Source organism: Anguilla anguilla, chromosome 7 (genome assembly GCF_013347855.1).
Source record: "Anguilla anguilla isolate fAngAng1 chromosome 7, fAngAng1.pri, whole genome shotgun sequence".
In the NCBI taxonomy this organism is placed as follows: Eukaryota; Metazoa; Chordata; class Actinopteri; order Anguilliformes; family Anguillidae; genus Anguilla; species Anguilla anguilla.
Genome location: NC_049207.1, coordinates 31,167,180 through 31,410,972, shown reverse-complemented (window position 1 = coordinate 31,410,972; position 243,793 = coordinate 31,167,180). Strand labels below are relative to the sequence as shown.

The 243,793-nt window shown below is 41.0% G+C and overlaps 4 protein-coding genes across 20 annotated transcripts; 2 read left to right on the top strand and 2 right to left on the bottom strand.

Moving 5' to 3' along the window:
• The first annotated feature begins 383 nt into the window (after positions 1-383).
• On the top strand, positions 384-56,393 carry si:ch211-203d1.3 (protein phosphatase Slingshot homolog 3). 6 transcript variants are annotated; one of them, XM_035425183.1, is made up of 17 exons: positions 385-602; positions 7,292-7,424; positions 20,846-20,883; positions 26,563-26,743; positions 27,060-27,175; positions 31,683-31,751; positions 38,677-38,742; positions 45,092-45,274; positions 45,586-45,676; positions 48,417-48,545; positions 49,613-49,659; positions 50,259-50,405; positions 53,039-53,239; positions 53,391-53,550; positions 53,704-53,808; positions 54,385-54,513; positions 54,706-56,393. In XM_035425183.1, the coding sequence occupies exons 2-17, from the start codon at positions 7,377-7,379 to the stop codon at positions 54,961-54,963; spliced, it is 1,968 nt and encodes a 655-aa protein (XP_035281074.1). In that variant the 5' UTR covers positions 385-602; positions 7,292-7,376; the 3' UTR covers positions 54,964-56,393. The 6 variants fall into 6 exon arrangements, with proteins under 6 accessions (XP_035281078.1, XP_035281074.1, XP_035281075.1 ...); XM_035425184.1 differs by having other exon boundaries at positions 7,259-7,424; XM_035425186.1 differs by having other exon boundaries at positions 386-602; positions 54,385-54,489.
• A 2,927-nt stretch (positions 56,394-59,320) lies between these two features.
• Positions 59,321-129,428, bottom strand: LOC118232390 (V-type proton ATPase 116 kDa subunit a3-like). The gene is made up of 23 exons (XM_035427341.1): positions 129,380-129,428; positions 128,911-129,038; positions 128,697-128,779; positions 73,136-73,258; positions 72,949-73,027; positions 72,424-72,572; positions 72,012-72,107; positions 71,568-71,629; positions 69,902-70,028; positions 69,500-69,582; positions 67,765-67,858; positions 67,048-67,260; positions 66,287-66,437; positions 66,034-66,173; positions 62,717-62,874; positions 62,542-62,632; positions 62,237-62,355; positions 61,680-61,893; positions 61,364-61,474; positions 60,987-61,076; positions 60,691-60,811; positions 60,152-60,323; positions 59,321-59,701 (listed from the first exon to the last, which is right to left on the bottom strand). Exons 2-23 carry the CDS (start codon positions 129,035-129,037, stop codon positions 59,608-59,610), a joined length of 2,697 nt encoding a protein of 898 aa, XP_035283232.1. The 5' UTR covers position 129,038; positions 129,380-129,428; the 3' UTR covers positions 59,321-59,607.
• LOC118232391 (syncytin-1-like) lies at positions 78,927-86,690 on the top strand. Of its 12 annotated transcripts, none has more exons than XM_035427346.1 (3): positions 78,927-79,375; positions 83,229-84,472; positions 84,990-86,690. In XM_035427346.1, exons 2-3 carry the CDS (start codon positions 83,501-83,503, stop codon positions 85,233-85,235), a joined length of 1,218 nt encoding a protein of 405 aa, XP_035283237.1. In that variant the 5' UTR covers positions 78,927-79,375; positions 83,229-83,500; the 3' UTR covers positions 85,236-86,690. The 12 variants fall into 12 exon arrangements, 11 of the variants coding, with proteins under 11 accessions (XP_035283237.1, XP_035283240.1, XP_035283241.1 ...); XM_035427349.1 differs by lacking the exon at positions 83,229-84,472 and adding an exon at positions 81,754-82,030 and having other exon boundaries at positions 84,830-86,690; XM_035427351.1 differs by lacking the exons at positions 78,927-79,375; positions 83,229-84,472 and adding exons at positions 79,467-79,712; positions 81,754-82,030 and having other exon boundaries at positions 84,830-86,690.
• Positions 129,429-158,512: 29,084 nt separating the features above from the next.
• Positions 158,513-233,260, bottom strand: rnf20 (ring finger protein 20, E3 ubiquitin protein ligase). Its single transcript, XM_035427340.1, has 22 exons — positions 233,131-233,260; positions 232,148-232,342; positions 231,742-231,810; positions 231,457-231,555; positions 231,201-231,348; positions 230,565-230,750; positions 230,306-230,421; positions 224,820-224,966; positions 222,963-223,037; positions 222,749-222,868; positions 215,684-215,863; positions 208,452-208,587; positions 204,650-204,771; positions 198,092-198,248; positions 197,288-197,564; positions 197,050-197,167; positions 171,702-171,851; positions 171,255-171,467; positions 171,021-171,146; positions 170,253-170,393; positions 169,866-169,970; positions 158,513-161,523 (listed from the first exon to the last, which is right to left on the bottom strand). The coding sequence occupies exons 2-22, from the start codon at positions 232,316-232,318 to the stop codon at positions 161,347-161,349; spliced, it is 3,033 nt and encodes a 1,010-aa protein (XP_035283231.1). The 5' UTR covers positions 232,319-232,342; positions 233,131-233,260; the 3' UTR covers positions 158,513-161,346.
• Positions 233,261-243,793: the final 10,533 nt, after the last annotated feature.

Below are 243,793 nucleotides of genomic sequence, written 5' to 3'. Positions count from 1 at the left end.
TTGTACTGCCTGAGTAGTGGGGGGCCATAGAAACCCACCTACCAAAGTTGGTTGGTCTAGGACTTATGGTTGCTGAGCCTCAGACACTTTTAGCAGAGAAAAATAAGAATAATCCTAACAGATACAATAGGGTTCCAGCAGCTTCGCTGCTTGGACCCCTAATTATAGCCAGTCATTTGTATGCGCGAATAACTTGGCATTTCGGTAAGGTGAAAACATGTTTTTGTCGAGATAATTATTAACGACCGGAAGCTGGGACATAATCTACACGGGAAGCCAGCGCTTCGTCCCTAAAATCGGAAACAAGAATACGGCGGTTCCTTCCCCTTTAAGAAAAGCAGTGCGGAATCCGCCACTTCCTTATAAGGGCATGTTTACTTTTCTCAGACGTAATTATTTCTTCCTGGTTCGACGCTGGGAGCAAAGAGTGTGCATTACTGCCATTTAACTGTATTCCAGCAAGGATTGAAAACTGCATGCTCGGAACCAGGCTTAAACATAACTGGAGAGCAGAAAGAGATCCTGAAAAAGTATAAAACAAAGGAAGGAAGAGAGTTCGGTGTCGAATGGTACCTGGTAGATAAAAGAGGAACCACTGCAACGTAAGTCAGTCTGCGTTGTGAATTCTTTCATTTTGAAGGAACTATCATAGGTGGCTGGCGAGCTACAGTAATGTCAAGTATGCCGACTTCTGTAGAGAGCGACTAGGCAGTTCAGCCAGGTTTCTTCGGATGCCTAACCGATAGTTTGTTGTTATAGCTAGTATGGACCCATTTCAGACACGTTGTGTTGTAGTTTCTATAACGTTAATGTTCTTTGCTGTTGCATACTTAGGCAAGTAGTAGGCAAAATTAATGACCTAGTAAATACGTAAATATTTTTAGCCACATAGCTTTTCCGCTAATTATCTGGCTGGCGGACTGTCGTGCTTTCTGATGTCGCTTACCTGTTAGATCAATCATTACACGTTAGCTAGCTAGCTGACTATTCGTGTTACACTTACAGTGAACAAGCATAGTTAAGTGCAGTGTTTACTTTGATTTTGTGACAGTGCTGGGCTATGTGTCACAGGGATCTCTTGTTTGTTAAGGTCGCTAGATTGCTGCTATGCGGGAAAGCAGCTTGCTCGCAACAGCTGCTGGTTTCGGCGTCAAAGCAGTGAAGTGTAATGTAATGCATGATTAAAAAAGCATTACTGCATGTAATCCGTCTGTTATCAAGGGTTAAATGTCGGATTGTGCCTCAGAGTTGGGTATCTATAGCTAACGGATCCCAACTGTTGATCTGTTGGTCAGTGAATCTAAGTACACTGACAGTGTTCACTTTTGCTTCCGGATATCCCGGACTGTTTTAGCTCTGCTATTTTAAGTGAGAATGAGCTATATTTACCTAAACAACAGACTATGGAAACAATGTACACGATATAAGTCAAAATATGCTACTCCAATCAAGCAGCTAAGCAGCGTTCTTCCCGCTTATCGTTATCGTAAAATTTATTCTTGCCGTGAAGAATGTCTGACTTGTTTACATTCTGGACAGATGTGACAACAAGCGAATATATCGCTGTGACCCCTCGCAGCACTTCGGATACAAGCAACCCCACAAGCACTGTCCTCTGATCCTGAAGAGTGCATGACCCGCAAGCGTAGAAATGTGTTACCACGGCGGAACAATTATATTGGGATGGTAGGTATGCCATCCCGCCAAATTACGCCTTGGCGGGGCAGCATGCCCCATACCTATACAGCACCGAGAGTTTTCCACTTTTCAGGGTTGCCTACAAAAATAACCACAATGATCACGGACTCTCAGACCTTAAATACTTTACTTTCTTGTACCTTCTGACCCCATTTCAACAGAAATAATTCACAAGCAACTTCACACACCCACACAATAAAGCCCAAAATTTAGGGAATTTTGCATTTCTTCTTTCTTCTTCTTTATTTTCTTACCAGATTACATCATCTTAATGCTGCAAGCCCACAAACAATACCTCCCCATTTGGACATTTACCTATCTGCCAATCCTTCACCTACATCAGCCAATAAAAATGTCACATACACACGCAAAATTGACTTACATCTTTTTGAAGATTTCCAATCAACATAGTAAGTTTGCGGCTCACTGGTAAAGTTGGGACTTGGGACCACTGAGCTTCAAGGTCAAATCCCACCCGAGACTCTCCAGAATTTCTCTATTCTTAAAGTTACAATATCAAAGATTTCCGTTTCGTTCTCTTTGGCGGTACCAATGGCGAGAAGCGGTAATTGCAGGTGTGTTTTTAGACCTCACTTCCCATAGATCCAACCGGATCCAACCAGTGTCGCCTGTGTGACGTCAGTCAGTTGGCACGCCAACTATAACACTTACTATTTACTGAATTAAAAACGGTTGTTATAAAAGTAACGTTATGTATATACTCATTCGTTGTCTAACATTAGGCTAACTCAAGATGTCTTTACACTGCCGAGCCGGGTTAAAATGGCGTAGCAAACCTGGGGTAGAATTAGTGATGATCAATTTCTGCAAACGTTCTTTATCCACCTTTTGCCCGGTATGAACATCTTTACACTGCAGAGAAGGATTCCCTGTGGCTCGTTCAGTTATGTATCTCGTGCACAATAAGCAGTCTTTTTCGTGAATGATTGTTGTGTGGTCTTTTTGAAACAACTGCCTTGCAAAATGTTACCCCTGGTGTTTCTGGTTTTGCTAGCTAAACTCTTCGAGAATAAAGCTGAGCTGGGTGTTAAATTAGCAATCAGAACAAGAAGAATAAAACAAAGGAGATTTCATCAAAAAGGGCATCAAGGCTGAAGGAACATATGAGGAAGCGTAATAAAATAATAACAAAGCTAATCCATACTGCCGTATTCTTTTATTTAGTTTTCTCCTGCCTGACGTCTTCAGAAATCAGACCCGACTCTGCTCCACATACCCCGGCTTTATTCCGATCATTATAATATGATGATGAACTCGATGGCAATGTAAATAACGGTAACGTTAAGGCCTGTTCAGATCAATGATTCGCAACGAGGCGAAGCGGTTTTAGAATGTTGCAGAGAAAATTGCAGCGGTGTGAACTGGCTAGTAGCAGAGCCGTTGCCTGCCCTGCGGTTTTAAAAGACCGACCATGTCAAATCGACAAGTGCAGTTTTAGAACGTTAACAGACGTCTTGGAATTTTGAAAGTTACATCCAGTCTCGTTGCGAATCATTGATCAGAACTGGCCTTTAGTTAGCTACACTGCAACGTTGCAACTAGAGGTTGCAACAATGTAGCATTGCATTCGAGAGACGGTTTGCGAGGTCGGTACCGGTCGGTAGCGTTAGCTAGCGTTTTTTCTAATTGTTAGCTGACATTAGATTGTGTTCATTACATTAGCTAGCTAGCTAACGCAACATTACCTGATATGAGAGATGGATACTGTGCGCAACGTTGTCTAAACTAATGTTGTCTTTCTTGACATGGTCTGGTAGCTAGCGTTAGCTGTGCAAATAGCTATGTAATTTAGTAAAGTTACATTGCCATTAAATGTAATACGAAATCAACATCAACAAATAATATGATCTCTCATGTTACACAAAAACGTTTTAGGGTTCCATAACTCCCCCAACCCCCCTTTCTCTGTTATTGTAACGCATGCAGACACCGGAAAAAACACTACGCCGCTCACACACAAGTGAGTTGAAGAGCGAGCCTGTTGCGTTAGTTCCGTCTACCCTCTCATGTGGACCAACCACTGATGGGTGATGGAAAACGCGTCACTAACTATGTGCCGCTTGTGATTTTTTCCCGGGAATGTCGCCACAGACACCCAGTTCTTTAATCATAAATAATAATAATATAAATTAATATAATAATAGGCTCAATCACCATTGTGTTACCTAATTCGGCGATACATAGTGATTTAACAGACATTTGTTTTAATGAAAATCTTCGAGATTATTACTTTAAGCTTATTTTCTCACTCACAATTGTCTATTACTTTTAAAATATTGCTTTTGAAACTGAGTAATTCCTCTGGATCCTTATGCACCAAATCGTGCCAGTCTTTCACCAAACGTATACACTGTATTATTCAGTAAACCGGCTACATTTGCTTTCAATGTGAACGTTTTTTAGCCGGCTACAATATAGCCTGGCCTCATGGAATACAACTGGACCTGAGTCTGCCTTCTTTTAAACCACGAGCACATTAATGTTTTTGCCTCCGAATCGCAAGGTCGTAGGTTAGAATCCCGCCTCGATCTCACGCAATTATTTACTTTATTGTACTAATATTTACTTTATTTACTATTTATTGTACTCTTATTTGCTAACTAATAATTGTCTAAACTATTTTAAACTATTGCTTTTGCAGTTCTCAGAATAACTGAATCTTCAATCCATATGTTCAGCTGAAGTCATGCACAGCCACCCGTATGCATTTCATGACGGCACGTTTCTTGATTTTCTTAAACAGCTACAACAGCTGACCACTGTGGCGTTTCTATACTAACTACTTAGTTACTCTACCTAGGGAAGACAGCAAAGAGGAGTCCTACCTACAGCTAAGTGTATCCAAATGCCTTTTAAACCTCATAAACACAAGAAGTCCATCTCAGAAGATAATAACTGAAAACAGAGCAGGACAGAAGGTACACAACTTGCAACCTCGGCAGCTCTAATTGAAGGACCTTACTGATATTTGCTGAATGAAAGCTCGTTGGATGGCCGTCACATCAGTGAGTACATGCACTGGGGGATTTCTGTTACGTTTCTCACTGTGCCAGCCTCTTATACTTCCGCCACCCCAACGTTTGTCACAGCCATTGCTTTATATATCTAGCAAAGTGAAAGTTCTAAACGCCACACGTTCATCAGACTGTACAAATTCACACAATGATAACCTTTATCCACAACTGTTTCTTTAAGGGTTACTTCACATTTTTACACCCCGTTCCGCTGCATTACTTATCACAAATTATGTGATAAACCCCCCCCCCCCCCCCCCCCCCCCCAAAAAAAAATTTTTGTTCTGCCTCCCAATCATACCAGTCTACATCCGGGACTGGCTACGATGTTTGCATGTATGTATGTGTACGCATACTTCTCATAGTCTACATTTATATGCATTACTGTTATCACTTTCTCAACAAACACTTTGCAAAAAGAAATGATATTTGAAGAAAAACACGTTTTCAACGTACAAAAATTCCAAGATACTCACACATACAAAGCACTATAAGCCATTAACGCTTGCAAAATCTAGGCCTGCCATTAAAAGTACTGATATGAAAATCACGCCAAGTTATAATAAACAATATTGGCTACCTTACCTAACACAAATAAAACATGCTGTATTCCAAACCAATGCTGCTACCCAATGCATCCTAAATTCTTAGAAGTACTTGGCCCTGTGTTTTTTCATCTTACCATCTGAACACATTGTGGTCATTCAAACTTTTCACTGTCACATCAAAGTATCACATAAAAAACTGGCCCCATGTAAGAACTCATCATTTAAATGAATATTTTCAACAGCTGATGAATACTTGCACACCAGAACACCAGTTACTCCTAAGAATTTAGGATGCATTGGGTAGCAGCATTGGTTTGGAATACAGAATGTTTCATTTGTGTTAGTTAAGTTAGCCAATATTGTTTATTGTAACTTGGCATAATTTTGATATCAGTACTTTTAATGGCAGGCCTAGATTTTGCAAGTGTTAATGGCTTTTTTTTGTACATTGCAAACGTGTTTTTCTTCAGATCGAGAAATACCTTCTATTGGGGAAAGGCAATCTGTCACTGCATTTAGATTGAACCTACTATTCATCAAAAATATAAAAAAGACTTGTCAGTCACCCGCTCAATCTGTTTGTAATGCCATCGTAACACAGAATGTTTGAAACATAAAACCACCAAATTACAAAAACAGAAAAAGAAAAACTACGCTACACGCTTTAAAGTTCAAATATAGACCCACTAATGTGACTTTGACAATGTTGAGAGTAAACTGGCTTGTGTTTTAGTTAAATAAAAAATGTTTTTATTTGTAAGGTGGTGCAGCGATATATGGTTTTAAACAGACTATGATGGCATTATGAACAGATTGAGTGGGTGATTGACAAGAGTTTTAAAAATATTATTGTTAATGCATGGTAGGTTTGATCTAAGTGCAATGACACCATATAGCCTTTTTCCAAAGATGGTATTTCTCACTATAATTGTGCCATCGTGGTAACACATTTCCACGCTTGTGGGTGAGGCACTCATGGCAGTAAAAAGAAATGTTATGAAAAACACGTTTTTAACATACACAAATGCAAAGTTACTCACACTTACAAAGCACTGTCTATAAGTCATTAATTCTAAATTTAGGCCTGCCATTAAAAGTGTTTAAATGACAAAGTTACAAGAATCAGTTCTGGCTATCTTGGGTTATACAAATTCAACAACCTGTATTCCAAAGCAATGTTGCCCAATGTTTCCTGAGTTGTTTCAAGTAACTTGGCCCTGTGTACAAGCATACAGTACATTAATGGGGCGAACATATGTGTGGATAGGTTTTTAAGATTCAGTATTTATTTAATAGGCCTTGATGTCAAATTTGTATATGTATTTATGCATGTATACCCCCCCCCCATAGTGTGAATGATTGTATGTTCCTTGGTGTAAAGGTCTGTTTGCAAATTTGTTACGTGCTGCTAGGTAATGTCCTCATGGGGAAAAGTATTCTACATAAGTGTGTATGTATTTATGTACAGTATTTATTTCACATTTGGTATTTATTATAAGTTGCAAATGTACAGGAACTTGTACATTTTGTAAAATGAACTTGACGACCAAGTAGAAACATATCCTTTCTGGAGGAATATTTGTGGTTATGTGTGGTCATTGTGGTTATTTCATTGTGGTTAACTCATTGTGTTGCTGTATAGATATGGGGCATGCTGCCCCGCCAGTGCGTAACTTGGCAGGATGGTGTACCTCCCATCCCAATTTAAGAGGACAGCACTTCTGATATTGCTTGTGTCGAAAGTGCTGCGACGGAAACAGTGATAGATTTACTTCGCAGTTACATCTGTCTAAAATGTAAACAAGTCAGAGATTCTTCATGGTTAAAAGAAATTTTGCGACAATGTCACTGATGGACAATGTGATAGACCAGACTGTGTGTCTTTGCTCATCACTGTATCAGATACTGTATGTGATCAGTTTGCATTTAGCTGACCTTGTGCTGCTGTAGCTCTTGGTGTCATGATTTTATTTTCAGTGGTTTGTGGGTCGTCTCTTTGTTCCTGGATAGCATCCCGGAGTGGGACTGAGGGGGGCGGGGGTGCCGTGTCTCCATACTAAGGCTATTGGCAGTAGCTCCAAGGAAAGCTGGAGTTATGGCTCTACTTACACTCCACAGAGCCCCCTCCATCAGCACGGCACCGGTAAGTCTTGAGCCCCTTTCCACCTTATGCACCTGTATCTGTTCTTTGTTGGCAGAAACTATATTTAGGGCATGCATGGACTCATACTTTTGTTTTTTTAATAAGGGTTTCCTGATTACAGCATGTTTAGTCTGCCAGCACCATGACCTGTTAGTCAGTTCTGGTATTTCAGTGACACAATTGAGGCTAAGTAGTCTGACCCAGGCAGAGCGTTAAAAGTGGTGTTTCACCCAGAACATGAACCAGCACTAAAGTTCTTTATGGACCTTCTTACTTGAGCAAACATTTTGGTCAATGGCTAAAACTCCTGGGGATTTTTGTCAGAGAAATGCAGTCTGAGCAGGAATTCCTGGAGTGTTCGTTGGTATAAAAAAAAACAAAAAACAAAAAAAAACAACATAAAACAGACTTCATCATTATTTAACAGAACCATTTCCAACACACCATAGACAGTGTAGTAGCATTAGTCACAATTTTTTATGTGTGGCAGTTATTGATTGATGACACTCACAGAAAACCTATGCTCATCACAGCAAACCTAACCACTGTCTGAAGAGTATGAACTCACTCCTATAACACACCTCCCCCTCTCTTCTCTCTCTCTCTCTCTTACTCTCTCATTTCTTTTTCTGTTTTTCAAATTGAAATGTTATTTAAAATTTTAATTGTTTTCCTGGTCTATTCAGCTCTCCCAACACATCAAGCTGTGTTATGTGTGTGCACCATTCAAAAACATTAGGTCAGGCACTGAATTGAATGCTTGACTGAATTAACTTGTTTTTTTTCTCCTTTTTTCTGCTTACCCTATCACTGCTCTTTTCCTCCGGTCCTGTCTTTCTGCTTTTCTGTCTGTCTGGACATGTCAGTTGCATATGAGGTAATATAACTGTCTCCATTTTCATCCTCTTTAAACCCTCATGTTGTCATGCCCCCACCCTCTCTCTCATTCTGTTTCTATCACTCATTAATATATGTCTCTTACTCTCCTGCTCTCTCATTCTGCCTCTCTGTCCCTTTCTCTTTTCTGTTGTCACATCTTTTGTTGTTCCACCTTACAGTATAGTGTTTTCCTGTGTGTTTGTCTTTATGGTCCAATTGATCACATTACAGTTACATCTGAGACACACATGTACTCTCTCTTTTGCTCTTGCTCTCTCTCTCAAAAGATTTATCAGCATGAAATCCAATACAGTAAAAGCTACTTACAAGGCAATTGTGGCAGTCAACATCAAATATAAGCAGGCACAGCAGTCACAAGCTCCAGAACAGGGTGAAAAGTGATGCCATAGATATTTACTTCACTGTTTTGTTAAAAAAACATAAGAAGATTGAAGCAAAAGGATGAAGAATGAAAGGCAGCAGTGAAAAGCTATGATTGTAGCTGTAATTGCAAACTCGTGCTCACTCCACAGCCACTATTAATAGCACTGGACATACAAGAGGTTAGGGATGGTATAAAAGCTGCAACACCAAAGCTGCGTTCCACAAAAGCAGGACAGGAAGAAAAGGGGGCAGCAGCATGGTATAATGGTATCCTGACAGTTGTAGATTTGATTACTATGTGTGACACTGCCGTTGCACCTTTGAGCAAGGTTCTTATTTGAATTTCTCCACTACATATCCAACTTTATAAATGGATACTATGAGCCGGTATTGAATTGGTTCAGTTTCCTGATTGGTGAGAACTGAAATGCCAATTAGGTTTCTGGAGGAATGGCGCTGCTATCGGTATTTACATGTAATTCATTAATTACATCCACTTTAATTCATTCTAACATAGCTGCAGATGATTAATTTTTTTTTGCTTTGATTGTAAAAACAAAAATTTTCATGAAAACATTACTGTTTTTGGCTGGACTGCAACAGCGGGGCCAGCCCTACAAACGCGAATGTCTGTGACTGAGTGATGAAGTTACACCATTGGTCGGCCGGAGAGGTCCAGCCGTATACTAGGTTTTGACCTGGTCTTGTTTAAAATGATGGTAGCCTATAATATGTTTCTATCTGACCATAATAATGACGTTCTAATATGCTACTACGTTCATTGTCTTTTTATGTTCTGTGCAGTTCCATCACAGTGGACAGGTTAAAACACTTGAATGTGCGGGCCACTTTAAGCCCTTAAGTCGCACCGGCCTGTATTCAAGCTGGAGTGGGTTTATTTGCATTCATTTTTGCATTTGCATTTTTTTTATGGTGAAATTTTCAATCAGTCTGGTTACACGATATATGGGTTGAAAGTGTTGAAACTCACGGTTCTATCTCTGTAAACTATTTTATGTTGCCAATGTTTTAGCAACAATGGTTCCTCATTTTGTAACATATGGGGTGACAAAACAAGCTTGGGGGTCCGCACCTTCTGTGTGTTTTGGTAATTCACAGACAACATGAATCACTGTAAAAGCAGTGTTTTTATCACGGCAAGAATCCATCGAATACAATCCACAGTAATTCTTAGTCCATAAATGTGCTAATTTGTAGAAGCATCAATAGATTGTTTCTTGTTTCCTTAGCAATTCCCCTGAGGAATTATCATTGTTGTCCATTTCACCATTAAAACATGCCAAAACTATTGTGTACATGTGAATATTATTACATACGGTTCGGATAGACTCTCTGAAACAAAGTACACCTACAGGCTTCTCTGACTACTGGTCAAGCAGTCCCTCAGTATAGTCAGCGGGACCCACCATGTGCCAGCAAAGACTTGAGCTGGACAGTATAAGTTCTGCCCAGTACACAGCCAGCCAGTTGCAAGGTATGATAGTGACAACTGAAAAGCATTTTAGCTGATGAAATTGAATGTTTAATGATTTATAGTATGTTTGGCTTGCATGAAAGGACACATTGTTTCTCCTGCATAAACAAACCGTACGTTTTTCAGTAGGTAAGCTGAAAATGTTAAGCACTCGCAAGAAAAGTTCTTGAGGCTTTATGCCTGAAAATATTTTTTTTACAACAAAATTAATTTTGCTATTCCTAAATCTAAGCAGAAAACCCTTAATTTGGAGGCCTTGGAAGAAATCACTCATCTGAGTGAATATTTCTGTCACTTCCCATTTTATATCGATGCACATCAAAAATATATTCTCTGAATATATTTATTATTCAGTACACTAATTAATAAGGAGTAGGCCTGTTTTTGAATAATAAATGTGGCATGTTAAATTATGGGACATGTTTGACATATTGATGGGGGTGGGGTATTTGACAGAAACATCAATTAATGGACCTCAGTAAATGGATTAGTGAACTAGTTAGTTAATGTAGTTATTTTCTACAATCTTCCAGACCTGCTGCTGCCAGAGGTGGCAAAGGGGAAAGCTGGAGATTGGTTGTGGGTGACAGGCAGGGGGCAAGTGAGCTAATTTCTGTTGAGGACAAACGTTTACATACACCTAGGCTAAAGATATTCAAACTCAGTTTTTCACAACTCTGCACATTTCATGTTACCATACATTTCTACTTTGTTCACATCAGAGGTCATTTTAAGACAATCGATTAGAGACAGATTTATTTCAGCTTTAATTCACTATATCAGAATTCCAGTGGGTCAAAAGTTTACATACACCAAGGTGACTGTCTCTTTGAACAGTCTGGAAGATTCTAGAAATTGATGTAATGAATTTTTAGAAGCTTCTGTTTGGCCAATTGTCATAATGAGGAGTTAATTGGGAGTTAATTGACACCTATGGCTGTATTTAAGGGCCTACCTTTTTGCCCTTGATACCATTCCAAGCAACTCAGCCAGGAACTTAAAACAATTGTGGACCTCCACAAGTCTGGTTCCTCCTTAGAAGCAATTTCCAAACAACTGAAGGTACCACGAGCAACTGTACAAAGAATTGTATGCAAATATACAAATCTTTGGACCACACAGACACTGCATCGTTCAGGAAGGAGGCACAAATTAACTCCCAGGGCTGAATGAACTTTGCTTCGAAAGGTTCAACTGAACCCCAAGACAACAACAAAGGAACTGGTGAAGGAGTTGGAGGCATCAGGTACCAAAGTATCTACATCCACCATTAAGAGAATCCTACATCGCCATAGCCTGAAAGGCTGTCGCACAAGGAAGAAGCCCTTACTCCAAAACCGGCATAAAAAAACCAGAATAAAATTTGCAGATGATGACCAGGACAAAGATCTAGCCTTTTGTAGGAGTGTTCTCTGGTCGGATGAAACAAAAATTGAATGATCAGCGCTATTTATGGAGGAAAAAGGGTGAGGCTTTTAATTTGAAGAACACCATCCTAACTGTGAAGCACGGGGGTGGCCGCATCATCTTGTGGGGGTGTTTTCATGGAAAAGGGACTGGTGCACTTCAGAAAATGGATGGCATCATGAGGAACGAGGATTATCTAGAAATACTGAAGCAACACCTCAAGACATCAACCAGAAAGTTGGTCGCGACTGGGTCTTCCAGCAGGAGAATGATCCTAAGCATACTTCCAAAGTTGTAACAAACTAGATTAAATACCACAAAGTGAAAGTATTGGAGTGGCCATCACAAAGCCCTGACCTGGATCCCATAGAAAATTTGTGGACTGAACTGAAAAAGTGTGTCCGAGCAAAGAGGCCCACAAACCTGACTGAGTTACACCAGTTCTGTCAGGAGGAATGGGCAAAAATTCTGTAAAAGTGCCGCAAATCCAATTGTCTAGACAAAGAATCAAAAATGACAAAAATGAATTTGCTCTTTTTTAGTTTGCAGTGAAATACTGAGAGATTGCATATATACAGCAGGTTAAACTAAACATGTCCTGGATAAAAAACTCCTTGACCAGAAGTTCCTAAAATCCAAGGATGGATATGGTAGAACTACTAAAGAGCTATGAAGCAAAAACTAAGCAGTGTACCCAGTGTCTCCAAATCTATTCAAAATGTCTAAATTATGCATTGCTGTAAATCACAACATAATTATGTATTTCACTACAAATCAATTGTTTTGACTCAAGAAACTCACAGTTACATCATTTTCAAGTGAGAATTACCAGCTTTACGCCTGTACAGTGGTCTAAAATTTCTAAAGGTCCAGAAACTTATCCAAAATCTATCCAAAAATGCATAAAATGCTTTTTGTCCATTATAAAGCATATAAACAAGCCCCTTATGAAGGTTTAAGATTAAAAATTGATATTGGATTAAAAAATAATGCAAAAACACTGTCACACAATGCGGTACAGTACCTAAATGTGTAATAATGAACTCTCGTGTATTCTACAGTATGTAATGTTTTCTTGCATGGGGATGGGATGACATGAAAACAATATTCAACCGTCCACCATGTTCCAACCTTCACGTCATATCTGGTCCATCAAACACAAAAACTGCTAAGCTACTAACGAACGCTTACATTACAGTGTGAAATATCCTCATTATAAAATACCACTAACCTATTTAAAGACACTCAATTTCAAAAATAACGTATATAACCGAAATATTTTGAGCAGTGATACTTACATAGCAATGATGAAATGTTATCTGTGTTAAGTAGATAGAGACAGAGACAGTAAGTCAGTCCAAACCTTCTTTCCTCTTTTATCTTTCCCCAGAAAATTATGTCAGCTAGGTCTATCAGCAAACATATGGCTCAACTCAGATGCCCTCAATAATAATAATATTTTCCAAGAAATTACGAAAATCATTGATATAGTTTCATTGGGTGCAGTGTCTTTCACAGCTACCACAGTGAATGCGTAAGTGAATGTGATTATGAGAAAACTTTCAGTTGCGCCCAGCCATAAAATACTATTCCAAAGGCAAACTTAGAAATTTTATACATCATTAGAAAGCTTATTCTGTCACTATTGGATCAATTAATTGTCGATCAAGCCAGACTGTACTAAAAAGGGCAACAAAACCGTAAATAACATGTGTGGTATTACGCACAGATATTTTGGAAGGTACCTAGGCATCGCAAATGCGCGTATATTTCACAAACGAATGATGCAAGACAACATATGACTGCCCAAACTCAAAAGGGACATCTCTATGTGTAAAACCAATGGTAAGGTTGTATATTTATTCGATATTTAGTCCTAGATATTGACTGTAGAATGGCATGGTATAATTACTTTTTAGATTTTCTTGTTCTTTTTGTTATTCAATGAGCAGCATTTTCTTTGCTGTTTTGTCATATCTTAGAGCTGTTGTTGGGTTTATCTTGTTGCTATGACAGAATACGATTTTTAGTGGTGAAAGAATATTTCTATGAATGCCCAGATAGACAATATTGTCCATTATGTCATGCGTGGGGGGTGTAGTTGCAGATGAGAATGCAGGGAGAGGGTGCTGGTTAAATGAACGGCCAGCGCGACAATGGTAGCGCTGCAAAACTTTGTATTCGGGACAGTTGCCGTGCATTGTCTACTAATGAAACTAGAACACAGTTTCTGTTTTCAATTCATAGTTTGGTTGCAGTAGCAATGAATGTCTGAGTTGAGCAATCTAGGCACGCTGGTGTGCCAACCACTAGGGGTATTACGCTAAGAGGTTAAAGTCAAGTCAAAATTATATATAACAGTAAAATTCCATGTAAGGATTTATTTTCTACAGTACGTTTATTTAATTTATTTAATTTATTTTAATTATTTGTATCCATTTGAGGAATTTTTCAGTTACCTTGATTATTACTATGTTTTTTTCATTTTTTATTACCTACTATAATAGCCTATATACAATAACAACATCACTTAACACCAGCTCACCATGCAGTAGCATGCATGCCTAATAATAGACAGAATTAAGGCTGGGTATTTGTCTCAGAAAATAGGTTAAAGTCATTCTGCATCATGGTAAGGTTCATGAAGAAGTGGCAGTGTTTATAAAAAACATTAATTAATTAAATTAATTGATCTGGCATGCAAAATGACTAAAATAACATACACAACATCAGCAGCAGCAGTAACAACTCTGTGAAGTTTCAAAAAAAATCTATAAAATGCATTGATAGACCATTGCAGATTTAATCACTTTGGTCCATCACTAACAGAAATCATGATTTTTTGCCTTTAAGAACGTGAAATGCATGCATTACTAAAGGGATAAAACGAGGTTTGGGCCACTGTGTGTCCGTTTTATTTCTTTAAAGTTTGTTTTGGTATAACATGGAAATCGTGGAAATGGAAAAAAAAACAGGGAAAGGATTGGAACTGCCATAAATGGCAATAATCAGATAATCCCCCCCCCCCCCAAACCTAGAGGACGCCCTCTTAAATTTGCCAAAATATAACAAACAAACTGCAGGACGATTACTTGTCCGGATTGGCTTCACTGACCCTATGCTGTAAATTCTGTCAGGATACGTAACACGAGATTCAGAATTGATTTCCCTCTTGTTGACTGACTGATGTACAGTGTACTGTGCCAAAACATGGTCATCTATAGCATCTAAAAATTCATCCACACTTTTCTCCTGTCCTGTCATGAATTCCCAATTAATTAACCAATTAGAAGTCACCCATAATTATAGTCTCACCTTCCTGAGACTATAATTAAGCTTGTTTTATATTTTGAAAGGGCATTGTATTCACATGACTGTCTGAAGCTGGTAGCTAATAACATACATCTATATTAAGGGCCTTTTCATGTTCCCCTGAGCTTAATCCAAATATCCTCGCTAAGCCTGGCCAATTTTCCAGAATTTATTTCATATTATGATTTTCTTTCACGTAGACAGCCACACCCCACCTCTCTTACTGAATCTATCCTTCATAATTAGTTTGTACCCCTCTATATTATATTCATCCCTATCCCCTTCCCCAAGCCATGTCTCTATAATCCCAATTATGTCCCCCGCTATTCATAACAGTCTCCGGTTCCAAAAATAATTTTTTATACTTTTAGCTTTTAAACTCAGACATTTCAGACTACACATCTTCTCCTGCTCCCTGACTCCCCACTGCCCGAAACCATCTTTATTAAGATTTTATCAGTGTTCTCACTATTATAGGTAGCCCTGTCAGTGGCCCTGTAAATAGTCCTGTGCTACCCTAAGCATGCGCTGGCCCAGTGCAGCAATACTTCTTCGGTTCAGGTGTACCCGTTTCCTACACCAAGTTTGTAGCCACATGTTAAACCTCCAAATAAAGCTTTGCTTCCCTATGCTTGCACGTGGTATTAGCAGTATTCAAGAAAAGACTACCGTGGAGTTTTTGCGCCTAATTTTTTCTGCTAACTCCACAAATTTGTCCCGCAGACCCTCAAACTTACCTTTACCTATGTCATTGGCCCCTACATGAACCACGACCACTGGATCCCTCCCTGCTCAGGCCTTGTCTGAACGCTCCAGGAGATCTCCAATTGGGCAGCAAGCAGGCAACACACTGTACAAGATTCCTTGTAACATGAACAGACTATGCTGTCTACCCCTCTAATAATTGTCCCCCACTATCACACACTCCCTTTTCCTGGAAGATGTGGCCATCTGGGTGCCCTGAGGTGCATCAGTCCTCCCACACTTAGGGTCAAGTGCCTGGTCCAAATCCTGCAAGGGCATGGAATCGGTTGGACACCCCAACCTCTGGAGATGCTGCCCCTGTGTTGTATGCTTGCCCTTTTCTGGCTTATGCCCTACTGTCACCCAACTCTCTCACCCTGCTCTGGAGTCTCCCTCCTTCCCGGCTGTGGTATGCGCACCAGTTCCTAAAAGGACACGCTGCTCAGTTCCTGGTACTCAACCAATTGTGAACTGTTCTGTCCAGTGAACTGCCTTCAGGATCAAGGGCCTTTCTCTTGAGGTGCTCAATGAACTGGCAACGGTGGCAAACTAACTCACTCTGGAAATCACTTTCCTCACAATTATGCTGCAACCCTCACAAAGTTTTGGCCACATTTTAACCCCCTATCCCCCTATCGTTAGTAGAGTAAGTTACTGCTGAGATGAAGACACCTAGATTACAACTAAAAACACACAAGGCTTTGAACAGCTTGCAGCTGAAAAGAGAGGAAAAACATGCCACTTATAACTATCTACCGTTAATTAATAGCACAAAAAAGAACGACCAAGTGCGTAATCAATTGGGTTATAATCAGGGTGTAAAATTAACTTTTTTATGCACTAGCCACTGTGTCTGGTAGATTCTCAACTTCTACCAGCCACTCACATTTTTTACCAGCCACTGAGCTGAAAATTGGTGGGGCGCAAAACTTCCCTTTAAACTAATCATTGATCTCAACCTGTTTTCATTAATTTTCCTTTATTATCAAGCGTGCCAAGGATCAGACTAATCAAATGGAAAGTAGCCTAACACACAGCATCTTCATACTGTGTTAGGGGGATTAAATCATAAATTCCATCTGTCTGTTAAAAATCCATTTAAATCACCAAGTAGTCTACACTTAACAAACAAGATACACCAGTCTGTTATCTACTGTGTTAGCTTACATTACATTACAGGCATTTGGCAGACGCTCTTATCCAGAGCGACGTACAACAAAGTGTATAACCATAACCAGGAACAAGTATGACGAAACCCCTAGAGAGAAGTACCGGTCCAAGTGCAGGGAACAACCGCATAGTTCAACTTGGACCCTGAAGGTTAAACTGATTAACACTAACACAACGAGAACGGCAACAACGCAGTCTATGGAAAAAATACAAGCAGTAGTTAAGACAGTTAATGCACCTAAGTCACCTACGAAACAGCTGCCTAGTTACAACCCTAAGCTTACAGTCATTTACAGGGGGGTAGGGAGGGATGGGGAGAGGTGCAGCCTGAAGAGGTGAGTCTTCAGTCGTCGTTTGAAATGGGTCAGTGTCTCAGCTGTTCTGACCTCCACAGGGAGGTCATTCCACCATCGTGGGGCCAGAACAGACAGGAGACGTGTTCTGGAAGTGCAGGTGCGAAGAGGGGGAGGTGCTAGGCGTCCTGAGGTAGCAGAACAGAATAACCAGCAAAAACAAAACCTGAACTTCAAGATTGTTTACTATCTACGCATTGCAGATATTTGCCATGAATACGAGTGCGGAGAAGGAAGTGCATGTATCCGCAAATAATGTTGATTCAAAATGTGCACAATTTCGTACTGCAAATGAAAATAAATGTAGGCTACAAGGCCTAGGCTACTCGCTAAAACTGCCTATTTGGGGAGAGCAGGCTATATATGGTAGTATTGAGTAGCCTATTTTTTGGATTAATTGTATTGATACTCAAGGAAAATCAGGGGAAGTTTCTGCCACTGCTTAGTGATTAAAACAAATTTTTCTAAATCACATTTATCATTTAATCTCCCTAACTCAATGCAAAGAATCTGAGTGTCACTTTCCAATTGATTAGTCAGATAGTTTGCATGCTTGTTAATCACTGAAAATTAATTAAACAATATGATATCAATGATTAGTTTAATGGAAAGTTTTCAGCTCACCAGTCGCTGCTAAAAGGCTAAATACGACAGTGGGAGGAATACTTTTTGTTAGACCCCTCATCATGATCACCTGATCATGTCGCCACTTCTCATTGAAATATTGTCTCGGGGCCGTGACACGAGATGGGTTGCCAGGTTACTGCCATGTAAATAACGCGATAACACAGTACACACAAAGTTTGGGCATCCGCCACTGTGGTGTGTGAGCCTCACTAATTTATCAGCCACTCAGCAAAATCACCTGCATTTGGCGGGTGGTGGGTGTTAATTTTACACCCTGGTCATAATCAACTAATATCTTAGCTAGCTTTTACTAGCTTGTTTTTTAAGAGGAAATAACTGGAAGAAAAAACAACACTTATACTATCAAGGTAATGTTTTATTTATATCTGAGGACAAAATAGAACCAAAATTTATACAGAAATTGCATAAACTACAGTTAACTTTAGCAACTTAACAATGGAGACAAACTGTTTAATGACAGCTAGATTTGCTCCTGACAGCAAAAAACCACAAAAAACTTGTCAGCAAGAAGGTGACCAATTAGCTTACCGTCTTCTAGCCGAGTGCTTAACGAAGTAAAAAAGTGGAAAATTCCCTCTCTGTCCCCTAATGGCAACAAAGGTTTTCACCTCAGGAGCAAAACCATCTAACCTTGCTTATAGTATGGGTTTTAAAAACTCGAACTAATGGCAAATACATATTTGAAACCACAATACCATCCTCCAACTAACAAACTTTTCCTAACACCGACTCTTTCACACTCCCTGTCTCCACAAAAAAGGGAAGTACATACCGGGCACAATCAGTGGAGCAAGAGCAATCCAGCAAAGCAATCCAGTCCTAGACAAGGAATGACACAGGAGAGAACTGAAAAATGTCACAGGGCTGTCACCAAGTTTGTAGTGAAAGACTTACAGCCCTTCAGTACAGAGGAGTCCAATTGGTTTAGGTATATTCTTGACAGGCAATACCAAGTGATTTGTTAGCTAATGTATTGAAATTTCTTATAAATTGCAGTGATCATAATATTGGCAAGCCATACTTTTTCTAAAACGTGAACCATGTGCTGTTACTAAAACATGGAAATATGAGTATGGCCCATGGAATGCTGCGTGTTTGGAAAGCAGGACATTTAAAAATATGCGTTTTACACTAATTCACTTACCTTCTGATAAAAAATAACTACACTACGTGGCCAAAAGTATGTGGACACCTGAAAATGATACCCAGATTTGTCCATCAGATTGCCAGATAGTGAAACATGATTCAGCACAGAGAATGCACTTCCACTGCTCCAGAGTCCAATGGCAGTGTGCTTTACACCACTCCAGCTGACGTTTGGCATTGCGCATGCTGATCTTAGGCTAGTGTGCGTTTGCTCGGCTATGGAAACCCATTTCATGAAGCTCCCAACGAACAGTTCTTGTGCTGATGTTGCTTCCAGCAGCAGTCTGGAACTCTGTAGTGAGTGTTGCAACCGAGGACAAATGATTTTTACGCACTACGTGCTTCAGCACTCGGCGGTCCTGTTCTGTGAGCTTGTTTGACTACTGCTTCACGGCTGAGCTGTTTCCACTTCGAAATCACAGCACTTACAGTTGACCAGGGCAGCTCCAGCAGGGCAGAAATTTGACTTGTTGGTGGCATCCTATAACAGTGCCACATTGAAAGTCACTGAACTCTTCAGTACGACTCATTCTATAGTCAATGTTTGTCTATGGAGATTGCATGGCTGTATTCTTGATTTTCTGGACCTGTTAGCAATGGGTGTGGCTGGTGTGGCTGAAGTAGCCAATCCCACTAATTAGAAGGGGAGTCCACATACTTTTGGCCCTGTTGTGAATTTTTACTAACTCACAATAATAACACAATAAATGTCATTCATAAATGTATTATGACACTTGTAACAGAGGTGGGATGAAATAGCTGGATGAGTGGGAAGCTAAAATAAATGACTTTGGTGTTCTGATAAAAAAGGAATTTTTGCCACACAGGCTAATATTATTATTAAAAGTATAGCAATATCTGTTTTAATTTACTCATGGTGAGCAAGCTACACTATATGACAAAAAAGTACCAGGGCACCCTTGATCTTGGGCTGTTCTGCATGGTTTGGGCTCACCCATTTATTTCCAGTAAAGGCAATTCTTAATGCTACAATCCCACTTTAGAAGATTATGTGCTTCCTGAACAGTTTGGGGAAGGTTATTTCTTGTTTCAACACGACAATGTCCCCAGGCGCACAGTGAGGTCCATATAGAAATGGTTTTGTTGAGAACGATGAGGAAGAACTTGACTGGCCTACACAGAGCCCTGACCTCAACCCCATCCAACACCTTTGGCATCAATTGGAAAGCCAACTGCGAACCAGGCCTAATCACTCAATCAGTGCCCAAACTAACTAATGCTCTTCTGGCTGAAAGGAAACAAATCCCAGCAGCAATGCTCCAACATCTAGTATAAAGCCTTCCCAAGAAGAGTGAAGGTTGTTATAGCAGCAAAGGGTGGACCAACTCCATATGAATGCCCATAATTATAGATGAGATCCTGGATGGCAGATATCCACATACGTTTGGCCATGTAGTGGAGCTTGACATGTCATTTTCAACTTTCCGTTCAAATTAGGCACTTGCTCTTGAATCTCACAATTCTACGCTGTGTGAATGATCCCATAAACAACACAATGTCAGACACTGATTGGCTCAAAGAAACAGGAAACAATTATTTTGTTGTGGTTATATCAGATTGGGTCATCTTCTATTGTAATCATAAAAAACCTTGGAAAATCTGCTTTTATGGAATGCAGTGCTTTTTCTTTAGGCTTTTTTCTGCGTACAAAATGCAGAATCCTGCGTTAACGGCACCACTACTCTGGGACTCCTTAATTTTGGGAGTACAACATGGTGATTTTGAGGATGTGGGTTTGTTCTATGGCTCTTTTACTTTCTCTCTTTCTTTATTTCTCTGTTTTAATATTGTAACTATTTATGATTTCATATATTAGATGTAATCATTTAAGGTTACCTCATATTTTTCCTGATTTCTTGTAGGATGAAAGTGTTCCGAGGAGAGGGCGACTACAGAAACGGTACGTCATTGCGATGTCACTTATGACTCTCTGAAATGAGATAAATTAATACCATTGTATTCAGGAATGAGGAATGCTTTCCTTTATAGTCTAAGTGGTCATTGAGCCACAACTGTTTTTTTGGTTGTTTTTCATGATTATTTTGTGCTGAATATGGGTTGCTGTGGTGCTCAGTCGATAAAAAACGGTGTAAAGGTGTTTGCCGTTCACGGGTTACCAGTTACCAAGTTTGTCAGTTTTATCAAAGATAACTGGCTCTCCTGTGGCACTGAGTGGCCTGTAGCAAGGCTTGAAAACAAAATGTTTTCTTTCTGTTTTGTTCCTCCTGCAGCATAATTTTCCTGAAGCCGTCAGAACGAAATGAAAAACCAATTTTTTCCTTTGCTCCCACTTTGAAAACATTGAAACCAACCTATTAGCCTTAGTCTCAAAACCTATTATATTTGTGACCGTGTTTTCAAACATAATAATAAACATGGGTAAAGTGAAGAGTTGTTCTTATTTGTACAGCAATCAGTCTGAGATATACATGGCTTTTGACTGTTGTATTAATCACTACTGCCTACATGAAGCCCCCCACCCCATCACCACTCACCTCGGTTTAGAAAAAGAACCTCCCTCTATTGATGATAAAACACAGTGAGCAGTCAATATCACACTGTGTTAGCACTGAATAACTTGGCATGGGTAATACAGCACCATGACAAAATAACCACGTTAGAATTGCTTTGATGTAGGGAAATGACAGGGGATAATCCTGTCGGAAGAGACGCAACTCTCAAATCACTCACAGCAGTGCAAATAATTGAATCAACTCTAGGCATTTACAAGATGTAAGTAACTGAAATTCAGGCTTTATAAACTGCATTACTCACATCCAACAATTGACACAAACATAAACGGACAGTAATGTCAACATTATTCATGTTGAGAGAGAAGAATTGGCATCGCTTGCACTAACAAATCCACTGAGAATCCACAGTGGCTTAACATTAAAAATGAAATTACACACTATATGAGCAGAAGTATCTGGACACCCCTTGGTCTGGGACTGTTTCATGGTTTGGGCAAGGCCCTTTAGTTCCAGTGAAGGCAAATCTTAATGGTACAGCGTACAATGACATTCTAGACGATTCTGTGCTTCCCCAACAGTTTGGGAAAGTTTCTTTCCTGTTTCAACATGACAATGCCCCCGGACACACAGCGAGGTTCATATAGAAATGGTTTTGTTGAGAACGATGTGGAAGAACTTGAATGGCCTGCACTGAGCCCTGACCTCAACCTCATCCAACAACTTTGGGATCAGTTGGAAATCCAACTGTGAGCCAGGCCTAATCGCACCAAGTTGACTGTCTCTTTAAACAGTCTGGAAGATTACAGAAATTGATGTAATGACTTTATAGAAGCTTCTGATTGGCTAATTTTCATACTTAGGAGTTAATTTGGGAGTTAACTGGCACCAGCGGCTGTATTTAAGGGCCTACCTTTAGAGCCACTGCCTTTTTGCCCTTGATACGATGGGAAAATCCACGCAACTCAGCCAAGACGGTTCCTCCTTAAGAGCAATTTCCAAACAACTGAAGGTACCGTGAGCATCTGTACAAACAATTGTATGCAAATATAAAAATCTTGGGACCACACAGACACTGCATCGTTCAGGAAAGAGGCACAAATTAACTCCTTGGGCTGAATGAACTTTGGTCTGAAAGGTTCAACTGAACCCCAAGACAACAACAATGGAACTGGTGAAGGAGTTGGAGGCATCAGGTACTAAAGTATCTACATCCACCATTAAGAGAATCCTACATCGCCATGGCCTGAAAGGCTGTGGTGCAAGGAAGAAGCCCCTACTCAAAGATTGGCATAAAAAAGCCAGAATGAAGTTTGCAGGTGTTCATCAGGACAAAGACCTAGCCTTTTGTAGGTGTGTTCTCTGGTCGGATGAAACAAAAATTGAACTGTTTGACCATAATGATCAGCGCTATGTATGGAGGAAAAAGGGTGAGGCTTTTAATCTGAAGGATACCATCCCAACTGTGAAGCATGCATCATCTTGTGGGGGTGTTTTGCTGGAAAATTGTGCACTTCAGAAAATGGATGGCATCATGAGGAAGGAGGATTATTTATACATACTGAAGCAACGCCTCAAGATATCAGCTAGAAAGTTAAAACTGGGTCGCAACAACAAAGTGAAGGTATTGGAGTGGCCATCACAAAGCCCTGACCTGAATCCCATAGAAAATGTGTGGACTGAACTGAATAAGCATGTCTGAGCAAGGAGGCCCACAAACCTGACTAAGTTGTCAGGTGGAATGGGCAAAAATTCTGGAAAAGTATTGTGAGAAGCTTGTGAAAGGTAACCCCAAGCATTTGATTCAAATTAAGCAATTGAAAGGCAATGCCACCAAATACTAACAAAGTGTATGTAAACATTTGACCTGCTGAAAATCTGATATAGTACATAAAAGTTGAAATAAATCTGTCTCTTAGCTATTATTTTGAAATGACCTCTTATGGAAATAAAGTAGATACCCTAATTGACTTCACACAGGAAATGTATGGTAACATGAAATGTGTGGAGTTGTGAAAAATTGAGTTTAGCCCCAACTGTATGTTAGAGTCGTGTTCATTTAACTAACATTCATGTACAAGCAAATAACTGAACTTGATTTCCCGTTTTAAATTGCTGAATTTGTCTGTAGGATATGAGCCAGAAAACATAAATTGTAGGCAATCTAGGTAGGATGCTGTGTGTGATAATAACCAACCTAAATACACGCAATTTAGGCTAAATATCTTGTATAATTGGGGAAATTTATGGTAAGTTCACCACTGTCTCTGCTTTCTGTAGTTTGGATAGTGTCAGATTCTGTGGAATGGGCTTTCAATCTCTATGGGCATGAGCATGACGATGTTACACAGAAATGTGAAAACAATTCTGCGCTTACATACATCAATGTATCCTTTGCCAGGAGAAGGCGAGGAGCTGAGTTTGAAGCCATTTTGCTTATCTCCTACAATATTAGTGGCTCTTTCCAATCATTATTTTATCCATCCTTGGACTCTTTCCAATTGCTTTGCATCCTTACCTCACTCAGCTTCACAAATGAGGATGCAAGGAAAGGATTTGAGGAAATGAGGAATAGAGGAAATGTGAATTAGGCAAATGATACATCCATGCTCAGTCTAGTATCAGATCAGGAGAGGTGGATCCATAGATCAATCATTTAAATGTCACGCACTTCAAAATAATACTTCTACAAAGAATGCACTCGTGTTTCCTTGCTCAAGCATCCTTCGGGAGCCTCTTAGTTCCTTCAAACCGCTCCTAGCTACTACTAGGTCATTTAACAGGTTGGAATGTCCTTAACCCCTTAGTGCACATGCCAAATCTGGCCAATCCTTGCCCATTTAGGGGGTACCCCATTTAAAGCTCTATAACTCCACGTGTGAACACCTCAGAAACTTAAAAAATGGCTTAAATGAAGCAAGACATTTGTACCATTTATAGTACTAACTTAGGTTAGTTTATATTCATAATTTTAGAAGAAATGAAGTGCCACAAATGCAATTGTCTAGGCAAAAAATCTGCAAAAATGAATTTGCTCTTTTTTAGTTTGCAATGAAATATCGAGATATTGCATATATACAGCATATTAAACTATACATGTCTTGGATCAAAAACTTCTTGACCACAAGTTCATAAAATCTAAGGGTGGATATGTAGAACTACTAAAGATCTATGAAGCAAAAACTAAGCAGTGTACCCAGCGTCTCCAAATCTATCCAAAATGTCTAAATTATACATTGCTATAAATCACAACATATTGACATATTTCACTACAAATCAACCGTTTTGACTCAAGAAACTCACTGTTGCATCATTTTCAAGTGGGAATTACAAGCTTTCCATCAGTACAGCGGTGTAATATATCTAGGGGTCCAGAAACATATCCAGAATCTCTCCAAAAATGAAGAAAATGCTTTTTGTCCATTATAAAGCGTATAAATGGGCCCCTTATGAAGGTTTAAGGTGAAACATTGATATCAGATTAAAAAATAATGCAAAAATATTGTCACACAATATGGTACAGTACCTAAATGTGTAATAATTAACTCTCATATGTATTTCTCTACTCTGTACTCTTGTGTGTTTTCTTGGGGATGTATGGGGATGGGATGGCATGAAAACTATTTTCAACCGTCCAACACTAAACTACCAACGCTTACATTACATTGTGAAATATCCTCATTATAAAATACCACTAACCTATTTAAAAACACTCAATTTAAAAATAACGTATATAACCGAAATATTTTGAGCAGTAAATATAATAATATAATAAGCAAATAATATATGATGAAATCTTATTATATTATCTTATCTGTGTTCAGTAGATAGAGACAGAGACAATGAATCAATGGACTGCATTTATATAGCACTTTTATCCAATGTGCTTTACTATTGATGCCTCCCATTCACCCATTCACACACACACTCATACACCAACGGTGAAAGGCTGCCATGCAAGATACCAATTCACTCGTTGGTCGCTCGCCCCTGAATCAATGATACAGTTTTCTCTGCTTCTGTCTTACTCCAGAAAACAATGTCAGCTTGGTCTGTCCGCAAACATATGGCTAGCTATGCTTAGAAGTCCTCAATAATAATAGTGTTTTCCAATAAATTACGAAAAATTGTTGACAACATTTCGTCAGGTGCAGTGTCTTTTACTGCTACCACACAGTGAATGCATAAGTGAATGCGATGATGAGAAAATCATAAACTTTCGGTTACGCTGAACTATAAAACGCTATTCCAAAAGCACAATTAGACTTGTTATAGATCGCTAGAATGCTTGTACTCTTACCTACTGAATAAATGAATTGTCAGTCAAGCCAGACTTTACTAAATAGGTTGACAATGCCGTAAACAATATGCATGGTATTACGCACAGCTATTTTGGAAGGTACCCAGGCGTCCCAAATGCACGTATATTTTACAAACAGATTGTTTCAGACAATATTTGACCACTCAGTCTCAAAAGGGACTACGTGTAAAACCAATGGTAAGGTTGTATATTTATTCAATATTTAGTCACAGATATTGACTGTAGAATGACATGGTATAATTTTTGAAAACTTTGTCTTGTTTATTTTGTTATTCAGTGAGCAGCGTTTTCACTGCTGTATTGGCATATCTTAGGGCTATTGTCAGGTTTATCTTGTTGCTATGACGGAATATGATTTTTGAGTGGTGAAAGAATATTTTTATGAATGCCTACATACAAAATATTGTCCGTTATGTCATGGGTGGGGGTGTAGTTGTAGATGAGACTGCAGGGAGGGGGTGCTTGTTAAATGAATGACCAGAGCGACAGTGTTGGTGCTGCGAAACTCCATATTCGCCATAGTTGTCGTGTATCGTCTACTAATGAAACTGAAACAAAGCATTTCTGTTTTTAACTCATACTTTGGTTGCAGGAGCAATGAATGTCTAAGTTGAGCAGTCTAGGCATGTCGGCATGCTGACCACTAGGGGGATCACGCTAAGCGGTTAAAGATGGCAGACCTCGATTGATTGAAAAGAGCCTCTTTATTTAGCAGTAATCACCATGATCACGGCTGTCTGTGATTAATTGTAAAGGATTGTGTTGTGTTCCTTGACTGTGTTTGCAGGGAGAGTTTTGCTTTGGTGAAAGGTGTGGTGCTCTTGCTGGAAGAGGGGGAACAGACAGGCGATGACACCGTGCTCACTGTATGCAAGCCCTCACCATCAGTGGGAGGGCAGTCCGATGTGCAGCACAGGCACCTCCACGCCATGGTGTCTCTGCTACGGCCCGAGGACACCCTCAAAATGGTGAGAACTTTTCTGAAAGTTTCAGTCTTTTTAGCGTTCAGTGTTTCAGTGATTATATGCTCTTTATGACATAACGGATATTACTTTGGGAGTGCTGGCAGGTAACCCGTACTGCTGTTGTCCTGTCTCTCTTTTTATTCTGCTTCATGGTCAATGTTTTGCCATCCAACCCAATTCATTCTCCCCATCCCTCCATCTCCATCACTCAATTCTAATTCACAGTGCTTTATTAGCAGGAAATACATTTGAAAATGTTCAGATACATGAATGATTTCTCATTCTTTCTCTCTGTTCACTCCCCCCCTCTCTCTCTTAGGCCGTGCGTTTGGAGTCAGTAAGCCTGGTCAGGGTCAGGTACCTCCTGATCATTTCGACTCTGTGCAATAAATATGAGAGCATTTTGTTGGGTGTGGACTTTCCCAGCAAAGACAGGTGTGTGCAACTGCATTCTTTACACTCGCATTGTGAAACTGCCGAAATTCAGGGAAATTCTGAAATGCACAGTGTCACACGCTGTGACACCCCTGGGAGTGAGATGCGGCAGTTTCGGGTTTACACCATTACTTGCTGCATGGAGAGAGAGAGAGAGTGCACCCACACCAACACGAAAACAAATGAAGAAACACCTTCACCCTTCCCCCTCACAGGTTCCGAGCAAAAATAATTACCTAAAACAAAAAAAAAAAACATTTTGGAAGAATGGTGTTCCATCCCAGTAGAGTTCTAGAGACTTGTAGAATCTGAAGTATGCCAAGGCGCATTGAAGCTGTTCTCTGGTGGCTCATGGTGGCCCAGCAGCTCACTACTTTATGTTGGTTTTTCCTTTAATTTGTCACCCATCTGAATGTGATCTCTCAGTATTTAATTTCAAAACGAACAACTTCATTTTTGCATTATCGCCAAAGTAATTGCATTTTGTTGCATTTTATTTCTACCGAAATTATTAATGTCATCTAATCTAAGTTAGTATTGTAAATTGTACCACTGTTGCTCCAGTTGAACCATTTTCCAAGTCACTGTGACGCTCTGGAGTTATAAATAGAACACCCCATATATGGGTGAGCATTGTCCAGATTTTGCATCTGCGCAAAGGGGTTAAGGTTAAAATGAGAAACGGTGGTCCCTATCAGCATTTTTAGCAATCCATACATATTCTCATTTGCAATACAAGTCACAGGAAGACAAATGGCCATTAGGAAAGCTATGTTGGAAACTGAAGTGATGTTCATGCAGTTGTACTTAAGGAATGTTCATGTTCCAAGTCTAAGAGTTGATATTGTTAGAGGGGCCATATTAATATTATGAAATGAAATGTATATACATGATGTTGATTTTTTCATCTCGTTCGTTTACAGTGCCTTTGGAAAGTATTCAGACCCCTACATTTTTTCCACATTTTGTTGCATTACAGTGTTATTCTAAAATTGATTAAATTCATTTTTATTCTCATCAATCTACACACAATACCCTATAATGATAAAGTGAAAACAGGTTTTTACATTTTTTTGCAAATTTATTCAAAATAAAAAACTTAAATATCACATTTACATAAGTATTCAGACCCTTTGCTATGACACTCAAAATTGAGCTCAGGTGCACCCTGTTTCCAATGATCATACTTGAGATGTTTCTACAACTTGATCGGAGTCCACCTGTGGTGAATTAAATTGATTGGACATGATTTGGAAAGGCACACACCTGTCTATATAAGGTCTCACAGTTGACAGTGCATGTCAGAGCAAGAACCAAGCCATCAAGTTAAAGGAATTGTCCGTAGACGTCTGAGACAGGATTGTGTCAGGGTACATATCTGGGGAAGGGTACATTTCTGCAGCATTGAAGGTCCCAAAGAACACAGTGGCCTCCATCATTCTTAAATGGAAGAAGTTTGGAACCACCAGGACTCTTCCTAGATCTGGCTGCCTGGCCACACAGAGCGATCGGGAGGGAAGGGCCTTGGTCAGGGAGGTGACTAAGAACCCAATAGCCACTCTGACAGAGCTCCAGAGTTCCTCTGTGGAGATGGGAGAACCATATAGAAGGACAGCCATCTCTGCAGCACTCCACCAATCAGGCCTTTATGGTAGAGTGGCCAGATGGAAGCCACTTCTCTGTAAAAAGCCCACTTGCAGTTTGCCAAAAGGCACCTAAAGGACTCTCAGACCATGAGAAACAAGATTCTCAGGTGTGATGAAACCAAGATTGAACTCTTTGGCCAGAATGCCAAGCGTCATGTCGGGAAGAAACTAGGCATCACTCATCACCTGGCCAATACCATCCCTACAGTGAAGCATGGTGGTGGCAGCATCATGCTGTTGGGATGTTTTTCAGCAGCAGAAACTGGGAGACTAGTCAGGATCGAGGGAAAGGTGAAAGGAGCAAAGAACAGCGATATCCTTGATGAAAACGTCTACCAGAGTGCTCAGGACCTAGGACTCGGGCAAAGGTTCACCTTCCAACAGGACAATGACCCTAAGCACACAGCCAAGACAATGCAAGAGTGGCTTTGGGACAAATCTGTGAATGTCCTTGAGTGGCCCAGCCAGAGCCCGGACTTGAACCCGATCGAACATCTCTGGACCGACCTGAAAATAGCTCTGCAGCAACGCTCCCCAATCCAATCCGACAGAGCTTGAGAGGCTCTGCAGAGGAGAATGGGAGAAATACTCCAAATATAGGTGTGCCAAGCTTGCAGCGTCATACCCACTAAGACTCAAGGCTGTAATCGCTGCCAAAGGCAGTTTCCCAGAGCCTCCTTAGCGCTACATGCGTCGTAAGGTCTACCTTAAGGTCTTCCTTTAGTTGTCGAGCTATTTCCCAGAGCTTCTTTCGCTAAGGTATACTTTCTGAAAGGTATACCTTTAGAAGGGTGGTCTGAGGCACTCATAGCTGTCCCTTAGCGATGTGCTCCGCTCATCCTATCAAAGTTTTAGCCTTATTAGGCCAACATTTTTTCAAATCGACAGTTGTACTACAGTGCACATCTAGTAGCCTACATCTGTATGCACAGATGACATAGATAGTTTAATATTAACTTTATGAATATTAATTATCCAAAGAACGTCGCTGTGCATAGCACATCATGAGAATGTTGTCGTTTCACCTGTCTATTCCCATCATGATGGTAATAAAGTACAGGGCCTATCCATAATACTAATCAAAATGGTGAAAAAAATAAGCTTATAGCCTTTTACGTAGTGGAGTTAACTGAGGATATGGCTTTTCTGACTGCATACCCTGTAGAAATTTGTTTGTTTGTTTGTGAGTCAATGATCAAACTGACTTGAAACAAACCGCCGGTTTATTAAGAATATAAAACCTGTGTGAGCAAAGCCGACATTGAGTGAGTCTACTTGCATGACCAAACTAGACGGAACTAGAGCACATTGATTGACCTAGCCATAAACACACATACAGGTACGTTGGCTCATAACGAACAAACAGGACAATCATTTAGCCAAATGATCTACATCCCTTTCCTTTAGCTCACACCTCCTATATAAAACAAAATAGCACTGGGTAAATATCAACATCACAGAACATTTCTTTCTTACCATGTTGTTTTACGATTTTCAGTAAACAACGCAATACTGATATTCTTGGTTAAACTTAAGACTATCCAACAGCAAATCAAGGTGGATGAACATCAGAACATCACTTTAACAGATAGGCCTAGCATACCCGGTAAGAATTCATCATGATCAATTTCCACAGACGCGCTTTGCCTTTCATCTACGATCATTTTTGCACTGTAGAGAAAAGGCAGCGGGAATCAGTGGATATGCTGCTACAGTTGCCTATATATTGTGTGACAAAAACAAATGAACATTAGACCTTTGTTTCAATAAGAACAAAATAGTTCACCCATATGTAGCCTATATCCTTTTTCCTGGGCTTCCAAGAAGTCCCAGACTATGGCTCATATGTCCCGATTGACGCTCTTTATTTTATCTTTTGTAGCCTTTGTATTTATTGAAACTATCACAAGGTCTCGTCTTGACTCTTAAAGAGATTAGCAGATGATCTTTAGTACCTTAGCTTCCTCTTCTGCAATATTAGATTGGTGTAAAATGATTATGACAACACTTGTTATATTAAAACGTCATTCATTCATAAGCCTTTCCAAGTGAGACAATCGATTCGCGTAGCATCGATTGACACGCTTGTCAGCATGACAGTGAAGGACAGCTCCAACTTACGACGTACCTTTGAAACTGTCCCTTAGGCAACTGCTAAGGTATAGCCTGGGAAACACTCGCAGAGAAGCGAGCTCCTTTTGAAAGGTATACCTTAGAAACCTTTGTAGAATGTTAAGGTACATTGAAACATCGCAGCCCTGAATACTTATGTAAATGTGATAATTAAGTTTTTCGTTTTTAATAAATTTGCAAAAATTTCTAAAAACCAGTTTTTGCTTTGTGATTATGGGGTATTGTGTGTTGATTGATGAGAATGAAAATTAATTTAATCATTTCATAATAAGGCTGTAAGGTAACAAAATGTGGAAAAGGTGAAGGGGTCTGAATACTTTCAGAAGGCACTGTATCATGTGTATTTTTACAGGATTTGCATTTTAATAAGTAATGGCAAGTCCTCTCGAATAAATATGAAATAAATATGTTAGCATTTGAGATGGTCGATACATACCCACACACCCCCCCCCTCCCCAGGGTGGTCAATTACAGACACTTGTACACTTAACAGACAGGGAGAGTTTCAGCCAATCTGAACACAGTAATGGTTGCAGTAAGGTGCCTTTGGCTTTGTGGTTTTTCACAGTAGTTTAAGTCATTTTATATAATTTTACAACTAATTGATACTGTTAACAGAGTTAAATGACTGTCTCTTTTTCCATTTTCCCCCTTAATCTCCCTCTTTTTCTCTCTCCCTTTCTTTTCCCCTCTTTTCACCCCTTCGTCACTCTATCTCTTTCTCTCAGTGATCAGTGCACCATTGGCCTAGTGGTTCCCATTTGGAGTGACACCCAAGTATATCTGGATGGAGATGGGTAAGAGATAGAAAGAAGGGGACGAATGAGGGATTGAAAGATGAGGTGAGATGGAGGAGCAGGAACAACGAGAGTGTGGAAATGAGAGATGGACTCAGAGACACAGCTCCACTGGAGGTTGTTGAATGTGTGTTTACAGTCTGACTCATAGCTTTGACCAGCTGCCGTAACAAAGTAAATTATTTCCACAAATGATTATTTTCCAAACACACCTAAAATCAATTATTAGACCCAGACCTGGATGTTGGCAGTATCATCCATTTAGTAAAACATTGATATGTTGAAGTAGTGTTTTTGGTTTGAGTGTAGATGGACTGAGCTGTTTATTTACTATATAAGAAGTTTATCTAAAAGTGTGTGTTCATTCGGCACATGCTTATGCCAGAGAGTAAACTAATCTTGGGGGTTTGGAGCAGTCAGTGGAGGGAGATTCCAAAAGGGATCTTTAGTTACATGCCTGATTTAATAATTCATTAATAATGTGACAGCTTTATGAATACATATATATATATATATATATACCATTTAGAGAGAGATTAGAAATGAGGGGTTTCCTTCTATTTACAAAATACTAAAAATAAACTATCAGCACTGTTCTTGCATTGTGTGGATCCTGTGTGGAGCTCAAGTGTTTTAAAGGAATACACATCGGTGTGCATGTACAGGTCTGCAAGTGTGCAAAACACACCTGATACACCTGAGAACTGATAGACTGCAGGTTTACTGCACTGTTTAAAAGGTTTTTAAAGGAGTTTACTGCCTCTGGGAGTAAAATACTTTTACTCTGTTGCTCTTGGTTACGGGGCTCTGGAATCTTAGCCCTGAGGGAAATGCTTTAAATTCTTGGGGATGGGGCTTGGGGGTTGTCAGCCTTTATCTAAGTGCTTTGCAGGCTGTGAGATGGTCTCTCTCCCTTCTATGAATATTCGTATAGCACATTTGCTCGGCTCTCGTGTCTTCCCATTTTTTTCGTACCCACAGGTGGTGCGACATAGGAGATTAGGCTGCTCTTCATCCCAAGAGCTTAGAAACAAGTCTGTGGAGACTTCTGCCTGGGAGGCAAATTAGATGGCTGTGTGAGAATCTAGCTCCTGATAGTTTGCAGAACTAACCTTTCCAAATTCAGAGTAAAGTATAAAATAGCATCATAACACTTGGTAATGAGTGAGAAGTGAGAACATTAGCTGAGAATGTACAATTCCGCGACCTCAAAAAAGAATTGAAAAACAACTTCAACACATTCAGAGAAGAACTCAAGACAGAAAGGATGGCAGATCTCAAAGAATTCAATTGGGAAATAATTTTAAAAATCCAAGCGCATGGCACTAGACTCAACAATGCTGAGGCTCGAATTGGTGAGACTGAAACATGGAACATGGCAATGAAAAATGTACTTATGTCTTTGGAGCAACAGACAGGCATGCGAGAAGCATTAAAGAATTTTGAAGGGAAGTCCAGGAGATCTATCATGCGTATTTATAATGTGCCCGAGGATGCAGAGGAAGACAGTTTCGTTCTGGAGTTTGTTGACAAACTGAAATGCAAACTCTCCCTACTGGCAGACACCGACCTACAAATCCAGCGAGCTCACAGAGCATTCTTTCATTTGATCATGATGATGCAAATACTGTGGTGCAGAAACGCAAGCCATCAAAAAAGCATTGGAGGAGAAGGGGATCAGTTTCCAGACACATCTCACAAAGATCCAGGGCTGCGTTTCCCGGAGCCTCCTTAGAGCTACGTGCCTCGTAAGGTCTACCTTAAGGTCTTCCTTTAGTTGTCGAGCTGTTTCCCAGCGCCTCCTTAGCTAAGGTATACTTCTGAAAGGTATACCTTTAGAACGGTGGCCGGAGGCACTCGTAGCTGTCCCTTAGCGATGCGCTCCGCTCATCGTGTCACACTTTTAGCCTTATTAGGCCAACATTTTGCTTTTCAAATCGACAGTTGTACTACAGTGCGCATCTAGTAGCCTACATCTGTATGCACAAATGACATAGATAGTTTAATATTAACTTTATGAAAATTAATTATCCAAAGAACGTTTCTGTGCATAGCACATCATGAGAATGTTGTCGTTTCACTTGTCTATTCCCATCATGATGGTAGTAAAGTACAGGACCTATCCATAATACTAATCCAATTAGTGAAAAAAATAAGCTTATATTATTTTTACGTAGTGGAGCTAACTGAGGATATGGCTTTAATGAACAAACAGGACAATAATTTAGCCAAATGATCTACATCTCTTTCCTTTAGCTCACACCTCCTATATAAAACAAAATAGCACTGGGTAAATATCAACATCACAGAACATTTCTTTCTTACCATGTTGTTTTACGATTTTCAGTAAACAACCCGATAATGATATTCTTGGTTAAACCTAAGACTATCCAACAGCAAATCAAGGTGGATGAACATATCACTTTAACCTAGGTAGGCCTATTCATAAGGCATACCCGGTATAGAATTAATCATGATCAATTTCCACAGACGCGCTTTTGCCTTTCATCTACGATCATTTTTTCACTGCAGAGAAAAGTCCGCGGGAATCAGTGGATATGCTGCTGCAGTTGCCTATATATTGTGTGACAAAAACAAATGAACATTAGACCTTTGTTTCAATAAGAACAAAATAATTCACCCATATGTAGCCTATATCCTTTTTCCTGGGCTTCCAAGAAGTCCCAGACTATGGCTTATATGTCCCGAATGATGCTCTTTATTTTATCTTTTGTAGCCTATATGTATTTATTGAAACTATCACAAGGTCTCGTCTTGACTCTTAAAGAGATTAGCAGATGATCTTTAGTAGCTTAGCTTCCTCTTCTGCAATATTAGATTGATGTAAAATGCTTATAACAACACTTATTATATTAAAATGTCATGCATAAGCCTTTACAAGTGAGACAATCGATTTGCGTGGCATCGATTGATACACTTTTCAGCATGACAGTGAAGGACAACTTATGACGTACCTTTGAAACTGTCCCTTAGGCTAAGGTATAGCCTGGGAAACACTCGCAGAGAAGCGAGCTCCTTTTGAAAGGTATACCTTAGAAGCCTTTGTAGAACGTTAAGGTACATCGAAATTGGGAAACGCAGTCCAGATTCATTGGGACTTTGTACTGCTTATGTACAACAGCACCAACAAAGGAGCTGAGGAGGACAGGTTTCCCTGTGGAGGCTCCAGACCGCTGTGCTGCTAGAACAGAGATGAAAGAATGCTAACAGTGTGGGCTGCCATGATAGTGCATCGGAGAGAAAGATTGAAGCAGAGAAATGGTCCAACTAGCAAGGGAAAGACTTCAGGAATTTCAGAGTGTGACCGCAAAATACAGTTGAGACCAAAAGTTTACATACACCTAGGCTAAAGACATCCAAACTCAATTTTACCATACCATTTCCTGTGTTAAGTCAATTAGGGTATCTACTTTATTTACATAAGAGGTCATTTCAGAATAATAGCTAGGAGACATTTATTTCAGCTTTTATGTACTATATCAGATTTTCAGTGGGTCAAAAGTTTACATATACTTTAGTGTTAGTATTTGGTGGCATTGCCTTTTAATTTCTTAACTTGAATAAAATGCTTTGGATAGCCTTCCACAAGCTTTTCATAATATTTTGCCGGAATTTTTGCACATTCCTCCTGACAGAACTGGTGTAACTCAGTCAGGTTTGGTTTGATGGCCACTCCAATACTTTCACTTTGTTGTCTTTAAGCCATTTTGTTACAACTTTGGAGGTATACTTAGGATCATTGTCCTGCTGGAAGACCCAGTTGCGATCATGTTTTAACATTCTAGCTGATGTCTTGAGGTGTTGCTTCAGTATTTCAAGATAATCTTCCTTCCTCATGATGCAAACTATTTTCTGAAGTTCACCAGTCCCTTTTCCAGCAAAACACCCTCACAACATGATGTTGCCACCCCCATGTTTCACATTTGGGATGGTGTTCTTCGGATTAAAAGCCTCACCCATTATCCTCCATAAATAGCGCTGAACATTATGGCCAAACAGTTCAATTTTTGTTTCATCTGACCAGCGAACACTCCTCCAAAAGGCTAGGTCTTTGTCCTGGTGATCTCCTGCAAACTTTATTCTGGCTTTTTTTATTCCGGTCTCAACAACCTTTCAGGCTATGGCGATGTAGGATTCTCTTAGTGGTGGATGTAGATACTTTGGTACCTCTTGCCTCCAACTCCTTCACTAGTTCCTTTGTTGTTGTCTTGAGTTTGGTTGAGTTTGTTCAGCCCTGGGAGTTAATTTGTGCCTCCTTCCTGAATGATGCACTGTTTGTGTGGTCCCCAGATTTTTATATTTGCATATAATTGTTTGTACAAATGCTCATGGTACCTTCAGTGATGTGAACAAAGTAGATGCCCTAATGGACTTGCCAAAAGAAATGTTTGGTAACATGAAATGTGCAAGGTTGTGAAAAACTGAGTTTGAATATCTTTAGCCTAGGTGTTTGTAAACTTTTGGCCTCAACTGTATCTACTGGACCAAAGTGCAACGCTGATTGTAGAGTTGAATTTGACAGCCGTCTGTACTGCTATACAGTCGGTTTGTCCTGTCCTTAGCAAGGTAGCTAACGTTAAACATGGTGAAAATGCAGAAAGTGGAACTGTCCCTGAAAGATTTCACAGACGCAAAAGCAATAGTTTAAATGTTGTATTTTTAGCCAGTGTAATAAGTTAGAGATTTGCGTCAGTCGAAGGGGAGGATTGAACCAAGGTCTATCAGTCCTGTAAACAGTTCCAAAAAGGCAAAGGTACTACTCGAGTAGCTATAAAGGAAGTAGACGTCAGAGCTGCAAAGTTGTACTGTTTAAACGTGTGCACTTGTGTATGTGTCCATTTTGTGTTTGTATCTGATGTTTTATTGTTGATGTACGTAAAATGACTAATGGGGAGACATATTCTTTGTGGGTTAGGCACATTTATGGCAGGAAGAAGAAGGAGAAAATGCTAAATTCCCTTAGTTTGAGGCTTTATTGTGTGGACGTGTGAAGTTGCTTATGAATCTGTCTGTTGAAATGGGGTCAGAATGTACAGAAATGTGTTTTAGGGCTGAGAGTCTGTGGTTGTTGTGGTTATTTCTGTGGGGAACCCTGAAAAGTGCCAAACTCTCGGTGCTGTATAAGCATGGGGCATGCCCCCAAAGCGTAACTTGGCTGGATGGTATACCTGCCATCCTAATAACAGAACACTGTACACCCCTTGGAAAACAACCCCAATAAAGTTCCAGGCTTGTAAAATTAGGTTCAGGTACTTTACTGGCATTTCTTGTAAAACTGCACAGAAATAACAGAAATAAAGTTTCTTACAAACTTGCAGTGTTTATTTATTTTTCTAGTATAGCTACATTTACTAACTGTGTTCGGAAGATTGTAAGAACAACATCATCTTATTTATCTAGATTAATACGCATTAAATAACAGAAAATTATTTTGTTAAATTTAACAATCAACTTATTAATCATATTGCTTACAGCCATACATCTCTCCAGGCAAACAAAGAAAGAAAAGTTGAGTCATTAAGAGCAATCTTAAAAATTAAAATGTTTAATGGTCTCATCACAAAGCATGTTTTAATAAACTTAGCAACAATGAAACCACGTAATCAAGTGTCTTTCATAACCTTGCTATGTACTAAAATAGGCTAAATACTACATACTACTTCCACAAGAAGGAGGCATCTGCATGTGAATAGTTCAGAACATTTCCCATAGTATGTACTGGAACAATTCTCTAACATGGAGAAGATGGGTGTAGACTATTGCTAATTGTTTTCCTTTGTGGGGTAGGTTACTGTGGGTTATTAGATTATATACTGTATAATTTACAGTATGGGCTCATATTTCCCGTTTTTCAGAAAATGCAAACTGAATCACAGAATCTGGGTTAAAAGGTGGAATTTATACAACTGAATGCGACAGAATTGTGCAATTTTCTGTGTATGTTTTACAAATTGCAATTGGTGCTGTTGAGCATTGGGGATATCTGATTTTTGATTGTTTAGCCACATGTTTGGTTACTTCTGGGTGTGATCATTTGGGAGGAGTTCACTGGGGAGGTGGGGTAGAAGTTCGCTCCCGACCACGCCCATACAATCCTTAGGTTTTTTCAATATGGATTTTATGCCCGATTTGAAAGTGGTGTTATTACCGTTATTGCCATTACTTTGAATAGATATTTGGTGGATGTGTAGTGGAAACATCCCTCTGTGATAATTTATGGTTTTTTAAACTATATTCAGCCACTTTCCAATCACTTTAACTATCGCACCAGTTTTGAGTGCAACATTTGCTCAGAAACAGAGACCGCTCTTCCTATTGCACTGAATGATAAACCTCTCAGATGAGTTTATTTCCTGCGTTTGCTATTGTGGCAGTCGTTCCGCCTGAGAGGCGGATTGGTCTCGGCTGCACCGGCTGGTGGAGAGAGCACACGCGTCTGGGCTGCATTAGCTAATCAGTCCAGGTGCTTAAAGGTGTGCTGCTCACCACAGTTCAGGGCCGAGACCGGGAGCTAACACCAAGAGCGCAAATATGAGTTTCGTTTCGAAGGTCAAGAAGGAAGTAATCCTCAGCTGGGATGCTGGAGGAGCTGGACCTGGCTGGGAAGGCGGGTCAGCCACGGGCACGGTGCATGGGACAGTGGTCGCGCCGTTTTACTTTCTTTTTCAGTGCTCAATAAAAAAACAAAACTAAAATCATAACTGCGCTCTCGGTGTTAGCTCCCGGTCTCGGCCCCGAACTGTGGAGAGCTTTCTTCCCTCCCTTTCTCAGAAAACTCAATTTCAAAATGCAGGAAATACATTTGTACATTTTTACACATATAAACATTAACAAAGATGAATTATCTCATTCTACCCCCTCTCTCTCCCCTCTCTGTCCTGTCCCCCCCCCCCCCCCCCTCCAGTGGGTTCAGTGTGACCTCAGCAGAAGAGACTAGGATTTTCAAGCCTGAGTCCATTCAGACAATGTGGTGAGTCTCAGCTGTGGAGTAAATATTCGCAATGTCATATTCTGTGCACACAGACCTGGCAGAGCTCACTGTTTATCTTCAACCAGCCACACTAAGCTTGTTAAGGGTATGAATGTTGTCATTTACACTCTTGTCTCACAACAGATAGATAGATTTCGGAAGTCTTTTACAGTGACTCTCCTAAACATGTCCTCTTGGCAGTGCACGACTGCAAAATAGCCCTCTTTAAATAACTGGCAGTTAGGCTTAAACGTGATTTTAGAGACATGTTTAATTAATGTTCAGAATTTAAATTAATCCAAGCAGGATTTACCAGACAGTATTAACAGAAACATTGAATTGGTAATGGTTACTCACTTTTCAAGTTGGCTAGCTTGTAGATTATGTAATTATTTTGAGTCTGGAAAAAAATCTGCACTTACTGTTGCAGAAAGTTCACACTAATTGGGGGGAGAAAGGTCAAATTCTGCCAAACTAAATTGTATATCTACCTAGTTTCTTGTGATTTATTATACGTTCTTTTTGATATTACATTCATATTCACATTTAGGTAATTAGCAGACTCTATCTGTTGGGTTTCCCCCCATACGATCCATTGGTACAGTCGGATAATTACTGAAGTAATTAAGTACATTTAGCTCAAGGGTAAAGCATCAGTGCTCCATTTGGAAATCAAACCTGCAACTTCAGTTGCTAGCCCACTTTCCTAATCATTTGACTAACATAACATAACGTAATGACGAGAACAGGCCATTCAGCCCAACAATGTTCGCCGTTTTCCTAACTAAATTAGTGCTATTATTTCCTACAGACTAGATAGTATCTAACACTGTATCATAATCAAGCCTAGTCTTGAAAATCCCCAGAGTTTCTGCCTCTACTACGTGACCGGACAGGCTATTCCACACATTGACTACTCTCTGTGTGAAAAAATTCTTCCTAATGTCTGTATGGAATCTACCTTTTGTTAATTTCCATTAATGTCCCCTTGTTCTCAGAACTCTACCTGAAGAATCTCTTGTAGTTCACTTGACCCCCTTTATGAATTTAAAAGCCTCAATCAAATCACCCCTGAATCTCCTTTTACTAAGCTTGAAGAGGTTAAGCATCGTAAGTCTTTTCTCATAGCTTTTATCTTTCATACTAAGTCAATTTGGTTGCACTTCTTTGAACTTTTCTAGAGCCTCTATATCTTTCTTGTAGTATGGTCCTCACACAATACTCTAAGTGTGGTCTAACAAATGTATTGTATGAGATAAGTATAACTTCCTTGGATTTATACTCAATACTTTTCCCTATATATCCCAGCATTCTGTTGGCCTTTTTTTTATTGCTACAGCACAGTGCCTAGAACCAGAAAGGCTTTGATCAACCATTACTCCCAAGTCTTTTTCAAACTGAGCACATTCCAATTTTCTTCCTCCCATAAAGTAATCCTGCCTAATGTTTTTATTTCCCAAATGCAGAACTTTACATTTGGCTATATTAAATTTAATCTGCCAGGTTTTCGCCCACTTCTGGATTTTATTTAAATCTCCTTGGATTACTTTAGTAGCTTCCAAACTATTAGCTGGGCCTCCCAGTTTTTTATCATCTGCAAATTTGACGAATGTACTATCAATGTCCTTGTCGAAGTCATTGATAAAATGAGGAAGAGCAGTGGTCCCAGCACCAATCCCTGTGGGACTCCACTTCTAACAGCTCCCTGCTCAGATAATATTCCTCCTACTACTACTCTTTGTGATCTACCCTGTAGCCAGTTCCGAAACCACTCTGAAATACATCCTCTAATTCCTACTGTCTTCATTTTACTAACAAGTCTCTCATGTGGTACCTTATACCAAATGCCTTTTGGAAATCAAAGTAAATAATATCATACACCTTCTTATTATCAAAACACTTGGTAGCATCTTCGAAGAATACTAGAAGGTTTGTCAGACATGACCATCCCTTACGAAAACCTTTATCCAGCTATCCCTTAGGATGTTGCTATTTTCAAGAAATACTTCCAACTAAAGATTCCAGTATTTTACATATTATGCAAGTTAAACTTACAGGCCTGTAGTTTCCTGGATCAGTACGGTCCCCTTTCTTACATATTGGTATTATATTACCATGCTTCCAGTCCTCTGGTATTTCTCCAGTTTCTAAGGACTGTCTAAAAATACCTGCCAATGGTTTAAAAATGATCTCAGCTAACTCTTTGAGTACTCTTGGGTATATGCCATCACGACCTGCTGCCTTGTTTGTCTTCAGTTAAAGTAATTCATGCAGTACGTCTTTATCCTCTATTTCAATATCTGATAAGACTTTCTGAGTACTGAATATGCCTTCCAGTCTATTAGTAACCTCTTCTCTAGTAAAACTCTCAACAAAATAACTATTTAAGGCATCAGCAATATCTTTATTCTTAGAAAGCAATGCTCCTTCTTCAGTTTTGCTGCACCTGATATCCTTTTTGACTTTCCTTTTCCTACTACAGTATTGAAAGAAATGTTTAGGATTACTTTTTGCATTTACGACAATTTGCCTTTAAAAGAGCCTCTTGGCTTCCCGTAGTTCTTTTTTAACCTTAGCACGTATGTTACAATATTCGGCCCTTATTACTCTCAGTGGTGTCATCTTTATATACCTTATACAGTTTAGTTTTTTTCCCTCAAACTCTGCTGTACTGCTTTGTTCTTCTACTGGGGGAGCGCTTCTTCAACGTACTTTTCCTTACCTTTGGAATAAATTTAATTTGCGCCTCAAGAATAGCCATTTTGAACCTACCCCACTTTTCATTCACAGTCTTGCAGTTATAGAATAGAATAACTGGCAGAAATGGAGCTGGAGATGTCTTCCAGGGAGGGCAGAGGGCAGCGATGATTTTCTGTGCGGTGTTGATGACCTTCTGAAGAGCTCTCCTGTCTGCTGCTGAGCAGCCAGCGTACCATACTGAGATACAATATGCCAGTACACTCTCGATGGAGGAACGGTAGAAGGCCATCAGCAGCTTTTCTCCCAGCCTGTTTTTCCTGAGCACTCTCAGGAAGTGTAGTTGCTGCTGTGCCTTCTTAACAACCACAGTGATGTTTGCAGACCAAGAGAGGTCCCCAGAAATGTGGGTTTTCAGAAGTTTGAAGGTGGGAACCTTTTCCACACAGCCCCCGTTGATCTAGAGTGGGGCAGGGTCTGCTCTGTGCTCCCTGAAATCAATGACGAGTTCCTTTGTTTTTGTGGTGTTCAGTGTCACGTTGTTTCCTGAACACCACACTGTCAATTTCTGGACGTCATCTCTGTAGGCCGACTCGTCTCCTCCTGAGATAAGCCAAATACAATGTTGTCATCCGCAAATTTGATGATGGTGTTGGTGGGGTGGGTTGGAGTGCAGTCATAGGTGTATAGAGCATAGAGTAATGAACTCAGCATACAGCCTTGTGGAGAGCCGGTGCTGAGTGTGAGGGTGGAGGAGAGGTGGGGGCCAAGTTTAACAATTTGTGGGCGGTTAGTGAGGAAGTCATTTATCCAGGTGCAGGTGGGAAGGGGGAGGTCTAAGTCAGACAGTTTGCTGACTAGTATGTCTGGAATGATTGTATTGAATGCTGAGCTAAAGTCCATGAAGAGCATCCTTACATAGCTCCCCCGGTGTTCTAAGTGACTCAGCGCGGTGTGAAGAGCTATGGTGATGGCGTCTTCCGTGGACCTATTTGCTCTGTAAGCAAACTGATGTGGGTCAAAGATGGGAGGGAGGCTGGATTTGATGTGCTGTGAGACCAGTCTCTCAAAACACTTCATGACTACTGATGTGAGTGCGATCAAAGTTAATACGTTTCACCCAATCAATATTACTTAAATTTTCTTGCATCTTGTTGAAATTGGCTCATCTAAAATTTCTAATTTTGCCCCTACAGGAAACCTTGTTAATTTGCCATAATACATCAAATCTAACTGCAGAATGATCGCTAGTCCCAATTGGCTCAATTACCTCTATGCTACAAATTCTGCCCGGATCAATACATAGCACCAGACCCAGAATTGATTTCCCTCTTGTGGTCTGATTGACATACTGTGCCAATAAAGGTCATTTATAACATCTAAAAATTCTTCCTTACTTTTTCCTTGTCCTGTCATCATTTCCAAATTAATAGCAGGGTAATTGAAGTCACACATAATAGTGGTCTCATAATCCTGACAAGCTTGTTTTATTTTTCCAAAGAGTGTTGAGTTCACACTACTGTCTGAAGCTGACGGCCTGTAACACACTTCTACCGTAAGGCCCTTTTCATGTTCCCCTATGAGCTTTATTCATATATCCTCACTAGGCACAGGTCAATTTCTGGGATTTTCTGCCCATTAAAATTTTCTTTTACATAGAGAGCTACACCCCCACCTCTCTTACTGGATCTATTCTTCCTAATGAGTTTGTGCCCTTCTATATTATATTTATTCCCATCTTCATCTCCAAGCCATGTCTCTGTAATCCCAAATATGCCATAAGCTCCCCTATTTATAGCAGCCTCAAGTTCTAAAAATTTTTTTTATACTCCTAATATTTAGATTTTTACGTCTACGCATACTCTCCCGTTCCCTCACTCCCCACTGTCCCAAGCCACTCTTACTACAACTTTTTTTAACAAGACTTCATTAGTGTTCACACTATTATAGGAAGCCCTGAAAGCTTCCATCCTGGTAGTCTGCACTTCCCTACCCTTTTCATTTTCTGACCTCCCTGCCCCCCAAGTCCCTAGTTTAAATAATCCTGTGCTACCTTAAAGGTACAGTATGTAGGATTTAGTGGCATCTAGCAGTGAGGTTGCATATTGCAACCAACTGAATACCCCTCCCTTTCCAACGACGTAGGAGAAGCTATGGTGGCCTGTAAGTTCCAAAAATGATGTCATCATCTACGACAGCATCGAGTAGCCAAGTGTCAAGTGATGAGGTTCCTTGATAGATTTATAAATTTTATTTTGTTATTTAGTCTGTAAAACTATAGGTCATAGCTTACAAGTAAGATAGCAATTATGGTTGTTAATTATTCCGCATTGTGGTAGCCTTTTATTGCTAACATTAGCTAATGTTAGCTGCTTTGCATGGTAAATCATAGAAAGACATGATACGTCACAAAAACTATTACACTACTAACTAACACTCACATTACAGTGTGAAATATCCTTATTATAAAATACAACTAACCTATTTAAAGACACTCAATTTCAAAAATAACCGAAATATTTTGAGCAGTAATACTTACATAGCAATGCTGAAATCTTATCTGTTTTCAATAGATAGAGACAGTAAATAAATTATATATTTCTATCCACTTCTGTCTTACACCAGAAAACGATGTCAGCTAGATCTATCAGCAAACATATGGCTTAGCTATACCCAGAAGCACTCAATAATCAAATAATAAAGTATTTTCCAAGAAATTACGAAAAATTGTTGACAACGTTTCGTTAGGTACAGTGTCTTTTACTGCTACCACAGAGTGAATGCGTAAGTGAATGCGATGATAACAAAACGTTCGATTACACTAACCAATAAAACGTCATTCCAAAACCAAAATTAGACATATTATACATCATTAGAAAGCTTATACTCTCATTGTCAATCAAGCCAGACTGTACTAAAAAGGGCAACAACACCGTAAACGACACATGTGGTATTACGCACGGCTATTTTGGAAGGTACCCAGGCATCACAAATACGCGTATATTTTACAAACTGATTGTCCAAGACAATATATGACCACTCAGTCTCTTATTTCTTCTTCGTCTTTCAACCAGTAGCCTCTCGAGCCAGTCTCTTTTTTCACTTCGTTATCCAATCGGTGCATTCGCGCCACTCACCAAAGTTAAAAATGCGAAAAAAAACGCGAAAGACCCTCTCTAGAGCCGGCTTCCGTGGAAGAGGACCCGCTCCATATGTAGATATAAAGGGCTCATTCTAAGGTAACGAAAACACAACGATTCTTATTTTCATGGGATTATACACTAATTAAAACATACTTATGAATATTATATTCCATTTCTGCCAAGTTTGTTCCGCTAGATGTCACTAAATTCTACACACTGCACCTTTAAATAATCTTGTGCTACCTTACACTGATACTTGTTATTCTTCACTCTAAAATGTAACTAGAGTTGGCTGTTATTACTCCTGCATTTCAGGTAAGCATGAACATATCTGCTTGCCATGTGGAGCTCACTATCTGTTTCTTAGTTGTTCATGTCAGATCAAATGCACTGTAATGCAAAATAACAGGCTGCCCTCAAGGAATGAGGTTGCATTGAAATGAATTGGATGGGATTGTGGATGAGCCACCTGCACTCTGAAAGCTCCCTCACATGCCTTGCTACTGTAGGTCTGTGTTGCAAGCACTGCACGGGTGCTGTGAGCGGGCAGTGAAGGGCGCAGTTATCCCCAGCTGTGGTCTGGACTGGGCCCAGAACTATGCCAGCCAGGTGGAGTCAGACCGGCACTGCCTAAACGAGTGGGACGCCATGACAGGGCTGGAGTCTGTGAGGCAGGTTGATGTGGAGCAGAGGTGAGCGTGCCTGCGATTGGCTGTAGAGCACTGTGGATTATTTCTGCCATTTAATTCAGTAAGGTAGGGACATGCTGGAGGCTGTGGTTTAAATTGTTTTGTGCTCATGTGCTCTCTCTCTCTCACCTTTTGTTTCCCTCTCCATCATGCTCTCTCCATCATTTGTTTTCATCCATCCTTTCCTCCTGCTGTGTTTATTCCTTCTCTGTCCTTACCTCTGCATCCCCCCGTGTTTTTATTTCTTTAATTATTTCTTTCCCTCCGTTATCCCTTCTTCACTCTATTCTTCCCCCTCCTTCATCTCTCTGCAGCTCAGAGAGAGTTACAGTGGAGAGGAAGATTAAGGTCAAGCTGAGAGAAATCATGAGCACTGAGGACCTGGACAGCATCACCAGCAAGCAGGTACAGTTAGAGAACATCACTTACAGACCGGCATGGTTAGAGATACGCAGCTTCAAACAGGTAGTTAGAGACCATCACCTCCAAACAGCTACAGTTACAAAACATCACCTGCACACAGGCACACAAACAGGCGCTTCTCTACCACCGTGCCGTGCCATGCCGTAATCCGTGCTCCCGCTTTGTTTTGCTTTCTCCACTGCCACCTGACCTGTACCGGGCCGCAAGTACCCATGCCGGTTTTAGTTACTGCTCTGGGGTAGGTACCAAAGGTACTATCCGTGCTGCAGACTGTTGATTAGTCAATGGAAATTGTCACAAATACGTGATCCCATGTTCAGTTTGTTCACCGGCAGCAACCGCCATTTTTAAATACAACAGCAAGAGAGAGTAACCTTCACTAGCGAATTCTACAGTCAATATCTGGGACTAAATATTGAATAAATATACAACCTTACCATTGGTTTTATGCGTAGAGATGTTCCTTTTGAGACTGAGTGGTCATATATTGTCTTGGACAATCCGTTTGTTAAATATACGCGCATTTGTGATGCCTGGGTACCTTCGTAAATAACGAGCTGTGCGCAATACCACGTGTTGTTTACGCCTTTTTAGTACAGTCTGGCTTGATTGACAATTAATTTATTCAGTAGGTGAGAGTATAAGCTTTCTGATAATGTATAACATATCTAAATTTGCTTTTGGAATAGCGTTTTATAGGTCAGCGTAACCGAATATTTTCTTATCATCGCATTCACTTATGCATTCTCTCTGTGATAGCGAAGACGTAACACATAATGTAAGTATTACTGCTCAAATATTTAGGTTATATATGTTATTTTTTAAATTGAGTGTCTTTAAATAGGTTAGTGGTATTATATAATGTGGATATTTCACACTGTAATGTTATCGTTAGTTAGTAGTGTAATAGTTTTTGTGATATATGCAACAGTGATGACGAGAGTGTTGGAACATTGCCAAAACGTGGTGGACGGTGAAAATTGTTTTCATATCGTCCCATCCCCATACAAGAAAACGTACGAGAGTACAGAGTATAGAAATACATACAAAAGTTAATTATTACACATTTAGGACGCTTTACTCCTCCCATGACTCCTCCTACCTTCATGGGTATGTTGTGTAATGGAGAAGCGCAACAGGCAACACGGCACGGGTAGGATATGAATGCTTGCCGTCCTGTACTGTGCCGTGCTGGTCAATGGAGAAGCGCCATTTGAGAACATCACCTGTAAACAGGCACACTTTGAGTAGTTTTGATAGTCTCCTACTGAATCTACCAAAAAGTGTCCCACATTTGCTGAATCCACCCTACCTGTTTACAGGTGATGTGGATTCAGCAAATGTGGGACACTTTTTGGTAGATTCAGTAGGAGACTATCAAAAATGTTTTTTACTGACCACGCCCACTGTAAAGATGTCAGTCCAATAAAAACAATTGTTTAATGACAGTAACTGTTGTAGCAATAATTCAAGAATGTTTTTTTATTGTCTGTTGATTCGTACATAGCAGAGTAATGCAAAGCTTAAGTGTCCCACTTCTGCTGATGTCCCACATTTGCTGAATTCACCCTACAGTTAGAGACCATCACCTGCATACTGGCCTCGTCTGTACAGTAGGGATGGTGCCAAATACAAATACCATATTCAGCAGCACTCGGATAATGCATTCTCCCTGAATGTTTTCCCAATTTTATTTTGATTTGGATCTTTTTTTCTATCTCTTTGGCGCAGTTCGCTCAGAGGTCAGCTCCAAGTTTCTCAATTAATTGTACATACTCTTCCACAAGACAGTCACCTGCAAACAATTGCAATAGGAGAACATCACCTGCAGACAGGCACAGTTTTAGAGACCTTCATCCTCAATCAGACACAGAGTGCGTCACCTTCAAACAGGTACATTTACAAAACATCACCAGAAAACAGGTTCAGTTAGAGAGCATCACCTGCAAACAGGTACCATAAGAAGGGCAGACAAAAGGATGACAACAGAGTGAGAAAATGGACCTGAACTGGGCCGTTGCTCTTGGCCAGGGTCACGGTGTTGAGGCGGGTGGGTGCTGGAGCCCATCTCAGCAGACATTAGGTGAAAGGCCAGAATATACCCTGGACAGGTCACCAACTCATCCAAGGGCCCACCCACCATTCACTCGCACATTTATACCCCACAGACAATTTAGATTCTCTAATGAACTTAACCTACTTGTCTTTGGACTCTACACCGAAAGACCCTCAGCCAGGATTTTGAACTTGGTACCTTCTGGCTGTGATGTCACAGTGCTACTCTCTTCACCACCATGCCACCCAGAAAAACATTTTTCTCATTTATATTGACCTGTGAAACAGACACCGAATACAAAGGCATCTGACTTCATGGCTATGAACAGAGACTGTACAGTTGAAGGGAATCTCTTCTTTGAGAGATTCCCTTCAAAGCGGAGATGGATTCGATGAAAGTACTGGCTCAGTGGCCATGCTCTTACAGTCAGAAAAGGCAGAGACAGAACTTTTGTTGAGCAGTTGCAGTTTCCATGTTTACATTTAGTCTTCCATTCATTTGTCTGTTTTAATACTTGTATCAATTACAGAATGCTTAGGTAATTTTTGATTTTTTTACATTTGAATCTGAATGGATCAGGCAGACTGTGATATTCAGAGTGGTATTCATGGGTGCTGTGCAATGCTCTCAGGGTTTTATGCAGTGTGATGCTGTTTGTGATCACAGGTGCGGTTAGCACTGGAGAACAGCTTTGGCATGGACATGAAGGACTACAAGGAATACATTGACAATGAGATGATGGTCACCATGGCCCAGATGGACAAACCCTCCAAAATATTTGACTACCTTTACCTGGTGAGAGACCCACATCTGCATGCTCTGAGATGGGGGGTTATCAGGCTTGAGAGCAGTCCTAGACATTTCTGAAATTTATTTAGATATAAAAACAGATTCCTGAGTATTTTCAACAAAACATTTCAACTAACCCAAACTGCACCTTGAAAATAAGGATTTAGTTCTGAATACCAGAGAAAATGGATGTTTCCTTTAAAACAGTCAGTAATTGCACAAATTTAACTGGTGGGGACAAAGTCTCTTTAGATCAGGTATTTCAAATGGTTAGTTGACCCAGGTGTGCCCGACACCATTTTGTGATCAACCCTGTTCAGCTCAGTCTTGTAATTCTTTTCCTGTTGCTTATGTAAGTGATTATAATATTATCAGCGGAGTGGGCTATATAAGTGGGGAACTCATCCTGTTAGAGCACAGTTCTTGAGCATGGATGACCCCCACAATCTGGCATCGAAACGCAGGTAAATGATGGCAGAATCTTAACAACAGGCAGTCAATTACACTATTACAATTTGTTCGATTCAGAAAATGAATTCACGTTTTCTTAATTAATTGAAAATGACCTGTAGAACGTCATGGCCACTGTTGAAGTCATGAACTAAATTTAAATTCACAGGTAGTTGAAATGAAATGTAATAACCTAAAATGACTTCTGAGTAGACTGGGCAGCTCGAAGTACACTTCTTTCTGACGTGAATTAGGGCGAATGTGTGAACAGCATCTCTGGCAGAGTTCCTTTCTCTGGTTTCAACACTTAAGATGGTAGTATATGCAGTGAAGTTTCTGCTGTGTGTTTGTGCAAGTGCAGCAGACTGGCTTACCCCAGAAGTGGTCATAATGTTATATACATCTATGTCATTAAAACACTGTAAATATGAGAGCTCATCCTTCAGGCCATTTGAGTATCTATTGTTCTGTTTTTAAACAGTCCTAATGACAATACATTAAAGTAACTTACCTTGTGGCTGTTTTGATTCAATTTTAGACTGGGTTCAGTTTTTATTCAAAATCAGAATGAAATCAGTTTTGATTTGGATTCAGATTAGGTTGAGACTGCCTGTCGTTTCCAGGGCTCTGAATGGAACGCTGCCAATTTTGAAGAGCTGCAGAAAAACAAGTAATACTTTCCATTCAAGCTTTTTGATGGGTGTGAGGGTTGGTGTGTGCATGTATGCTTGCATGTGTATGTGTCTTACAGACAGAGATTGTGTGTGTGTGTGTGTATGTGTGTGAGTGTGGGGTGTGTACAGGCATGCTTGTGTGTGTGTTAGACAAGGATAATGGCCTCATTCAGGAAACATGCATATAATCAAATTTGAACATAAACTATGTTTAAGAACGTTTCTACGAACAATTCAGCATTCATAATTTTTTGTATTATCGGTATTCGTTCATGGGTGTTTCCTTATGCTAATCACATGAACAAGATTTTGCATAAAATATACAAACAGTCATCTCATACACCTGGGATATGCACATAAACAAAGGTCTGCACATGTCATGAATCCCATATTGGTTTTTCATAGGAACATTTTTAAGAACAAAAATAAGAATAGTTTTTGAAAAACTTAGTGAATGAGGCCCATTGTGCGTGTGTTTGTGTGTGTGTGTGTGTGTGTGTGTGTGTGTAAGTAATAACATGTTAGTAATAACATGCTGGTTGATAACAGTACGTGTATAACATACATTAATAACATGCTCTTGTTGTGTGGGCAGTGTGGGATACATTTTGAACATTACCATGGAGATAGACAACTTCTTCCCCGATTCCTTCACTTACATGAACATCCGCGTGTATGATGTGGAGTCCACCGACCTGCTGTCTCACTGGAACACCACCTACAACTTCATCAACACAGCCAGGTACAGCTCCACCCCTCACTTCCCACTCAGGTCCCTTGTCCCCCCCTTAAACTGTGACTGTCAAAAATGGTCACGGATGGCCTTCCCTCTTTTACCTGTCCGGCTCCTGTCTTACCTTTAATTAGGCCCACAATCTCGGTGGAAAAACTGCACAAGTCAACAGGGAAGTGGGAGGAAACCCATCTAAAATGCACTGTCGGAATTGTCTTTGGCTTTGTTTTCTGTATTAGGCGGTCAGTTTGTGTAGTCTGTACACAAACAGTAACCAACTGGATTGCAACATCTGTGGATGTGTGGATACTACAGATCTTAAGAAAATATAAATAAATAAATAAATAAGTTGTTGACCTGCAGCTTTCTATTCTACAAGTCATCGACTGACCGACCAATTGACTTGACTCACTCTGGGGGCTGTTAGTTGTTCATTCCAACTGTTTTGTTGTATCATGGGTTTTTCTTTTCTTGTGAAAAGTGTGGTCTTCCTTTGGCATGAATTTACACTGTATTGTTGTTTTTTGATTGTGGTAAGGTGAACCAACAGCTTCTTGTTAACTACGTGATTGAGTCTACCGTAAATGTGTTGTTAATTTAGGATTAAGCTATTATGGTATTTTCTGTTTAGTATGATGCACTTTTTGATTCTCAAATGAATTTTATTTATTGTTAAAGAGTAATTGCACTCACTCTTTCAGCCTGGCTGAGCCTACTACACAATTCTGAAAAATGCGTCCTGGGGTGGGTGGAGTTGGTGTGTCTTTTAAGATAAAGATAAAGATAAGATAAAATAAGATAAGATAAGATTAGACTTATGTTTGATCTGAGTTTCATGAGCCAGGTACCACTACGCTGTACAAATAATTTGCATATAGAATACTTCATGTAAATGAGATGGACACACCAACTCCACCCACCCCAGGACGCAGGACTATCAAACTAGTCATTTCAGGTCAAATATGAACCATGATTCAAGAATTACATGGCCTCTTTCTCACCTCAAATGTTTTCAGAAACATTTTTGTGGACCATTTAGGTGGAATATGAGGGAGTTTATGAACAGGCCGCCATATTTCTCCGATTTGAGAAGCCGAAACCAGTCTAGTCAATCAGGTGCCAGCAGTGTTCCATCTTATTAAAACGTAAACGGAAGAATTTCAGGGCGACAACAATTTTCTGACTGGCTATCTTGATTGACCTCTACAGAACATAGTAATATCTCCAAAGAAGTACTCAAATATTGTGATTGGGGCGGGGCCAGAGTGGAATGCAGAAAACATTTTTCTAACATTAGAAGGCAGCAGCCAGATGTTTTTATTCATTAATTTATTCTTTTACATTTTCTCAATGAAATTACATAATTTCAGAAATGTATTTTTTTTTTTAAATGACATAGATTAAAATTTTTATAAAGTAGATTTTCAAGCATGTTTACAGCTAAAAAAAAAAAAATCTAGGGTGTAATTACCCTTCAAACTATCGTTCGGAACAATTGAATAAGCGCCTGGAAATTACATGTCAACCCAGAAATCGGTAATTCGTGGAACGTAGTTTTTGTTTTTTGTTCTTCTTTAACACAAAAATCCTGGACTGAATTGATCTGGGGTGATTTTTTGTGATATTCTGTTTCATGCTTGCTTTATGTGAATGTCTTGTTTTATAGTATAAACATTTCCTTGAATTTATTTATTACTGCATTATTCTCCTACTTGGTTAATTTAAGGGTTCATGAGAAAGATATTTGGAGTCATTTTCATGGCCCATTTATTTTAATACATTGATCCTGTGTATGGCATGACTGATGCAAATGCCATCCTATACTTAATGTAATGTAATGTAATGTAATGTAATGTAATGTAATGTATACTTAAAACCAGACTACTAAAAAATATTCCATTGTCAGGCTTAGCCCTGACTGGCACCCTAAGCAAAGACAAAAAAAGTCAAACTGTTTCAAAATGCTTCCATGGCCATGCCTTGTTTAGGGTAACAGGCCTGCCAAAATCCTGCACTGAGCATTACAACTTTATCTGTGCCGATGTATATGTTTGACATCTTTAGCATCTGTCTGAGAGCCTGTGCTGACGTGTGGATATTTTGATATATTTAGCTAGGCTGAACCAGGGCATTTCCTGGACAGTTCTTCTTTTTGGGCCCAAAAATATCCATCCAGGTTGGATTTCTAATTTCCTTAAAATGTGTGGTTAGGTTTTGCTCATTCCACAGATCGTATATAAACAGATAGCCAAGTATTCTGTTCATAATGCCCGCCCGTCCCTTTTTTTAAATCCAGTGTCAACAACCTACCTTAGCATTTGCCTGAGAATCTTTATCATTTCTCTGAGAGCCTTGCTTGTGTCTAATATCTTTAGCTACTCCCTGTGAGACTGTGCTGGTGTTTCATATCTTTAGAATCTCATCAAGAGTGTGTGCTGGTGTTTGATATCTTCAGCATCGCTCTGCGAGCATGTGCTTGTGTTTGACATCTATTGCATCTCCCTGCGAGCCTGTGCTTGTGTTTGATATCTTTTGCATCTCCCTGTGAGTCTGTGCTGGTGTTTGATATCTTTAGCGTCTCCCTGAGTCTGTAATGGTATATCTTAGCCTATCTGAGTGTTCTTGGTATGGTGTTTTTTTAGGCAGAGTGGACAAGCTGTGTTGGTGCACTGTAAGATGGGTGTTAGCCGTTCAGCCTCTACCGTGGTGGCCTATGCCATGAAGCAGCAACAGTGGCCGCTGGACTACGCCCTGGCCTACGTCATGGAGAGACGTCATGTGATAAAGCCCAACGAAGGCTTCCTGAAGCAACTACACATTTACAGTGGGATTCTGCAGGCCAGGTGTGTGTGTGTGTGTGTGTGTGTGTGTGTGTGTGTGTGTGCGTGTGCGTGTGCGTGTGCGTGTGCGTGTGCGTGTGCGTGTGCGTGTGCGTGTGCGTGTGCGTGTGCGTGTGCGTGTCCTCATGTATGTATCGGCTTCTTCTTTTCTTAGTCAGCAGCGCCACAGCGCCCTCTGGAAGAGGAGGAAGTCACGGGAGCTGAGGAAACAGTCCCTGCAGAACCACAAGGAGGAAGGAGAAAGTGAGGAAGAAGAGGTGGAGGAGGAGAGCCCAGAAGAACAGGAAGAGGAAGAGGAGGAGGAAGAAAAGGAGGTATGGATCTGTTAGCACCATCATGTGACTTGGGTAAATAATCCAGTGTTACAGTAATAAACTGCCATTACTGCTCCAGCAGCTAAACTACACTGCTACTCTTCTCTCTCCCTCTTTCCCCTTCTCTCCCCCTCTTTCTCTCTCTCTGCATAGGTGTTCCCAGAGCCAGCTCCTCCCTCTGTCTCCCAGCAGAGTCACCCCCTGACCCCTTTCCCCCGTCAGGACACCCCACTTATGCACCTCCAGGACAGTGACACGGTAGCAGTTCTCTCTACACCTCCACCCCACATTAATCTCACTCTCTCCATCTGCTTGGCAGTACCGGGCCTGCATGTGCAGTGTGGGTCTTGTGATTGGCTGTACAGTCTGCGTGTGCTGTGTGAGTCCTGTGATTGGCTGTAGGGTCTACATGCGCTGTTTTGGTCTTGTGATTAGCTGTAGAGTCTGCATGTGCTGTGTGGGCCCTGTGATTGGCTGTACAGGGTCTGCATGTGCTGCGTGGGTCTTGTGATTGACTGTATAGGGTCTGCATGTGCTGTGTGAATTCTGTGATTGGCTGTACAGTCTGCTTGGCTGTAGGTCCTGTGATTGGCTGTAGTCTGCATGTACTGTGTAGGTCCTGTGGTTGGCTGTATTGTAACTTATACTTAACAAGCAACACAAAAGGACATCTGCAGTGACTATTGCAGCAAGTCACATAAATGTGACAAAGTCTTTGAGAAGAACACTTTAACTCTTTGCCTTCTTTTTCTCCATCTCTCCCTTCTCGCTGCATCTCTTTCACTCTCTCTCCCTCTCCGGATGGGCCCCTTTCTCTTCCTCCCTCTCTATCAGGTGTTAAAGAGTCCGAGCCGGAGCAGGAGGATGAACCTGTTCTCCCTCATGCAGTCCATCTGTGAGCAGGATGAGGAGGAAAGCAGAGGGTGCGAGAAAGAGCAGGTGAGGAACGACAGAAGAGAGCAGGTGAGGAACGACAGAAGAGAAGAACAGAACAGATAGAGTGTCGTATCTGCTGGAAGGCTCATCCTAGTTCTAGGAGGGGCCTCACAGTCTGGTATCTGTTCCATGTGACTGGCCTTCTATTGAAAAGGCAATCATTTTTTGGAGATGGAGAAATTTTGTGGTGCTCATGCTGTTTTCCCACTTCCACCCAAGCTCCAGTTGGCTGCCACTCAGCGGAGGTCACCAGGGCAACGGAGGCAGGTCCAGAGCCAAGGCCGGAAGGGCCTCGTTCATCAGAGGGCCCACGTGGACGTGTCCCCTGAGCCACGTAGCCAGTTGCCATCCAGGGGTGGGCCCGGGGGGCAGAACAGGGTGGGGCTTTCCCTGCTTAGTAGTGGTGAGGAAGCAGGGGAGAAGAGAGGAGAGGGAGGTAGCGATGGGGAGAGGACTGAGGAGGGGAAGAGTGGGTGAGGTGAGGGGATGAAAAGAGATGATGAGAGAAATAGAGGGAGAGGGAAAACGTTCTGGTCCATGCACTGCACAGCAAACTGCTTAAACCAGTTATCTTCAGGCAATAAGGGAAGTAGTACGTTGTAGGGGCTGTTTAAACACAAACAGTGTGTTGACATGTTATACATAACCATGAAAGAATTGCTAATTAGTCCGGCGACCAGGGGCATTAGAATGTCCAAAACACCTCCAAACACTCCTCCAGCATCCAGCCACTCCTGTAATATTTACAGCAGCACTTGTGTTTATAAAACACAGTATTTTTTACTGCACAATGCTTGTGTGTCTCTGAGAGAAACAGACCCTCGGCACCCTGCCCCAGTGCTAGCCTGCTGTGTATCGCTGGAGTACCTTAGCCCTTACAGTATTACATTGGATCATAGTGTTTTATTGGGAACCCTATCAGCCCCCCCCTCATGCCTGCCTGATGACAGCAAATACAGTCTTGCTATTCTGTGTCATATGACTGCGTAAAATCGTGCGACCTTTGTCTCTTTCCCTGGAAACATTGACATACTGTAGATGTGGTTTACTGTTTATATTATTACCATTAGAGAACACAAGGGCGCTGTTTTTGCATAGTCGAGACACAATTAATAAATGTATTTTTGTTTCAAGTATTATTTGAACACTCTTATGCATCTTTTTTCCCTCTCCCCCTTTCTCTCTGTCTCACTCCTCTTTACAAAGATCTATGCAATAATACTATTTTAAGCTGTCTTTATTGTAAGAATGTGAAACTACGCTGGAAATGATTACTTATCAAGGCCTTGTTTTTTTGTTTTCACTTCACCCGAAGCGTCCCGCCATCTTGAGCACACGCTGGCGAGTACATCTCGATAACGTGCCACTGATGGAGAGATTGCTTGCCACAGTATATTGAATCCAATGCTCCTCATGGATGTCGTGTGGAATGCAACTGATAACTGCAGCTGTAGTATTTTTAATCTGGCCACAGCAATGTTTTTTTTAAAATACAATAATGGGATCGAAACTTGTTGAAAGCTTTGAAGCACGTTTTTCCACGGTTATGTCACTGTACTGTGCTAGTGCCTTGGATCCGGATCAATGGGTTGGTGCTACAAAATGTCTCAGCCTTGTTTATAGTAACTGTATGGATATTACCATATGTGATGGTGGCTTTTCAGGATTTACCACTCCCCCCCCCACTGTGCCTTACAGCATTGTATTTTCTTTCCCTGTGCCAGGATGTTTGCATGTGCATTTTGTCATGTCTGTGTTTTCCAGAAAGCATTTAGCTGTGTACCTGCACACATTTGTTTCTCTCTGTGCTTTGCCAGTGCATGAACCAGGTGTGTGTGCATTAAACCACATGATCTGTAACCAATGGTAAGAGTTTATTAAAGTCTCTCTCAAACAAAAAACCAAAAGTTGGATTCTGTCCCTCTGTACCACACAAAGCAGGACTTTAAACCTCAGCTTTAAATGACTGGACCACAGAGCTGCAGAATAACTGTGGTGTATTTGTGTTTAAAAACAAATTACCAGTTTGGGGTCATTATGAGTTGAAGGGGGCCGTTTGCTTGGTCACTCTCTTTTTATTGGTTAAAAATGTAAATGGTAGTTTGCTGCTAAGGTCAGGGCGAGTTCAGTCTGAATGAGGCAGCCAAAAGAGAAAGAGACGTGTGCACGGAGAAGAGAAAATAAAGTGAGTTGCTTTAAAAAGTTAATCGGTATCGGAGTCATTGATTTAAAAGAACCCTGCATCTCAGGATGTAACAATAACCTTACAGGAAATAATAAAAATATGTTAAAATATAGTACATTGTGATATTGCAAGACTTCACAATATTTTGACAAGCATACATTGCTACATTCAAATACTGTTATATATTTATATTCTTCTCCCACAAAGTATAATTACCAAGAAGCTCATATATTTGCAATATATTATACTATGTTAAATTTCTGCAAAAGGCTACTCCTAAGCTGTGAGAGCAGGACCATCGGGTCCAGTGGCAGTGTAGTTCTGTGGTCTAGATTCTAGGGGTTTAAATGTGAGGTGTAATGTCCTGGTAGGTTGGTTGTAGTTGCCCCATTGTGTCTGGGATTTGCAGTTTGAATCTTGCCCTGAGCCAAGCTATTCTGTATTTCACCATGCTGTATCAAAGTTCCATTGCCCTGGTTCTGGGAAGGTGTTGTGGTCCTATCTATACATGGCTGTTTACATGTGTATAAATAAATTGATATATTGAAACAGTATGTGGCCTCCACAACTGTTAAACTACACAGAAAAACCAGCTGCAAATAAGGCTTCTGTGATTTTAGAATATTTTTTAAATTATGCTGTGATAATGGGACTGAAAGAAGTGTTCACAGAAAACCAATTTAAAAACACTGCATGGCCAAAAGAATGTGGACACCCCTTCTAATTAATGGGATCGGCAACTTCAGCCACACTCATTGCTAACAGGTACATAAAATCAAATATGCAGCCATGCAGTCTCCACAGACAAACACTGGTAGTAGAATGGGTCGTACTGAGGAGCTCAGTGACTTTCAATGTGCCACTGTCATAGGATGCCATATATCCAAGTTTGTCAAATTTCTGCCCTGCTCGAGCTGACCCAGTCAACTGTAAGTGATGTTATTTTGAAGTGGAAACGTCCAGGACCAACAGCAGCTCAGCTGCGAAGCGGTAGGCCACACAAGCTAACAGAATAGGACTGCCGATTGCTGAAGTGCGTAGCATGTAAAAATCGTCTTGTCCTCAGTTGCAACATTTGCTACTGAGTTCTAGACTGCCTCTGGAAGTAACGTCAGTACAAGAACTGTTCATTGAGAGCTTCATGAAATTGGTTTCCATGGCTAAGCAAATGTACACAAGCCTAAGATCACCATGCGTAATGCCAAGCATTGGCTGGAATGGTGTAAAGCACACCGCAATTGGGCTTTGGAGCAGTGTAAACGCGTTCTCTGGGGTGATGAATCACGCTTCACGACTGACGGACGAATCTGGGTTTGGCAAATGCCAGGATATAGCTATCTGCCCAAATGCATAATGCCAACTGTCAGGTTTGGTGGATGAAGAATAATGGTCTGGGGATGTTTTTCATGGTTTGGGCTAGGCCCCTTAGTTCCAGTGAAGAGTAAGCTTAATGCTACAGCATACAATGACATTCTAGAGAATTGTGTGCTTCCAACTTTGTGGCAAAAGTTTGGGGAAGGCACTTTCCTGTTTCAGCAATGCCCCCACGTGCACAAAAGCGAAGTCCATAAAGAAATGATTTGCCAAGGTTGGTGCGGAAAAACTTGACTGGCCTGCACAGAGCCCTGACCTCAACCACATCAAACACCTTTGGGATGAATTGGAACGCCGACTGCGAGCCAGCCCTCATCACCCAACGTCAGTGCCCGACCTTCCTAATGCTCTTGTGGCTGAATGGAAGCGAATCTGTGCAGCCATGTTCCAGAATCTAGTGGAAAGCCTTCTCAGAAGAGTGGAGTAGCAGCAAAGGGGAACCAACTCCATATTAATGCCTATGAATGACCATGGTTTTGGAATGAGATTTTCAAGAAGCACATATGGGTGTGATGTTCGGGTGTCCACATACTTTTGGTCATACAGTGTATCAAGTCAATTCAATATACAAAAATTAAACCCAAAACAAAACCCTATTCCTTATTCAACCCTAACACTGACCTTATTCTACCATAGCCATGTGAATAGACACCGCAGTCTAGACACACAGTCAGGTCTCAGGCTCTTTAGTAGCCTACTATCACATCCAAAACCAAAACGTTGTCTACATTTCACTCTTGCAGAGAGAAAGAGGGAGTGGTGCTTGTGTGTGAGTGGGGGGGGGGGGGATATTCAAGGCATATTAATGCAATATTAAAAATGTGTCAGCCTCAAAAGATTCTGTTTCTGTTCACTGGCACATTTCTTGAAATAACAATCCCACAAGTTTGTCACTGACAGTCTGTTCCCTCCAATCAATCAAGTGAACAGAGCTTCATGTTCAAACCAAGAACGATTATTTATGGGCTCAAAAAAAAACACCCTGTGCTCAGGGGAAGACAACCAGTGACCACTCCGACAGCAGAGAAGCTCCATCGACTCTATCAGGGTAGACCTTGGTGGTGTGCTGACTCGACTATACTGATGGTTAAAAAAAGGAACCAAACAGGTCTAAGGGTTTGCATAATTCATTCTCCTGATATTCTTATGTCCTGTCACTAAGGATCAGCATGCATTTAAGCAATGAGCTGCAATGCTACTCCAGTCCTCTCACGAAGGGCTGACTCACCAGAGAAACCCGAATACATGCACACAAAAAAGACAATGAACGCTCTCTGACACACTTTCAAATGTTTAATGCAAATTCAACAAATAAAAAAAAGGGAACATGGCGTTATATTGAAAGAAACGTGGGTTGAAAAATCTTCCAGTGTTTTTGTGATTTGCACCAGTGAATCATATCTTAAATGATGTGTAAAAAAAAAAATAATAGCCTCAAATAATATCAAAATTTAATCTGTGACAAGAACAAACAATCAGTCTTAAGTATGTCATCAGGACCACATGATCATAAGTACAAAGAAAATAATCTAGTAATTTGAACTTTTAATTGGCAACCATTATTAATTGGCTAAGGAAGCGTTTATTATCACAGAGAAGGAGAAGGGGTTGAGTTTGTAGCCCGTTCCGCTGTAGAATTTGTTTTGAAATTCCACCCTGGAAAAGAGAAAAACATTAAATGTTATGTAGCAATCACAAGGAAACAGACACCAATAACACTACAAGCAGAACTCCAACACCACAATACCTTAAAAGACTGAACCATGAACATTAAATCAGGGAAGAGCAGGCAGGTCTCAAACATTTGCCAGGACATCCCTGTAGAATCACTGTATAACCTTTGACCTGGGTTACTAGGTACGAAGTCCGATCTGAACACAACCTCCAGATGTGAAACACAGCACCCCAAATATACCCTCAATCACAATTATTTACCTCTATCAGCCTCTAAGAGAGACATGTTCACATGCCTGACCAATCAGGCAGGCTAACATCAATGACCAAACAGCCTGCAACACTGAGATGATGGTCAGCTGTGGTGACATAACGGACAAAATCAGCTGTCTCAAATCTCCATAACCATGGCAACTAGACAGCGTCTCTCACCAGTGCAGACGAAGCGCGTGCAGGAAAGCGGAGAGGCCCTCCATCACCAGCAGGATGCCGACAGTGAGCAGCGCAAAGAAGGAGAACACCACCGCCAGCACCACTGAGCCCACGTAGCCTTGCTGTTGAAATGGGATCCTCATTACCATCACCCACAGCACCTCCGATAGCTCTGCAGCAAACACATTACACACACATTACACCATCACCCACAGCACCTCCGACGGCTCTGCAGCAAACACATTACACACACAATGCACCATCACCCACAACACTTCTGACAGCTCTGCAGCACACATATTACACACACGTTAAACACACATTACACACACTTTACACAATCACCCACAGCACCTTCGATAGCTCTGCAGCAAACGCATTATGCACTCATTACACCATCACCCAAAGTAGCACCAACAGCTCATCAGCACACACATCACACACGTTAGACACACATTTTACACCATCACCCACAACACCTCTGACAGCTCAGCAGCACATAAATTACATACTGCACACATACATACACACACACTCACGTGAGTGTGCCAGGCTGAGGGCCCACAGTCGTAGGTAGGAGGCGGTGTTGGAGATGCAGCCCAGGCAGTACTCTATGGTGTGGATGGCCTGGTGCATAAACACCTCAGACATATTAAACTCCTGGAGAGAGAGACAAAGAAAGGGAGGAAGAAATGAAGTAAAGAAAAGAAAAAGATGTATTGAGGGAGAAAGAGAGATGAGGAAATATAAGGCAGAAAAGGCTGAAAGTGTAAACCCATTTTAAGCCTTTTCAGTGACAGCCCCAAAAACAGTCTTTTTCTCTGTCCTTCCTCACCTTCTCTGGTTCACCTTGCCTTCCCTCCTCTACATCTCCAGGCAGGGCATTGATGGAGCCACTTTCCGACAGCAGAGAGCGCCGTTCACCCTAAGAGGGAAACACAGCAACACACCACATCCTTAGGATCAATTTCTCTCACTTGCTCTCATTTGGCAAGCAGAAGATTTCTATCAGCTTGCTCACATTTGGCAAGCTGAAGATTCTCCACAAGGGGGAGTTATTCTGACTCAAGCAGCCAAAATTCAGGGGTGCTATGTAAGAGTGGTGTTTCGCTGACACTGTGTCCTCGTTATTTGATCCACACTTAAAAACACGCTCAGACACTCACAAATTTTTAAAAATGCACTCAGTCACTCCCTAACTCAGTAACTCACTGTGTGGCGGGGTTTGTTTCGGTGCCTGATAAGAAGGTGTACTGGCTTCCCCAGGAGTAGGACAGGAACCGAGCACACAGCAAGTATGACCAGCCCCATCTGTACCGTAAACTATATACACAGACAACACAGTGCGAATATAACCAGCACCATCTGGATTGTAAAATACAAACAGTGAACATGAACAGCACCATGTGTACTATAAACTACACACACATACTGAATATGACCAGTACAATCTGTACTATATACTACACACACACAGCGAATACGATCAGCACCACCTACACAATACACTGTACACACACACACAAACCTGTCCAGAGTAGAGCAGGGGGTTCTCTGCGTTCTGTGTGAACAGGAACATGTCGATAAAGTGAATGAGGAGGCTAGGGGCATTCCTGGACTCTAGTGGCCCGAAGACAATCCATTTATATATGATCATAAAGACCAGATAACCAAAGAGGCACAGCATAAAAACAAGCTCTGGAATCAACACCAGGAACACACTGCTGATCTCCCCAAAGTGCCTGCAGAAAGAGCAAGAGTGACAGCGAGAGAGTGGGAAGGAGAGAAAAAGAGAGAAATTGAGCGAGTGAGAGAGAAATCAAGGGGGAAAAAATTAAGCAAACCAGACAAAAATTACCTGAGGGAACGTAGAAGTGCAGTGTCACAACATCACTACAACCCTATAACTGAAAACATACTGAAGCTACAGGCACAGCAAGCCACTAAGGCAAAAACTTGTCCCATGTTTATCTTTATGTTTCACATTATTATTATTATATTTTTATGATACTGTTCATACCATTATTGTTACTGTCATAACTATTATTAATTTAACTGACAGACAGCCATAAGGAGCAGACTAACGTGTAGTTGAAGAAGGACAAGCAGACTCCAAATGTCATGTGTATGACACCAATGATCACAGACATCTTCATTTTATAGGAGTTGAGGAAGGTCAGATGGTTACTGGCTAATCTCCAGATCTGAGAAGAGAGGGAGGGAGGGAAAAGGAGGTAGAGAGAGAAGGAGAGAGGAATAGTGAGGGAGAGCATATTCTTAATAGTATTCTTTTTTTAAATTTTATTAGTGATGGCAAATGAGACAAAAGGGGGGGGGGGGAGGGACATGTTGACTAAGAAGAAGTGGAAGGGGATAGGCGTGGAAAGTACCGGGTCTATGCCAAAGGGGTATGGGCCCTGAAAGACGCCCTCCACACTAGGGTCCAGCTGAAGATACTGGTACTGCCTGAGGGTGTCATCACTGTGGGACAGAAATACAGCTATGTCCGAATGTATTCATAGCGAGTACGGAATGTGTAATGAATTAGTAGTGTTTATGATATACCTCCAGTTAAAGTGTTGGACCATGGGCTGCAGGTGCCAGCCGGAGGTGAAAGGACTTAGTCCACGGCTGAAGCATTCGTTGTACACGGCTCCAGTGTAGATGGAGAACAGACCCATTAGTAGAATCAGATATCTGCCCCCAAACATCATCCTCCAGATCTACCAGAGAAACAAGTTCAGATCACTCACCAATCAGAATCTACTAGGGGTGCACCGATCACAAATTTTTATGGTTGATTCTGGTTGCCAATTTTTAAAGTATTTTTTCTTTAAACAAAAGGTAACAAAGAAAATATAATGTTGTTTATTTTCTCAATAGGCCACCAATATATTCAGATACTTTCATTATTATTACTATAATTATTACAGTTGAGGACAAAAGTTAACATACACTTAGACTAAAAATGTAGACTTTTCTTAGGACCTTTCTCAAGAACAAATTTAAGAAAAAACTTAGGAAGATATTGGTGAATAAGGCCCATTGAAACTCCACACATTTCATGTTACCATACATTTCCTGCGTTAAGTCAATTAGGGTATCTACTTTATTTCCATAAGAGGTCATTTCAAAATAATAGCTAAGAGACAGATTTTTTTCAGCTTTTATGTACTATATCAGGTTTTCAGTGGGTCAAAAGTTTACATACACTTTGTTAGTATTTGGTGGCATTGCCTTTTAATTGCTTAACTTGCATCAAACGCTTGAGGTAGCCTTGCACAAGCTTCTCACAATACTTTTTGCCCATTCCTCCTGACAGAACTGGTGTAACTTAGTGAGGTTTGTGAGCCTGCTTGCTCAGACATGCTTTTTCAGTTCAGTGCACAAATTTTCTATGGGATTCAGGTCAGGGCTTTGTGACTGCCACTCCAATACTTTCACTTTGTTGTCTTTAAGCCATTTTGTTACAATTTTGGAGGTATGCTTAGGATCATTGTCCTGCTGGAAAACCCAGTTGCGACCAAGTTTTAACTTTCTAGCTGATGTCTTGAGGCGTTCAGTATTTCTAGATAATCCTTCTTCCTCATGATACAATCTATATTCTGAAGTGTACCAGTCCCTTTTCCAGCAAAACACCCTCACAACATGATGCTGCCACCTCCATGATGCACAGTTGGGATGGTGTTCTTTGGATTAAAAGCCTCACCATTTCCCCCTATACATAGCGCTGATCATTATGGCCAAACAGTTCACTTTTTGTTTCATCTGACCAGAGAACACTCCTCCAAAAGGCTAGGTCTTTGTCCTGGTGATCACCTCCAAACTTCATTCTGGCTTTTTTATGCCGGTCTTGGAGTAGGGGCTTCTTCCTTCCTTCCTTTCAGGCGATGCCGATGCAGAATTTTCTTAATGATGGATGTAGATACTTTGGTACCTGATGCCTCCAACTCCTTCACCAGTTCCTTTGTTGTTTGCCTTGGGGTTCAGTTGAACCTTTCGGACCAAAGTTCATTCAGCCCTGGGGGTTAATTTGTGCCTCCTTCCTGAACGATGCAGTGTCTGTGTGGGCCCAAGATTTTTATATTTGCATACAATTGTTTGTACAGATGCTCATGGTACCTTCAATTGTTTGGAAATTGCTCCCAAGGAGGAACCAGACTTCTGGAGGTCCACAATTTTTTTTCTGAGGTCTTGGCTGAGTTGCTTGGATTTTTCCATGGTATCAAGGCCAAAAAGGCAGTGGCTGTAAAGGCAGGCCCTTAAATACAGCCACAGGTGCCAATTAACTCCTAATTATGACAATTGGCCAATCAGAAGCTTCTAAAAAGTCATTACATCAATTTCTGGAATCTTCCAGACTGTTTAAAGAAACAGTCAACTTGGTGTATGTAAACTTTTGACCCACTGGAATTATGATATAGTGAATTAAAGCTGAAATAAATCTGCCTTTAATCGACTGTTTTAAAATGACCTCTGCCCAAATTGACTTGCCAAAAGAAATGTATGGTAGCGTGAAACGTGCAGAGTTGTGAAAAACTGAGTTTGAATATCTTTAGCCTAGGTGTATGAAAACCTTTGGCCACAATTGTATTAATAACAGCATTATTGTTATATTGTTGTCGCAGCCACACAGTGAAGGAGCTCTGATTCAATGTGGCTAGATCTTTTCTCAAGTGCTTCCAGTAGAATGCGTTTTGACGGCTTCACACCATGATCTGTGCCAGCGTTTATCTAAGGAGACCCTTCAGTGCAACGATGAACAGAATGACATCTGTTACACTCCCTGCGAAAGATTCAATTTCACTAGTAAGCTCCTCAAAAGATGAAAGTACAGTCAACATGTCTTACCTGTAATATGGATTGCTTTTATTTATTTATTTTTATTTAACTTTTATTTACCCAGGGGAGGTTCGCTGAGCACGGATGCTTTTTTGCAGCAACGCCCTGCTTCACACTCATACACATTCACACCTGGGAGCTGCCCAGTACAACCACAATCCTCTATTGTTGGCCACTGAGCAGCTCCACTGGAGCGAGAGAACATTTTTTTAGCCAATTAAATCAGGGGATGATTGGGTGGTAAGTTTTTGCGAGAGCCAGATCTGGGATTTTAGCCAGGACACCGGGGAACCCCCTACTTTTTGCGATAAGTGTCATGGGATCTTTAATAACCACAGTGAGTCAGGATCTCAGTTCGACGTCTCATCCAAAAGACGGCATCTCCTACAGCACAGTACCCCCGTCACTGCACTGGGGAATCGGGGTTTTATTTGACCAGAGGGAAGAATGCCCCCCTGCTGGCCCACCAACACCACTTCCAGCAGCAACTCAGTATTCCCTGGTGGTCTCCTATCCAAGTACTAACCAAGCCCACACTTGCTTAGCTTCAGCCAGTCGGCAGGAGCAGAGTGCGTGGTGCTATGGCTGCTAGCAATTTTTTGATAAGATAATGTTGAAAATCCAAATAGCCGATTATATTTATTTGAATCGAAATACACAGACGAAGAGTGAAATTAAATGTGCGCACAAAATAATGTTACTCACGGTTAATTTTGCTATTTTTATTTTTTAATTCTACAAATAAATTTCATATTCTTTTTCACTTCCCAAAATCTTATGCCAGCACTTGACAATAAAGTAGTTAAGTAAAGTAGTATCAGAACAGATAAGATTGATGTAAAATATTACAAAAATAAGAAATATATATCAGCAGTATTCCAATGCAGCATGTGCATGGACGCTGTTCACATCATAAAACCCATAATACAGATCGCCCAAAAACCGCCTGGTTCCGATCCACGTGCAATCGATCGGTGCACCCCTAGAATCTACCATGGAGAGATCAGGGTAGGTGTACAGGGTTAGGGGTTGGTCGTTACCTCGTTTGTGTTGTTCCTCAATTTAGGGTCCTTCTCCTCCAGGACCATCCACAGTGCCACCACAGTCATGAGAAGACCATGCCCCACGTCCCCAAACATGACAGCAAATAAGAAGGGGAAGGTGATTATAGTATACACCGCTGAGAGAGAGGAGAGAGAGAGAAAGGTGAGTTACCTGTGTTAGATACTCCACTCTGACCGTAAGGTGAGTTACCTTGGTTAGATACTCCACTCTAACCCTAAGGTGGGTTACCTGGGTTTACCTCTCTGTAGCTGGCCACGCCATAGGCATCCACAATGCTCTGGAATCCAGCAGTGAAGGAGTTAGTGGTGAAGAGTGTGGGGGGCGCAGTGGGGGAGGGGAGACGGTTGTAGAAGGACTCCACCCCACTACCACTCATCCTCTAGGAGAAGGAGAGAGAGACACACACATAAATAGACGGAGAGAGAGGTTTTTTACTATTAATGTCATGAGTTCTGTTATTATAATAATAACAATAATAATAATGTAATGTGCGGTCATGCAATGAGAGATAATTTCAGCAACAATTCAGGAGACTGAGTCTACCCAACTCAGAGTCAGTGTCTGTGCATTATTTTAAGCCCCCTCCCCCTCCCCCTCCCCCTCCCTCATCCCCTCTCCCCTCTCCCCTCTCCCCCGCCCCCTCCCTCATCCCCTCTCCCTCTCCCTCTCCTCTCCTCTCTCCCTCTCTCTCTCTCTCTCTCTCTCTCTCTCTCTCTCTCTCTCTCTCTCTCTCTCTCTCTCTCTCTCTCTCTCTCTCTCCCTCTCTCTCTCTCTCTCTCTCCCTCTCCCTCTCTCTCCCTCTCCCTCTCCCTCTCCCTCTCCCTCTCCCTCTCCCTCTCCCTCTCCCTCTCCCTCTCCCTCTCTCTCTCTCTCTCCCTCTCTCCCTCTCTCTCCCTCTCCCTCTCCCTCTCTCCCCCTTTCTCTCTCCCTCTCCCTCTCCCTCTCTCCCTCTCCCTCCCTCTCCCTCCCTCCCTCCCTCCCTCCCTCACCGATCCTTCTCTCAGAGCGCTCTGCAGCGCAGGTATCTGGCTGATGGGGCACCAGGCCTCCGCGATAAGGCACTTGTCCGTGACGGACGGGCTGCAGAGGTTCAGAACCATCTGGACCGCCTTGCTTTTCTGGACCCGGACCTTCCACTGGGGTAGGACAGCCACCGCACGGGCCAGCAACTGCTGCAGGTAATGCTCCGTCTGGGACAGCACCTGAATGAAGGCAGGTAAAAAAAAAAACCGTTGTATTTGTTTTTTAAATTTGGCATCTCTGATCCCACCCAAATTTGGAATGTCCAATTTACAAACCATGAGCATGCTTCTACATGGCCCCTGCTGTTGTCTTGGGAGAGTGAAGGCAATCCACAGTTCTCCACTGAAACGCAAGCCGCACACGCACCACAGCCGCAAGCCGCACACGCACAGAGCAGGGGCAGAGGAGACCCATTCATACTTGCGCACAGATAGCTAGCCATGGATGCACGAACAGTCAGAAGAAATTGCTTGAGCAATGAAATATACTATATCCCAACTGGCTGTATCCCTCACATATTTCTGAGCGACACAAAACCAATTATGTGCCACTCCTGTGGGGCTGCCGGCCACAGTCGGCAGTGGCAAAGGTTGGACTCCTTCTGAGACCATGGTGCTCACTCATGTGCTGTAATCTATGCTATGCTGCGGGCAGACACTGTTCTGGGGCCACTGGTCTCTCACCGTTTTAATGTCTTTGATCCTGCCCTCCAACCCCTGTAGAATCTCCATCCTCTCCGCAGGGCTCTCTGGGTATGCAAAGGTGTGAGTGTGGAAGCTGTGTATGTGAGTGTGTGTGCATGCATACATGTGAGTTTGCGTGTGTTTGATAAACAAAGAAAAAGAGAGAGAAAAACTCAACACCATGGCACAGATGTGATACACTTTCATGGCACATTAACCTTGAGATTATTAATCACGTGTGTTTATATTCCTAAATAATCATCAGCTCCCATCAGCTGCACATACTGTAGGACAGAAACAGGGTGCTACTGTCAGAGCTTGAAAACAAATATATTATATATAATATTATTTTTAGTGGGGCAGCAGTCATTCTCTGAGATGCACATGGCTATTGGCCATTGTATTAATCAATGTATTAATGTAGATAGTTTAATTGTATTAAACTATCTACATGAAGCCCACCCCCATCACCACCCAGACAATATCACACTGTGTTACCAATTAATAACTTGGCACGGTGAATACAACACCATGACAACATAACTACGTTTGAACTGTTTGAAATAAGGATGTGATAAGAAGAAATCCCGTCAGAAGAGACGCAACTTTCAAATTGCTCACGGCACCACAAGCAAATAATTTGATCACCTACAGGAATTTACATGATGTAAGGCCGCAACATAGGTCAATAAAATACAGGCTTTATAAACTGTTTAATCACATCCAACTTAATTGATTTGTATATAAACGGATGACAATGTCAGCTTTATCCATGTTAAGATAGGAAGTCATATTTTGCATTAACAAATCCACTGAGATAACACCCAGTAGCACTAACCTTTAGAACAAAATGATACCACTCACTTTTGTCATGACACAATCGGGCAACCGCGTGGCACTGGGGCCAGAATTTGTTTTAATAACATGCACTGACTGACCTACTCATTTTGAGTGAGAAAATCGAAGGCATAGACAAAGCATCACCAATAATTAATTAGGCTATGCAAATTACGACCATCATGATATAAATGAAATGTGTCTTACCCTCAAATGTCTTCTTCTTCAACTTTCACTTAGCAAAAGCAGTCACAATAGGCTATCCACGAATTCCAGCTTCCTGAATTAGCCATCAATAAACTAAAGCGCACTCAGGAATTGCTGTGCCGTTGTGGTGTGTGTAGGCCTACTAGTTGGCAAGCTACTAGCAGTTGCTGGCTGCAGCATTTCTGGTAGTAGCATTAGCAGCTAGCAGCAACTCAAAAAAACAAAACAAAACAAAACCAACTGATGGAGGGTTACATTACCTTCTGCAGAACTGCTGCCAAGTCAAACCTCTCTCTGTTAATTCAATTTACGCTTTGCAGACCCACTTGGATGATGCTGATCCATTGTGTCCAGCAAGAAAAAAAGTTTGCCTAATCTCGTCAAATCAAACTGTCTAGCAGTCTAGATGTAAAATCTCAGAAAATAAATACTGGCTACTACCACCATGATTTTGCACCACCACACAGGAAAACGTGATGCAAGCATTTATTAAATTGCATGGAATTAAAAAAAAACATTATTAATGGTTGCCTAAATTTTCACTTAAAGTTTTAGTTCATTAACAATAACGTTGATTTTGTTTCGGTTTTTGTCTTTTTTTCTGCAAAAATGCCTTTCGTTTCAGGTTTTCATTTCATTTCAGTTTATTTTCAAGCCCCAGGCACCATCCAAAGACTCATAAAACACCCACCAATCACAGATCTTCTTCACCTTCTGGCCAATCTGGTCCCCCCAATAGGAGATGAGGAAAACTGTCCACTGCACCATCTCCCCCTTTGATTGGTGGAAAAGCAGTCAGGTGATCAAGACGGGGAGCAGATGCTCTCCTCCTTTCCACCCCACTACCCATCCTTCGTGCTCTTTTTTCCCTCTTTAACACACACTCTGTTGCTTAATGTCAGTTTATAACAGCACTGCAGAAATAAAAATGTGAAGGAGTGAAATCTAAAGTAGGACCCTAATCTCTCACAATGATGATGTGAAATCTACAACGACACCCTAATCTCTCACAGTGAAGGAGTGAAATCTATGGTAGGACCCTAATCTCTCACAGTGAAAGAGTGAAATCTGTGGTAGGACCCTAATCTCTCACAGTATCTGGAAGCTCCATCTTCTCTTCCATCTCCCGAAAATCCACGATGATGTAACCACGACAAGCTCGCCATAGTAACCGTTCAAATGCTGGGGCTTTCCAAGGGTGGACCACACCTGCCACAAAACTACCAATGTTAAAAAAAAAAAAAAAAAAATTTAAAAGGGGAGTGGACAGATGAAAGAGGAAATGAAACAGAAACCAGATGCAGGGCATTAAAAAAAACAATCTTCTCTTAATACCATATTTTAACCAAGAATAAGATCAAATGTGTTAAAAGAGAAATAAACACAATGGGCCTCATTCACCAACCTTTCTTAAGAAGAATTTTATTCTTCAAACCCACTTACGCAGTTTTCACGAAGATTCTGACATTCACCTATGTTTTCTTATTTGGGATTTGTTCTTAGGTCAGAACTGAATCTACCCACACTCAAGAGCACAGCGTTTTCTTCAATTCTACAGTTATATAATATTATAGGATTTAAATTACAATAATATTTTTATCATTTATAATATTTTTAATAATTATTTTAATTATTTTACAAAGCATTAAGGTGCCAGGTTCTGCCTCACAGGGTGGTTGCCTCAGCGGGAGTTCATCTGTAAATAAATGATAAAAATCAAACCATTGTAGTGACCTTTTATTTTTGGGGGTTTCAATTATGCCATGTTTGATCTATACTGCAAAAGCAAATGTTTAAATTTTGAATACAAACTAAGCACTTAGGTAACACTTTTTAAACACATGGACATGTTGAAGAAGAGAACACATATTCAGAGGCGTCACTACGGGGGTGCGGACCGCACCGGGTGACACCATCAGGGGGGGTGACACCATCAGGGGGGGTGACACCAAAATGACTGGCAGTAAATTTTTTGTGCAGTGTTTTGTGCCACAACGGGTTTACTCCGATGCAGTTTACTGCCGGTTGATTTAATTAGCGGTATTAATGTGACGAGAAGCGCTTTGTTGTTTGAATGCATAACACACCCACTCCCACTCCCACCAGAATTTCTTTTTGTTTTTTTTTTGCCACTTGACAACAAACCATTTTTTTTACTTCATCAGTCATGTGCCATTTTCCGGATACAGCGCTCACTGAACGAGTAATAGCATCCCATGCATCTTTTTTTTGTGTGTGTGTGTGTTATTTTATATTCATTACTGACGATGCTAATAAATATGACAGGTCGTTTGCTGTTCACTTCCTGCAGCAATACCTCCACTTCAGAACTACTGAAGTTTTTCTTACGTTTGGAGTCCGGTGCTCCACCGTCTTTAGATTTTTTTTGGGGCATTATCGACTTTGCTCTCAACTTTTACTTTCGATTTCTGTGTGCGCACACGGCCCTGCAGTCTCATGCCCTTTTATGGAGATATGCTAATTAGGAACAACTGGCACGCGCTTTCCATTTACGACGACAATGGGATTCATCATTTAAGAACACAGGTACGAACAATTCTGCGGTTTAAGCACAAGTCGTAAATCTGACTTAGACTTTTCTTAGGACCTTTCTCAAGAACAAATTTAAGAAAAAACTTAGGAAGATATTGGTGAATGAGGCCCAATGTTCTATTCTTTGGCCAGCCACAGCACTGCACAGCCTGACAGAAAAAAAATGATGCAATTAAGAAGCAGTGATTTGACCCATCACAACTGACCTGAGTCGGATGTCCTGTCTGTTGTCCAGTAAGCCTGAAGATTCCAGGCTGGGGGGTGGGGCCTGGTTGGGCAGGATAGGGGAAAGCAGGAGAAGCCATATGTTAAACAAACACAATTACTTGCTTTAATTCTGAGACCACTAAGCTAAAGTTAAGTGCATTTATATATTTGTCTTGCTTTTTTCCCTCCACACTCCTGAGATATCAGAGTAGCATTATGGGACACTTTACACACGTTACTGGTCAACATTCCAAACATGTTTGTCACCCAGTTCTGGCATGTTCCGACAAGTTCCTCATTTACTGGAAACAAGCTTCCTGCTAATCTGGGCCAATTTCCGCCCCTGCCAAACTACAGGCCCCAAGTCCCCACACCAACACAGAACAACCACAAATGGTGTACTGAACTCGCTGCAAAGTATGTTGGGAGTTGTAGTCCCTAACCTGTGAGGCGGTAAGGGAGTGCGTCTGTGTGAGCACTCCTCTGTACTGACTGAGCTGGGTCAGTTGTGCCCGGAGGCTGTCTCTGTTCCGAGAAACCTAGAAAAAGAAAACATAAAACAATGATGAGACCAGGGTACTCAGCTTACAGTTTACCTATAGTCTATAGTTTATAGTCTATAATCACCCAGTGCCTGCAATTTTAACTCCAGTCCTGGCGGGCCACAGTGCCTGCAGGTTTTTGGTGCATTTCATTTACTTCAGTGCTTAAAGACTAAGCTACTAAGTGGCTAAAGAATCCACACACATTGTATCTGAGGCTGAAAGCCAGCTGCTGATTGAAAGCAAACCAAACCTATGTCCCTCTCCATTCTTGACCCCCCACCCCCAACACCTGCACCCACCACCCCCACACCTCTTTCAGCTCTCTTGCAAGTTTCTCGCTCTCCTCCTCAATGGTCAGCAATTCTCTGGGCTGGGGGGCTGACGGGGCAGGACAAGGGGGTGGAAGTGGACCCTCCAGGGGGGGTGACAGAGAGCGGTTAATTTCCTGTTCAAGGATGGCTGGAGAAAGAAGGGATGGAGGGAAGGTTGGGGAAAACAGAGGAGAGAAAAGGAGTGATAGAGGAAGAAAGGAGGTTAAAACAGCCCAGGACACATAGGAGTTGGCCTTAGGTTGAAGCTGCACTCTGTTGGGACTGCAGGGTGGATCATCCTGTTTAGGGACTGTTCTAGTGCATGGATGGGCCCCGCAGACTGGTACTGAATCTGGGCCGTGCCAATACCAAATGCGGCCGGCAGCCCTGCAGGGCACCACACAATCCGCACCCAGGAATGGGAATGTTTCAGTTAGATGGGAAGACAGCATCTCAATATCACAATAGTGATCCCGGCTGGTCATTCTGGGAAACAGCAGGAAAGAACTTAAAAAAAGACTCACAGAAGGTCTTCTCCATCTCCTCACATCTTCTCACCTCACCCACAAACTTTCTCTGAAATGCATTGACATTTGGGTTCAGCTGAGGGAAAAAGAGAGAAAGAAATTGTTTACACCTCATTAACAAAATAAAATCACATAAAAGCACTATAAACATATGCTAGATGCTTGTTAAAACAAACAGGCTCACATCTCTGAATTCAACCAATCCCAGCTCTCCCAGTTCACTGACACAGTTGTAGGCTGATCCTGATTGGAGAAAAAGCTGGACAAGACACACCTCCTCACTGCGAAACAGCGCACCCATATTAATCTGTAACAGAGGTAATGGGGAATTAGGATAGACTGAGTGTGAGAGTACTAATACATGTGCTTCACTTTCATTCTTTTCAATTTAATATTTATTTTTGGGCAGACAGACAGACACACACGCTGTAACAGTGAGTATCTTACATAATGACTAAATTAAAATCAGGAAAGAGGTAACCGAATGGAGATTGACACCACACACAAACACATCTGGTTCACTCATACAAGTCATAAGATCCAGCAGTATAGCAAGTGAAACAGCTGACCTCAACAAATATACACTCAGAATCGCATATATAAACGCATACAGTAAGAATCATGCATACTTACATAAGTACACACCTGACCTCCACACACATACACGCAAGCAACACGGGACACAGTTACATGCATGAGTAAGCACATACATTCAACAGTCGTGTGTGCACACATCCAAAGTCCATGAGAGGAGAATTAAAGAACAATGATTGTGGGACTACCTGAACAAGGTACTTGAACTACACTGAGGCAAAAAATAAATAAATAATAGCAAAAATGTCAACTATGCCAGCCACCCTGGATAAAGATAGGCCATTTGTTGTAAATGGACTGGTAAATGGACTGCATTTATATAGCACTTTTATCCAAAGGGCTTTACAATTGATGCCTCTCATTCGCCAGAGCAGTTAGGGGTTAGGGGTTAGGTGTCTTGCTCAAGGACACTTCGACACGCCCAGGATGCGGTTTGAACCGGCAACCCTCCGACTGCCAGACAATCGGTCTTACCTCCTGAGCTATGTTGTGCATGTAATAGCAGCTTCCAAAATTCTATTGAGAATCAATAAAGAAAGGAGTGTTTATGCTTAAGGGGTAATGTCAGAATGATACACTGGGGCGGTTTAAGGCAAAAAGTGCCACGTCAGATTATATTAGCCCAGTGTCCAATTATGAGCGCCAGAATGGAAACTCCATTTCATAATTTCTATACCCAATTTACTGTCGGGATCGTGCATGTTGTAACAATTTCCGCGGGAACCAAAAATGAAAGATCCTTATTTTTCTCTAAGAAAAGTAATAGCAGTCTTGTAAATAAAGTCTTGATCTGTACTTCCCTCAATTGCACTTCCCGAGTGTAACGACTAACCAAGACAGCGGCAAACAGCACATTGACCTCCACTGTTATCAATTCTACTCTTTATGAACACCCTGCCATATCACTCTTCGCAGTCATTTCACTCTACAGTTAATTATAAATACAGTTTGCAAAGACGATGTTCGTAGTCCATGGCTGGATAGAGAGCCCCCAAATACTGTAGCACTCGTGAATACATTTGCCAAATCGGAATACCAGTTCGTTTCACTGTGGACGGTTTCGATTCCCTTTTGGTTCAATTCAGACAACATATGGCAGCAGCTATTAATCTCAAAACCACTTCAAATGACCAATAAATGTCAGCCAATGTTACTATTAACTTTACCATTTAGTAACTGCTCAGTCATAGCTTCGAAATTTTATTCAGTTAGGCATAAGGTAGCCGCGTTGGCGAAAATCCACTAAGTAAACTATAAGGGTACAAAATGGGTAACGTTTCACTTCAAAGGCGCTGTAGTCCACTTTGCACAAAAGCTAAGAGATGAAAGAAAGTCAACATCAGCTATGGCAAGTAGACAATTGACCTGTTTGTTTTAGCTAACTGGTGAGTGATTTGGCTCTTCGATAAACAAAACAAAGTTTTGTTTTTCACTGACTGTCGAGACTTTGAGAACAACCGAAAATAAGTTATCTAGCTAAAGCCAAGTAGCGATTTCGTTGTTAACTTCACAAACAAGCTAATGTTAAGTTATTATCCTAGAATTGTTTATAGCCAGCGACACTCATGAATTCGCTCGTGTGTGCAGTTTTCAGAGTACCTGAAAGCACAGCAAGCCAGCAAGCTAACCTTAACTTAACCCTATGGCCACTCATCGCTGAATCTAGCTGCCATTCAGATGACTAACGTTAGCAATCTAGGCAACCAGCAGGGAAACACGTCAACCCTACCTCCCTCTTCGCTCCGCGTATCGCTTGTACTCTGACACTGAACGTTAATTTCAACCTCGGTCAAGTAGGCTCAACATACGAGTGAAACGACGTTGGTAACCAGCTGAAGAAGTTAATCGCATACTTCCTATTTTTCACCGTAGTCACGTGATTTTGATAGACACTTCCTGTTTTTCGCCGTAGCCACGTGATTTCGCGGCATTCCATAGAGCTAAAAGGGGAACTTCTTTTTTTTTTTTTTTTCGCAACTTTCAATACTTAACGAATTACATGTTCAATAAGTACAGCATACATTTCAAAACAGTATTGAATGGAATCTTCAAGTAGAGAAAGGAAACATTATCAAAAGTAAAAAATGAAAAAATAAAGTTAAAAAAAGACATACCTTGTCTCAATTTCCGTACTATTTTTTCATACAAATAAAAATTGGATGTTCAGGGGAGAAATTTTCTTTGCTGTTTTGGCTTTTTTTTCAGGGTATCCAAGTATAATTAAAATGTGGAGTTGAATGCCACAACGTTTCTGGTTCAAAATTTGCCACTGTGAATATGATATTTACCAAGATATAATAATAGATTGATGAAATGGAGTATTTAATTATTAGAAAGGTAATTTTTCTTTACCCCAAACACCACATGTTCAAAGGTTAAATTAAACGGTATACAATTATTGTATACATAGCGCATTATATCAGCCCAAAACGTTCTGCTATAATTGCAGTCCCAAAACATATATGACAAGGTTTCTTCTTGACTATTACAAAAACAACAACTGATAATCAATATAGTTCCATTTGGTATAATATGTTTTTTACTGGATAATATCTATGTAGAATTTTGATACGATATTTCTTTTATCTTGTTAGTTAACAAATATTCTTTCACTAAGATCCAAGTCCATTTCCAGTTTATATTCTCATAAAGGCCATTCCAGTAAAAAACAGCTGGTGAGACAGTTGTTATATTTCTTAGGATTATGCTTCTGATGTGTTTGTTAGTTGCTTTGTTACGTACTATAGAACAATCGGCATCAATATAGATATTTTTAGGGTCCAGTGAAGGCATTCTTTACCTTTGGGAGCAGATAAGATAAGTCTTATTGCCCCATTGAGAACTGCATCAAATATAATGGCATAGTCCTTTGGAGGGACTGGGAAGTTGTGTACTGTAATAAAATCACTGTATGAGAGAAGACAACCTTTAGAATCAATATACCTCTTTCAAACCATTTCTTATTAAAACGTGTCTTGTTTTTAAATGTAATATCTTGGTTATTCCGAATGAAGTAACTATGAGGTGAAAGTTGTGCTTGTATATAAATGACCAGCTTAATAACCTTTGTTTATGGAAGAGAAAGTTTCAGTGGGATTTTGGAAATATTCTAATTGCATGTTAATAAGAAGAATAGTCCTCCAATTTCATTAAAATAATATTTGGTATTATATTCCAAATCGATGTTGGATTTTTATGCCTCCACGATGGCACAGCCGTGGCCGGAGGCATTATGTTTTTGGGTTGTCCGTCCGTCCGTCTGGATTCTTGTGAACGCGATATCTCAGGAACGCCTTGAGAGAATTTATTCACATTTGGCACAAACGTCCACTTGGACTCAAGGATGAACTGATTAGATTTTGGTGGTCAAAGGTCAAGGTCACTGTGACCTCACAAAAAATGTTTTTGTCTTGAGGGAATACAAAACACGTTTTTGCCTTGAGGGAATTTCTTCACATTTGGCACAAACATCCACTTGGACTCAAGGATGACAGGGGCGACATAGCTCAAGAGGTAAGACCGATTGTCTGGCAGTCGGAGGGTTGCCGGTTCAAACCCCGCCCTGGGCATGTCGAAGTGTCCTTGAGCAAGACACCTAACCCCTAACCCCTAACTGCTCTGGCGAATGAGAGGCATCAATTGTAAAGCGCTTTGGATAAAAGCGCTATATAAATGCAGTCCATTTACCATTTACCAAGGATGAACTGATTAGATTTTTGTGGTCAAAGGTCAAGGTCACTGTGCCCTCACAAAACACGTTTTTGCCTTGAGGGAATACAAAACACGTTTTTGCCTTTCTTCACATTTGGCACAAACGTCCACTTGGACTCAAGGATTAGATTTTGGTGGTCAAAGGTCAAGGTCACTGTGACCTCACGTCCGTCCCATTCTCTCATGAACGTGATATCTCAGGAACGCCTTGAGTGAATTTCCTCAAATTTGGCACAAACATCCACTTGGACTCAAGGATGTACTGATTAGATTTTGGTGGTCAAATGTCAAGGTCACTGTGACTTCACAAAACACGTTTTTGGCCATAACTCAAGAATTCATATGCTAATTATGACAAAGTTTCACACAAATGTCTAACAGGCTAAACTGATGAAGTGATTACATTTTATATCCAAACTGGCTACTGGCTGGCGGAGGCATACAACCACGAGGTGGTATTTCTAGTTTAAATATGCTTTTGTCCACTTAATTTTAAAAGTGTTGTTCAGTGTTGAGAAGTCCAGTACCTCTAACCCTCCTTTGGATATTGTTCATTAAAACACTCTTTTTTATACAGTGGATTTTTTTTTCCAAATGAAGTTAAAGATCATGGCTGCGTTTCCGAGTTTCGATGTACCTTAACGTTTTACGAAGGTTTCTAAGGTATACCTTTCAAAGGGAAACCGCTTTCTTTTTTATGAGTGTTTCCCAGACTATACCTTAACAGTTGCCTTAAGGGACACTTCCAAAGGTACGTCGTAGTTTGGAGCTGGCCTTCACTGTGGTGCTGAAAAGTTTATCAATCGATACCAAGCGAATCGATTGTCTCACTTGTAAAGGCTTATGAATTACATTTTAATATAACAAGTGTTGTCATAATCATTTTACATCAATCTAATATTGCAGAAGAGGAAGCTATGCCTACTAAAGATCATCTGCTAATCTCTTTAAGAGTCAAGACGAGACCTTGAGATCCTTTCAATAAATACGTACATATAGGCTACAAAAGATAAAATAAAGAGCATCAATCGGGACATTTAAGCCATAGCCTGGGACTTCTTGGAAGCCCAGTAAAAAGGATATAGGCTACAAATGGGTGAATTAATTTGTTCGTATTGAAACAAAGGTCTAATGTTAATTTGTTTTTGTCACACAATATATAGGCAACTGTAGCAGTATATCCACTGATTCCCGCGGACTTTTCTCTGCAGTGAAAAAATGATCGTAGATGAAAGGCAAAAGCGCGTCTGTCGAAATTGATCATGATTAATTCTATACCGGGTATGCCTTATTAGGAGGTGTGAGCTAAAGGAAGGGGATGTAGATCATTTGACTATGTTTGTTCATTATGAGCCACCGTACCTGTATGAGTGTTTATGGCTAGGCCAATCAACGTGCTCTAGTTCCCTCTAGTTCGGTCATGCAAGTAGACTCACTCAACGTCGGCTTTGCTCGCACAGGTTTTACATTCTTAATTAACCAGCGGTTTGTTCCAAGTCAGTGTGATCATTGACTTACACACAAACAAACTAATTTCTACAGGGTATGCAGTCAGAAAAGCCATATCCTCAGTTAGCTCCACTACATATAAATTAAAAAAACTTTTTTTTTCCTTCACAAATTGGATTAGTATTATGGATAGGCCCTATACTTAATTACCATCATGATGGACTGTTAGGATACAGAAAGTTTGTGCTGTAGGAGACAGACAGATTTGTGTATTCCAAAACCTCACGTGCATGTGAGAGTCCGCCATTGTTTTACAAAGACAACCAATAAGACACAGTGGTAGAAATTGCAGCCTATAGGGCAACTCTGTATAACAAACAACCAATCAGAGTTCATGCTGTATTCTGCGCACAAATTTGAATATATGTAAATGTAACTGTATAAACTCCACAAACTCTAACAGTTGAATTGAACTTTTTTGTGTGAATCCCTGTTGCTGGCTTTCTGTATAATAAATGCTTCCTGATTTTTAAACACTAACTTCGGATCTGCTTCTACCTGGAACGACGGTCACTATTGTTCTTGGCAACATTTCTGGTTACCAACAATTTGGCGCTGCGAGCAGGGTGGATTCGTCTTCCAGAACTTCGTTGTTTTCCTGACCAAAAAAGTGAGTAAACGGGTTTTACTACCATTGGCTTGGCGAATTGGACGGCAAAACTGCGGAAGTCTGGAACGCTCCACCTAGTGGTACGATAACGTATATCTTGACCGGTGTAGAAGCGATCAGTTGTTTGTGCTTAAAAACTGTGTCTTTTGGTATAACGTCTGTGTAACGTTACACGATTGTTTGTTATAAATATCAGTGCTGATGATGTGTTACCAGTGCTGCTGACTGTGATATAGGCCTGTGTATTAAGCCTATTGTGACCGGGTGTTTGTGAGTCACCCCTGCCTATGGAAAGTGTGAATCCAGGCTAAATTCTACACGTGGTTGCGTGGCCGTGGTAAGCGAGTGTGTCGCCCACAGCACAGAAGTGATTAATTTTCACTACTGAGTATTAGGTCGAAGATACCTAAGAAGCGCAAAGCCGCATCTTTGTTTGTTCGTTTAAGGGAGAGTCAGTCAGTGACGCCCCGGGCCCAGGGTTGAGAGACGGAGTTTCTTTCACGTGGGTAGTCTGTCTCTGTTTCAGGTCGTGAGAGAGCGTGTGTGTCGCACTCCCGACAAGTTTTGTGGACATTATTGAATTTTACGTTTAATATTGGCCTCTTAGTCTTTATTGTTTCGTGTTGGTTGTCTTTAGTAACCTATTAGCCAGTAACGTGCGTTTATACAGAGAGACGTAACTTATTACCAACAAAGTATAATTCGCGAGCAAAAATGGCCCCAAACAAGGAGAATGCAAACGGGAGTATAACCACATATCTGCAGCAAAAGTATGTAAAGCAAGCAAAGGCGATGAGTAAAAATGGCTGGGACCCCGAAGGATCCACGCCGGATTCCTTAGAATGGTGGGGGAAACAAAAAAAGAATAGGACGGCTTACGGTACCATTGTACTAATTACGGAGCATATGAGGCTCATAGAGAAGTGTGACGAAATGTATAATCGGCTACAAGCACAAGATACGAAATTAGCTGGTCTGCGTAAGAAGATAGAATCTCTTGAGAACAAAGGCAACAGCTCTGACCAGAGCACAGCGCTTGCGTGCATTCCGACTGAAATAAAAGGTGTTCCATCTTTGTACCCAGATTTAAATTGTCACACTATAACTGACCCACTGTATTTTGAAAAGGAGAATAAAACGGTGCCCATGGCACCTATGGTTACTAAAATTCGCGGTAGAGGAAATGAACAACGACTGCATGTTGATCACGTTCCTTTAAGCCTGATCGAAATGAGAGCTTTATTAAAGGATTTGCCGAATCTTAATGCGCAAGACGACAATTTACCGTTTTGGCGACAACTAAATGAGCTACAGCGTAGCATGTCTCTACACCCTCTAGACATGTTTTCAGTTGTGCGTGCAAAATGTCCAGTTTCAAGCTGGAACAAAATTGAACCAGCTGATCTCCGACAGGAACCATGGGCATCTGGCCCCTGGGCGAATCATAATGAATTACAAAACGCGATTACCGGTTTCTGCGAGGCTGTAAAGACTGCTTTAGGTAAAGGTGCGCCAAAATGGCATTGTTTCACGGCAGTAGTACAAAATAGCTTGCCCTTTGCTGAATACGCCGATCGGAAGTATGAAGCATTTGAAACGCATTGTGGCTTCCCTAATCCAAATAGAGACATGGCTGTTTTTACGCAACAATTACTGGCAGAGGCTGCCCCGCATATTCAGAAGGTACTAGCAATCGGCATACACCCGGGTAATACGTTTAGTGACATTGTTTCGTGGGCCTCGCGATTAGAGGAACAGATACGGAAGAAGAGTTCAACTTTACATCCCATTGCTGCTGTTCGCTACAACTCTCTGAAGTGCGATAATTGTGGGAAAACGGGCCATAGCACGGATCGATGCAAAGGGAGGGACTATAGGAGAAGTAGGCGTAACACCCCCCCAAACAAAGAAGCAGATAAATGCTTTCGATGTGGAGAACAGGGACATCGAGCGCCACAATGTTTAGCTGCCCTACCTAAGGCGCACGCCTCCAGTGGAGAATACGCAACCTCAGACAAAGAAGCTGGGCCTATCGCGCACTGCTCCAATGACGATTACGCGCATTTGAACCGAGAACAACTTGTCGCCATGTTAAACAGTTTGAAAGCATAGGAATTACCGGCCTCCTTTTCAGTCAGTAGTATAGAAACTCAGGCTCATTGCAGACCGTATCTTAGTGCGTGGGTAGGAGGCCGGCCATGCGATATGCTAATTGATACTGGCGCTTCTGTTTCTATCACTGACCTACCGCTCCCTTGTACAAAGCATTCCATTGATCTTGCTGGCATTGGGGGTAATTCTGTCCGCGCATATAAATCCTTTCCAGTACTTGTGGAATCCAATAATGCTTATTGGACACAATCATTTTTCATTTGTAGGACTGCAGAAGGTACCATCCTCGGTTCTGACGGCATGAGATTACTGAAAGCTACTGTTGCATACTCGCCTATGGCTTTATCAGTTTGTGACGCTTCTCATAAACGCAAGACATTGCCATTAGCTGCTCTTTCCCATACTGCTATAGCATCTGTTGCAACACCTATTGTCCATTCCTGGGATTTGACTAACAAGTTCCAAGCTTTATGTGCAACATTCCCTGCATGCTGGTCTGTGCACAAACTGGATTGTGGAGCTGCACCATTACCACCACTTGAGGTAACAGGGACTATGCCCTCACCTGTGAAACAATACCCGATTAAACCAGAAGCTGCTCAAGCAGTTGGCTCAATCATTCAGTCCTTGCTTTCACAGGAGGTCATTGAGCCATGTGTCTCACCCTGTAATTCTCCTGTCTGGCCTGTGCAAAAACCAGATGGCTCATGGCGCCTGACAATTGATTACAGAACGGTTAATGCTGCTGCAGACAAACTTGCTCCAATTGTTTCTGACCCAAACACGCTGCTTGCTGATATCAAACCTAGTCACTGTATATTTTCTGTGATAGACATTGCCAATGGATTCTGGGCCCTGCCTGTTGCTGAAAACTCAAGAGCTTGGTTTGCCTTCACACACCAGAACACGCAATACACATGGAAACGCATGCCTCAGGGCTTTCATAACAGCCCTACGCTTTTCCATCGCGCAATGGCCAAGATTCTAGCAACAGTTTCATGGTCTCAGTATGAAGGAACACAGTGCCTCCAATATGTTGATGATATTCTCTTGGCTTCTTCTGACCCTGTCTCTCATTTCCAGGCTCTGGAAGCTTTACTCAAAGCTTTGGAAAAATACAATATGAAAGCAAGTCCAAAGAAGGCCCAAATCGCACAAGACGCTGTCCAGTATTTGGGCTTTACCATATCCCAGGGCTCGAAGCAACTCACTGTTGACCGGAGAACTGCTATTGCCACTGCTCCGCGTCCCCGCACTGTCCGTGATGTTCGTAAGATTCTGGGACTTTTTAACTTCTGCAGGAACCACATACCTGACTTTTCTGTTATTGCAACACCAATCAATGCTCTTTTGAAGGACTCCCATCGCCCATTGGAGACCGTTGATTGGACAACCGAGTGTGAAGATGCATTCAGCACTCTCAAATCTGCTCTCACTTCTGCCCCTGCTTTAGGTTTCCCTTGTTCTGACCTCCCGTTCTTTCTATGGTCAGCTGTGAAACAAGGCCACATGACAGCCGTTCTTACTCAGCCCCATGGAGGCATACAACTCCCCGTTGCTTACTATTCTTCTCGCCTGGATTCTGTCGCTTCTGGTCTTTCCTCTTGCTTACAGGAAGTGCAGGCTGCCGCCACAGCAGTAACGGTCTCCGCTGCACTAGTCTCAGGAGCTCCACTCTCTGTCAATGTCTCTCATGCTGTGCATAACATACTAACCCAAGGCCGTTTCTCTCGTGTTTCAGCAGCCAGGTGGACTAGATGGGAAGCCATCTTGTTAGCTCCGCTTATCACACTCATCCACTCCCCAGCTGTGAACCCAGCCACTCTCTTACCTGTCGAGGGAGACGGGGAGCCACATGAGTGCCCATTGTCTCCAGATCACCCATCCAATTCAGACATCTCTGAAACACCTCTTTCTGACAATGATTTCTCACTTTTTGTTGATGGATCTCGTTTTTACAATGGGGCCCACCCAGTTACAGGATATGCAGTTGTTGACATTGCTGGTCAGGTAATGGCATCAGGCCGCCTTCCAAGTTCAGATTCAGCACAGGTGGCTGAACTTGTTGCCCTCACTCATGCCTGTGAGTTGGGTTCTGGGAAACGACTTACTATATACACTGATTCCAGGTATGCATTTGGTGTTGTCCATGACTTTATGGTTAACTGGTCATCTCGGGGTTTCCTGACTTCATCAGGTACCCCGATAAAAAATGGGGGGGTTGTTCAGAATCTCATAACTGCCTCTAAACTACCAAACAAACTAGCAGTTGTAAAAGTGAAAGCGCACACTAAAGGACAAGATGCAATCAGCTTGGGTAACCACTGGGCAGATGAAGCTGCCAAAGCAGCAGCTTTAAATGACTCCCTGCCTACTTACAAAATTGCAGCTATTGACATGTCGGGTCCAACTAACATTGACATAGCTAAACTACAGGATGCCTGTACAAGAGCTGAAAAATGGACGTGGATTGAAAATGCATGCACTCTTAATGATGACAACATTTGGCACACACAGGATGGGAAAGTTGTTGCCCCTCAGAGCATCCTTTCATTGCTTTGTGAAGTATACCATGGCATTGCACACAATGGAGAAAGAACAATGCGGCACAACATGTCACTTCATTGGTGGTCTCCCAAAATGACCAAGGTAATGAAAGATTTCGTTAGGCGTTGCATCATTTGTGCAAAAAGCAATCAAGGTCCAAAAATAAAAGTAATGATGAAACACCAGCCACGGCCTACTGGACCCTTTCAGCAAATCCAGATGGATTTCATTGGCCCTCTTCCAAAGAGCCATGGAAAAGAACACTGTCTCGTTCTCATAGACCACTTCACACGCTGGGTAGAAGTTTACCCTGTAGCCTGTGCAAATGCCGCAACCACGGCAAAAATAATCGCATCTGAATTCTGCCCACGCTGGGGCCTTCCCTGCTACATAGACTCAGACCAAGGGACCCACTTCACCGGTAAAGTAATGAAACAGGTATGTTCGTACCTGGGAATCAAACAAAAATTCCACTGCCCTTACCATCCTCAAAGTTCAGGTCTGGTCGAAAGAACAAATCGAACACTGAAAGAAAAGCTGACCAAGGTGTTGCTGTCGAAGGGGGGAAGCTGGGTCCAAGGCCTCCCAGCTGCACTCATGGCGATGAGAGCAACCCCTAATGCAGTAACTGAACTGTCTCCCTACGAACTAGTGACTGGAAGAGCCATGTCACTAGCCCCTGGCCTTTGTAAGGGGTCAGAAGACTCTCTTATAGTGGGAGATGCATTGCTGAAGTATTGCCAAAACTTGAATGAAGCGGTGAAAAACCTAACCTCCCAGGCTTTGTCATTACAGACTCTGAAAGATAAACAAAAGGAGGGGGGGCAAGAATCGCAGACATATGAACCTGGACAATGGGTTATGATAAGAGCCCCTCATCCTAGATCTTTCCAACCTCGATGGCAAGGACCACACCAGGTCTTACTAACCTCTGAGACTGCTCTTCGAGTTACAGGCATCCCGGTCTGGATCCACCAATCCCGGACCAAACCATGCCCATCACCCGAAGACCTCAAAAAGCCTGAAGAACTCCCTGCCACGGACGACTGCAGCCTTCACGAATCAGGTGCAAACGTTCCAATTTTTTCACATACTCAACCAAATTGAGCATTCAAGTTATGCTCCCATCCAACATGCTGAATTCATTTGTAATTATAATCACAGTTTTGAGCCATGGTGGAGTAAGTGCTGTGGACAATAACATTTACATGCAATTAGTTCACATGACAGCCAAACATGCAAATAAGACTGGCTGCTATGTCTGTGGATTAATACCACATTCTGTCGCACTTGGTGTTCCAATGATGTCCGTACCTATCGCCTCCAAGTATAACACTGCAGATAGCGATAGCAAAAGTGAACTTGTTACCAGACCTAAACATATATGTGATCCTGAACCCATTAACATTGCTCTGTCTCTTGGCCCATATCTGTGGTGCCTCAAACAAAATGGCTCTATTTATGTTGGAGAGACCCTGGACTGCAATACGGTTATTAACTACCATGATAAACCTGTACAAAACCACACAGCTATGGGAGTCTATTGGGTTTGTGGGAACAATGCCTATTCTGAGTTGCCTAATTCATGGTCTGGTATCTGCGCCTTAGGACATTTGGTCCCGGCCATGAGAATTACATCTATTCTACCGGACCGAGTCAGATATGAAAGATCAACTGACGTCTTTGGAACTCACCATCAGTCTGTTTGGAACAGAGCACTTGGTGCTCTCATTCCTACTTATGGGGTTATGTCCGCTCTAGATCAAATTGGCGACCTCTCCAAAGAGGTAGAGCTTTTGGCCAATAGCACGGCATTAGGTCTAGGCAAAATTTCAGAGGAATTGACAGCTGTCAGAGTGATGGCTCTACAGAACAGAGCTGCATTAGATTATATCCTCTCAGCTCAGGGTGGGACATGTAAAATAATTGGCATCGAATGCTGTTCCTATATTCCCGATAATCAGGATGACCTGAAACGTGTGATCTCAAAAATCAATGATGTTTCCCGGTCCGCACATGAAATATCACCTACAACACCTGGTTTTCTTGAATGGTTATCGAGCTATTTGGGTGACCTTGGCAAAATTGTAGTTGAATACATTTTTCTGATTATACTGGGATTAACTGTACTGGCATTGATAATTAAAGGTGTGAAATTAATTTTCGTACAGTTAATCTGTGGTAAAACTAATGAGCAAACCACACAAGTTGTTCACTATACAAAGACTCCGACAGCATACATAATATAGAACCAAGTTGTAATAACTTGGGAGTACTTGATAATGCCCTCACATGGTATTCTGTTTTCTTCCTCATATGCCGGAGAGTACACTCCCATGACACCATACCGGCGCCGAGGACACCACCCCTCCAAGACCATGTTGCTGCAAACCAGGAGTAAATTGCAAGAAATCCCACCAAGCCTTGAATCGAGCCTTCCCTACCAAACCAATGTCACTATCCATCCAGCCAGCAACAGAAGGACTTTTTTCTTTACAAGTTATGTTCTTGGAGTACATCTCGTTCGCCCGTAAGGGGGACGTGAGGGAATTTTGCCTGAAGTTTTCCTAACACAGGTTTTTGACAGGTTTTCGCCCTCACCCTGAACAATGACTAAATAAATGTAACTGTAAAATTGACTTAACCATGAGATTCATGTTGTGTCAAAAGGAGGGACTGTTAGGATACAGAAAGTTTGTGCTGTAGGAGACAGACAGATTTGTGTATTCCAAAACCTCACGTGCATGTGAGAGTCCGCCATTGTTTTACAAAGACAACCAATAAGACACAGTGGTAGAAATTGCAGCCTATAGGGCAACTCTGTATAACAAACAACCAATCAGAGTTCATGCTGTATTCTGCACACAAATTTGAATATATGTAAATGTAACTGTATAAACTCCACAAACTCTAACAGTTGAATTGAACTTTTTTGTGTGAATCCCTGTTGCTGGCTTTCTGTATAATAAATGCTTCCTGATTTTTAAACACTAACTTCGGATCTGCTTCTACCTGGAACGACGGTCACTATTGTTCTTGGCAACATTTCTGGTTACCAACACCATCATGATGGGAATAGACAGGTGAAACGACAACATTCTCATGACGTGCTATGGACAGAAATGTTGATTGGATAATTAATTTTCATAAAGTTAATATTAAACTATCTAGCTATCTATGTCATTTTTGCATGCAGATGTGCTACTAGATGCGCACTGTAGTACAACTGTCGATTTGAAAAGCAAAATGTTGGCATGATAAGGCTAAAACTGTGACAGGATGAGCGGAGCACATCGCTAAGGGACAGCTTACGAGTGCCTCAGACCACCCTTTTAAAGGTATACCTTTCAGAAGGTATACTTTAGCTAAGGAGGCACTGGGAAACAGCTTGACGCACGCAGTGCTAAGGAGGCTCTGGAAAACGCAGCCCATTTTATTTATTTTTATTGCAGTAGTCCATGAGTACATCCATTCCTAAAGCTGCATAGATTCGACATGATAGGCCTTCTGTTTTTGTTATTAGTGACCAACCTATCATAGATAAGTCATAGATAAGTTTAATGGATATACCCTTAATACCACTGCTCCTAATATGATCTGTCAATATTTGCATAGCAAGAAGAGATAAGGGGCAACCTTGACAGAGACCTCTTCTAATATCAAATCTTCTAAAAGAACCATGGCGCAGTTTTATTGATGTCATGGTTTGGGGTGTATTGGCCATCTTTGCCACCCTTGCCTCTTTAATTAGTCAATTAAAGGTTAATTGACGCACCTGTTCTGCGTTCTTGCCACTTTTGGCTTAATTTGGATCACCTGGTCCCACTTATATAAGCTCCGGCTGACTTTCAGTCGGGGCTTCTGTGTAAACTCGCATTTTCATAGAGCCGGTAAGGTATAGAAAAAACCGTCAAGAGAGTTTGTCTCAGTATTTAGACTTTGTTCAAATATTCTACAAAGGTCTCTTTATTAAGGTTTGTATAGGTCTGTTTTTAGGGCACAAAGTTGCCGGCAGACCACCTTAGGCTTTCTGTTTGTGGTGGTGACTCTTATCAGTCCTTTTGCCTTTTGGGCTGTTTGTTTTTGAGAGTTCACCTCCCCATTTCTGCACTGTTACATTACAGCCTTTGAGTTTTTTCTTTATTTTCCGCCCTTGGGGTTTCTTCAGGGTTGTTTTCTGTTAGCTGTACTCGGCTGGACTGTTTGTCCTAGGAGTATTGTTTGCTTTGGGCTACTCCCTTCTTTTTTTTTTCTTTCTTTTTGGGTCCGCGGTTCCGGGAGATTTCCTGTGGGACCTTTCTGTTGAGTTTGCTCTCCATTCCTCAGTCTTCCTAGACCTTGTGGCTAGCTCACCTGTGTGAGTAGCTTTTAGTTCGCTATTCGGTCGCATCTGGTTCTGACATCCCACGCCCTCACAATTGAACTATTGCTTTTTTATATAATGGTTTAATGGCCTTTAAGTGTTTCTCCATAACCAAAACGTTCTAATGCCTTAATCATAAAATGATATTCTATGGTGTCAAACTCTTTATAAAAGTAAAAAAAAAAGAGTATAACTCTTCATTTATTAAATATGAATAGTGTAATATATCTAATGTGAGTAATATTATTTGTGATACATCTACCAGTCATGAAACCTGACTGAGTTTCCTCTATAATATCATGAAGTCTTTCAGTTTTTTAGCAAGGCATATGGCAATTATTTTATAGTCATTTTGTAAAATGCTAATAGGTCTTCAATTATCCAATAAAAGTTTATCTTTTTGTGATTTGGGAATCAAGCTATAAGGCCCTGAGTCTTGGTTGGGGGAGGTCTTAATTCCCGAAGCTCTCTATGTACACTTTAAGAAGGAAAGGCGATATTTTCTTTGAGAATTTCTTATAGAAGTCAGCAGTAAGACCATCAGTGCCTGGGGACTTATTTAATTTCAGCTTACAGATGGCATCATCGATATAACTTATTGATGATTGTAGATCACATAAATCTCTATTTAGCTAATTTTAAAATATCTTTAATTGAATCCATGAAATTGTTGGTGGTGTCATTGATTCCTCTTGAATCAAAGTTTTTATTTTTTATTTTTTTAATGAAACTGCTCACAATGGTTGAAATTTTATTTGGGTCCTTAGTTATTACATCATCTTTCTTAAAGTGATCTCGAAGATTTCAGTTTCGTTCTCTATGGCGGTGCCAATGGCGAGAAGCGGTAATTGCAGGTGTGTTTTTTGGACCTCACTTCCCATAGATCCAACTGGATCCAACCAGTGTCGCCTGTGTGACGTCAGTCAGTTGGCACGCCAACTATAACACTTACTATTTACTGAATAAAAAACGGTTGTTATAAAAGTAACGTTATGTATATACTCATTCGTTGTCTAACATTAGGCTAACTCAAGATGTCTTTACACTGCCGAGCCGGGTTAAAATGGCGTAGCAAACCTGGGGTAGAATTAGTGATGATCAATTTCTGCAAACGTTCTTTATCCACCTTTTGCCCGGTATGAACATCTTTACACTGCAGAGAAGAATTTGCGGGATTCGCTGTGGCTCGTGCAATTATGTATCTCGTGCACAATAAGCAGTCTCTTTCGTGAATGATTGTTGTGTGGTCTTTTTGAAACAACTGCCTTGCAAAATGTTACCCCTGGTGTTTCTGGTTTTGCTAGCTAAACTGTTCGAGAATAAAGCTGAGCTGGGTGTTAAATTAGCGATCAGAACAAGAAGAATAAAACAAAAACAAAGGAGATTTCATCAAAAGGGCATAAAGGCTGAAGGAACATATGAGGAAGCGTAATAAAATAACAATGCTAATCCATACTGCCGTATTCTTTTATTTAGTTTTCTCCTGCATGACGTCTTCAGAAATCAGACCCGGCTCCGCTCCACATACCCCGGCTTTATTCCAATCATTATAATACATTGATGAACTCGATGGCAATGTAAATAACAGTAACGTTAAGGCCAGTTCAGATCAATGAAAATTGCAGTGGTGTGAACTGTCTAGTAGCAGAGCCGTTGCCTGCCCTGAGGTTTTAAAAGACAGTCCTTGTAAAATCGCCAAGTGCAGTTTTAGAACTTTTACAATCCGACGTCTTGGAATTTTGCAAGTTGCATCCAGTCTCGTTGCGAATCATTGATCTGAACTGGCCTTAAGTTAGCTACACTGCAACGTTGCAACAACATAGCATTGCATTCGAGAGACGGTTTGCGAGGTCGGTACCGGTTGGTAGCGTTAGCTAGCGTTTTTTTCTAATTGTTAGCCGACATTAGATTGTGTTAATTACATTAGCTAGCTAGCTAACGCAACGTTACCTGATATGAGAGATGGATACTGTGCGCAACGTTGTCTAAACTAATGTTGTCTTTCTTGACATGGTCTGGTAGCTAGCGTTAGCTGTGCAAATAGCAATGTAATTTAGTAAAAGTGCATTGTCATTAAATGTAATACGAAATCTACATCAACAAATAATATGATCTCTCATGTTACACAAAACCTTTTTAGGGTTCCATAACTCCCCCAACCCCCCCTTTCTCTGTTATTGTAACGCATGCAGAACCCGAAAAAAACAGTACGCCGCTCACACACAAGTGAGTTGAAGAGCGAGCCTGTTGCGTTAGTTCCACCTACCCTCTCTGACGGACCAACCACTGATGGGTGATGAAAAACGCGTCACTAACTGTGCGCCGCTTGTGATTTTTCTCGGGAATGTCGCCACAGACACCAAGTTTTTTAATCATGAATTATGATAATAATAATAGTATAAATTAATATAAAAATAGGCTCAATCACCATTGTGTTACCCAATTGCAGCGATAGATAGTGACTTAAAAGACATTTATTTTAATTTAATTTTAATTATTACTTTAAGTTTTGTTATACCATTATATTTTTGGGGAATCTTTTCTAATTTCAAGAAATAGCTAGAATTTCTTTCACCTTACTCGAGCCATTTTTTCCTGGAGCGAATATAAGCTCCTTGAGCTTTGTATGTAGATATTATCCAGTTTGTATGGTAATTCAGTTAATTTAACTATCTTCTTCAGACATCATTTCTGGCGAGATTTTAGAGATTTACATAATATTGTGGATTACATTTGTTTCTTCTATCTTTCTTTATTTTGCCAATTCAATCCCAGTTTTCATAATTTCCTGAGTTCGAATTAAATTCCCAGGTTTTTCTAAATGAATTTTGAATGATTGCCATTTCCAATATTTATCAATCATGTTATTAGTATGTTTCCAATACGTCATTATTTAAGAGTTATTTAGCTTCCAGTATGTTATATTCCCAGGTTTATATAACAGACGGTATAAGGAATCACTATTTAAAGTGGTGGGTGAAAAAAAGTGTGATTATGTGTAGGAAATCTATTGCACTGATGTTTCTCTTGTTCAATACTAGTAGTTATAATTATGATTGAGTCATGATTTTAAATGTAATGTTTTAATGCAGAGTTGCAGACAGTGCTTGTGTAGTAATTGTTTGTATGTGGGTAGATACAGAACAGGGCGAAGTAGCAGGAATGTAGAAATGTGGCGTTTGCTGATAAGAATGTTTTCTACAGTAGCCAAGTGAAGAAATATAGTTGGTAGGAATGGCACAGTGGTCTGCTGGTGTAACTTCAAGCCATTTGCCGTCATGAAAATGCATATGGCTGGCCGTGAATGACTTTTGGTAAAGCAAATATAAGTGTAAGAAAACGTTAGTGTAAAATATGAAAGTATCTGCCTGAGGGTGAGGCGGGAATTGATCCTTGGACCTCTGCCTTCCCGGTCTGTAACTTTGGCATGCAGTGCACCACCATGACATCACTATTCAATGCGTGAAATTTCATGGTCAAACTGTCCATGGTTTTGAAGAAGAACACAGGCCAGTAAGCACATTTGAGCTCCGGTTGAATCCATATGGCCTGGTGATATTGTAGCCGGTTAAGTGAACGTGCAGATGGTATGTCATAATGCAGTGTAAATGTTAGGTGAACGCTGGGTAGATGTGGTGCAAAAGCAATAATTAAGAAGTAATAGACAATTATTACTGAGTTAAATAAACCTGCCGGGGCTTGAACCTGGGAGCCTATGATCCAGTGACATTGACCACTCAACCATGAACGGACTAGCTGTTGAGACTGTAAATGTTTTAGAGTAAAAAGATATGGCTATTTTGCTTGAGTATGTGAAATTTTGATTTTCTCGTGTAGGTGAAGGATTGGCTGGTGTCAGTAAAATGTCCAACGGGGACACATTTTGTTTGTGGGATAGGCGGCAGGAAAATAAGAAGAGAAGAAGAATAAGGAGAAAATGCAAAATCCCCTTAGTTTGGGGCTTTATTGTGTGGACATGTGAAGTTGTTTATGAATTCTGTCTGTTAAAATGGGGTGAGAATGTACAGAATTTAATGTTTTTTAGGGCTGAATGTCTGTGGCTGTTGTGGTTATTTCTGTGGGGAACCCTGAAAAGTGCCAAACTCTCGGTGCTGTATAGGTATGGGGCATGCCGCCCCACCAATGTGTAACTTGACAGGATGGCATACCTGCCATCCCAATGAGCCAACCACCACCACTGTCTGTGTATAAGGGTACCCGCAAACTTTAACACTAATCTGTAGTTAACCTTTTGCAGGTCACTTAAAACGAGTATAAATTAATGCTGTCAATTTTCAGACTATACAGCCTACTAGATTTTTCTTAATCCATCGGCCGTGTTTGGAAGAACTGCCAGGCTACCCACAAGTCCCACTGCTATCAGGCTATCCGTGGATTGGCTTTGCACGCCTATAGGTCTAAATAATGGGAAATCATGATGGAAATGCCTTCTATGGAAAAAGAAGCCTATTTTGCCACCCCAGGATGTCACAGTTCGGCAATATTGACAGAATAAATTATCATCTTATGGTTTATTGCTGGTGGGGTTAGCTTATGTTAAAATCAATTCCTAACCTTAAATGCAGATTTGACTGACATGCACGTTTTGCTGGTAACTTGGACATTGCGATGTCTCAATTGTTGCGTCTCTCTTGTGTATCTCAAATCTTGTGTTTGACACATACAAGCCTGATTCCTTGAAGAGTACAACAAGGCAGACGAGACGCCAGGGAAAGGATCCTGTCCAGTACCAAGTCAGAGATGAGACCAGTAACAAGCATATAACCATGAGCAGATTCTTATCCCATGAAAAAACCAAAGCCGATTTGACTGAGTACTTGGCAGCAAAGACTCTGGAATACAGCCAAAATTCCCCTAAGTTGGTCATCACCGCAGCATCTGGTCGCACAAAGAGCAACAAAGATGTCGGAAGCTTCAGCGAAAACAACCATGAGGAAGCTGACACCTTGATCTGCCTTGCAGCAAGACGAAACTCTGCAGATGTTCAACTTTTCTCTCCTGACACAGATGTCCTGATTTTGGCAATAGCCAACTATAATAATAATAATAATAATAATAATAACTTTATTTGTATAGCACTTTTAATGCATGAAATGCAGCCCAAAGTGCTTCACATTGTAGCAGATAAAAATTAAAATATATAGATAAATTAAGATGGTAATAAATGCATAGATAGAGGCATTTAAGGTACATGAAAGAAAATACATAAAAAATTTGAAATAAAAGATCAATTAAGATGGTAAAAGTGCATAGATACAAAAATAAATAAATAAAATTAAAAAGTGCATAAATAAAAGCCTTTAAGGTACATGGAAAGAAAATACAATTAAAATACATTAAAAATACATAAAATACATTATAAAGTAATAAAAGTTCAATAATTAAGAGCAAAGGCAGAGATGGCCCAGAAAACCGTGGAACAGATATTTAATTAAAAGCCTGCTCGAACAGGTAGGTTTTGAGCAGTTTTTTAGAAATGTTCACAGAGCTTGCATTTCTGATGTGTCTAGGTAGGGTGTTCCACAGTTTTGGGGAGTAATAGCTAAAAGCGGCTTCCCCACTCATTTGTGTAGTAATTTGGGAATGGTTAAAAGGTCAGCACCTGAGGACCGGAGGTCTCTTGTTGGCTGATACGAAGTTAGAAAGTCAGAGATGTATGTGGGTGCTGTGCCATTTAAAGCTTTGAAGGTGAGTAAAACTACCTTGAAGTCAATTCTAAATGAAACTGGGAGCCAGTGCAAGGTGGCTAGGACAGGAGTGATATGCTCTTTCTTTTTGGTCTTTGTTAAAAATCTGGCAGCCAAATTCTGAATGAGCTGAAGTTTCTCTATTGATTTTTTGGGCAGTTTGGTGAAGAGGGCATTGCAATAGCCTAGTCTGCTAGTAATAAAAGCGTGCTCTAATTTCTCTGCATCCTTTTGTGTTAAAAACGACCGTACTTTCGCAACATTTCTCAGGTGGAAGAAATCTGTTTTTGTCACCTTGCTAATATGGGCTTTAAAATTTAAGTCGGAATCTAAGATGACACCTAGGCTTTTAACTTCTGGTTTGGTTTGGGGAGCAAGGTCCCCGAGCTTACTAAAAAGGGTTTCTCTCTTAGATTTTGGTCCTAGCAACAGTATCTCTGTTTTATCCTCATTTAGTTTTAGGAAGTTGTAAACATCCATTTGTTTATAGCCGCCAAACAGGCAGTTAGCGAGCATAGGCCGTCTGGGTCGGGCTCCGTTGGCTCAACAGAGATGTATAGTTGGGTGTCATATACATAACTATGAAAGTTTACATTGTACTGGTTGATGTGACCTAATGGAAGCATATACAGTGAGAATAGCAGGGGACCAAGACAACTTCCCTGAGCTACGCCATAGGGTAACTCATGTTTGGTAGATACGTAGTCGCCCAGGCTAACGAGAAAAGTTTTACCAGTTATGTAGGTTCGAAACCAGTTTAGAGCATTTTCAGAAAGACCAACCCAGTTTGCAAGACGGTCAATTAGAATGTTATGATTAATGCTGCGCTTAAATCTAAGAGGATGAGGATTGACACTTTATTCAAATCAGTAGCAAATCTAAGATCATTTGCTATTTTGACTAGAGCCGTTTCTGTGCTGTAATTAGATCTGAAGCCTGATTGGAACTTTTCTAGGATACTGTTCTCATTTAAAAAGGAATTAAGTTGATTAAAAACCACTTTGTCTAAAACTTTGCTCATGAATGGCAGATTGGATACGGGTCTGTAATTATTAAGAATGTTATTATCTAGATTTGACATTTTTAGCAGAGGCTTCACTACTGCTGTTTTGAAGGCATTAGGAAAGATACCGGTTTCTAAGGAGGTGCTGATTATCTTTAGGATGGAAGGAGACAGACTACTGTAGACATTTTTGAGAAATTTGCTGGGGACTGGGTCAAGAGGTCAAAAGGTGGAGGAGTTTGTTTGAGTTACAGTTTTGCAGAGTTCAGTTTCTGTAATATTTTTAAAGCATCTAAGAGTCAGCGGGTTGTTTTCAGGTGTGTCAGGCTTATTACTAGTTCTGACAATGCCTGTCCTAATCAAGTTAACTTTGTTTTTGAAGAAGCTTGCAAATTATTCACATTTCAGAGCAGAGGTTTGACTGATTGAGTCAAGGGGGGTTGGATTTAGTAGCCTGTCAATGGTAGAGAATAGAACCCTAGAGTTTCCGCTATTTTCAGTGATGACTTTAGAAAAGCGGATCTGTCTCTCATTGCGAACAGCTTTGTTATAAGTCGCAGTGCTATCTTTCAGAATGCTACGGTGGACCTCAAGTTTAATTTTTCTCCATGTTCTTTCAGCTTTTCTACAGGATCGCTTTAGGTCACAAGTAGTTCTGTTCCTCCACGGTGTTGTCTTGAGGCGTGACCTTTTTTTGGTTTTTAAGGGAGCTAATTTGTCAAGCATGACATTCAGTTTACTGTTGAAGGCATCTACTATTTCATTTAGAGGATAGTTAGAAATATCTTGATCTAGGGAACTTGCGAGTTCAGCAAACTGAAGTTCTGCTGTCGTGTCTAGATAATGTTTTTTATGGTTTCGTTTTTTTTGTGGTTTCAGACTTAATCCTTATTGTATCCAGTTGAACATTGAAAAATACAGAATAATGATCAGATACATTGATATCGGATACCAGTAGATTGGAGACAGTAATCCCTTTTGAGATAACTAAATCAAGAGTGTTACCGAGGTAGTGGGTAGTCTCTGTAACATGCTGGTTTAATTCTAGGCTATCTAGGATATTTAGGAACTTAGTTGCTCTAGTATCAGATGTGTTATTTACATGGATGTTGAAATCGCTATTTAAAACTATTCGATCATAATTAGCGATGATGAGCGACATAAGTTCAGAGAAATCCTGTCCATAGTTCGGGAGGGTGGTATATTGTTATTATGAGTGCGGTCGGTTCGGCTTTAATAGTGAAGGCAATATACTCAAATGAGGAAAACTTGCCAAAGCTGATCCTAGTACAGTTAGATTTATCTGAGAAAGTAACGGCAATTCCACTGCCTCTTTTATTCTGCCTAACGGAGTGGAAGAAATTGTAGTTGGGGGGACAGGCTTCAACAAGGACAGCAGCACTATCAGAGATGAGCCACGTCTCAATAAGAAGTCTAATTGTTTTTTCCGAGAGAAAATCATTGATTGTAAATGTTTTAGTGGTGAGTCATCCTACATTTAGCAGAGCCATGTTTGCTGTAGGTGTATTTAGAAGTGGAATATGACTAGGTATTGTAGAGATATGTTGGGTTTCTGGTGTTACAGTTTTTGGCTCTGCTTTTCAATCTACGCTGGGTAGAGATCAAAGTCGGGATAGGACTTGGCGATATAGATTCTAAATTAAAACCAGAGACATAGGTACTACTACATAACATAGGTACATGGGGTTCCCAGCTATGACTTGTTGCCAAAGAACACTTCAATCTCGATGGCATCAGGTGTTCTGCAGATCCAACCATTCTGGGATATTCTAGGTCCAGAAAAGGCAAAAGCATTACCTGTATTCCATGCATTCTGTGGTGCTGACAACACTGGAAGGTTTGCAAGAGTGGGTAATGTGTTGTTATGTGTTTTATATGAAGCACACGGGAGAGCAAGTGGTGAGTTTAGTTTAACTTTTACTGTCGCCATTACCAACCAAATAAGCATCACATAACAATTTAAACAAAATACAAGCATTAGTCTCAATTTCAAAATTCTTAAACTAAAATAGATATTCCATCTATTTAAATAATGCTCAACACAAAAAACTTAAACAGTCCATCAGAGGAGCCTATTCCTCAATCAGTCTCTGTCACTGTTTAACAATTCTTCCGTTTCTTGTTTTGACAGGTGAATTTTGGAGGTCTGTAGGACCAGTATCGTTCGGCCCTGTGGCACTTTGTTCTGGCTCCACCTAGATTCTGCCTGGCACTTCTTCATAGTCCATTTCCTGGTTGTGTTTGCGGTTAATGTCTAAAATTTGTCCTTTTCCTTTTGTTTTCAACAGAAACTTCCTATTCCGTCTGAAATCTTGTCCATCCTGCATTCGCACGACATAGGATCTTGGTTGCTCTGCGAGGGCTGTTACTTGAGCTGGTTTCCAGCTTCCTTCATGCCACATCTGGACTCTTTCACCAATCGTGAGTGTTGGAAGAGGCTTGGACCCTTGGTTGAAGTACTCCTTTTGTTTCCTTCGTCTTTCAACCAAAAGCTGCTTCACCGGGCCTGCTACTGTCTTGGGCTGCAGCAGCTGCGGAGGAGTTGGAAGTCTTGTTCTCGCACGTCTGCCAAACAGCAGCTGAGTGGATGATGCTCCAAGATCGTCAATAGGGGTATTCCTCAGGTTCAGCAGTGAGATGTATGGATCTGTTCCATCAGCTTTCGCCTTTTTAAGCATGAGCTTGACAGTCTGCACTCCTCTCTCCGCCATTCCATTGGATTGTGGATAATTGGGGCTAGAAGTTGTGTGGCAGAACTCCCATTTCTTTGCAAAGGTCCTGAACTCACTTGAGCTGAACTGCGGTGCCTTATCACTTATGAAAATGTCCGGTATGCCGTACCTGGCGAACTGCGACTTGAGGTGAGTAATGACTGTTGCACTTTGTGCGTCATTCTTCTGCCATTCTACTTCCATGAATTTGGAATGGTAATCCACAATGAGTAGGTATTCTTGCTTGTCAAACGTGAACAAATCCACGCCAATCTTCTCCCAGTGTCTCTCTGGAGCACTATGCGGGTGCAGTGGCTCTTTCGTTTGAAACCGTCTGTAAGTGTTACATACCGCATAGCTGTTCACCATATCTGTTATGGTTTGAGACATCCCGGGCTAGAAGACCAGGTCTCTTGCTCCTCATCTGCTGCTCTCAATTCCATAGTGGCTTTCATGAATGCGGTTTAGCATTTCTCTTCTCATTTCCGCTGGAACTATGATTCTGGGACCTGGCTTCGTGTTTCAGGCCAGCCGGACAGCACTGTGTCTTTTAGTTTTGTCAGCGTCTCATCATTTATTGTTTTTCTTTTTATCTCTTCTAATTTGTCACTGGAGACAGGTAAGTTCGTCATCAGCATGTTCACCTGTGCTTTGACCTCTTTTTCAGATTCTTCTGTTTCGTCACTGGAGACAGGCATGTTTGTCTTCAACGTGTGCACTTGTATGTCGTTCTTCTTTTCAGGTTCTTCATTGTCTGGTAAGTAAGCTCGTGACAATGCATCTGCAATGTTCATTAATTTACCTGGCTTGTACCTAACCTTGAGCTGGTACTTTTGTAAGCGCATTAACAGTCTCTGGATTCAAGCCGGAGCGCTGCTCAACGGCTTTTTCATAATGACCTCTAATGGTTTGCGGTCAGTCTCAACATCAGCATCTTTCCCATAAATGAATTGATGAAATCTTTCTACCCCAAACACGATCGTTAACATCTCTTTTTCTATTTGCGCGCAGCGCTGTTCGGTCGACGTTATTGCTCTTGAAGCATATGCTACCGTTCTGTCCTCCTGTAGCAATACAGGAGGACAGCAATCAACAGATAGTGTGACAGGTAAGTCATCATAATACTTCAGCAACGGTGCTTCAGTGAGCATGGTCTTCAACTTGTCCAGCGCACGCTGGTGCTTCTCCTGCCACTGCCACATGACATCATCTCTGGTGAGCTCACACAGTGTCTCTGTATGCTCTGGCAGGTGTGGGACAAATTTAGCTAAAAATGTCACCATTCCTAAGACCCATTCAGCATCCTTTTTGCATTCTGGGGTGGGCATTTTCTCAATTGCCTCTATTTTCCTCTTGTCAGGTTTCAATCCATTTTTTGACAGCACGTGACCCAGGTATTTTATTTCCTCCAAACCAATTTTGCACTTTTCTTTGTTTAGCCTGAAGTTTTTTGCCCTAGCACCTGCTTTAATCTCTGATCATGCTGCTCCTTCGTCTCTGCCCATATCAGAATGTCATCTATGTAGGTCTCTACACCCTCGATGCCCTCATACAGCTGTCTCACCATCCTGTGAAACACTTCAGGTGCCGAATTTATTCCAAAGGCCAAGCGTAAAAACCTATACCAGCCAAAGGGCGTGTTGAATGTGCACAGAAGAGAGCTGTCATCATCCAACTGAAGCTGCCAAAAGCCAGAGCTGGCATCAAGAAACGAAAAGTACTTTGCTTTCACAAGCCTGTGAGTGATTTCGTCTACCATAGGCAGCTGGTAGTGTTCTCTCATGATCGCTGTATTTAAGTCACGCAGTCAAGACATACGCGTTGGTTGCCATTTGGTTTTTCAATAATCACAAATGGATTCACCCACTGGGTCGGTTTTTCAATTTTCTGGATCACGTTTAATTTTTCCATTCTGTTTAACTCCGTTTTGAATCCCTCTCTAAGCATGACTGGCACCTCTCTAGGTGGGTGTACTTCTGGTGTGACATCTTTGTTCACGTGAATGGTGTGCTTTCCTTCCAGGCTCCCCAGACCCTCAAACACATCTGCATATTCAGTGAAAATGTCCTTTTTGTCATTTTTATTGACCATCATCACTCTCTGTATTAGCTTTAGTTCCTAACATGTCTGTATTGAGCTTGTCAAATTGTCAAATTGCCTCCAGGGGGCGTCTGGTTCGTAACGTCACAGCCCAATGTTAAAATCCTATTGACTTTAAAAAAATCATTGATTGTAAAATATCTATAGTGATTAAAAATGAAAGATTTCTCACGTTTTTTTGGGACCGTCATTCTATACCGTAGCATGTGCTTGGTTATATTTATTTCAATCTCTGGAGGGAAAAAAACGGATTTATGTCGATTTACGATGCGCTTGTGGTCCTGAACTACACTAAATCAATCAGTCGCACGGATACACGTCACAACCACGTGTGCTTGTAAGTCTACCCGCCAAGTGCGGTGCCTTGGCTGCCCCTAACTGCTGGTCTAGGATCAGATTTCCTTACCCAGGTCCTAACTTCAACCATTATAGTAGGAGAAGAAAATAACTGACTCTGGACCAGCAGATAGGGCCAACTGCACCCAACACCGGTGGCTAGCTAGCTATACCCACGACAAATGCGGTGCCACTGGTTAGCTTAATGCATTTTTTCAATTGTCAGGACAATAATGTTAAGAAGGGAGAAAATCATTCCAAATCCAACCATGTAAAGCAGGCCATATACAGCCAGAGTAGATTAGCGGGTCTGTTAGCGCCAGCATGAAATATTGTTTATAAAGTTTCGGTTAGCTAACGTTAACGTTAGGAATGGCTGGATCAGCAGGTAGCTAGCTAGCTGTCAAAGTCAGGTTTATTTGTCATTACAAACCATATGCTGTACAGTACACGATGTAACGAAACTTCCTTTCGCAAGGCTTCGGTGTAACATAGACTTTCAGTCTGCTCACAGCACTTACAAAGGAATACACACATTTTGAAAATCAGAATCACAGTGCACTTAGACAAGACAGGTGCAGTAGACAAGAGATAGACCATTTCTAATAAACAGTTTTATTAAAACATAGTAAGTAGTAAATATATTGTCGGTAATTTATCGAAAACCATGCTGGCTAGCTATATTGTTGTTGTGTTGTGATTAAAAATATATATGACGTTATATTCCATTTGAAATTACGTCTTAAGTTAGTTAGGTTAGGTTGTAGGCTACTCTTTTATACGGTCTATGGTTGTACTTTATAGATCCCTGAAAGGAAACCCTGTTGTCATCACGACCGTACAATTATGATTCGAAATAAACAATATAACTTAATAGTAACAAATCTGTTCAAATCTTTCCAGTAATTTTAAATTGAAATACGATATCAAAATTACACTAGAAGTAGAAGGGCGCAAGCGTGTACCAGCTGAGCCGTGACGATATAAGCGTGCGTCGTGAGCACAGTACCGGTATGTGTAGTTCCTAAGCGTACTAAACGTACACAACATTGTACCTTGTACTTCTCATGGGTCAATCATGCTGCTGATATTATATTTCATGAGTCATGTATGTCATGAGTACCGCATACCAATAGCTAACTGGTTCCCGACTTGTAACTAAAAATATTGCTTATTGAAAATTGCCCCATTCATTTTCCCATTGACAAATTTGTTGGAAAACGAGGGGAGTGGCTTGGTGACGTTAACACTTACAAGCTCTATTCCAAGTATTGATTTGGCTTCCTTTTCAACCACTATGAATTTAACCATGTGAGTTTTCTTCATGTGTTTGACTTTTAAGTGGTACATCCCTTTAACTGGTATTTTCTGACCTGTGTACGTAGAGAGCATTACTTCTGTGTTTTTGAGCATGTTCTTTTTTTCTAATCTCTCATCAGTGTGTTTCTGTGCTTGCACTACACCTACAAACAGACTGTGATGCTGTGGAATCCTCATCCACTGTGTGCACTTTCTTGGCTGCTCTGCACATCTTTGGAAAGTGGTTCATTTTTTCACAGTTCTTACATTGTTTGCCATAAGCAGGACAATTGCGTGCTGTATGTTCTGTTCTACAACATTTGCAATTGAATTTGTTTGCTTTCCCACTAGCACTCGCTTCCTGTTGGCTTTTCTGTTAACTTTTTTCTGTGTGTACTTTTGTTTCACAGCATCCCCGGTTGCACTGCCCACACGCGCTGAGCCCTGTGCATTGCGTTCCTGAACATGCATCTGCAAAATTTGAGCTTTAGTCGTTTCTGCAGCTATGCATATTTGCAAGGCTTTATCGAGAGTGAGATCAACTTCTCTCAAAAGTCTTTCTCTCAATGTGCCAGACGTGATTCCGCAAACTACTCTGTCGCGAATAAGGGATTCTTGTAATGTTCCAAATTCTCATGACTTGGCTCTGTGCTTCAATTCAGTGATGTACTGACTAATTGTCATGTTCCCTTGCACACACGTGAAGAACCTGTATCTTTCGTATGTAATGTTTGCTTTCGGGTTACAGAAATTCTTAAACATCTCCATGATTTTATCCAGTTTATGCCTATCTTCGGCATTTGTGAACGAGAATGTATTATACACTTCGAGCGCTTCTTCGCCAGCTACATGGAGAAACAGTGAGGACTGTACCTTATCTTCCTTGCTAGCATACCCTGCAGCAAACAGATATAGCTCGAACCGTTGCCTAAATCTTCTCCAGTTTTCCGACAGGTTACCGTGCTGCAAATCCAGTCCAGCGGGTGTCATGGTTCTGGGGTGCAGTGGCCTTGTGCTGCCACTAGAAGGCACCCGGCGTCTGGGAATTTCTTAATTTGTTCCAGGTGTCTGATTCCCAATTATTTTCACCTGGGGAGGTGCCCTTATAAGCACTGACAGAACAGCAATCAGTGCTTCTGTGTAAAACCCCTTTTTCACTAAGCCGGTAAGGTATAGGTGCTCGGTGGACGGTGTACAGAATTGTGTTCGTGGGTGATTCTGTGTCCTCTTTTAAGGCGTTCAGTCTCTTAGCGCAGTGAGCGCATTCTGACGCCTTAGGGTATTTGTACTTTTATTTTGAGCTTGTGTGAGCCGTTGGGTATTGGGATGTTGTCCCTGGTACTGTATTTTGTTTGTGTCTTTCTGAGCTGCGTCTCAGGTTTTTCTTTTTGAGTAATTTTGCTACTCAGTTGTCTTTTTTTTTTTAAGACCAGTTTTGGGTTTGGTACCAGAGCTTCGCCTCTGTACCACTGGTCCCTTTCTTTTTCGCCCTGGTTTTCACGGGTAGTTTTTGGTTTCGCGAGCCAGTTTTACGGCTGGACAAGGTTGTCCTTCGGAGTTGCTTTTTACTCCGTGTTTTCTTTTGGTTTATGATCCTGTGTGTGCGGGAGTTGCTCTCCCAAGGATCTTATTTTTGTGTTTTAGTTTCTGGTGTTCCCTTTCCTTTGTCCTTCGGGACTTTGTGGTTAACGCTTCCTGTAGTGTTAGCTTTTCGTTCCCCTGTATTAGTCGCTTCTGGTTCTCCAACACCCCCCCACCTTTATAGCGGGTGGTTTCAGTCCTTTCATGGCGAAGGGATTCACTTTTAGATTAGATTAGATTCAACTTTATTGTCATTGCACAGAGTACACGTACTGAGACAACGAAATGCAGTTAGCATCTAACCAGAAGTGCAAAAGAAGCAGTAAAGTGCAGTAAGGTGTATGTACATAAGTGAATAAATATGAATACAATATGATAAATATGAATACAATACAATGTGGTATAAACAGTATAGACATTTATAAACAGTATAGACAGTGGATCGGTATAAACATGATAAATATATTATTAGCAAGGTGCGGCAGTGCAAGGTTCAGTCATTGGAGTAAGGTGAGTGGGGGGGGGGGGGGGGGCTGCCACTGTGGTGCAGAGTTCAGCAAGGTGACAGCTGAGGGGAAAAAGCTGTTCCTGAACCTGCTGGTCCTAGAACGGAGGCTCCTGTAGCGCCTCCCAGAGGGAAGAAGGGCAAACAGTCTGTGGCTGGGGTGAGAGGTGTCCCTGGCGATGCTGCATGCCTTCCACAGACACCGCTTGTGCTGGACAGTCTGAATTGCTGGGAGTGGAGTGCTGGTGATGTGTTGGGCGGTTTTCACCACCCTCTGAAGTGCTTTCCGGTCCGAGGCAGAACAGCTGCTGTACCAAACTGTGATGCAGTTGGTGAGGATGCTTTCAATTGTGCAGCGGTAGAAGTTCACCAGAATCTGAGGAGACAGATGGGCTTTCATCAGTCTCCTCAGGAAGAAGAGTCGCTGGTGAGCCTTCTTGACCAGGGTCGAAGTGTTGAGGGCCCAGGAGAGGTCCTCGGAGATGTGGACGCCCAGAAACTTGAAGCTGGTGACACGCTCAACCTCCGTCCCGTCAATGCAGATAGGGGTGTGCGTGCCTCCTTTGGTCTTTCTGAAGTCCACAATGAGCTCCTTGGTCTTCTTGGTGTTGAGGGCCAGGTTGTTGTTGGCGCACCACGCCGCCAGGTGCTGGACCTCCTCCCTGTAGGCTGTCTCATTGTTGTTATTTATGAGACCAACCACCGTTGTGTCGTCTGCAAACTTGATAATGGTATTGGAGCCATGTACAGGAGTGCAGTCATGGGTGAAGAGGGAGTATAGGGGAGGACTCAGCACACAAGAAGTTCTGGAAAACAGTCAAGTCCATGGAAAACAAACTTGCTTCTCCTCATCTACCCACCTCTATGAAATTCGGTGAAATTATTTTTAATGATAAACCACGCATGGCCACGCTCTTCAACCACCACTTCGTGAAGTCATCTCATGTCTTTGATGCAGCTCCTAACACTGCCTCAACTCATACTCCTACTTCATCATCCAGCATTAACAGCTTCTCCCTTCAACCTGTAATGGTTTCGGAAGTCCTGGATGAACTCATTAAGTTAGATCCAAACAAGTCAGCTGGATCTGATGGGCTTGACCCTGTGTTTTTAAAAGCAGCCGCTCATATTATTGCTGCCCCCATTACAAGACTGTTTAACCTGTCATTTCAACTGTCTGTATTCCCCCTTGACTGGAAATCTGCCATGATTCTCCCCCTCTTCAAAGGAGGCTCTAGCTCTGACCCGAACTGCTACAGGCCAATTTCCATCTTGCCCTGCCTGGCCAAAGTCATAGAGAAACTGGTTCATAAACAACTAATTCACTTCATTGACTCTAATCACATTCTGTCTGACCTGCAGTCTGGGTTTAGGACAGGCCATGGATGTATCACCGCTACCCTGAAGGTCCTTGACGACATCGTTACCGCCATGGACAACAAGCAAGTCTGTGTAGCTGCTTTTATAGACCTAGCCAAGGCTTTTGACTCAGTCGACCATAATATCCTCCTGCAAAGACTTAGTAGCATTAGCCTGTCCAGCAGATGCTGCAACTGGTTTGCCAGCTACCTTGCTGATCGTGTCCAGAGGGTGAAGACCGAAAACATCACATCGGAACCACTTGCCATCACTAAAGGTGTGCCTCAAGGCTCCATCTTAGGCCCAACCTTGTTCTCCATCTACATTAACGAGGTAGCCAAGGCCGTTGGTAGCTCCCAGATACATCTGTATGCTGATGATACTATCATATATTCAGCTGGCCCCTCACTCCATGCTGCTGTGTCCACTCTTCAACAAAGCCTCACCTCCATCCAGCAGTCTTTCCACAACCTCCACCTGCTCCTCAACTCCAAAAAGACCAAATGTATGCTGTTTGACCGGAAAAATCTCAACATCTCCAGCCCCCCTAAGATTTTCAGTGCTGATGGCTTGGAACTGGAGTTTGTCAGCTCCTATAAATACCTTGGCCTCTGGTTGGACTCATCTCTCTCATTTAACACTCACATCAATAACCATCTGGCTAAAGTCAAAGCTAGACTTGGTTTTCTGTATCGAAACAAGGCTTCTTTCACGCACTCCGCCAAATACACTCTTGTGAAAATGACCATCCTTCCTCTGTTTGACTACGGTGATATAATCTATAAAATGGCATCAAAGGGCAGCCTTAGCAAGCTCGACACACTCTACCACTCAGCAATCCGTTTTGCCACACGCGCACCCTTCACCACTCACCACTGTGATCTCTACAAACTGGTGGATTGGCCCTCCCTTCATACCAGGCGGCTACAACATTGGCTGCAATTAGTTTATAAAATACTCCTGGGAAAGACACCCTGCTACCTCTCAAACCTCCTGCACATTTCCGACAGCAATTACTGCTTAAGATCCAGTGATTTCATAATGCTCATCATTCCAAAAGTCCGTACTGTCTTTGGCCGTAATTCCTTTCGTTTTGCCGCTGCAAATGATTGGAACACACTACAAAACACACTCTCACTCACAGCTCTCACATCTCTCAACATGTTCAAACAAAATCTGCAACAGGTCATAGTTGACTGCTGCACCTACTGACCAGCCCTCTCTTCACTCTCTCTCCCGTTACAACTGTACAAAGAATATCCAGTAACTCACCTTCTCTTGCACATAGTGTTTATTTATTGGTTTATTGATTTTATTTATTGACTTTTGATTTATTTTATTTACCTATGCCGTCTTTTGCCATTTCTTATGTACTGTCGTGTCATACTGTATGTAGTACTGTACTGTATCTGTACTGTATGCGTCGTTTTGTGCTGACTGTGTTTTTTTTACCTATTTACTGTTGCTGACGCCTCTTGGCCAGGTCATCATTGTAAATGAGAATTGGTTCTCAACTGATTTTACCTGGTTAAGTAAAGGTCATATAAAAAATAAAATAAAATATTTTTGTAATTGAGTGTCTTTAAATAGATTAGTGGTATTTTGTTATGAGGATGTTTCACGCTGTAGTTTTTGTGATGCATGCAACAGTGATGACGTGGAACATTACCAAAACGTGGTGGACGATTGAAAATTGTTTTCATGTTGTCCCATCCCCATACAAGAGTACAGAGTATAGAAATACATACAAGAGTTAATTATTACACATTTAGGTACTGTACAGCATGACAATATTTTTGCATGATTTTTTAATCTGATATCAATGTTTCATCTTAAACCTTCATAAGGGGCTCATTTATATGGACAAAAAGCATTATATTCCTTTTTAGAGATATTTTGGATATGTTTCTGGACCCCTAGCTATTTTAGACCACTGTACTGACGGAAAGCTTGTAATTCCAACTTTAAAATGATGCAACAGTGAGTTTCTTGAATCAAAACAGTTGATTTGTAGTGAAATACGTGAATATGCTGTTATTTACAGCAATGCATAATTTAGACATTTTGGATAGATTGTCTTCCTTCATTTAAGCCATTTTTCAAGTCTCTGTGGTGTTCACATCTGGAGTTATAAAGCTTTAAATAAGGTACCCCCTAAATGGGCAAGGATTGGCCAGATTTGTGCGCTAAGGGGTTAACCAATCAGAGATCAGTGCTCCTAGTCAGCGCAATCGGAATAGTTATATTTGGTCGTATTTTTTCTATTCTGTTCAGCCTAAAAAACCTTTTCATCCAGGAAAAATATAAAATGTTATTGCCTGCTTATATTGATTACCACAATATGAGCTTTTGGGACATAATTCGCACTGGGGCGAGTTCGATGAATTTCTACAACACTCATAGAAAATAGATGGAATACTCATCAATAATTCTAATGGGGACTTCCTGAAAACTTTTTTTTACGTCCTTAAGTTGTTTATTAACCTAATCTTTGCCTTAACCCCAAGGTTAAACCTACAGGAGACCTCACGCCTAATTGTAACTTCAAACAGAGATGGGTCATTCTCATGAAACCATTAAAATACCATGGCAGTAATGATTTTAAATGTAAAACATGTAATTTAGTAATATAACAAAATATCATAATAAATATATATATATTTATGTACTATATAATAATAATGAAAAAATAGTGGGAAAATGAAGTGTCCATGACTGATGTTCTCATCCTCCGCAACATTTTTGAAGGACTGTTTATTTTAAATGAAGTTTTTGAATGAAGTAGCACATCTGCCAGTACCTTCAAGATGGCTACCAGGTAAGCAGATCTCTTTATATTTCTCCAGTTAAAAGTTAAACATTCTCTTGTCAGACTGTGTACACGACAGTATTGAATATCATTACCGATACAGGTAGTGTTCCACATTCAGAAAAACTTTAGATTTAAAATTTTCAATGAAAATAAACTTAATTAATGTCTAATTATATACATTGAGTAAAAATTTGCTTAGTCATCAAGGCTTCTCTGTTGTTAGCAAAACATGCCAAGTTTCCTCATCCTCCGCAACACCATTCTCACTTACCGCTGCAATTTAAGGCCAGTGCGGTAGAGAGAACTTCTGTTTCGGTAATGAGAATTTAATCATACAGACTATATTTTTAAATATATATTATGAACTATTAATTTAAATATTATTTACTAACTGTTGATATTTTGCTTTATGTCCTGTTTCATTGCAGACAGTCAGCAAGTGACAAAAAGAAAGCTTTAGCGAAGGCTAGGCTGACAAAATTCAGAGAATCAGAAGACTTGCCTACCAGTTTGCTGTGGCACACCAGCTGAAGTTCGCTCCAATGTGGGCAGAAAAAGAAAAGGCCAGCTCAGTGTGGTTTACAGCCTTCTAAAAGTGGCACCCAATGCTGTCGCTGAGAAAGCCAGAGGCAACTAGCCTTGCCAGGGTGAGTAGCTTTAACAGGGAAAATTTTAATGCTTTCTTTGACAACATAGCAGAAGTGCTACAGAGACATCAGTTTGGACCAGGAGACATATGGAATGTTGATGAAACTGGGGTGAACACTGTACATAAACCTGACAAAGTGGTGGCCAGACGTGGATTCAAACAGGTAGGTTCACTGACCTCCACTGAAAGGGGAAGCTTCATCACATTGGCCTGTGCTGTCTCAGCCATAAAATATTGTCTACCACAATATTTTATATTCCCCCGTGTCCACTTCAAGAGCACTTCCGGATCAATGGACCACCTGGCAGCAAAGGAGGGGCAAATCCCACTGGGTGGATGAAAGATGTGCACTTTGTATGCTCCATGAAATGTTTCATGAAGTCAACAAAGGAGAAGCCCTGTTTGCTCCTTTTGGACAACAACAAGTCTCATCTGTCTATAGATGGACTCAATTATGCCAAAGAAAATGGCATAATTATGCTGTCATTCCCACCCCACTGCTCTCATCACCTTCAACCCTTAGACAGGTCTGTCTTTGGGCCGCTAAAGAGGCACATCAACACCGCGTGTGATGCCTGGATGAGGAACAATCCCGGGAAAACAATGTCAATTTATGACATTCCCAGAATTGTGGCAATTGCCTATCCTCTGGCTGCAACCCCCTTGAACATTCGGGCTGGCTTTAGGGTGGCTGGGGTACAACCTTACAACAGGGATGTATTTTTAGAAACTGAGTTTGCACCATCCTATGTTACGGATCGCCCCATTCAGAATCCAGCCATGCCAGGCCCCAGCACCAACCCAGCCATGCCAGGCCCCAGCACCAACCCAGCCATGCCAGGCCCCAGCACCAGCCCAGCCATGCCAGGCCCCAGCACCAACCCAGCCATGCCAGGCCTCAGCACCAACCCAGCCATGCCAGGCCCCAGCACCAACCTGCCAGGCCCCAGCACCAATCCAGCCATGTCAGGCCCCAGCACCAGCCCAGCTCTTCCTGCCACGAGCTCAGACGCAGACCTGCCCAGTTCCTATGCTACCATCAGCTCACCCTTGCCCAGCAATGTCAGTGCTGACACAAGTCTACCAGCTCCAGAGGACATCTGGCCCTAACCAAAAGCTGGCCCCCGAAAAACAACTTGCAACAGAAGAAAACGGTGCAGAACAGCAATTCTAACTGAAACACCAGTGAAGCAGGCACTAGAAATGGAAAAGAATAAGGCACAATTTAGAAAAAGTCTGTTTCAGAAGAAAGGGAAGCAAAGGGGGTGTCAAAATCTGGATCTGTAAAGAACAAAAAGGCAGATAAAAACAGAAAAATCCTAGACGAGTCATCATCAGATGAAGAGGAGTTCTTCTGCCTCGTCTGTGTGGAGCCATTCCATTCTCAAACAGCCGTCCAAAGGAGACTTGGGTGCAGTGTGTGAGGTGCAACAAATGGGCCCATGATGCTTGCACCTCAGGCCAGGAAATTTATGTGTGCCAGTAACTCCGAAGATGAGTCTGATTAGTCAAATACGGATGTTGTTTGTTGTTATTTACGGATGATTGTTTGTTGTTTTGAGTTCTTTAATGATGTTGAATTTGGTTTTGAATTTGAAATAAAAAAATCAATTAAGTAGTTGTGTTTTTATTTGTTGATAATCCAATGTGACAATTTACCCAACATAGTGTGACAACCTATCCGCTGATGGCGCAAGTTGTCACAAGTGCGCACACTGTATTTAACTGTCTACAACTTTGTACTAAAATAAGATATGAATATGTAATGAATACAAAATATGTACCCAAGGCTTCCTTCTTTCATACGTTAGGTTCTTTCTGGTTTGCCACATCATTTTGAAAATATGTCAGGTTTCAATGAAACATTAAAAATATTAGGTTGTAGATTGCGGAAGGTGTTGTGTGATAAATCAGTCAAAATCAAATAAAAATGTTAATTAAAAAAAATATATTATTTCAGAGTTTCAATTAACTGCATGACTGTTAATAATCCATTTTTAAGAAACAAGCAGCCACGCGAGCAGACATTCACTGCGCGAACACAAAACCACTTTCACACACGCAAATTTCAACACCGAAAGTAAAAGAATGAGCCGCGTGCGAGCTGGTTCTACTTGCTCGCAAAATATTTCTCCTGGCTCACGAAGAGCCACTTTCTCCTGTATATTAATATATGTAATTAAAGCCCCATTTGGATCAGATTTAGTGGGTAATACCTGGGTTAATGGAATGCTCATCATTCTCTTGAAATCCAGCATTTAGGTGGGTATTTAGTAGGCCGGTACCATTCACACACTGGAGCTGGGTTGTTTAAGATTCTATCGTCATTGCTAGGGCAACGGCTGTAACGTCTTGACAGCTAACGTTAGTTAGCATTAACAATCGCTAACGTTATTAGCTAGCTAGCAAGTTAGCAACCGTAGCATGTTAACCTTTTCAGCTCTAAGCCAATTTTGCTTCACACTGATGATTTCTCCTGCCTTCGAAAATTGCATTTCTGCTGGAACAGAGGTGGCAACATTTTCCAGGTACTTCTTGGCCACTTTGCTGAGGACTGGAAATGTGCTCTCATTTCTTTTCCACCAAAGCAAAGGGTCCTCGCTCCGTGGGATCACTATTTCTTTCATGAATCTACACATTTCAACAAATGCATCCATGCTTGCTGTGCGATTTCTCTGAAAAGCTATCACTTGTGTGTCAAACCCTTCCCATAGTCCTCCTTTGGATGTTGAAACACATGCACCATCCCTTTCAGTGTTTTGGCAGGTGACCCTTGTGCTGCTGAAGTCACTGGCGAGGCTGATTCCTGTGGAGGCAGTTGATGCAGTAGCAGAGGGCTCACCAGTTGTTGCCTGTCCATGGCAAGAGCTCAGGGTTTGCATTTCACTGATGAGTCATGATTTTACGGTTTCCACATTTCCACCGTCACAGAACACAATGTTTTTGAATCGCATGTCCAAAAACATGCTTGTTGCCAGAGGGAAATTGTGCTCAATGTTTTGAAAGCGCCGCCTGCATTGCATTGCAAGCTGTGAAGCCAGTGTGTTACCCTTGTGGCCAGCAGATGTGGTCACTTTTTGGAGCAACAAAACGAGGGGTATGACTTTTGAAATTGTTACATACTGTTCTGCTGAAGTTTCCCGAGTGGCCTCCTCAAAGGGTCTGAGGGTATCAATGGCTTGGCTGATCTGACACCATTCCTCGTCACTCAAGCACATTGTGTTTCTCCCAAGAAGGCAAAGTGCTGTCGTGACTGCCTGCTGTTGCTCACACAGTCTCTCCAGCATGTAAAACACAGAATACCATCGTGTCTCTACTGCTTGAACGAGTCTGTGCTCTGGAAACTGTAACTAACTTTGTACCTCTTTCAGCTTGTCAGTGGCTTTGGTGCTACGGCGAAAGAAATTGACAATGGCACCACATTTCTCCAGGTTGGACTCCAAACTTGTGTCAGCCTTAATGGAGTCTTTAGCTGCATTTCCACCGCAGGAACTTTACCCCGGAACTAGGAACCTTTTGAGGAACTCCGTGCGTTCCACCGCAGGAACTAGGGTCTAAATTTAGTTTAGTTTTTAGTCCCCTAAAAAAGTTCCTGCTCGGGGGGTAGTACTTTCCAAAAGTACCGGAGCCTTTGGGGTGGGGCGCAAGCGCTGAAAATTTCTGATTGGTCGACTACTTGCAGTGTTTTATTTTCAACCGCCATGTTTAAAAATATGCAGCCGCAAACCGATTTATTTTCATAATAACTTCAAATCAAACTTGTATGTTATGCGGCGCAGTAGCCTAGTTTTGGTTATAGCCTGCCAACGTCTTGGAATTATAACGTGTGCTCTTCTGTTCTTTTCTTGCTTTAGTATTCGTTTTATAAAATGATAAGCATTCGTGCTGGGACAGCATATTACGTACCAAAACATTCAAACGGATTAATACGGTTGCTGAATATTTTCTTCCGGATTTTCTTTGTTATCCCATTGTAATTGACTCAAAACGTTTGATACAGTTATGTGAGGTATGCGGTAGTTCTGCGTAATTCACATTGGTGATACAGTAAAAGCAAACTGGAAATCACCTTCCGCACTTTTTGTCAGGGTAAAATAACAGGTTAATTCTAGTAATCCTCCCTTTAGCTTTTTCAGACTGCCGTAATTTTACTCTGCCATTCTTCAATTCCGCAAAAAGACCAGGAAGACTATGGACTAATTTATGGTGCATGGTTCGCATCTGGAGGGCACACTTCGCTGCTCGGCTAGCAGTAACTTCGAAGGAAAGCAAACGGTGGCTGTACCACTGCTAATTTAAATTTTCACGCAAGTCCGAGTTTTCGTTCTATTCTTGTCATTTTGCGATTAGCCTATATGGAATTGACGATGAGAAAGTAATCAAACAGCAAATTTTTTACAACGTGTGCATGTTTTCTGCTGTTGTTGCCAGTTATATTTGAAATGTGAATGCATTCTGTCGCCTCGGATGTCAAGACATGAAAGTGAATGTTCGCATAAAAACATAATGAATGTGTTTGAGAGGATATATAAAACCGTTACAATCTGACTATTGGCCTGTTATATCCTATTTGTTGCATAACAACGGTCCAAGTTCAACTACCAACGACAGTTTTGCTTGACAATGGTAAAATATGCCCAAACGGCTGCAGAAGAATATTTCAATTCCAGGTGATTAAATCGATAAAAATCAATAAATACAAAAGTAACCATATATAGTCATTGTTGGTAACCCGTTGTATATAAGTGGAATAAACCCCTCCGGGCTGTCCCGTTTATTAGAAAATAATGTAGGCTACTTCGGTGGTAGTATGGGGTTACAGAAGAAATCATAGGACAGATGGACTGACGACAATGTCGCTTTTTCATACGTCAGTGGGCTAATTTGCCTAATCTTCGCGGGACTTTAGACCGCGGTGGAAACGCAGACAACCATGGGCTGAAGGAACCTTTTAGTTCCTTGAAAAGTAGTTCCTGGGACTAAAAGTTCCGGGTACTTTTGGTAGAAACGCTTTGGTGGCTTTTGACAACTAGGTTTAAAGTGTGCGAAAAACATGGAATTTGTCTGCAGTGGATTTTCCGAACAGCAGACACCATATTAGCTCCATTGTCTGTAATCACAGCATGGACCTTGTTAGTGAGGCTCCAGTCATCAATTATTCTGGTAAGAAGTGAAGATATATTGTGCGGTCCAACTACATGGACTGTCTCAAGAGTGCAAGCATGCATTTGCCAATTCCAGACCTGCCAACCTTGGGAAAATATTTTGAGTACCACAATAATCAGTATAATGCTTAGTTCACATGCTTTCGCACCACTTCACTTTGCACACGACAGTCTGCAAGAGACACACACAGACACACACACATAAGCCTTTCTTCATAATTCTAGTTTTGACTGTAGAATTGATCAGGCAAAATTGTATAATTTGACCTGATTCCAAAATATCACTTGCACTGCACTGGGCTATATTATGATATACTTGCAAGTCAAAAGTTTGAGTACACCTGCTTAAAACCATTTTTTTCATGATTAATATTTCATTATATATGTGTGCTTATACAAACTGATAACCATAAGTGAATTGCATTTAATTATTTAATAAAAATGGAAACAACTTATTTTGTATAATGTAGCATATGTTCTCATTTTCAAGTATTTACAGAAACTTATGTTGTAATGTAAAAAAAACAACAACAAAAAAAACATGTTGCGATGTAAAACACTGTCAGTTATGAATAAAACCAAGTTTCGGTTCATGATTTCCATTTTTATTTAATAATTAAATAATTGAATCAGCTTATATAGGCACACATCATATAGGGGTAGTATTCAATTGAAAAATTATCTAGGAATGTAGGCCTTTGTAACCAGAGGTTTAGCTAAATTATTACATGAAGCTCCTTGGTGGCTAATGTAAAAATCATAAATGCACAATGTGCAAAATGCATGGTGCGGAAGTTTTGCGGGGCGGAGGTACGGCCATTGCTCCTGATATTTTGCTCCAACAGTGTGCGCAATTCAAAGTTAGAACAGGGAGTCTCCGTGGCGTTTGAGTTACTGCAGCTAAATAATTCCATCAGTATTCACACCGTAGCCGTCTCGTAACAAGGCTAAATCGTATGCGAGCTACTAATACCTCTTGAAATGCATCATCACGTAAAGTTACCGAACATGTTTTAACGTTTTATATGTTAACATTACGGTAACATTTTTGTGCTTGATTATTACTCTCCCACTTCTCATTTTACCTCAGCAATGCAGCGTTACGCCTCGGTGGATAATAAAGTACCGCTGTGTATCAGTGGACGTTGAGTTAGTCGGGGAGGGGTTACAGAACCACAAGGTCGCATCTGGTCCAATCCGAGGGATGTAGTTTAAATACCGAATAAATGTACGGTATTGTTTTGTATTGATTTATTGTTTTCCGTAATTAAATTAGAATAATAATTTATTAATTTTATTTTTTTTGCGTAGTTTCAGTTGGCATTTCGTACATGCGTATTTTGACCAAGAATTGCGTGGTTGGTACACAAAATGCGTGCAGGTTGGCAGGTCTGCAATTCTGATCAATAAAATGGCATGTGACAGTCAAGTAAGCTTTGGTTGTTCTTGCTGTCCACATATCAGTGGTGAGAACCACACTGCTGGCAGATTCTAGGGGTGCTTTCAAGTTTGTTTTGACTTGCTCATATAGCTTTGGAATTTGACCAGACATCATTTTCTACCTGGGATTTTGTATCTGGAATCAAGCACCTTCACAAACTGACGGCTCCTTGTGATGTCAAGGGCTCTTTGGGAATGATCTGAAGAGGATTAATTAAGAGGGCTTTTAATTAAGGGAAAACTATTAATTTTAGTCATTATTTAGTTCTTTTTTCTGATAGTCTTCTATTACAACACAATTCAAAATATTGTGATGAGAAAGTTTTAGTTAGATAGCTTTTAATTAGAATTCTATTAAACCCGATAAAGTTGACCAAATAATGAACACTATTTTTATTTAGGGTTTACAGTAGTCTATTACTGCATTGGCTGTACATTTCATATCAGTGATAAGTGGCAAAATATTCAACTTGACTAAAACTAACTTGAATAAAAGTTACCTGGATATGTATTTCACTACAAAACTGTTTTAACTGGAGAAACTCACTTTTGCATAATTGTCAAGCTTTCTGTCAGTACAGTGGTATAAAATATCTAGGGGTCTAGAAACATTTCCAAAATCTCTCCAAAAATGAATAAAATGCTTTTTGTCCATAAAGCATGTAATTGTGCCCCTTATGGAGGTTTAAGATGAAACATTGATATCAGTTTAAAAAATAATGCAAACACATTGTCACACAATGTGGTACAGTACGTAAATGTGTAATCACTAACTCTCGTATGTTTTTCTGTACTCTACAGTATGTAATGTTTTCTTGTAGGGGGATGGGATGACATTAAAATTATATTCAACCGTACACCAAGTTTTGGCAATGCTCCAGCACAGGTCACATCCGGTGCATGAAACAGAAACCCTACTCAGCTAATGACTTGGCTACCAACAAACGCTTACATTGCAGTGTGAAATAGGGGTATGTGATGATATTAAAACAATATTCAACCGTACACCAAGTTTTGGCGATGCTCCAGCACAGGTCACATCCGGTGCAAGAAATAGAAACCCTACTCAGCTAATGACCTAGCTACCAACAAACGCTTACATTGCAGTGTGAAATATCCTCATTATAAAATACCACTAACCCATTTAAAGACACTCAAATATTTTGAGCAGGAACACTTTCATATGGACAATGAAATCTTATCTGTGTTCAGTAGATGGAGAGAGGGACAAAAAATCAATGATGCTGTTCTCTTCTGACAGTCCAGAAAACAGTATATCAGCTAGGTCCATCAGCAAACATATGCCTTAGCCATGCTCAGTAGTTCTCAAGAATAATCATATTTTCCAAGACATGAGGAAACTCATCATTGAAGTTTCGCCAGGTGCAGTGTCCACTGCAACCATAGTGTTTGGTTACGCTGAGCAATAAAACGCTATTCCAAAGTATAATTGGACATGGTATACATTGTTAGAAAGCTTGTTCTGTCACTTGTTGGATAGATTAATTGTCAATCAAGCCAGATTGTACTAGAAGGGGCTACAACACCATAAACAACATGTGTGGTATTACACACATCTATTTTGGAAGGTACCCAGGTGTCACAAATGAGCCTATATTTCACAAACAGATTGTCCAAGACAACTCAGTCTCTAAAGGGACATCTCTACGCATAAAACCAATGGTAAGGTTATATATTTATTCCATGTTTATTCCCAGATATTGACAGTAGAATGACATGGTATAATTTTAGAAAAAGTTGCCTTGTTTATTTCTTTATTCAGTGAGCAGCGTTTTCACTGCTGTATTGGCATATCTTAGGGCTATCTTTGGGTTTATTTTGTTGCTATGACGGAATACAAATTTTTAGTGGTGAAAGAATATTTTTATGAATGCCCAGATAGACACTATTGTCCAGTATGTTGTGAGTGGGGGGGTGTAGTTGCAGATGAGACTGCAGGGAGGGGGTGCTTGGTAAATGGACGACTAGCACAACAATGGCGACGCTTAGAAACTTCTAATTCGGTATAGTTGTCCCAAATCGTCTACTAATAAAGCCCGAACATGGAGCTTGTGATTTCAACTCATAGTTTGGTTGCATGAGCACTGAAAGTATGAGTTGAAAAATCTCAGGACACCAGCGTCATGGCCACTCAGGGATTATGGCAACAATAATAATCAATCAATTTTAGCTGTCTCGTTGAGATTCGGACGGGAAGCTTGTCGTGGCACTGTGGCGAGTCTCCCTTTACGCATCATAATAAAACATTTCAGTTGGAAAGTGGTCATCAGTGTTACTTCACCAGTCCCAGCATGGTTCCACAAGGGAGAAGATTCTCAACAACTTGTTTGGCCTTCCATATTGGCCAGGTCCACTGAACTTGGCGTTTAGATGTTCATGACTGCATTATGACGTAGCATATGGAGCATATATAGCAATGAACAGAACAAACACCCCGTATCTTAAAAAGAGTAATAGATATTTTCTCTGAACAAAGTTATTTCCCTCTTCACCTGATGTGATTTTCTAGCCCACCTCCCCTTCCCTTAAGTGGCTTTTGTCGCTTGTCAGGCCACCATTGTAAATAAGAATTTGTTCTTAAAGGAGTACCATGGTGATTTTCACACTTTCTCGGTTTTATGTGCTATTTTCACAAGAGGCATTGAAGAAACACAATGAGCAAAGTATTAAATATGTCCATTCTGTATTTTTTGAGAAATATGCGTTTTAAATTCATCGTCCTATTTTCAACCGGTTGAGAAAGTTGTCATTTTGCTACGTCACGAATACAGTAACCACTCCCATTTCCACGCCCCGTAAAGAAATCTGACAGGACACACCGTCCTGCTGTTCAGACAATGCAAATATTTGACCTACGTTAGGTTCACTTATATTAGAGTGCCTTTAGATTATTTCTGGTTATATTAATTTAGCTAGCTAGCTAACGTTAGCTAGCTAGTAGGTTTGCTTTCATAAGGCAATGTTATCGATAACGTTAGCTTGCTAGTTTGCTTTTATGAGCACGTTATAGTTGTGCTTTTATCTTAACTTGGCTAGCTAGATAGCAAAAATTATAATTTGATATAAGTCAACGTCCTTACCTTAGCTATCTATCGATACCTGATATACTACTAAGCTAGCTAGCTTGTGAAAATTCAGTCTCCCAAAGAGAGAGCGTATCATGGGGCGAGCTAAGGTAACGGGGCACGGTCTGTCAATCATAGCTAACTGACGGTTCTCATTACCACGCCCAGACGGTTCGGGTGAATTTTTATAGTGGGAAATTTAGGCTTAGAAAAATATGTTTTAAAGTACATTGAAATGACTGAAGAATAAAAAAATTATGCACATTTGTTTTGTTGTTGCCTGAACACAACTGGGAAGTGTCACGTTCAACCACCATGGTACTCCTTTAATGACTTGCCTGGTGAAATGAATAAAAATGATGTGTGGTGAGCGTTCTGGCACAAAATAGCGTGTATAGCGGGAGCAGCTCGGCTAGTTCACTAGCGAAACACAGTAAAGGTGCGGTAAAGCAAAGGTCTTGTAGCAGCTTACCATGACAACACTCCCTGGGCAACCCTCAAAAAAGCGACGTTGCCCTTAGCTAGGGGCGAGTTTGCCTTAAGCTGACTGGTAACACGTTTGCCAAAACTTGCAGTCAAAATTGCATTTAAGGTTGGGTACTGATTTCAACATAGGCTAAACCCACCTACAATAAACTAGAAGATGATAGTTTATTCTAGTTTATTCTGTCACTCTAGCCAAACTGTGACATTCCGGGGCTGCAAAATAGGCTTCTTTTTCATTGTGGGCATTTCCATCATTATTCTCATTATTTAGACCTATTAGATAGCCGTGCAGGGCTGGTCCATGGATAGCCCAACAGTGGTGGGACTTGCGGGTAGCCTGTCTGAACAACCAAAGATGGCCGATGGATTAATCAAAATCTACGTGGATGTCTAGTCTAATTTATACTTGTTTGAAGTGACCTGCAAAAGGTTAGCTATAGCGTTAAAGTTTCTGGTGAGCCTTATACACAGACAGTGGTGGTTGGTTGGCTCATTAAAGTGGTTAAAAAAACTACGGTGACAGCTTGCTTGCAGCAGCTCCGTGGTACAAAAAAATAGTTATGTGCGTCTGTGATTGACTGACCATCAGTGTAGTTGCTGGTAATCACATTGTTATAGATAGATAAACCTTTATTGATCCCCGGAGGGAAATTCAGGTGTCTTAGCAGCAACAGCAGTGAGATGAAACACAGGAAACTAAAACAGGCAACCACTCGCAGCGGCGCCAACATGTTCACAGTGTGTGTTAACTGATGTCCTTCTCTGTACTACGGTCATAGGTGTGACCTAACCGACTTTATTATTATAAATTAGCCGCATATGGCAAGCCCTTTCAGTATTTAATAGCCTGACTGGATTCACATTATAGGTATCTGTAATTCATTTATGACTAATTATGGATAATTTAAGATATCTCTAATTTAATTTTGACTAGTAAGATTGAAGTTACTTTTGCTATTCTGTTGTCTGGAACCTCCAATTAAAGATAGTGTCGCAAGCTGGGGAACTTTCCTTGTATATAGTCCACATAAGTGTTGCGGTTAGGCCTGTTTAATGTTGTACATATTTGCAGGGTCCATCTAGTCACATGATAAGAGCAGCCATTTTCCCTGTAAAACAAGCTAGAGAACAGCATGATTCAAGACCTCCTTTAATCTTGTTCCATCTGCCTGTGTGATCCTTGGAGAAGCTTTGTTTGTGAGTAGATTAATTCACCTATGTTTTTAGGAATTGTTTCTGCTCATACTTCATTGTATTTCATAATATTTGTTTACATTATTTCATAGTCACTTTTGTATTGTTTGTGCACGTTGATAACTCACTTTATGCTCCTTCATCATTGAAGCTACCTAGGGCTACTTCAGTCAAGTCAGTTAAGAGTGTTTAGCTATCTGGTGATGTGTGCCTCGCTACGCGCTCAGGTTCCAGAATAAAGATATCTAAATTCTCTTTTTTTATATCTGAAACTAAGATATAACTAGTCAAATACAATTGCATTACATTTATTTAGCAGACGCTTTTATCCAAAGGGACGTACAAAAGTGCATATCATGGTCATTGGACAACAGGTTCAATAAGGTACAATACTCATTTTGGGCAGCTATTTATCGTACCTTATTGAACACAGATTCAATAAGGTACAATACTCATTTTAGGCAGCTATTTATAGAACACAGTTATGTTCACGCAGTTAACATTATTCTGACCTAACTTATGCCAAGCCAAACTACGGAGAACAAGCTACAATATTAGGACAAATACAAATTACAAAAAGTGCTGGAATGGGGGTACAAGAAGTGATACGTCTTCAGACCACGGCGAAAAATGGGTAGTGAGGGAGAGGTTTGAAGCGGGACAGGGAGTTCGTTCCACCACTGGGGAGCTACGGTGGAGAAGCTCCTTGATCCCTTTACTTGGGTGGGAGGGGGTGCAAGGCGCCCTGCTGCTGCAGAGCGGAGTGGTCGAGCAGGCGTTTAGAATTGAATCATGTCCTGTTGGCTGCAGTGTAGGTGAGGGTCAGGACACTGAACCTGATCCTGGCAGCGACCGGTAGCCAGTGGAGTGACCTCAGTGACGTGGGAGAATTTTAGAAGGCTGAAGATGAGTCAGGCAGCAGCATTTTGAATCATCCGTAGTGGCTGTATTGCACAAGCTGGCAGGCTTGCAAGGCGACAGTTGCAGTAATCACGGCGGGAGGTCGCCATAGCCTGGACAAGCAGCTGGGTGGAGTGCGCAGTTAGGTATGGTCGAATCCTCCTGATACAGAAGAAATCTGCAGGACCATGATGTTGCCTTGATGTGCTCCTTGAGGTCCAGCTGGTCGTCCAGGACCGCCCCCAGGCTCTTTGCCGAGTGAGAGGCAGTCACTGTGGTGCCATCAACCGTGGTCTTCTATGGAATAAACAGCTGCTCAGTTTTGTTGAAGTTGAGCTTCAGGTGGTGTCTGGCCATCCAGGTTGAGATGTCAGCCAGGCAGGAAGATATTTTATCATCAACCTGTGAGGCAGAGAGGGGGAAAGAGAAGAAGAGTTGCGTGTCGTCTGCATAGCAGTGATAGGAGACCATGTGAATTAATCACTGAACCAAAAGATTTAGTGTATATGGAGAACAGCAGAGGACCCAGTACAGATCCCTGTCGTACTCCCGTAACACGGGGATGAGGAGCAGAGGCAGACCCCATCCGGGTGACCTGGTAGGACCTATATGCAAGATAGGAAGCGAATGACGACAGGGCGGTCCCAGAAATTCCCATCTTAGCCAAGGTAGAGAGGAGTATTTTGTGATTGACCGTGTCGAATAGTGCAGACAGGTCAAGGAGGATCAGGACAGAGGAGAAGCATAAGGCTCTTGCAGTGGCAAGTGCCTCTGTCACCGCCAAGAGGGCAGTCTCTGATGAGTGCCCGGATCGGAAGCCAGACTGGTGAGGGTCTAGCAGGTTGTTTCTGATGGAGATATCTTGACTGGAGTTATGACTAGTCAAAACTAAAGTGGAGACATCTCGAATTTGAGCTATTAATCACAAGTCCCTTTAAGATACCTACAAAGAAGTTATGGATATTTTGAAAGGAGACCGAGCTTATTTTGGAGATATCTTCAATTATCATTCTGACTAGTTATCTAGTATATCTTCAATTTTCAGCAAGCACCATGTCAGACCAACCTGAACCAGAGTCAAGCGTCTTTTTTAGGGTTTTCAATGCTGCGGCCCGTGCACAAAGGAGCTGTTAAATACAGATGATTTACTGTCTGCAACAAGATGGCTGTTTCATCGTCTCTTTCCACTTCATGCTATTTTCTTATATTTTTTTTCGAGAACAGTCACCACCATTTCTTCAACCAAAATTGATCACACTAGGTTTGCAAAACATATTTCATTTGGAAAACACTTTTATCCAGATTGACGTGCAATACGTGTATACTGAAAGTCGTTGGAACAACTACAGAACATAAATCAGACAAGGTACAATTCTCATTAACTATCAGTTATCCCGATCCATGAATACGGCTAATTCAAACAGTAAGCATAACAACCAATATCCATTGCGACTATTTTTAATTGTCATTCGGTATATGTGACGATGTCTGTGACGCCATTATAGATATGACTAGTCAAAATATATTTGCAGATATCTTGGATTATCATTCTTGTCATCTTATAATTGCAGAAATCTTGAATTATCAGTCTGACTAATCGCATTGTCATTATGACTAGTCAAAATGTATTTGCAGATATCTAAAGTGTAATTATGAATAGTCAAGCGAAGCTATTAATTGTTTGAAGGGTTTGCCATAGCTGCTGTTGCTAGCTACAAATTACATTGGCACTGTGCAAAAGAGACAAGAGACAAGCTAACCACATACACGTGATATGTCACATTGTCCAATCACAGAAACACTATGGGTGGTGGGAAAAGCACCGTTTGGAGTAGAGTTTCTTACATAGTTCAGTGAGGCAAATCTGTAACTCGTTTCTTACAGTGGTGCTATGACCCGGATCAGAATCGGAAAGAAAAAGATTGCTGCGGAGCTTCAAATGGAGGGGAAGTCAAAGGGGGGTAAGTGTAGCGGGTGTAGCTTGGCTAGTTCGCTTGTGAAGCACAGTAAAGGTGCGCTAAAGTGAAGGTCTTGTAGCAGATTACTGTGATAACACTCCTTGGTGATGCAACCCACAAATTGAAAAATAATGACATTTTCTTTGGCTAGGGGCGAGTTCACCTTTAGCAGACTGGTAACATGTTTTTTCATGAAATATTTGGATGAGTGAGAGGGCCAGGTTCAAATCCTATCTCAGACTCAGGCAAATCTCTAACTCATTTGTTACACATGCATAACCCAGGTGGGAGAGTTTCCACCCCGATCACTGTAAAGCACTTTCAGTGTCTGGAAGTGCTATATTAATGCAGCATTTCATTTATTCAACATTTATTCATTCAAAATATATGTGCTGTGCCTTCTTTGATTGTCCGACACTTATTGTATACTATTATGCAAGCATACTATTAAGATAAGATATACTTTTATTGAACCCCGTGGGGTAATTTGTCCTCAGCATTGACCCATCCTAGTTATTTAGGAGCAGTGGGCAGCCACAGTGCAGCGCCCGGGAACTAACTCCAGTTCTGAGGTCAGTGCCTTGGTCAAGGGCAACTGCAGGAGCGCACCTAACATGCATGTCTTTGAGTGTGGGAGGAAACCGGAGTACCCAGAGTAAACCCACGCGAACATGGGGAGAACATGCAAACTCCATGCAGAGAGGAACCGGTTGGACCCGGATTTGAACCCGGAACTCCTTCTTGCGAGGCAACATTTAACTCCATTTCTAACCCTCATCAACTATTCTCTATTTTCTCTATTTTCTCCTCTCTCCTCAGTGTACCACCTCCTCCACCCCAGTCTTCCTTCACTGCAGATAACTTTGCAGCATTCTTTGACGAAAAGATTGCAGACATCCGCAGCTCCTTTGCCCCCTCCGCGCCCTCCGCCCCCTCTGCGCCCTCCGCCCCGTTTCTCCACATTTTCTCTCCTCTCAGACTTTGAAGTTTCCCAGCTCCTGCTCACCCACCACCCTACCACCTGCGCCCTCGATCCTATCCCCTCATCTCTCCTCCAGGCAATCACACTAGACATCCTCCCATTTGTCACCTCCCTCGTGAACTCCTCCCTATTTTCTGGATGTTTCCCCTCATCCTTCAAGTGAGCCCACATCACCCCGCTGCTGAAGAAACCCACACTAGATCCTTCAGTCATTCAGAACTACCGCCCGGTATCTCTCCTCCCTTTCCTATCCAAAACACTTGAACGTGCTGCATCTAACCAACTCTCTGCTTTCTTCTCTCAGAACAACCTGCTTGACCCCCACCAGTCTGGCTTCAGGCCTGGCCACTCGACCGAGACTGCACTCCTCCCGCACGAGCAGCCTCCCTCTCCTCTGTCCTGATTCTTCTAGACCTCTCCGCTGCATTTGACACTGTGGAGCACTCTATCCTCCTGTCCTCCCTGGCAGCAACAGGGATCTGCGGCACAGTCCTTGACTGGATTGAGTCTTACCTCTCTGACCGTTCCTTCCAGGTTGACTGGGCGGGTAAGGTATCACCACCCTGTCCCCTCGCCACCGGAGTTCCCCAGGGCTCAGTCCTCTGTCCCTTTCTCTTCTCCTTATACACCAGATCCCTTGGCTCGGTAATCTCTGCCTATGGCTTGTCCTATCACTCCTATGCCGACGACACGCAACTCTTTCTCTCCTTCTCCCCATCGGACACACAGGTCCCTGCCCGCATCTCCGCTTGCCTGAGGGACATCCAGAGCTGGATGGACAATCACCACCTGAAGCTCAACCCGGGAAAGACGGAGCTAATCTTTATTCCTGCTCTATCCTCTCCCCTCCTCGATTTTTCCATTTCCCTAGGGGACTCCTTAGTGACATCATCACACTGTGCCAAGAATCTCGGGGTGGTGATGGACAACAGGCTGTCCCTCTCCAAGAACATCGCAGCAGTAAGCCGGGCATGCAGATTTTTCCTGTATAACACCCGGAGAATCCACCCCTTTCTCACCACCTACTCAACCCAGCTCCTGGTCCAAGCAATGGTTCTATTCTGCCTGGACTACTGAAACTCTCTTCTGGGTGGACTACCGGCATCTGCCATCAGACCCCTGCAACTCATTCAGAATGCTGCAGCTCGTCTGATCTTCAACCTCCCCAGACACTCCCACGTCACTCCCCTGCTCACTACCCTCCACTGGCTGCCTGTTATAGCTCGCATCAAATTTAAAACATTGGTCCTAGCATACCAGGCAGTCAAGGGATCAGCCCCAGCATACCTCCACCAGATATTCAAACCCTACATGCCAGCCAGATCCCTCCGATCTGCTACCTCAGGACGCCTGGTACCTCCCCCTCTTCGCACCTGCGCTTCCAGAACACGTCTCCTGTCTGTTCTGGCCCCACGATGGTGGAATGACCTCCCTGTGGAGGTCAAAACAGCTGAGACACTGACCCATTTCAAGCGACGACTGAAGACTCACCTCTTCAGGCTGCACCTCTCCCCATCCCTCCCTACCTCCCTGTAATCTCTTAAATGACTGTAAGCTTAGGGTTGTAACTAGGTAGCTGTTTCGTAGGTGACTTAGTTAATGCACCTGTCTTAACTACTGCTTGTATTTTTCCATAGACCGCGTTGTTGCTGTTCTCGTTTGTGTTAGTGTTAATCAGTTTAACCTTCAGGGTCCAAGTTGAACTATGCGGTTGTTCCCTGCACTTGGAACGGTAGGCTACTGCTCTCTAGGGTTTTCGACAAACTTGTTCCTGGTTATGGTTATACACTTTGTTGTACGTCGCTCTGGATAAGCACGTCTGCCAAATGCCTGTAATGTAATGTAATGCAACAGTGCTAACCACTATGCCACCGTGCCTGCCTCATTGGGGGGGGGGTGCATTGGTATGTACTGGTGTTCATGATGACGTCTATCTTAACAGGTGCTCCAGGACCTGTAGAATTTTTCATTAAAAAAATAAAGACCACCCGCCATATTTCAAAATGCATGGGATTTATTCCTACTTCAATGGGGAAATTTGCATTTTGGCACCAGAGGCTTACTAAACTGCAATATCTCAACCATTGGAGTTCATGAGCTTCACGGAGAATGGCAATCCCTGGTCCCCTGGCCCCAACAGAAAAAGCCCACTCAATGACTATTTGAATGAAAGTCAGGGAAATGTCAGACAGATAATAAAAGGTTTTCTGTAGGAGTAGTGTCTGTTCATGTTACCAAGCCACCGAATGTCATGTATAAACTACACATGTGTACTTTATATTGCAGTGAGACATGTAGTGTAGGTTATGTAACATGTAGGCTAAGGATTCCACAGTAGTGCAGTATAAAGGGTTGTAGTATATCGGGTTTGCAATTTGTGCTTCTGAGTCAGTCCAATTCTCCCCATTGACTCCCATTCATTTTTGCACTTACTGGGCTTCGAACACCCCTTCTTGGTGTACTAAATGGTATGCTACTTCCTTGTTGGCTGAAATACACATCTGGCAAATATTTCTGTCAATGAACTAAAGTGAACTAAAAGTGGTAGCAATAGTGAGATGTTTGCTGTAGCAGCAGTATAATAAAAGCAAGTCTTCATAAGAGCTGAACATCTAGGCCTTGGAAGCGGCCATTCAGTTGTTTCAGCGGCAGGTACACGGAGCGTATGCACAATTATGCAAGGACCTAGGTGTACGATAATTTCTTAATTTCACCTGCTTTTTGCTGAGCAGTATGCGCACCAAAGAGCTGGTATCATGTTGATTCGGGAGAAAACTGTGTATACCACACAGTGAATTTTTTATGTTGTCATGGGTGCAAACACCAGCATCCCCTGTCCGCACCACCCCTGCCTTTCCGCAGCACCCCCATCCTCCCATCCGCCCACTAATAAAAACTGAATGTGGACTGAATATGGGATGAAAAGTGAGCTCATTTGGTCTATCAGGGTTCACTACGACCACATCCAAACCTGATGCTCTCTCATGTTGTCTGGCTCCGGGCACGTATAGTTTATGTGGCAGATTTGGCGCTGAAATACTTGCTCCTCGCTCTCTCCAGCACTCCCCTCAATGCAAAGCAACACACAACAGCCATCATTTTCAGTCTTTATTGTTACAACAGCACTGCTCTATAAAAAGGGCACAACAATCTTAAAGATCCAGAGCTGATCTGATTGATGAGGTACTCACTGTTAACACAGACAAACAGACCGACAGACAGACTGGGAGGGAGGGAGGGGGGGTGCTTGACCAGGACAGACATTGGTATTCATTAAGATTAAACAAATGTCATTAGGAGGGGGAAAAACAACACTGGTAAAATGGTTTACACTCAAAGTAAAATTGAGAGAGGACCAAGGGAGAGAATTAAGGGTTGAAAAAAATTCACATGCTATAAAACAATGACAAGAGAGATCTCAGGTAGTGCACTGACAATCTAGGATGTGCATATTAGTCATGTATCAGTGATTTCTAATGAGTGTGTGGAATAAACAGCGTTTTGTTGTGCACTCTTGCTTTGTGATTCAGGGTGGTCATGACTGAGGCTTACTGTTTGGCAGCAGGGGGAATATTTAAACTTCCCACATCGGTCACTGTACCACACTGCAGACTGCAGTCACATGGCTTTACCCAGGACTGGGGGAATCCCGCCCCTGGAGGTTTCATCAGTTTCTAGGTTTTGATTTCACAAATACCCCATACTCAATTAGCTGCAAATTGCAGTTCACCTGCAGATCAGGCTATAGAGAAGGGTAGAGTTGACAAGAACCCCCCCCCCCCACCTCCAGCGTTCTGTCCTACAGGCTGTAGAACTTAAGGATTCTGTCCATCCCTGTTGAGGTGAGGAACTGAGCGTGCTCACCAAAAACCACACCCGTCACAAGCCCAGAATGCTCTGAGTCAGCGTGAAAGAAGAAGAAGAGGAAGAAGCCATCAACATGGGGAAATGGGAAATAAGCACATTAGCAGCATAACTGCATCTATTATTTGTGGGCAAATGGAAGTGTGGGTATTTGTAAGCTGTGGCCAAACCAACTATCCCAGAATGGGAGAATAAATATTCAATGGAGACTGAGACCACAAACCACCTTCTCTACTCTGCATGCAATCAAGGACAAGTTCTACAAAAATATAGCCAGAAAACATCCAGTCACCACCCAGAACAAAGTACAGACAGACAGACAGAATATCTCACCAATGAAGTTGAGAACATCAGAACATTGCTTGCAAATGTAAACCCTGATGTCAGAACCACCAACCGCCAGATACAGTACATCCCACTCTCTCTCTCTCTCTCTCTCACACGCACACTCACACGCACGCACGCACGCACACACGCCCGCACGCACGCATGCACACACACACATTTAGGGGAGTTTGTCCCATGCACATGGTGCATATGCACACAGTCATAACTAAACCTTTCAGCACAAAGACAACAGATGAATAAAAAATGTCCATGTCCAAAAGAATTACTGTAATACACATATGAGTGGCATTGTTCTGGATAGCCAAACACACACTAATAAAAACAAAAGTAATTATAGTGTATAGTGCTTAGCTGCTAGCTCTACCTCTTCATAGATTATGGGAAGCAGATTCATGCTCAGGATCTCTCAAATTAGGATCTCTCTCCACCCATCACATCTGACCATAGGACAGTAAGACTCTCCGTGACCAGCACAGCAGGAGCCTGTGCGGAATTGTCCCATAATCAGCACAGAAAAACAACCCCACAATGAGACAGGTCCCACATGAGCAAAGGCTAATTCTGGTGTTGAAGCATGCTGCTATGAGGAACTGTGTGGATTCTATTTCCAGCTTCTAAAGCAATGACTCAGGAACACAGGATGAAGCCAACAAGCTAATTCAGCTTCTGTAAACCCCATGGCAGGGTGTGGATGGGCGTGGCAGTACAGCACAGACCAGACTGGACCATACCAAACCAGACCGGACTTATCCAGACCCAATCAATTTGGACCAGACCAGATCAGCTCCTCACCTCATAGTTGCTGTCCAGGGAAATGGTCTTAAAGTTATTCAGCTTCCTCAAATCCCACCGCTTTAGAGAGCAAACCTGAGCACCTGTAACACATGCACACACACACACAGATTTAATGCACATAAAACAAGCCTGGAGTTCAGTAAATCAAACATAGACTTGTACAAGACACTACAGATACACACACACACGCATGTGCACGCAACAGACTCACCAGTGGCCAAGTAGTACCCTTTGTTGGAGAAAGCAATGGTGACGGGGCCAGAGTGCCCGGGGAAGTTGGCAACGTTGGTGTGCTCCTTCACATCCCAGATCTTAATTTGAGAATCGGCCATGCCCATCCTGAAAAACAGCTTGTCAGGGTGGAACTGAGCACAGGTCAGAGCTGCCGCAAAATGTTCAAATGTTCAACATTAAAATGGCTGAGAAAAAAATCACTCATTCAGCAGTGCAAAGGATCTCAGTTTCACAGATTCAGCACATGTAGAGGAATCAGACCAAAAGTAGACCATGCACTGAACAGATAAATACCTGATGTGTGTGTATGCATATATGCATGCGTGCGTGCGTTGCATGCAATTACTCTGTCTTCTCCATTCTAAAAAAACTAGTTCATTAAAAAAAAAAAAACAGGAATCTACCCAAACAAACACAGAAAGAAGTGATGTTCATCATGACCTCACCACAGCCTGCAGCTTCACCAGTGACCTTGGTCAACACCGACCTGTCCGGACATCTGAGAACGCCCAATACTGAGAGTGGGAGAGGGAAGGCAGAAAGGAAGGAGATGGAGCAAGGGAAGGAGAGAGGGAAAGAGGAAAAAAGACTTTTATATTATACTCTGCTGGCAGAAGCGATACCCATGGCCCAAAGCTGAACTTGTACACAGAGGGGAGATATGGACCCCACTCCACACACAGAGAGGGGAGATATGGAAACCACTCCACACACAGAGAGGGGAGATATGGAAACCACTCCACACAGTGAGGGGAGATATGGAAACTAATCCACACACAGAGAGGGGAGATATGGAAACCACTCCACACACAGAGAGGGGAGATATGAAAACCACTCCACACATAGAGAGGGGAGATATGGAAACCACTCCACACACAGAGAGGGGAGATATGGAAACCACTCCACACACAGAGAGGGGAGATATGGAAACCACTCCACACACAGAGAGGGGAGATATGGAAACCACTCCACACACAGAGATGTGTGAGGCCAGACGTGCGTATAAGACGGCTTGCATTAACGTTCACGAACATATTCAAACTTTTTTTCTGTTCACCACAAACGTTTGCTGACATTATCTAACAGTCTGATAATGTGAACTAAATTGACTGCTGACAGGAAAGACGTTGAGAGAAGAAAAGTTGCCCATTTCATCCAGAAATCTGAGCAAAAAGTAAAATCATTATATTGAGGGATGACTTCCTCAGCATATCGCAAAATAATTCAGCAGACCTCTTAATTAGTTGCGCTAGACGACTCCTATAATATTTGTCATGTCAGAACCAAGCGGTCAAAACCAGACTTCGTTTTTGAAGCTCATTTCCTGGTGATGTAGTTCCTGGTTGCTCACTAGCGCCACTACGGATGGCTCCAGTATATGTGTTTTCATATCCGGTTTCCATGTAAGTCTACGGTACAAATGCGATCAAAATACAAAGTCAATAATTTTTTCTCACAAGAACAAATAGTCATAATAGGTGTATTTTATTCGTCTTATGACTGTCCATGGGTCGATTTCATGATTTATTGCGTCATTTGGGCACAGTGCCAATATTTGTTCTGGACCAATGAGGTACAGGTTGCGTCACTTCCGGATTACTGCAGAGGACTGAGCTACAGTAGGGGCTACAGTCTATGGTCACTGGGGTGGGCGGTGGCGCTTCTTGGCCTTGACATTGCGGCTCCGGCCACGGTTCACCTGTGCCAAGTCAGAAAATGCAGGCATCCCATTTCGTGGTGATTTCATTATGGCGTGTGCTATTTACAGCTGCATTAGACGACCATAAAATAATCCTCCTCTTAAGTTTTTCGGAAGCCGAGTCATTTTTACTATTTCCTTTAGCCTACTTAACCAAATAATTAGTTGGCAGAAAGCGTAATCAGCTTGCTATATTTGGTAGTCCAGTAGCCTATGCTAAAACAGTTCGCAACTTCGGCTACCAAGCCATTTGACTAGCTAGCTAACCTAAACCGGCAAACATTCAATCTGTCAGACGTGTTTGACGGCTTGTCAGTCGTGTACATTCCGTAAATGTCTACCTGGGCTATGCTTCACGCATGTAACAAAGCTACTATAATCCCGATTTTGGAATAAACACTTTTTCAGTTTCACGAAGCGAATTAAGAGTCTCAAGGTTCATTTGCTGAATAACATACAACACACGATGAAATCACACACAGAATTTAACGAAATTAACCATCTTGGCATTTAGAAAGGAACACGTTTTTAGCATTTAAGAGACCGACAAGCTAGGCATTTAAGACAGTGGTTCTCAGAATCGGTCCTGGGGGCTCCTTGTGTATATTGGCTTTTCTCCATTGGTTTTGATGATTTACAAGAAAAAAATAATAGCCTAATAATAATTAGAAATTCAGTGTAGGCTACATTATTTTTGTCTTCATGCACCAGGTGGAAAACTTGCTGTACAAAGTGCGTTGTCATATTTACACGCCTGCAGATCAGTTATTAAAATACTTGGTAGATTTGTTAATCACCGCTGACAGTGTTAATTTTTATTCGGTAGAAAGTGACTTGCGAACGATCGGTCAGCTAGCGTCACCCAGCAAGTGAACACCACAAACGGCGATGGAGTAGCTAGTAGCAGTTACTGGCTCATTAACTGACTGTGGCGAAAACCTACGACGATAACTTGCTCGGTTAACAGCAGGTCTACCAGACAGTTATACGAAAATTAACCTAGTCAAATCACCAGTAGCCTACACATCTCTGATTGATTGACCATCAGTGTAGTCGATGTTCTTCCCCTGTGGTTCATATTGCTAATGCGTGAGCTAACCACGGATAGCCTACCTAGCTCACTGGCAAGCTGATATGCTAGCTAAGCATACTCGTTTTGCTGAGAAACATACATTTAAGATAACTGAACATAATTGTATTATTAATGTCATACATATAACGTGATTACATGACACGGTACAGTCACGGATGGAAATTAAACTCCGTAAACATTTGATAATATATTTTAAAACATAACGGCAGACAGTCAGCTAGCCTCAAGTTCGTTCTGCAATCGTTCGTTCAGGTTGATGGGCTTTTCCGCACCGGACTGTCAATCACATTGTAAAAATCACAAGACTGCTTAACTCTATGGTTTTGGCTCCAAATCGAGAACATGGCCGCGCCCGCCATTGAGCTTCAAAACGTGTTTTAGAGACCCACGGAGAGTCAATGGATGACGTCAGAGTAGCTTTGTCCATATTTTTTACAGTCTCTGGTCAGAACCACAATCAGTGAAGTCCTCTAATATTGCAGAAGCCACTGCGAAAATTACCCTCAGTTTAGTCACACCCATTTTTATTAAAAATGTGTTGGTGGCGAACTCAATTTAAAATCGTTCAACAAACTTAGTTCGGCATGAACGTTCATCATCTTGAACGCATGTCAGGTGTGAGCACAGGTTCAAGGGCTCTGTATGAACTCCAACTGTTCAGGATGTATGAATGCTATAGGCGGGGCTGCCCACAATTCATTTACTTTTTATCCTGTGGTGTTCCCTTAAAAGGCCAGTTTCGTACCCCTTTGATGAGTTGCAGAATGCTGGAATAAGCACTGCCAATGCATAGTGCACCTGAAATAAGCACTGCCAATGTATTTCAGCTTCCCCACTACCTGCAATTTCACAGGAGTACATGAACCTAACGGTGCGATTAGAGAGCAACCAGTCATGCATTACAGGACCATCACACATTGGTGGGCATCTGTCCAGGTGTTTCCTACCTGGTCCTTGGAGGAGCTGAGCAGGTAGTCTCCAGTGGCATGAAGGGAAATTTCAGTAACGCCTGCCTCGTGGGTGCGGATCACCTACACACAGCCCCCACGAGACAGACCACATTCTGATAGTGCTATCAAGAGAGGCTGAGGACACCACCGACTACAGATGGGGGGAGAGAGAGAGAGAGAAGAAAGAGATAAAGACGAGGGAAGGAGGGAAAGTGATAGAGTGATGGTTAGTAAAAGACCGAACACGGATGTTGACTAAATTGTGACACGCAATCAGTTTTTGGAGAAAACTTCATGTGTCAGAGGGTCATATGGGTACGGTTCTGAATTGGAACCGGGTCCAAATTCCCAAGAACCGGGAATTAATTAAGATTAATCCATTTATCGAATCATGCGAATGTATTTTTAATTGCATTCACAATGAGTGAAATGCCTAAATTTTTACTTAACTGCCCGGACCTGTTGCACTTACGTCTACGTCGCTGGTTACGTAACGTATGTATGTAGCCAGACACCCGGAGAGAAGTGTTGCCAGATTGGGCATATTCCCAGTTTGTCATAATTTGGGATATTTTTTCTTACATTGGGTGGGTTTTTTATCTTCCTCTTTTAGAAGGGTGTGATTGAATCAAATCCAAGTGTAGGCCTATTAGTCAAATGCACCGTTAACAATACAGCATATAGGCAGTTGTTAGCTGCGAATTAAGTGCTTAACTTCAGTGTGCGAGCATCGTTGTGTAGATATGCAAAGGGAGTTAGCTGATGGTGAAACAATGAGAGAAATAATACACTAAAATAATAAAAGTGGCTGCGTGGCGATGTCTGGCACATTCTACAAGATACTGACAAATAAAATATGAGACAAATTTTGGTTGACAGTTTTAATATATCCAGCTGTGCGCCTGTGCACTGTGAATTAGGCCTAATTGTTTTACCGAAAGAACAAAGCAAGTAAGTGAAGAGGGACTGGTGTAGCGACCCCAGCTGGACAATGGTGAAGCCCACTGATGGTTTATGAAGCCTTTTATCCTTTGTACATAAACACAGACCTGCCAACCTTGGGAAAATATTTTGAGTACCACAATAGTCAGTGTAACGCTTAGTTCACATGTTTTCGCACCACTTCGCTTTGCATGCATGCACACACACACACACACACACAAGCCTTTCTTTATAATTCTAGTTTTGACTGTTGAAGTGATCAGGCAAAATTGAATAATTTGACCTGATTCTAAAATATCACTTGCACTGCACTGGGCTATATTATGATATACTTGCAAGTCAAAAGTTTGAGTACACCTGCTTAAAACCATTGTTTTCATGATTAATATTTCATTATATGATATGTGTGCTTATACAAACTGATAACCATAAGTGAATTGCATTTAATTATTTAATAAAAATGGAAACAACTTATTTTGTATAATGTAACATATGTTCTCATTTTCAAGTATTTACAGAAACTTATGTTGTCATGTAAAAAAAAAAAAAAACTTGCGATGTAAAACACTCAATTGTGAATAAAACCAAGTTTCTGTTCATGATTTCCATTTTTATTTAATAATTAAATAATTGAATCAGCTTATATAGGCACATATCATATAGGCCTAATGAAAAAAAAAAAAAGTATTCAATTGAAAATGTATCTAGGAATGTAGGCCTTTGTAACTAACTTATTCCCTGAAGTTCCTTGGTGGCTAATGTCAAAATCATAAAGCACAATGTGCAAAATGCATGGTGCGGAAGTTTTGAGGGGCGGAGGCACGGCCATTGCTCCTGATATTTTGCGAGGTACTTCTGGGGGGCATGGACTCGCTTCTTTTCAATAGGTCTGCTGCTCTCTCTCCCTTGTTAGTATCCTCATCATCTGACGTCATGAATATTTTCTAACTGCAGGGCTGGTCCGGTGACTGGCTGCAATAATAGGAATTATTTGCTACGTTGGCAGTCCGTAGTCAAACACCTTTGCAATGGTCACTTTGCTCCAACAGAGCGTGCGCGATTCAAAGTTAGAACAGGGAGTCTCCGTGGCGTTTGAGTTACTGCAGCTAAATTACTCCATCAGTTATTAACACCGTAGCCGTCTCGTAACGAGGCTAAAATCGTATGCGAGCTACTGCTGCGGCTAAATATATACACACTTATCTCATTAGGATATACTCCTTGAAATGCGTCATCTCGTAAATTTACCAAACATGTTTTAACGTTTTATATGTTAACATTACGGACACATTTTTGTGCTTGATTATTACTGCCCACTTCACATCAGCAAGCGTTACATACCGCTGCGTATCAGTGGATGTTGAGTGGGTCGGGGAGGGGTTACAGAGCCATAAGCACAAGGTCGTAGCATCTGGTCCAACCCGAGGGATGTAGTTTATATACCGAATAAATGTACGGTATTATTTTGTATTCATTGATTGTTTTCCTTAATTAAATTACAATATTTTTTGCGTAGTTTCAGCTAGCATTTCGTACCTGCGTATTTTGATCAAGAATTGTGTAGTTGGTACACAAAATGCGTGCAGGTTGGCAGGTCTGTAAACACACCGTAAAAGCAACAAAAAGAAATATAAAATGCACGTATGAGCTTTTACAATTAACAATAATACACAACTTCAATTATCCCATAACAAATATACATACATCGTCAAATATATCCTATTGCAGCAGACTCCTTAGATTAAGCCCTTATACAATGCATGAGGCAAACACGTGAACAGCAAAGCGCAGCAGGCGGAAAACGGACCAACCATATAAAAACCATTACATTGACACTTAAAATCTTACAATAATAATCATCACAAGGCAGGATCAAATATACCCTTTTAAATGAATTGGCAATGCAGGTAAGTAGGCTATTTGATGAGGTAAGTATTAGTTTACGCGAGTGCATGATAGCTAGTTTCCTCACGTGTATGCTAGCAACGCCGGTAAGTAGAATTTCACACAACGAACCAATTACATACTCAAATAAACAAGTCGTCAACATTAAACATTTATACATTCACAATCACAATCAGAAAAACACCTTGTTCCCGTTTCAGCTAGGAGCTAACTTTTAATACCCGTGTCTCCCCAGCAGCACCTGGCTTGTCCTTGCTCCTTCAACTGCACTAACCTGACGGGAGTAGTTGACGTTCATTGAGAAAAGGCGTATTTCAAAATAAAGGTCCCGGAACATTTCAACATAAAGGTCCCTTGTAGCCTTACATACGTAAACGTAAATTCACAAATAAAATAAATCTTACACCGGGAGCAAACTGTAACCAGTATAAACAGTACATTAGGCTTCCAATATCATCAAATTAAGTATCCTTTACCTTTACACTTCCACCAAATCATGAGTGGTTTACAGAACTACATACAGTTTGCATAAAGCACGAATTATGACCAGAAATGACCTTAAACCCATTAGAGCACAGGTGTGACCATGTACATATGAAAATAGCAAACCATACCTAATGCTTGAAATTCTTAGATGGAAAAGTTATAAGGAGTTAGGAAGCAGGAGTTAGGAAGCAGGTTAACTAGTCTCAAACAAAAGGAACAGCCTCTGGACTGGGCACTCAATCACTGACGGCTTGTGGAGACGCTCACCCTTTTTGCCAAGCTTCCAATCACCAAGGCACACTTGCACTCTCCTTACCAGTCCATCCTTATTGGTAGTAGTATCTGAAACTCGACTCAACCGGCATTCGTTCCTAGGTAGATCATCATCTCGCACCATCACTATGTCTCCTATTTGAAGATTTCTCTGTGAGGTGTGCCAGCACTGTCTGATAGCAATGTTGGCAAGGTATTCCCTTCGCCTTCTACTCCAAAACTGTTTAGCCAAGTACTGAACATGTAGAAAAGGGCTGAAACAATCCATGCCACAGTAGGTGAATGGTGGTGATGGGTCCACACGTTCAGGAGGTAAGTCAGCCATTCTTTGCTCTTCTGTTGGTTTCCTGTGCCTTCTGCAGGTCATGCACTGATGAATGTGAGTGGCTACAGCCCGATTGATCCCTGGAATCCAATAGTCGTACCATATTTCATTAATGGTAAGGCCTTTACCTTGATGCTTGACATTTTCATGACAATGAGCGATTATCATCTTTGATATGTGATGATTTTTCGGAACGACTGCAGGATGCTTGAGTGAGTTGGAGAGAGATGAGCTGCACAGTCTTCCTCCCACCTTGAGTACACCATCTTCATCAAGGAAGGCATAGAGGCGGTACAATTCATTGTGGGACGGCAGTGGAACTCCTTTGCGTATTAGCTCCAGCTCATCTTCATATACTTGTTCCTGCAGACCTCTGATAATGACACACTCAGCATTCTCCCTTTCTGTTACTGTAGTGAGACAGTTTGATCTGTGCTTGCTGATGCGTCTCAGAATGTGAGCGATGGCTTTGGTAGCCCGTGACCAGGATGAGAGCTTGGACAAACGATCAACGATGCTCCCCTGCTCCGCGGTTTTTGTGTTTAGGGCCTGAACGCTTCTGACCTCTGGATCTCCTATTGTCAGCTCCGGAATCACATCTTCTGGTAGTTTGATTTCCTTCTTCCACAGGAACTTTGGCCCTGTGAACCAGATGGAAGATGAGAATTCACTGGCAGTTAGGCCCCTGGAAGCATGATCAGCTGGGTTCAGTGGGAACATATTTCCATTGCTGACGAGTCGTGCTGAGGTGCATCTTCTGCAACCGGTTAGCCACGAACGTGTGGAATCGTCATTCCTCATTGTTAATGTATCCCAACACTACCTTGGAATCAGTCCAGAAAACCTCCTCAGCATCAGAGTATCCCAACTCCTCCTTGAGCATATTGCTTATCTTCACTGAAACGACTGCACCTGACAATTCCAATCTAGGAATAGTTGTGATCTTCCTTGGGGAGACACAGGATTTTCCAATGAGCAAGGCACAGTGAACATCTCCCTCTTCATTCTGGAGTCTCAGGTACGTACACTGGCTATACCCCTTCATGCTGGCATCAGAGAAATGGTGCAGCTCAGTCTTGATTATCTTTCCAAATCCTGCAGGTGCGTAACAGCGTGTTATGGTAATCTTGTCCAAATTGACCAGGTCACTTCTCCATCGTTCCCATTGTGGTTGAAGCTCATCCGTCAGAGGGTTGTCCCAGCCTATGCCGCACCTGCACATATCCTGAAGAATCCCTTTCCCTTTCAGCAAGAATGGAGCCACAAATCCAAGAGGGTCGTATAAGGAGGCAACTGTAGACAGAATACCATGGTGAGTCTCAGGCTGAATTTTGAGGTTGACCTTAAGTCTGAAACAATCAGACTCCTAGAACGGAGTGTAGCACAGTGGGTAAGGAACTGAGCTTGTAACCGAAAGGTCGCAGGTTCGATTCCTGGGTAAGGACACTGCCGTTGTACCCTTGAGCAAGGTACTTAACCGAAATTGCTTCAGTATATATCCAGCTGTATAAATGGATACAACGTAAAATGTAGTTCTGTTGCTCTTCCAGAGACATCGCTGTCAACTTAGAACAGCCATGAAGCTGGTGCTTACTATCTTGGCAGAGCACACATGGAGGTCTTGGACTCTTCTTTGCTAACCTTTGATTCTCGCCGTCTGAGGTTGTTTGAGTGCTGAGAACGCTGGCCTTGTTCCTTTTGGTCTCTTGGGGATTTTGCTTCTCAGTGTTGGAATCTGAGGACTGGAGAGCATGGAAAGAAGTAATTGGATTACAGGCGATCTCAGCTTCCATTGCCATGAAGGTAGCAAAGTCCTTGAAACTGGGGAAATCTTGCTTCTCATGGAGGGTTTGTGTTACCCGTCGGTTCCAGCGTAAAGCTGCCCAGTCAGATAGTTTATGAATAAGCTTTTGATTCTCTTTGCAATCGTTTAAGATTTCAAGACCTTTGACGTGAGGCATGGCATCATGACAGGCGTTCAAGAAATCCAAAAAGTCTCTGAGTCCTACAGCATCTTAGGGTTGAATTTTAGGCCAATTTGTAAGCCTTCTTCTAAAGGCCCTTTGAATGGCAAATGGCTGGCCATAACGCTGATTCAGTCTGTTCCAAGCCTCTCCATAAGCTTCTGTAAACACCTCACAGCTAGACCAATGAGGGGAGGGGAAGGCACCGCGTGTTTTCCCTTGGCTGGTGTGATTCAAAACCGGAGATGTTATTTATGTATCCTCTGTTCGTAAGAACAGGGCACAATTCTACTTAAGAATGCACTGGATCCGTTGCCACGGGTCAGATATGAAGGCGCTGCTTCATATCCCGCTTAAAACTGGCCTGAAACGGACCAGTTACATTCTTGTTACTCTCCGTTCGCAAACGGGGCTATGCTGTCATCAGAGATATATCAGACTTGTCACCGGACTGTCAATATTCCAATGGGAGCATCAGAATATTCACAAATGAGCGGAACAACACATCAGATATATCCATGACCGGAGCAAGTAAGCGTAACAGTTACTATGGTTTACTCTCGTAATAATCTGACTCCAAATGAAATTAGAATTTAAAATTTGGTTTTAACCTTACGTGGATCTTGGAGTGGTTACACTCGACTCTATCTTGTGCCATCATTCCTCAGTATATGCTCCCGGGATTAGCACTATTGTTAAATCTCAGTTTGGTGAAGTCTACGGGTAGGAGGGTAGGAGGGTAGGAGGCTGACCACCATAATACATGCCTTCCTTTGTGCATAGATAGTTATGAGCCCAGGACAGTGTGCATCTATTGGGCTCCTTAAGGCAAATTTGACAAGAACCGGCGTATAACGCCCATGGGTCCTCTTAAGCCAAAACTCCGGAACCAATACAACACCAATCCCATTAGCGGGCAGATCATGGTCGCCTATCTAACTTGAGGACCTCACTAAAGACTTTCGCTGTACTAGACCCCTGATCAGTAGGTCCTAGTCATAATTGTCCCCCTGAGTATTTAATCGGAATTTCGGCTGAAAAGAAGATAAAATGGATTAGAGTCATGAAGACCACGCAAGTTAAAAATAAGAAGAATTTATTAACAGGCAGGTAGGTCATTAGCTTCAAATTCACAGTCAATTTAAAATACGGAAGGTTTTAAAACATAAATACAAGTAAAAAGTAAAAAGTTCTTACCCAGCCTGTTTAGCTACACACGAAATCACAGAGTATGCGCAGTGTGAAGAAGAAGTCGATTACGATCTTCCCAGATTGCTTTGTCTCCCTTCCTTTTAAGCCAAATCCCGTGTTTGATCTAGGCGGCATTGCCATAAATTAACCTGGACAAATGATAAAATCTGGAATTTAGGGCCCCACCGTTTGGAGGCTGTTGTCAAAACAATTTGTGGGGAAATTGGGAAAAGGAGATGATTACCAGAGAGGACATTCCATTGGGATAGAGATTCTGAAACTATGTTTTGTCAAATTCTATTTGGTATGAAACATATTTCATTCAATTTCTTAATTTCCCTGAATACGTTCATACCAAACATGTCAAGGGGATGTAATATTATGGTGCAGCTGTCATGAAAATACCCTTTTGTTGAACCATTTTACATGCATGTTATTACTACATAAGGCATAATGCAGCAATGTAATGAAAACATGTGCATGGTTTGTAAGGTTTTACGAGGTTTGTGAATATGATAAACAGACGGTTTAGAGTCCAGATCCAGAAAAGAAATAAAAAGTGTGATGACAGAGGGGCCCACATAAGGGCACTGTGGTACTGTCAAGAGCAGTTGCCCCACCATTTTGCCAGAGGCCTGATGATCTTTTCACCCTTAATGGCCCCAACACACACACACCCACAACCCTAGACAAAGAGACTAGTTCCCCTTATCTTAGTCGTGTCCAGATGGCAACATTCCAGAGAGCCAACGGCTTGCTCACACAAGCATAAACAACCAGTCCAGTTCCCCTTATCTCAGTCTTGTCCAGAGGGTAACAGTCCAGAGAGCCAAATGGCCTGCTCATCCAGAGGAAGTCCGAGTAACCTATTGTTTTATCACAAGGCTCTCGGGTCCTTTGAAGTACAGGATGAGTCCCAGCGTGCAGGCTCGTTCAAATGCCAGCCTTTTCTGGGTCCCAGTTTGACTCCCCTCTTACACTTCATTGTCACTAATATAGAAAGTGCCATCAAGAATTTTCCGTGCTGCACCACCCACATATTTCTTTAGATAATACAGCTTTTCTGCTGAAGAGATGGCTCTTTGATTGATAAGTGATGTGAAGGAAGCTTTCTATTCAATGAATTGGTAGGATCTCCACTGAATACAAATGGCTCTGGAATGGGGAGTCTGTTCAAGGCTATGCTGTCTTGAAAGGCCCGAGTGAGGGAAGAGACATCAGGGTACGAAGGTGATGTGACATCGGAGTGGTGGATTGCTGTTGGAGACCCATTCTCTCTTACCTTGTGGTTTTCATTATTATTGCAGTCATCAGCCTGGATGATAGCTTCCTGTTTGGTCACCTGGTTGTAGACCTCCAGCCTGGCTCGAGCTGCTCTTATCGCTCTCTCCACCTGCAGTCGCTCCAACTCACACTTCTGAGCCTCCAGAGCCTTCCTCTGCTGCTCTTCCAACTCCCGTATAATTTCCTTCCGCTTCTGTTCTAGATGCATTTCATACTCAGCCTCCTTTGCAGCAAGCTCCACTGCTGCCTCCACACGACTGGCTGACACTGATGAAGTCATGGAGTGACAGTTAGACTTGGAACTCATTTGTGAGGGAGATCCATAAATGGAGCGGAATAATCACAGTCAAGCAGTTCTTGAAGACGGCATTTTTCATTTACTGCATTAGATTCACTAGGGCTGCCCCCGATTTTCCTAGTCTACTAGTAGTAGTTAGTTCAAGCCATTAGTCGACTAGTCGTCGCACATTTATGATATCAATATAATTATTAAAAAAAATTTTTTTTTGAGGCATCAGAAAATGGTTCTGAGTTCCAGGCCTGAGAAAGAATGTTATAAGTAACATTGTTAACACTGTGCTACATTAGAGAAATACAAAACCGTAATAATGAGCCTTTAAAATATAAATTTTACAAGCGCACACACAAAGCGAGCCACCTGTTAACGACAATGCAAAAGCGGTAAAGATTCTGAATGTGACGGAACAACCAGCAAGGAAACTGAACATTTTGTTAATTTATTTCAACACAGTAGCCTATAACATCACACAACTTATGAACTTGTAACACCAACACAATAACTTATAAAACATTACATTACATTACAGGCATTTAGCAGACGCTCTTATCCAAAGCGACTTACACAACTTTTACATAGCATTTTACATTGTATCCATTTATACAGCTGGATATATACTGAAGCAGTGCAGGTTAAGTACCTTGCTCAAGGGTACAACGGCAGTGTCCTTACCCGGGAATCGAACCTACGACCTTTCGGTTACAAGCCCAGCTCCTTACCCACTGTGCTTCACTCCGTCCTCATCGTCCTCCAAATATTTATCAAACAAATGATAAATAAAAAGAACAGCTTTTTGTTAAAAAACTAAATTGAAAAAAATATTTTAGTTTCTTTTAAAAATGTAAATAAATATAAATTATATAAACAAACGAATAAATATGTCATGGTTCTGTGTTCCTGTCTGTGTTTCCCTTGTTGGGCCACCAGATGGCGGCACTTCTGTTTTGTGTCCTGCTTGTACCATGTTTAATTGTATTATTGTTTTCAATTGTCCAATTATTGTTTTCTGGTTGTCTCGTTTTCCCTTCCCTCTCTGTGGCCTGATTGTTCATGGTGCCCTCCTGTGTCTCGTCAGTGTCTGTCTATTTAAGTTCCCTTCTCCTGGACTCAGGTGCTGGATCCTTGTTGGTTGCCTGGTCGTGTCTGGTCGTGTCCGAGTGCAGTCCAGTCCCTGTCCGAGTCCTGTTCCTGTCCGAGTCCTGTCTCCAGCTCCCACCCTCTGTTCCACTCCCTCCCCAGGTCGGCCTCCTGGGACGTCAGGAGCCGTCCGTCCCTTGGGGGGGGTACTGTCATGGTTCTGTGTTCCTGTCTGTGTTTCCCTTGTTGGGCCGCCAGATGGCGGCACTTCTGTTTTGTGTCCTACTTGTACCATGTTTAATTGTATTATTGTTTTCAATTGTCCAATTGTTTGCTGGTTGTCTCGTTTTCCCTTCCCTCTCTGTGGCCTGATTGTTCATGGTGCCCTCCTGTGTCTCGTCAGTGTCTGTCTATTTAAGTTCCCTTCTCCTGGACTCAGGTGCTGGATCCTTGTTGGTTGTGTCTGGTCGTGTCTGGTCGCTCATGTTCCTGCCATGTTCAGTGTTCCACGCGCTTTTGGATTTTTGGATTTCCTGTGTTCTTGAAGTTTTCCTTTTGTTGTTTGAAGAGTTGCCCTGCGAGGCCTTTTGTTCCCTTTGTTCCCTTTTGTTAAGTAAAGTCTTTTGTTCTACCATTTGGAGTTTTGAGTTTTTCCCCCTCTGCATTTGGGTCCTAACCTCCCACACACCCTGACAAAATAAATATACAGCAAACTGAAACATTTAAGAGAAATATCAGTGCAAAAATAAACAGGTCTACGGAGAAGTAGCCTCAACATGGAATGAAAACTTTCAATTTTTTCTGAGGTCAGAATGCAAACAAAAATGTAACATTAACGCATTTAACGGCAGCAATGAGTTGGTGGTGTATGGAGTCAGATAAATAGAGTACATGGTCGTAGCCCTAACTTCCGTGTCATTCGTGGAATAGACGGTCATGCAGAAGATTACAGCGTTTTCAGTTTGTTATACTACCACATTAAGCACACGCATGCTTTGTATGGATGCCTGCCAGCAAAGGATGCGAGTGGATGCCCGCCAGCAAACCGGACTCCAGGGACCGAACTAAAGCTACCAGACAGAGTAAAAAAAACACCTAGCCTACGTTGCAAACACATCTTTGCATGCAAAATTTGCGTGTCACCTTCTTGGGGTCGTCCTTTACATGCTCGAAATGATCCCACACTTTGGATGATTTCCTGCCCGACATAGTCTTATAACGTTTTAACACAAGGTGCAGCTCCCGCATGGAGTTTGAGGTTTTTTGTTTTTTTCTGCGACTGACCGACCAATGAAAACTTGGTTGACTAAGACTCTTCTCATCGACTACCAGTTTGGTCGACTATTAGGGGGCAGCCCTACAGATTAGCATGAAGAAAAATGAAGTACATTAAATTGATATGAGATCCCGCCCTAAGGAGGACAGCAGGGGATTTGGTAATGATTTATTTCAACCAGTTACTCTTTTATATTTTGATCTCCCCCTTGCCTCTCAAAAATAGAGGAGGAGCAACCTCCTCTGCCTCAATGCACCAGCCTCCTCTGGTATGAGTAGGCTACATAATTGATGGAATAGAAAGAGTTTATTTTACCAACATAAATTGTTATACTCAGCAGCAAGCAATTTGTACACATAAAACAACAACTCTTAATCTATAACTAACTAGGCCTAATTAAGGCATAATGACATTGGAATATAAAAGCAAAGACCCCAAAATGGTAATGTAAATAATGTTAGGCTGTTATCAGTACCAAGTTTATGGAACAGAAGCTTATTTTCATTACAGAAATATACAGCAGCAAGTTATTTTTACACAGAAGAAAACCCCTTTAATCTATAACTAGCTAATTAAGCCAGATTGATAGTGGAATATTTTACCAATAATCACAAAACGCTAGTGTTAAATAATGTTCAGTATACAAACACGAAAACGTTAGCTTGCTTTTATTTCAAACCAACTATGAATAGCTAGCTATCTACCAAAAATCGAAAATTCACTAGATTTTTAATCTAACACATTAGCTAGATTCCCCCGTTATAATAGAAATTTCTCTAACTAGCTAGTTAGCTCGCTTGCTATTATACATGATACAACTAAGTGGATTAGGATGCCAAGGCTATTTAGGGATGTTTAATCAAACGTTAACTTTCCTAAAACAAGACAAGATAGCCTATGCTACCTAGGTTATGTTGTTAACTAACTAGCTAGCTAACGTTAGCTTCTGTTTTCTTTTTCTTTCTTTTCTCTGCTCCAGGATATCCTATGTCTTTTTTTACGACATTACTTTTTTGCTGCTTTTTCCATCGACGCAGACTAGGAGAGGACTGTAACCTAACGTTAGTTTGACTGAATGTGCTTGCATCAAAATGCAGTCAACGTCCTTTACAGTGTGCATGAACGTGACACCAGCTCTGACAGAGGAAGCGGGAATTGATTAAACCAGTAGTATTAGCTAGCCAGCCCTTTAACATAATATTGCGTTTTTGTGTGATTACCATTGACATAATATATATAAAAAATAAAAAAACATTTCAAGCTCTCTTGTGGGACATTTCAAGCGCTCTTGGGGGCCCTCTGGTGGCCACGGGGGCCCTAAGCAGGCGCTTAGTTTGCTTATGCATCGGGCCGGCCCTAAACGAACGGCACTTCAAAATTAGGATACAAATATGGAACTGCAGGTCTTTGCTTCAAAGATGGAAGTAGGCTGCATTTAGGACTTCGTGAGCAATCGTCAGGCTCTGGTCAATGCACATTCGACACAGTTGTTGAAATGGTGCACGACGTTGTTAACAGCACTAGTGAGACAAGTAATAGTAACATTGCGAAAAAGACATATTTAAGAAAAATAAAAATCTAGTCGGTGATACGACCAGCACCGAGAAAAAATTTAATGAAATTCTGTCTCAATATAGAATGTAAATCCTGCCCGAATTAATTGACGGATATGAACAGTTCAGTGACGCTGAAAAAAGAAAGCTTTCCGTGGTCAATGAACTGTTCTGCGGTATGCATCTAATCGGTGTACTGGCCAGTCCGGCGGGTGTAACGTTAGACATTTGGGAATCAATGATTTTCGAAGATGGAAAAGTAGGTAGTTTGGCGTAGAATCACGCGCTCAAAATATCTGGAGAAAGCGGCAGTCCCTACAGTTAGGTTAATTAGAACAGTAGCTATGTAAGGCTGTACAAGAACGCGGATGCGAAAAAAACGGAAAACCGGTACAAGTCAGAACCTTTTTGCTTAACAGAAATGGTTCTGCTTTTGTACATTTGGTTCCCTTTAGATGAAATCGCATAAATGTTATGTTCCACAATGCAGCAGGTGTTTATTATCTCCATGCTGATTTGCTGGAATTCATGGCGGAGGTCCAGAATGAAAATAAATTAATGAAGGCAGTGCATTCTGACCTTAGTAGCATACAGTTTATTGCAGGGTGCAGAGCATTAGGCTTGATATCAAAACTTATTACGGAACCCATTTGGACTGCTCTTTCTAAAAAAAGAGCATGTTCTTCAAATGAACAGCCGTTACAAATGCAAGAACGTCTGTAAAAGAGCAGAGGGCCACATTTTGTGAACGAATGTTCAAAATGAGAGAAGACCGGTTGCAAGCGCTTAGAGAAAAACATGATCTCCAAACACAAAAACAAATTAAGGAAATTCACAAAAAAGAAAACATTATAGTTGAGTTAGGGAAATATGGAGGGCTTTGGACTAGTGTACCCAAAATACAGGAAAACAAAAGTTTTAGACAAGTTTTCTAAACTTCAAGCTGTAATTGCACAGCTGATATTTAGAAGATTTGTAATCTGCCAGAAAAATGAGAACAGCATTTTTAATATCTCCAAAGGTGGAAAAAGGCTCAGTTTAGATCAACTCATCAGTAATCTGAAGAGTGTGATATCGTTATCTACGCTGTGTGATGGTTAGAAGTATCATGTTCTGCTGCACCTGTACGTTGCACAGAAAAAAGATCAGTTAAACAGCACCTCAAAGCTCAAGATGTGGGACGAAAGCGAGCCGGTTTAGGCGTCTTAAAAATTCCAAATATTGCAGGTCCCACACAATTACTGGGCAAGCCGGTAGTCCAGCCAACTCTCTTCTGGCTGGACTACCGGCATCTGCCACCAGACCCCTGCAGCTCATCCAGAATGCTGCGGCTCGTCTGGTCTTCAACCTCCCCAGACACTCCCACGTAACTCCCCTGCTCACTACCCTCCACTGGCTGCCTGTTATAGCTCGCATCAAATTCAAAACATTGGTTCTAGCATACCAGGCAGTCAAGGGATCAGCCCCAGCATACCTTCACAAGATTTTCAAACCCTACATGCCAGCCAGATCCCTCCGTTCTGCTACCTCAGGACGCCTAGCACCTCCCCCTCTTCGCACCTGCACTTCCAGAACACGTCTCCTGTCTGTTCTGGTCCCACGATGGTGGAATGACCTCCCTGTGGAGGTCAGAACAGCTGAGACTGTGAACAATTTCAAACGACGACTGAAGACCCACCTCTTCAGGCTGCACCTCTCTCCATCCCTCCCTTCCCCCCTGTAAATGACTAAACTTAGGGTTGTAACTAGGCAGCTGTTTCATAGGTTAGTTGATGCGCCTGTCTTAACGACTACTTGTACTTTTATTTATTTTTATTTTTCCATAGATTGCGTTGTTGCCGTTCTCGTTGTTAGTGTTAATCAGTTTAACCATCAGGGTCCAAGTTGAACTATGCGGTTGTTCCCTGTACTTGGACCGGTACTTCTCTCTAGGGGTTTCTTCATACTTGTTCCTGGTTATGGTTATACACTTTGTTGTACGTCGCTCTGGATAAGAGCGTCTGCCAAATGCCTGTAATGTAATGTAATGTAATGTAATGCAAGCGTGTAAAACATGCATTCACTGAAAAAGGAATAGTTGAATGGTTTACTGCCACCATAATAGACCTTAGACAGATCAACGATATACAGTGAGCACCATAATTCATTGGACAGTGACACATTTTTTGTTATTTCGGTTCTGTATCCTAGCACTGAGTTTGAAAGTGTCATGGTTCTGTATTTTCTGTTTGTTTTTCCCCTTTTGGCCGCCAGATGGCGACACTTCAGTTTTGTGTTTCAGTTCGTTCTCCCGCCCTATGTTAATTGTATTATTGGTTTTAATTATTCTATCATTGTTCCCACCTGTGTCTTGTCATCCCCTCCTTTCTGGTTTGATTGTTCTTTGAGTTCACCTGTGTCTTGTTACCCTTGTCTATTTAAGTTCTTTGGTCCCTGACTCGGGTGCTGGTTCCTTGCATTTCATTTGTGTTTCTGCCTGCGTATATGTATCTGCCTGCTTGTGTTCTTGTGTTCTGCCTGCCTTGTGTTCTGTCTGCCTGTGTTCTTCCTGTCTGCATTTGGACCTGCCTGTGTTCTGCCCTGTCTGTTTTCTGCCCATACTGTTCCTGTTCCCTGTGTCTGCTACGCTTCTGAGTTTAATAGTTTCTAGTTTAGCTTGTTTTGAGTTCCATTACATGTTTTCTGTTTTTTTTAAATTTTCTTTTGGAATTGCCCCTCGTGGCCTTTCGTTTGTTCTGTTTTATAAATAAAGTCTTTGTTTTGTAAGTGAAGTCTTTATTTGAATCTACATTTTTGAGTTTTGTGTTTTTTCCCCACTCTGCGCCTGGGTCCTAACCCCCGTATCGTGACAGAAAGGATATAATGACAATGAGGTTTAAGAGCAGACTGTCAGCTTTAATTTGAGGGTATTTTCATACATATCGGACGAACCGTTTAGAAATTATAGAACCTTTTGTACATAGTCCCCCCCATTCTCAGGCATCAAAAAGTATTGGACAGTTTAACATAATGTAGAATAAAGTAATCATTTTAAATATTTGGTTGCATATCCTTTGCATGCAATGACTGCTTGAAGTCTGCGATGCATAGACATCACCAGACACTGGGTATCTTCCCTGGTGATGCTCTGCCAGGCCTGTACTGCAGCCATCTTCAGTTCCTGCTTGTTTCGGGGACTTTTTGCCTTCTGTCTCCTCTTCAGCATATAAAATGCATGTTCAATTGGATTCAGATCCGGCGATTGACTTGGCCAGTCAAGGATTTTCCACTTTTTGGCCGTCAAAAACCCCTTCGTTGCTCTAGCAGTATGTTTCGGGTCATTGTCTTGTTGCATGATGAAGTGCCGTCCAATGAGTTTGGAGGCATTTGGTTTTATCTGAGCACATAAAATATTTCTGTAGACTTCAGAATTAATTGTTCTACTTCTGTCTGCAGTCACATCATCGATGAAGACAAGTGAGCCTGTTCCACTGGCAGCCATACAGGCCCAAGCCATAACACCTCCTCCACCATGTTTCACAGATGAGGTGGTATGCTTTGGATCATGGGCATTTCCTTTTTTTCTCCACACTTTCCTCTTTCCATCACTCTGGTACATGTTAATCTTTGTCTCATCTGTCCACAAGACTTTGTTCCAGAACTCTTGGGGCTCTTTTAGGTGCTTTTTAGCAAACTGTAATCTCGCCTTTCTGTTCTTCAGGCTTATCAGTGGTTTGCATCTTGTAGTGTACCCTCTGTAGTCCTGCTGGTGTAGTCTTCTATGTATGGTAGACTTTGACACATCTACACCTGCATCCAGGAGAGTGTTTTTGATCTGCTGGGCTGTTGTCAGGGGGGTTTTCTTCACCATAGAGAGTATTCTCCGGTCATCCACTACAGTGGTCTTCCTCGGTCTACCGGGTCTTTTAACATAATTGAGTTCACCAGTTGTTTTTTTCTTGTTAATAATGAACCAAACTGTTGACTTGGGCATGCCCAGGGTTTTTGCAATGTTCCTGATTGATTGATTTTCATTTCTGAGCCTTATGATGGCCAGCTTAATTTGCATCGACACTGCTGTCTTCCTCATGTTGTCACACCCCAACAACAATCTCCAAAGGCAATTGCAAAGTCTAGAATAAAGACTAGACGTCAACATTCACTAACGACACAAATGAATACACCTGCCTAACAAAACACATCTGTGAAGCCAATTCAACAAATACTTGTAGTACCTTAAAATGGGGGGACCATGTACAAAAGGTGTTGCCATTTCTAAATGGTTCATCTGATATGGATGAAAATACCCTCAAATTAAAGCTGACAGTCTGCACTTCAACCTGTCATTGTATCCTTTCAAACTCAAAGTGCTAGAGTACAGAACCAAAATAACAAAAACATGTCCCAGCAATCTTTGCATATGATAAAATAAAAATAGTACGGGAGAAATTATGAAATTGAGTAGTTGAAACAATGTTTTAATTTTTTAGCAGAATGTGCATGTGGGTGAAGTTTGACATGATCACAGACTATAGTGCATAGTAAATGAATTGACCATGAGCGAGATGATTTTCCTTATTGAATTGTATATATAACGGTATAAAGCGTCAGTCATTAAAGTGGTGGGTGAAGTAATGTGTGATAATATGTAGGAAATCTATTGCACTGATTTACATTTCGAATGTTCAGTAGTAGTAGTAGTTATAACTATGATTGACTCATGATTTTAAATGTAATGTTTTAATGGGGAGTTGCAGATAGTACATAGTAATTGTATGTGGATAGAGAACAGGGCGAGGTAACATGAATGTAGAAACGTGGAGTTTGCTGATAAGAATGTTTTCTACAGTAGACAAGTGAAGAAATATAGTTAGTAGAAATGGCACAGTGGTCAGCTGGTGGAACTATTTAAGAAAATCAATACATTTGTCGTCATTAAATGCATATGGCTGGCCGTGAGTGACTTTTGGTAAAGCAAATATAAGTGTAAGAAAACGTCAGTGTAAAATATGAAAATATCTGCCTGAGGGCACGGCAGGATTCAATAATTCAACCTCTGGCATTCCAGTCCATAACTTTGGCAGTGTGCCACCATGACATAACTATTCAATGTGTGGAATTTCATGGTCAAACTTAATGGTTTTAAAGAAGAACACAGGCTAGTAAGCACAGCTGAGCTCCGGTTGAATCCATGTGGCCTGGCGATATTGTAGCCAGTTAAGTGAACGTGCAGATGGTACGTCATAATGTAGTGATTATGTTCAGTGAACGCCGGGTAAAATGTCCAATGGGGAGAAATTTCGTTTGTGGGATAGGCAGCAGGAAGAAGAAAAAGAAGGAAAAAATGCAAAATCCCCTTAGTTTGGGGATTTACTATGTGGACATGTGAAGTTGTTTATGAATTCTGTCTGTTGAAATGGGGGGAGAATGTACAGAATTAATTGTTTTATTTTAAATTTATTTTAAGGGCTGAGTGTCTGTGGCTGTTGTGGTTATTTCTCTCTGCCCATGGGTTGTCCTATCATTGTTATGCCGATGACACCCAACTCTTTCTCTCCTTCCCCCCCTCTGACACACAGGTCTCCGCTCGCATCTCTGCTTGCCTGAGGGACATCCAGAGCTGGATGGATAACCACCATCTTAAGCTGAACCCAGGTAAGACAGAGATGATCTTCATCCCTGCTCCATCCTCTAACCTCCTTGACTTTTCCATTTCCCTAGGGGACACCGTGGTGTCATAATCACCCACCGCAAAAAACCTCGGAGTGGTGATGGACAACAGACTGTCCCTCTCCCAGAACATCACAGCGGTGAGTCGAACGTGCAGGTTCTTCCTGTACAACATCCGGAAAATCCGCCCCTTCCTCACCACCTACGCAACCCAGCTCCTGGTTCAAGCGATGGTCCTGTCCCGCCTGGACTACTGCAACTCGCTGCTGGCTGGTCTGCCAGCATCCGCCATCAGACGCCTGCAGCTCATCCAGAATGCTGCAGCGCGTCTGGTCTACAACCTCTCCAGACATTCCCATGTCACCCCCCTGCTCACTGACCTCCACTGGCTGCCTGTTATGGCTCGCATCAAATTTAAGACCTTGGTGCTTGCATACCAGGCAGCTAAGGGGTCAGCACCAGGATACATCCAGAGGATCATCAGACCCTACACACCAGCCAGACCTCTCCGTTCTGCCACCTCTGGACGCTTGGCACCTCCCCCTCTTCGTGTCTGTACTTCTCGCTCCCGTTTGCTGTCTGTCCTGGCCCCTCGCTGGTGGAATGACCTCCCCGTGGCGGTCAGAACAGCAGAGAATCTGACTACCTTCAAACGCAGACTAAAGACTCATCTCTTCAGGCTGCACCTCTCCCCACCCCTCCCTAGCCTATAGTTTAGCTCAATGTACCTAGTTAGGCTAATACGATCACGTTAGTTTTTATTTGGCAGGATTGTTTTTGTCTGATTCTGATTAGGCAAATGTGATTTCAGTGCTAGTTTGTACTTGGCAGGATTGTTTGTTTGTTTGCTGAACAGGTTACCCTACAGGGTTGGAGTCCTGATCTATGTGGTCACTTCTGGCACTACGATCTTTACTTCACTCTAGTGTGTTTCTTTTGCACCTCTGCACCTTGAACTAATGCACTTGTTGTACGTCGCTCTGGATAAGAGCGTCTGCTAAATGCCTGTAATGTAATGTAATGTGGGGAACCCTGAGAAGTGCCAAACTCTCGGTGCTGTATTAGGTATGGGGCATGCCGTAACTTGGCGTCATACCTGCCATCCCAACCCAATATATACATATATATGTACTCCTGTCTTCCACAGCAACAAGACATGCAGCAGTTAGCTAGCTAGCTTCCTGTTCCCTATAGCTCGATTAATAATTCTATCGTCTGTGAGAATAATCCTACATACACATAATGTATTCCACTTGAAATGATACGAATGGTATGAAATGAAATGGCCAAAAAACCGTATTGCTCCCAGCCTAAACTAGCTCCTTACTCAAGCTTGTACCTTTTACCAATGACCCACCCAGCAATTCCTTTTCCTATTATGTCACACTTGTCCACTAGAGAGAGCTTTAACACAAAATGTGGAGCTATAGATACTGTTTTAAAGTAACAATATCATTACAACAAACATCAATGCATTCACATATGTCACACAAAATTCCCCCCAATATCACTCTGTAAGGCATTCAAAGCACATAGTCAAATGGCCCCTACTCTCTATTCATATTATTATCGCTCTTCTTGAGTTTTAGTTTCTTAGTTTTTTGATTTCGCAATAGGCTACCTTTATTATATTTTCAGCTCTGATTTGATCCATATTTTATATTTATATTTGATTTGATTACTTGATTTTTTGTTGTTGACATGAAGACTTGCACTTGATTCCAACTTTAATTGCTTAATAACAATCACAAATAAGTCTAATTTAATTGCTATGATCTGTTCATATTATATAATTAAGGACAACGCTGTTTCTAAGGACAAGCGAAATAATAGCCTGCTAGGCTGCATCCATTGGGTTTTGTTTAAAAAAATACCCTGTATGCTAATTTATTTTTTACCAAATGAGGAGAATGCGCTCCGATAGCACTGTTTAAAAAGTTCAAGTTGTCATCAAGGTTGTCATTAACGTCATTATAAAGATCCATGTGATATTATTTTTCACAAATCTTCTTTTGCGAACATATAGCATTTCCTATTTCTGTTTGTCTCACTTCTGCTTGCATGAGACATTAGTTGGCCTAAGCTATACACTCAGTGAATTGTTCAGTAGGCTACTTTTCGAGGTTTCATACCAATTTAATCTTTCAGTTCATTATGGTCAATCAGTACATTCAGTTCATTTGAGTCATTTGAGTCTTTCAGTACATTCAGTACATTTCGTCCATTTGAGTCAATCAGTACATTCAGTACAATTGGTTCATTTGAGTCATTGAGTCTTTCGAACTTTGAATGAATTGAAGGAAACAAATGAAAGAAAGGTCTGACGAGCTTCCGCTCCAGAACAGTAGTACACAAGCAATTTATTATCATTTATTTAATGACATAAATGGCATGTGCATTGCCTACACTGCAAATATGAAAAAATCCCGTAGGCATATGCCAGTTGCTTAGATTTTGATAATTTATTGTCTTTAGTCTTTAATGACAAAAGTCGTGCAAGCCAATTCTCAAACTGGATCAGTGAAAAACTGCTCAGAAATAAGTCACCTACTGTCCTTTGTAGGTGAATTTATACATAGCTTACACCGTTGTTAGGCAAACATATGTTTGTGCACCATTTAGCCTGCATTTAAAAATAAAAAAGGTGCACTGTATTGTTAATTATAACAATACAGGGCCTTCGGAAAGTATTCAGACCCCTTCACTTTTTTTTTTACATTTTGTTACGTTATAGCCTTATTATAAAATGGATTAAATTCATTTTTATTCTCATCAATCTACACACAATACCCCATAATGACAAAGCGAAAACTTTTAAATTAAATAAATTTAAAAATAAATAACTGAAATATCACATTTAAATAAGTATTCAGACCATTTACTCAGTACTTTGTTGAGGCAATTACAGCCTAGAGTCTTTTGGGTATGACGCTACAAGCTTGGCACACCTGTGTTTGGTGTATTTCTCCCATTCTTCTCTGCAGATCCTCTCAAGCTCTTTCAGGTTGGATGGGTAGTGTTGCTGCACAGCTATTTTCAGGTCTCTCCAGAGATGTTCAATTGGGTTCAAGTCCAGGCTCTGGCTGGGCCACTCAAGAATATTCATAGACTTGTCCCAAAGCCACTCCTGCGTTGTCTTGGCTATGTGCTTAGGGTCGTTGTAAGGTGAACCTTCGCCCCAGTATGAGGTCCTGAGTGCTCTGGCGCAGGTTTTCATCAAGGATCTCTCTGTACTTTGCTCCGTTCATATTTCCCTCAATCCTGACTAGTCTCCCAGTTCCTGCTGCTGAAAAACGCCCCCACAGTATGATGCTGCCACCACCATGCTTCACCGTAGGGATGGTATTGGCCAGGTGAGGAGCAGTGCCTGGTTTCCTCCAGACATGATGCTTGGCATTGTAGCCAATGAGTTTCATCAAAACAGAGAATCTTGTTTCTCAGGGTCTGAGAGTCCTTTATGTGCCTTTTGGCAAACTCCAAGCAGGCTGTCATGTGGCTTTTACTGAGGAGTGGCTTCCGTCTGGCCAGTCTACCATAAAGGCCTGATTGGTGGAATGCTGCAGAGATGGTTGTCCTTCTGGAAGGTTCTCCCATCTCCACAGAGGAACTCTGGAGCTCTGTCAGAGTGGCCACAGGGTTCTTGGACACCTGGGTACTTTTTAATAATAAATAATAACATTTCTAAAAACTTGTTTTTGCTTTGTCATTATGGGGTATAGTGTGTAGATTGATGAGAATAAAAATGAATTTAATAAATTTTAGAAGAAGGCTGTAATGTGGAAAAAGTGAAGGGGTCTGAATACTTTCCGATGTCACTGTATAATCTATAGACAATTTTAGTGTGTGACCATTTCTAATGAATGCATAGCTTTATTGGTATAGAATCGGTTGGGAAATGCATACTGAACACATACTCTTTTATTTACGTTTTATTTTGGCTACATTATATTATGCAGTAAAAGAGGGTTAAGTTGTAAGCCAATTGCTTTCAATTTTATGCAGGCAAGTGTTTGTCACTACAATACGAAGAGATTTGGGTGAGGGAGAGTGGTACAGTAGTGATCCTGCAACAACGTAGTTAGCTCATTGTGGATCCGGTCCCTTCACATATTTATTCTTCAACGTTGCCGCTGCATTCAGTTTAGGAACTGTTGCTTTTGATCACAGACAGGAGGGGCTCAGAGAACACGCCCCGCTCAAGCGGATCAATGCTGTCGTTGGATAATTGCTATTATACAGCCCAATGGTAGAAATAGTTAAATAGGACTAGCTGGAGCTTCAGTGAATGGTAAGTTCGCAACTTACTGAGAACTGATCCAAATGAACAAATCTTTACATTGAGGTGAGTCGGTAGGATTCTTTCACCAAAACAATCATTCAAAAAGAACAAATTGTTCACGAACAACACACCACTAGTTTTGATTGGCTGGTGTAGCTAAATGTCCAATGAGGAGACGTATTGTTGGTGGGCCTGGAGCATTTGTGATGATGTAGATACTACAAGCATTGTTTCCCCTGATTAATTTTCCTGTTGATGGAAAAAATATTCAGGAGAAACAATGCTTGTAGTATCTACTGCATATCTGGCAGCAGCATGGTGGTTTGAGGCTCATTTGATACCTTGGACCCTTGATGACTTAAAGCCATTTAGCCAACAAATGTGTTCCATACTGTATCAGCATAATTTATAGCTGAATCTAGTCCCGCCCCCCAATTCCCATAGAGATTCATTCAAATGCAAAGAGTTTTTGAATTGCGTGTAGGACAACCTGAAAATAAGATATCCAGACTCTAATGATGTTGGTAGGTCAAAAACATCAGGAAGTCCTGGCATGCAAATGATATGCAACCAAATACAAAACATGACTCTTTTATTTGACATTATGTTAATTTGTCTACTGTATAAGTGAATTTCCCTGTTTCTAGCTTTTCCACAAACAGTTCACTGCAGCAAAAGTAAACAAACAAATGGTGGCACAAGAGGTCTGAGGAGTCCATTTGTTTAATTCTTGCTAATTTTCTGACCAATGATTTGTTGTTAAGACCATTAAAAGCTTAATATTTTGCCATTTTGGGCTTGGCCCATTTTTTTTGCCCAGGAGTGTACATGCCCATTCTATAGCAAACATGTTGTTTATATTATTCCATTGAATAATTTGTGGTAATTTCTTTGGTACTACTTTTATTTTCTGATATGCATTTTGCAAGATTGCCGGGAAATATGTACAGTGTAAACTGTAAGGTCAGCTAGCTAGCTGAGGAACACATCAAAGAGGAGTCTTTGCTACAACTAAGGGGGTATGCCTTATAAACCTTATAAACACAAAATGTGGATCTCGGAACAAAATACAGCATTTTTTTCACAACAGTTGCGAGCTCGGGAGCTGAAATTGAAAGAGATTGCTGATCATTTTGTAAATGAAGGATCCTTGGATGCCTGTCAAATCAGTGAGTACATAAAGTGCTTTTTTAAGATTTCTGTTCGGTTTCAGCCTGATACAGTTTCTATTGTACCACTGCACCGTTTGTCTCAGCAATTGTACAGAAAAGCACCAGTGCTAAACAGTTAACGTTGACCAGACTGTAAAAGTTCACAAAGATAACCGTAATCCACACGCGTTTCTTAAAGGGTTAGTACGCAATTTTACACCCAGGTCTGCTGCGCTTCTCATTACAAATTATGTGCTAAAGTCCCCACACCCCCAAAAAAATCTTTGTACCCCTATCACAGCAGTGTAGATCCAGGACTGGCTACGATGTATGTGCGTTTGCATGCATGTATGTGTTTGCAAACCTCTCATAGTCTACATTTATATGCATTACTGTTATCAGTTTCTCATAACTAACACAATGCAAAAAGAAATGATTTATGAAAAAACGTTTTCAATGTATAAAAATGCCAAGTTACTCACATATACAAAGCCCCCATTAAAAGTCATTAAAACTAGCAAAATCTAGGCCTGCCATTAAAAGTACTGATATCAAAATTTGGCCAAGTTACAATAAACAATATGGTAAACATGCCGTATTCCAATGCAATGCTGCTACCCAATGCTTCTTAAATTCTTAGAATTAACTAGGTCCTGTGTTTTTTCATTTTACCATGTGAAGAGAATGTAGTCATTCAAAGCGTATGTGTCATAACGAAGTGTGAAATGCCAATAATTTTAAGTGGGAATAATCTTACTGAATAATTTCAGCAGTTTTACAGCAATGTATGTATTTTTTAATGATTACACAATATGTTTAAAGAAGTGCATGTGTGCAGTGCTTCGGGTGTATCGGAAGCACGTCTTGAATGAAACACATGAATGAAATTATTTTGTTTAGAAAACTGTTGAGAAAGAAGATATGTTATTGTTTAACATTGCAGAAGAGATTATACTATTGTACTTGGTTGAAGAAACTTCATCAGAAAATATCAAGCCTATAGTACATGATTGGGACAAACATATGTGTGGATAGGTTTGTAAGATGAAATATGCATTTCAGAGACTGAAATATGTATATTTTGTATATATATTTATTGATATATCCTTTCTGGTGTGTAAGTGTTCATCAGCTGTTGAAAATATTCATTTAAATTATGAGTTCTTCCATGGGGCCAGTTTTATATGTGATACTTTGATATGACACTGAAAAATTTGAATGACCACAATGTGTTCTGATGGTAAGAAGAGAGAACACAGGGCCAAGTTACTTGTAAGAATTTAGGAAGCATTGGGTAGCAGCATTGGTTTGGAATACAGCATGTTTCATTTGTGTTAGCTAAGGTAGCCAATATTGTTTATTGTAACTTGGGGCAATTGTGATATCAGTACTTTTAATGGCAGGCCCAGATTTTGCAAGTGTTATTGGCTTATAGTACTTTGTATGTATGAGTAACTTGGCAATTTTGTAAGCTGACAACGTGTTTTTCTTCAGACATCATTTATTTTTTCCAAGTCTGCAACTTTACCAGTGAGACACAAATTTACTGGCTCTGTTAAGTGGAAATTTTCTTGGGCAAAAAGAGTATGTCAATTTTGCATGTGCATGTGACATTCCGATTGGCTGGTGTCGGTGAAGGATTGGCTGGTGTAGGTAAATGCCCAATGGTGAGGACATATTGTTTGTGGGCTTGCAGCATTAAGATGATGTAATCTGGCAGGAAAAATAAGGAGAAAACGCAAAATCCCCTAAGTTTGGGGCTTTATTGCGCGGACGTGTGAAGCTGCTTGTGAATTCTGTCTGTTGAAATGGGTTCAGGAGGTACAGAAAGTAATGTTTTTAAGTGCTGAGAGTCTGTGGCCATTGTGGTTATTTCTTTAGGAAACCCTGAAAAGTGGAAAACTCTTGGTGCTGTATAGGTATGGGGCATGCCGCCCTGCCTAGGCATAACTCTGGCAAAGTTTTAAGACCGAGGCCAGCTAGCTAAATACATCTCATCATATGTTTGCTGGCTAAGAACACAAGAGTAATTCCCGCTAACTTTAGGTATTAGGTATTTTATCGGTTGAGAACAGAACTTACATTTGCCGAACAATTTTTACACGTTTATTCTTACACAGTTAAAATAATTATTCGAAACCACGTGAGACGAATAAATTAGAATTAGTAGTAGGTACTTCCAGATGCAGGCACAGGTATTTTTATTAGACAAAACAATGCATAGCTGCAACAAACTAACCATGTTAAAGTTTATCCGCAGATAAGGAGCGTTTCCAGCGCAAAGCACAGCCAATGCGGATCGGCGTTTTGGCAGCTTCTGATAACCGTTGACAGTGCACATCGCTCCCGTCCCTCTGGCAAAGCGGCTTTTAAAATTTGTAACTTGATGTGTACTTGTAAAGCAGCCAAGTGGTTGTTCGGGGAAGATTACACTGCAGCCCGGGAACTGTAGTTTAATGTACCACTGTTTGATATTACTCCCCTCCCAGGTACTTAACAAGTATTAATATTACAGTACATGGCCAAAAGTATGTGGACACCCAAACATCACGCCGATATGTGCTTGCTGAACATCTCATTCCAAAACCATGGACATTAATATGGAGTTGGTCCCCCTTTGCTGCTATAACAGTGTCCACTATTCTGGGAAGGCTTTCCACTTTTGTAACATGGCTGTGGGGATTTGCTTCCATTCAGCAACACGAGAAATACTGAGGCCAGGCAATAAGGCCTTGCTTGCAGTTGGCATTCCAGTTAATCTCAAAGGTGTTAGATGGGGTTGAGTTCAGGCCTCTGTGCAGGCCATTCAATTTCTTCCACACCAAACTGAGCAAACCATTTCTTTATGGACCTTACTTTGCACATGTTGGCATTGTCATGCTGAAACAGGAAATGGGCTTCACCAAACTGTTGCTACGAAGTTGGAAGCACATAATATTCTAGAATATCATTGTATGCTGTAGTATTAAGATTTCCCTTTACTGGCACCAAGGGGCCTAGCAAAAACTGTGAAAAACAGCCCCAGCCCTCATTCCTCCTCCGCCAAACTTTACAGTTGGCACTCTGCATTTGGTCAGGTAGCGTTCTCCTATCATTTGCCATACCCAGATTCATTTGTCAGACTGCCAGATAGTGAAGCGTGATTCATCACTCCAGATAACGTGTTTCCACTGCTCCAGAGTTCAATGGCGGTGTGCTTTACACCACTCCAGCTGACACTTGGCATTCCGCATAGTGATCTTAGGCTTGTATGTCGCTGCTCGGCTATGGAAACTCATTTCATGAAGCACCCGACAAACAGTTCTTGTTCTGACATCGCTTCCAGAGGCAGTCTGGAACTTGGTAGTGAGTGTTGCAACCGAAGACAGATGATTTTTACGTGCTATGTGCTTCAGCACTCGGCTGTCCCATTCTTTGAGCTTGTGTAGCCTACCGCTTTGCGGCTGAGCTGTTGTTGCTCCTGTACATTTCCACTTCACAACAACAGCCCTTACAGTTGACCCAAAAACCTCTAGGGCAGAAATCTGACAAACTGACTTATTGCAAAGGTGCTATCCTATGACAGTGAGACGTTGAAAGTCACTGAGCTCTTCAGTGTGACCCACTCTACCGCCAATGTTTGTCTACGGAGATTGCATTGCCATATGCTTGATATTATACACCTGTTACCAATAGGCAGCTGAACCCACTAATTAGAAGGGTTGTCCACATACTTTTGGCCATGTAGTGAATGTCCCATGTATTGATATAGATCAGCATTAGTTCAAAGAAAATAAGAACCCACACTTGTGCCAGACAAAACCAGCATTTTCCATAAAAATGTAAAGTGAAATATGGTGGTTAAAGTAAACAGGTAAAATTGTTGAGCAAGATAATTTTTTTTTGTGCCAACTTTCAGGACCCTACACTTTGACTGTACATTTCTTTATTTACATAATGTGGTGGCCATATTGAACTTGAGAACCAAACTGAGACTGATACATAACCAAATAGATGCTGCTGTCCTTTTGTTTACAACCAGTGGAAAAACGATAAAAAACTTTAATAATGGAACCTATAATCACAGAAACACTCATTTCTGTGAGATTTCACAAACAGGAAGAGGAAACAGGTAGTTTTAGACCCCCATTTTTTTATTAATTGCAAGTTGGCAATCAAAAAAAATGTCAGATATGTCAGATTGACTGAAACCGATGCCTTGAATTTAAAATGGCTTGTAAATAAAAACAAAAATACAAACAAAACAAAAAAACAGAGAATGACCTGACAGCGCGATACAGTTCACGGTTACACTAGTCTACCCTGTAGAAGCTCCAGTCTTTTAGATCCTTGGACAAGGTTTCCAGGACTACTGTTCACTCAAATATTCGTGTTGATGTTAGAAAGGAGGCGGGGGGATATTTTGCCTCCCCAGGGCTGGGACATCATTGCCAACAGCAACATGTACAGTCACAGACCTAAAAACCATCAAAAATCATCAGTCTCCCAGTTTAACATGATCAACAAGGACCTGATCTGTGAACTGCCTGCTTTAGTCTTTCTGTTGGATGTGTGAACCATGCTTTCCTTAAAATCTGAAGGCCTATGACTTTGGGGTGGGTTTGGGTCGAAGGGATGCAGGCTTGTTTGTCCCAACTGAACTCTCTACCCTCTACAGACTGGGTTGAGTTCCACGCTTGGTGAGGGGGGGAGGGGGCAGTGATTCTTCTGGAGACACAGAGAGATTTAAAGATGAGGGAGGGGGTCTCGGGCCCCTAGAGGGTGTCGGAGGCCGCAGCATACACACCCGCATAATGCACAGTAGAAAAAAACACAAACACTTTGCCCCATCCATCATCCATCAGGTTACTCTGTCCTGTTTTTGTGGTCCTCAGGGAAGTGGGGAGCAGGGGGTTGAGGTTAATTCTATTTGTAAAATCAGAAACATCAAATCTACCATACGTAACCAGTCTACCAAGCCGTTTTCACCAACCCAGTTCTCCCAAACCTCCCCTTCCACTCATTGCATGCCATGGCGCCTATCCAATGTAAATACGATGGAAGTCGTTGGCGCCAAAGGCGGCATTGCACTTGGGGCACTTCCTCTGACGCGTGTCGTACCGAGTTTTTACACACTCAAAGCAGAACACGTGGAAGCACTTTGTGAGAACTGCGTCCTTCACCCGGGAATTACAGCATGGACAGGTGAGGCGTGCCTGGGGGAAGGGGGGAGAGAGGAGAAAAAAAGATAAAATTACACATATATAATTTCAGTAATATCAAGTAATAATATAGTAATTATTAACCTCTTAAGGCACAAGCCAAATCTTGCCAATCCTTGCCCATTTAGGGGGTACCCTATTTAAAGCTTTATAACTCCAGATGTGAACACCACAAAGACTTGAAAAATGGCTTAAAAGGGCAGTAGAACAGTGGGGGCCGGGGGGAAGGGGTGGGTGTGAAACAGAGAAAGAGAGAAGCCAGGTGGGGAGGTGAGACCTTGGAGGAAGGATGGATGTATGAGTGGGTGTAGTTGAGTTGAAGTGTAGAGAGAAAAAGGAAGGATGGATGTATATATTCACACACTTTCTGTGTGTGAATATTCCCATGCAATTAATGTATTTGGGTGGCCCGCCCAAATAGATTTCCCTCCGGCTAAAAAGATTTTTCGGTATTTACGTGCTTATTTCTATAAAGAACACACTATATTTGTTTGTTATTTTCCTCTTTTAATTTGTGTTCTTTCTCTTTTTTTCTTTTAAATTTCAAAGTGACATACAGCAAACTCGTTTCGCTGCGCTGGCCCTCCCCCCCTTCCTCTTGCAGCTGGCGTATGTAGAGCAGAGCAGGGAGGACAGTACTGAACACGAACATATTCAGAAGGACAGTCATTTGATAGCCTCTTAATAGTTACAATACAATTTAATAGACATTACAGACAACCCCACCCCTCTGGACATGTACACAGAGTTGACCGCCACAACTAAATTCTCAACCTGTGGGAAAGACTGCAGAGTTTGGAGGTCGAATGTTCTGCCCGTGTTCTGCCAATGTAGTCACAATAGGCATTCCTCACACAAAAATAATACAAAATCGGCATTTGGGCTAATTTTAACAGGTCATTAATCAAGGAAACAAGCAAAATTAGAGTAAATAAAGCTAAAAATTAAAAAGTCCACGGACAGTTCAGCGATGTAACTTTTTTACATTAGATGCCAGAAATGATCATGCTAATTTGTTTATAAGCAATTGTGCCTGCACTTAACGCTTCACCAAATGGGGTCATTATAAAAAAATCACAAGGAAAAACTCACTGTGAATTGTTTTAGATGTTAATTGGTTATTATTTATTCATACGTTCATATATAGGTGTCCTAAAAACTTTACACCTTCCAGTGTCCTGGCGAACTTAGAATTCTACAGCCGTTTCAGAAGCAAAATGGCACCAAAACAAAAAAAGAAAAAACGCTCTCGCTATCTTATTCAAAACAACCCCAGAAGGGATTTTGAATTGGTGAAATGAAATTTAAATTGTGGCCAACCCCTGTCTTGACATCATCCTGGTTGTTCAATTCCGATTTGTCAAAGTTATGCCGGGAAAGAGGCCCGATAAAAAGTTTTCTGACATGGTTAGACAGCTAAACCATATGAACAACGATATTTGTTTATATTTGCCAACATCTTGTCTACAGTATGGTATATTGAAGACAAGTAATTACCAGAGGTGGGGGACTCGAGTTGCATGACTTGACTCGAGTCGCAAATTTGAGGACTTGCGACTTGCTTGGCTAATGTTGATAAAAGACTCGACTTGACTTTGACTTGGTATTCATGACTTGAGGCTTGACTTTGACTTTAGGCAGATGACTCGAAAGGACTTGACAGTTTTTATTAAGCTGAATAGCCTATTTGCATTTTTCTAGATATTGAGCATGAACAGGTACCATTTTGAAACATGATTGGGTGACGTTTAGTGCAGTGCGTGCAACCCAGGCTTAAAAGACAGTGTCTAGCAGGACCTAGAAAACAATGCAAGACAGGATCGAGCTGAAAGCATGTTGAAAGGATTCTCCCATATCTGCGATGATTTTCTCTCGAGCCTTATATTACCAGACCGTTTCTGATTCAGACAAGACAGCTTACGAATTGACAGCTTTTCAAGACAGAGCTTCATCATTCTGTTCAACCACAGCAGTATGGTATCTCCCTCTCTCTAATCAACTGTGTGACAAATGCAATCCTGTGAGATCAGGCAAAATGGTATTTTTCCTTGATGAGGATTAAAAGTTCAGTGTTTTAAATTAATGGATGCATTAGTCTACAAAATCCACAGCAGAAAATATTAATCATCAGATAGAATGCTGTGTTTCATATTCACGCAATCTGAGCAATTGCCTATGCAGTAGGTACTCGCGTGTGCCGCATAATAAATACAAAATGGGAAACTGTTGCGGGTATAACAATCTATTTTGGTGTTCAAAGGGTCTTGGATAAAGATTTAAAAACTGCCATGATCATCCAGACATGCTAATCACCCTCCACACTGTAATATCAGTCATTTCAACTCTCTATTTTAATGTCACTCACTATCCTCTATGTTGAAAACTGTCAATGCAGGGCTCCACACTAATTTTTTACATTGGTTGCACTGGTGCGCCTAACTTTTTCATTTAGGTGCACCAGCACATAATTTAGTTGCACCCAAAATTTTTCATCGTACCTTTTGGTGCCGCAATAATACATTTTAAGCGTTACCTTTTTTGTCAGTTGCCATACGCATTGGTAATAAAGGAATAAAGGTGCAGATAAATGTTTTTTTATTTTTATTTAGATCACAGCACAAACAAGAAATCGCAATAACCTCAATTGTTTAAAAAATAAACTTAAAAAGTGCTGATGTTTAAAGTGCTTGACAAACTCGAATAAATCAAACTCAAATAACTCAAACAAAAATGTGCGCTGCTCCCTGAGGAGTACAGGGCGCGGTTTCACACGTACATGGGCGATTCCAGGATTTTAAAAATGAGGTGGCACAGGGGGGACCAACAACCAGTCAGGGGGGGGCCCATGGGAAATCATAAAGTTCTATCAGAAATAAATACAGCGTTGAAAATTGCCTTAGAAAACATTGGGCACGATTTTCAGGCTCTTATGCAGTGCCCTGTGCCCTAATAGAGGTGGCATTGCATGAAAAGTGGCACTGCACAAGTGATTGGCAGCGATTGACAGCGCTCTGATCCAATGGCGTTGGGCATTGTCAGATTGCCAGTACTCTAGCCCAATGGCATTGGGGGGGCACCGGGGGGGCCAATAAAATTTGGGGGGGGGGGGGGGCGGTGCCACCCCTTTAGACACGCTCATGCACATACATGCCTTTTTTTTCCGACCCGCACTCAGCGAAGAAGAATATCAGGGTCAGAGCCAATCAGAGGCAGAGTAGGAGCGGGTCTTCGCAGAATGCGGGTGGGGGAAAAAAAATAACGCTAATCACATACACACACTGTACTACAAAGGAGTATTAGGGCCACACTGAGGGAAAAAAATGAGGAGATTTCGAGAATAAGGTTGTAATATTGCAAGAATCGTAATTGAGAAAAAAGTCATAATATTACGACAATAAAGTCGTAATTTAATGAGAATAAAGTCATAATATTTCAAGAAAAAAAGTCGTAATATTACGAGAATAAATGTGTAATTTTACGAGAAATAATCATATTACCAGAATAAAATCGTAAAATTTTGAGAAAAAAACCCCCATAATTTTTAGTAAAATATATTACCAGCAACCAACAAAACGGGCGAGAGGAGTCTAATGGCAGCCTGAGCCTGCAATTTCCTCCAAGTCCGTGTGGTTCTTTCGTCGGAATAGACAGAGTTTCTTGCAAAATCTTTTCAATGTCCTGATACTTATGATAATGTGGTGTTGATGTGCCAAAAGATTAAGTATTTCATTATTTGTGAAACCTATACTAAAGTATAACTTCACAAGATGCTCTACCTTCCTCATTTTAACGCAGGCGGCAGGCTGCAATTCTGATATTTCCCTTCTAAAATAACACGTAACCTAGAATTACAACTTTATTCTCGTAATATGACTTTTTTTCTCGTAAAATTACGACTTTATCCTCATATTATTATGACTTTTTTCTTGTAAAATTACGACTTTTTTCTCAATATTACGACCTTATTCTCGAAATCTCAGAATGTTTTTTTTCCTCATTGTGGCCATAATGCTCCGTCGCAACACACAGAGACAGACCTGCTAAATGTCAGGTGCACCAGTGCGACCAATGAAAATGTTTAGTTGCACCTGGCAGATATTTGGTTGCATGTGCGACCAAAATGGTCGCACTCTGGAGCCTTGCAATGGAAGGCCTAATTAAAGGAAAAATTACAAAATGCTTAGAGATTAACACTATATTACAGTCATATTCCCATTAAGTTAGTGAAGACCAACAGAAACAGAAATTTCTCAAGTATCAACAACTACCAGACATTTACAGTATCTACACCAATAGGTCCCATCACCATGTTTCATCTGAGAAAACAATCTATTTCATTTTATCAACAAAACTATTTTGTTAAATATTTTTTTGACCAAACTAATATAAAAGCAGTACTGATAATTCTTTTAACAACATGTATTTTGCAGTCAATATTAAGAGTATTGATAAGTATTGGTATCGATAAGCAGTATCAATAGTGGTATTGGTATTGATACAATCCTAACCATACCCATCGCTAGTTGTAGAGACTAACTAACTAACTAACAGGTGCAGTTTTCTCATGACATGGCTTGCCATTGTACCCCTTTCTCTCTTGTTTTAAGTGCTTCTTTCACGGTGACTGGACTTGTGACTTGCTTGACCTGAGCAATGACTTGACTTGACTTGTCTTGCTTGACGTTTAGCAGTGACTCGACTTGACTTGCTTGAGTCTAAACACAGTGACTTGGGACTTGCTTGAGACTTGAAGGTTAAGACTTGAGACTTGCTTGTGACTTGCATATGTGTGACTTACTCCCACCTCTGGTAATTACGGTAAAAAGGAGACGTGCGCCACCTTTTGGATTCCGAATCTCCAGCAGTTAGAATAGTATGCCACAGCCAGCTAACCTGCTGCTAGTGTACATGTTTTCTGGTAGTAAAGTCACAAAGAAAACTAGATTTTTACATGTATTTCTTCACCAAGATCATGTCCACAGTGTGGTGTAAAGCATTTTAGTTTTATGAATGGGTGTTTTTTGTAATTACAATGAAAAGGAGAACTGCACCGCCTCTGGACTCCAAATCTCCAGCAGCTCGATTAGTATACCACACCCAGCTAACCTGTTTACTGGTGGCTAAGTCACCGGGAAAACTAGATTGGACAATATTTTTACATTTATTTTTTTGCCAAGATCTTCTACACAGTGGTATAAAGCATTTTAGTTTTACAAATGGGTGTTCTTTTTTTTATTACAGTGAAAAGGGGAATGTGAGCCTGGTCGATTTGAGTCCCCAACTGCAATGGATTTACATTTTGAAGCCACAGGGTCGCTGTTTGAAACTGAGGCGTTTTGGCATATACCACCTTTGAGAGGACAACTTTTATTAAATATCACATCCCACAACAATATATGAGTAAATGTGTACAGTACATTAGTTTTACTGTAAGAATATCACTAAATATTTGTTCATGTTGTTGAAGACAAGAATACAACCCTAACCCTGCGTTCAACGAGCAACTCGGTTGATGGGTTGCTCAAGTTTACTAGGCTGAAGGAGGAGCAGGAGCTTCCCGTTGTATCCTCTTAGTTGTCTTGTGCAACTACATATTATTGAACAGAAATAACGGCGTCATCAAAGATGTATATTTGCCATATAGCCACATATCTCCTTTTGTTTCTATAGTTATGTCTGGACACTGATAAATATTTGTTACTGCTCTCTCGTTAGCCATATATCTCTCTATATCTCCCTCAATAGTTAGCCACCTAGCTAGCGACCACTCTATCCCTCTCACTAGCTGGCTAGCAATCTCTCCATATCTCTCTCACTAGTTAGAGTGATCACTAGCTAGGCAGCTATTTCCCTCACTAGCTAGCTAGCAAGTAGGGTTGGGTACCGAAAACCGGTACCTTAATGGCACCGGTTCCTATATGGTCAGCACCGACCGGACTGAATCACTACGCAAATTTCAGTGCCTTGTTTCGGAGCCACTTTTTAGTCCCTCCAGGAATGTGCGATCTTGCGATCGCAATAATTAATGCAAATTCAACCAACGAGACAAAGTTTTAAAAAATTATACCATGTCATTCTACAGTCAATATCTGGGACTAAATACTTAATAAATATAAAACCTTAGGCTACCATTGGTTTTACGCATAGAGATGTCCCTTTTGAGACTGAGTAGTCATATATTGTCTTGGACAATATTGTCTAGTGAAATACACGCGCATTGTGATGCCTGGGTACCTTCCAAAATAGCTGTGCATAATGCCACATGGGTTGTTTACGGCATTGTCGCCCATTTTAGTACAGTCTGGCCGAATGTCAATTCATTTATTCAGTAGGTGAGAGTATAAGCTTTCTAACAATGTATAACATGTCAAATTTTCCTTTTGGAATAGCGTTTTATAGGTCAGCGTAACTGAAAATCATCGCATTCACTTACGCATTAATTCTGTGGTAGCAGTAAAAGACGCTGCACCAAACGAAACGTTGTCAATGATTTTTTTGTAATTTCTCGGAAAATACTATTATTATTGAGGACTTCTGGGCATAGCTAAGCCATATGTTTGCTGATAGACCTATCTGACATCGTTTTCTGGTGCAAAACAGAAGCGGATAGAACTGTCATTGATTTACTGTCTCTCTCTACTGAACACAGATAACATTTCATCATTGCTATGTAAGTATTACTGCTCAAAATATTTCGGTTATATACGTTATTTTTGAAATTGAGTGTCTTTAAATAAGTTAGTGATATTATATAATGTGGATATTTCACACTGTAAGCGTTAGTTAGTAGTGTAATAGTTTTTGTGACGCATACAACAGTGATGAGGAGAGTGTTGGAACATTGCCAAAACATGGTGGACGGTTGAAAATTGTTTTCATATCGTCCCATCCCCATACAAGAAAACATACGAAAGTACAGAGTATAGAAATACATACAAGAGTTCATTATTACACATTTAGGTACTGTGCAGCATTGTGTGACAATATTTTTGCATTACGTTTAAATCTGATATCAGTTTCATCTTGAACCTTCATAAGGGGCTCATTTATATGATTTACAATGGACATTTTGGATTTGTTAGCTATTTTAGACCACTCTACTGACAGAAAGCTTGTAATTACCACTTGAAAATTATGCACAGTGAGTTTCTTGAGTAAAAACAGTTGACTCGTAGTGAAATACGTGAATTTGTTGTGATTTACAGAAATGCATAATTCAGACATTTTGGGTAGATTTGGAGACGCTGGATACAGTGCTTAGTTTTTGCTTCATAGATCTTTAGTAGTTCTACATATTCACCCTTAGATTTTATGAACTTCTGGCCAAGACATTTATGATCCAAGAAATGTATACTTCAACCTGCTGTATATATGCAATCTCCCAGTTTTTCATTGTGAGCTAAAAAAGAGCAAATTCATTTTAGATTTTTTGCCTAAACAACTGCATTTGTGGCACTTTATTTCTTCCAAAATTATGAATATAAATAATCTAAGCTAGTATTGTAAATGGTACAAATGTCTTGCTTCATTTAAGCAATTTTTCAAGTCTCTGTGGTGTACACATCTGGAGTTATAAAGCTTTAAATAGGGTACCCCCTAAATGGGCAAGGATTGGCCAGATTTGGCATGTGCGCCAGTGTTTAAAGTTGTTGTTTGCTCTTTATTTTAAAGAAGGTATCGGTTCAGGCACCATTTAGGAATCGGTACCATTTTAAAGTATCGGTTTTGGCACCGGTACCCAACACTACTAGCAAGCAAGTTGAAACTGCCATACAAGCGTCATTTTCAGACGCTTATCCCTGTACTCTTTTTGAAAAACATTGTATAACGCCGGGTACCATGATGAGTTGTTAGTCTATTTTTCCTCACTGAGCGGAAAAATAATTCGCGAAATGGTATCATATTGGTTGGATAAATAGGAAGCCCGAAACTCTGACTGGCTGTTGATGGGCGATGTTGTGGCCAACATTTTTCGGGCAACTTTGGTAGCTCAGTTGCTCAGTTTCTCGTGTTGCTGGACGTCGCTCAGCTACATACAGAATGAATGTACTTCCGGCAACTTGGTTGACGAGTTGCTCGCTGTATGAATACACTATAAAAGTTGCACGGACAATGATGCATTTGCTTCCAATGATAGTGATTACATGCCAAGGGAAATGGCTACTTTTTAACATCGTATTAAAGCAAACACATATTCTGGCAAGTTAGCTACTTATATTGTGTTATTTGATTATACTATAGCATTTATGCATGAAAAACAAACTGCAATATGTTTTCTGAAAAATCGCCAAAACAGGTTTGAATTCCCTACAGACAAGCACTGGCGCAGTTGCTACCTTGTAGTCCTTAATTTCCTCGTTGAGAATCTCATCGCAGTTCGGAATGTTTTCGGCTGGCTTCTTGGCTTTCTCCAGTTTCCTCCTCAACTTTGAAATGTCCTCCTGAAAAAAGAAATTGATGTAGACATTCCAGTGGTGTGTGAATGTGTGTGTGTGTGTGTGTGTGTGTATGTGTGAGTACATAGATTTAGGTTTCTGTGTGTGTCTGTATGAGGTGTGTGCAAAGTTTGTTGTGTGTGTCTGTTTGTGGTGTGTGTAAATGTGGGGTGTGTGTGTGTGTGTGCATGTGTGGCATTTGTGTGTGTGGGTGCATGTATGTAGGTTTCTCTGTGTGTGTAGAGTGTGTGTATACCAGGCGGTCTTAGTGGGTGCAAAAGCACTTACCTGGGCCCTGCGGGCATTGAAGGACTCCTTCTCGCGGGAGAGGCTGTTCTCAATCACCTCCTCTCGAACCCCGTTCAGCTTCTGCTGCACAGCATCCAGCTGCACCCGGATCTCCTCTGAGAGCTGGGCTGACTCCTGCGCCTAGGGGGGCAGGGAAAGAGGGGGCCAGAACATTACACTACCGACAGAGGGGTGACAAATTAAAGGAAATACCTGAATAAATGAGAGGAGAAACATAACAAATGCAGATGCTTCTATACACGTGTACTGCATTATACAATTAAGCAATTAACTTCCTATCATGCTCTATGGCATGTATAAAAATGTTGAGCAGGCCCAATTGACCTCGATTTAGGATAAACATGGCTAAATGACTTTGAAAGAGGGTTCATTATTGGGGCACAGATGGCAGGAGCTTCAGTCACGAAGACTGCTCAACTGGCTAGTGTTTCAATAGAAACAGTGAGCTGTTCAATAGGAACTGCCTGCATTGGCAGAGCACAACTGGGAGGAGGACCTGTCTGTCTGTCTTTATCTGTCCTTTTCTGAACCTACAGAGGATGCAGCAGCCACAAGACAGCCCTACAGAAAGTCTGAGAACCTCAGAAACGTACTCTGTCATAAACAGGTGTAAAAGGTCCTTGGACATAGGAGGAGACACCAGCAGGAGAACAATCAGTCTCAAGTAGTGATGACCATCAGCACTCAGCCCTGGTTAGAGAATAGAGCAAGGGCTCCTGAAGGACAGGTCCAGTAGAGTGGAGGTACCTTGCGTTTGTTCATGTCCAGGGCCTGAGTCCTCAGCGTCAGCTCTTTCTCTGCAGTAACGATAGTGTTCTGTAGGAGGCGCTCCTTCTCTTCCAGCTTTCTCACCACCTGAAGCTGGGCGTCCACCTGCCCGGGGGGTGGGGGAAGGGAAGTTAGCACATGCACGCACGCATGCGCACACACACACACACACACACACGCACACAGTGACTGGTGAGCTCTAGCCCCATCCACCTGTGTTTTGAGCGTGAGCAGCTGGTCAGCCAGCTCCTCCTTCTCCTCCTTCAGCAGTTTGTGGATCTGGTTGGACTTGATCCTCTCGCTCATCAGTTTGAAGTTGGCATCGTCCTTCTCCCTGAGCTGCTGCATGAGCCGAATGTTCTGCTCCTGCATGTCCTCAAACGCCTGGCCTGTCACATCCATCTCGCTTAGCAAGGCGTCCTCTTCCTGCCATGCACACGAGGGGGTAGGGGGTGGAATTGGGCAGTGTAGGATGGTTACATCGTTGGTAATTGCATTGTAGCCATGGTGTGAGAGAATGGTAAATACACACGCATACACACGCGCGCACACACACACACACGCAGTAGCATACCTAAATGTGCAGACACAGGCACACAAACAAACAAACACAAGTATGCACGCACATACACAAAGTCGTGTGCACAAACACACACACACCTGCTTGGCGAGAGACAGTTTCTTGTTAAGCGTGTCGATCTGCTCCTCTACAGAACGGATCTTTCTCAGCGCCTCCTCATCGGCCATCTTCTTCCCCTCCCTCCTTTCCCTCTCCTCCAGGTCCCTCAGCCTCTGTCTCAGCTCCTCTGCCTAGCGGGATGGGACACAACCCTCTGTCAAGAAGTCCACCCCACACCACCTCTCATTGGACATCACCCAACCCCTCATTACCATAGCTGCTGATAAAAATGATCAATAGGACTAAGAATTCACCAAATGAAAATATAATATTCACATGCGAAATACATTAGTATTTGAAGCAGCCAGTATGTGAGGCCATGTATGGGAATACCCGTACATAGATATGTATATCTATACATGCATATATACAGAGAGCTCCATGATGCTTGGAAGAAAGACATATTTTTAAAAAATTGATTTGGCTCTGAACTTTACCATTTTAGACTCTTATAATTTTGGTTTAACCCAGTAGAAATTACAGCACTTTTTATACATAGTCCCCCCATTTCAGAGCACCATAACATTTGGGGCAAATGGCTTCACAGATGTTTTTGATTATAACATAACATAATATAATGACGAGAACAGGCCATTCGGCCCAATAATGCTTGCCATTTTCCTACCTAAATTAGTGCTGCCTCTACTACGTGGTCTGGCAGGAAATTCAACACATTGACTGCTCTCTGTGTGAAAAAAATACTAAATGTACCTAATGAAATACCTAATGTCTGTATGGAATCTACCTTTTGTTAATTTCCATTTATGTCCCCTCATTCTAATAACAGAACTCAACCTGAAGAATCTCTTGTTACTTCACTTTGTTGAGCCGCTTAATGAATTTAAGTTTCCTTTACTAAGCTAGAAGAGTTACTAAGTTTACTAAGTTACTAAGCATCTTAAGTCTTTCCTCATAGCTTTTATCTTTAATACCAGGAATAAATTTAGTGCTCTTCTTTGAACTTTTTCCAGAGCCTCAATATCTTTCTTGTAGTACAGCCCCCAGAACTACACACAATACTGTAAGTGTGGTCTAGCAAATGTATTGTATAAGATAAGTATAACTTCCTTGGATTTATACTCAATATTTTTGGCTATATATCCCAGCATCCTGTTGCCATTTTTTACTGCTACAGCATGGTACCTAGAACCAGAAAGGCTTTGATCAACCATTACTCCCAAGTCTTTTTCAAACTGAGCACATTCCAATTGTGTTCCTCCCATAAAGTAATCCTGCCTAATGTTTTTATTTCCCACATGCTGAACTTTACATCTGGCTATATTACATTTCATTTGCCAGGTTTCCACCCATTTCTGGATTTCATTTAAATCTCCTTGGATTACTTTAGTAGCTTCCAAACTATTAGCTGGGCCTCCCAGTTTTGTATCATCAGCACATTTTACCAATGTACTTTCTATAGCCGCGTTTCCACCGCAGGAACTATACCCCGGAACTAGGAACCTTTTGAGGAACTCAGTGCGTTTCCACCGCAGGAACTAGGGTCTAAATTTAGTTCTGGGGGCTTTGTTTTACCCCCCAAAACGTTCCTGCTCGGGGGGTAGTACTTTCCGAAAGTACAGGAACCTTTTGGGTGGAGCTTGCAGCGCTGAACATTTCTGATTGGTCGAGTACTCGTAGCATTTGTGTTGTATTTATTTTCCGCCATTACCCCGCCATGTTTGAAATATGCAGCGGCAAACCAATTTATTTTCATAATAAACTTCAAATCAAACTTGTACGTTATGCGGCGCAGTAGCCTACTTTGGTTATAGCCTGTCAACGTCTTGGAATTATAACGTGTGCTCTTCTGTTCTTTTCTTGCTTTAGTATCGTTTTATAAAATGCTAAGCATTCGTGCTGGGACAGCATATTACGTAGGCTACCAAACATTCAAACGGATTAATTCGGTTGCTGAATATTTTCTTCCGGATTTTCTTTGTTAGCCCGTTGTAATTGATTCAAAACGTTTGATACAGTATGTGAGGTATGCGGTAGTTCTGCATAATTAACATTGGTGATACGCACTTTTTATCCGGGTAAAATAACAGGTTAATTCTAGTAATCTTCCCTTTAGCTTTTTCAGACTGCCGTAATTTTACTCAATTTTACTGCCATTTTTCAATTCCACGAAAAGACAGGAAGACTATGGACTCTTTATGGTGCATGGTTGCATCTGGAGGGCACACTTCGCTGCTCGGCTAGCAGTAACTTCGAAGGAAAGCAAATGGTGGCTGTACCACTACTAATTTACATTTCACGTAAGTCCGAGTTTTCGTTCTATTCTTGTCATTTTGCGATTAGCCTATATGGAATTGACGACGAGAAAGTAATAAAACAGCAAATTGTTTACAGTGTGCGCACGTTTTCTGCTGTTAATGAATGTGTTTGAGAGGATATATGAAAATCAATAAATACAAAAGTAACCATATATAGTCATTGTTGGTAACCCGTTGTATATAAGTGGAATAAACCCCTCCGGGCTGTCCCGGTTATTAGAAAATAATGTAGGCTACTTCGGTGGTAGTATGGGGTTACAGAAGAAATCATATGACAGATGGACCGACGACAACGTCAGTGGGCTAATTTGCCTAATCTTCGCGGTACTTTAGACCCCGGTGGAAACGCAGACAACCATTGGCTGAAGGAACCTTTTAGTTCCTGGTAAAGTAGTTCCTGGGACTGAAAGTTCCGGGTAATTTTGGTGGAAACGCGGCTTAAGTCCCTGTCAAGGTCAGTGATATACAGTCAGGTCCATAAATATTTGGCAAAAGTTATTGTTATTTTAGCTGTTTACCACAGCATATTGGAGTTGAAATTAAATAATGAATATGAGCTTAAAGCGCAGACCTTCAGCTTTAATTTGAAGGTATTTACATCCAAATCGGGTGAACGGTGTAGGAATTACAGCACTTTTTATATGTGGTCCCCCCTTTTTAAGGGACCAAAGGTAATTGGACAATTGGCTGCTCAGCTGTTCCATGGCCAGGTGTGTGTTATTCCCTCATTATTTCATTTACAAGTAAGCAGATAAAAGGTCTAGAATTGATTTCAAGTGTGGCATTTGCATTTGGAATCTGTTGCTGTTAACTCTCAATATTAAGCTGAAGCAAGCCATCATTAGGCTGAAAAAAAAAACCCATCAGAGAAATAGCAAAACATTAGGTGTGGCCAAATCAACTATTTGGTACATTATCCTACAACAAAGGATTTGCAACCAAGTATTAAAAATGACAATTTAATTTATGATTATGTTAGTTTTTCCAATTAATTTTGAGCCCCTAAAATTGGGGGGGGGGGGGGGGCTATGTATAAAAATGGTTGTAATTCCTACATTGTGCATACAATATTTTTGACAAAACCCTTAAAGCTGAAAGTCTACACTTAAATCACATCTTGATTGTTTCATTTCAAATCCATTGTGGTGGCGTACAGAGCCAAAATGATGAAAATTGTGTCACTGTCCAAATACTTATGGACCTGACTGTAAATGAGGAAGAGCAGTGGTCCCAGAACCGATCCTTGTGGGGCTCCTCTTCTAACGGCTCCGTGCTCAGATAATATCCCTCCTACTACTACTCTTTGTGTACTACCCTGTAGCGAGTTCCGAATCCACTCTAAAATACATCCTCTAATTCTTCATTCCTCTAAAGTCCCTCATGTGGTACCTTATAAAATGCATTTTGAAAATCTAAGTAGATAATATCATATGCCTTGTTATTATCAAAACACTTGGTAGCTTCTTCAAAGAATACCAGAATGTTTGTCAGACATGTCCTTCCCTTACAAAAATCATGCTGGCTATCCCTTAGGATGTTTCTATTTTCAAGAAATATTTCCAACTTGTCTGTAATGATAGATTCCAGTATTTTACATATGATGCACGTCAAACTTACAGGCCTGTAGTTTCCTGGATCCGTACAGTCCCCTTTCTTATATATTGTTATTATATTACCTCGCTTCCAGTCCTCAGGTATTTCTCCAGTTTCTATGTCTAAAAATACCTGCCAGTGGTTTCAAAATGACTGCAGCTAACTCTTTGAGTACTCTTGGGTATATGCCATCAGGACCTGCTGCCTTGTTTGTCTTTAGTTTAAGTAATTCATGCAGCACTTCTTTATCCTCTATTTCAATATCTGATAAGACTTTGAGTATTGAATATGCCTTCCAGTCTACTAGTAACCTCTTCTCTAGTAAAACTCTCAACAAAATAACTAATGAAGCTATCAGCAATATCTTTATTCTTAGAAAGCAATGCTCCTTCTTCATTTTCTTCTTCATTAATGCACTTGATATCTTCTTTGACTTTCCTTTTCCTACTACAGTATTGAAAAAAACGTTTAGGATTACTTTTTGCATCTTGGGTAATTTGCCTTTCAAAGAGTCTCTTGGGTTCCCATAGTCTTTTTCCCACGGCGTGCAGGAACTGGCGCCATGGGCTATGTGTGGCAAATTGTGGTCACTTACTCACTCACTCACGGACAACCTTTGAGGGAGGTTTGTGGGACGCATGCGCAGGTGGTGTTTCGTTTAGTAGGACGCATGGTGGTACGGTAAGACATTTTTAAGCACAGCTTTATTGCCTAACGTTACTTTAGCTAACCCTAACATGTTTGCGTTTCGCCACTTTAGCTAACCTAGTTAGTGTGTACGGATCGCCTACTTTAGTTAACCTAGTTAGCGCGTACGGATTCTATCCTGCAGGCATGAGTAGGAGCTAAGGACACACAGCTACAACCACCGATACAGATGTATGGACACCCGGAGGACAACAAATAATGTTACAGAGGTCAGGGCATGCCATAGCTAGCTAGCTATATAGTATGGGGCAAAACGGAGCTTTAGAATGTCGCCAGCAGTGTATGCGCGTTAGCTCGACAACACACTTATCATAGAAAAGGTAGTTTGTAGCCTTTTTTTTGGTTCATTACAGTGGTGGTATAAGTGAAAAGAAGTAAGTGGTACTGTGCTGTTAGTCTTTATTGATCGCCGTAAAAGTTTCATGTAAAGTAGCTAGTACAATCTGACAGCACTAACCCATAAAAATGTACTGTAAATGGTACTTGCTTAATCGAACGGTAAATGTGAAAAACATTCGATTACAGTCAGCGGCACCAAAATTTTCTGTCACACCCTCAATAAACAGCAAAACTCCCAGTAGAAGATTGAATTAAATCGTTTAAAGTTATATATTTTCTGAAATCGTTATCGATTCCGCTTGGCCACAGTGAGTTAAGCACCAGATCCAGAATTGATTTCCCTCTTGTGGGCTGATTGACATACTGTGCAGAAAAAATATATTACATCTAAAAACTATTCCTCACTTTTTCCTTGTCCTGTCATCATTTCCCAATTAATATCAGGGTAATTGAAGTCACCCATCACACTACTGTCTGAAGCTGGCGGCTGGTAACACACTCGTACCGTAAGGCCCTTTTCATCTTCCCCTATGAGCTTTATCCAAATATCCTCACTAGGCACAAGCTGGTCCATTTCTGGAATTTTCTGAACATTAAAATTTCACACCTACAGCTACACCCCTACCCCTCTTACTGGATCTATCCTTCCTAATGAGTTTGTACCCTTCCATATCATCCTCATATAAACGGCATAGTGATTTTCAAAAGGGTGAATTTCCTATACCTAGCAACTTTCAAGTATCGTAGAGTGTTTTTGCACACCGTTTCAACATGAATGGCAATGAATGACGTCTGTCTGGACAAAACGTAAACAAACATGATATATCAAAAATAAAGCAATTTTGGGAAAAATGGTCGAGGTTTATGTAAACTATGTGGCCGATGTTGACAATGGACAATGACATGCAGAAACACTGGTATGGTCCTTTAAGCATTGAATAAATAACACTGAAAAGAACTACCTGGAGTGGAATCCCCCTGGTTATAATCAACTAACTTAGCTAGCTTTTTACTAAATAGCAATGACTGGAGGAACCCTTGTACTAGGAAATATTTTGTTTATCTCAGAACAGACTACAACCAAAATTTACCCGGAATCAGATTATAATATTATAACAGCTAATGTTAGCATGTAACAATAAGGGAAAACTATTGAACTACAATAATATTTTGCTCCTGGGGGGTTCAAAAACCACACAAAAAAAAACATGCGTTCAGCAAGGAGGCCAAATTATCTAACTGGCTATTTTGCTAGCCGAGTGATCTGTCAGGTGTGTTCAATTGCTTACTTAGTGTAGGTATGAGATAGTTTTCAGCATCTAGCCTTGATTCTAGGCTTTTGATTGCCTTTGGAGTCAGTTATTGGTGTTTGTCAACATGAGGATCAGAGTGCCATTGAAAGTCAAGGAAGCCATTATGAGACTGAAAAATAAAAAATAAACAGTCAGAGACAAAGGCCTGGCAGAACTTCACCAGAGAAGACATCAGCACTGGGTGTCTATGGGTCACAGGTTTCAAGCAGTAATTGCATGCAAAGTATATACAACAAAGTACTAAACATAACTACTGTCATTTACATAACATTAATATTGGGGGGGGGGGGGGGGGCAATGAATAAAAAGTGTTGCAATTTCTACATTGTGGCGAATTGGTGATGCTAGGTATGCCATCCAGCCAAGTTACGCCTTGGCGGAGTATGTCCCATACCTATACAGCATCAAGAGTTTCGCACTTTTCAGGGTTCCCCGCAGAAATAACCACAACAGCCAGACTCTCAGCCCTTAAAAACATTAATTTCTGTACATTCTGACCCCATTTCAACAGACAGAATTCATAAACAACTTCACATGTCCACACAATAAAGCTCCAAACTTAGGAGATTTTACATTTTCTCCTTCTTCTTCTTTTTCCTGCCAGAAATGCTCCTAGCCAACAAGGGATATGTCTCCCCCATTTTACATACCCCAGCCATCCTTCACCTGCACTAGCCAATCAAAATGTCACATACACAAGCAAAATGGACTTGTTATCTTTTTCCCCAAGAAAATTGCCAGTCCCACAGCTAGTCAGTATGTGGCTCAGTGGTAATGCTATTTGCTGACTAATAATTGTCTATTACTTCTCAACTATTGCTTTTGCCACCACATCTATGCCATACCATCTACACATTCAGTTAACTGCTTACAATATCGGCAGGCCATATGAATACAACCAGAGCTCAGCAGTGCTTACTGACCTCTCTTCTTTAAAACCACAAACAATTTTCACCAAGAAAATGCATGTCTTTGGACGCTACTTGATGGTGGCACACTGCCAACGTTCATTACTGGGAAGCACAAGGTCAGACGATCGAATCCTGGCCTTGCCCCTCAGGCAGATCTTTGTATATCTTACACTAACATTTTCTTACACTTATATTTGCTAACTAATAATTGTCAATTGCTTTGAACTATTGCTTTTTGCACTTATCAAATATCAGAATCTTCAATGCATATGTTTACCAAAAGTCACTCACGGCCAGCGTCGTGTGCATTCATGACGGTAAATGTATTGATTTTCTTAAAAAAGTTACACCAGTGAGTTGAAACAATTAGAAAACATTGAATGACATTGTTTTTGGAATACAGTTTCTTTAATTTTGGTGAGGCAAGATAGCCTATATTGTTTGAAGTAAAGTAACTTGCCGTCATTTTGACATCAATACTTTTAATGGCAGGCATAGATTTCGCCAGTTTGAAATGAATGAGTTATAGACAGTGCTTTGTATGTGTGATTAACTTAGCATTTTTGTATGTTGAAAACATGTTTTTTATGAGATAGTAATTAGAGTCCAAGCAACATGCAGCAATTATCTATTTTAAGGTGTAAGGACACATGATCGGGCTTTTGTATTGCAGTATCTCATGTGTACGTGGCCATACAATATTTAAATGTACAAACTTGCTGACATTTCTTTGATTATGCTGAGAAATGTCACGGCCATCAGCTTAACCTTTCTGTCGTGAAAAACGATGGATTTTTGTTTCTAATAATGACAGCTGGGTTCATACAATAGTGAAATGTGCAGTACAGATGGCATTCATACGCAGGCGAACAGACGAACGTTCATTTCAAAACAGGACAAGCGGCGATGCTGTCAAGTGTTTGCTTTCTTTTAAAATGTGTTTGCAAAGGTACAAGTTCCGAAAAAGTGGCGGGATTGGGCGCTGCTAGGTTACCTTGGAGCAGACATAGCAGTGCTTTGTACTTTTCCTCGTTTGATTCTGGTTTTGGAAACGAGAAAATCACATCGGATAACCAGTAATTTATCACTTTAGCAACCAGTAATAGCCAGTAATTTATCACTGATGTAAATCACATGACTTTCCATTAACCACAGCCAATAAATCCTGAAATCCTGCTTATTTGCTGTATTCCTAATGAGATGCATAGTCAGCCATGGCAAGTTTCAAATGTCTACAAGGAAAATGTAATTTTTGAATTTTCTCCATTTTTAAAATTTGTTGAAGCTTCATTGTGCCCACCTAGTGGTTGGTCAGGGCCAATTCTTTACAGATGTCCTCAGGATGGAGTTAATAATAGGCAAGTATCGCCGCTTTGTATCTGTCTGCAGTTTATTAGTTTCTTGGTAATAAAAGCCAAACCCACATGCAAATTCACTGGATTACTCAGAGCACGTTTTTGAATTGTACCAACTTTGTTTATATAACACTTATGAGTACATGCTACTTTTCAAGTTTTGTGCATATCAGTCCAACTGTCTAGGAGATGTTTAAATGTTTTTGATTTTATTCAAAATGGTGGTAAATGCATAATCCTAGGCAAATTTCTTGAGACAAATTTATTCTGTAGAGAGATCTTGTGACATTTGTTACTGGTCCTTATTCAAATGTAACAGGATTTACTTTAGTTTATTTTGTGGAAATTCAGTTGATTGTTATACTGTTTGAGGAGTACTGGTTGGAGATACAGCTGACCTGTGTGCCAATGTGCATGTGAATCAACCACATGAAAGTCAGTAAAGTGATATGAACAATGAATCCAAAATGGCTGCAAATGAAGATGGCAATGACTAAAAATCATACATAAATGTATTCAAACTGAGAAGATTAATCAGGTTAGCAGGTTTTAAATATTTACATAAAAGCAGTGATTCTTAGTGAATTGTTAATTTATGAATTGTTGAGCTCTGTAATGCCCTGTGGCTGAATCAGGCCAATTCTTAGTGGCGGTGCTCAGGGTCAAGCTATCAACTAGTCTGGACGAACGCATGTACTTTCTGGGGCAAAAGGGAGGAGCCTCTGCCACTGGGAGCCAGCAGCAGCTTCCCTATTGATTAATCGAACTGTCTGTCTTAGTATGCCGGTTTTGCAAAAAGCCACACCCAAATGTAAATTACATGGCTTCCTGCCATGGCACTTACATGTGGCCAATCAGTGCTAAAATCACACAGTGATAAAAGGGATGTACGCTGTACCAGTGCAACAAGTTTAACCCCCTAGCGCACATGCTAAATCTGGCCAATCCTTTCCCATTTAGGGGGTACCCTATTAAAAGCGTTATAACTCCAGATGTGAACACCACAGAGACTTGACAAGTGGCTTAAATGAAACAAGACATTTGCACCATTTATAATACTAGCTTATATTACTTTATATTCATAATTTCGGAAGGAATAAAGGGCCACAAATGCAATTGTCTAGGCAAAAAATCTAAAATGAATTTGCTCTTTTTTAGTTCGCAATGAAATACAGGGAGATTGCATATATACAGCAGGTTATAGTATACATGTCCTGGATCAAAAACTTCTTGACCACAAGTTCATAAAATCTAAGGGTGGATATGTAGAACTACTAAAGTTCTATGAAGCTAAAAGTAAGCAGTGTACCCAGCATCTCCAAATCTACCCAAAATGTCTAAATGATGCATTGCTGTAAATCACAACAAATTCACGTATTTCACTACAAATCAACTGTTTTGACTCAAGAAACTCACTGTTGCATCATTTTCAAGTGGTAATTACAGGCTTTCTGTCAGTACACTGGTCTAAAATAGCTAGGGGTCCAGAGACATATCCAAAATCTCTCCAAAAATGAATATAATGCTTTCTGTCCATTGTAAAGCATATAAATGAGCCCCTTATGAAGGTTTAAGATGAAACATTGATATCAGATTAAAAAATAATGCAAAACTATTGTCACACAATGCTGTACAGTACCTAAATGTGTAATAATTAACTCCTGTATGTATTTCTATACACCGATACTCTCGTATGTTTGTATGGGGATAGGACGACATGAAAACAATTTTCAACTGTCCACCACGTTTTGGCAATGTTCCAACTGTCACACGTCATCACTGTTGCATGCTTCACAAAAACTACTACATTATTAAATATAGCTGCAAGCAGCAATGAGGGTGCCAAGCAGTCCAGCAGGGCAGAGTTGCCATGGCAATTTGATCGGATCATGTTAAAAGCGTGGCTGGTAAGCACTGATAGCAAGTTTTATGAAAATTGACCAAAGATTGGGTGTAACTGAGATATGAGCTGACATCCTGTTTGGGTCGTTTGTCTTTGATTTGGCTGTAATGGATGAACGTTTTTGAAAACCAAAAATGCATCAGAGAACTTTTTTGAGGTTTGGTCCAAGATGATCTGTGCCAAGTTTGGGGAAGATTGGGCAAACTTTGTAGCCTGTGAAAATTTTTCAAACTTTCGATAAAATCCAATATGGCGGCCGCATCAATTAGGTTGACATGAAAAGTTGCCATGTCTCGGCCTTGGGACCTCTCACGGTATCACCAGACATGAGAATTATTTTTTAAGCAAACACCTCACCAGTTATTAGCCAAAACGCATTTTTGCTAATTGCAGCACCCACCCGTGGTCAAATGACGGAAATTTTTTGTGCTTGCTCAAAATGGGGTCCCGAGTCCATGTACCAAGTTTGGTTTTGATACATCAAAGTGTTGCTGAGTTATGACCTCACTTCCTGTTTGGCGGCTTCCCTGCCATTTTCGATTGACTGTAATGGAGGAAGGCTTTTGTCTCTGCCTTGGGATCTCCCAAGATACAACCACACACAAGAATTACTTTTTTATGGCAAACACATCAACAGTTATTGGGCAAAACGCGTTTTTACTTATTGCAGCGCCCCACAGTGGTCAAATGACTCATGTTTTTTTTTGCACGTCCTCAGGAAGGGGTACTGAGTCTATGTACCAAGCAAGCGGCCAAAACCAGACTTCGTTTTTGAAGCTCATTTCCTGGACTTGTTGTTCCTGGTTGCTCAATAGCACCACTACGGTTGGCTCCAGTATAGGTGTTTCATATCCAGTTTCCATGTAAGTCTACGGTACAAATGCGGTCAAAATACAAAGTCAATTATTTTTTCTCATGAGAACAAATAGTCACAATATGTGTATTTTATTCGTCTTATGACTGTCATGGGTCGATTTCATGATTTATTGTGTCATTTGGCACTGTTATAATATTTGTTGTGGACCAATGAGGTACAGTTTGCGTCACTTCCTAATTGCTGCGGAGGACTAAGCTACAGTAGGGCTACAGTCTATGGTCACTGGGTGGGATGGTGGCGCCTCTTGGCCTTGACATTGCTGTTCTGTCCACGGTCCACCTGTGGCGAAGTCAGAAAATGCAAGGCAATCCCATTTCGTAGTGATTTCATTATGGCGTGTGCTATTTACAGCTGCACTAGACGACCATAAAATAATCCTCCTTTGAAGTTTTTCGGTAGCCGAGTAATTTTTACTATTTCCTTTAGCTACTTAACAAATAATTAGTTGGCAGAAAGAGTCATCAGCTTGCTATATTTGGTAGTCCAGTAGCCTATGCTAAAGCAGTTCGCAAATGGCTCGCAGCCATTTGACTAGCTAGCTAACCCTAACCGGAAAATATTCAATCTGTCAAACGTGTTTGACGGCTTGTCAGTCGTGTACATTCCGTAAATGTCTACCTGGGCCATGGCTTCACACATGTGACAAAGCTCCTATAATCCCGATTTTGGGATAAACACTGCAAAATTTTCAGTTTCACGAAGCGAATTAAGAGTCTTAAGGTTTATTTGCTGAATAACATACAACACACGATGAAATCACACACACACAGAATTTGATGAAATTAACCATCTTTTTAAGACTGGCATTTAGAAAGGAACATGTTTTTAGCATTTAAGAGACCGACAAGAGCATTTAAGACAGTGGTTCTCAGAATCGGTCCTGGGGGCTCCTTGCGTATATTGGCTTTTCTCCATTGGTTTTGATGATTTACAAGAAAAAAAATATAATAGCCTAATAATAATTAGAAATTCAATGTACATTATTTTTGTCTTCATGCTCCAGGTGGAAAACTTGCTGTACAAAGTGCATTGTCATATTTACCCGCCTGCAGATCAGTTATTAAAATACTTGGTAGATGTGTTAATCACCGCTGACAGTGTTAATTTTTATTTGGTAGAAAGTGACTTGCGAACGATCGGTCAGCTAGCGTCACCCAGCAAGTGAACACCACAAACGGCGATGGAGTAGCTAGTAGCAGTTACTGGCTCATTAACTGACTGTGGCGAAAACCTACGACGATAATTTCCTCGGTTAACAGCAGGTCTACCAGACAGTCACATGAAAATTAGCCTAGTCAAATCACCAGTAGTCTACACATCTCTGATTGACTGACCATCAGCGTAGTCGATGTTCTTCCCCTGTGGTTCATATTGCTAATGCGTGAGCTAACCACAGATAGCCTACCTAGCTCACTGGCAAGCTGATATGCTAGCTAAGCATATTCGTTTTGCTGAGAAACATAATTTGAAGAAAACTGAACATAATTGTATTATTAATGTCATACATATAACGTGATTACATGACACAGTACAGTCACGAATGGAAATTAAACTCCGTAAACATTTGATAATATATTTTAACATAACGGCAGACAGTCAGCTAGCCTCAAGTTCGTTCTGCAATCGTTCGTTCAGGTTGATGGGCTTTTCCGCACCGGACTGTCAATCACATTGTAAAAATCACAGAACCGCTTAACTATATGGTTTTGGCTCCAAATCGACAACATGGCCACGCCCGCCATTGAGCTTCAAAACATGTTTTAGAGACCCACAGAGAGTCAATGGGTGACGTCACAGTAGCTTTGTCCATATTTTTTACAGTCTCTGGCACCAAGTCTGGTGTTGATACATAAAAGCGTTGCTGAAATATGAGCTCACTTCCTGTTTGGCGACTTCACCGCCGATTTCGATTGGCTGTGACGGACAAACACTTTTGAAAATCAAAAATCCATCTATAACTTTTGTGAGGCTTGGTCTGAACATCATCTGTGTCAAATTTGGTGAAGATTGGACAAAATTTGTGGCCTGTGAAATTTTTTTTTGACTTTTTCAAAAAAATCCAATATGGCGGAAAATCCAATATGGCGGAAATTGACGTCATTGGGTGCGTTGAACTCGGCTTGATCCAAGGAATCCAACGGTACCTCATTTTTTTTAAATCGGGCATACGGCTCAAAACTTACAGGCATAAACGTAACTCCAACTTTGACCCATTGGTGGTGCTACAGCGCTCGAGGTGGAGGCATGAATCTTGGTGAAAAGAATCATGGGACTGTCCCCAATCAGTGTGCCAAATTTCAAAACTTTTTACCATACAGTTCTAGGGGCTGCCATAGACACCCTAGCCAGAAGAAAAAGATGATGATGATGATGAATAATAAGAAAAGGTAGAAACACAATATGTGTCTACGAAGCTTTGCTGCTTGTCCCCCAACTAACGCTTACATTACAGTGTGAAATATCCACATTATATAATACACTAACTTATTTAACCTCTTAGCGCAAAGCCCCTAGATTACTGAACTCAGACATTCAGTGCTACTGCAACCAAAGTACGAATTAAAAATATAAACGCGTTGTTTTAGTTTCATTAGTAGATACTCAAAATGTATCTACTATAATGAGCAACTTCGGGTAGAAGAAATATCTGTTTCCATCGCATTATTTGTGCTTTCTCGAATATAGTTTTCGGATTCGGATACATCCCTAGTACCCCCTAAATGGGCAAGGACTGGCAAGATTTGGCATGTGCACTAAGGGGTTAAAGACACTCAATTTCAAAAATAACGTATATAACCAAAATATTTTGAGCAGTAATACATACATAGCAATGATGAAATCTTATACGTGTTCAGTAGATGGAGACAGAGACAGTAAATCAATGATACTCTTCTATTCGCTTCTGTTTTGCTCCAGAAAACGATGTCAGCTAGGTCTATTAGCAAACATATGGCTTAGCTATGCACAGAAGTCCAAAATAATAGTATTTTCCAAGAAATTACGAAAAATCGCTGACAACGTTTCGTTAGGTGCAGCGTCATTTACTGCTACCACAGACTGAATGCGATGGTAAGAAAATTACGCTGACCTATAAAACGCTATTCCAAAAGAAAGATTAGATGATGTTATACATTGTTAGAAAGCTTATACTCTCACCTACTGAATAAATGAATTGTCAATCAAGCCAGACTGTACTAAAAAGGGCGACAACGCCGTAAACAACAGGTGTGGTATTACGCACAGCTGTTTTGGAAGGTACCCTGGCATCACAAATGCATATATGTTTCACAAACGGATTGTTCAAGACAATATATGACCACTCAGTCTCAAAAGGGACATCTCTACGGGTAAGACCAATGGTAAGGTTGTATATTTATTCAATATTTAGTCCCAGATATTGTCTGTAGAATGACATGGTATCATTTTTTAATGAGTGGTGAAAGAATATTTTATGAATGCCCAGATAGACAATATTGTCCATTATGTCATGGGTGGGGGGTGTAGTTGCAGATGAGACTGCAGGGAGGGGGTGTGTTAAAGGATTAACATGGTGGTTGAATGTAACACTTGCCAGTTGTCTTCAGGCAAAAACAAAACAAATGTGCATAATTGTTTTATTATTCAGTCATTTAAATGTATTTTAAAACATATTTTTCTAAGCCTAAATTTCCCACTATAAAAGTTCACCCAAACTGTCTGGGCGAGAACTGTCAGTGAGCTATGATTGACAGACCGTGCCCCATTACCATAGCTACCTCCATGATATGCGCTCATCTTGGGAGACTGAATTTTCACAAGCTACCTAACTTAGTATATCAAGTATCGATAGCTAAGGACGTTGACTTATATCCAATAATAATTTTTGCTAGCTAGCTAGCCAAGTTAAGATAAAACCACAACTATAACTTCCGTATGAAAGCAAACTAGCTAACGTTATCGATAACATTACATTACGAAAGCAAACTACATAGCTAGCAACGTTAGCTAGCTAGCTATAAATGAATATAACCAACCAGAGATAGTCCAATAGTCCTTAAAATGCACTCTAATAAGTGAACATAACGTTAGTCAAATATATGCATTGTCTTGCCTGTAAGTCAGCGGCACAAAATATGGGTCATGACTTATCCGTGGGTCTCCAAATATGATTTAGAATGAGCTATCACAGCAATCTGACTGACAGTAGGGAGGGAAAAACGGAGCTTTAGAATGTTGCCAGCAGTGTATGCGCGTGAGCTCGATAATACATTTCTCACAGAAAAGGTCGTTTGTCGCCTTTTTTTTTTAGTTCATTACGTTGCTGATAGAAGTGACAACAATTAAGTGGTGTTGTGCTGTTAGCCTTTACTGATCACCGTACAAGGTTAATGTGAAGTAGCTAGCACAATCGGACAGCACTAACCCATAAAAATGTACTTTGAATTAAAGCTGCAATAGGCGTTGGGAGGGATCCAAGCATTGGCACCGTCGCGCCCCCTATGGAGCGATTTTAAAATGGCTTTTTTCTCGTGATCATATGCCTTCACCCAACATATCTACTGAATATCATGATGATTGTATAAAAGATTGATGACTTATGGCCAATTTTGTGCTAAGAGACGCTGCCGGATGACTTAGTTGCGTCGCCATAGATGTGTCCTGGCCGCTTCCCGTAAAGGCCTTTACTATGTAGTAACGCTTAGATGGGATGTTGTAACACATATGTGGCCCGGCGTGTATGTACAGCTGCAGCGCTTCCATGTCACACTAGTGTTGTCATGATACCAAAATTTTGACTTTGATACCAATACCAGGTTTAGTATCACGATAATTGATACTGAAACGATACTGATTCAATACTCGGTACCTAACGATACTGAAATTACCTTAATAGATCAGAAACGTAATGTCCACAAGGGTTGATCTCATTTTCGAATTCACAATTTATTAAAAACCTTGTTTATTAACAACCTTTAAGTTGAAGTCTGTTCAACATATCAATAAGCACAGGACTATAGTGTTACAACACTAAACCATAGAAAATTATATGAAATATACTTCAAAAATTAAACAATTGTAAAGTAAATTATCTTTAAACAGGTCTTTCACTTTAAAATAGACCTAAAAACAGCATATTTCAATAACAATACAGCATCTTCCTATAATTAAATATTGACAAATTAGAACACCTATTGCTACTGAAGTCAACTGAGTCGAAGCCTGCGCTGTATCAGCGAAGTGAAGGCACACTTGGCACCTCACTTGGCAACCTTAGTTGCTACTGCCATCTAGCGAAGATTCTGACAAATGACACTTTTCATCCTGTCAATCAGGAACGTGGGAGACAAATTTCCCTGGCTTTTACATTTGACTCAAAACTACCGAACATCGGAATATTCTAATACCGAACCGTTTCTTTTTTTTTTTTTTTTTTTTTTTTTTTTTAAGTACCGAAAAAGTGCTGAAGTGTCGCCGTACTGTGCAACACTACATCAGACACAAACCTATACAAATCCATGGCTCAGCTTAGCAGAGAATGCACATTTCAGAGCGCCTCAGAGACAGATAGAATAATAACACAAATACACATTTCAAAGAATAAATGAGACATTGAGAAAAAACGAAACAAAAGACGAAATATAAACTTGCGACCTGCGTGCAGCTCGCAGAATAGCCTACCGTATTATTTATTTAGGCACTGGCATATAAGAAAATTTTCGGTTACGCTGACCGATAAAACGCTATTCCAAAAGCAAAATCAGACATGTTATACATCGTTAGAAAGCTTATACGCTCACCTACTGAATAAATGAATTGTCAATCAAGTCAAATTGTACTAAAAAGGGCGACAACGCCGTAAGCAACAGGTGTGGTATTACGCGCAGCTATTTCTGAAGGTAGCCGACCCAGGCGTCACATATGCGCCTATAGTTCACAAACGGATTGTCCAAGACAATATATGACCACTCATTCGCAAAAGGGACATCTCTACGCGTAAACCCGATGATAAGATTGTATATTTATTAAATGCGTAGTCCCAGATATTGACTGTATAATGACATGGTATAATTTTTAAAAAACGTTGTCTCGTTTATTTCGTTATTCAGTGAGCAGCGTTTTCACCGCTGTACTGGCATATTTTAGGGCTAATGTCGGGTTTATCTTGTTGCTACGGAATATTATTTTACATGACATTACAGGCATTAGGCAGACGCTCTTATCCAGAGCGACGTACAACAAAGTGTATAATCATAACCAGGAACAAGTGTGTCGAAAACCCTAGAGAGAAGTACCGTTCCAAGTGCAGGGAACAACCACATAGTTCAACTTCGACCCTGTAGGTTAAACTGATTAACACTAACACAAACAAGAACAGCAACAACGCAGTCTATGCAAAAATACAAGCAATAGTTAAGACGAGTGCATTAACTAAGTCACCTACGAAACAGCTAACTAGTTACAACCCTAACCTTACAGTCAATTTAGAGATTAAATTGAGAATACGATTTCTCTCAGCATAATGACGGATTTAAAGACTAAACGAACTCACCCGATATTGTCTTCAAATGGACCGTATTATTTATTTAGACATTGGCAGACTACAGCATAAATTGCGTCTTTTGTTTATATTCAATATTAGTAATTGCAGTGAGAAACTGCAGCTGTAGGTCGTTATGTTATGGTAGCAACGGAACGAAGCGGACTATGAGGCTAACCTCATTGTTTCATTATACCAGCGTGTTTTCGCGCGTTTGCACAGAAACTCAGAACCTATCAATAAAATGGTTTAGCTATTTCTCAGCATAATGACAGATTTAAAAAGTAAACGAACTCACCCGACACTGTCTTCCTATGCTTCCCGATGGTCAGACCGTCCCCTCACTGATAAAAACTAGACCCTACGGCAATAGTTAAGACGAGTTAAGTCACCTACGAAACAACTACGTAGTTACAACCCTAAACTTACAGTCGATTTAGAGATTAAATTGAGAGTACGATTTACAGCATAAATTGCGTCTTTTGTTTATATTCAATATTAGTAAATGCAGCGAGAAACTGCAGCTGTAGGTCGTTATGTTATGGTAGCAACGGAACGAAGTGGACAATATATGTATTAGGCTACCGTCGTTGTTTCATTAGACCAGCGTGTTTTCGCGCGTTTGCACAGAAACTCAGAACCTATAAATAAAATGGTTTAGCTGTTTCTCAGCATAATGACAGATTCATAATTGAAGACTAAACGAACTCACCCGATACTGTCTTCAAATGGATCCATGCCAAAGAAAAGTAATTATTCATCCTCTCAGAAAGCTTTTACTGAAAAACTTTTGGTAGCCTATCCTAGCATGCACTCTGGGTGGCACTGTCAGACCGTCCTTTCACTGATTAAAAACTAGACCCTACGGTGTCGGATTACTCGCGTCGCCATGGATGTCGCTTGCCGTAAAGAAGTTTACTCGATGTCGTAGCACTTAGATTTGGAGCTCAAGCTTTTCCGCACCCCACCTAATGAAAAAGTCCAAGTGGCGGACAAACCATATGGCGGACATAGGTGCTCCCAATAGGAAAGTTGTAGATCACATTCAGATGCATCAGGCGATGAAGTTTTGTGTTGATCTTCGAACAGAACTGGGTAAATCAGCCTTTTCCTTTCATGCCCCGCATGTCTGGAATGAGTTACAAGGCATTCTTAATCTAAAATCCTTACCCTCTCTTGACATGTATAAAAATATGTTAAAATCTGTTTTTACTGAACAATGTTATTGCTTTTAGCAACAAGTGCCTTTTAGCTCCTGATCCTTGTACGTCTGTTTTTTTTAAATTATTATATATTTTTTTTATTTTTATTTATTTTTTTTATTTTCTTTGGTATGTTTTTAATATGAAACTTTTATTTTCCTGCTGCCATCTTGACCAGGACTCCCTGGCAGAAGAGATATTGTATCTCAATGGGACCTTCCTGGTTAAATAAAGGATAATAAATAAATAAATAAATAATCTGATTTACGGTGTGGGAGTTATGACCTTTTAAAGTATGATCCTTTGTTATAGCGCCACCATCTGGCCGACATAGGTGATTTTTAGTGCCTGAGTAGTGGGGGGCCATAGGAACCCACCTGCCAAATTTGGTTGGTCTACAACTTATGGTTGCTGAGCCTCAGACATTTTAGCGGAGAAAAATAATAATAATAATAATCCTAACAGATACAATAGGGTTCGACCAGCTTCGCTGCTTGGACCCCTAATAATAATTCTAACAGATACAATAGGGTTCCACCAGCTTCGCTGTTTGGACCCCTAATTATACTTGCTCAATCGAACGGTAAATCTGAAAAACATTCGATTATAGTCAGCAGCACCAAAAATTTCTTTCACACCCTCAATAAACGGCAAAAGTCCCAGTAGAAGATTGAATTAAACCTTTCAAAGTTATATATTTTCTGAAACGTTATCGATTCTGCTTGGCCACAGTGAGTGAAACTAGGCGATCTGAGCGTATAGTTTCTATGTAAATTACGTCAGAAGGATTCAGCCTTGTGTTTTGCTACCTAAACTTCACAGCACACTTGTATGCATAGTATGGAAGTCAGATTTATTTACGGGGCGTGGTTACTGTACTTGTGACACACTAAGTCGATAACATTCTCAACCGGTTGAAAATAGGACGATAAATTTAAAACGCATATTTCTCCAAAAATACAGAGCGGACATATTTAATACTTTACTCATCGTGTTTCTTCAATGCCTCTCGTGCAAATAACACATAAAACCGAGAAAGTGTGAAAACCACCATGTTACTCCTTTAAATGAACGACCAGAGGAACAATGGTGGCGCAGCGAAACTCGTATTTGGTTTAGTTGTCGTGTATCGTCTACTAATTAAACTACAACAAAGCGTTTCTGTTTTTAACTCATACTTTTGTTGCAGTAGCACTGAATGTCTGAGTTCAGTAATCTCGGCACGCCGGCGTGCCGACCACTAGGGGTTTTGCGCTAAGAGGTTAAGAGTTGAATTAATAACACAAAAAAGAACTACCAAGTTCGAAAGTAATCGGGTTATAATTAACTTAGCGAGGCAAGTTACTATAAAGGCAGACTATCTAACTATAATTACATTTTGCTCCTGGGGAGGTGAAAGACCACACTAAAAAACCTCCGGTCAGCAAGAAGGTGGCTAACTGGTTAGTTTGCTAGCCAAGTGCTTAACAGAGCCCCTCCCCCTTGTCCCCCGTCCCCTGTCCACCAAAGGCAACAAAGACCTTTGGAGCAAAACTGTCTTACCTTACTTACACACTAGAAAGCACAATACAATCCTGTAACAAACTTTTCCAAACGCAACCAGACTTCCCCTTCCTCTTTCTACTGCAAACAGGAAGTGCATGTCAGACACAAGCAATCGAGCAAGAGCAGCAGAAGCAGAGCAAGAGCAGGCTGCTGTCTGGCCCAAGGTTGTACAAAAATCAGCAAGCTCAGGTTGATAGATTTAAAAAATCATGGACACCATTAGCCAATAAAAATTTGAAAGTCCTTTTACACTCTTATGTAAGCGAAATCCTCTTAAAATGTGGCACCTATGTGCGAGCATGGCCCATGTACCAGCCTTTAAAATTGTGTCATGACTGACTAATAAGGGTCGCTACAGCAACATTTTCAATTAGGCCTATCGTTATTGAGACATTTGGTTGAGAATAAAAATTCCCTTTTTAGATAATTGGCTTACTCATCCTGAACACACCTGTCATAATCTATTTGCTTTCTGTAACCTTTTGCGAATTACTTCTAGACCATTCATCTAGTCACCTCCAAAATTGACATACGGCATCTCTGGATGTCCTTGACCAAAAGTTATCAAAAGATCTTTTTGTACTCCTTATCATTTAGCAGCCAATCAATTTTCACAAATATTTGACAATGAGCCATAACTCGTGAATACAAAAATTCTCATGAAACTTCATACCATCAGATATTAACTTTGTAAATTAGCATGCAAAATTTTTGGACATTTATAACAGGCATGTCCTTAAGGAGGGCTAATGCTATATTGGTCTGCCAGGACCATCCACTCCAGAGGAAATTTGAGTATTTACCCTCAGGCTGTCGTTTCAGTGCACCTGTTTGGAGGACTAACATGTCTCCTTCATCCCAAGTGCTATTGATATGTTTAATGGAAAATAGCACTCTGGCCGCAATACTTGCACTATCCCTACACATTTGCACACTTGCACATTTGTATCATTTCTCTGGCTCATCCTGAATACATCATAATCTATTTGCATTCTGTAACTTTTTTCTGTCCACCGTTTAGAATTTGTGAAATGAATTGTGTTTGAATTCATGAAACACAGGATTCTGACCGGGGCTTCACACTAACTTTTTCGCTCACCAGCCACTGTGACTAGTGGTTTTCTAAAGTCACTAGCCATTCACCAGCCAAATTTTTTGTTTTTCCCATCTTCTTCTTTTTCCTGTCTGATTACATTATACAATGAGTTACCAACAATGGGCTTCATTCACCATCCGTTCTTAAGAAGAATTTTGTTCTTAAAACCCACTTACGCAGTTTTCACAAAGATTCTGACATTCACCAATGTTTTCTTATTTGGGATTTGTTCTTAGGTAAGAACAGAATCTACACACACTCAAGAGCACACGTACACACATTTGAGTGCTGTAAGTTTGTGCGAAATAATTGGTTATTGCGTTTTCTTCAATTCTACATTTGTATAATATTAGAGGATTTAAATTACAATAATTAAAAAATATTATAAATGATAAATATATTATTATTTTCATTATTTTACAATGCATTAAGGTACCAGGTTTCGCCTCAGAGGGTGGTTGCCTCAGCAGAAGTTCATCTAATAAATGATAAAAATCAAACCATTGTAGTGACCTTCTTTTTTGGGGGGTTTCAATTATGCAATCTTTGGTCTATACTGCAAAAGCAAATGTTTAAATTTTGAATACAAACTAAGCATTTAAGTAACACTTTTTAAACACTTTTTAAACATGTTTAAGAAGAGAACACTTATTCAGAGGCGTCACTAGGGGGGTGCGGACCGCACTGGGTGACACCAAGTGGAAATACATTTTTTGTGCAGTGTTTTGTGCAGCGACGGGTTTACTCCGATGCAGTTTACTGCCGGTTGATTTAATTAGTGGTATTAATGTGACGAGAAGCGCATTGCTGTTTGAATGCATAACACGCAATTTCTTGCGCCCACTCCCACCAGCATTAAAAAAAAATAATTTTGCCTCCGATTTGACATCAAACCATTTTTTTTACTTCATCAATTGTGCGCCCTTCTCCGGATACAGCGTTCACTGAACGAGTAATGCATCTTTTTTTGTGTTATTTTATATCCACTACTGACGCTACAAAATATGACAGGTCGTTTGCTGTTCACTTCCTGCAGCAATACCTCCACTTCAGAACTACTGAAGTTGTTCTTACATTTGGGGTCCGGTGCTCCACCGTCTTCAGATTTTCGTTCGGGCATTATTGACTTCACTCTCAACTTTTCTTTTTGATTTCTGTGTGCACACGGCCCTGCAGTCTCATGCCCTTTTATGGGGATTGGCGTGGCATTTACCTATGCTAATTAGGAACAACTGGCATGCGCTTTCCATTTACGTGGACAATGGGATTCATCATTTTAAGAACACGTGCGAACAATTCTGCGGTTTAAGAACACGTCGTGAATCTGACGTAGACTTTTCTTAGGACCTTTCTCAAGAACAAATTTAAGAAAAAACTAGATATTGGTGAATGAGGCCCAATGACTATATGTAGTTACTTTTATATTTATTGACTTTTATTGACTTAATCAGCTGAAATTGAAATATTCTTCCGTGGCTCTTTGGGCATATTGTTTTACCATTGTCAAGAAAAACTCTGGTTGGTAGTTTTATTTGCACCCTTTCTAAGCAAAAACCTCCGGTCGTTCATTCTATGAAAACAATGATTCTATCAGGAAAAACTGTTCCTTCTCGTTTTTATACCATACAATTACTGTAGCACCAATTCTGGTTATTTTTGTCATTACATTATTTAAGAAAATTTCACGAAACCATAACTCAATCAAATTCATCTCCCTAGCTCTGTCTTGCTTTTTAAAATGGTGTGGTCACACAGTGTAGACATAGCGTCTTTATAAGACCCTCTGAAACTGAATGATTTGAATGCCAGCTGGCTTTATTGTAGGTTCGCCATCACTTGTCACCTAGCCAATATTATAATTCAGCTGGGTTTTAGGTCAAAATGGTCTCACAGCATGCTTGTTATCCCGGCCAGCTAGCTAGCCAACTATTGCACTATATTCAAAACAGCGGTTACTATAAACGCAATCGTCCACAAAGATACAGGCTACAGATGCGTCCCGTAGCCATGAGTTAAATACGGAATGCCTATTCTACTGTTAAAATAAGATTCTGTCTTTTGTGGGATGGTAGGCAACGCTAAATGAAGCTAGCTACAGTAACTAGAACCGTCATTAAACATTGCCATAAATTGTGAAACTGGACATTGAAAAGGGGAGGGGATGTAACAATCGAAATAATAATGTTTCTGTTTTAACTGCTTTAGAATGTTGGATTTTGTCACGTATTGATTTTAGAACTGGCCTAGGTGCCCCTTTACTGAAAAGTAATGCACACCCTTGGACCAATCAGAATCGAGTATTCAGCTGAGCCGTTGTAATTTACATGAAAAAAAGACATTCATGCACAAACTCTTCATTTCATTAGAGCCAATCATTGAACATCACAAAATATCACATTTATTGTGTGCCATCTGTCTTATACATGATCCAATAAGCAAAATTATCTGCGACGCGGCCGCTGATCGCAGCCACTCTAGACAACGCTTGTGATTCCACCAGACACGCTGCTGCGTGTTTCAGAAGCATCCCAGAAGCGGCTCTCCGCTCCGCTAAAAATACGCGCCTCGTATATTTTTGACGGAAGCCGCTTCTGGGACACTTTTTTGTAGAGGACAGCACAAGCCTTCCAATGGCATATAGAATGCTCTGTGTGTCTGCGTGAGTGGTTGCTTTAGCACAGCTTTGTGCCTTCAACCATAACATTACACAGTAATATGTAATTTGTTATGGCATAACTGTATTTTTCATCAGTTTTTGGAAGATTTTACTAATTTGGGCAACTCATCAGCATGGCTAAAGCAAATTCTTTGGGGAGTGGGTCAGAAAAACTGGAATCATGAAGTCTAACTACAGCAGGATATATACGAACATGTACGCATTACTGCTTGTAACATTTCAATTACTTATGTTGAGTCATATTTTTGATATAGCTATTTATTCGCATTGGTCATAAGAGACAACTGTTAGCCTTTGCTAATAATGCTCAACTCATTTGCATCGGGGGCTAACTAACAACCCTAGCTGTTAGTATGGAATGGAAACGGCATGGAAAATACTCTGTTCCACTAGGGGCTTTGCGCTAAGAGGGTAATAGATCTCACCCATGTAGTTAGGCCAGAAGTTGGGACAGAGGAATCTCGCTAATAGCATTTCCAAAATGGCTGCAATCCAAGACGGAAGCCACAAATAAAGTGCAGATATATATTCCAGATGAGGGAGTTCATGACGAAAGCATGTTTTAAATGTTGAAAAGACAACTGTAATTTTTCATGAATTTAAAAATTGAAGGTATGAAATCAGTGATGATCATTAATTAAGTATGCATGGACCAAAAGAAGAGAGAGTGTGGCACCTTCTTTCAACTAGACAAAATGTGGGCCTTTATTTTAGTTTTCTGATAGCTGGAAGTTGGCACACTTAGCCATCAGCCACCAGCCAAATTAAACAGGTTTGATATGAGGAAGCAGAAGATGCAACGTTAGAGGTGTAGTATAAGGAGAGAGGGGGGAGGCATAGTATTAGGATGAGAGAGGGGGGAGCTGTAGTATAAGGATGACAGAGGGTGGAGGTATAGTATAAGGATGACAGAGGGTGGAGTTATAGTATAAGGATGAGAGAGGGTAGAAGTACAGTATAAGGATGAGAGAGGGTGGAAGTGTAGCATAAGGGTAGAAGGATGGTCAGAGCCTGTACCTCAGATTTGGCTTTCTTTTCTGCTGCCATTAGCTGCACTTTGTCTCTCTGCTCCTTAGGGGCTGACCGGTACATATCCAACAACAGTTTCATCTCTCGCTGTGATTCCTGAGCTTTCCTGCAGGGGCAGAGTCAGGAAAATGTGACTGGAGATATGCAGGCATTGCACAATGCACAATGTAACACCATCAGGTCATCAATCTGACATCATCAGTCGCTGACCCACAGGGAAACTTACTTCAGCTCCGCTCTGACCATTTTCAGCTGCTCCACCTCCTTTCTCTTGGGTCCTCCAAGCACAGTGCAACGTTCTGCTGCTGGCTCCTCAGACTGGCTGCTGGTGCTGGCCCGCTCCCTGTCTTCCTTCACCAAACCCCCTACCCCCGCTCCGCGTGCCACCCTCTCCCGCTCCCGTTCTCTTTCTCGCTCCCTTTCTCTCTCCTTCTCTTTATCTTTTTCCTCCTCTTTCATTGCTCCCTCCATCTCTGTCCCAGACTCTGTCTTCACCGAGGGTCCTGCAACAAGGGAGTGAGACAGCACGAAAGAGCAGCAGAGAGGCAGGGTTATGAACAGTTATCAGGCATCCCATAGTGACATTCCATATGACTCTTCATAGCTCTGGTTAAGGTTTCCTGTAACATCACTTTTTTGTGGTCTCTCAAAAATTTAACATGCCATATGGGAGAACAACTATCAAAACCCCTATAGATTTGCATTATCTTAAGATGCTTTAGAATAAAGAAATAGATAATTTCTGGTAACCTCTATTACTGATTATCCTGGAAAAGCAGCTTGTATGTATTTAGTGAGAAGACTGCTACACTACATTTTTCCCTTGATTACATTTTGTTGCTGGTGGAAACTACTCTTGAACAAAGAAAAAGAACCGGGTGACACATCGACAGAAAAAATCCATCACCAGTGACAGAAATTAAAATTTGTGCAGGAGATCAAAGCTGTGCCCAAAAAATAAATAAAAATGAATTAAAATTAACAACAAAATGTATAATTAAGCAACAAAAACAAGAGAAATTAAAGTCACCTGTGCTGGTGGGGGTGGCAGAGCCATTGTCAGGTTCCGTCTTGACTGTGATGTCACAGAAAGGAGCTGTGGTAATTGGGGAGGCAGTCTCTTCCTTGACATCAAGTTCTGTGCTGGACTGTGACTGGAGTATTGAGCTGCCCTTCATAGCTCGAATCTATCATCATGCAGAGTGGAGGGGATTATACAGGTTGCAAGCGTAACAGTGAAGCCACACTGTACCGGGCTACACCACCTGCTGCCGCTCCCGCGTCCCACAATCGGCCGATTGTGGGAGTGTCACCTATTTTTTGACAGACGGTTGTGTCCGTTAAATGTTGCTAATTAGCAAGCTAATGTCCTCAAAGTTATATCTGGTTAGGTAGCTCGGTGGCTGGTAGAAACGATCGCAAACTAGCAACTAATACATAATTAGTTTTATGATCACCAATGTCTACATTTCTCTCACAACTAGATCAGTCCGTGCTCCATTGTAATCCGATAAACGTTATTGTTCAGAATCACCAGTTTAAAATGTTTGTGCTGCTATCATTTATTTTATTTTTTTAAATAAAATTGTTTGCAATATAGCAGAATATACATTCCTGGGAATTCATACAGACAAACGTTCATTAGCTTGTCTGACATCGACTCGTCAGCAGCATTGCATCTTCTGCAAAATTTACATAGCCTAATGGCCATCTACATGGCAGAGCCACCTAAAATTTCAGAGACTTTCCACCACACTGCATTCCTCATGTCAGTGTCTGAGATTCCATGTAGGAGATTGTATAAAGTTGGGAAACCTGATAAGGCAAGTCCTCTTTGTGGAACTATAGAATGTGGGAATAAAATTTGAAGAGGGGGCAATTTACTTGACGTATCTTCAGATCAAATCCGATTGCTTATCGCAACGCATAGTTGTACCGCCTGGGGTTTAAAGTTAACCCCTTTCGCTCGTGCCAAATCTGGCCAATCCTTGCCCATTTAGGGAGTACCCTATTTAAAGCTTTATAACTCCAGTTGTGAGCATCACAGAGACTTGAAATTTACAATACTAACTTAGATTAGTTTATATTCATAATTTAAGAAGAAACAAAGTGTCACAAAGGCAATTGTCTAGGCAAAAAAGCAAAAATGAATTTGCTCTTTTTTAGTTTACAATGAAATACTGAGAGATCCTATATATACAACAGGTTAAACTATACATATCCTGGATCAAAAACTCCTGGACTACAAGTTCATAAAATCTAAGGGTGGATATGTACAGTGGGCTCCAGAAATATTGGCACGCTTGATAAATATGAACAAAAAATGCTACAAAAAAATGCTAAACTAAAAAATAATACAGTTATTGACATAAGCTTTATTTTCCAACATGTGGCAAAAACACCCCTGGCAAAGACGACAGCCATGAGTCTATTCCTATAATTTGTGAAAAAGTAAGGTTTAGAGAACACATTTGGAGGGATTTTTGACTATTGCTCCATGTAGAACTTTTCAGAATCATTGATATCTTTCGGTTTGCGCTTATGGACCCCCCCTCTTCAGTTCAGAGCACAGGTTTTTGAAGGACTTTAAGTCTGGAGACTGAGATGGCCATTGGAAAACATTTCACTTATGCATCTCTGTTTAGATTTTGATGTATGCTTGGAGTCATTGTCCTGCTGGACAATCTACCTATGACTAAGTCCTAGCTTCTTAGCAGAGACAACCAAATTTTCTGCCAGAATTTCCTGGCCATTGATCTAAAATAGTGCCCCAGGACCACTGCCAGCAAAACATCTCCAAAATATCAATGACCCACCTCCATATTTGACCGTAGGTATGAGGTGCTTCTCCTGTATGCATTCCTCTTTTGGCGCCAAACATGTCGATGGTGTGTATGGCCAAAACGTTCAATTTTGGTCTAATCTGACAATAGCACTCTCTTCCAATCATAATTCCAAGGAGGTTTGGCAAGCTCCAGATTCTTGGTTTTGTTTATTGTGCTCAGTAAAGGCTGTCTTCGTGCCACCCTTCGAAAGTGTTAGTTGGTATGGCGGTGCCATTTAATGTTTTTTTTAGACTTGTTAACCGCAAGAAACAAACCAATCTCTGCAATTCTTAAACAGTGATCCTTGGGTTATTAATAGCCTCCCTCACCATCTTCCTCACCGTCCGTGGGGACACCATGCATCCTCTTCCTGGCAAATTTGCAACCATTCCATATGTTTACCCCTTTTTATTATTGCCCTTACAGGCTTAAGTGGTATGTTTAACCGTTTATGTCTTTTTTTGTACCCATTACCAGACTTGTGACAGTAAATTACCATCGGACTCTTCTGAATTGACAGTTATTTGGCTTTTTCCAATGCTGATGGATGACAAAGGGATTTTGTATGCTTCTTACCTCATTTTTATTCTCTAGTGAAACTGGAAGTGATGGAATGACACAATATAGGCTAGTTCCTTTAGACTGAGATGAACTAAATTAAGTCAAATTGTATTGCCAATTTCATTTTGTTTGATTTTACTTACAATAATTATTAGGGGTACCAATAATTACGGCACCTATGATTTTTAGAAAAAATGTGATTACTCAATAAAAAAACATTGAAGCATGAGAGTAAATGTATTGAAATAAAAGTATATAGTTTTCCCATATGTTTGAACATAACATATAGATTATTATCTGTGTCATTTATTATATGTAGCCTTTTTTCTTCATTTTAATTAAGGGTGCCAATAATTCTGTAGCCCACAGTAGAATTACTAAAGATCTATGAAACAAAAACTATGCAGTGTACCCAGTGTCTCTAAATCTATCCAAAATGTCTAAGTTATGCATTGCTGTGAATCACAGCATAATCATGGATTTAACTACAAATTAACTTTTTTATCAAGAAACTCACAAACATACAACATACAAATGAGCCCCGTATGAAGGTTTAAGATGAAACAATGATATCATATTAAATTAAAGCCGCAAGCGGCGTTGGGAAGGGTCCAAGCATTGGCACTATCGCGCCCCCTATGTAGCGATTTTAAAATGTCCTCATGATCACATACCTTCACCCAACATATCTACTGAATATCATGATGATTGTATAAAATATTGATGACTTATGGCCAATTTTGTGCTAAGAGGCGCTGTCGGATTACTTAGTTGCGTCGCCATGGATGTGTCCTGGCCGCTTCCCGTAAAGGCCTTTACTAGGTTGTAACACTTAGATGGTATGTCGTAACACTTAGATGGCCCGGTGTGTATGTACAGCTGCAGTGCTTCCATGCTGCAACTAAAAAAGGTGTCACACTAGTGTTGTCACGATACCAAAATTTTGACTTTGATGCCGATACCAGGTTTAGTATCACGATACTCGACACTGAAACGATACTGATTCAATACTCGGTACCTAACGATACTGAAATTACCTTAATAGATCAGAAACGTAATGTCCACAAGGGTTTACCTCATTTTCGAATTCACGGTTTATTAAAAATCTGGTTTATTAACAACCTTTAAGTTGAAGCCTGTTCAACATATCAATAAGCATAGGCCTATAGTGTTACAACACTAAACCATAGAAAACGATATTAAATATATTTCAAAAATTAAACAATTGTAAAGTAAATTATCTTTAAACAGGTCTTTCACTTTAAAATAGATCTTAAAACAGTATTTTTAATAAACAATATAGCATCGTCCTATAATAAAATATTTACAAATTAGAACAGCTATTGCTACTGAAATTAACTGAGTCGAAGCTTGCACTGTATCAATGACGGGGAATACACAAGCGCAAGTCACCTCACTTGCCAACCTTAGTTGCTACTGCCATCTAGCGAAGATTCTGACAAATTACATTTTTCATCCTCTCATTCGGTAATGAGGGAGACACATTTCCCTGGCTTTTACATTTGACGCAAAACTACCGAACGTCGGAAAATTCTAATACCGAACTTTTCGGTTTTCGGTTACGCTGACCTATAAAACGCTATAAAAAGCAAAATCAGACATGTTATACATCGTTAGAAAACTTATACTCTCACCTACTGAATAAATGAATTGTCAATCAAGCCAAATTGTACTAAAAAGGGCGACAACATCGTAAGCAACAGGTGTGGTATTACGCACAGATATTTTTGAAGGTAGCCTACCCAGGCATCACAAATGCGCGTATATTTCACAAACGGATTGTCCAAGGCAATATATGACCACTCAGTCGCAAAAGGGACATCTCTACTCGTAAAACAAATGGTAAGATTGTATATTTATTCAATGTTTAGTCCCAGATATTGACTGTAGAATGACATGGTATAATTTTAAAAAACTTGTTTATTTCGTTATACAGTGAGCAGAGTTTTCACTGCTGTATTGCCATATTTTAGGGCTAATGTCGGGTTTATCTTGTTGCTACGGAATATTATATTACATGACATTACAGGCATTAGGCAGACGCTCTTATCCAGAGCGACGTACAACAAAGTGTATAATCATAACCAGGAACAAGTGTGTCGAAAACCCTAGAGAGAAGTACCGTTCCAAGTGCAGGGAACAACCACATAGTTCAACTTCGACCCTGTAGGTTAAACTGATTAACACTAACACAAACAAGAACAGCAACAACGCAGTCTATGCAAAAATACAAGCAATAGTTAAGACGAGTGCATTAACTAAGTCACCTACGAAACAGCTACCTAGTTACAACCCTAAGCTTACAGTCAATTTAGAGATTAAATTGAGAATACGATTTCTCTCAGCATAATGACGGATTCAAAGACTAAACAAACTCACCCGATATTGTCTTCAAAGTTTATGTTATGGTAGCAACGGAACAAAGCGGACTATATATGTATTGCCGTCATTGTTTTATTATACAAGCGTGTTTTAGCGCGTTTGCACAGAAACTCAAATAATATCAATAAAATGGTTTAGCTATTTCTCAGCATAATGACAGATTTAAAGACTAAACGAACTCACCCGATACTGTCTTCAAATGGATCCATGCCAAAGAAAAGTATTTATTCATCCTCTCAAAAAGCTTTTACTAACAAACTTTTAGTAGCCTAGCATGCACTCTGGCTGGCACTGTCTTCCATTGCTTCCCCGACGTTCAGACCCTCCCCTCACTGATAAAAGCTAGACCCTACGGCGTCGGATTACTTCTGTCGCCATGGATGTCTTCTAGCCGCTTGCCGTAAAGAAGTTTACTAGATCGTAACACTCTAGATGTGGAGCTACAGCTCTTCCGCACCCCAACTAATAGAAAAGTCCAAATAGCGGGCAAACAATATGGCGGACATAGGTGGTCCCAATAACAAAGTTGTAGAGCACATTCAGATGCATAGGTCGATGAAGTTTTGTGTTGATCTGACTTAGGAGTGAGCAGTGTCTTCACTGCTGTATTGGCATATCTTAGGGCTACTGTTGGGTTTATCTTGTTGCTGTGATGGAATACAATTTTTTAGCAGTGAAAGAATATTTTTATGAATGCCCAGATAGACACTATTGTCCATTATGTCATGGGTGGGGGGTGAAGTTGCAGATGAGACTGCAGGGAGGGGGTACTTGTTAAATGAACGACCAGCACAACAATAGTGGCGCTGCGAAACTCTGTATTCGGCATAGTCTGTAACGTCTATTAATGAAACTAAAACAAAGCGTTTTTGTTTTCAACTCATACTTTGGTTGCAGGAGCAATGAATGTCTGAGTTGAGCAATCTAGGAACGCAGGCGTGCCGACCAGAACCGGGGGGTTTGCGCTAAGTGGTTAAACTTTGGCCATCCCCCTCACCGCCTCGCCGCACGCCGCCTGCAATCCAAACATGCCTTGCGGAGGTGTGCAGCCACCTCTCATTTAAAATTAATGGGGGCGGTGCTGCCGCCAGGCGGCGCCGCGTACAGTGTGGCTTCACCGTAAGAGTTTATTGGTGAGGTATGATCTTTTTCTGCTGCTAAACCTAGGATTTGACTGATTGTACCAAAGTGTACGCAATTGGCTGATACTTCCAAAACAAATCTACAAAATCACAGACTGCTAAATAGGGCTGGGCAATATATCGATATTATATCGATATCGTGATATGAGACTACATAATGTCTGGGATTTTGTATATCGTAATATCGTGATATGGCATAAATGTTGTCTTTTCCTGGTTTTAAAGGCTGCATTACAGTGAAGTGAGGTAATTTTCTGAACTTACCTGACTGTTCTAGCTGTTCTATTATTTGCCTTTACCCACTTAGTTATTACATAGGCATTACTGATAATTATTTATCAAAAATCTCATTGTGTAATTTTGTGAAAGTACCAATAGTCATCCCCACAATATCCCCACAATATCATCACAATATCGACAGAGGTATTTGGTCAAAAATATTGTGATATTTGATTTTGTTCATATCGCCCAGCCCTACTGCTAAACCCTAACCACTGCAGAATTAAATGACTCCTAATTATAGGAGTTTTGGTCATTTATCGACCACACTTTCACCAGGGCACAACAGCACAGGGAAACTAGACACACTGTCCCCTCCCTCTCGCTCTGTCTGTCTGTCTGTCTGTCTGTCTCTCTCTCACACCCACTCTCTCTCACCTGGTTCAGCTGTGCCTGTGCTTCTCTCAGTCTCAGTTTGTACTTCACCACCTCGCCTTTCATTTGCTGGTTGTGTGTCTGCAGGGTGCTGATCAGGTGTCTCATCTCCCTGTTAATCGGGCCTGAGAGAGAGGGAGGGAGGGAGAGGGGGGAAGATATTCAATATGATAGTCACATCACAGTTTGGATGCATGAAGTAATATGTGTCTGGCTGTTTCTCTCCAAAACAGCACAGGGGACAGTACTGTCAGAGTGTAAGAGGTGAGAAATAACTGTGTAGTATAAGTACCTGTATGCTTGTAAAGCATGTAGTAATGGACAGGTGCATAGTAAAGCTGTAAAGAGTTTCCCATATAATTAATTTATTTGGGTGACTCCAAATAGAGTTCCCCCTGCCCAAAACGTTTTTTTGGTATGTAGTGACTTATTTCTATAAGCAACACACTATACGTTCGTATTCGTTATTTTTTTATTTTAAATGTCAAAGTGACATAAAGCTGACTCATTTTGCTGCTTGAGCTGGCCCTCCCCCCTCCCTCTCGTAGCTTGCGTATGTACAGCAGAGCAGGGAGGACCGTGTCTGAACGTGAACATAATTAGAAGAACAGTCATGTGTATCTGTGCCAGGGAACAAAATATTTTAAGCCTTTCAAAATCTGTAAAGTTTTGCCGTTGTTATGCATCATCTCTTCAAAAGAATGTATCCTCTGCCTTAACCAAGACCAAAGTTATCAACATTATTTGGATTAATGTTAGCTAGCATTTAGCAAGCATCAGTGTTCACCCAGCTAACACTATCTTATGAATAGATAGCTAATGAAAACATTAACTTTTCACTTCTGACAGAGTTGAGTATAGGACAATTCTTTAACAAAAGAAGGCTAGAGAAGGAGGAGGGAGAAACAGCACCACAGATGGTTACCACATTACTGTTATAGTAACAGTTATGGTTAACAGACCTACTTATTTTAACTGAAATTGATGAAAATCATTGTATTTACATTGCATTACAGGAATTTTGCAGACACTCTTATCCAGTGCAATTTACACTTTTACATATCTGAGGCGTTTTGGCATGTACTGCGTTTTGAGAGTGCACATTTTATTAAATGTCGCATCCCATAACAATATATATGAGTAAATGTGTACAGTGCATAGTTTTACTGTACAAATACCATTAAATATTTGTTGATGTTGTTGAAAAAAAAAAAGATAACCCACCCTAAAAGTCGCACAGGCGATAATGCGTTTCCTTCCAATGATAGTGATTACATACCAAGGGAAGCGGCTAGTTTTTAACATCATAATAAAGCAAACAACCATTATATTCTGGCAAATTAGTAATCTATATGCTATTGGGATGGCAGGTATGCCATCCCGCCAAGTTACGCCTTGGCGGGGGCATGCCCCATACCTATACAGCACCGAGAGTTTGGCACTTTCCAGGGTTCCCCACAGAAATAACCACAACAGCCACAGACACTCAGCCCTTAAAAACATTACATTCGGTACATTCTCACCCCATTTCAACAGACAGAATTCAAAGACAACTTCACATGTCCACACAATAAAGCCCCAGACTAAGGGGATTTTGCGTTTTCTCCTTCTTCTACTTCTTCTTCTTCTTCTCATTCTTATTTTTCCTGCCGCCTATCCCACTAACAACATGTCTCCCCATTGGACATTTTACCTACACCAGCCAAATCTTCACCTACATGACCCAATCAAAAACTCGCATACACATGCAAAATACCCATACCTTTTTACCCTGAAACATTTCCAGTTTAAACAGCTAGTCTGCCTGTGGCCTAGTGGGTAAGGTTACAGTCTTGGGAACATGGGGTCCTAGGTTCAAGCCCAGCTAGGAACACGTTTCTTTAACCTGCTTTTACCCTCACTAATAATTGTCTTGCTTTTGCACCATATCTACCCGCCGTTCACCGAACGTATACACTGCATGATGGCGTACCGTCTGCACGTTCAGTTATTAACCGGCTACAATACTGCAAAGCCATATGGATTCAACGGGAGCTCTTCTGTGCTTACTGGCCTGTGTTCTTCTTTAAAACCACGGACAGGTTTGCTAATGACATTTCATGCATTGCATAGCTATGTCATGGTGCTGCACTAACAAAGTCACAGTAAACCTCCGGTTGAAGGATTGAATCCCGCCTCGCCCTCAGGCAGATAATTTCCTCTTTTACACTAACGTTTTCTTACGCTTATATTTGCATTACCAAAACTCACTCACGGCCACCCATATGCATTTCATGATGGCAAATGTATTCCTTTTATTAAAAAGTTACACCAGTTCACCACTGTGCCATTTCTACTAACTATATTTCTTCACTTGGCTACCGTACAAAACCTTCTTATCAGCAAACGCCACGTTTCTACATTCATGTTACCTCGCCCTGTTCTCTATCTAGCCACATACAAACAATTACTACGCATGTACGTTCTGCAACTCCCCATTAAAACATTACATTTAAAATCATGACTCACTCATAATTATAACTACTAGTACTGAACATGAGAAAAGCACATCAATGCAATAGATTTCACACGTTACTTAACCCTCCACTTTAACGACTACTGCTTTATACAGACTGTTATATATACCGTTCGATAAGGAAACTAAGCTCGCTCATGGTCACTCGATTTACTTCGCACTATAGTCTGTGATCATGTCAACCTTCACCTACATGCCCATTCTGCTAAAAACATATTGCTTCAACTATGCAATTTCATCATTTCTCCTAATTTCTCTCACACTGTTGTTATTTTCTCATATGCAAAGCCTGCTGGGACATACGCGTCTCCTCCTATTCTCCACTATCAAGTTTTCCGGTTCTAGCTTAGCAAAACAGCGAAGAGGATTCCTACCTGCAGATAAGCCTATCAAAATGCCTTATAAACCTTACAAACAGTAAAAGTGCATCTCCACGAAATAACAGACAACGGAGCAGGACAGAAGGGTACACAAGAATTGAGGAAATATTGGGTAGCATTGCTTTGGAATACATCTTATTTAATACTTATTTAATTTCGGTGAGGCAAGATAGCCTACATCGTTTGTAGTACCGTAACTTGGCGTCATTTTGATATCAATACTTTTAATGGCAGGCCTGGATTTTGGCAGTCTGAATGAATGAGTTATAGACGGTGTATGTCTTGTATGTGTGAGTTACTTGGCATTTTTGTACGTTTTAATGAGATTTGATTATACTGTAGCACTTATGACATTACGCGTGAAAAATGAACTGTCAAAATATGTTTTCTGAAGATATCCAAAATAGGTTTGACCTCCCTACCGATGACTTTAAAGCCCTTAACTTGCGTTTATAATTTGTATGCAATAATATTATCCTCCAAATCATTCTGATAGCATAAAGGTTTGGCTGTAACAGAGACCATTACTGCAAAAATTGTTTTAGTTTGGGTTCCTTTTGCATTCTACTCATTATCTCTGTCGCCGGTACAACTTGATGCGAAAAGTGCCATACAGATTTAATTTTCATCTGGAGACATGACCAGTAATAAATAAATAAATAAAATTGCCCTAACACAAAATATAAATAAATAAATAAAATGCCTGAATACAAAATGTGAACGCTATCTGCGGAGCAAAATTTTATAACCTCTTACCAGTTACAATTTAATAAACAGTACAAACAATCTCCCCCCTTCACCCAAACAGGAACACAGAGTCACCTGCCACAAATTAATTTTCAACCAGTGGGAAAGACTGTTTCCTCCAGAGGTGAGTAGTGTGTCCAAGTGTGTAGCAAAGCTGTAGTACCTGCTTGCTCATTGGCAGCGAGGGTCTGCTCAAACTCAATCCTCAGCATCTCATACTCTTTTCGAACCTGCGCCAGTGTGTCCTCCAGCTGGATTACTTCAGTACGAACCTTCCTCTGAAGAGACACCTCGTCATTCTGCATAAAAGAACACAGAAGTTTAGAACACATGCACACAAGTATGCATGCATGAATGCCTGCGCGCACACGCGCACGCACGCACACACACACACGCATATCTTTCATTAGTATTACATCACTGATTCATAGCAAAATGAAATGGTCAATAATGTGCAAAAAATACTTCTTGCAAATAAAAAAATAAAATTCCAACTTAAATACAAAACTGCCCTAAATAAATAAATGGAAACATAACGCACCAACAATTTGTTTAACAAATGAAATACTGAGAGATCCCATATACAGTTGAGGCCAAAAGTTTACATACACCTAGGCTAAAGACATTCAAATTATTTTTTTTTCCACAACTCACATTTCATGTCACCACACATTTCCTGTGTTAAGTCAATTAGGGTATCTACTTTATTTCCATATAAGGTCATTTCAAAATAATAGCTAAGAGACAGATTTATTTCAGCTTTTATGTATACTCCTGGGCAAAAAAATGGGCCAAGCCCAAAATGATATGCAACCAAATACAAAACATGACTCTTTTATTTGACATTACGTTAATTTGTCTACTGTATAAGTGAATTTCCCTGTTTCTAGCTCCTCCCCAAACAGTTCACTACAGCAAAAGTAAACAAGCAAATTGTGGCACAGGAGGTCTCAGGAGTGCATTTGTTTAATTCTTGCTAATTTTCAGACCGATGATTTGTTGTTAAGACCATTAAAAGCTTGATTTTTTGCCATTTTGGGCTTGGCCCATTTTTTTTGCCCAGGAGTGTACTGTATCAGATTTTCAGTGGGTCAAAAGTTTACATACACTTTTTTAGTATTTGGTGACATTGCCTTTTAATTGCATAACTTGAATAAAACGCTTGGGCTTAGCCTTCCACAAAATTCTCACAATACGTTGCTGGAATTTTGCCCATTCCACCTGGCAGAACTGGTGTAACTCAGTCAGGTTTGTGGGCCTCCTTGCTCGGACATGCTTTTTCAGTTCAGTCCAGACATTTTCTATGGGCTTTGTGATGGCCACTCCAAAACTTTCACTTTGCTGTCTTTAAGCCATTTTGTTACAACTTTGGAGGTACATCTGCAATCAAAATTATTCAACCCCTCTAACCCATAAGATGTCTTTGTGATGTGAATAAAATTTCATGACAATGTATCAACTAAGCCCTTAATTCCCCTATAAACAGAAATACATGTTTATTAGAACACGTTCAAGTGATTATGAAAACATACAGCTGAGTTAACTATTTGTTATAAGGAAAAAAATGAAATTCTCTCCAAACAAATCAATGACCAAATTATTCAACCCCCAAAATCAGTACTTTGAGGAACATCCTTTAGCTTTTCTAACTTCCAATAAACGCTTCCTATAAGTGCTCACAAGCCTCTGACACCTCTCTTTTGGAATCTTGGTCCATTCTTCCTGTGCAAATGCTTCAAGTTCACCGATATTCTTTGGTTTTCGTGATACCACTGCTTTTTTCAAATCCCACCAGAGATTTTCAATGGGATTTAAATCTGGGGACTAATGATCACCAAGCTTCAGCTTATGCACTGAGGGCATCACATTCTTCTCCAGAATGGCCTGGTATTTCAAGGAATCCATGGTGCCAGTCACACGCTGAAGATTGCCAGTACCAGAAGCAGCAAAACACCCCCACAGAAGGACTGACCCACCTCCATACTTGAATGTGGGGATGGTGTTCTTCTTGTCATAAGCTGCACCTTTTTTTGCGCCAGACATACCGCTTATCCATGGGTCTAAACAATTCCAGTTTAGTCTCGTCACTCCATAAAATATTCTCCCAAAACTCCATAGAATTATCCAAATGACGTCTTGCATATTCAAGTCGATTTTTCATATGCTTACTGGTTAAGAGTGGAGTGGGGCGAGGTGTCCGACCATGAAGGCCTTGCTTGTTCAATATCCTTCTTATTGTCTGTACTGATACTTTTGTTCCAGCTTTCAAGAGGTCATCCTGTAAGCCTTTGGTAGTAATATGAGGGGTTTTCTCAGCAGTTCTTAGGATGTGCCTGATACCAGTTGAAGTAACTTTACTCTTCCTTCCACGTCCAGGTAGGTTTACTGCTATTCCATGACATTTAAACTTCCTTATGATGCTGCCTATTGTGTCTCTTTGAAATTTCAATATCTTGGAGATCTTTTTGTATCCATTGCCTTTTTTATGCAATGAAATCATTTCTTCTCTTAACTTTTGAGAGAGTTCCTTTGTCTTTGGCATGTTTGCTAGTCAGCTTCAAAAGATTTTTTAAATTTGCATACAATTGTTTGTACAGATGCTTGTGGTACGTTCAGTTGAGGAGGAAACAGACTTGTGGATGTCCACAATTTTGTCTTGGCTGAGTTGCTTGGATTTCCCCATGGTATCAAGGGCAAAAAGGCAGTGACTCTAAATAGTCAGGGGAATTAAGCTGAAAAAATGGCCAACTCGTTACGCGGCGGATAGAAGCATGAAATTTGGTACATATGTCCCTTGGGTGATCCTAAGACATCCTAGAAGGGGTGCCCAAAAAATCTTAAACAAGGAGTAAGTTATTGAAGGAATTCAAAATGGCCACCTAAACAGTTAGCAGTTGACTCAAAAGGCACCTAAAGAACCTAATAAAAGCATGAAATTTGGCAAACAGGTCCCTTGTGTGATCTCAAGACATCCTAGAAAGAGTTCCCAAAAAAAACTTAAACAGGAAGTGAATTATTGAAGAAATTCAAAATGGCCACCTAAACAGTTGGCAGTTGACTTAAGACACATAAAGGACTTCATAAAGGCATGAAATTTGGCACACATGTCCCCCAGGTGATCCTAAGACATCCTAGGAGGGGTGCCCAAAAAATGTTTAAACAGGAAGTGAGTTATTAAAGAAAATCAAAATGGCCACCTAAACAGTGAGCAGTTGACTCAAAAGGTACCTAAAGGACCTCATAAAAGCATAAAATTTGGCACACACGTTCTTGGGCGACCCCAAGACATCCTAGAAGGGGTGCGCAAAACTAAATTTAAACAGGAAGTGAGCTATTGAAGAAATTCAAAATGGCTGGCTGAACAGTTAGCAATTGACATAAGGCACAGAAAGGACCTAATGAAAGCATATAATTTGGTACGTACATTGAGTGATCCGAATATATCCTAGAAGGGGTGCCCCCAAAAACTCTTAAACAGGAAGTGAGCTATTGAAGAAATTCAAAATGGCTGTCTAAACAGTTGGAAATTGACCTATGATGCACCCAGGTGGACTCATTTTAATCTCAAGGTTGCTAACATTTTCCATCAGGTAATAAGAAATAAAAAGCTTCTAACATGCAGTATAAGGCTGTCAAAAGTGCCATGAATTGAGTTCAAATATTAGCTTTTGTAATTAGTTAGAGTTTGAATATATTCGAATATCATTTGCATATAATTCACAAAAATAAGCTGCTTATTGTCCGGCGCAATATGCACGTGACGCTCCCTCTAAACTGTCCTGCGCTTTATTTTCCACAAGCGGGCAGTAGAATAGAGGACATCGGTGAACTTTCATACTAGGTTACTACATCTGGGGCCTCGTTTATAAAATGTATTTTAGATTAACTGTGTGGCGTGTACGTAGAAAATCACGTCAAAGTAGTGATTTATAAAATTTCAACATGACTCGATTTGACCGTGGAAACAGCTGTGGCTCTACGTCAGGTCTTCACTTGACGTATGCACACGCTTAATTTTATAAAAGAGCCCCCTGCAGATTCTATAGCCTAATGCGCAAATGAATAAAGCACTTTCTTGTGAATGTAATTTGCCACAACTCGGCATTTAATAATCACAATAGGGGAATGATTGTTTATAGGAAATCCCTGTTTATTTCTTAACACAAAAACTATTCAAATGGCTAATACTTGTAGCCTAAAACAACATAAATTACTTACTCTGTTTAGTTTGTTTAACTTCTTTCATCATCCAATTTTATCAAAATCTTCAGAACAGAAAGGAAACATAGCCTGCCATAGGAACATTATTTAGCCTAAATTGTTAGCTGACCAGATCTGTTGAACTAAGTGAAAAAAGTGACTGGCTCGCGAGGCTAGCTGACCAGTAACGTTAGGTGTCCATGGAGCTGAAAGTATCACTGGATGTTATTTGCAAGGAAAACCAGACGATCCACTTGCTCTGGGTCCAGGGCAGAACGTTTTTTGTTGACAGAGGAAGTAACGTTAGCACAGGAAATGAACTTTGCGTGCATGAACATGATTCGCCGTATGAAATTAAAGCCTGTATATTCATGTTAATTACAAAACGCGGGATCCAAAACTAATATTCGAATGTTCAAATTTAGGTTCGAACTTTAAAAAAATATATATTTTCGAATATTTTTCGAACTTCAAATATTTTTTGACAGCCCTAATGCAGTACATGATCTCATTTGAGGGACATAATCTAGTAGTGACTCACATGTGTGCCAATTCACATGTTCCAGCACACTGGCATAACACTTTAGGAGTTCTCTACAAACTTTGGCAGCCTCTGGCAAGAGTGTCCATAAAGGTGTTCAAGTTTGTAGAGAACTCCTAAAGTGTGGCTGCAAACTGAGCCCCTCTGTTCTTGAAAGTGTCGATGACGGGATGCTGGGTTACCTTGCACAGTATTATGCCAATGTGCTGGAACATGTCTCTAATCAATTGTTTTAAAACTACCTCTGATGTGAACAAAGTAAATGCCCTAATTGACCTGCCAAAAGAAATGAATGGTAACACCAAATGTGTCTACTAATGTGAGTTGTGAAAAACTGAGTTTGAATATCTTTAGCCTAGGTGTATGTAAACTTGTGGCCTCAACTGTATAAAACAGGTTAAACTATACATGTCCTTGATGAAAAACTCTTTGACCACAAGTTCATAAAATCTAAGGGTGGATATGTAAAACTTCTAAAGATCTATAAAGAAAAAAGTAAGCAGTGTACCCAGTGTCAAATCTATCCAAAATGTCTAAATTATGCATTGCTGTAAATCACAACATAATCATGTATTTCACCACAAATCAACTGTTTTGACTCAAGAAACTCACTGTTGCATCATTTTCAAGTAGGAATTACAAGCTTTCTGTCAGTACAGCGGTTTAAAATATCTAGGGGTCCAGAAACATTTCCAAAATATCTCCAAAAATGAATACAATTCTTTTGTATTTGTATTTTCCATTATAAAGCACATAAATGAGCCCCTTATGAAGGTTTAAGATGAAACATTGGTATCAGATTAAATAATAATGCAAAAACATTGTCACACACTGCGGTACAGTACCTAAATGAGTAATAATTAACTCTCGTATGAATTTCTGTACTCTACAGTGTGTAATGTTTTCTTGTATGGGGATGGGACAACATGAAAACAATATTGAACTGTCCACCACGTTTTGGTGATGTTCCAACTTTCACGTCATGTCTGGGAATTCATGAAACAAAAACTACTAAGCGACCAACGATCGCTTACATTACAGTGTGAAATATCCTCATTATAAAATACCACTAACCTATTTAAAGATACTCAATATCATTGATAAAAATCATTGATAATGTTTTGTCGGGTGCAGTGTCTTTTACTGCTACCACAGAGTGAATGCGATGATGAGAAAACATTCGGTTACACTGAGCTATAAAATGCTGTTCCTAAAGCTAAATTAGACACATTATACATTGTTAGAAAGCTTATACAGTCACCTACTGAATAAATTAATTGTCAATCAAGCAAGACTGTAGTAAAAAGGGCGACAACACCATGAACATGTGTGGTATTACGCACAGCTATTTTGGAAGGTACCCAGGCGTCACAAATGCGCATATATTTCACAAACGGATTGTCCAAGACAATATATGACCACTCAGTCTCAAAAGGGACATCTCTATGCGTAAAACCAATGTTAAGGTTGTATATTTATTCAATATTTGTCGCAGATATTGACTGTAGAATGACATGGTATAATTTTTGAAAAAATTGTCTTATTTATTTCGTTATTCAGTGAGTAGCGTTTTCACTGCTGTATTGGCATATCTTAGTTGCTATGATGGAATACGATTTTTGAGTGGTGAAAGAATGCCTAGATAAACAATATTGTCCATTATGTCATGGGTGGGGGGTGTAGTTGCAGATGAGACTGCAGGGAGGGGGTGCGTGTTAAATGAACCACGAGCACTGAGAAACCCCGTATTCGGCATTGTCTGTAACGTCTACTAATGAAACTAGAACAAAGAATTTCAACTCATACTTTGGTTTCAGGAGCAATGAATGTCTGAGTTCAGTAATCTAGGCAGGCCAGCATGCCGACCACTAGGGGGATTGCGCTAAGTGGTTAAGGGCGGTCCACCCGTCAGCAACATTGATAACAGCGCTAAGTCGGATTTTAACTTCCTAATTTTGTCGCTATATTCCTTCTCAACCCGTGATGTAATGGTCTTGCGTGCTGGTACATTAGGCAATAATTTTTTTATCCTCAACAAATTAAGAGGCAAAATGTCCTTCGTAATCATAGAAGCGGAAAGCAATTTAATCTGCTCTTTTCTGGTGGAATTGTATTTATGTTTAACTGTACTGAAGGATCTTACATGCTACTTGATTGTTTCCCTTCATCTAGAGATGTGTGGTGCTTTTGTTGCACATGACATCTCTTTGTACTCATTGAACAGTCATAAGAAAGTTTGATGCAACTTACCTTACATTGAACTTGTTGCTGATCAACCTGTGAAAAATACTGCCATACTACACCCATAGCTATGTTACATCAATTTGGCTACTCCGGAATTCCACAACCCCACTGCTGTAAGCTAACCACACCGCACCATTCAAAATACAGAACACTCTTTAGAATATCTTTTATTTTTAATTGTTAATTAAAACAGTAAAGCTACTTATAGCCTAATGCTTTATATAATGCAGGCAATTATCAAAAAATTAAGATTAAGGATCTGTTTTGGTTAATTGATTAATCATGCGCAACCCAACTTATACACACCCAGACACAGACACACACACAAACCACAGACTTACTATACACACACATACACACACTGACTGTACACAGGTGTACCACCCACACACCCACACACAGGACTGTACCTCCATGTGGTCAAGCTGGCGGAGTCTGGCAGTTCTGGTGGTGTTCAGCCGGGATCTGGTCTCATCCAACTGGGCTTTCAGCACCAGAGACTCGTTATAGAGCACAGAGAACTGAGACTGCAGACACCGGTACTCTGAGGTTTCCCTGACCACATCCTCCGCCCGAGAGCACAACTCCACCTAGGTGGGAGAGGAACTTACTATACAGTAGGATTTTTCCCAGGAAAAAAGTTAAGAGGGGTAAGTGCCTTAGGGGGTAAGCAGCAGTGGCACAAAGTGGCATGCCGTGGTTCACATGGTTTAGCCTACATCTGACCTGGTGAAAACATGACTACGTGATGGCAATTTTGTTAAATAGCGCACATTTATTGAATGGCCAAGATTATAAAGATTGTGAATCTCTCGTGAATGGCTTGTGAATTGTGAGGCGCAGTGCCTGGGGGAAACCATGCACAGCACAAAACTACAGTCTATCTGGACACTCCATAAACACAGTTACATACACTGAGACATGCCCAAATGGGATGACAGGTATGCCATCCAGCTCAAGTTATGCCTTGGCAGGGCATGCCCCATACCTATACAGCACCGCGAGTTTGGCACTTTTCAGGGTTCCCCACAGAAATTACCGCAACAGCCACAGACTCTCAGCCCTTAAAAACATTCATTTCTGTGCATTCTGACCCCATTTCAACAGACAGAATTCACAAGCAGCTTGACACGTCCGCGCAATAAAGCCCCAAACTTTTTTGAGTTTTTTGAGGATTTTGCGTTTTCTCCAGATTACGTCATCTTAATGCTGCAAGGCCACAAACAATATGTCCTCCCCATTGGGCATTTACCTACACCAGCCAATCCTTCACCGACACCAGCCAATCAAAATGTCACATACACATGCAAAATTGACATATCTTTCATAATTCATAAAGAACTTCACATGTCCACACAATAAAGGAGAACTAAGGGGATTTTGCGTTTTCTCCTTCTTCTTATTTTTTCTGCCAAAAAGTCTCCTAGCCCACAAAGAATGTCTCCCCATTCATAATTTTACATACATCAACCAATAAAAACATTGTATGCAAACACAAAATCAACATAGGTACAAGTGCACACGTTTAAAACAGTACAACTTTGTAACTCTGACGTCTACTTCCCTTGTAGCCTAGTGGGTAGTAACTTTGCCTTTTGATTTGAACAGTTTACAGGACTGATAGACCTGGGTTCAACCGACTGCAGCAAATCTCTAACTCAGTACACTGGCTTGCTGGCTAACTAAAAATACAACATTTTAACTGTTGCTTTTGCATAGATCTGTACAATCTTTCTGGGACAGCTCCGCTTTCGGCATTTTCATGTTTAGCGTTAGCTACCTTGTCTGTGAGTAACTTGCCATTCTGCAAGAATCTTTTTGCTGCAAGAATCTTTTTGTCTCACCTAGTACGATACCAGTTGATGCCAGTAGATGGCAGTGGCCGCCAGTCAGTGTGAGATTCGCAAACACAGGATGTCTTGCTTGGTAACAAACTAAGCACGCTGAGAGCAAGTGGCGTATAGATGAGAGCAGCCCAATCTGGGTACTTTGCCCTTGCGTCATGCCCCCGCCTCTTTTTGGGTGAAAGCGGCCCCTCTAATTTGACTGGCGGTAAATGCAAATTCCGACAAAGTCTTTGCCAATTTAATAGCATACATTAAGAATACCGTATTGCTTTTTAGCTATTAGGAGCCCAAATCCTATGGCCAGTCAGGCAAACAATTATGTTATGTCGTTGCCGATTAACGATCAGTGTCGTTATATAGAAAAAATTAAAGAAACAGCTAGCTAGCTGTTAGCCAACTTAACCCTTTTGTTACAGGCTAACATTAAATTGGGATTTCCTTGGCTTTTCAGTATGTTCTATGTACTGCCCTTACAATGCAACAACAACATTCACTACTTTAACTTACATCATTAACTAACCTGTGATGAAGTTTGCCACAAACGTACTCCTTCACTTCCATTTCTGTACGTTCATAAATTTCTAGTTAGCGAGCTAGATTTGTTCCTACTTATATAAATAACAAGAATGAATCTGATTTTACAAGCTAGACAGCAAGCTAACAAATTCATTAACGGTAGCAAATCACAGTAATTAGCCTGTACTGGCTCACATTTGGATTGCCTGACTAATAGTTAGCTATCAATCAATCAATCAATCAAAATGTATTTCTATAGCACACTTCATACACAGAGGCAACCCAGTGTGCTTTACATAAATAAAAGCTATGTTAGACTACATCAATTCCGTGCAACTTCTTTGACGATCAGTGAAATTAACCAATTTTTGTAACAAAACAAACGAATGATAACGTTAATTCACTGAATGCATAATATAGTCTAACGCAGTTTACTGTAAATTAGCCAGCTATGGGGACCTCATTCGCTATTAATCAGCTAGCTAGCTAACATTTGTTAGCTAGCTTATTTAACTTTGATGCGTTAGGCTGGGTCCCACAGTTTACCATTTTCATCCTCTCTGCGGATGGCCTGAAGCCACAGATCTCTTCTTTTACTGTCCTGCTCTTTGGGGAAGTAAATAAAATCGTAAAATGGGGTTTTTATTATTGTTTGATGTGCAAAATACGACGCATCAGCTTGTAGGCATGGTGCCACTACTTTTTCCAATTTGGCACTGGCACTTCTACCAAAGAGATTCCAATACCAAGAGGCGACACTCTATTGGTTGTGCAATGTAACATCTACGCCCAGCTGCTGAGCCGGCCCGCCGCCACCCGCTTGTTAAGCCGTGACGTATCAACCTCCTGATAATACTGTTTCCGGGTCCAAGCCTCTACTGCGTTGGTTGAGGCTCTCGTCTTTTCAACATGCTGCAGTGCTGTGTCCCTCGTTGTTTGAATAGATCCGAGTCCAGAAAAACTATTCAGTTGTCATTTTACCACTTTCCTTGCGATGAGAAAGAGAAGAGGAAATGGCTGCAGTTGATAATTAAGTTCTTAAACGAATTAAGAAAAACAAAGTTTGGCGCCAGTGGGTGCTAACGTTAATTAGCTAGCTGTTTACATCCTACCTATCCTTATCAGTTCTCATTATGCATATACATTAGTGCACAACCTGTATACATTACAGTTTATTATTACTGTACACCTGCTACCATATATTCTTACCACTGGATTATATGTAAGGAATAAACCGCGATGGGTGGAAAATAATGGTAGTTTTACTATTTGCACCGTTTTTCAGCAAAAACCTCTGGTCGTTAATTCTATGAAACCAACGATAGTATCAAGAAAAAAATAGTTCCTTCTTGTTTTATACCATACAATTAGCACCAATTTTGGTCATTTTTGCCATTACATTATTTAAGAAAACTACATGAAACCATAACTCAATCAAATTAATCTCCCTAGCTCTGTTTTGCTTTTTAAATGGTGTGGTCGCGCAGTGTAGACATAACGTCTTTCTAAAGCCGGACACCCACCGCACGCGTAGCGGCCGCGAGCGCACGACGCGTGTAAGTGAAGCGTAGTTTAAGTACTGTTATTACAACGTCAGTGGGTGACGTCCTCTACAGCTGCGAACGCGGCGCGAACCGGGTGCGAACTTGTGCGACACAAGCAAACTGAAGCGTAGTTTTTCGCTTCTGATCTATTTTTCTGCTTGCCGTGCGTCATGATGACCTGTTCATACACAGAAATATGCTCTAAAATTCTAGGTATACATGCTCTGATTTATATTTCATCCTTATATTAGGCTACTGGGGGTGTGTCCCTAGTTCCCTACCAGATATTTTATAAGCAGCTAAAAAAATACAAGCCTTTTCGTTTTTGTATTGTCCTTGCAGAAAAACAAGAAAAAAAAACTGGAACCTGGGGAAAAGGCAAACTATCTTATTTTGCGGAGGAGGTGGGGTAAATTTGAAAATACACCACAGAAAGACGTAGCCTATTGAATGATGTAGAAGTGAATGCACCGAGCAGCGGTTTGTTAGCTTGAGTGTTGGAAGGTAGTTTTTAACCAACCATTGCTCAGCCTGCTTGACTTCTCCGACGTCTTCGTTCGCCATGCTTTCAAAAAGGGCTAGTTAATAAAAAATCAGATAATCCACAGATCTTTAAAAAATCTGATAATCCACAGATCTTTAAAAAATCAGATTATTTAGTGGTTTTGCCGATGAAAATGCACCTATTTTATAAATGAGGTTGTAAGCAAGCCTTTATTGCACTTGTACTTTAAAGCTTCCGGTGTTCATGGCATTGTGGTGTTCATATCCCTTCAAGTTTAAACTGTTAGGCTATCTTTTTGATGATTAGCTGATTCTACTAAATCTGATCCTATAAAAGTTTTGACGTGAATGACAAGACGACATGGGAATTCCCAATGGTTGATTACGGATTATTTATTATTATTATTATTATTATGATTATGATCATTACATATTCTTCATTAAATTGGCACGCTTGTTAACCAAGCAAATAAATTAATACAGTTTGAGATGGATTATTATGTAGGCTACGTTGCGATTTAAGCTTATGGTAATTCTTTAAAGCGTTTACTTTCTCACGTATTTACATGAGTTAACAAAATATTACCAAATTAACAAACTGAAAAAGGTCTCTCACCAAGTATTCACTTAACCCATAATCAACAGTCGTGAACAAACGTGAAATACACGATGTAATCCCACTGCAGACTGCGAGAGCTACTAGGAATATAGAGCTTTAAGCAAGCCTTTGCGCGACACAAACGGAACCTGCGTAGACACACGACGCGCCGCTTCGCCGTGCTGCTTACGCTACGCGTGCGGTGGGTGCCCGGCGTAACGGTGAAGCCACACTATACGAGGTGACGGTCGCCTCCCCACAATCGGCTGTTTGTGGGCGTGTCACCTATTTTTACAGACAGTTGTGTTCGTTAAATGTTGACCGCGTTTAATATCCTGATTCATATTCATTGTCCTGTCTGAATAAAAATCATTTTGCAGTAACCTAGATCTGAAAGATGTTAGTCAGCTGCCTAGCTAGGCTGTTTATTGTCTAGCTAGTGAGTAACAATCAACAACAAAAACATTGTCTGGCTAATTAGCCAGAAAATGCCTTCAAAGTTGTATCTGATTAACTAGCTAGGTGGCTGGTAGAAATACACTAGGAAGATTTTTTTTGTTTGTTATTGTTTGTTGTTACTCACTATAGCTAGAGATTAGACAGCCTAGCTAGGCAGCTTATTAACATTTTTCAGCGCTAGGTTACTGCAAAAGTGATTTTTATTCAGACTGGACAGTGATAGTAGCTAACAGCGATAACTACAATAACCGACACTTTCAGAGACTTTTCTCCACGCTGCGTTCCTCTTATCAATGTCTCTGTAGGAGATTTTATTACGTTGGGAAACCCGATACGGAAATTACGAGTTTGGTCCTCCATTGTGGAACGGTAGAATGTGGAACTAAAATTAGAAAAAAATAGGGACAATTTACTTGACGGATCATTAGATCAAATCAGATTGGTTACCGCGACGCGGCGAGGGGGTCAAAGTTGAATTTTTGCCATCTCCCCCGCGGCCTCGCCGCGCCGCCGGCAATCCCAACATGCCTTGCGGGGTCTGGCCGCCACCTCTCATTCAAAATGAATGGAGGCGGCGCCGTCGCGCAGCGGGGCCGCATATAGTGTGGCTTCACCGTAAGACCCTCTGAAACGGGTTTTCAATGCCAGCTAGCTTTATGATAGGTTCGCCGTCACTTGTGACCTAGCCAATATTAAAATTCTTGGTTTTATGTCAGAATGGTCTCACAGCATGCTTGTTATGCTGGCTAGCTAGCTAGCTAACTATTGAATTGTATTCAAAACAGCGGTTATTACAAACGGAATCGTTCACAAAGATACGGATGAAAATGCATCCTGCAGCCATGAGTTAAATACGGAACACGAATTCTACTGTCCAAATAAGGGACGATTCCTTATTTTGCGGGGTTGTTGGCATCCCTAAATGAAGGGACTAGAACCGTGATTCAACGTTGTCATATGTTGCGAAATTGGACATTGAAAAGGGGAGGGGACGTAACAACAATTCAAAATCGAAAGAATAACGTTCCTGTTTTAACTGCTTTAGAATGCTGGATTTTGTAGCGTATTGATTTTACTGGAGTTGAAAGAATTTAAACCCTTTTTAACCCTCGATGGTGCCTCACTAAAGAAGGAAGTGATCGTAAAAAGGTACACAGGTTCGGGATCTGAAGGAGCGTTTGGACCCGGAAATGGCAAAACGTCACGCATGACGTCAGACTTAACAAGCGGATTTTGGGGTGAAAGTTGATTGTTTACGTTGCTGTGCTATGACCGCAACGTGTACTGCGCTGTTGGATTCTAGCGGTCAGTGTCATACGCTCACCTTTTCATGTTGACACTTGAGTTTATTAAATAATAAATCATCAGTAATTCCCACTATTACGATCTCACTTTTATGACATTGCAATTATTGAACAACGGACTGGACAGATCCAGAAAATCACCCAAATAGTAAGGTGACCAGATTTTGTAAGCGCCATGTCCACGGCCCCACAGAACAAAATCGGGGACTTTTTTTGACTGCGGTCAAGCCAGCCGCCACTTTGGAAATCACAGTTAAGCCAGTCGCCACATTATTTATCCTACGCGTACACGTACTTTATTACGGTAATGAGGTTTTTCCACTTGGGAGAACTGAAAAATGCGTTGACAAAACGCGGTTTACCGTGGCTTTCAAAAAATACGCTATTTATCGCTCTAAACACCAAATCAATTTCACTGGCCCTGAATTTCCAGGACAATTCAATGTGGAATTTCAGAATAAAAGCCTTTAAAATACAGTACAAATCTAATATTTACACAGACACTAGAGAACACTTCCAAGCATAGTGGTCCACATGTAAACACATGCTTTGAAATGTAGTCTACAGGAAAATGATAATGGGAGTTGTAGTTCAGAACACCACTGTACACATACAAAGGATACTTGAAGGTGTTTTTCAAGCATAGACTGTATAAAAAGGTTTCAAGACAGAGAAGATGGGGAGAGGGAGTTGTAGTTCTCACCGTCATGTTGCTGTTCTCTTGGCTTACAGCCTGCAGGTCCTGCTGCAGTTTCTGCAGCTCACTGAGCCGATTCTCTGCCAGCTCCCTGTTCTCCTCCAGCTCACTGTTCATCTCCTCAAACTGGGACAGAGAAGTGTCACACTGTCATCATCACCACCACCAGACGGCCGTGATGCACTCAGGTCAGTGTGAGTGTTGGCAGCTGGTTGCCTACCTTTCTCTTGTTGATGGTGATGCTGCCGCACACGCTGCTAGCCTCTCCACACACCTTGTACCCTTTACTGTTCACCTGGAGAGACCAGGAGGTGTGAGTGTTAGCGCAACAGGGCCAGGAGCCATTATAACCACCAGAAACCCTGGTCTATTAATCATCAGAGCAATCTCTCTACTAGAGCCCGACCGATGCCAGATTTTTGGGTCCGATGCCGATCCCGATTTTGGAGAGTCCTAGCCCACAGTGTTTTGATCGATATTTTGTCAAAAAGTGCAACATTTTCAAATCAATCTGAAAAACTTTTATTAAAAAATTTAATTAAAGTTTCTATATTTAAGAACATTTAACTTATAAGCAAACAAATAAAAATAAAAATAAACACACAAAAAACTTTTTAGATAAAAAAAATGTAAAAGATGATATTAAATTAAATATATATATATATATATATATATAAACACCATCTTTAAGTGTGTGAAATCAAAATAACTCCACACCTTGCCTTCACTCATTTCTTTTCCAGCCATCTATAAAATATTAATTTTAAAAAATCAGTTTTCCAGTTTCAAACATGTATTTTTATGAATATTATTATTATTGTTGTTATTAATTTGTGATTATTATTTCTTAGTATCTATTCTCAGTAAATTAATTGCATTTTCTTATTTTATTCCTACTACATGATCTCAAGGAGTAAGACTTTATCTAGCGAGCTTCCCTGTCCATAAGAATTCGGTGGTGAAAATAACTACAATGTGCTCTGACGCGTGACTAGATGACACACTCGCTTGCAATAACGCATTAGCTATTGACACAGCCTCATTATTTCTTATTATATATTCTCAGTAAGTTAAATGAATTATATTTTCTTATTTAATTTCTACTACACGATCTCAAAGAGTAAGACATTATCTAGCGGAGCTAATGAGTGAATCAAGTGTAACGTTAGATGAAATTAAATTGACTGGATGATATACGTGAAAAAAACTACAATACGCTTTTGTGCAGGTTACCCGCGCTAACTGTTGGTTGATTCACTTCTCCAACAGCAATCCTTCTCTCATGTTATCACGACAAAGCTAGATAACATGGCTTAAAATGATCCACGTTAGAAGTGTTTTATCTGCGTTTTTACTGTCTGGTTAGCTTGCTGCGATGACGCGTGACTAGATGACACACTCGCTTGCAATAACGCGTTGGCTATTGACACAGCATCATATAGTAGCTAATATCATTATCTCAGATAAAAAAACAAATGTGTGATGCATTCAATCACCATTTTCTTTTGGCTGGTTATTTATTTGAGAATACAGCGATGTCCTCTGGAAATGCAGATCCTACGCTGCTTATGTGCTCACTGCCACTTCATAAAGGCTTGCTAGCCAGCTAGCTTGCTAAAGTGAACCAAATATGTTAGCTAGCTCGCATAGTGGTCATACAAACGCATTTAATTAAAAACTTTCACTAAATATACATACCTTTATTGCGGCAATCGAATCTGTGCAGACAAGTCTTGCAGTGGAGAATATTGGATGAGGCACGAGTGACAAACGTCTTATTACAGAAGTAGCGCGTCAGCTGCTGCAGTTCACACTTGTATTAGAGCTCCCTCTACTGGATAATTCTAGTAAATAGCAATTACAACGTTCGAACAGACAAGTACAGATAAATAATCAATGTTTTTTTTGTTTATTATACTTCTTTAAAAATCGGGACACATCAGCTGCAGATCCCGATGTTGTCAAAAAAGTCAAATAATGGCCGATATATCGGCCAAACCGATATATCGGTCGGGCTCTACTCTCTACTACTTAATGCACCAAGACATGCACGCATGCACGCACAGCGCAGCCTCACCCTCTCCAACACTTCTCCCAGGTGTGTGTTGAGCCGGTTTTCCCTCCGCCGGATCTTCTCTGTGTCCCACTGGAGCTCCTCTATCAGAACCTGCAGCTCGCCAACCCGGCTCTCCGCCCGTGTCATGGCCCGGCCCAAAGAGCGAGACTGACGAGCAGACCAAAGCCACTGTCATAAACCACCACAATTAAAACCATCACACTCATAAATCACTGCTGTCAGAACCACCAGAGTCAGAAACCACCAACAACAGAACCACCAGAATGACAAAGCAAGACTTTGAACAGAGACAAATTTAAATCCTACAGAAAAAGGAACGTGAAACAGGGACATACATGCGCTGAGCACACCTGCCTAAATTTTAAGTCTTCATTTTATTGCACAGCAATAAACAGGGAAGTTATGCACAAAAACAAAATTCTCTTTGTGTCACTGTGGTATTTATCCCCATCAGCATTGCTTTGGAATACAGCATGTTTAATTTGTCCCTAGGGAACTGTCACCAGATAGGTTTGAGTTAAGGTTAGATTTATTATAACCCTCAATGGCTGGGTTTACATGGAGCCTAATATTCCGATTAAAATCGGTTTAAAAGCCCAAGCAGAATGAAAATGCTCCATATAAATACAGTCAGAATAAACAGGCCCAAACCGATTGAAAGTTCAATAGGTTGCAGAGGGGTAGTTTAAACCTTTTCATAAACCGATCAAAAGAAAAACTGTACCATGTAAACAATGAAACTGATTATTTTCTGGCTGCGTTCTATCTGCGCATGCCCCCCGCCTTGACGTAAATGCGTGGTGACACGTTTCTCTCCACTGATCAAACACGTGATGTAGGGGTGGGCGATATGACGATATTAGATCGTGAACGATTAAAATGTCTCCACAATCTGCTTTTCCAGAGAGATCGGGAGTATCGGGCTACAGTGAAACTGCACATTCTATCAGTTGCACGGACAACGCTCATACAAGGCATCCAACGTTGTTTTCTCAGCCAAACCTAAAATCTATTTTTTCAGTAGGCTACTTTCGCAATTTTTTTCTGTGCCGGCAAATGAGTCAGAGGTGGTCCAGCGAGCTCTTTTGGTTCTTAAGGGGACGTGTATCCACCACCCCATATAAATGAATGGAACTTGACATAAATTTGCTAGCGTACTGTAGAAGTGTCCTATCTTCCATATTTGAGATTAATATGAGAGGGTGGTCGCTACCAGTATGTCTAGGAATCCGTACATATTCACAGTTGTAAGCAGGACGCAAAACAGCCGTTAGGAAAGCAGTTTGAAATTATTAAGCAACGTCTGCGCCATTGCTTTTAATGGGTCGCGATGAGATAATTCCGAGCATATTGCTTGTCTTAAGCCGCGTTTCCACCCAAAGTACCCAGAACTTTTAGTCCCAGGAACTACTTTTCAAGGAACCACCACAGGAAATTTACCCCGGAACTAGGAACCTTTTGAGGAACTCAAAGCCCTTGGGCATATTTTACCGCTGTCAAGCAAAACTCTCGTTGGTAGTTCGACTTGGACCGTTGTTATGCAACAAATAGGATATAACAGACCAATAGTCAGATTGTAACTGTTTTATATATCCTCTCAAACACACTGATTAGCTATGTTTTTATGCGAACATTCACTTTCATGTCTTGACATCCGAGGCGACAGAATGCATTCACATTCGTAACTGGTAACAACATTTATAGCAGAAAACATGAACACGTCGTAAACAATTAGCTGTTGAATTGATTAATTCGACTCTCATCGTCATTTCCATATAATCGCTGATAAAAATATAAATGATAAGAATAAATAGAATGAAAACTCGGACTTGTGTGAAAATTTTAATTAATATTGCAGTGGTACAGCTACCGCTTGCTTTCCTTGAAAGTTACTGCTAGCGGAGCAGCGAAGTGTGCCCTCCAGATGCGAACCATGCACCATAAATTAAGAGTTTTCCTGGTCTTTTTTTGGAATTGAAGAATCTCAGAGTAAAATTATGGCAGTCTGAAAAAGCAAAAGAATGAACCTGTTATTTTACCCTGACAAAAAGTGCGGAAGGTGATTTCCAGTTTGCTTTTACTGTATCACCAATGTAAATTATGCAGAACCACCGCATACCTCACATAACTGTATCAAACGTTTTGAGTCAGTTATAACGGGCTAACAAAGAAAATCCGGAAGAAAATATTCAGTAACCGAATTAAACCGTTTGAATGTTTCGGTACGTAATATGCTGTCCCAGCATGAATGCTTAACATTTTATAAAACGAATACTAAAGCAAGAAAACAACAGAAGAGCACACGTTATAATCCTCGATCTTAATTTCTCATCTGTTCCAAGACATTGGCAGGCTATAACCAAAAGTAGGCTACTGCTCCGCATAACATACAAGTTTGAATTCAAGTTATTATTATGAAAATAAATCGGTTTGCGGCTGCAGATTTTAAAAAATGGCGGTTGAAATAAAATACTGAGAGTAGTCGACCAATCAGAAATATTCAGCGCTTGCGCCCCACCCCAAAAGTTCCGGTACTTTTGGAAAGTACTACCCCCGAGCAGGGACTTTTTTGGGGGTAAAATAAAGTCCCCGGAACTTAATTTAGACCCTGGTCCCTGCGGTGGTCCCTGCACTGAGTTCCTCAAAAGGTTCCTAGTTCCTGGGGAAAGTTCCTGCGGTGGAAACGCAGCTTTCAAGTTGGTACTGTAAATAAGACCGTATTAATATAACTACATGCATATGTATGAAGTTGGTTTTTTACATTTAGAAAGTGTATTATGTGTATTTTTTTTACAGAACTTACATTTTAATAGGTAACGATGTCAAGTTATCTCTAATAAATATGAAGTAAATACACTACCGGTTAAGGTGGTTGATACACGTCCCCCCCCCCCTCCCCCCCTCGGGTGGTCGATAATAGGTGCTCTCACTCTAGCTAGCTATATAGTTAGTACAGGTGCGCCATTTTATGAAAAAATGTTGGTAAGAGAGAAAAAGCACGAGGATAGAGCTGTGTCACGGAACTGGCATGGCATTCAGCATGGAAATGACAGCTTTGATAGGTGACCTGTGTCACATGTAACAGGTTGGGTGCAGTCAGCAGTCCTCTTGATGGTGACCGGAGAGGGGTCCCTAGGGGCAATCCGCAGCAGGGTGCTATTCCACCAAGGCAGAAACCGATATTGAAGGCACAGTCCATACACCCTTTCCCAAGTAGCCTAACAGTAATGTTAGACGTGTACACAGTGTCAAGTACGTCATCCCTAACAACAGCAAACACTGCCTTTTCAAAGGACTAGTATTGGTATCGTTTAGATTTCATCGATTCCGATTACCAATCTGATTCTGCTTATCGAATCTGGTTCTTATCAAATTCTGTTTCAAATTCTTTTCATGTTGTTTGAGTACAAAAAGAAACCAAAATGTGTTGTTTGCAAACAACCTATATTTTCAGCAGACTTAGGCTGACATAAAATGCCATTGTAGTAAAAAAAAAAAAAGTTGAATTATTTTCATGCAGTGATTACATTTTGCTGTATCCCTAGGACTTGTTAAACTTAGCCACAGTTGAGCGTTTGCTCTGGTCCGTACTGTTTATTAGGCTCTACAGCAGTGTTGCCAGATTTGAAAATGGTGAACCTGCCCAATCAGAGTCTGAAACCCACCCAATCTAGATAAAATTATATATATATGTGTATATATGTATATATATATATATATATATATATATACACACATACAATTGTGAGCAACAGTGAACAATGAACAACATCTAGGCTTTTCCATCTTTTCCATGCTCAGCAGGCTGTCATCATGCATTCTAAGGTAAAAGACACAGTGGTCTATAAAACAGTAAAGTTTAGAGATAACTACCAAAGTCATGACAAATGCTGCAACGTTTCTTATTTTAGTTTATTATTTCTCATATTGTTTCACCACCAACTATCTCCCTTCACATATCTACACAACGAAGCTTGCAGGCTAACGTTGCCAGCAAACAACTGCGTATCTGCTGTATTGTTAACTGTGCATTTTACAAATAAGCTTTGATTTGATTCAATCACTTGGCTAACTCCAGTTAATAGAAAATACATGTTATCTATCTATTGTTATTACTAGGCAGAATATAGGTTACCTAGCTGGTTGTGTCTGTCAGTGGTATTGACTGCAAGAGTCACATAGTTTTATCCACAACAGACACTTTTCCAGGCTTGTCTTGAGCTTGGGGAATGGACTAAAAGTAAAACCTCCCCGAAACATTCAGGATAACGCGCGTCAGTTTTGCAAGTTCTTCAACAACATCTTTCAGCCACCTACAAAAGCTTTTTTCCCCCCACTATCAGCTAGACTATACTGTTGTGGACAGGCTCAGAGCTAGATATTGGAGGAAGTACATTACATTACATTTATGTGGCAGACGCTTTTATCCAAAGCGACATACAATAAGTGCATACCAGAAGCACATAGCAACCATTTTAAAGCAGGGATTGGTGGACTGCAGTGTTAATCATTCATTTGCAAAAAAGGTCAATTGACTGGCTTCAGGTAAAATACCAACCGAGGAATAGGCGGAGGAGGAACAAACTGCACCACCGAATGTAAACGTTTAGCGGAAAGATGAAGATTAATAAATGCCCAATAAAACAACAAATAGCCTAAATTATGACAAACCGCTCAAAGCCATTTTTCCCCGCCCAATAATATGAAAAACAGCCCAACACTGGTAATGCTGCTCTACAGGTAAGTCGCTACATACTACGTAACCAGTTACGAAGACATAAGCGCAACGGATCCTGGCAGTTCAGTAAAATTATTTGCATTCCACTCATCGCAAATGGCATTAAAAATACATTTTCAGAATTCAATAAGCGGATTTGAAACGCACATTTCGTAACACATTCGGAACTGGCTCTCGATACCCAAACCCTACAAAGGAGCAATGCTCTACTGTTGGTGGATGGGTACTTTGCACCGCTTTTATTGAGTTAGGACAAGCCCAGTCAAATACTGTGCGACCTGACCTACAAGTACAAGTACTGTCTAAATCACCTGGAGCAATAACAATGAGAACCAATGCTACCACTTAGTGCGGGTTTGAACATTTGTGGCCAAAAGTTTTGTGCAATGCCTAATACTTCCTACTGTATTAATCCAATTGGTAATTACTATCAGCTCTATTTCAGTTGGCTCCTGTTGCCACCATTTACACTTCTGTGCGAGCACTTCATAGTTGGGTATTGAACCCCAACAATTCCTTTGAAAGTGCTCTTATGGCAGTTTCTGACAGAACTGAGAGACTAGTTTAGGAAACTTGAGCAATAATTAAGCATACTCGCATATCTACTCGAGAAGCCACTGATGCTTCCCTCCATGCTGATGAACATAATCATAGCACAGCTAAAAATGCAACAACTGTGACGCCATGGCAAAAAGGTATTGAACTTCCTGGGAGTTGATTCAACAAAGGGAGAAGATTCCCAACACACCTCATTGGTCATGTGTATGTGCCTCTGCTGAAGCTCGCTGGTCAGCTGACGCAATCGCTCATTTTCCTTGGCCAGAAGGGTGTTCAGCTGGGCGGTGACCTGCCAGACACTGTTGTCTGAAATCACAGAATTGAAGGGGAACAACACACCTTAGTTTCTAATTTTTCCCTCCAGCCATGCATTGCATTCATGCGGTGACATGTGTGCCATCAGTAACCGGCCGCATCTTTGTGTGGCTATCCCATAATAAAATTCTCACCTCCACCTGCCTCCAGCTCATTCTCCAGGGAATCCACCGTGTCCTTCAAACTGTTGTAGATTTCCACAACCTGATTGGTCAGCTGCCGACTCGCCTCCACCCTCTCCTGCAGCTCTGCTTCCATCTCTTCACTGCTGCTGCTGGCCAGGGTGGCAAGGAAAGAAGTGGCTGCCTCACCTGAGTGGCCTGGAGGACATATTGCACCAGTTTCAAGACTAAATCATACACCTTCCACTCACAAACACACACACACAACACAAAAATCTGTGTGTCCTAATTGTATTCCATTCTTCTCACCTCACCTGCCCACACACATTCCACAGCTATACAATGCCATCACCCCAACTTCTTCTCCTCCCCCTCACCATTTTCAATTATTTTGTGCTTTCTTGTCAGGGGTGGCTAAGGCAGCTACATAAACTATAAAATAATACTACAAAACACAAGCATAGTATCAAATATAACATGAATGTACACACATACATAGATTATATAAAGAAAACAGCTAATTAACAATAGAGAAACATCATTACATTACTGTAGCAACAGTACAAATAGTGCCAACCAATCACACAAGTCTGAAACTTGTGTCTACCACAATGAGAGAGTGCACTCACTCGCTGACTCCATCCTCACCTCTGTCTCTCACTCTCTCTTGGTTGGAGTCTCCATCAGGCTCCGGAGTCTCTGGCTTCAGACTCCGGCCTTCCCCAGTCAAGAGGTCAGCAGACTCACTTCCGGATTGGTCATAGCGCCGGCCAATCAGGCGTATGTTCTCATCAAACTGAAAGAAACAAGAAGTCTAAAGTCTCACAACCTAAGAAAGACAGAAATGGTAATTACCATGATGGATGTCAGTTTACTTGCAGGGTGCTGCAATTTTTATACATACCTGGTTCCAGTATCGGTTGAGGATCAGCAGACTGGCATCATCAGTTGCCTGGCGAGTCTCCAGCTTCTCAGCCCTCTCTCTCAGCTCGTCCTCAATTACCTGTAAACACAAAACAACCATCCACACTGACAGTTCAAAGCAAAGTTCTCCATCTAAATTCAATACAAACACAGCCTTCTAGCTTCTGTTAAAAAACAATAGTCAAAGACAGTGTTTACACACTGAAAACATGCAAGTAAAGAACAAAGAACATATGAAAGACAGAAAAGCATATGTTTTACACACCTGCCTCTGGTCCAAGGCCTCCCCCAATTTCCTGTTCTTAACCATAAGGGCTTTCACATCTTGCTCTTCCTGAGAGAGACACAAAGACAGAGAAACAGACAGAGAAAGAAAGATTGTGCTTAATGGAAGGTATGCTGGTATGCAATTTGTGAAACATCACAGGGCATGGATACTAAATTCTGGCCCTCAAATGAAAAATGCAGCCCTGGATTTCTTTTCTCACACATAATTAACTCAACAATCAGTGCTATTGATTGGCTTGACTGTGTTCTCACCTGACTCCCCTGTAAAGAGAGGGTGAAAAACCAGCAGTACTTGGTGCTGGCCGTAGTTTGAGTAACAGGGTTATAGGGCAAGACCAGCAGGGAAGCCTACAGCACACAGACAGACAGCAGATGTAACTCACAGAATTGGACACTCCTCCCAGTTTGATGACCGTCTCAACGGCAGTGCTGCTTCCTCCTACTCCGACTCCGGCCCCCTCACCTCCGTCTTCCACCTCCCGCTCTCTACGTTTCTCCGGGGGCACACTGGATGACGAGCTACAGGGGTCAGCAGCACGCTTCTGTCCCGACATCCTCAAATCTGAGACAACAGGGGCCTGGAGAGGAGCGGAGACTACATCAGCACCCACTACAGACCAAGCGCTGCAGGGGGAAAAAGTCAGATACCCAACCACCTATTTGAGTTTCTATTTGCGATCTTGCAGGACCAGTGAGCTGCAGACAGGATTCTGCGCATAATGTTCAAGTTTTAACGAAGACTCTGGTAAAGTAAATGATTAATCCGAGTACATTCTGGCAAGCGTTCGTAATACCGACATTTCAGGGGTTTCTTTCAAATTGTCACACCAAGTTAAGCACACTTTTGTCCAAGTAACACGAGCTAGCAACACACTTTACTGCAGATAAGGTATATGGCTTCCTACTTAGCAAAAGTAGCTTGATTAATATTCTGGGTAACACAACACGTTAGCAAATGAAGCTGGGTAACGTTAGCTTGCTGGCTACTGATAACCAGTTAGCCAGCTATCAATAGTTGACGAAGAAGCAATGGATAAGCTTTCTCCAGTGTCTACATCAATTCGACCGCCACCCAGTAAATTAACTACTGAACTAGAAACGATAAATTCATTTTAAGCACAGGTAGTAAAAAGCCGGCCAACATATGTTAAACTAATAACTTGATATAAATAACTGGATATAGACATGTCTTCCGAAGCCGACAGATCCGCGCAATTGATAGCGAGCTAATTAACCAGCAATGGACATACCGGACAACGTATATAATGAAAAAACCCCGTAAAGTGATGTTAGTTAATTGTTTCAAAACGTAGTGATCAGCATGTTTCAGAACAGTTTTCGGAGTTTGTGCTGGTTAATTTCTTACCGAAAGTGTTGATATGACTTATAATTGATGTAGCTGCTCAGCGCAATATTTTCAGTATGTTACCCCCCCCCCAATCCGCATTCCGGAAACAATTCTTCTCCTTGTTCTTCTTCTGGAGCTGGTTTCTTCTTCTTCGGCGGTTGGTAAACCAGCTTTTCGTGCATTACCGCCATCTACTGGGCTGGACTGTGGTCTTCAAATTATGCCCGCTTTCAAACCAGACATTGCTATTTTCAATGTGCTCGATCAGGGGACCACGACTTGCTCGCAAACTCCATATATGAACAGCTATGAGGCTGCGGATACGTCCCATTCAATGAACTGTATCTGAAGAAAACACGTTTTTAACGTACAAAAATCTAGTCCTGCAATTAAAAGAAACGATATCAAAATTACGCCAAGTGACAATAGACAATATTGGCTATCTTAGCTAACACTACTAAAGCATGCTGCATTCCAAAGCATTGCTGCTCCCCAGTGTTTCCTAAATTATTTCAAGCAACGCGGCTCTGTGTTTTTTCATCTTACCATCTGAAGAGAATGTGGTCATTCAAAGCATGTGTCGTATCAACATGTCAAATGGGAATCATAGTGGGAATAATTTTGCTGAGTAATTACAGCATTTAAAAAAAAAAATGTTTTCAGATGACTGCACAATATGTTCGAACAATTGCCTGCATCGAGTGCTTTGGGTCTATGAGAAGCATATCTTGAATAAAATGCATGAATTAAATAGTTTTGTTCAGGAAATTGTATTCAGAAATAAGATATTTTTATTCTTGTAGAAGAAATTATACTATTGTACTTACTTGGCAAAACTTTACCACCTATACTACATTATTGGGGCAAACATATTGTGGTGACCCTGGGGTAGCTAGCTAGGCAGCTAACTACGATTGCAGTCGCTGGCGCCATGTAAATACTTGCTTGTATATATCTAGGTGTAGTTAGCGTGCTTTTGTGTGTTACAAGCTATTTTCTACAGTCTCTGGTTACAAGTGTAGATACCCGTGTTACGTGTGCTTGTACTGTTTTGTTGTGTTTCGCGTCTCTTGTAGTTGAGCTTGTAAGTCGTCTGGTTCGTGACGTCACAGCCCAATGTTAAAATCCTATTGACTTTTAAAAAATCATTGATTGTAAAATATCTATAGCGATTAAAAATAAAAGGTTTCTCACGTTTTTTGGGACCGTCATTCTCTACCGTAACATGTGCTTGCTTATATATATTTCAATCTCTGGAGGGAAAAAAACGGATTTATGTCGATTTACGATGTGCTGGTGGTCCTGAACTACACTAAATCAATCAGTCGCACGGATGTACGTCACAACCACGTGTGCTTGTAAGTCTACCCGCCAAGTGCGGTGCCTTGGCTGCCCCTAACTGCTGGTCTGGGATCAGATTTCCCTTCCCAGGTCCTAACTTTAACCATTAGTAGGAGAAGAAAATAACTGACTGTGGACCAGCAGATAGGGCCAACTGCACCCAACACCGAGCTAGCTATACCCACGACAAATGCGGTGTCACTGGTTAGCTTAATGCATTTTTTCAATGGTCAGGACAATAATGTTAAGAAGGGAGAAAATCATTCCAAATCCAACCATGTAGAGCAGGTCATATACAGCCAGAGTAGATTAGCGGGTCTGTTAGCGCCAGCATGAAAGATATCGTTTATAAAATTTCGGTTAGCTAACGTTAACGTTAGGAATGGCTGGATCAGCAGGTAGCTAGCTAGCTGTCAAAGTCAGGTTTATTTGTCATTACAAACCATATGCTGTACAGTACACGATGTAACGAAACTTCCTTTCGCAAGGCTTCGGTGTAACATAGACTTTCAGTCTGCTCACAGCACTTACAAAGGAATACACACATTGTGAAAATCAGAATCACAGTGCATTTAGACAAGACAGGTGCAGTAGACAAGAGATTTTTAATAAATTTCTAATAAATAGTTTTATTAAAACATAGTGTGGCGGTTTCGCGAAGAAGCAGAGACGGAGACTGGCTTGGCTGTTTTCGAATCGCTCCCGGGGAGCTTCGCTTTATTTGTGACATCTCTTCAAAACGGTAGTTCGTAGACTGATTTTGTCAAACCCCGTTCGCCGTGATTGGCTGCCCCGGTGCAACGGGATTAACCAATCACACAGCCTAACGTCACATCACACAAAGGTCGGATAATTTACATACAGCGGGAAACAGCAGCACGAGACCAGAGACTGTAAAAAATAGCACGAGACACGCAAAACAGAGACAGGCAGGGAATACAACAACAGTATTGGCTAATTGACTAATGACAGAAACATGACGGTGCAAATCATAAACCCGAGGGCTGCTAGCGCTACGGAAGCGATTCCTAACAGGCTACACACATTCAAAATAACGAGTATTTACACGATCGCGGAGCGGGACAAGTTAACCGCTAACAAGCTAACAATTATTTAGTTACACACAGGCAAGATCGCCACAATAGTAAGTAGCAAATATATTGTCGGTAATTTATCGAAAACCATGCTGGCTAGCTATATTGTTGTTGTGTTGTGATAAAAATGTATATGACGTTATATTCCATTTGAAATTACGTCTTAATTTAGTTAGGTTAGGTTGTAGGCTAATCTTTTATACGGTCTATGGTTGTACTTTATAGATCCCTGAAAGGAAACCCTGTTGTCATCACGACTGTACAATTATGATGTGAAATAAACAATATAACTTAATAGTAACAAATCTGTTATTTCCTGTAATTTTAAATTGAAATTCTATATCAAAGTGACACTAGAAGTAGAAGGGCGCAAGCGTGTTCCAGCTGAGCCGTGACGATATAAGCGTGCGTCGTGAGTACAGTACCGGTATGTGTAGTTCCTAAGTGTACTAAACGTACACAACGTTGTACCTTGTACTTCTCATGGGTCAATCGTGCTGCTGATATTATATTTCATGAGTCATATATGTCATGAGTACCGCATACCAATAGCTAACTGGTTCCCGACTTGTAACTAAAAATGTCGTTTATTGAAAATTGCCCCATTCATTTTCCCATTGACAAATTTGCGGGAGAACGAGGGGAGTGGCTTGGTGACGTTTACACTTACAAGCTCTATAAGGGGAGACTCCGAGGTGATTATGTGCTGTAATCATCCTGGAGAAGCAAACCAATAGTCCTTGTTAGGACTGGTAAATAAACCGAAGCTCTGTGCGAGCGATTCGAAAACTTCTACTCCTGTTTCTCCCTCCATTTTGTCCAACTCGCCACAATGTCTGGATAGGTTTGTAAGATGCAATATTTATTTCATAGGCGTAAATATTTCACTTTATATGTATTTATTCATCATGTAAATGATTTAATGTTTCTTTGTTTAAATGTGTGTTTGCAAATGTGAATATTATATGCTGCTAGGAAAATGTCATCATGGGGATAATTAAGTATTCAATGTATGTATGTATGTACGTACGTAGGTATGAACAGTATTTAGAGTATAGAGTAACCATACCCACCAATCAAGAGCCAGCCTATGTAAAGTCGGGTCACAGCTGATTGACACGTGCCCGTAAGGAAAGGATTGCCACCCCACAATGCTCTATGACTACAGGCTTCTCCCACCCTTTCTCCAGACTATAACTGATTATAAGTCTGAGCATAGAGGTGCGTTTTTAAACTATATTTAAATATTGAGACTGAGTCTGACTTCTTTATAAATTTTGGAAGCTGGTTCCACAGTAGTGGGGCTCTGTAGGAGAAAGCTCTACCACCTTTTAGGTTTTTGGAAATTCTTGGGACTATCAAGTAGCCTGCGTCTTGAGAACGGAGCGACCTTGTGGGTTTATAAGGTAGGAGCAGGTTGGTTATGTACACTGGTTTGCATCCATGCACAGCTTTAAAGGTCAAGAGCAAAACCTTGAAATCTATCCTATGCTTAATGGGTAGCCAGTGAAGCGACGCTAGCACTGCTCACACTTCTTAGTTCTGGTCAAGATACGAGCAGCGGCATTCTGCACAAGCTGGAGACTCTTTAACGAGTTATTAGTTATTATAACATTTATCATTTTCAATGGTAAGGAAACTAAAAGCAATCGTTGTTTCCAGTACTACGACTATGTTTTTATAGTCTATTAAGCAGTCAACTGTCCAGTGGATAGATAGCAGTACGCTAATGTAAAAATATGCATAGTAAACTGCATAATATATCAGGACACTAGGGGGCACTGTTGTATGTTAAACTGTGTGGCATACTCTTTGTGTCATATAGGAAGCATTCGTTGATTAAAGGTATTATTGTTCAGCATATTTTGGAATAAACACAGCTGGTGAAATGTTCCAGGGACTCATGACTGAGATATTTGAGGACCTAGATGGAGTGGAAGTGATTGTGGATGACATCCTTGTGTGGGGGGGAAAGTGAAGAACAGCACGATCAGAGACTGGAAAGGGTGTTGAACCGGGTGAGAGAGAAGAACATAAGACTGAATCCACAGAAGTGCAAATTCAAAACACAGGAAGTTAACTACATGGGGCACACCCTAACAGCCGATGGATTAAAACCAGACCCCAAGAAAGTGGAAGCGGTCATGAAAATGCACAAACCCATTAACAAGACGGAGCTGCAACAATACTTGGGGATGGTGACTTACCTGGGTAAGTTTCTACCACAGTTATCTACTATCACTGCCCCACTCCGGATTTTTCCAGAGAAGACCACAGAATGGAGTTGGATGGTGGAGCAGGACAAGAGCTTTGAGAAGCTGCAAAGCATGGTCACTGAAGCTCCAGTACTAAAGTTGTATGATGCATCACGGTCGGTAAAGATGAGTGTGCACTCCTCTAGTTGCAGAATAGGAGCAGTACTTTTTCAAGATGAGCGTCCCATAGCTTATGCGTTCAAAGGCATTTACAGTCACAAAAAAAGATATGCACAAATAGGAGCTAGCTGCCATCATGTTTGGGTGTGACAAATTCTACCAGTATCTCTTCGGACGGGCGTTTGACGTGGAAACCGATCATAAGCCTCTGGAAACTATCATGAAAAAGCCCTTAGCAGAGACCCCACTAAGACTTAAGAAAATGCTCCTCAGACTCCAAAAATACAACATGATGGTAAAGTATAAGAAAGGAAAAGAACTGCACGTAGCGGACGCTCTGAGCAGGAATCACCTAAATGAAACAGACGAAAGTGAAAATGAAGATGATGTGCAGGTGTGCGCGATAATGTGCTTACCTATAGCACCCGCCAGACTCCAAAAAATACTCATAGAAACAGAAAAGGACCAGATCCTCACAGTGGTAAAAAGAGTCAACCTCCAGGGTTGGCCGAATTAAAAATCAGAAACGCCAGACGAGGCCAAGCTGTACTGGGACTACAGGAGCGAATTGACTGTGGAGGAAGAACTGATCTTCAAAGGTAACAAAATAGTGATCCCAGACCCCTTGAGAAAGAACATGTTAAAGAAATTGCATTGCAGCCACCAAGGGATTGAGAAAACAAAAAGACTAGCAAGGGATGCCATGTTTTGGCCAGGGATGCAAGCTCAGATAGCCGACCTGGTTTCAAAGTGTTCCATATGCAATACCTACAAAAGGCAGAATTGCAAGGAGCCCATGACTGGTCATGAAATACCAGAAAGGCCCTGGCAAAAGATATCCACAGACATTTTTGAATTGGAAGGAGAACAGTACTTAATCCTGGTTGACTATTATTCAAGTTTCATTGAACTCAACAAGCTAACCACCACAAACAGCCACTCAGTCATCCACATTTGCAAACAGCAGTTCGCTCGGTATGGCATACCAGATGAAGTCTGCTCTGACAATGGTACTAAGTATTCCTCTGCAGAATTCAAGTTGTTCAGTGAGGGATATGGCTTTAAACACACAACGTCATCGCCCACATACATACATCGCCCAGTCTGATGGGAAGGCAGAGAAGGCGGTGCAGATCGCCAAGACATTGCTTTAAAAAGCCAAAGCGGACAAACAAGACCCTCACCTCACACTGCTGGATTATCGAAATACGCCTTTGGATGGGCTACCTTCACCAGCACAGTTGCTGATAGGCCGCAGAACGAAAACAAGACTGCCCACAGCACGAAAACTGCTACAGCCAGAAAAGATGGAAGGAGTGAGGGCTAGACTGAAAGCTAACCAGGACAGAGAGAAACACTACTACGACAGAGGATCAAACATGCTGCCAGCTCTCAGGCCAGGTGATGCAGTGAGACTGAGGGAAGGTTAGCAGAGGACACCTGCCATAGTATTGAGAACAACCCCACAGCTATGGTCATATGTGGTGGAAGCAAACTGTCAGCAGTACAGGCGAAATAGACGGGAACTAATCAGAACTGACGAAGAAACCCCTGCACTGATTGAAGAGCAATGTGAGGTTGAAAGATGTTACCCGTGCAGAGAGCACAAACACAGAAAAAAACGGAACTTATGAACAGTTATTTCCTTACAGGATGAAGTAATTCGTAGGCACCTCAAAATTACTCTTACAAGATACTGCTAATTTAAATATAGTATAGCACGTTATCATTAGCCCCACTCTCTCAGTTATATATTGTAAACTCCCTAAGAAGCACGGAGATGTAATGATATTCACAGTAAAGTGCATAGTACACCAGGACACTAGAGGGCACTGTTGTATGTTAAACTGCGTGGCATACTCTTTGTTTCATATAGGAAGCATTCGTTGATTGAAGAGATTATTGTTCAGCATTCTATGGAGTCAGCAGCAATCTCTTTACTCTTTAACTAAAAAATGAGGTTTTTCTAATTAATAAAAAAAAATAAATAAGGTCACAGTACATTGATTTTTTTTATTAGTTGCTTTCATTTCCTGTGTTTTAGGTAAAATTCAGTTGTATAGCCTATCATCATTGGGTTGGCAGCTATGCCATCCCGACAAGTTACGCCTTGGCGGGGCGGCATGCCCCATACCTTACAGCACCGATAGTTTGGTACTTTTCAAGGTTCCCTACAGAAATTTAGAAATTCCTTCTCACTCATTATACCGACTTGATGGGTAACTAAAAATAAAACATTTAAACTATTGCTTTTGCATCTGTATAATCATTGCGGGGAACTCATTTATATTTATGAAATACAAATAAAATACACCCACGCTTTACAGAGTTCCGCTTTCAGTATTTTGACCGAGTTTAACGTTAGCACAACAGACCAAATGTATAACGTTAGTAGGCGACTGCAGACGGCTGTGAAATTATTAAGTACTAAAATCAGCGTTGCACTTCGGTCCAGTTGGTAATAGGTTACCGGTCGGTCGTATAGAAACTGGCGCTATAGAAACTTCTTCACGGCATTAAAACTGCTTCCATGTAAAAATATGAAATAGACTTTCATGTATTTGTCATTCATGGTAATGACTGAATAAATGCCTATGTGTTTCTTTCAACTAGAATATGTTAGTATGCATGTCTCTCACAAGCGGCCAAAACCGTTTTTCGTTTTTGAAGCTCATTTCCTGGTCTTGTTGTTCCTGGTTGCTCACCAGCGCCACTACGGTTGGCTCCAGTATAGGTGTATTCATATCCGGTTTCCATGTAAGTCAAAGTATGGTACAAATGCGGTCAAAATACAAAGTCAATAATTTTTTCTCATGAGAACAAATAGTCACAATATGTGTATATTATTTGTCTTATGACTGTCCATGGGTCGATTTCATGATTTATTGTGTCATTTGGGCACTGTTATAATATTTGTTGTGGACTAATGAGATACAGTTCCCGATTACTGCGGAGGACTAATCTACAGTAGGGGCTACAGTCTATGGTCACTGGGGTGGGAGGTGGTTCCTCTTGGCCTTGACATTGTGGCTCCGACCACGGTACACCTGTGCAAAGTCAGAAAATGCAGGCATCCCATTTCGTAGTGATTTCATTATGGCGTGTGCTATTTACAGCTGCACTAGACGACCATACAATAATCCTCCTCTGAAGTTTTTCGGTAGCCAAGTCTTTTTTACTATTTCCTTTAGCCTACTTAACCAAATAATTAGTTGGCAGAAAGCGTAATCAGCTTGCTATACTTGGTAGTCCAGCAGCCTATGATAAAACAGTACGCAACTTCGGCTACCAAGCCGTTTGACTAGCTAACCCTAACTGGGAAATATTCAATCTGTCAAACGTGTTTGACAGCTTGTCAGTCGTGTACATTCCGTAAATGTCTACCTGGGCCATGCTTCATGCATGTGACAAAGCTACTATAATCCCGATTTTGGGATAAACACTGCAAAATGTTCAGTTTCAGGAAGCGAATTAAGAGTCTTAAGGTTTATTTGCTGAATAACATACAACACACGATGAAATCACACACACAGAATTTAACGAAATTAACCATCTTTGTAAGACTGGCATTTAGAAAGGAACATGTTTTTACCATCCCCATACAAGAAAACAAACAAGAGTACAGGGTATAGAAATACATACAAGAGTTAATTATTACACATTTAGGTACTGTACCGCATTGTGTGACAATATTTTTTTCATTATTTTTTAATCTGATATCAATGTTTCATCTTAAACCTTCATAAGGGGCTCATTTATATGCTTTAAATGGACAAAAAGCATTTTATTCATTTTTGGAGAGATTTTGGATATGTTTCTGGACCTAGATATTTTAAACCACTGTACTGACGGAAAGCTTGTAATTCCCACTTGTGAAAATGATGAAACAGTGAGCTTCTTGAGTCAAAACAGTTGATTTGTAGTGAAATACGTGAATATGTTGTGATTTACAGCAATGCATAATTTAGACATTTTGAGTAGATCTGGGGACGCTGGGTACACTGCTTAGTTTTTGCTTCATAGATCTTTAGTAGTTCTACATATCCACCCTTAGATTTTATGAACTTGTGGTCAAGAAGTTTTTGATCCAGGACATGTATAGTTTAACTGACTGTATATATGCAATCTCTCAGTATTTCATTGCCAACTAAAAAGAGCAAATTCATTTTTGATTTTTTGCCTAGACAATTGCATTTGTGGCACTTTATTTCTTCCAAAATTATATCAAATAATCTATGTTAGTATTATAAATGGTACGAATGTCTTGCTTCATTCAAACCATTTTTCAAGTCTCTGTGGTGTTCACTGGAGTTATAAAGCTTTAAATAGGGTACCCCCTAAAAGGGCAAGGATTGGCCAGATTTGGCATGTGCACTAAGGGGTTAATTCTTGTTTTAAGAATTTCAAAAGTCTGCATAGTCGGATCACAACATTTTGGTTTTGTTATGCGTCTACTAACCAGCACGTTTGCCTTGAGTTTATTTCCAGGCCTGGTAACCTGGTGTTCAGCATATTTGTGGCAAAGACAACCTGCCCACTTACTGTCTAGAGCATGTTACGACTCAAGCTATAGTCGTGACAAAAAGGGAGACAACACAACAAGGTCTATTTTTAAACAAATTAATGGTTTATTAAGAAGAAGACAATGATGCAAGTATGAGTGAAATGTAGCTCCTGCTCTGGGGTAGGTACGAAAGGTACTATCTGTGCTGCAATTCGATACTGCAGACCGTTAATTAGTCAATGGAAATCATCACAAATACTTCATCCCATGTTCATGTTTGCTCACCGGCAGCAACCGCCATTTTTAAATACCACAACAGCAAATACCCCAACAGCAGGAGAGAGTAATGTTAAGTAGACAAATCCTGCAGAAATTGTGAAGTGTGGTTGCCGCCAATGCAAAGTCGACTTTGTGTTGAACAGAGTGAACAGTGCTAAGTAGTTGGTATATTGTTCTAGGCAGTTGCTAGGGTGTTTTGGGTGGTGTCTAGGCTGTTGCTAGGTCATTGCTATGGAGGTCTAGGCAGTTGCTAGGGTGTTCTAGGTGGTTGCTAGGGTGTTGCTAGGTGGTTGCTATGGAGTTCTAGGCGGTTGCTAGGGTGTTCTAGGTGGTTGCTATGGAGTTTTAGGCGATTGCTTGGGTGTTGTAAGATGGTTGCTATAGAGTTTTAGGCGATTGCTTGGGTGTTGCAAGGTGGTTGCTATAGAGTTCTAGGTGGTTGCTATGGTGTTGCTAAGTGGTTGCTAGGGTATTCTAGGTGGTTACTATGGAATTATAGGCGGTTGCTAGAGTGTTGCTAGGTGGTTGCTATGGAGTTCTAGGTGGTTGGTAGGGTGTTGCTAGCGGGTTGCAATGGAGTTCTAGGCCGTTATTAGGGTGTTCTAGGTGGTTGCTAGGGTGTTGCTTGGTGATTGCTAGGGTGTTTGTGGTGGTTGCTAGGGTGTTATTAGGTGGTTGCTATGGAGTTCTAGGCAATTGCTAGGGTGTTGCAGAGTGGTTGCTATGGTGTTCCAGGTGGTTGCTAGAGTGTTGCTAGGTGGTTGCTATGGAGTTCTATGCAGTTGATAGAGTGTTGCTAGGTGTTTGTTAGGGTATTCAAGGTGGTTGATAGGGTGTTGCTAGGTGGTTGCTATGGAGTTATAGGCGGTTAGAAAAGTGTTGCAAGGTGGTTGGTAGAGAGTTCTAAGCGGTTGCTAGGGTGTTGCTAGGTGGTTGATATGGAGTTCTGGGTGGTTGCTAGGGAGTTGTTAGGTGGTTGCTAAGGAGTTCTAAGTGGTTGCTAGGGTGTTCTTGGTGGTTGCTATGGAGTTTTAGGTGGTTGCAAGGGTGTCCGTGGTAGTTGCAAAGGTGCTGCTAGGTGGTTAGTA

Bases quoted from the DNA above. Each gene is read 5' to 3' on its own strand.
- si:ch211-203d1.3 (XM_035425183.1), top strand. From the start codon at position 7,377: ATGGCTCTACTTACACTCCACAGAGCCCCCTCCATCAGCACGGCACCG. The intron at 45,275-45,585 runs GTGAGCGTGCCT...ATCTCTCTGCAG, and splicing joins CAGGTTGATGTGGAGCAGAG to CTCAGAGAGAGTTACAGTGG. The intron at 49,660-50,258 runs GTAATACTTTCC...TTGTGTGGGCAG, and splicing joins GAAGAGCTGCAGAAAAACAA to TGTGGGATACATTTTGAACA.
- rnf20 (XM_035427340.1), bottom strand. From the start codon at position 232,318: ATGTCGGGACAGAAGCGTGCTGCTGACCCCTGTAGCTCGTCATCCAGT. The intron at 223,038-224,819 runs GTGAGGCTGCGC...TGGTCTCTCCAG, and splicing joins TGGGAGAAGTGTTGGAGAGG to GTGAACAGTAAAGGGTACAA. The intron at 171,147-171,254 runs GTGGATGGGGCT...CCCCCCGGGCAG, and splicing joins TGCTCACGCTCAAAACACAG to GTGGACGCCCAGCTTCAGGT.
- LOC118232390 (XM_035427341.1), bottom strand. From the start codon at position 129,037: ATGGGCATGGCCGATTCTCAAATTAAGATCTGGGATGTGAAGGAGCAC. The intron at 66,438-67,047 runs GTGAGGGAGGGA...TCCTTCTCCTAG, and splicing joins GCGCTCTGAGAGAAGGATCG to AGGATGAGTGGTAGTGGGGT. The intron at 60,324-60,690 runs GTGAGTGTGTGT...TGTTTGCTGCAG, and splicing joins CCTCAGCCTGGCACACTCAC to AGCTATCGGAGGTGCTGTGG.
- LOC118232391 (XM_035427346.1), top strand. From the start codon at position 83,501: ATGGCATCAGGCCGCCTTCCAAGTTCAGATTCAGCACAGGTGGCTGAA. The intron at 84,473-84,989 runs GTATGTTCGTAC...TTCGAGTTACAG, and splicing joins CCGGTAAAGTAATGAAACAG to GCATCCCGGTCTGGATCCAC.